General features: G+C 42.2%; 3 protein-coding genes and 1 long non-coding RNA gene across 9 annotated transcripts; 2 read left to right on the top strand and 2 right to left on the bottom strand.

Moving 5' to 3' along the window:
- The first annotated feature begins 6551 nt into the window (after positions 1 to 6551).
- CHRDL1 (chordin like 1) lies at positions 6552 to 51084 on the top strand. Its single transcript, XM_058196732.1, has 12 exons — positions 6552 to 7316; positions 19618 to 19771; positions 24566 to 24678; positions 26126 to 26219; positions 30160 to 30302; positions 32441 to 32534; positions 34556 to 34617; positions 36605 to 36776; positions 40843 to 41037; positions 43053 to 43220; positions 43724 to 43810; positions 46845 to 51084. Exons 1-12 carry the CDS (start codon positions 6567 to 6569, stop codon positions 46973 to 46975), a joined length of 2163 nt encoding a protein of 720 aa, XP_058052715.1. The 5' UTR covers positions 6552 to 6566; the 3' UTR covers positions 46976 to 51084.
- A 45425-nt stretch (positions 51085 to 96509) lies between these two features.
- On the bottom strand, positions 96510 to 104971 carry LOC131183892 (uncharacterized). Its single transcript, XR_009151862.1, has 3 exons — positions 99425 to 104971; positions 99102 to 99271; positions 96510 to 98222 (listed from the first exon to the last, which is right to left on the bottom strand). It is a non-coding gene; the product is annotated as an uncharacterized LOC131183892 (long non-coding RNA).
- A 4296-nt stretch (positions 104972 to 109267) lies between these two features.
- Positions 109268 to 231446, top strand: AMMECR1 (AMMECR nuclear protein 1). Of its 2 annotated transcripts, none has more exons than XM_058196528.1 (6): positions 109268 to 109716; positions 151169 to 151279; positions 184269 to 184383; positions 217922 to 218012; positions 222507 to 222603; positions 226729 to 231446. In XM_058196528.1, exons 1-6 carry the CDS (start codon positions 109268 to 109270, stop codon positions 226832 to 226834), a joined length of 969 nt encoding a protein of 322 aa, XP_058052511.1. In that variant the 3' UTR covers positions 226835 to 231446. The 2 variants fall into 2 exon arrangements, with proteins under 2 accessions (XP_058052511.1, XP_058052510.1); XM_058196527.1 differs by having other exon boundaries at positions 226720 to 231446.
- Positions 231447 to 233033: 1587 nt separating this feature from the next.
- On the bottom strand, positions 233034 to 276218 carry TMEM164 (transmembrane protein 164). 5 transcript variants are annotated; one of them, XM_058196916.1, is made up of 7 exons: positions 275455 to 276175; positions 274756 to 275305; positions 259000 to 259049; positions 255970 to 256036; positions 242467 to 242545; positions 237175 to 237275; positions 233034 to 236719 (listed from the first exon to the last, which is right to left on the bottom strand). In XM_058196916.1, the coding sequence occupies exons 2-7, from the start codon at positions 275209 to 275211 to the stop codon at positions 236513 to 236515; spliced, it is 960 nt and encodes a 319-aa protein (XP_058052899.1). In that variant the 5' UTR covers positions 275212 to 275305; positions 275455 to 276175; the 3' UTR covers positions 233034 to 236512. The 5 variants fall into 5 exon arrangements, with proteins under 5 accessions (XP_058052899.1, XP_058052901.1, XP_058052900.1 ...); XM_058196918.1 differs by having other exon boundaries at positions 275625 to 276175; XM_058196917.1 differs by having other exon boundaries at positions 275817 to 276175.
- Positions 276219 to 277002: the final 784 nt, after the last annotated feature.

Genomic DNA, 277002 nt, shown 5'->3' with positions numbered 1-277002 from the left:
CGGTAGCATTGCTACCGGATCGGCGAACCAGAACCAATCTCCACTACCTACTCGCCCGATCCGGTAGCATTTCACCCCTGGGGTGAGGTCAGTCGTAGACAGTTTTTGGTTGAAGCTTTGGGGATTTTGGGAAGAGACCACAGAGTCAGGTAGTTTATTCCAAGCATTAACAACTCTGTTACTGAAGTCATATTTTCTGCAATCAAGATTGGAGCGGTTAACATTAAGCTTAAATCTATTGTGTGCTCGTGTATTGTTGCAATTGAAGCTGAAGTAGTCTTCGACAGGAAGGACATTGTAATATATGATTTTATGAGTTAAACTCAGGTCATGTCGAAGGCAGCGTAATTCTAAATTTTCTAAACCCAGGATTTCAAGTCTGGTGGCATAAGGTATTTTGTTGTATTCAGAGGAGTGGAGAACTCTTCTTGTAAAATATTTCTGGACACGTTCAATTGTATTGATGTCAGAAATGTGGTATGGGTTCCAGACAGTCAAGCTGTATTCAAGAATTGGTCTAGCAAATGTTTTATATGCTCTGGTTAGTAGTGTAGTGTTTTTGGAGAAGAAGCTATGCAAGATTAGGTTTACAACTCTTAAAGCCTTTTTTGCGATGTAGTTGCAATGGGCTTTGGCACTTAGATCATTTGATATAAAAACTCCAAGGTCTTTAACAGGGTGGGGGTCATCTGTAAGTTAATGTCCATCAAGCTTGTACTTAGTATTTGGGTTCTTTTTTCCAAAATGTAGGATTGAGAATTTGCTGGTTGTGATTTGGAGTTGCCAAGTTTTAGACCATTCAGATACAAAGTGATGGTCTTTTTGAAGGGTAGTTGTATTGTTGGTGGTGTTAAATAGTTTGACATCATCAGCAAAGAAAACACAATTACTTGTAATATGGTCGCAGAGATCATTAATGTATAATATGAAGAGTGTTGGTCCAAGAACCTTGGGCCTTGGGGAACGCCACTTTTGACAGGAACAGGATTTGATAGAGCATTGCCAATTTTGACCACTTGTTGTCTGTTTGACAAGAAAGCTGTTATCCAATTGTGGAGGGGTCCTGAAATGCCGTAGGATTTTAGTTTTAGGAGAAGTTTATCATGTACTACTGAGTCAAAAGCTTTACAGAAGTCTATGTAGATTGCATCTATTGCTCTGCCCTGGTCAAGATTTGTTGTCCATATGTTTTTGCCATGAAGAAGTTGTAAGTTACATGATAATTTTTTTCTGAAACCGAATTGTTTATTAGAGAGTAGGTTGTTTGTTTCTAGATGGAGGGTAATGGATTGGTTGATGATAGATTCCATTACTTTGCAGGTGACGCAGCATAGAGAGATTGGTCTGTAGTTTTGGTTAATGAAACATCTGCAAGAAAACAACCAAGCTCAGAGAACACCAGTGAAATCATGCAAATTGTGATAGACTTTCAAAACATAGAAGTGGGAAGTTTAGGAAATAGTGTACTGTAGAATAACAATTGGTTGAGTTTACAGAGATTGCTTAAATGAACGAAGGCTACTGAAGGTTCTCGGAGTTTGCAACATACGTCACGATTATTTATGCATTTTAACAATAATTTCCTAAAATGTGGCATCCAATCCAACCTCCATAAAATATCTATCAAACCTACACCTATTGAAACCCATAAAATACTTTTAATAAAATTTAAGAGTTCATTGGAGTGGGACAGCCAATACCTTTAAATAAAAAAATTGTTGCTACAATGGGATGATCTTCCTATCCAAAGATTCCAGGCTGATCGAAAGGGCTAAGTTTTCCACACTAGATCTAACTCTCCTATCCTACCCACCAAGAAAAAGTAGCCCAACATGCTTTCCAAAGACAGCACCTCTCCCTCTCACCCAGCTTTCATCAATCTGGTTGTCCAAAAAAGTCTTTTTCATTATGATGTGAAAAGAGAATCCCGGAAGCTGTGCAATTCCTGTTCCCTCACCTCTCTCTGCACATTTTAATTACCCCAGTGGTGTCCTTCTTGTCCTTTGTTCAATTAATGTTTTAGCTCTCAGAAATACAAACTATAGATGGAGCTCATTTTGATTGGTCTCCTTTTGGGGTCCAGAAGAAAGGGGGCACCCCAGTAACATTGAGCTCTTCCCTGCCTGTCTTCTGAGCTCTGGGAATAAGTTGGCACTTGCGTTCTCCCAAACAATGATGCCTTTTTAATATCTTCTCATCCTTTCTATTTACTTTGGTGCTCCAGCATTCATCCTCAAGCACCACTTGTAAATTCCAAAGATCAGTGATTCTTGAGCTTGGCCACTTGAAGATGTGTGAACTTCAACTCCCAGAATTCCCCAGGTAGATTGCAGGCTGGGGAATTCTGGGAATTGAAATCCACATATCTTCAAATGGCTGAGGTTGCAAAACACTGCCATAGGTCACAACACAGCCAGAAATGTGAATAACAATCATCAGGGACTGAAGATGTCTTTTGAAGGAGTCGGTCTCCATTGTCCCATCACGTCAAGGTGACCTGAGAAAAAGCCGATCCATTTCTTTCTGTTTAGTCACTTATTCTCTTTCTATGCTGCCTTTTTATTCTAGCAAAGAGCCCTGGCTGCTAATGAAATATGCAAAACCTCCCATAGAATGTAAAATGTTGAAAATGTAAATGTACTTTGCTAGTCCTGTGAATTGACAATTGATATTCATCATTAAAGAGAATGCAGAGGAGTTGAGTCTCTATTTCCTAAAGACTAAGTCACTACACCATAATGCCACATGAAAAGCACCAGAAGGCAGGATAAGAAGTAGTGGTAGAAGATCATTAAAGAGAGATCCAACCTAGAACAAAGAAATTTCCTGACAGGGACAAAAATTAACCAGTGGAATGGTTTGTCTCTGGAAGTTGTGGGTGCTCCATCACTAGAGGTTTTTAAGAGATTGGACAACCATTTGTCTGAAATGGTATAGAGTTTCCTGCTTGATCAAGGGATTGAACTAGAACAGCAGCCCCCAACCTTTTGGGCACCAGGCACTGGTTCTGTGGAGAGATTTTTCCACAGTATGGAGGAGAAAAGCTTCCGTGTGCTGCCTTGCATCTCACAGATGGGGCTCGGCTTGTTTATGCAGCCCGATTTCTAGCATGCTGTGGACTGGTACTGGTCCATGGACTGGGGATTGGGGACCCCTGGACTAGAAGACCTCCTGGGTCCCTTCCAATTCTGCTATTCTGTTAAAAGGTTATTATACATAGGAAAAGATTACCATATATAAGCAGTATACCAGACTATATATTGCTGTTAAGGTAAATCATAAAACCATACCACATTTGATAAAATTGTGGTTCATTAGAATGGCAACTTATATCTCTGAATCAATTTTAAGCCAGAGACAATATAATATCATGAGCCATGGTGGTGCAGTGGTTAGAATGCAGCACTGCAGGCTAACTCATTGCTCACTCCAGGAGTTGATTCTGAACAGCTCAAGGTTGACTCAGCCTTCCATCCTTCTGAGGTCGGGGAAAATGAGGATCCAGACTGTTGGGGTCAAGATGCTGACTCTTTAAACTGCTTAGAGAGGGCTGTAAAGCACTGTGAAGTGATATATAAGTCTAAATACTAGTGCTAGTCAGAGGTGGTATTCAGCAGGTTCTGACCAGTTCTGGAGAACTGGTAGCAGAAATTTTGAGTAGTCCAGAGAACCGGTAAATACTACCTCTGGCCCCGCCCCTGCCCCCATCCATTCTTGCCTCCCGAGTCCCAGCTGATAGGGAGGAAATGGGGATTTTGCAGTAACCTTCCCCTGCCACGCCCACCAAGCCATGCCACACCCACCAAGCCACGCCCACAGAAGCGGTAGTAAAGTGCTATGAAAGCCAGTAGACTTATTGATTCTCCTTGCTAGAGAAGAACATTCAACACCTCTTTTTCAAGGTCCCTTCATGGCCTATGATTCTATGTGTCCAATCACACTTGGCCAATAAATTCTATTCTATGTTCAATGCCAGAGAGATGGCTTAAGGAGCATTGGGCAAAACAGAGACAACCTTCTACTGCAGATAGAAGGAAGGTGATCTCTGCAGGAAGATCTTCCCATCAACAGAAGGGGCTACAAGGAAATGGAGAAGGGGCCTGTCAGCCCTCCAACGCAGATCAAACTTAAGAACCAAATACATGCAAAATAATTATACTATTATTATTTATTTGCAGATCCCTCGCATCCTGGACATAAACTGTTTCAACTCCTACCCTCAAAACGACGCTATAGAGCACTGCACACCAGAACAACTAGACACAAGAACAGTTTTTTCCCGAAGGCCATCACTCTGCTAAACAAATAATTCCCTCAACACTGTCAGACTATTTACTGAATCTGCACTACTATTAATCGTTTCATAGTTCCCATCACCAATCTCTTTCCACTTATGACTGTATGACTATAACTTGTTGCTGGCAATCCTTATGATTTATATTGATATATTGATCATCAATTGTGTTGTAAAAGTTGAAAATGTAAATGTACTTTGCTAGTCCTGTGAATTGACAATTGATATTCATCATTAAAGAGAATGCAGAGGAGTTGAGTCTCTATTTCCTAAAGACTAAGTCACTACACCATAATGCCACACGAAAAGCACCAGAAGGCACGATAAGAAGTAGTGGTAGAAGATCATTAAAGAGAGATCCAACCTAGAACAAAGAAATTTCCTGACAGGGACAAAAATTAACCAGTGGAATGGTTTGTCTCTGGAAGTTGTGGGTGCTCCATCACTAGAGGTTTTTAAGAGATTGGACAACCATTTGTCTGAAATGGTATAGAGTTTCCTGCTTGATCAAGGGATTGAACTAGAACAGCAGCCCCCAACCTTTTGGGCACCAGGCACTGGTTCTGTGGAGAGATTTTTCCACAGTATGGAGGAGAAAAGCTTCCGTGTGCTGCCTTGCATCTCACAGATGGGGCTCGGCTTGTTTATGCAGCCCGATTTCTAGCATGCTGTGGACTGGTACTGGTCCATGGACTGGGGATTGGGGACCCCTGGACTAGAAGACCTCCTGGGTCCCTTCCAATTCTGCTATTCTGTTAAAAGGTTATTATACATAGGAAAAGATTACCATATATAAGCAGTATACCAGACTATATATTGCTGTTAAGGTAAATCATAAAACCATACCACATTTGATAAAATTGTGGTTCATTAGAATGGCAACTTATATCTCTGAATCAATTTTAAGCCAGAGACAATATAATATCATGAGCCATGGTGGTGCAGTGGTTAGAATGCAGCACTGCAGGCTAACTCATTGCTCACTCCAGGAGTTGATTCTGAACAGCTCAAGGTTGACTCAGCCTTCCATCCTTCTGAGGTCGGGGAAAATGAGGATCCAGACTGTTGGGGTCAAGATGCTGACTCTTTAAACTGCTTAGAGAGGGCTGTAAAGCACTGTGAAGTGATATATAAGTCTAAATACTAGTGCTAGTCAGAGGTGGTATTCAGCAGGTTCTGACCAGTTCTGGAGAACTGGTAGCAGAAATTTTGAGTAGTCCAGAGAACCGGTAAATACTATCTCTGGCCCCGCCCCTGCCCCCATCCATTCTTGCCTCCCGAGTCCCAGCTGATAGGGAGGAAATGGGGATTTTGCAGTAACCTTCCCCTGCCACGCCCACCAAGCCATGCCACACCCACCAAGCCACGCCCACAGAAGCGGTAGTAAAGTGCTATGAAAGCCAGTAGACTTATTGATTCTCCTTGCTAGAGAAGAACATTCAACACCTCTTTTTCAAGGTCCCTTCATGGCCTATGATTCTATGTGTCCAATCACACTTGGCCAATAAATTCTATTCTATGTTCAATGCCAGAGAGATGGCTTAAGGAGCATTGGGCAAAACAGAGACAACCTTCTACTGCAGATAGAAGGAAGGTGATCTCTGCAGGAAGATCTTCCCATCAACAGAAGGGGCTACAAGGAAATGGAGAAGGGGCCTGTCAGCCCTCCAACGCAGATCAAACTTAAGAACCAAATACATGCAAAATAATTATACTATTATTATTTATTTGCAGATCCCTCGCATCCTGGACATAAACTGTTTCAACTCCTACCCTCAAAGCAGCTATAGAGCACTGCACACCAGAACAACTAGACACAAGAACAGTTTTTTCCCGAAGGCCATCACTCTGCTAAACAAATAATTCCCTCAACACTGTCAGACTATTTACTGAATCTGCACTACTATTAATCGTTTCATAGTTCCCATCACCAATCTCTTTCCACTTATGACTGTATGACTATAACTTGTTGCTGGCAATCCTTATGATTTATATTGATATATTGATCATCAATTGTGTTGTAAATGTTGTACCTTGATGAACGTATCTTTTCTTTTATGTCCACTGAGAGCATATGCACCAAGACAAATTCCTTGTGTGTCCAATCACACTTGGCCAATAAAATTCTATTCTATTCTATTCTATTGTGGTTACAGTAACAAAAGTCCAATTTTTTTCCTCTCTCCCTGTATCTTCAGAAAAGGAGAATCATGTCCAAAATGCTTTCTCAACTCACTTTTTTTTTTTTTTTGGTCGAAACTCGATTAATTTTATGGTACTGTTGCCTTGGTTACCGCTCTTCCTCCAGACCCTCTCTAGGTCTAGGTTGTGTCTACTGCCCAGAAGGGCTGCCAGAAGCTTGACCCAGCAAAGGTTTTCACCTGGTGACTTTGTTAGGACCGCCAGCAAAAAGCTGCAAAAAAGCAGCAAAAAACCTGAGGGAGCGGGGCCTCCGGAGACAGGTGAAAGTCGACGGCTTCGGTTGGGCAGGTCGCGGAAGGCAGCCGAGCAGCCACTCGGGCGAGCGTCGCGTGAGAAGGTGCTCAGCCAGAGGGGCGCGCCGGCAGATCGATCGGCCTTCCCCGGGCTGGGAGGAGCCGGGCGGTCGGAGCGCCTCGGTGGCCGGCGCAGGTGTCCCTCCTCCTCTTCCTCCTCCTCCTTCCCCCCCCCCACTCTGGAAAATCCGCCGCGGCTGGGAAGGACCCCCATCCCCGGCCCCCCCATCCCCGCCGCCGCCTCCGCCGCGTTTCTTCTGGGAAAGGGGCGGAGGCGCCTCCGCGCTGTTATATCTGCCCCCTGCGGGCGAGGAAGAGGAGAGGAGGAGGCGGAGGAGCGCGCGCCGGTCCCGGAGGAGCTGCAGCCGTGCCCCGGTGGCGATCTCGGTGGCGATCGCTCGCCCGCCTGGCGGAGGAGAGGCGAGAGGCAGCCCGAGCCGCTTTGGCTCTCCGGGAAGGGCGCGGAGCAAGAGAAGGAGGCGGCGGCCGGCCGGAGAGAGACGCGCCGCTTGGCGTTGCCTGAGCAGGTGAGCGCAGCCTCTGGCTTTCCCTCTTTCGCTCTTTCCTGCCTTTCATCCTTTCCTTCCTTCTTCCTTCCTTTCTTCCTTCTTTTCTTTCCTTCCTTCCTTCCTTCTTCCTTCCTTCTTCCTTCCTTTCTTCCTTCTTTTCTTTCCTTCCTTCCTTTCTTCCTTCTTTTCTTTCCTTCCTTCTTCCTTCCTTCCTTCCTTTTTCCTCTTTCTTCCTTTCTTTCCTTCCTTCCTTCTTCCTTCCTTCCTTCCTTCCTTCCTTCCTTCCTTCTCTCTCCATCCTTCTTTTCTTTTTCTGTTTCCTTCCTCCCTCCGCCCTATTTTTTCTTACTTCGTGGCTCAATTCCCCAGCCAGCATGAGGAGGTTAGAGATGAACTGGTGGTGTAGTAGGAAGGTAATGGACTAAGAGTAGGGAGACTTTCCTTCCTTCTTCCTTCCTTTCTTCCTTCTTTCTTTCCTTCCTTCCTTCCTTCTGCCCATTCATCCTTTTTTTCTCTTTCTCTCTCCTTCTCTCTTGTGTTCACCAATGAACACAACTAAGGTAGCTGAGAAGACTGCAGAAAATTAGCCAAAATTCCTGACTTCCATAAAGACCACCCCCCCACCTCCTCCCCCCCCCCCCAAGAGAGAGAGTGACTTGTACAGCTTTTAAACCAGGGAGAGGATTGCTGGGGAATCAGTCGTGATTCTAAGGAAGACATCCAAGCTTTCGAGAGAGAACTTTCACCTTAGATAAACTTTGGATTAAAAATCATTACTGAATTGGCGGCAGGTCATTTAATTTTGAAACATTGGATTCATACCCTCTGATGATGAGATGGTAAAATGAGTTGGATGGATTCATAGGACCTGCTAAGCCACACATTGAACCACTATTCTCCACTCAAAGCAAAGGGATTAGGGCCAGTTGGTAGTTACTGGAGTTAGTAACCCAGTCTTACTTGTGATCCCTGACTCAGCATGCAATAGATTTGCATATTATGCTCAAGCAGAATATGGTTTTTTGTGTGTATGACTTTAGCTTAGCTCCTCTCATGAATGAGTACACAATCTCCTGCCTGTTTGTTTTAATTAATATCTAGTGAGTCTCTTTAGGTTCGCTGCTGGGTATGTGTGCTTAGGACTGTTTTCAAAAATCAGGCGGCTGGTAATATTTTTTCCAACTAACACATTTTATTAAAAGGCTGCAAGCTGACCAAAGTAGATAGCAATAGTACTTGGATTTATCTACTGCTTTACAGCCTCTCTGAGCGGTTTAAAGAGTCAGCCTATTGCCCCCAACAATCTGGGTTCTCATTTTACCCATCTCAGAAGGATGGAAGGCTGAGTCAACCTGGAACCCGGTGAGGTTCGAACTGATGAATTGTAGCCGGCAGTCAGCAGAAGTAGCCTGCAGTACTGCACACTAACCACTGTGCCACCACAGATGCCTTTTAGTCAAGTTTGTTAGTCAGAAAAGGTGCTAGCAGACTCCTAATTTTATGACTGCCAGAGACTACAGGTAGTTCTCAACTTATGACAATTCATTTAGTGACCGTTAAAAGTTACAATGGCACTGAAACAAGTGGCATGACCAGTTTTCACAGTTATGACCTTTGAAGCATCCCCATGATCATGTGATCAAAATTCAGATGCTTGGTAACTGGTTTATATTTATGATGGTTCATTTCATTCATTTCATTTATTTGATTTTTATACCGCCCTTCTCCCGAAGGACTCAGGGCGGTGTACAGGCAAATAAAAACAAACAAGACACTATATATAAAATGTAAATTAAAAAACTTATTATAATTTGCCTAAAAATTTAAAAATATATAAAAACTAAAACCCCGTTTAAAATTAATAATAACTATAAAATCCATAAAAGTTAACCCAGCCCCGCGCGAATAAAAAGATGTGTCTTCAGTTCGCGGCGAAAGGTCCGAAGGTCAGGTATTTGGCGGGGGAAGTTCGGTCCAGAGTGGGAGCCCCACAGAGAAGGACCTTCCCCTGGGGGCCGCCAGCCGACATTGCTTGGCGGACGGCACCCTGAGAAGTCCCTCTCTGTGAGAGCGTACGGGTCGGTGGGAGGCATATGGTAACAGTAGGCGGTCCCGTAAGTACCCAGGCCCTAAGCCATGGAGCGCTTTAAAGGTCATAACCAAAATCTTAAAGTGCACCCGAAAAGCCACAGGGAGCCAGTGCAGTCTGCGCAGGAAAGGTGTTACATGGGAGGTACGCGACACTCCCTCTATCACCCGCGCAGCTGCATTCTGGACTAGCTGAAGCCTTCGAGTGCACCTCAAGGGGAGCCCCATGTAGAGAGCATTACAATAATCCAAGCGAGAGGTAACGAGTGCGTGAGTGACTGTGCACAAGGCATCCCGATCAAGGAAGGGGCGCAACTGCCGAACCAGGTGGACCTGGTGGAAGGCCCCCCAGGAGACAGCCGTCAGATGATCTTCAAACGACAGCCGCTCATCCAGGAGGACACCTAAGTTGCGCACCCTATCCTTTGGGGCCAATAACTCGCCTCCAACAGTCAGCTGCAACTGCAGCTGACTTCGCTCTTTCCTGCCTTTCATCCTTTTTCCTCTTCTGTCCTTTCTCTCTGCTTTCTTTCTCTCGCCTTCCTTTCTTGTTTCTTCCTCTTTTGCTCTTTTCTTGACTCTTTCCTCCCTTTCATTCCTTCCTCTCTCTTTCCCCTTTTCCTCCTTTCCTCTTCTTTCCTCTCTCTTTCTCTCCCTTTTTCTGCCCTTCCTTCCTTCCTTCCTTCCTTCCTTCCTTCCTTCCTTCCTTCCTTCCTTCCTTCCTTCCTTCCTTCCTTCTCTCTCCATCCTTCTTTTCTTTTTCTGTTTCCTTCCTCCCTCCGCCCTATTTTTTCTTACTTCGTGGCTCAATTCCCCAGCCAGCATGAGGAGGTTAGAGATGAACTGGTGGTGTAGTAGGAAGGTAATGGACTAAGAGTAGGGAGACTTTCCTTCCTTCTTCCTTCCTTTCTTCCTTCTTTCTTTCCTTCCTTCCTTCCTTCTGCCCATTCATCCTTTTTTTCTCTTTCTCTCTCCTTCTCTCTTGTGTTCACCAATGAACATAACTAAGGTAGCTGAGAAGACTGCAGAAAATTAGCCAAAATTCCTGACTTCCATAAAGACCCCACCCCACCCCCCACCCCCACAAGAGAGAGAGTGACTTGTACAGCTTTTAAACCAGGGAGAGGATTGCTGGGGAATCAGTCGTGGTTCTAAGGAAGACATCCAAGCTTTCGAGAGAGAACTTTCACCTTAGATAAACTTTGGATTAAAAATCATTACTGAATTGGCGGCAGGTCATTTAATTTTGAAACATTGGATTCATACCCTCTGATGATGAGATGGTAAAATGAGTTGGATGGATTCATAGGACCTGCTAAGCCACACATTGAACCACTATTCTCCACTCAAAGCAAAGGGATTAGGGCCAGTTGGTAGTTACTGGAGTTAGTAACCCAGTCTTACTTGTGATCCCAGACTCAGCATGCAATAGATTTGCATATTATGCTCAAGCAGAATATGGTTTTTTGTGTGTATGACTTTAGCTTAGCTCCTCTCATGAATGAGTACACAATCTCCTGCCTGTTTGTTTTAATTAATATCTAGTGAGTCTCTTTAGGTTCGCTGCTGGGTATGTGTGCTTAGGACTGTTTTCAAAAATCAGGCGGCTGGTAATATTTTTTCCAACTAACACATTTTATTAAAAGGCTGCAAGCTGACCAAAGTAGATAGCAATAGTACTTGGATTTATCTACTGCTTTACAGCCTCTCTGAGCGGTTTAAAGAGTCAGCCTATTGCCCCCAACAATCTGGGTTCTCATTTTACCCAACTCAGAAGGATGGAAGGCTGAGTCAACCTGGAACCCGGTGAGGTTCGAACTGATGAATTGTAGCCGGCAGTCAGCAGAAGTAGCCTGCAGTACTGCACACTAACCACTGCGCCACCACAGATGCCTTTTAATCAAGTTTGTTAGTCAGAAAAGGTGCTAGCAGACTCCTAATTTTATGACTGCCAGAGACTACAGGTAGTTCTCAACTTACGACAATTCATTTAGTGACCGTTAAAAGTTACAATGGCATTGAAACAAGTGGCATGACCAGTTTTCACAGTTATGACCTTTGAAGCATCCCCATGATCATGTGATCAAAATTCAGATGCTTGGTAACTGGTTTATATTTATGATGGTTGCTGTGTGCCAAGGTCCCTTTGTGACCTTCTGAGAAGCAAAGTCAAAGGGGAAGCCAGATTTACTTAACAACCAGGTTACTAAATTATCAACTGCAGTGATTCACTTACTAACTCTGGCAAGAAAGGTCTAAAATGGGGCAAAATTCACATAAGAAATGTCTCAATAGACAATAGAAACAATAGAAACAATAGAAATTTTGGGCTCAATCGTAGTCTTAAGTCAAAGACTACCTGTAACACAGAGAAACAGGATGAAAGTATCAAAATGCAGTCTTGTGCACACCCCAGTGTGAGGAAACTGGACTTCAGAGTAGACACATGTCCTAGAATAACGTTTGCTGTCACTAAGCTATTGCACAATTTTATATTCCTTTGGGTGAAGTTGTTGGTAAACTTATAAATATTGGAATTTACTTTTTTTTAAAAAAATCTGTGTATCTCTTGCATATTTTTCTGAGGGGCGGGACCAAAATATGCCAGAGACAGAAAGAATCTCAGCCTGCTAGCACAACCGAGACCCACAGATGTAGCAAAATCTTTTGTGAGTCCATTCTACACATTATTTTCTCATGATAAATCCTTTCAGAACAAAAGCAAAGCATATTATGGTTTAGCACAGTGTGTGAACATTATCTGTGGTTCTGCATGTTTTCTTAAAGCAGATCAGGTTTTAGACCATTCAGTTTCAAAGTTTGGCCAAAACATACTGAAGTCATAACAATGTAAGCATATTGCCAATCAATATTTTGCTTATTTTTTCCCCAATCAAGCTACTTATATAGAGCTGGGGGTCCTTACCACCACAAACCAATCTGCATTTTTTCATCTTCCTCATGCTTGGTAATTTCTTTCAGTCTTCCCATCAAACAAACAAAAAGTATTACCATGTTCTTCCTGAGCAATTCGTCTTCTAATCTATTCAGGATGTCATTCCTCCAATCTTTGATGCTTAGATATAAAGAGAAAAGGTTATTTCTGCATTTCATCCTGAACCACGGTCTCCTCTAATATTCTTTTCTATAGTATATAGATCAGCTGTGGCAATTATAAAAGATTCAATTTTTGGATTGAAAGCTAATTTAGATTAAAGGTCTGTTTTTTCAGAAAGCTGAATGAATTGGATGGGTAGAGAGCAGCAAAGAATGGAGGGAGTCTGGTAATGTAGGGTTTCATATTGGAGGGTATTTTGGGGATGAGTGGGCTATGATTCAGTCTTGACTCTAGCAACTGCCAGGACAAGTCCCTGCAGTTTTCTTGGCAACATTTTTTGAAGTGGTTTGCCCTTGTCTTCCCTTTTCTGGGGCTCAGAAAGGAACTGGCCCCAAATCACCCAGCTGGCGTCATGTCTAAGGCAGAACTAGAATTTGGTTCTAGCCTGGTGCCTATAACGACCATACCAAGCTAGCATTCGCTTTCTTCAAATCAGTCTGAACTCTTTGACTACTTGGACAAGAATCTGCATTTTCTTGGCAACATTTTTTGAAATTTTTTTTCCTAGTGTTCTTCCTAGGGTTGGGAGAAAGAGATTAGCTTAAAGTTCCCCAAATATGGCTTCATGCCTAAGGCAGGACTAGAACTCACCCTCTCCCAGTTTTAGTTTGCTGCTTTCATCGCTATATCAAATTGCTCTTTGCAGCAAAGGTGGGGGTACTTTTTCTTATTCCTGTAGTGATTCACCTTTTTTGTTTATTTCTGTAGTCGGCTGGAGATGATCACAAGTGATGTTCTCATGATGTTCCTTGCAGGTTCACAGCATTTATGGCTGGCAAAAGTAAAGCAGATCACAGATTAGTTTTAATCGGTCTTGGAGCAAAAGGAGAGAGCAATCTGATTTGGTCTAGTCAAAAAGTGCCTAGAATGAGCTGCCAAGTTTAGCAAACTTTGGTGCACAACTAAGGTAAAGCCTTCTTCATGGCAGTTTAGCCTTTGGTCCTGGACATGACCATGATGGTTTTCTTGCAACAGTGTAGAAGTCTTCACATGGTCTTTTTCTGGAGCATTTAAGTCAGGCCTATAACCTAATGTATCTCTAACCTGGCAACTTTGATATGTGTCGACTTGTCCTAGAATTCTAAGGATTCTGGAAGTTGAAATCCACACCTCTTAAAGTTGCCAACTTTGAGTAACATTGCTGTAGCTTTGAGATGTCCTTGTACTTACCACCCTAATACTATATTAACTAAGTCCTGGTTACTCAACTAAAGATCCAAGCCCAGCTAAAATGAATATTTTGGAGGGATCTCCAAACTTGGCAACTTTAAGATTTATGGACTTCAACTCCCAGCTGTCTGTGGAGATTCTCAGTCATCCAGATTATAGTTGTCACAAAGGTGCTTTTTCAAAAGGCAATTGGACTGCATTTTTTTTCTTTAAATCATAGCTGGCTGGGGAATTCTAGGAACTGAAGTCCACAATCCTAAAGTTGCCAAATTTGGAGAGTCCTGTTCTAAACCTCTTCTAAGTTAGAACTTAGAATATTGTCTGATCATTATGTATTCAAGAAATCACAGTTATAAGCCGTGGATTGGTGTGACTTGTGAAACCAACAGTGAATGAAAGCCTTGAATCCCCACAGGGGAAGCATCTCTCCTAAATCCTCTCCCCACTCCCATTGCTCAATCTTTGTTAAAAATTGCCAGTCTCACGGGGCTCAGCAGATGGACTCTGTTTGTGTAACCACCGGAGGAAAAGAGTTGCCAACCACATTCCAGCCAAGCATATTTTACAAATTTAGTCCATGAGACCAGTTTATTTTATTTATTTATTAGATTTTGAAAGGGAGGGATGGGCCCAAACTCACGCAGCTGGCTTTCAGGTCTAAGGTGGGACTAGAACTCACAGTCTTCTGATGATTGGCCCAATGGGCTTTTGTGCCTAAGGCAGGACTAGAATTCACAGTCTCCTAAATTCTAAGTTAGAACTACTGCACCAAAATGCCTCTCATGGTCCAGCTTTTGTCAGTTCAGAAAACCTGCTGAGAAACTCTGCTTCTGGAGAATTTTCAGATCATTAATTAGGCAAAAATTGCTTTGGGGTCAAAAGAAGATTCCAAATCTTAAACAGAGATTTTAGCCCATGGCTTGGATATTGGGTATTGGAGCTGTGGTGGCACAGTGGTTAGAATGCAATATTGCAGGCTAATTCTTCCAACTTCCAGGAGTTTGAACTTGACTGGCTCAAGGTTGACTTCCATCCTTCCGAGATCGGTAAAATGAACAAGTGGGAAGCAATAGTTTGCTTCCTTCTATCCAGGTCATGGTATATAAGTGACACATCCTTTTCACAGCCTGTTTTCCTTGTTGCATGTATGCTTGTATGCATGTAGCATGTATATGCTGTATGTGTGTGTGTTAAGTATATGTACACTTTTAAGAGCAGGCAACAGAATTTCATTTTTAATGTGTGCCAGTGTCAGAAGGATGGAAGGCTGAGTCAACCTTGAGCAGGTCAGCATCGAATTCTGGCAGTCGGCAGAATTAGCTTGCAGTACTGCATTCTAACCGCCACCATGGCTCCCATTGGTTTTTGACTGCAAAGGTTTTATGAATTATTTATTATTATTTATTATTTATTTGATTTTTATACCGCCCTTCTCCCGAAGGACTCAGGGCGGTGTACGGGCAAGATAAAACATACAATGTACAAATTAAAATGCAATTTAAAAAACTTATTTTAAAATTAGCCTGAAAAAATTAAAATATGCCAAAAACTAAAAACCCCATTTAAAATTAATCAAATTTACAAAATTTAAAATTAAAATTCAATTCAAGCTAGCCCCGCGCGAATAAAAAGGTGTGTCTTCAGTTCGCGACGGAATGTCCGAAGGTCAGGTATTTGGCGTAAGCTTGGGGGAAGCTCGTTCCAGAGTGTGGGAGCCCCCACAGAGAAGGCCCTTCCCCTGGGGGCCGCCAGCCGACATTGTTTGGCGGACGGCACCCTGAGAAGTCCCTCTCTGTGAGAGCGTACGGGTCGGTGGGAGGCATGTGGTAACAGCAGGTGGTCCCGTAAGTACCCAGGCCCTAAGCCATGGAGCGCTTTAAAGGTCATAACCAACACCTTAAAGTGCACTCGAAAGGCCACAGGTAGCCAGTGCAGTCTGCGCAGGAGCGGTGTTACGTGGGAGCTACGCGTAGCTCCCTCTATCACCCGCGCAGCTGCATTCTGGACTAACTGAAGCCTCCGAGTGCACTTCAAGGGGAGCCCCATGTAGAGAGCATTACAATAATCCAAGCGAGAGGTAACGAGCGCATGAGTGACCGTGCACAGGGCATCCCGATCAAGGAAGGGGCGCAACTGCCGAACCAGGCGAACCTGGTGGAAGGCCCTCCTGGAGACGGCCGTCAAATGATCTTCCTGGAATGGAGTTTTCTTTAATCCTTTTGCTTGCAAGAAGATTATGACTGAAGAGTTTATGCAAGCCACAGTTTAGAAGATTTTGCTCTATACATTAACATCTTTCTAAATGTGATAAGAACATTTTTCTTTTTGGTGTTTGCTTAGATGAACCCTAGCAGAAACATCTGAGCTGGCATGAAACACACTGAGCTTATTTCAAGACTCTTCAAGAGTCCTAAAAAGAGATAGCAAGCCGCAGCCTTGAGTTTTCCCATTTCTGGTTCAGCATCTTCTTTGCTACACCACATTGAGTCTTGACCTGAGAAGAAAAAACTGGCCCAAAGTCCCCCAAGAAGTTTCTGTGGCTGAGAAGGGATTAAATCCTGGGCCCAGCAGTTGCTTCCTATTCCTGATCCAGAAGCTTCCTCATTACACCACCCTGGCTCTTGAACTGAAAGAGAAGGTGGCCCTAAGTCCCCCATGAGCCTGTGAGGCTGTGAAAGAAGGTAGGCTGTCCTTACTCTTAGTCCATCATCTTCCCCACTACACCTCACTAGTTCATCTACTCCCCCCATGCTGGCTGGGGAAATCTGGGAATTGAAGTCCAAGTTGCTCAGGTTGAGAAACTGGATTTATGAAGTCAGTAGAGTAAAGTGATATATGGTGGCTGTTGCTTCTTTTTCACAATCTCTTTCTGTCCTTGTATGGAATCAGTGCCCAAACAGCAAGCAAGCAGGGAGAAGTGACTGTGGATTGGAGTTACAGGGAACCCCTGAGAGTTGCAAGGGTATGGGAAATGTCTGTGGAGATTCCCAATCATCCACGTCGTGGTTGTCCTAGAGGTGCTTTTCCAAAAGGCAACTGGACTTCCTAGGTTTTTTCCTTGAAAGCGCTTCACTTCTCATCCAAGAAGCTTCTTCAGTTCTTCTTCAGAATTGAAGAAGCTTCTTGGATGAGAAGTGAAATGGGAAGTCTTTGCTCAAGGGCACACTTCAAAGTCTAGAGCTTTCCCCATTATGCCCTTCAGGTTTTGCTGTTCTCTCTAGTCCTTTCAATCCCATTTTTAAAGCAGTTGCATAGCCTGGATTTTAGTGGATCTCAAAGGAAAGAGAATATGAATCAGAAAGAGCAAAATAATTACAACAACAGACCCTGAAATTAAAAAATATGTTTCCCCGGCAAGGGCAAGGGAGAGAATGCATGTTGCCTATTAAAAATTAATTATGGCTGTTTATTGAAAAATGGAAACTTCAAATTAAAAAAAGATGTGCAATCCCAGCTGTGTGTCCTGGAAATGTGGGTTCTCACAACATTTTTGACCTCAGGCTACCCTTCCTTTTGAGCCATTGGAATGAAAAGATGCCTCTGATATTCCAAAACAAAGCAGCTGCTGCTGCATTGTTCTTTAAAAATAGATTTGCTTAAATAATTAGCTTTCAACTTGCTTTCCTATGGCTGTACTTAGACCATCTTTCTTTAAATAGGTAATACTTGAGTAGAGGCTGAGATTCAACATAGACAAGGAAGGCTTCTCTATTCAGCTTAGATATGTTTCTTTGACTTTTAGTTGAAATTTCTGCCTTTGAAATTACAATGAAATTCCAATTGTTTAGATTTGGGGTGAGATTATCCACCAACGAAGCCATAATAGAATTTATTTAGTTCAATTTAGAGCTTTGAATAAACCCAACCACTGCAATTTTACATTAGGAATTATGTCGTGCATGATGTCTGAATCTAACAAATATGTTTTGTTTAATGGCTGAATATTCAAACTGAAGAGTGGACTCAGAGCAGCCATGGTTTGTTTGAACAAAGATTTGTTGAACAACCAACAGTTTTCAGAAGAGACAAGTAGTTATGGATTTTCTGAGAAATTCCTGATCGTTTTAGATCTCCTGTTTTTTCTCTTCTTTAAAAAAATACAGTTCTGAGACTCAGGTAAGGTATACATAACCCAGAATTTTCCCCAAAACCACATCTCTGTGTTTGCACCAGTGGTGGGTTTCAAATTTTTTTACTACCAGTTCTGTGGGTATGGGTTGGTGGGCGTGGCATGGCTTGTGGGTGTGGCTTGATGGGCATGGCAGGGGAAAGATACAAAATCCCCATTTCCTCCTGATCAGCTGGGACTCGGGAAGCAAAGAATAGATGGAGGTGGGGCCAGTCAGAATTTTTACTACTGGTTCTCCGAACTACTCAAAATTTCCGCTACCGGTTCTCCAGAACTGATCAGAACCTGCTGAAACTCACCTCTGTTTTGCACACTGTTTTAGGCCAACCTCTGGAGTTGACCCAATCAGTTAAGCCCATCTCCTAAATTGTGATTAATTGCCCTTATTCACCAAACAAAATAAAAAAGAACTTCTTATAACCAAGGACGTTTGTATGAAATTTTGGGAGCTGAAATGGCCAAATTTGAAAAACACTGAGATGGCAGATGCTTGGGTAGATCCATGGAGACCATCTGACCATCCCCTGATCTCCATGGGTCCAGTTGAAGATGCTTATTATTACTAAATTATTACTACTAAATTACTAAAGTTGAATTAAGATTCAGCCACCAGTTTACCCAGTTGGTTGGGTACATGGAATTGGGAATCCTGTCTTTTTCTTTGATTCAGCCAGTCACATAGTCATAAAAAGAAATGCATAATTTCCAGAACAGTATAATGCCAAACCAGATTATTATTTGGGTGGAAGCCTGACAAATCTAGTACTGTAGCCAACAAATATGTCAGCTTCATTTTCTTTGATTTTATGAAAAGGACCTCTTCTTTTCTTCAGGAAAGTGTGTAGAGAAGAGCAACAAAGATGATTAGGAGGCTGGGGGCTAAAACATATGAAGAACAGTTGCAAGAATTAGATATGTCTAGTCTAGTGAAAAGGACTAGGGGGTGACATGATAGCAATCTTCCAGTATTTGAGGCTGCACAAAGAAGAGGGTCAACCTATTTTCCAAAGCACCAGAGGGCAAGACAAGAAACAATGGAAACTTATCAAGGAGAGAAGCAACCTAGAACTAAGGAGAAACTTCCTAACAGTGAGAACAATTAACCAGTGGAACAGCTTGCCACCTGAAGTTGTGGGTGCTCCATCATTGGAAGCTTTCAAGAAGAGACTGGACAACCATTTGTCTGAAGTGATCTAGGGTTTCCTGCCTGAGCAGGGGGTTGGACTAGGAGATATCCAAGGTTCCTTCTGACTCTGTTATTCTATGTTCTGGTGATGGAGATTTCTTCAAGCAGGCATATTGTGGCTTCATGGTCCATATACCCAGTTTTCAAACAATTTGGATGCATTTTGTTCGTCATTTCCCAAAATACATGCTTTTTCTACAGATTTCTTTTCCTTTTTAACAAATTGTTATTTTCAAACTACATTAGAAATACTGTAGAGAGAACTGAAGATTTCCAATGCGTGCTGAATACCCTTTGGGGTTCTGCCTCAAAAGTAAAATTAGATAAACCTTCCATTCAAAGGCCAATTAAATTAATTTCTCCCTAATGTTCCTAGATGGGGGGGGGCAGCATTAAGTGCAAGCATGCTCATAATGTATTCCAAAACACGCTGCAGCACATAAAAACTCTCAAAGCAGACTTATCAATTTGGCAAAATGCCTCTTTCAGAACTTTGCACCAGAACAAAGACCAGTTCTGGTCTCATTTGCCCGGTTGAATTCATTTCTCACGTGAACTTAATTCTCTTGCAAGAATTCACTGTGAAGAACAGGGTCCATTCTAAATAAGACTATATTTCTTCTCCTAGAACCGCATCACTTTTTTACATCACAGATCTTCTATTTCCCTTTCCTCGATGATCGGCATGAAGAAAATGTGGAATCTGGAAAACATCCACTTGATTTGTGCCTGTTTGCTTTGCCTCATTTTCACGGAGGAAAGTAAAACAGAACCAGGAAAATGTAAGTATGCTTTTGGCGGTATGTCGGAAGCCGTAATTAACTCTTGGCTGCGGGAAAACATCCAGAATAAGCCTTTGGGGCCTACATGTATGCATGTGATTTGTGAGCTAATTGGAGAGCGGTGATAATCCACAGGAGCGGTTCTTCTGATGATCATTAATTAAATGAATTTTAATCAACCGACATGGCTCATGATTGTGGAAGTGCTGCTTTCTTCAAACTAACATTAAAGGATTATTTGCATGCTTTTGCATACCTTACCCTTCCTCCCCCAAAGCCTAACAAAGAATAATGGCAACAGATTTGGTTCTGGATATCCAACGCTGCCCCCAACCCAAAAGTAGCCAAGACCGTTGTCATCACCAACATGTTTGGTCTCCATCCAGCCACAGCAATGTGAGATGGAATATTTTCTACAAACAAATGTTCTCAAATGAAATGGAAAAATGTTCTGAATTTCACTTTTTTTCTCCCATTGCAAAATATTTCACTATTAGGTCTTTTTTTTCCATGGAAAATCTTCTCCTTTGCAAAAAAAAAAAAAAAAACCACAAAAACTTTGTATTAATTAAAATAATTAATAACATAACAAAAAGAGATTGTTTAGGTCAAAGTGAGCTGCTGGAATAAATGCAAAACCAGTCCTGTTTACAATCTGTCAAGGTGACAGATTGTAAACGATTTTTTTTTAAACGATTGCTTTCCAGATGACAATTCAAGTTGGGTTCACCCAACAGGGTTAAATCAATTACAAACAGAAGTGGGTTTCAGCAGGTTCTGACCAGTTCTGGAGAACCGGTAGCGGAAATTCTGAGTAGTTCGGAAAACCGGTAGTAAAAATTCTGACTGACCCCACTCCCATCTGTTCTCTGCCTCCCAAATCTCAGCTGATTGGGAGGAAATGGGGATTTTGCAGTAACCTTCCCCTGAATTGAATTCGCCCACTAAGCCACACCCACAGAACCAGTAGTAAAAAAATTTGAAACCCACCACTGATTACAAACCCGGGCTTGGCATTCACATAATATAGCTAATTTTTGGTTTACTGTAGTATAAACCCAGGTGATTTCATTAGCTAATATTTTAATGATGGCTGAATGTGAAGTACCAAATAAAGGGCATTATGTGAAATACAGGTAGTCCTTGACTTACAACAGTACGTTTAATGACCTTTTGAAGTTACAATGGCACTGAGAAAATGGACTTACCGTATATACTCGAATATAAGACGATCCGAGTATAAGCCGAGGTCCCCAATTTTACCCCAAAAACTGGGGTAAACTGGGGACTCGAGTATAAGCCGAGGGTGGGAAATGAGGCACCTACCGGTTGGGGAAACCCTCCCTCCCTCAGCTGAGAAGGCTGGCGGCTCCCCCGCCCCGCCCTCTCACTGCACCGGCAGGGCTTCCCCGCGCCGTCCGGTAAAATGTGAAAAAAAGAAAAAAAAAAAACTCGAGTATAAGCCGTATATACTCGAGTATAAGCCGAGGGGCTTAAAAAAAAAAAACTCGAGTATAAGCCGTATATACTCGAGTATAAGCCGAGGGGCTTAAAAAAAAAAAAAACTCGAGTATAAGCCGTATATACTCGAGTATAAGCCGAGGGGCTTAAAAAAAAAAAACTCGAGTATAAGCCGTATAGACCCGAGTATAAGCCGAGGGGACGTTTTTCAGCACAAAAAACGTGCTGAAAAACTCGGCTTATACTCGAGTATATACGGTAGGTCCATTTTCACTCTTACGACCATTGTCTATGGTCACATGATTTACATTTGGATGCTTCACAACTGGCTCACATTTATGATGCTTGCAGTGTCCCGGGGTCATGTGATCCCCTTTTGTGACCTTCTGACAAGCAAAATCAATGGGGAAACCAGATTCACTTAACAACTGTCTTACTAATTTAACTGCAGTGATTCACTTAACAAATGTGGTAAGAAAAGTCGTAAATTTGGGCAAAATTCACTTAACAAATTTAACAACATAAATTATGGGCTCAGTTGGAGTCATAAGTTGAGGACCACCTGTACTGAAAAGGCAGCCACACTTGATTTTCAGACATACCATGCAGTCCTATAATAGGAAGTGCAATTTGATATCTTCCAGAGATTTTGGAGTCTACTCCTAGATGGATCCAAGCAATAGAGCGCCAGATTTTCTTTCTACTTTTATTTCACATCCATAGTTCTCTCTCTTTTGATCAGTATGTTTGAAGAGGATTCATGTTGAACCCAGAGAAAAAAATATATGGACAACAACAAAGTTGAATGAAAAGATGGAGGAAGGAGACCATTGGGGAAGGATTAATATTTAAAGAGGATATAACTGAAGGATCTGACCTCCCTTATACTACCTATTCAGGACCCTAAATAGGTTGAGGATTGGAGTGCCTAAGTGTAAAACCAATATGCTCAAGTTGAGGCTCTTAACAGAATAAAAGAGTTGGAAGGTACCTTGGAGATCTTCTAGTCCAACCCCCTGCTCAGGCAGGAAGCCCTATACCATTGCAGACAAACATCATGCTATATGAATGTGGAGAGACACAGAGCCCATTGCATCTGCTGATACTATCAGAAACATGTACCAATAATGACTTACGTTTGGCCAACGACAAAGCCAAGAAGATTTAAAAGTCTGACAGTTTAAAGCTTGATTTAGATGAAGGAGGAGGCAGGAGCAGGGAGGAGGAAGGAAGAAAGAAGAAGGAAAGAAGAAAGAAGAAGGAAAGAAGAAAGAAGAAGAATATGGACTGCTCTCCATAGTCAGTTAAGAACTACATGTATCCAGGTTTCATTCCATGTTTAAAATCCTTGGCAAAATGTCAGATTGTCTGCTTTGGTTAGTCCTGTGACCACCAAACTAAGGCTGGCTGAATTAACGAGTAAATATAAAATGAAAAGTTTAGAGTTGAGTGAAAAGTCATAATATCATCAAAGACAGAAATGCAGAGAAAATGGTTTGTAAATCTACTACTGTAGTTCTTGAAAGACAATTTTTATAGGTGGAATAAGAACTGGAAGACCAAAAAATGCAGGGAGATTTTCAGCAGGGCAGCAATATTTATCATGGGAGTAGCTTTCATTTCCCATTTTTCACACCTCCTGTGTTTCACCATACGTTTTGTAACCAAATTCAAGAACAGAATTAAAATTATTTTCTATCTTTATCCCAACAACTCTAACAAGCCAAAGGGGAAAAGATGGACGTGGTCCAAATAAGCTTATTTATTCGGCTGAGGTGTGCAGATAGCTGTGCTCCAAGCAGGGCCAATGGACTCTGAGTGGCATTTCCAGTTCATTGCTTTCCTGGTATGAACATTTTGTTCAGTCTGCACTCACCCAAAATGAAAGCTGATTTATTTTTTTTACATGAGCCGCCAAACTTCCCTTGGATCTTTCTTTCTTCTTGAAGCAGGATGGAAAGTTGATTGAGGGGACCAGATTTGAAGGGCCCATCTCAGCAACGCTCTTGTTATGGATCTCCTCAGTTGAGAAGTGAAGCACAGAAATCCATGATGGGTGCACAGGTTGACTGCTAAGTGTTTAATTTGCAACGGTTCTTCTGGGTTATATAAACTCCCATTTACTCATCATAAAACCAGCACAGAACATAAAAACAGCACATAAAACCACAGAAACAAGTTCCAGGGCAAACAAAGAGTTCCATTCATACTTAACCAGGTCAGTTAAAGGCCTAATGTCTGCTTCAGCATAACATGTGAACTAAGCTAGTATTAACACATTTTAAAAACTTAGAACTCAGCTTCTTGGTTATTTTACCAGTCCGTTCATTGATTGTGCAAACCCAAAAAAGGAGTTAAATCATGATTCAGTTTGAATGAATTGGGCGCTTTCAAATAAATGCAGATTTGTTTTGGAAACTGAAAGTTGGTTTAAGAATCACCCAGAGGACCCATCAGATTCAGAAAGCTGGTCACTTTAAGCCAAACTGAGATTAAAGCTCTGAGAGCAAGCCGAGATGCGAAGTAAGGAGCTATGTTTCCAACTGTCTTGAGTGACCCCAATATCAACAGGATTTAGGGGCATTCAGCTTAACACTTGTCAAAAGAGAATTAACTCTATGAAATTCAGTGAATCGGGATTCACTAAATTTTTAACATACGTGTTGCTAGAAGAGGCGCTTATGTCGGGCGGGATTTTGCAAATCTCATAATCAAGCTGACAGATCAATCAGTGGTGCCCGTTCAGAGAAATCTGGTAAGGAGATACAGAGTTGAATGTCTCATGAAGCAGGCAAACATACATCCCAGCATGATTAAACATAAAATAATAGCACTCCCATCTATGTTAACTACAATAATGATGTACATCTTTTCTATAGAAATTAAATACAGATAGTCTTCAACTTATGATCACAATTGAGCCAAAACTTTGTTGCTAAATGAGACAGTTGTTAAGTGAGTTTTGTCCCATTTTACGACCTTTCTTGCCACAGTTGTTAAGTGAATCATTACAGTTGTTAAACTAGTAACACGGTTGTTGACTGAATCTGGCTTCCCTATTGTCTTTGCTTGTCAGAGGGTCGCAAAAGGTGATCTTGGGACATAGCAATAGTCATAAGTATGAACCAGTTGCCAAATGTTTGGATTTTGATCATGTTCACGTGACAATGGGGATGCTGCAACAGTTATAAGTTTTTTTATTATATTTTTTTCAGCGCCATTGTAACTTTGAATGGTCACTAAATGAACTGTTGTAAGTGGAGGACTATCTGTACTCTGGTTGCTCTTGGTCACCAATTCACAGTATCTCTCTTTCTCTTTTCTTTTTTGCAGATTCAGAAACCTACTGCATGTTTCAAGATAAGAAATATCAAGTAGGAGAAAGATGGAATCCTTTCCTTGAACCATATGGAATTGTTCGCTGCCTTGAGTGTCTCTGCACAGAGGTAATGTGATTGGATGTAGTAAAGAAGTGGATTTCCAGGAGGGAGGGGTATCCATTCCAGAGGAGTAAGAGACAACTCAGCCCAGAGATCATGTGTGTGAGAGAGCGTGTGAAGACAGCCCCTCCCTATTAGTTCCCAGAGTATATTGTAGAGGTAGCAAGTAGAGTCCTCAGTCTGGGAAGATTTGGCCTATAGGTATGAAACAGTAAAGATCTCCACTTGGAGAGATGGTTCCTGATTTTGAGCCTGGCACAGGCTGACTGTGGAATTCTGGGAACTGATGTCCATACAGGATGTCTGAGGGATTCTGGGAGTTGAAGTTCACAAATATGATGATGGAATATAGTGAGGAGATGGATTTCCAGGAGGGAGGAGGTCCATTCCAGAGGAATAAAAGGCAACTCAGCCCAAAGATCCTATGTGTGAGAAAGAGGATGAAGACAGACCCTCCATAACAGATCACAGAGTATTGTAGATGCAGAAAGAAGTGTGGCACAATTTTGCCTATAAGTGTGAAACAATAGAAAACATAACTTATGTCATTCTTGGTCTTGGGCCTGACAGGTAAATTTATTACTCACCTGATGACTCATACATCAAAACCACCACCCCATCTCCTCTTTTTCCTTCCTATAAAAACTTGCACTCAACAAAGTCTCTTGAACTTGCCCATTCTAATGCCATTTTAGCATTTTTGTACTGTACAAAATCCCGCTTCCTGCTGAAGACTAAGGTTAGATGGCCGAAATCTGACATTGTTTCAGGCATGATAGGTTGCTCCACCCCAAAAGCTAGTTGGATGAGTACAGTTCAGATCAAGAGGCTTCTCATGAAGGAAGAGCTAAGGTTTTGTTCCAATCTGTATGAGTTTCACCTCCATTCATTCATTGCACCATTCCTTTCCATTGCAGAGTCCTCGACTTACAGCCATTCGTTTAGTGACCATTCAATGTTACAACAGCACTGAAAAAAGTAATTTATGACTGTTTTTCACACAACCATTGCAGCATCCTCAGGCCACATGATCAAAATTTGGATGCTTGGCAAGTGGTTCATATTTATGATGGTTACATCATCCCGGAGTCATGTGATCGTGATCACCTTTTGCAAATTCTGATAAGTCAATGGGGAATCCAGTTTTACTTAACAATCATGTAACTACAACTGCAGTGATTCACTTCACAAGGTCATAAGTCGAGGACCATCTGTATTTAACTGCAGAGATCAGAGAAGTAGCAATTTTAACATTAATGACCGAGCTTATCAAAGCCGATCAAAGTCAATGCCCAGTGAGCAAGGGCCTTCAGAAGCAGGGGCGACCAATAGAAATTTTGGCACTGGAAGTGCAATTCTTTGCTCTGAAGCCCCGTCGATGCGCAAGTAAACAGCCACTTTGCATTCTAACTGTATTTATGGAAGGTCTGTTTCTCTACTTTGATTTCTTCAGAGGGGGAACGTGCTGTGTATGAAAGTCAAGTGTGCAACCTTGCGGTGTTCCACCCCAATATATGAACCCTCAAAATGCTGTCCAAAGTGTCCAGGTAATCTGCGTCTCTAGTGCAACAAAGCAGTTTTAGAATATTTGCTGCTGAAAATACCGGAAGGGAACCAACTTACCATTGCCCTGTCCAATAATAACAAAAGGAGGCTGTCACGCAGCAAAACTCTATAATTACCCAGTCCATTTGTGACGAGCAGAGAATATGGTCCCTTGTTCCCCATAGAATTTCTATGGGTTCTACATTTTCATCACAGAACATTCAGTGTGTGGTGTCCCCTTCGTGTAAGACAAATCATTTTTGCCTTCTCTTCCTTTTTGATATGTGATAATATCTGTGCTTCTTAATATCTGGCTGGCTGTTGCAATACAGATAGTCCTCGACTTACGACCAGCATTGAGGCCAAAATTTCTATTACTAAGCCAGACAGTTGTTAAATGAGTTTTGTTCCACTGTAGGACGTTTCTTGCCACAGTTGTTAAGTCAATCACTGTGGTTTTTAAATTAGTAACACGGATGTTGTGAATCTGGCTTCCCCATTGATTTCACTCGACAGAAGGTTGCAAGAGGGGATCATGTGACCCCAGGACACTGCAACCGTCATAAATATGAGTCAGTTGCTAAGCACCTGAATTTTGATCATGTGACCATGGGAATGCTGCAACAGTTGCATTGTGAAAAACAGTCATAAGTCACTTTTTCAAGTGCTATTATAACTTTGAATGGTCACTAAATGAACTGTTGTAAGTCAAGAATTACCTGTATACCCATCTTCTCCCCAGATAAACAAACAATGGTTGTTTCTCTGCAAGAGGTAGCCAATAGCATTGTCAACCACATTTGTTGCAACCCAACATTGCTTTGTAACAAGGCAAGGTCAGCCAGAAAAATAAGTGAGCCAGTAAGCATTTATGACTGTACAAATGGGTATGTACAGGTATATTTATAATATTTCAAGAGATCATGTTATAACTGAGATTAAGCAAGATATTTTGGAAGGGGTGAGAAAAATCTTCCTACATGCTTAACATCTGGTGGCTTGAAGCTCTTGCTACCTTCTCATCATCTTGCTTATTCCCACTTACAAATGAATCACAGTTGTACAACATTACAGTGGAATAATTGGATCAACATTGCCCAGAGAACAGCTATTATGTAATGCAACAGAACAGCAAGCAAAGAAGATTTGGCAGAGGCAGTTGAATGTGGATTTGGAAACTAGCAACCTATAGTCTAGATGTGAAGAGGATTCAGAATTCATAGATGTAGAAAGGTTGTCTGATGGTTGAATTGTTGCAACTGGACTAATCAACCAGTTGAATTATCAGTTAATAATTATCAGTCATCAATCAAGCAATGGAACAGCTTGCCTTCAACAGTTGTGGATGCTCAATCACTGCAGGCTTTCAAAAAGAGACTGGAGAACTATTGGTCTGAAATGGTATAGGGTTGGACCAGAAGACCTCCAATGTCCCTTCCGACTCTATTATTCTATGTTCTATACATTCTATTTTTGTTGTTAGTTTGAAAGACTTGTCACCACCCACCCGGGCAACTTAGTCCAGTTGCAATCATTCAACCTTCAAACTATCTTCAGACTACCTGGATGATTGAGAATCTTCACTGACATTTTGCAATGCATTTTGGGGAGGAAACCCCTGAAGTTGCTGGGGTAGAAGTTGTTACATTCCAACAACTTTGCCTAACTGCCTTGCTCTGACTGTGTCGTGTCCCACTCCTCCGCTGACGGCCGGGTCAGGGAAATCCGAATCAGGCTTGCCTCTGCAGCTCTGCCCAAAGTCCTAGCAAAGTCCTCAGAGCAGGCAGGAGACCAGAAAGTGACTTCAGCAAGATAAGTTCGACTTTGCCTGACTCAGAGACTGCCAGAAAGCAGATCCTTTATATAGGCCATGGGGTGTGGCTCCATGACTCAGCACTCATTAAGGCCTGCCCCTCCCTTCCTTCTGTTGCCTCCGCCTATCCAGTCTTCTGATGCGAGGGTCACTCCAATCAGCAGCTGTTGGAAATAAACTTTCCTCAGGCTCACATGCTGTGGAGGAGGGGGAGGGGTCTAGCTGCTCCGTTTGCCTGGGCATGGAGCCAGGGCTGGGGCCGGGGGGTGCTCCCTCCTCTGCAGCCTGCTTGGGCATGGAGCCAGGGCTGGGACCGGGAGGTGCCCCCTCCTCTTCAGCTTGTCTGGGCATGGAGCCAGGACTGGGGCCGGGAGGCATACATTCCTCCGTGTTTGGGAGCAGATAAGAAGGCCCCGGCTGCTGTGAGAACGGACAAGACACAACAGACTGCTGCAGCTGCCTGGATGGGCAGTGAAATGTCTGTCAAACTAACAACAAAAAATTAGTCCAGTTGCAATGTTTCAACCTTCAGACAACTTCAGACAGCCTTCAGACAACTGTACCTGGATGACTGAGAATCTTCATTGACACACTCATGAAGATTTGACATGGGCTTTCAGAGGTTGTAGAGATGTCATGGTTGATTTAAGCATTTGCATCTGTTATGGCACCCATTTTTTTTCTCTTTACACCCCAAGTTCAAGTGTTTATCCTTAAACCCCAATTAATATATGTCGTGTTTCCCTCTCTTTCTCTCCTGCCCCACTTTCTTAAAATAGTCTGTTGTTAAAACACTCTAAGGATATTTCAATATCAAAATGTGCTTTTCTGCCTTTATGGAATTACACATGGATATAAGGGTCTAACATATTGAATTTCATGCATGTTGCACAGTGCAGAAGTCCTAGTAGTTTCTTTCCCCCACATGCATCAAAAGCTATTCAAAGCTTTGAGATATCAGCATGCCAGCATAAGTGATTTGCAAAGGTCTCGAGTTGTGCCCATTGAGTTTGTTTGCCCATGATTTGATACCTCGTGCTACTTTGGTTGGGTGCCAAGCTTCACAAATGAAAAGTGAAGCAAGGAAGAATATCAGCCTGCATTCTTCAGTAGTAAAATAATTTAAAAGTGTTTCTTTTTTATGCTGTGGTAACAATGCAAGCCTAAAAAGGCTTCAGCTACCCATCAATCTGGTAGGAAGACAAAATGAGGCTGTCTTTGCACCAAGCCCCCAAACTCAACTAAATCTCTGGGTGCTGAAATAATTTGGGTGGTAGCAAACAAACCATTGAGATGATTATTCACACAAAAATCTATTTGTTTCATATTTTTCTTTTTCTTTATTTTTACTTTATATATTCCATGTTTATTGCTTTGAAAAATATTCAGTAAAAATGAAATATTTTTAAAAAAAGAATATTGGGGGAAAAGAACCGTATAGGAGCAGGGAAAAGAAATATTGGAAGAAGCTAAGGGAGAACATGGTCTAAAAAAGGGGTGTCCAACCTTGGCAACTTTGAGATGTGGACTTCAGCTCCCAGAACTGAGATGCTAACTGAGGAATTCTGGGAGTTCAAGTCCACAAATCTTAAAGTTGCCAGGGTTGGACAACAAAATGACCTAACAAAACCACTAGCAAAGCCTGAAGTTTGAAGACATTTTTATCTGCAGTATCCAATCTGAGTCGGTCACCGGGACCAGAGGTTTATTCTTTTGAGCTTTCGTGCTAGAGCCAGTCCTCAGGGAACGTCTCTCTACAGAATGTGTACTTTGGGCTATTCCAGCTTATCAGGTACTTAGAAGCCAAGGACTTGGCAGCACAAGGAAACAAAAGCCAATGACTTAATAGCCCGCCATCAACATCCCAATCAACAAATAAAAAGCCATACACAACCAGGCACCACATAAATACTACGCATAGAATAGCCCAAATCACACATTCTGTAGAGACAAATTTCCTGAGGATGGGCTTCAGTATGAGTCCAAAAGTTCTGAATACTAAACCTCTCGTTTTGGTGACCGACCAGACTGGATCCTGCAACATTATCCTGGGACACATATATTTACCCTTTTTAATCTGTCCTGTTTGAGCCTCTTGGTTGAGTCTGATTGGCTGTTCTCTTTTCCAGATCAACCAGTTGCTTCAGACATCAGAACCACTGGAAAGGCCTGCAATTACAGTGGGACCATTTACCAACATGAGGAGATGTTTGGCATAGAAGGAATCTTCCAAAACAAACAACCCAATCAGTGTGTGCAGTGCAGTTGTTCTGTAAGTGAAACCCTGGCTTCTACCAGGCACAATTGGCTTTGATGGAAGAGAATATTTGTAGCTCAGGGTTGAACTGTGGCCTCCTGGGTGCTCTCTGAACTTGATTATTATTTTGTGATAAATACCATTGGCTTCAGGGGTCCTTGGTGCACTCTGATGGTGCTTGTTTTCTTGCAGACGTCTCATTACCCTAACTAGGTAACATAATCAGTGCTACCGGTAGTAAGGAGTGCTGTTTGCTGTCAGTTTATATCTGCTGACTTGCCTGTCTGTGTTGGTGGAGGGGGGGCAGTCTTAGAGATTTTTTGGTTGGGCTGTTTCCTGATGGCTCTTGATCAGTTTCTTGATTGGGATACTGTTTACTTGATTATTTGGTCTGAAATTAACCTTGGAATTAATCTATGCTGATTTGGGTGCTGATTACTGGTGGAGAGATGCTTGGGTCTTTTGATTCCTTTTTGGTTGTCTCTTTTGCATGGTCTATAGATATTGTTTATGTGTCTGTTGATGGCTGATTTGTCAGAGAGCCAGGCTTCTAGAAATTCCCTGGTATTTTTGGCCTGGTCTAGGATTGTCACATTTTCCAAATTGAAACTATGGTTAAATCTGTCTATATGTTGTGAAATGAAAAAATTCTCAGCAATATCCATGTGTAATGGAATGTAGTCTGGATTCCCAGGAGGGAGGAGGTCCATTCCAGAGGAGTTAAGAGGGTGCTCAAACCAGAGATTATGTATAAGAGAAAGAGGGTAAAGGAAGCCCCTCCCTCACAGCTTCCAGAAAATATGCTTCATAGTCTAGTGGTGATAGATAGATGAGAGAGAGAGACAGACAGACAGACAGACAGAGACAGAAAAATGGCTGCTGCCAGGTTCGGTTCGAAGTTGACAGTGGAACAATAAAGAAATATACTTAAAAGAAGCTTTTTCAAGAGGCAAGTGGACGTTCTTATTTTTCTTTGAAAACATTTTGCTTCTCATCCAAAAAGCTTGTTTGGTTCTGACTGAATAATGGGGAATGAAAGCATTTATATCCCTTGCAGTCATCTAGTTGTTAGCTCTCTGAAGGTCCATTGTTAGGTCTTTGAGAGTTGTTGGGCCACTTGGGGTTAATCTGTACCATTAGGGTCACCTGAATCAGAGTACAAATGGGTGCAGAACCTTCAATCAGAATTGAAGAAGCTTCTCGGATAAGAAGCAAAACGTTTTCAAGAAACAAAGAAAGTCCAGTTGTCTTTGAAAAGTACCTTTGGGACATACGGTATATGATGTTATTTAATCAGGTAATCTCTGCAAGAACATCACCAAGCTCAGAGAGCACCAAAAACTCCACAGATGGTGTATTCTCACAAAACCTTATCACGGGCAGAAACCTAGGAAGGGATTCCTTCCTGATGTCTAAAATTTGATTGATTCAGTTCAAACATTTGTGGATTGAACTCTTAAGACATGAATCAATTGAATTGCCATCAACAACGTTAACCCAACAAAGTCAACAAACAAGTCATACTTTGGCCATCAAGACACAAGAGAAGAATAAGTATCTATGCATATTTCTAGCTCTGATTTTGAAACAAAGGACTTCTCTTGTGTCATTCTAGAAGAGAACGCCCCTCCAATTCAAAGAAGCCATTCTACCACCCTGGAACCTTGGATTAATTTCCAAGGAGCTTCAAATTTCCCCAAATACAGTTTGAAAGCTATATGAATAGAGGACTTGAGTACCTTCACTTTGCTGTTTCTTTGCCCTGTCGCTTGCGAGATTTTAAAGGATTCATTTTTGTTCATTTCTGCTGATGAAGAAGTCAAGCAGATTCTCTTCTGGGGAATTCAGATCTTTTGCAGAGGTTGTTGATTCTGCAGTTTAAACCAGAGGTCTCCAACCTTGGTCCCTTTAAGACTTGTGGACTTCAACTCCCAGAGTCCCTCAGCCAGCAAAGCTTTGCTGGCTGAGAGACTCTGGGAGTTGAAGTCCACAAGTCTTAAAGGGACCAAGGTTGGAGATCCCTGGTTTAAAACACTTCCAAAAAAAGAAAGAAAAGAAGAATGGACTTCGGATTGCTTTATTGTAAGCATCGGAAACCCTGTATCCGCAAGTATCACAACCCAGTTTGTTTTCTGTTTGATTCTTTACTGCAGGAAGGAAATGTATATTGTGCCTTGAAGACCTGTCCCAATTTAACTTGCACTTCTCCAGTGTCCATGTCTGACTCTTGCTGTCAAGTTTGCAAAGGTAACAGTATCCTCACCAGCACCAACTTCATTATCATGATTATCATGATTAGGAGTCCTGGGGGCACAGTGGTTAGAGTGTAGTATTGCAGGCTGACTCTGCCTACAGCCGAAGTTCCATCCTGAGCAGCTCAAGGTTGACTCAGCCTTCCTTCCTTCTGAGGTCGATAAAATGAGGACCCAGATTGTTAGGGGCAAGATGCTGACACTATAAACTGCTTATAAACCTGCTACAAAGAGCTATAGGTGTTGTGGTCCACCAGCAGTCTGCAGACCTGGCAATGGAGTTGGACAGTGCGGAGGCTGGAGAGGACAATGGGCTGGTCCTGGAGTCAGGGGAAGACTCAGACGAGGGCTCTGCATCAGAGGCAGAGATGGGGCCAGGGCCATCTGGGAGCAATGCACGGACTCCAGAGCCTCCAGAGGCAGACAGCAGAGAGGCAGAGGAGCCTGTTCCTAGTTCATTTATGCGAAGAGCTGCCAGAAGGCAAGAACAGCTGAAGTGAAAAGGACAACTCGGGAGTAAGGCCAAATGATTGGCCACTCCCATAAGGCTTAAAAGAGCAGCAAAGAGCCATTGGGTTCTTTGTGAAAAAGCAACGTTGATTCCCTTACTTCTTGTCAGCATCTTTTCAACTTTGTGGGGGGGTTGCCAAGAAAAGACTTTGGCAGGTTGCCAAAGACAACAAAGGATCGTGATAAGGCCGAAGGACTGTTTATAAAGAATTTGTTTTGGATTAGGCTGAGAATGAATTAATTCTCAGCTGTTTTAATAAAATAAGTTTGTTCAGGACTGAATTGTGTTTGGTAATCACTACTTCGGCCTCGGTCACAACAATAGGGCAGTATATAAGCCTAAATGCTATTGCTATCACCATGATTGAGAAAGGCCCCTCTCTGTCTTGTAACTTATATTTTGGATTCAGGCTCAGAGAGAGAACATAGCAGTAAAACTCTTGAAGGTTCAACCAAAAGGTTACACACTTGGAGGGCAAATTGTTATACATTGGTGAGAATTTTCCTGTTGAGCAACTTACTCACGCTTTCCAATTTGTTTGCAGGTCAGAGATACTCTTGAACTGTCTTTCATATGCAAAAAGTATCTGAGAATGGATTTAAATATAGATTTAATATAATTAATATAATATAATATAATATAATATAATATAATATAATATAATATAATATAATATAATATAATATAATATAATATAATATAAATGTATTAATCTATATTAATATATTGATATTAATAGATTAATATTAATAAATATTAATTAAGGAAGGGTAATATATATTTAATGCCTTTGGGTCAGTTTTCACTGTTGGTATCTTCCTGGACAAGTCCCTGCACTTTTCTTGGCAGTATATTTTCAGTTGTCTTCTTCGTAGGGCTGAAAGGGAGTGGCTGGGCCAAAGTCACTGACATGGCTTCATGCCCACAGCAGTACTAGAACTCTTGCTTTCCTGGGTTCTAGCCTGCTTCCTTTAACCATAACATCAAACTAGTTCTCAAGGAAGGTTAGTCTAGGGTCTTTTTCCTATGAACAGTAATACAGAGAAAGAGTAGCTAGGGAGAAAGCCAGTCAATAAATGGATGCTATATAAATCTTGAACCACAACTGCATTCCCAATAAAATAGGCCTATAAATGGCAGTTTGAGTTCCTGGTCAAAGCCAAAATAAATTACTTCTCCATCCTCTGTGATGGAAAAATAACAACAATATAAGCCTTGTATCACACATTTGAGAATGTTGAGAGTTAAACCTGCATATTGTGAATGAGAAGTTTGTTGAACTTTCAATATTATTGAAAGGCAAATTTGATTAGACTTCTTAAATTCCATCAGGATGTTATGGACATTTTCGGTGAACCCATAGCAAGATGGGAATAAACAGATTTACCTCTTGCCAGATAGACTTCATTGGGCTAGCCAGCCGTGTTTTTATTCCTCCCCACCTCTCCTTTGGCTCGATCACAAAGGGTTCCCAGGATTTTTTGACACTGTTGTCTCTTGTGCAGATGAAGAGTCACTGAGGGTCCTGGATGGTGACCTCATTCGTCAGCCGGCCATTCGGGGAGCTGTAAGTCAATTTGTCTGAACAGCATCTTGATTGAAAGGAAGACACATCCCAGGCAAAATTATTCTAATTGAGATATGGTTGTATTTGTTTCAACATGAGCAGCTAACAGGATTCTGTTGCAGAAAAAAAATGTTATCAGGATATCTTCAGCAACCGAGTGATCAACATGATGAATTAAATATTATTTTTGCATGTTTCTCACTTTTTTTTTTTATTGAAAGAGTTTTAAAAAAAACAAAGACATTTCCCCCCCTTTTTTCCCCCCTCCCTCCCAAAAAAACCCCTTCCCCCCTCCCTTCCCCCCCCGGCTTCCCGGGTCAATCACAAGGTATTGTTATACATAAACCAAACATAGAATAAAATTTTCCCTTCCAATCCAATTAACCACATCCAAAGCTTTTCATCTCCCAACCCCCTCCCCATTACATAAAATAACTTTCTAATTATTCAAAGGCAATCTGATATTTCTTAATCTGATATCTGTTTTGTAGATAATCAATCCATTTTTTCCATTCAATTAAATATCTTTCCTGCATATTGTCTTTTAAAAAAGCTGAGATTTTAGCCATCTCAGCCAAATTAATGACTTTCAGTATCCATTCTTCTATTGTAGGTATCTCTTCTTTCTTCCAGTATTGTCCAATCAACAGTCTTGCTGCTGTTATTAAATTCAGAATCAATTTAGTCTCAATCCCTGTACAATCCGTTATAATTCCCAAAAGGAAAAATTGTGGCAGGAACTTTATCTTCTTCTTCAGTACATTTTGAATAATCCACCAAATTCTTATCCAAAAGACCTTAATTTTCTTGCAAGTCCACCAAATATGAAAATATGTAGCGTCATCACAATCACACCTCCAACATTTCGCTTGGATATTAGGATACATACGTGATAATTTTTTGGGATCTAAGTGCCATCTATAAAACATCTTATAAAAATTTTCCCTTAAATTCTGTGCTTGTGTAAACTTAACATTTCTAACCCAGATTTTCTCCCATGTTTCCAACATTATTGGTTCCTGAATATTCTGTGCCCATTTTATCATACAATCCTTTACCAAATCCTTTTCCGAATCTATTTCAAGCAACACATTATACAATCTCTTTATATGTTTCTCACTTAACTAGACTTATTCCCACTGCTCTTCATTCTGTTTTGCAAATTTTCTCTCTTTCTTCATTCCACTAACCCATTTAGTATTTAGCTTCTCCTAACATAGCCTATGAGTAACTATAATGCAAACAAACTAGAATGTAATCCAAGAATTTTTTTTCCAGAAAAATCTGCTTTTGCTTGTTTCTGATGTCTGTGCTAGGAAAGTGAGCTATCAGGTTTTCAGTCCGTCATAACTGATTCTTATGAATTTTGGTTTTCATGCAAATAACTAAATACAAACTTTTTCATTGCCTAATTATTAAGGCTTGGGGATATCAACCCTTTTAATAGTATTCCACAGTAATGTAACCTCAGGTTGTAAGATAAGATTTTTCCTATCTTTGTAATTTATTTCCTCTTGTCTGCTTAAAAAAACACCTGTTTTTTGGATAGAGATGGGGTCAATGATGTAACTTTGCCAGTAGATTCTGTGGATTATGTCAGGAAAAAACCCAAAAGAATTTAATTGGAAGCCTGCATTCAGCCCAGTTGTTTCAAAAGATGAAAGGTTCTTATAGAGGTTAGAGAATGTTCTCAATCTCTGCAGTTTCTTGCCTTTGAAAATCTGAAAAACTCTACGGAATGTCACACTGTATGGAGCTCCTGGGCAGGGCTAAGAGAGATTATATGCCCAGTTTCATCATCCCAGTTATAAACTCCCTTTCTAAATGCTCCAACGCTGCAAGTTTTTAAGAAGAGATTGGAAAAACAATTTGTCTGAAATGGTTTCCTGCCTGAGCAGAGGGTTGGACTAGAAGACCTCAAAGTCCCTTGCAACTCTATTGTTCTGCCTTGTTTTCATAAATTATCTCTTCTTTCTCTCTTCTCCAGAGACATTCTCCTCCCTCCCAGCCTGAGTCCTCAACCAGCAGTCCTAGGCTAGCCACCATCATTCCACAGTTCCGTATGGGAAGAGCTAACCTCAGATCTCTGCCATATATTTCACAAAGATCCGGTACCTTTGTACAGATCGTCCTTAACAACCAACAGAAAGTTGGACAAGGTACAGAGATATCCCCCCTTCTTCTGATTGTTTGGCAGTCTGCCAAAAGGTCCCCAAAGTACATAGATTTGAAGAAGTCTAGCCAGGCCAGTTCATTTACTTTTTACCCTCCAGATATTTTGGGTGACAATCCATCAAGGCCTTGAGCAAGGACCATGCCGCAGAGGCTGATAAAATGCCAAAAGTTATGTATTAGATGCAGAGTTTCAGAAATAAAGTACTACAAGGACTTTAAGGTGTCTGCAACTCTTTAAAGATGGTACAAGATGCTACATTTATGTTCCTGGGCATTCCCAGGGCTTGATCCAAAATGGTTTTTCAAGAGGCAACTGGACTTTGTTCAGTCAGAACTGAAGAAGCTTCTTGGATGAGAAGCTAAATGTCTTCAAGGAAAACCAAAGTCCAATTGCCTTTTGGAAAAGCATCTTTGGGACAAACCATGACCTGGATGACTGAGAATCTCCAGACATTCCCAGGATCTTTTTTGACATTGCATAGACAGTAGCATCTGGGTGATAAAAATGCTAACGTCTCTCCAGGATTCCTGCCCTTTTTAAGAGATACGATATGATATTAGTGTATCTCTACTGTGGCTTGTCTACTTCTATCAAACTAAGTTAGGATTGGCCAGCCCTCAAATGACATTTTTACAATTTTTGGGGAGAATCTACTGCTAATTATTTAACATCACTGACATACCCAGTTAATAATAAGAGGACTCTTATAGTGGTTTTTGCAATTGGGCTTACTTTTACATACTTCACCTTACAGAGGAAGGTTACATTTGAAATAATACTTATATTCATTATCTTGGGTTGCTAGAGAAGATTGAAAGGAACAATTTCTCCATTGGTCAATGAAAAAATAGCCATGCCCTCCTTGGGCCTCATTTTATGAGCATGCCTGTCATATCTCTACGGAGAGTCTCAGTCATCCAGGTCATGGTTGTCCAAAAGGTGCTTTTTCAAGAGGCAACTTTTTTTTCTTTGAAGATGTTTTGCATCTCATTCAAGAAACTTTTTCAGCTCTGACTGGATGGTGGGGAATGGAAGGATTTACACTCCTTGCAGAAAGCTGGGCATTTGCCTTCTTTTGGAGAGTCCTTGGGCCACCTGGAGGTTTATCTGTGTCCTCAGGATTACCTAAGTAGTGCAAATGGGTATGGAGCAGGGGTGAAATGCTCCCAGTTCGGACCAGATCGGCCAACCCAGTAGCGATGGCGGCGGGTGGTTCAGAGAACCGGTAGCAAAAATCTGTGGGCCCCCCAACCATGCCCATCCAATCACCCGGTCATGCGCTTGGCCGCTTGCTGGTTCTTTTAAAAAATGCTTTTAAAAGTAAAAAAAAAAAAGGCTCTGACGATCACAGCTGAGCCACGCGATCGTCAGAGCCTTTTTTTTACTTTTAAAAGCATTTTTTAAAATGCTTTTAAAAGTAAAAAAAAGATTGCGTGCCACAGCTGATCACCTCCCCCCCATGCGTGCTGTTCTATTACCCCATGCTTCCTTTTGGCGTGCACTGCACACGCGCACACCTCACATTTGGTGCACGATGCGCATTGTGCATGCATGTGTGTAGCGCACATGTGCAGCCAGCAAACCGGTTCAGATTTCACCACTGGTATGGAGCCTTCTTGGAATTGCTGAAAGGACTGTGTTGTAGACTGGAGGTAGATCAGGTCATATCTGTTGAGAGGGGGCTGTTCAGTTTCGACAGAGATGGCCTCTTTAAACACTTTTTCAAACCAGTGGTCCTCTCTGTCCAAAATGTGGACTTTTGAAGACAGCAAGAGTCCAGTTTCTTCTTGAAAAAAAGCACCTTTGGGATGCCTGTGATATCTTCTCAGCACCCCAAATATCTCCTTGTTCAGCTTCCATAGAAAAAGGAGAATAAAACAGAAGCATAATTATGTGCAATACATTGGTTCCCCAGCCAACATTATCTTTTGTGAAGTAACATGCACACGGGTAGAAGTATGTATGTATATATGTATGTGTATGTGTGTAACAATGTCTATGTCTCACTTGGGAGAAGGTCTCTTCGGTTCATTAGATTCATCAACATATATTATGAAGTCCAGTCCTAAGCACATCAGTGAATACCCAAAGAGAAGGCCCATGTTCAAATATCCACATGTGATGGTTCCATGAACTTCATGTAGACCAGGGGTGCCAAATTCAAGGACCGAGGACTGGATCCGGCCTGCAGGGTGCTTAGATCTGGCCCACAGGGCTGCCCTGGAAATAGCAAAGGACCGACCCGCAGTGCCTCTGCCAGTGAAAATGGAGGTGGGGGGGCTCTCCTGGGCTCCATTTTCAGCTCTGAAGGCCTCCTGCAGCCCTCTGCCAGTGAAAATGGAGCTCATTTTTGCTGACAGGAGGCTTCAGGAGGCTGTCCTGGCTGAAAATGGGGCCCCGGGGGACCGCACATGGCCCTCCTGACCTTCGTTTTTGCTGGTAGAGGTCTCGCAAAACAAACCAAAAATAAAACAAAAGGAGAAATGTTTCCTGTTTTGCATTAGAGCATGCAAGAATGGATAGGAGAGGAGACAGGGAAAGTGGAAAGACAAAGAAAAAGAAGAGAAGATGGGGAAAGAGCAAGCAAGAAAAAGGGAAGGAAAAAAGAAGAGAAGGAAAAGAAGGAAGGAAGGAAGGAAGGAAGGAAGGAAGGAAGGAAGGAAGGAAGGAAGGAAGGAAGGAAGGAAGGAAGGAAGGAGTTTATAATGAGAATGAAGGAGGGTCTGGGGGAAGTCCTGCCTTAGCACTTGGTCACCACAGGTGTCCCCGACACGAGTGATGTTAAGCTGGCCAAACCCACTCTGGCCATGCCCACCCTGGCCCTCTGAGGTCAAACACAACCCTGATGCAGCCCTCAAAGAAATCGAGTTTTGACACCCCTGATCTAGACAGCTGAAATCGAGAGAAAAACCTGAGAGAATCTGAAGTTACAAAAGCCACTTGGCCCAAAGTCAACAATCCAGAGACCTTACAAATGGCCATCAAAATCTTTAAAACATGTGGTTCAGGGCCAACTAATCTACAAGATTTTGATTAACTGAAAGAATGTTGGTGATAGAGACTTGAATATTCACCTGAACAATCATGAGATGATGTTTGTCTCAAGTTGAATGCTTCATGTCTCAGAGCAAGAAATTTCCATCCACTGCAAACTCTTCTCAGTTCACACACAAAGCAGTTTCTAATTGATTTGTTTTGGTACATAAAAAAAATAAATAACCTGCAAATGAATATCAAATTTCTTGTATGTGCTATTCAGCTGCAGTTTTCAGGGGCTGAGGTAATTTTTTTTTCTCCCCTGAGGAGAATATTTGTACCTCAGGGTTGAAATGAAGGGCCTTTGATGCTCTCTGAACTTGGTTGTTTTCTTGTGGGCCTTTTATTATCTAACTAGGTAACATCATCAGTGCTAGACCTCCACTCCCCTCTAGCACTAATGATATTACCTAGTTGGGTAATGAAATGTCTACAAGAAAACAACCATGCTCAGAGAGCACCAAGGGCCCCTCATTTTTCTCCCCTTTTCCCAAACGGGAACAAAATTATTGTGATACTTTAATTATCTGATCTCTTTGAGTTTTCCCATTGGATATTTTTTGTACCAGTGAACAACCAACCTCTAAATTTTGACACCAATTTTTCCCAGATTCAAAATTATTCTGGATTCAGGTGTAACAGTGTTTAGATTTCTTCCCATACAACAGAACCCCTAGATTATTCTGAATTTAGGCCTGTTCCATGATACGTGATACATCACAAACTAAGGAAATAAATCTTAACAGTGAGAACAGTTGACCAGTTAACCAGTTTGCCTCCAGAAATTGTGCGTACTGCATCATAGGAGGCTTTTAGGCAGTGATTGGACTGCCACTTGTCTGGAGTGGTATAAGGTCTCCTGCTTGAGCAAAGGATTGCACTAGAAGACCTCTAAGGTCCCTTCCAACTCTGTTATTCTGTTACTAGTGAGAGAAATGGCCATAGAGTGAAAGATTGTGGCCACTAAATCTTTATTTCTGATATTTAAGATTTGCATCCATTCTTTATTCTAGTATGCATTTCAAATGGAAAAACTTACTCACAAGGAGAAACCTGGCATCCATTTCTCCGGTTCTATGGTACTGTAGAATGTGTCTTATGTATTTGCAACGGCACTAAGCCAGAATGTAAAACAATCCAGTGTCCCTATCGGTATCCCTGTGAACAACCGAAGAAAATTGAAGGGAAATGCTGCAAAGTTTGTCCAGGTAGGTTGACAATGTTGTATTGGATTATGGAGGGTACATGGTGCATAGGGCAGAAACAATTTTGGGGTGTAAGCAAATGACTGGAGATACCCCTACGCAAGAATGTCTCTCTCTTGCTGAGACGTTTTTCTCTCTCTGCTCTCAGAGATAGGCTCAAGATCCAGATGGATCTTGACAGACTTGAACACTGGGCCCTATCTAACAAAATGAAATTCAATGTAGAGAAAAGTAAAGTTCTACACTTAGGCAAGAAAAACCAAAAGTATACATATAAACTGGGGAAAACCAGGCTAAATAGCAGTGACTGTGAGAGAGATCTTGGAGTCTTAGTGGACAATCAGCTAAATATGAGCCAGCTAAAAAAGCCATTGCAATCCTAAATTGCATTAAAAGAGGGATACAATCAAGATCAAGTGAGGTACTAATACCATTCTATAAAGCCCTAGTAAGACCACACCTAGAGTACTGCATCCAATTTCGGTCACCACACTATAAAAAAGTTGTTGAGACACTAGAAAAAGTGGAGAGGAGAGCAACCAGGATGATTAGGGGACTGGAGACTAAAACATATGAAGAATGGTTACATGAACTGGGCATGGCTAGTCTAGTGAAGAGAAGGATCAGGGGAGACATGATAGCCGTCTTCCAATACTTGAGGGGCTGCCACAGAGCGGAGGGGGTCAAGCTCTTTTCCAAAGCACCTGAAGGCCAGACAAGGAATAATGGATGGAAATTGACCAAGGAGAGATTCAACCTAGAATTGAGGAGGAACTTTCTAACAGTGAGAAAAATCAACCAATGGAACAGAAGTTGCCTTCGGAAGTTGTGGGAGCTTCATCACTTGAGATTTTCAAGAAAAGATTGGACTGTCATTTGTCAGAAATGGTGTAGGGTCTCCTGCTTGAGGAGGGGGTTGGACTAGATAACCTATAAGGTCCCTTCCAACTCTGTTAATCTGTTAAAAAAAAGAAAGCTGATTATCAAGAAAATAATATATGCATGGAGATGTTTTAGAGTTGCTTGTTTCTAACTATTATTGCAAGTTTGCAAATTGAAACAAGGAAACAAACATAAAATATGAAAAGGATCAACAGAAGCATATTCGCTGGAGCTGACTCAATATTTGTAAGGCTAAGGCAGTTAAGAACCTTCTGCCCTCCACATTCAGAAGCTAATGAGATTGGGAATTGACTGCAATTTCAATATTTATGGAACAGTTGAAGACGTTTTTGCTCTCCAAGCCAGGAAAATGGCTCAGATGCAGGACAGGGCTGGTGGACCATCATGTTGTGCTTCCTCCAAGAATATAGATTGCATTTCAAAGATAATTTTGGTACACTGTACTTATTGGAATCAGAATCTGGAAAAACGTAGGAATATTATAATGACTTGTAACTGTCAGACTTTCAAGATAAACCTAATTTGGAAACAAAGACATGCAAGCTAGCACTATTTTTATTACAAGGTTATAGTAAGAGAATCTTGCAAGAAATTTCCTAACAGTGACAACAATTAACATGTGGAATGTCTGCTTCAAAAGCTGTAGTGCTCCCTCACAGGAGGCTTTTAAGAAGAGACTGGACAGCCACTTGTCTGGAATGGTATAGGGTCTTCTGCTTGAGCAGGAGGTTGGACTAGAAGACCTTCAAGGTCCCTTCCAACTCTGTTATTCTGTTAAATCTGATTGTACTTCCTTCTCCTTCATCTTATTTTCATGAGAGTTGGGAATGTTCATGTCTGAGATACTTTCTCAAAATACATTTCAGTCCCAGACTCAGATTTCTTTTATCTGTCTATTGTCTTGGTTGTGTCTCTTTCTCCTATTCCTCAAGATTATTCCTTCTGCATCTACCCATTATAGTAATTCAGATAATAAAGGAACGGTAAACTGATGTAAGGTCCCTGAGAATATATCCCATTGAATATAATGGGATTTCCTTTGGAATAAAATGCAATAATAGAGGTGAGATAGACTAGATCCCTAAAATATAAACTATTGTTTGTTTCTCTTGCAGAAGAAATTGAAAGTCAGCTCCCTGATGATCAAGACTATTTCTGTGGTGAGGAGACATTTCCAGTTTATGAAGGCATTCTTGACACTTTCGAAGGAACCATCCGAAAAATTGCTTTGGAAAAAAATGAAAGTTCAGAAGTGGAGATCTATACATGGACTAATAAGAGAGGTGCTGAATTCTTTCTTTTTCCAAGAGCAAGACTATAAGGAAGAGAGGAAATCTGGGGGACCTCTGAGGTAGATCATCCATGGTGTGTCTTCTGGGTTGTAAAAGTGCTCCCAATTCAGAAAGTTTTGGTAGCTGTCTCAAGTAATTATATTATGAAAAACTTTTTTTAAAAGAGTTTTCCACTAAAAAAAGGCACTCTCCAAAATGAATTGAGTTCAGTTTTGTACTCAAGGCAGAAGCCCCTCCAAGTTGAAAGGATTAGCCAATGACATCACCATTGCCCTGGGGACACCCAGTTGGGGGGGCTCCTTTCATGTCCCCGGCAGAAGCTGGAGTGAAGGATGAGAGCTCAACCCCGCACTATGGCATAAACCAGGTCTCAAATGTGGACTTGCTAACCTCCTTCCCAGCGTCCCAACCAATTGAGCCACCGTGCTCCTATTGTGTACAGTTGAAAGCCGTTCCTCCTAACTGCTTGTATTCTTCCAATGGCTTTGCAATAGGTATCCTGAGCAACTATCATAACACCATGCCTGTGGAGGAATTCAGAGAACTGTCATATTTCCAGCAGATCACAAGGACAACTCTAAGTAAGTAAAATCTTGCTTTGATATCTCTCAAGTCAAAATCAGACTTTTTATGAATACGCATGCCTGGAGGAGCTATTCTCACACTCTCCACTTAGTTGCGTGAGATAAACTAATCTATGCTGTTATACCATGTGCCATACTTGGTTATCTTACCCTGGCTAGGCCTTTTGGGACTTAGGGTTATGCCGATAGACCCGTGTTGGGTCAAGTTAGGGTTCAGTTGATTGTGCAAATTCAGGAAATGGGTGAATTCTGGTCAAACATGCTGTGTGGATAAAGTCAAAGGATGGAATCACCCATTGAAAAAGGCACAACTTTTTTTAATAATGTTTTACAAAATAAGTCACAGTGGATAAACAGATAATAATTCACATAGAAAACCAATCACTTAGTGTAAGCTGTATACAAAGTCCTAGAGTCACACACTTCGTCAACTCCCCGACTTCCGGACCTTCTGCCGTGAGCTGAAGACTCTTTTATTCCATCGTGCAGAGCTAGTTTTAACATGATTTTAAATTTTAAATGTGGTTTTTATCTTTTTTAAATTTTATGCCATATATTGAATTAGTTTTTTTAATGGTTTTAACTTTTGTTATATGTGTTTTTTATTGGCTGTAAACTGCCCTGAGTCCTTCGGGAGAAGGGCGGTATAAAAATCTAATAAATCAAATCAAATCAACACACCACCTGATCTAACCTTCCTTCTGTCAAAATTAATCAATCAGAATAGAACTGGAAGGGACCTTAGAGGTCTTCTAGTCCAATCCCCTGCTCAAGTAGGAGACACTATACTATTTCAGACAAATGACTGTCCAGTCTCTTCTTTAAAACCTCCAGAAATAAACCACCCACAACTTCTGATGGCAAGCTGTTCCTCTGGTTAACTATTCTCACTGTTTGGAAGCTTAATTGCAGGTTGCTTCTCTTCTTGATTAGTTTCCATCCATTCATGCTTTCTTGTCCTGTCCTCTGGTACTTTGGAAAATAAGTTGACCCCCTTCTCTTTGTGGCAACCTCTCAAACACTGGAATACTGCTATCATGTCACCCCTAGTCCCTCTTTTCTCTAGACTGGCCGTACCCAATTCCTGCAACTATTCTTCATATGTTTTAGTCTCCAGGCCTTTAATCATCTTGGTTGCTCTTCTTTGCACTCGTTCTAGAGTCTCAACATCTTTTTTATAATGTGGCGACCAAAACTGGATGCAGTATTCTAGGTGGGGTCTTACTAAATTGTAGAGACTTTCCTGAGACCTAACCTAAGATCCCACAAAATGCACATGATGTGATTTTTTCAGTTTTTTAACTCTCCGTTCTAGTGGAACCTCATTATTGGAGGGTCTCAACTTTGGTTTACGGCTTACTATGTTTTGCAAACTCAGTGACTTTGGGTTTATTCAATTAACTTAGTTTAGCTTGATGCTGGAATGAAACTTTCTTGTCGGATAAACGTGTGCAGGACTACATCCTTAATCTTTTCGTCAGATTAAATGTACTCTTTTTTACCAGAGACATTTGGATTTAATAATTATGGAATGTAACGTGGTCAAGAACCGGCATTGAAATGAATCAGCTGACCTTTTTGGTTTCAAGTTATCACTTGGCTGTAGCTAGAACATTCCAGGACTGCAGCTCTGGAAGAAATTCTTCTCCTCATTTCATTAGTGTGAATCAAGGGGTTGTTTATACAAGGAATTATTCTAGAAAAATAACCGCTTGATTCTTTTTGGCCTCTGATTTGTTCACATGATTGCTGCGGGATTCAGAATCTGAAGTGGACTGAAAGCTAAGTGTTAAAAGGGACTCTTTTTTTCTGTCTATTTCTTTTTCCTTCTCAGAACTTTTGAGAAGTCAGACAGACGGACAGAAGTTTTATTTTGGTCTTTGATCGATAAAAGTATGTTTGGTAAAAGAAGCATAATGAACCCCCAACATCAATGAATCTTGGCCTGTCTGTCTGCTTCCAGGATACTGTAAATTGGGGGTGGGAAAATGCGGTGTAGGACAACCCGCTGTCCTTTAGAAGGACAGATACTGAAGTTGAAGGTCAAATCCTTTGGCCACCAAATGAGAAGAAAGGCCTCCTTGGAAAAGACCCTGATGTTGGAGGAAATTGAAGGCAAAAAGAAAAGGGATGGCCGAGGATGATATGGTTAGATGATATCATTGATGCAATGAACATAAATTTGGGCAGAACCAGGGAAATAGTGGAGGACGGGGAGGGGGGCTGTGGACTTTCACAAAAAGTTAGACACATCTTAGAGACTGAATAACAACAACATAAAAGTTGAATCAGAGGAAGGATCTGCCATTCTGTTAAACCTGGCTAGGTGGCTCAGTGGCTAAGATGCTGAGCTTGTCGATCAGAAAGGTCGGCAGTTCAGCGGTTCAAATCCCTAGTATAGGTCTTCTGCGTGAGCAGGGGGTTGGACTAGATGACCTCCAAGGCCCCTTCCAACTCTGATCCCATTCTCCATTTTGGCTACAAGGGGTCAAGAGGACCAGTAAGGCATTTCTCCTTACTCAATATTCTTTTTGAACTGAAAAATATTCTTCTATGCCTATAATTTTTCTTTTTGCTGAAGGGGGAGAAATAAGAGCTTATTTTGCATCGGCGATGTCATGATGATGATGGCTGGTACTTCTGTAAATATAAGAGGAATTTAATTAGCTTTGAAAATAAATACACCAGTATTTCAAAGCTCCGTTTGGCATTGATGGACCTGGCAAGGGATCTATTCTGTTTGCATTCACCACTTAAATGTTGCAGTTAACAAAACTGATTGCTTCCTATGTGCACATGAATCTTTGTTTAGGTTGGAATCAGGAAGTTTTCAGATGCATGACCCATACGGGCCAGATGTTTTTGGAATGTAAAGCTGATAGAGGAGGACATGAAAACACCAAACCTCCTCATTAGTTCAGACCCTCAATGTTTCCAATTATCCTGCACACCGTGCTGTCATTTGCATTTCTGTCTTGGATTTGCTCATTGCTTTTTTTTAAAAAAAAAACACCACATTTGTTTGTTTTAGATAAGTGGAAAATATTCAGCGAGGGAGCAGCTCAGCTCAACGAAATGTGTGAAAATCGAGAGTGCAGGACTGAACTGGAAGAACTGCTGAAAGTTTTGTACCTTGAGAAATCCGAACAGGATGGTTGTTGAAGGAGGTTCTGAAGAAGGAAACTGAGAGAAAATAGATGGATCCGCAGCAGGACTGCGGGCTTGTTTTATTTGATGGTACCCTGGAAAGAAAATAAAAAAGAGAGAGAGACAGAAGGGAGAGAGACAGAAGAAAGAAGAAAAGTATTCATCTCATGCCCAGCATATGTTGCTGTGCTAGGCCTTTTAATATCTCGACTTCAGAAATGGTGGTTCTTTGTTATTGGAAAAACAGGAAGGAAAGACGTGGATTCCTGCAAAGGTCATTGTCTAAAGCCAGGGGTGGTGAGTGAGTGAGCTGATTTCATATTTTGAAGAGAGACAAAGGCCTCAGTGGGGAAGGTGCAGATATAAAATGGGTAGAGCCACAGTTGTGTGAGACCAAGCTCCTCCTATTTCCCTATACATTTTTCCTACTTTAAAACTACATTAAGTCCCTTACCAGCTTACACAAGACTTTTTTCAGAAATAAAATAGCAAGAAACATAAAATTGCTAGGGCTGTCTGAGGTATTTCCAAATAGGAGAAAATAAGGGTTTTTTTCTAGAGGTAGGTTTAGCATTATGAAACTCTTCTGAGGTACAACTGCTCAGAGGCGTGATGAGAATCAAATCCAGGTCATCTTGTTTTCATTTTGAGGCACACAGCTCTCCCACTCCTATTTTCCCATTATTTTTTCCCACTTTCTTCTTTTCATGAGAAAAACCATTCAGGAAGGGGGCGGAATGGTACCTTGGCACAATGCCTTGGGATAGATGGCCCAAAGTGTCCTTGGAAAGAACCAAAGAGAACTTGACTTGGACAGTCATGGAATTTCAGGAGATGATGTGGGCTGAATTTGAGATCAAATTTGGATTTGACAGTGGTAGGCTAGGCGTGCTGTCCTTGGCTGAAGCTTCAAACTCTTTTCTGCAACTTGAGTTCCAGGACTGAAATCCTGTGAATCCCACAGGCAAAAATCACAACTGAATTTGGATGGGTGGGTAGGAAGGATGAAAATTGGGTCTAGAGGGGCAGATACTTCCTGGTTGCTTATTTTTGATATCAGCTATGGTTGATATCAAAAACAAGGGTGAGGTGGCTCAGGGGTTAGGACATCGAGCTTGTCGATTGAAAGGTCGGCAGCTCAGCGGTTCGAATCCCTAGTGCTGCCGTGTAACGGGGTGAGCTCCCGTTACTTGTCCCAGCTTCTGCCAACCTTTCGAAAGCACGTAAAAATGCAAGTAGGAAAATAGGGACCATCTTTGGTGGGAAGGGAACAGCGTTCCGTGCGCCTTTGCCGTTGAGTCATGCCGGCCACATGACCACGGAGACCTCTTCGGACAGCGCTGGCTCTTCGGCTTTGAAACGGAGATGAGCATTGCCTCCTAGAGTCTGTCGTGTCCCACTCCTCCGCTGATGGCCGGGTCAGGGAAATCCGAATCAGGCGTGCCTCTGCAGCTCTGCCAAAGTCCTAGCAAAGTCCTCAGGGCAGGCAGGAGACCAGAAAGTGACTTCAGCAAGATATGTTTAGACTTTGCCTGACTCAGAGAATGCCAGAAGGCAGGTCCTTTATATAGGCCATGGGGTGTGGCTCTATGACTCAGCACTTATCCAGGCCTGCCCCTCCCTTCCTTCTGTTGCCTCCATCTATCAAGTCTTCTGGGTCACTCCAGTCTGCAGCTGTTGGCAATTGACCTCCCTCAGGCTCACATGCTGTGGAGGAGGGGGAGGGGTCTAGTTGCTCCGTTTGCCTGGGCATGGAGCCAGAGCTGGGGGCTGGAGATACTTCCTCCTCTTCAGCCTGTCTGGGCATGGAGCCAGGGCTGGGGCCGGGAGGCATACTAGGACATTCCTCCGTGTTCGGAAGCAGATAAGAAGGCACCGGCTGTGGTGAGATCGGACGAGACACAACAGAGTCGGGAATGACTAGCACATATGTGCGAGGGGAACCTTTACCTTTATGGTTGCAAGCCCTAGTGATTGGTTTCACACCCCACATCTCACATGAAAGTTAGGCTATGTTCTGTGCCTTAAAGTGAAGGTACTCATTCTACTAAGGCTTGCAACCATAGTTGATATCAAGAATAAGCAACCAGCAGCCTGCAGGAAGTATCGGCCCCTCTAGACCCAATTTTCATCCTTCCTACCCACCCACCCGAATACAGGTAGTCCTCGACTTACAACAGTTCATTTAGTGACTGTTCGAAGTTACAGCAGCACTAAAAAAAGACTTATGACCATTTTTTGTACTTACAACCTTTACAAAATCCCCATAGTCAGGTGATCAAAATTCGAACACTTTGCAACTGGCTCATGTTTATGACCATTGCAGTGTCCCCAGGTGATGTGATCTGCTTTTGAGAATTTCTGACGGGCAAAGTCAATGGGGAAACCCGGTTCCACTTAACAACCGGGTTGCTAAATTAACAACTGCAGTGATTCATTTAACAACTGTGGCAAAAAAGGCAATAAAATGGGGCAAAACTCACTTAACTGCTCTCTCATTTGGGGACAGAATTTTGGGCTCAATTGTGGACATAAGTCAAGGACTACCTATACTCCAAAATGAGGAAGACTTCAACATAGTTCCTTGTTTTTTAAGGAAGAACAATGGAGCCCTAGGAGGGCCAAGGTGAAAATAGGTCACCCATGGCTGCCACATCTCCAAGGATCATTTTATCATATGATAAAATATAATTAAAAAGAATATGCTGCTTGTAGTGGAACAGAACTGCTAAGCAATGCTTTTCTGCTGCGGAACCTTAAATTGGGAGCAGCCCATCCTGGTTATGTTCCCACAGCAAAACTAAACTATAGTCTCCAGGCATGGAAAGTGTTGTGTGAACACAGCCAGTCTGGTTAGTTCTGGGCTCGCAGCTGAGTTGGCACAACCCCCTTGAAAGCAGAGCTCGAACGGAGTGAAGGTGGTTTAGCACGTTGTGAGAATTCACCCATTCAGACCTTGGAGGTCTTCTAGTCCATCCCCCTGCTCAAACAGGAGACCCTATATCATTTCAGACAAGGGATTGTCCAGTCTTTTCTTAAAAACCTCCAGTGATGAAGCACTCACAACTTCTGGAGACAAGCTGCTCCACTGGTTAATTGTTCTCACTGTCATGAAGGTTGCTTCTCTCCTTGATTAGTTTCCATCCATTGTTTCCTGTCCTGCCTTCAGGTGCTTTGGAGAATAAGTTGACCCCCTCTTCTTTGTGGCAGCCCCTCAAATAGTGGAATACTGCTATCATGTCACCCCAGTCTTTCTTTTCTCTAGACTAGCCAAAGCCAAATCCTGCAAGAGTTCTTCATATGTTTTTGGTCTCCAGGCCTTTAATCATCTTAGTTGCTTTTCTTTCCAAATTTTCCCAAAGTCTCAAAATCTTTTTTTGTAATGTGGTGACCAAAACTGGATGCAAGTATTCAAGATGTGACCTTACTAAGGCTTTATAAAGCGGTACTAATATTTTGTGTGATTTTTGATTCTATGCCTCTGTTTATACAACCCAGGATTTTATTAGCTTTTTTGGCTGCTGCCAAAAAAGCAGGTTGGGTCAACCTAGTTATCACACTGAGCCATGGTTTGGTTTGCTGGTTCATGCCATATGAAAATGGCAAGGGTTTGGAGTTAAATGTGTTGTGTGGACTTAGGGGTTTGGGTTGTGTAAACCAGTGTTTCTCAAGCTTGGCAACTTTAAGTGTGTGGACTTCAACTCCCAGAATTCTCCAGCTAGCAAGCAGAACTTTATAATTTAATGAGCAAGTAGGTCTTGGGAGGTGATGCAATGTCTCTCTTTTTGAAACGTATCACTGGGAAAGGGCACAAGTTAAGAGGTGTACAGTACTTTCGTTGTATTTTATTAATTTTCTGGAAGAAAAATAATTTTTTGTATCTGTGATGAGATACCTGGGATATAGGCTATGTATTTATTTGTATAATAAGTTCTCTCTTTTTTTAAGGACAAGGAAAAATCAGTGTAGCGTGTTTATTTAGCATTAACCAAGACACATTTTAGCCTGGCTGGGTCTCTCTTCCACCCCTTCCCACTTTTGTGGAGACACATATTTATAACCATTATTTATATACATGTTTTATCTCTTTTATAAATTAATAAACTTGAATTGTTCCAAATGGACTTTTTCTTTCATTGAATAGGTTTTTTTCCTGTGTCCCTTTTCCTTTGTTTAAGAATGGGGGAAAGTTCCAAACCTTCTCTGAGGACAGGAGAGGGGAGGGGGAATGATAAAGAGTTTGCAAAATCTGGGCTGCAATCCTGATCACACGTCATCTGATTGACTTGGGGTTACTCTAGTAAAAAGCAGGATTTAAAAAAAAGTATTCACAGAGATTACTAGTGATCTAATCCTGATGAGCCATTTCAAACTTTAAACATGAGAATTGTGTGGTTAGGAAGTTCTCTACATTCAGCTAGGCACCTCAACTGCTAGGAAGAGAGGATTAAACCTGTTATCTTCTTCCTGATGGGATGGCACAGAGGCTCAGAAGTTGAAGCATTGGGCTTGTTGGCTGGAAAGTCAGCAGCCCAGGTTCGAGACCCAAGTACTACATGATGGAGTGAGTTCCCGTCCTCACCATTTTCCTTAAAGACATTTCACTTCTCATGCAAGAAGCTTCTTCAGTTACTTTTGGAAGCAAGCAGGAACATTTGAAATTGTGTGTGTGGCTGGGGGATCTGTGCCACACGAGCTGAGAGATAGGGAGGGGGAAATAGAAATAGCTCGGGTTTTGTAGCCAATACAAAATACTGGGAACCAAGGACATTCCCACAGGTGGCCAGAGCGAGGAGGAATGAAGTTACCAGGCAACCAGATGGCACCTTGATTGGACCATGTGACTGATTGGGAAAGGGGAAAAACTTTTAATTAGGTGAAAACCGTGGGAACATTCAGAATCAGTTTTCACTAGCCTGTGCCAATATGATATATCCAATAAAACTATTCTTTGAGGAACCTACCTGGGAATTCTGTTTGCTATGGGCGTATTACTTGGAACCCTGACATTCTCCCTACAATGCCTTCTGGATGGAAATTAACCAGGGTTTTTTGGTTCCTTCCTGCAAAATCTACCTGGACACAGGTCTGCTATGAGAGCCAAAATTGCCATCTTTTGGGTCCTTGTCTTGGTTTGCTATGAAGCTGTGAATAACAGAATTCGAAGGAATCTTGGAGGTCCAACCCCCTGCCCAAGCAGGAAACCCTATAACATTTCAAACACAAGGCTGTCCAATCTCTTTTTAAAAACTTGGATTCATCCAAGTTGGTCAATGCAAATGTTCTAACCAGGAACAGCTCTTCAAATAATTTTACTCCCATTTAGGATGTTGTCTAAGAAACATAATGAACTAAGTCAGGATGTGATTCGTGGTGTTTTTTTGGCACTAGCTTGGTCTCTCTGCTCGTTATGAATAAATCTGCTTCATCTGTAATTGATCAGGAGTTGTTTATGGTTTCTTGGAGAAGGATAGCTTCATACTGTTCAAGGTAAGTGCAAGAAAATGGGGCCATATCTCTTTTTGAGTGGTGGAGGAGACATAGAGGGTATGTAAACAAAGAAGAACCAGAATAGTTGCTTGTATAGAACAAATTGCTATATACAAAACAGCAGGAAGTATAAAGCTTTGAATTCTACTCTGCTCTCTGTGTTGTTGCACATGTGTGGCAGGGTGGATAGTAAGATAAATAATTATTTGAGTGTGTGGATAATTCGTGGAGAACCGAATTTCATTCCAGAAATATTTATACAGGTAGTCCTGGATCTATGACCATAATTAGGACCAGAATATCTGTTACTAAGCAAAACATTAGTTAAATGAGTAATTCACTCAGTATTTTATTACCTGTTTTGCCATGGTTGTTAAATGAATCACGGCAGTTAAGTGAATCATGCAGTCGTTAAGCAAATCCAGCTTCCCACATTGGCTTTGCTTGTCGGAAGCCAGCTGGGAAGGTTGCAAATGGCGATCACATGACCCTAGGATGTTGCAACTGTTTTAAAATTCATGCCAAGTGCAAGAATTTTGATCACATCTGTCAGGCTACCTCTGATTATAACTAGGAAAGAATTCACCTTGACTTCATTTGGAATAAAGAAAAGTACTTTTACTAGTTACAGTCTTGATGGCAGCTTAGCTAAGTTGGATCTGAGACAAAATATGGCTAACATATCATATCCCCCCAATTGTCCCTCCTCCTTCAGGAGGTCAGGCTGGTCTGGTCCAATGCCAGCTCCTTCTCGGCCCCTCGTGGTAATCTTCTTCCACAGATCTCTAGTTGTCAATCATCTTAGGAATGCAGTTTCTGTTGGAAAAGCCCGCGCTGTTCACACTCAGCCGTTAATCACCCCTCCCACACTGTTATGTCAGCCGACACTCTTAATAGGCTCCTTTCCCTTACCCTGTACGGTGGTATGATACATCTCATTTCCTTAATTGTTTTATAATACAGAAATAAACAGTTCACATTCTATCTACTGATATAAATTATTCAAAAGTATACGAAGATTGGAGTGGAGGCTGACAACATCACTCTGTGACAGTCATAAGATGAGCACAGCTCATAAGCCACTTTTTTCAGTGATGCTGCAATTTCAAATAGTCATCAAATGAATGGTTGTAGGTCAAGAACTACTTATAAGTTTTTTAATAGTTATTTTAATTGTATATATAATGTTTTATGTGCCTGTGAACCGCCCTGAGTCCTTCGGGAGATAGGGCGGTATACAAATTTGAATAATAAATAAATAAATAAATAAATATAAAAATAGAGGTGTGCAATTCTAGAGCACCACTGGATGGCAATGAAGAGACACCGAAAATGGGCATTATATTTCGCCCTCTGGTGGTCATCTGGACTTTTTCACTCCAGATTTGGTGGCCATAAGTACGTTTGCCTGCTTGTCCTTCCAGGGTGAAATTTGTTTTGGCTTGCCTAGATGTCTGTCATGCCCTTGCATTTCTGGGCAGCTCCATAGGGCTGTTGCTTTGCTCCAGTTAGTTTCCCAGCTCAGCTCTCTAAAGGGAATTTAGATTTGTTCCATCCAAGCAAACAATGAGAAGGATGAGCCCTTTCGGTGGCAGCAATGCTTAAATAAACATCAACATTCCTTTCACAGCCAGTTTATTGCTATGCAATGCAAACTTCGCACATTCAGTCCTGGATATCTTGCTTTGTGAGTGAAAATAGATGTCATATTTTGATACCAGGGAAAGCAAAACTTAGCTGTTGTGGAATCTCAGCTGCGCAGTTGTATCTGCACAGACATCCTAGCAAGTCTGTATCAGGTGACAGTCAAATTCTTCTTTCTTTGGCAAATACATAGAATAATGTATACGGCTGTTTTTGTTAATCATAGAATCACAGGGTTGGAAGGGACCTAGGAAGTCTTCAAATCCAGGCTTCTGCTCAAGGCAGGAGACCTTATTTCATCCCTGTCAAATGGTTGTCTGCTCTTTTCTTGAAAAACTCCAGTGATGAAGCACTACAACTCTGGGAGGCAAGCTGTTGGTTAATTGTTCTCATTATCAGGCAATTTCTCATTAGTTTTTTTTTTTTTTTGGTTTACATTTATACCCCGCCCTTCTCCGAAGACTCAGGGCGGCTTACAATGTATAAGGCAATAGTCTCATTCTATTTGTATATTTTTTACAAAGTCAACTTATTGCCCCCCCAACAATCTGGGTCCTCATTTTACCTACCTTATAAAGGGTGGAAGGCTGAGTCAACCTTGGGCCGGGCTCGAACCTGGTTCCTGGTTGAATCTATCTTTAATGAGCTTCCACGTTTTGCTACTTGTCTTGCCTTCTGGCACTTTGAAGAATAGATGTATCCCCTCTTCTTTTGGTAACCCCTCAAATTTTGGAACACTGCTATAAGTAGCCCTAGTCCTTATTTTCACTAGACAAGACATCCCAATTCCTGCAACTGTTCTTTGTATGTTTTATCCTCCAGTCCTTTAATCATTGTTGTTCTTCTCTGAATTCTTTCTAGAGTCTCAGCATCTTTTTAATATCATGATGACCAAAACTGGGCACAGTATTCTAAGTGTAGTCTTGCCAAGGCAGTACTAACACTAAAGCAGTAATAATACTTTAAGCGATGTTGAGTCTATCTCTCTGTTAATGCAGTCTAGGATTGCATTGGCTTTTTTGGCCGCTGCAGCACACCCCTGGCTCCCTAGGACTCCAAGATCCCTCTCACAGTTATTGCTGCTGAATCAGGTTGCTAAACTGACTGCAGTCTCTGACCACCAAAAGCGTATTTTAAAGAGTGATAGGCAGAGGTGAAAATTTGATTTGTAACAAAAGGCAAATCATGGAATTATGGATTTAAATTGCAGAAAGTCAAATTCTAGTCAAGTGTTTGAAAACATTTCCTAAAGGACAGGGAGCAGGACCAGTAATGAATTCCCTTGATCGGATGTCTTGAAGGAGAAACTGCAGAGCGCTGGGTAAAATTGAATTTTTGAAGCAGGGAGCTGGACTCAATCATATGAAATGGTCCCTTTCTATTTCCAGTTTCTGTTTGTCTTTTGTTTTTTTAAAAAAACAGATTAACACCTGGAGCAGTGCCTATTAGTTGACAAATGGTCAACACAGGGCCTGAAGGTTATTTTGGCACATCAAGCCCATCTCCGTGTTAACGCAGTTCACAACTATGTTGAAATTCCCCTTTTCAAAAGTGTGCTGCTGTGTACTAGGAGGGGTTGACAAGTGTCTTTTATGTTTCAACCCCTCCTGATCTCATAGATTGAGTGTCATAATGCTTTGGAACCTGGCAGAATATTCTAGAACCTAGCACAACTGTATCTGAAGCTCATATTTTATACGGTTTCTCTTTCTTTCTCTCTGACTGGACTTTCAAAGGAAATTCATGTTGGATGAACACCTTTGTCGTGACTTATTTGAGTTCTGTAAGTAACTATCTCTTAGCCTAACTAGCTTCCTAGGGTTCTTAACAAGAAAAAAATTCAATAGACGGAAATATTTGTAGCTCAGGTTGAACTGTGAAATCCTTGATGCCCTCTGAATTTCGTTATTTGCTTGCAGAGATTTCATTAGCCAACTAAGTAACTTCACCAGTGCTAGAAGGAAGGGTTTGGGGAGAGGAGAAAAAGGAGGTGGAAGAATTGTGGAGCTTTGGTACTCTCTAATCTTGGTGGTTTGCTTGCAGATATTTCATTACCCAACTAGATTATATCATCAGTCTCCCCCCCCCCAACATTGGCAGGGCAAGCTATTAAATGAAGCAAACAATATATTAAAATGTTATGATATTTATGTAGTTACTTATCAAGCACATCTATATTATATTAAATATAAAATATCTTTACAATTCCCAAGGCATGTCACAACTTTTGAGTACCTCTCATGTTTGGAAATTGAAAGTTGAAAAATTTTGACACCCCATATCAAGAAGCAAATTCTATATCAATTATATTAATGATGTTACTTAGTTGGAGTTCCATAAGTTATAGTCCCACCACAGGCACAAAAGCAGCTAGGTGACCTTGGGCCCCTGTGTCGGTCACTTTCTCTCTGCTCTGGGAAGCAGGCAAGGGCCAACCACTTCTGAAATGTTGCCAAGAACACTGCAGGGACTTATCCAGGCAGTTGCCAGGAGTCAAAACCTGATCTGAAGGCAGAGCCCTGCACCTTGTTGCTATAGGTTGGGGGAGGCTTGGTGCTCTCTGAGCTTGGTTGCTTTCTTGCAGCTGTTTCATTACCTGAGGTAGGTAACATTATCCGTACTAAAAGAGAAGGGATTGGGTGGGAGGAGGACTGTGGAATCCTTGCTGCTCCCTGAGCTTTTTGGTTTCTGATGAGGTTACCTAGTTTGGGTAATGAAACAGCTGCAAGAAAAAGAAGCAAGCTCAGAGAGCACTAAGGAGCCCTCATTCTCAATGGAGCGTTTGCAGCTGCCTTTTGGCAAATCAGTTGCCCACATTTGTTTCTTTGTTCTGTGGCCAGGTCTGGCTCATTGTGAGCTGCAAACGTATATCAGTTTGCATTTGCAGAGGATCTTAATCTATTTTTAAAATAATTTTATTAAACCTATAGAAACATAAACTACAAATGAAAATGAAAACATTTCAACATTGAGCTACAAATACTCTCCTTTATTGGTATAGATTATAATAACAGAATCTGGAAAGCCAGACCACCTCCCTCTTTCCCTTGCTTTTACATCAAAGGGAGTCAATCTAGGCCAATGTTGAGTTTCTATCTCACGCTTTCCTGTCTTCCTGGCCTAGTTTACATTTGATTAATAGTTCCCATATATTTTCTTTAAGGTCATCTCTGCATCCAATTACAGTCCCCGTGCCCATCCTTTTCTCTCCACCAACTTATCTTTCTCCAATGATTTCTTGTCAGGTATGGAAAGTGATTTTATCCAGCTCAGAGTAGTATTAGAATAAATTAGACTTTGTAGTATAAGAGGGGGCAGATCAAGGATCTCTCCTATCATTGCTTTTCCTTGTCAATTTTTTTCCTCCCATACCTAAGTCTAGCCTTCCTCTGCGTATCTTAGTTGATCTTCTGATAGCTTTGGAGAAACTGTAGGACAGTTTGCAGCCTGGACAAAATGAGGTCTGAAAATATGAGCTGAAGAATTTCCTCCTTGTTCCCAATAGTACCATTGTGGCATTTTTCTTCCTGATTTATGGTAAAGAAAAAAGTGTCCAAGGTGGGAGGGAGCCTACACAAAGCAGGGGAATGGTCACCATAAGATAGAAGCCCCATCCAGCCTTTTTTTAAACAAGTTTTTATTGATTTTTTTAAAATTTGAATTTATATCCCGCCCTTCTCCGAAGACTCAGGGCGGCTTACATTGTGTAAGGCAATAGTCTCATCCATTTGTATATTATATACAAAGTCAACTTGTATAGCCCCCGCAACAATCTGGGTCCTCATTTTACCTATCTTATAAAGGATGGAAGGCTGAGTCAACCTTGGGCCTGGTGGGACTCGAACCTGCAGTAATTGTAATTGCAGGCAGCTGTGTTAATAACAGACTGCATTAGCCTGTTGAGCTAATTCTCCCCCCGCCCCTACACACATACATAGTTTATGAACAGAGTATTGTCCATATCGTATCTTATATGGTTTAACATATCCAAATACATTTTACTTTATTACTATTTCTGCCAAAGTATTCTTTTTCCATATTTTGATCGTGTCTTAATATTTCCATGCTCATTTATATAAATCACATCTTCCTTCACCCTCCAGTTCTAATTTCTTAATTTTTACTAATATTTATTCTCTTTTAATTATTTTTTTAGCTATTTCAATTTTTATCCTGATATATTCAAACATATTCGGGGTTGTCTTTCTTCCATTTCATCTTTTCCATTTACAGCAATCTTTCTTCTCTCCTCTCCTACTCTTATTTCCCTTCCTTTCTCCCATTCTCTTATCTTCTTCTTTCTTCTTTCTTCTCCTTTCTCCCATTCTCTTATCTTCTTCTTTCCACCTCTTTTCTCTATTTTTTACTCTTTTGATTTCCCCCCTCAATCTTTCCTCATTTCCTCCTCTTCTCTTTAGTCTGTCACTACCAATCCCAGTATAATCATCTATTTTTTTTACTCTTTTAATTTTTCCCCTCAATCTTTTCCCATTTCTTCCTTCCCCATTTCCTCCTCCCATTTCTTTTTTGAAATATCCTTCCCCTCTCTGTTTCTATTCCATCACTGTCAATCCCAGTGTAATCATCTATGTTTTTATCTTCAATTATTTCCTTTTCAGCATTGTATTCTTGTTCCTCTTGTTTCTTCCTCATAATTTCTTCATCTTTTTTTTACTTTTTAGCCACTTCTCTGCTTCTTTATTTCTCTTAAACGATTCTCTCACCATTTGAAGCATCTCCCTTAATTCCTCATACTCATCCTCCCAACTCTCCATATTCTCAATTTAAGGAGAAAGGATTTTTAAATTTATTATTTTAACTTATATATAGTTCAAATTCAAGTCCAAATAGTGTCTCTCTTTTTTTCCTTTTCTATTTCTAAATAATGTCCAGTTCAGATGTTTTTTTAAGCCATTCCAATTTAAATCTTTGATCTTTCCAGTCCTTTTTTGAAGTTATACTGCAGCTGTTTAAACAAACAGTCCTCCAGTCTTTCCCATGGTAGCCTAAGCAATGCAATGCAATACTATTCTTTCCTCCAGCCGATGTCTCTCTCCAATTCACAAATCCCTGGCAACAAAATGTCATTTATTAATCCACAAAGAAAATTACTCTGTCTTCCTCAATTAAGTACTTTTGTTAGTAAAAGATGCTTTCCTTCAATTTTCTTCTCCTTTTAGTATTTTTAATTTCTTCCAAATTCAATTTTAAATCCAGATGGAGTTATTTCTTTTAGGGCTTTAGTCTTAGAGTTCCTCTTTGCTTTTTGTTTCCTTTCACTTTGAGCTTCCGCATGCCAATTAGCTGCTAATTTCAAGTTGGAAAATCTTTTCAGCTTTAAGAATTTTTCTTCTTATCTGTGAGTTGGCCAATCACTCACCCGGTAACAATACTCGGTTCAAATCGCCACTCCTGCTCAATTCTCTTGTGTGACCGCCCTGACTTTGACAGCTCCTAATGGCTGTCTTTCCTCGCCGCTGGGTCGGAGGCTAATGCTGGCGCTCCAGAGATTTTGCAACTTCCCTGTTCGCACCGACCAGTGCCTCCCTTCTTCGCTGTCCCTAGAGGACAGCTATGGTCCATTGAGGACCCCCAAATCAGCTGGAATTTCAACGTTCTCCCTGGAGCACCAGGATTCATGCCGTCCCATCACGACACTGGTCACGCTTCACTCCCCATCCAGCTTTTTAAAAATTTTTTAATTTCCTAGCCAATCCTGGCAAGCGATGGCATTAAATGACATTTACAACTGTAATTACAGAATAATAACCAAATAGAGTTGGAAATGACATTGAAAGTCTTGTAGTCCAATGCCCTCCTCAAGCAGAAGATGTGGTTGTCCAATCTCTTCTTAAAAGCCTCCAGTGTTGGAGTACACACAACTTCTGAAGGGAAGCCATTCCACTGGTTGAGTGTTCTGACTGCCAGGAAATTTCTCCTTATTTCTAGACTGGTTCTCTCCTTGATTATTTTCCATCCTTTGCTTATTGTTCTGCCTTCAGATGATTTGGAGAATAGGTTGACCCCCACCCCCCGCCTTCCTTGGGGCAGCCCCTCAAATATTGGAACACTGTTATAATTTTATGACAGCCTGGAACAAAATAAAATGTTGGCCCTGCATGGTGTGTTGAAAATGATGGTTCCTTTTTCAAACATCTTGGTGCACTCCAATTCTCTTTCACCTAAACAGACATATTTATTTAATCTACTTCTCACTTGTTTATGTCCATTTGCCTTCTTCTCACAAAAAACCAACATGATTGGACTCATTCAGAATAGTGGATCTTTGGCCATATTTGTGCATCTCAGATGATGTACTTGGACCAGAAAAGGGGGAATTCTGAACAAGTTTCTGTTTTGTTTTCTTCTTGAAGCTGTATCTGCAAAAACAGAAGGATATTATGCTGACAGTCAACAGATAAAAGCAATGATTTAAACCAGACATGTCCAACCTTGTCAACTTTAAGACCTGTGAACTTCAACTCACAGAAATCCCCAACTAGCCATGCTGACTCGGGAATTCTGGACGTTGAAGTCCACAGATCTTAACGTTGCCAAATTGGACAGCCCTGCTTTAAACCATTGGTAGAAGAATCCAGTGCAGGATTGTAAAAATCAGCTAGGGGTGTAACTGAGGAGACCCACCACCTACCTGCTCACATCATCAAGCAGCTTGGTATCAAGGCATGCTTTTGGAAGAAAAAGGAGAAAAATCCATCACACAAAAATAAATATGGAAGTGTCATGCAATCCCTGGGGAGTGATAAGTAAAGTAACTTTGGACAATAATAGAGCCAGATAGAAAGCAAACCATAATGAGAAGGTCCTTGCCTTAATTTAGGATATTACAGAAGAAAGCTGCTTCACCAGCTTGTTTCTTTCCAAATTTTCTGGACTTTAGATCCCACCATTTCTGAGCCAAGGTGATGAGTACTCATGTCTGATACATTTGAAGGAGATCAACTGGGAAAAACTGGAATAAGAGTTTTTTGACCAGATTTGGCTGTCAAAACAGTGAAGATCACTAGATGGCACCAAAGACTTTGAGATCTTTGGATCTCTCTACAGCCATCTAGTGTTGGACTGGATAGTTGTGGCTTCTTTCCTAAACTTCCTTTGAGCTGAAGACTGCTAGCTGAAAAAGAGAACCCCAGCCATTAGTTTATTTTATTATTAATCCAATGCTGCCATCTAGCCGCTGGTATCTAGAATAGCACAAATCAATGAGATTCCTTCCAAAACAAATGTATCTAAAACCTTAAATAATGTGTTTGCTTGGTAACCAAGAACAACCTGACTTTACTTACAGTGTACATTTTTCTATATTTACTCATTTTGTTTAAAATATTACTTAGAGGGGTGCTTTTGTACAGATGTTCCCCTTATTTGCTTGTATTAATGAAGAGCTACAATTCAAACAATCTTATAAAGTAACTGAAAATGCTTCTCCCCTCCTTTATTTAAGACCTGAAAAAAGGAAACTATTTGAAAGAGTTTACTCTTTTCATTGCAAACATCAGGTTTTCCACTCCTTTATAACTGGCTACTTTCCCTTTCTTTTTTCAAATGCAAGTTTAATTGCAATGAAGTTGTTCCTTTAGTGGTAGTGGGAGAATCGTTCAGATTCTATTATCATTTAGCTCAATAGGAATCTGTAGAGCTGTTGGGTAGGAGATGAGGAATGGAGACTGGGGAGAAGAGACAGGGAAGTGGAATGGGGTGGAGTGAATAGTTTGCAGGCATAATTTGGAAAGTCCAAGGCTTAAAGATATTATTGGGAAAGAGTGGTTATTCCCCTGCTTGTAATTCTGAAATGAGGTAACAGGAGAAGGCAGCCTTGCTTCACATACAAGTTAAAAAATAATAAAAGAGCCGTATTTGCATCTCTTATCAACGTTGCACAGGGTTGCACATTCTTTAGAAATGGTAGGTCTTGCAGGAGCCTCCATTTCTAATCTAACACCTTCCTAGGAGATATTAGATTTATATTAAAGTAGTTACTAAGTTACCCCAGGTACTATTGCTATGCAAACTCACTCAACCCATTTATGCTATGGGCTTTGTAAAGTTTACAGAAGATATTTGGTAGGCCGAGGGCAACAGTCCTATTCCTGCACCCCACCAGTTGAAAGTCTGTAAGTGATGGGATCCCTTTCCTACCTGACTGGGTGATGCAGGCTGATCTTATGGGGGTGAGATGGTTCCTCAGACAACCTGCCCCAATTCACGTAGGGCTTGAAAGGTTAATATGTTTAACAATCAAGTCCAGGTGTGAAAAAGTTCACTTTTTTTTTTAATGAGACCTGCCTACAACGTCTCTAAATGAAATCATTGCCTAACCCAGAGCAAGTGTAGAAGACCTCCAAGCTCCCTTCAAACTCTCTTATTATTATGTTAAGTCATGTTTCCTTTAAATTAAAGATATTTACTCAGTTATTTTATCCTTCAACTCACAGACCATAACATCAACAGTTTAGGAAACCACATCCCTCCATCTTAAACAATATGATTAAAAATAAAACAAAAATCCACCCTGGGCTGAATCTCTCTTCTTTTGTTCTTTTGGCAACAACAAATATTATTGCTGTCTTTGTTCAGGAACAGAGACTTTGCATCTGCCAATCCTAGACAACCGTAAAAACATCTAAACTGCCTGGATGCAGCACTTGATAAAGGAGCCCTTTCATCCCCATCCAAATTGCAATACAGAAGAATTTTTCTCAGTCGGACACCAATCAGGGCTACTAAGCAGGAATGGGAAATGTTTGGGACCCTGGAATTCCTTTTCCAGGGCTGGCATTTCGATTCATGGTTTTTACATGCATAAATCCCATGCCATCTATAATGGGCAAAGAATTAAAGCTGGCAAGAAAGGAGGGGGAGGTAGAGGAAGAGATGGTGAAGATTATGATGACGCTAGGAGGAGGAGGAGGGGGAGAAGGCCAAGAGGAGGAGGAGGATAATGATAATGATGCTGGGAGGAGGAGGAGGAGGAGATGGTGATGATGATGATGATGATGATGGGATGAGGAGAAGGAGAAGGCCAGGAGGAGGAGGAGGAGGAGGAGGAGATGGTGATGATGATAATGGTGATGGTGATGATGGGATGAGGAGAAGGAGAAGGCCAGGAGGAGGAGGAGGAGGAGGAGGAGGATGATAATGATATGATGATGGAAGGAGGAGAAGGAGAAAGCCAGGAAGAGGAGGAGGAGGAGGAGATGGTGATGATGATGATGATGGGATGAGGAGAAGGAGAAGGTCAGGAGGAGGAGGAGGAGGATGATAATGATGCTGGGAGGAGGAGGAGGAGATGGTGATGATGATGATGGAAGGAGGAGAAGGAGAAAGCCAGGAAGAGGAGGAGGAGGAGGAGATGGTGATGATGATGATGATGGGATGAGGAGAAGGAGAAGGACAGGAGAAGAACGAGAAGGCCAGGAGGAGGAGGAGGATAATAATAATGATAATGATATGATGATGGAAGGAAGAGAAGGAGAAAACCAGGAGGAGGAGGAGGAGGAGGAGGAGGAGGAGGAGGAGGAGGAGGAGGAGGAGGAGGAGGAGGAGGAGGAGGAGGAGATGGTGATGATTATGATTATGATGATGATGGGATGAGGAGAAGGAGAACACCAGGAGAAGAAGGAAAAGGCCAGGAGGAGGAGGAGGAGCAGGAGATGGTGATGGTGATGGTGATGATGATGATGATGATGATGGCAGCTTCAGGGTTTTACAATATGGCATCATGCAGGGATCATGTGATCCCTGTGCAAATCAAAGTTTCATTTGTTTATTTATTTTGCATCTAAGCGCAAAATCCAGAAGCAGCTTCCAAGCAGAAACAAAATTAAATGTGTTCATTTCTTTGATTCCAGCATGAGATTAGCCATCTAAAATCATTAAATTAGTGGACCAGCAAAATGCTGTGGACATTGAATTCAGTAAGGCATTAGACCTCAATCTACTTCTTGGTAAGCTAGAAAAATGTGGACTAGACATCAAAACCAGATGGATTTGTACTTGGCTGACAACCCACACTCAACGAGTACTCCTTGATGGTACTACATCCACATGAAGAGAAATAAGCAGTGGGGTATCACAAGGCTCTGCCTTAGGCCCAGTACTCTTCATAATATCTTCATAAATGACTTAGATGAGGGAATAAAAGGGGAACTCATCAAATTTGCAGATGACATCAAACTGGCAAGAATAGCCCACAGCCCTGAAGAAAAACTCAGAATCCAAAAAGATCTTGACAAACTTGAACAATGGGCCCTATCCAACAAAATGAATTTCAGTGTGGAGAAAAGCAAAGTTTTACATTTAGATCAGGGATAGTCAACCTTTTTATACCTACCGCCCACTTTTGTATCTCTGTAAGTAGTAAAATTTTCTAACCGCCCACCAGTTCCACAGTAACGCGCTGTGTATTGTCATCTGCACATGCCTCTTGCGCATCGTGGATTGGGTTGGGGGCGGTGCCAGCTACCAGCTCTGTTTGTCTGTTACAGCTGGGTGGTGTGGGGGGAGATGCGCGAGCTATTCTGGGACGAGGCTCTTTTGTTTGCGGTCACACTATAGCACTATTTAGTTTCACTTATGTAACGTGAACTAAACTTATGCACGGGTGATACGAATAGTATATTTTCAGAAATTTAAATTGTCACGGGGAATTTTATGAAAACCTAATGAAAATGTTTTTAAATAATGCTATGAAATTTTTTTTAAAAGTCAATTAAATTAAAAGGGAAAGTGCTTCAGTATCGGACAAAACCCCTACCGCCCACCATGAAAGCTGGAATGCCCACTAGTGGGTGGTAGGGACCAGGTTGACTACCACTGATTTAGACAGTAAAAATCAAAGGTGGAAGTACAGATTAGGCAAGACCTGGCTCAAAAAGTAATTGTGAGTAATTGTAATACAATTGACAGTAATTGTGAGAAGGACCTTGGAGTCCTAGTGGATAATCACTTAAACATGAGCCAGCAGTGTGCGGCCGCAGCCGAAAAAGTGAATACTGGGTTGTATAAACAGAGACATAGAATCAAGATGATGTATTAGTACTGCTTTATAAGACCCTAGTAAGGCTGCACCTGGAATACTGCAACCAATTGTTCAGACCACTTTTCAATATTGAAATTCCATCCATTTTGTATTGTAAATTATCGTTCTCACTGAGATTCTTGTGAATCCAGCTGCTATTTCATTGTGTCTTTCCAAATATTCATCAGGTTCATTAATTTACATTTCTACATTGATTTTCTCTATGTGTGAATACTTGGCTTCCAATAATTAAAAAACGCAAAAGTTGAAACATTTCATCAAAATGGAAGACCAGTATCTTTAGAATCAATCAACTTTCCAATTCCCCAGTGTGGGCTGGGGAATTCTGGGAGTTGAGGTCCGCCCGTCTTAAAAAATTGCCAAAGTTGAGAGCCGCTGATTTCGACCATATACATTTTTAAATAGGGACCTATTGTTTAGGATTAGGGTCTGGCTCTTTGACTGACTGTCACTCAAACCAAACTGTCCATTCCCCCCCCCCTTAATGGATTGCAGAGCCTCTCTTTTTGTAAAATGTTTGATCTCTGCATTCTCCCCTCCTCCTTCCTGGTAGCATCGTTTTAGGAAGAAGGTGACTTTGGCCTCTTCAGAATTAATCTCCTTTCTTTCTCTCTCTCTCTCTCTCTTTTTAGCAGACTTTGGGCAGCCAAGAACCAGGATGACTTTCGCCGTTTTTCTCCAAGCCGAGGAGAAAATAAAATCAGCTAACGAAAAGAAGAACAAGGTGTGCCATTCAGGAGGACAGAAATGTGTTGAGGGATGCCCAAGGCTGGAGTACGCCGAATTTCTAGAAATCGCTGCCATCGAAATGTCCATTCTCTCCGAACAAAACTGCAAAACGAAAGGGGAGAAGAAACAAACGATCGCTGCTTCGAGCAGGTTGGCCACCCCGTTCTGGGCTGGGCTTCTGGCTGAAAGCGAGCTGGCCACGAATGGGTTAATGCCAGGCTATCAGCCCCAGCTTGCGCCTTATCACTAGTGAACTCCTGATTCCTCTGCCGGCTCCCACGAGTGCACGTTGCTTTCCTGCTGCCAGTGATCCAATCACACCCACCCCTCTCGGCGATGGCCAGCAAGCCCGCAAGCCCGCAAGCCCGGGTTTTGATAAACAGCCATCCTTCCTCAGGTTTCAGCAAACGGCTGGCTATTTTCAGGACCGCAAGATGCAGCTGGCTGAAAACGCAGGCAGCATGTTAAAGAACTGTGGCTCTGGGCCGTGCGCGCTCTGCTCCGCCTTTGCTCTCTCTCCATTTTCCTGCACCGATCCCACGAAGGACAATTTGTCTTGCAAAGTCCCCAGCGCTCGTGGGGGGGGGGACAGGACTGTAAGGCTGGCAACTGTCACACGGTAAGAATCGAGCACCTTTCCGGGGCTAACTTTTCACGGCCGAGGCTTCGGGCTGAATTGCATCGAGCCGATTGCGTTCTCTTTGCATCCATCACTTTGCAATCAGATGGGTGGGCATAGCAGGAGCTCCCCGGCTCCATTTTCATCCTTTGCTAGACTCCCGTCTGGTTAACTAACACGTTTGGCCTTCCGTGGAGTAACACCTTTGCCCAGGGAAGGAGAAAGAAGGTCCAGCTTTGGCAGAAAGCGCATGTCTGTGCTCATCTTGCAGGACTGGGGGTGTGTGGCCTACCTGATCTGCTTGGGAGAAAGCAAAAGATAGGAAGATAGGTTGGGAGAAGGGTTGGTGGGTTGATTTCAGGGATTTTGCAATGCAATGGAATTTGGTGGACAGCAGGCTTTTTGGCAGGTTCCAATTGCTTCTTTAGAACATCTTGAAAAAGCTAATACAACCCTTGGTTGCATAAATAGGTGCATAGAATCAAAATCAAGGGAAGTATTGTTGTTAATTGTGAAGTCGTGTCCGACCCATCGTGACCCCATGGAAAACATTCCTCCAGGCCTTCCTGTCCTCTACCATCCTCTGGAATCTATTTAAGGTCACGCCTACTGCTTCAGTGACTTCTCATTCCAGCCACTTCATTCTCTGTCGTCCCCTTCTTCTTTTGCCCTCAATCTTTCCCAGCATTAGGCTCTTCTCCAGTGAGTCCTTCCTTCTCATTAAATGGCCAAAGTATTTGAGTTTCATCTTCAGGATCTGGCCTTTTAAAGAGCAGTCAGGGTTGATCTCCTCTAGGATCAACCAGTTTGATCCCCTGACAGTCCAAGGGACTCGCAGGAGTCTTCTCCAGCACCATAGTTCAAAGGCCTCAATTCTTTGGCCCTCAGCCTTTCTTATGGTCCAACTTTCACAGCCATACATTGCAACTGAGAAAACCAGAGCCTTGACTATACACATTTTTGTTGGCAGGGTGATGTCTCTTCTTTTTAGTTGCTGTCTAGATTTGCCATACCTTTCCTCCCCAGGAGCAAGCGTCTTTTAATTTCTTGGCTGCAGTCCCCATCTGCAGTGATCTTGGAGCCCAGAAAAATAAAATCTGTCACTACCTCCATTACTTCCCCATATATCTGCCAGGAATTGAGAAGGTCTGATGCCATGATCTTAGTTTTCTTAATGTTGAGTTTCAAGCTAACTTTTGCACTCTCCTTCTTCACCCGCCTCAAGAGGCTCTTTAGTTCCTCTTCGCTTTCTGCCATTAGAGTGGTATCATCTGCATATCTGAAGTTGATATTTCTCCCGGCAATCTTAATTCCAACTTTTGATTCCTCTAACCCTGCCTTTCTCATGATGTGCTCTGCATATAAGTTAAATAGGCAGGGCGATAGTATAGCCTTACCAGACTCCTTTCCCAATTTTGAACTAATTGGTGGTTCTGTGTCCAGTTCTCACTGTTGCTTCTTGGCCCACACACAGGTTTCTCAAGAGACAAATAAGATGGTCTGGTACTCCCATCTCTTTAAGAACTTGCCACAATTTGTTGTGATCCACACAATCAAAGGCTTTAGCACAGTCAATGAAGCAGAAGTAGATGTTTTCTGGAACTCCCTAGCTTACTCCATGATCCAGTATATGTTGGCAACTTGATCTCTAGTTCCTCTGCCTCCTCGAAATCCTGCCTGTACTTCTGATAGTTCTCGATTCACATACTGCTGGAGCCTAGCTTGTAGCATTTTATTTATTTATTTATTTATATATTATTTACATTTCTATACCGCCCTTCTCCGAAGACTCAGGGCGGTTTACAGCCAAGTTAAAAAGACATATACAAAAATTAAAACACATTATTTTAAGCATAATCTTACTAGCATGTGAAATGAGTGCAATGGTGCGATATTTTGAACATTCTTTGGCATTGCCTTTCTTTGGAATTGGAATGTAAACTGACCTTTTCCAATCCTGTGGCCACTGTTGAGTTTTCCAAATTTGCTGACAAATTAAGTATAGCACTTTTACTGCATTGTCTTTTAAGATTTTGAATAGCTCAGCTGGAATAGTGTCTCCTCCACTAGCTTTGTTGCTGCTCAGATTTCTTAGGCACATTTGACTTCACGTTCTAGGATGTCTGGCTCGAGGTCAGTGACCACCCCATCGTGGTTATCAGGGAAGTTAAGCTCATTCTTGTATAGTTCTTCTGTGTAATTTTGCCACCTCTTCTGCCACCTTGGTCCTTTATCATGCCCATCTTTGCATGAAACATTCCCTTCATCTCTCCAATTTTCTTAAAGAGATCTTTGGTCCTCCCTATTCTATTGTTTTCTTCTATTTCTTTGCACTGTTTATTTAAAAATGGGAAATATTAGTACCACTTTATTTTTTTAAAAAAAAGCCCTAGTAAGACGACATCCAGTTTTGGTCACCATATGACAAAAAAAGATGTTGAGACTTTGGAAAAAGTGCAAAGAAGAGCAACTAAGATGATGAAAGGCCTGGAGGCTAAAACATATGAAGAACCATTGCAGGATTTGGGTTTGGGTGGTCTAGAGAAAAGGACTAGAGGGGATAATAGCGGTATTCCAGGATTTGAGAGGCTGCTACAAAGAGGAGGGGATCAATTTATTTTCCAGAGCGCCAGAGGGCAGGACAACAACAATGGAAACTAATCAAGAGAAGAAGCAATTTGGAATTAAGGAGAAATTTCCTAACAGTGAGGACAATTAACCAGTGGAACAGCTTGCTCTCAGAAGTTGTGGGTGCTTCATCACGATCTCCTGTTTGAGCAGGGGGCTGGACTAGAAGACATCCAAGGTCCTTCCAACTCTATTCTGATTGAATGAGTATTTAATTTGGGAAAAAAGGAGGAGATCTAAGGGCTGTGTTCATGCCTCATGCTAAAACAGAAGACCAGTCTCCCTGTAATTGGAGGAGGGGAGCACTATTACAATTTCTGTGGGGTCCTTGGTGCTCTCTGAGTTTGATTGTCTTGCAGAAGTTTTGGGTGCTCCATCACTAGAGGCTTTCAACAAGAGACTAGACAACTGTTTGTCTGAAATCAATGTATAAGGTCTCCTACTCGAGCAGGGGGTTGGACTGGAAGACCTCCAAGGTCCCTTCCAGCTCTATTATTCTATGTCCAGACATTTCATTACCCAAGTAGGTAACATCATCAGTGCTGGAAGGGAGTGTGGTTTGCTCTCTTTCTATATACTGGTGACTTGCCCTGTCAATGTTGGGAGTGTTCTGGGTGATTTGATAATGTTACCAAATTTTCTAACAAAACATCTGCAGGAAAACCACCCAGCTCAAAGAGCTCCAAGAACCCCATAGTTCAACCCTGAGCTACAAATATTCTCTTCTATTACAAGGTCACATAATGGCCTGGTTCAGACTACATTCAGAATTCGAGGTGGGTTCCCACCAGGGGTGAAATGCTCCCGGATCGGACCGGATCACCTGATCCGGTAGCGATGGCGGTGGGTGGTTCGGAGAACCGGTAGCAAAAATCCCTGGCCCCACCCCTTGCCCCAGCTGAGCCATGCGATATGAGAGGTGTTGTTTTTTTTTTTACTTTTAAAAGCATTTTTTCTTTGGCCGAAAAAATACTTTTAAAAGTAACAAAAAAAGCCTCTGATGATCATCCGGCTCAGCTGGGATCATCAGAACCCTTTAAAAGCTTTTTTTTAACAACCTCTTCGGTCGAAGAGGTTGTAAAAAAAAACTTTTAAAAGGCTCCTCTGGCGATCCTACTGGGTTCCCTGATCACCAGAACCTTTTAAAAGCATGTTTTCTACAAGCTCTTCGGCCGAAGAGGTTGTAAAACAAATGCTTTTAAAATAAAAAAATTGGCCACGCCCACCCAGTCACATTAGTTCCCCCCCACAAGCCACGCCCACAGCCGGTAGTAACAAATTTTACATTTCACCCCTGGTTCCCACAATACAAACTCCCCAAACCCTTGGTCTCCTTGTTTACTATTTTTTGTGAACTGTCACTATACAGAGCATATATCCACAAGAAACACCCCCAGGGGATGCTACAGCAGGTACAGTTCCTTGCGAAGAGAGATGGCTCAGCTCCCCAAAAGATACACAAATATACATAGTAGATTCCTATATGGGCTACGATGAAGTACTGCAGGATTCTGTCTTTAAAATGGGAAGCATGAAGGAGTCATTTTCCAACAGAGGTCAAAGGTTTTCTCCAATTTTCTTTGCATGTAAATCTCCTGTGACGAATTGGAGGCTGAGCATGTCTTAAGTCACTTTCTTGGTATTTTGCATAAAGGTTAAGAAAGTCACAAATCCAACTCTCTCTACTGGCTGAGGCGAAGACCTAGTTCACAAACTGCACTGAGCCGATTGCTTTTTGTTTAGCATGGCTGACTCAATAAAAATCACAGGGTTTGAATTGGTTTGAGGTTAGTGGGTTGTGTGAACATGGTCATAGTCATGATGGCTTGCATGCAGTACCTTGTGTCTCAACAGTGAAGCAGAGCTCTACTGTGAAAATAAGCTGAGTTTTAAAAGTAGGCCTAATTAGGCAGTTCTTGGCTTGCAAGCATTTGTTTAGTGCCCGGTCAAAGTTACAACAGCACTGACAAAAGTGACTTACAAACCAGTCCTTGTGCTTACAATCGTTGCAGCATCCCTATGGTCACATGATCAAAATTCAGGTGCTTGGCAAACTGCATATTGATTACAATCTTTGCAAGATGCCAGGGTCATGTGATCACCATTTGTGACTCTCCCAGCCATTTTCTTTTTTTTTTTTTATAAAAAGTTTTATTTTTACAATCATATCAAATAATTCATCCAATGTACAGTTATATACAATTAGTCGGGCTTGCCCAGTCACCACCCCCCTTTTTAACACTCTTCCCTCTTCTACCTTCTTTTACTTTCCAAACCTTCCTCTCCTTCTCTTATCTACATCCGCTCCTCCCTCCACCCTACACCTTCCTTCTCCCTCTACTATCCCTCTTCCTTCCTCTTCTCCTCTTTCCTACCTCCTACTCTCTCTTTTCTCCCTCCTCACCGTTCTAAAATGGTAACTATGCAGACCCGACCCTACATTAATTATATTTCTTCAATAATCCCTGTACATTAACCATCACTCCATCTCTACCAACCCCCCCCCAATTCCCCTCCCCCTTACCTCCCCTCCCCCATCTCCCAGCCATTTTCTGACAAAGCAAAAATCAATGGGGAAAACTGGATTTTCTTATTGATTGTGTGATTGTGTGATTCACTTAACTGCAGTTTAACAACCTGCAGTTAACAACAACAACAACTGCAGCTTAACAACCATGACAAAAAAAGATAGTAAAATTGGGTGTGTCTCACTTAACAACCATGTTGCTTAACAATGGAAATTCTGACTCTAATTGCAGTCGTAAATCGAGGACTTCCTATGTTTAAGCTTCATGGACGGACAGACTGCTTTCTGTATGAGATCCATCCTGGGCCATATTCAGTTTATTTATTTATTTATTTTATTAGATTTATAAACCGCCCTTCTCCCGGAGGACTCAGAGCGGTGTACAGCCAAAGTAAAAAGAAACAATATACAGTTAAAATACAATTAAAAAGCTTATTATACAGTGTGGCCGAAATTAAAATAATTAAGAATCTAAAAAACCCCAATTAAAACCAGAGAGAAATTTAGAATTTAAAACTAAACAATATAAGAAAGCCCATGAACAAACAGATATGTTTTCAGTTCATGCGAAAAGTCCGAAGGTCAGGTATTTGGCGTAAACCAGGGGGGAGTTCGTTCCAAAGAGTGGGGGCCCCCACAGAGAAGGATCTTCCTCTGGGGGCCGCCAGCCGACATTGTCTGGCGGACGGCACCCTGAGAAGGCCCTCTCTGTGCAAGCGAAGTGTACGGGTCGGTGGGAGGCATGAGGTAACAGAAGGCGGTCCCGTAAGTACCCAGGTCCCAAGCCATGGAGCGCTTTAAAGGTGGTTACCAGAACCTTGAAATGCACCCATAAGGCAACAGGAAACCAGTGCAGTCTGCGCAGGAGAGGTGTCACAGTTGATGGAGCTTGCTAGCTTCTACAGTAAAGCTGACTAACCAATCCAGGATTTTCCCTTCCTGGAGCAAGCCTCCCTTAGCCTTTGATTATTGCTGCTTTGCAAAGTTCCAGAGTCGAGTCAAGGAGAGGGAAAATAAATGGAAAGTAATAATAAAGAAAAAAGAGAAAAGCTTTTGTTTCTTTGCTGCAAATGACCCTCCTTGCCCTCTGAGGGGTCTGCATTGGGATTTTTTTTTTTAAAGTTGCACATAAGAATTTCAATTGTAACTTTTTGGATGCCATCTTGACTTTTTTGACCATCTCCTGCTCTCCCTATTGACCTCAGTTTTAAGTGTGCTCTCAGAATGCCCTGTCTCGACCAAAACGTGAGAATATAATTTATCAGCACCCAATATGCCTAAGCAGGCTAGCTATTAACTTAGTAGTTATTTTCATATGACATTCTAAGTTTGGTTGTTTAACATTGTCTTTGGGGCTGTGCGCTTTCTGTGGGCCTAACATGTTGGGCTAGTTTAGGATTCTGTGTAGTCCTCAACTTACCACAATTCATCTAGGGACCATTCAAATTTATGACAGCACTGGAAAAAGTGATCTGTGACTATTTCTCACACTTACGACCACGGCAGAATCCCTGTGGCAGCTTTACATGCTGGGAGTTGAAGTCCACAAAGTCATAAAGTCACTACAGTTGCCAACCCCTGTGCTGAGATGCATCTGTGGTTCTGCTAGTGAAGGCTTCTCGGGAACAATTTTATGACCCTTGTTTCAAGCCAGTATGTGAAAGATAGAATCATTACTGTCAAACTGACATTGTGTCTGGTTGATGGAGCTTGTTGGTTTTCACTGTGTGGGGAAATACGTGTTGTGACCCAGGCCCAAGTAGATCGTAGGAAACTTGGTCAGTGAAAAAATAAACAAACTTTATTCGAACAGCTGAGAATTACTTCATTCTCAGTGTAGTTCAACTAAATTAAATCAAATTCTTCCCAACACGAATTCCTCAATCCTATCGCAAACCTGAGTCCAATTAGGCAAACTGCCAAAGGTCTTACTTGGCAAACGTTCACAAGGCACCGATACAAAAATAAATGCAAGAAGACGAAGCTACCAACGTTGTTTTCCAGGAAAGCCCAAACGCTGTTGCTTGTCTGTTTTAAGCCTTATGGGAGGCATGAGGAAGCAGAAGGCGGTCCCGTAAGTACCCAGGTCCCAAGCCATGGAGCGCTTTAAAGGTGGTTACCAGAACCTTGAAATGCACCCATAAGGCAACAGGAAACCAGTGCAGTCTGCGCAGGAGAGGTGTCACAGTTGATGGAGCTTGCTAGCTTCTACAGTAAAGCTGACTAACCAATCCAGGATTTTCCCTTCCTGGAGCAAGCCTCCCTTAGCCTTTGATTATTGCTGCTTTGCAAAGTTCCAGAGTCGAGTCAAGGAGAGGGAAAATAAATGGAAAGTAATAATAAAGAAAAAAGAGAAAAGCTTTTGTTTCTTTGCTGCAAATGACCCTCCTTGCCCTCGGAGGGGTCTGCATTGGGATTTTTTTTTTTAAAGTTGCACATAAGAATTTCAATTGTAACTTTTTGGATGCCATCTTGACTTTTTTGACCATCTCCTGTTCTCCCTATTGACCTCAGTTTTAAGTGTGCTCTCAGAATGCCCTGTCTCGACCAAAACGTGAGAATATAATTTATCAGCACCCAATATGCCTAAGCAGGCTAGCTATTAACTTAGTAATTATTTTCATATGACATTTTAAGTTTGGTTGTTTAACATTGTCTTTGGGGCTGTGCGCTTTCTGTGGGCCTAACATGTTGGGCTAGTTTAGGACTCTGTGTAGTCCTCGACTTACCGCAATTCATTTAGGGACCATTCAAACTTATGACAGCACTGGAAAAAGTGACCTGTGACTATTTCTCACACTTATGACCATGGCAGAATCCCTGTGGCAGCATGCAGCTTTACAGTCCACAAAGTCATAAAGTCACTACAGTTGCCAACCCCTGTGCTGGCATGCATCTGTGGTTCTGCTAGTGAAGGCTTCTCGGGAACAATTTTATGACCCTTGTTTCAAGCCAGTATGTGAAAGATAGAATCATTACTGTCAAACTGACATTGTGTCTGGTTGATGGAGCTTGTTGGTTTTCACTGTGTGGGGAAATACGTGTTGTGACCCAGGCCCAAGTAGATAGTAGGAAACTTGGTCAGTGAAAAAATAAACAAACTTTATTCGAACAGCTGAGAATTACTTCATTCTCAGTGTAGTTCAACTAAATTAAATCAAATTCTTCCCAACACGAATTCCTCAATCCTATCGCAAACCTGAGTCCAATTAGGCAAACTGCCAAAGGTCTTAACTTGGCAAACGTTCAGAAGACACCGATACAAAAATAAATGCAAGAAAACGAAGCTACCAACGTTGTTTTCCAGCAAAGCCCAAACGCTGTTGCTGGTCTGTTTTAAGCCTTATGGGAGGGGCCAAGTCGTCCTTTTTGCTTGAGCTGCTCTTGCCTTCTGGCAGCCCTTCTCATGCGTGCATTAGGAACAGGCTCCTCCTGTTCCTCTGCCTCACTACTATCAGTCTCTGGAGGCTCTGGAGTCCGCCCCTCACTCCCCGATGGCTCTGGCCCCACCTCAACCTCCGACGCAGAGCCCTCATCCAGGCCTTCCCCAGCCTCATCGCTGTCCGACTCCGTTGCCAGCTCTGCAGGCTGCTGGCAGACCCCAACAATACGTAAGGCTGTGCTTCTCAACCTTGGCCACTGATCTAAATTCAGACGCTTGGAAACTGGCTTGTATTTATGACGGTTGCAGTGTCCCGGGGTTATGTGATCCCCTTTTGCGACCTTCTGACAAGCAAAGTCAATGGGGAAGCCAGATTCACTTAACAGCCGTGTTACAACTTAACAACTGCAGTGATTCACTTAACAAATGTGTCAAGAAAGGGCAAAACTCACTTAACAACCATCTTGCTTAGCAACAGAATTTTTTGGGTTCAATTGTGGTTGTAAGTCAAGGAATACCTATAGAGGTAAGAGATTGTTCTTACCACCATCACTTTGGTTGGATTTGTACCACTATCCCTTACAGCTTACCTTGTTTTAACCAACAAATGATATGAAGCAGATACTTTGACTGTCCATGCCTTACTCAAAAACTCATTCCTTCTTCCGTACTAGTCAATATATTTTTGCTTTTTCCCGGGTGCTGTGACCTGAAAAAAATCAATATTTTCCAGCCTTTTATGGCAAGAGAGGCTTAAAGAGAATTGAAATTCAGATGAGACGGATAAGCCTTGTTTTATTACATTTCCTCCATAGGGTAAGCAGAAGGTAGCCTGTTCTATACCACAAGAGGGCATCAGAAGATGCTCTATTAAGCCAACATTTCTCACCCTAAGCATCTTTAAATTGTGTGGACTTCAAATCCCAGAATTCCCCAGCCGACACGATTCCTCGTCTGATCGACCTGGAGGGGCTGACACCTGTCCAGATTCGTGTCTAGCAGTTCTGGACAGCAAGCTTTGCAGACAGCTAATAGTCTTCTGGACTCTTGCAGCCCAGATAGAGTAGCTAGCCTGAAATCTTCAATTCTGAAAGCCAGAAGCACATAAAAGACAGAATGGGGTTTTAATAACAGTCTGACTAAAAACCATACTGTATAATTCTATGGAAGAAAGATTGACTCACACATGACACTAAATCACGTGTTTGTTTAATCATGGTTAATTGGGTAAAATGGTGGCCTAGCATGCCACACAAAACAGATGACTGTCTTTCAATTTAAATGATCATATTTTTATTTTTTTTTACATTTATATCCCGCCCTTCTCCGAAGACTCAGGGCGGCTTACAGTGTGTAAGGCAATAGTCTCATTCTATTTGTATATTTAAAAAGTCAACTTATTGCCCCCCCCAATAATCTGGGTCCTCATTTTACCTACCTTATAAAGGATGGAAGACTGAGTCAACCTTGGACCTGGTGGGACTAGAACCTGCAGTAATTGCAGGCAGCTGTGTTTTAATAATAGGCTTCTTACAGCCTGAGCCACACCGCGGCCCTAATTATGTACTTCTATATTTTCTTCAATACAGAATCCGACTTGGTGTCTTTTTGGCAAGAATGGGGAAATGTATGGAAATGGGGAAATGTTATGGTTTGTCACACAGCAGCCAGATATTTAGACTGGATTTGTCATTTTTATCCATCTATCGAGGACCTGATAGGATAAGCAGAGGTTGTTGTTTGATGGCATTAAAAGATACTATTGCAGGATGTAAGCTGTTCCAAGCAAAGCTGCCTTTTGCAATTGACTAATGGTGATTTTGTCAATTCTGGTTTCTGGCATAATCTGCCAGATGTTTAGACTGGATCTGGCCTTTTTATCCACTTACTGAGTGCTTCCCAAGGACCTGGGATAGGCAGATACTGATATTTGATGGTGTTTGAGGTATTGCCACAGGATATAATCAGTGGTGGGTTGCCCCCGGTTCGCACCGGTTCTGTAGAACCCATAGTAAAACCTGCGGGAGGCTCCGCCCACTGACCCAATCATCACCAAAAGCGATCTGCACCTGCAGGCACAATGCGAAACAGTAGTAACAGTAAGTAGAACCCACCCTTGGATATAATCTGTTCTGAGTAAAGCTGCAATTGACCAATGAAGAATTTGTCAATGCCCATGGTGTTCAATGGTGCTCCAGTTGTTTTGGGGTTGCACCTATGGTACCTATTACTACTGGTGTTACCTTTGCTTTCTTTTGCCATGGTCCTTGTATTTGTATTTGCTGGTCCTTGCATTTTGTTGTCTTCTCCAAATTATTCTCTTCTATCTGCTGTTTCCAGGTATTGCCATGTCCACTATCCAGACTATTTTGTCTTTCTTATTGACAAAAAAATCTGGGTGGCAGGTGCTTGTCTGTTTTACTATAGACTAAACAGTATAGAGTATAGTACAGAGCTGTCAAACTCCTGGCTCATGCCCACTTTAGCGAAGAGGGGGAAAGTCCCGATACGTCACGTGATGCCTCCATGACAACTTGAGTTGACACCCCTGGTATAAAAGATAAAATTGCCTTCAGTAGTCTTGCTGGTTGGGAAATTCTGGGACTTGAAGTCCATTACATCTTAAAGATGCTCAGGTTGGCAAATATTGAACTAAATCCTTGGTCCAGTTCTCTACAAGTGACTCCATTCAGCCAATGCCCTCCCAAAAGACACACATGTTGCCCTAAGTAGGATTGCTACAATGACTATAAATAGTCACCAATGGGAAGTAGAGTTCTATATTTTCTAGGGCAGCAGTGCTAAAGGCTAAAAGCGATGCCAAGCATCTCTGTTCCCCATCTGCAACTGACTGGCTTAAACGCTCCGTATGTTACCCTAAGCTTTTGATGTTGCTGTGGGCAGCTGAGATTTTTCCTGGATGAAATGGAATTGAGGAACTGATGGGGTGTGCAAAGAGGGATCCAGGATGAAATTCTGGAAGGATATTATCAATGCAATTCTAGGTGTGCTCTCTGGAAGTTAATCTCATTGAGTTCAGTTTGAGGAAATGCATTTTGGTTAGCATTAAGCCAAATAGTAGAGTGCTTGCAGTCTGTGAGCTGGGGACATCTGTTAGCTTTATTTCTCTCTATTTCTCATTTATGCAAATCTCCATTTTGGTTTACTCCTCCCAGGCTCTCCCCCCCACATTTTCTTTCAGTTGGTTCATGCCATATTTAACCATTGTATTTGTATATAAACGGTGTGTAATTTTGCTCAGATTTTTCGAAAGGTGTACATTCGCATTTTTGCTAAAGGGGCACCCAGTTTACAAACACATTTCTCCTGCTACAATGCAATTTTATAAAAATGTATTATTATTGTTATCTTTATTCCTCAAACATGAAACTCAGTCAACTAAACATTCAAAAAGGCATCACAAATACCATTGACTGGTGCTAATGATTGATACGGGTTGCTGCCAGCGTCCTAGGTATCAACCAAGTACCTTCTTAAGATGTACGATGTTCCAAGTAGCACAGTTTTTTGCAGTTCTGCTGCTGTTATTGCAGGAAGTTGCAATTCGTTGATGTATCTTATAAAATTCTTGGACATGGTACCAAGTGCCCGATGACAATGGGTATCACATTGTTACATGTTGGATGTTACATGTTTCATCCATAGCCGTGTTGTTTCGATGGCCAGGTCACGTTATTTCATGATTTTTTCCAGTTCTTTTTCTTTGACTCTGGCATCTCTGGTACCGCAATGTCAATAAATTGTATGTTTTGGTTTTCCACAACTGTGATATCTGGCATGTTGTGTTCCAAATAATGATCCGTCTGTATTCGAAAGTCCCACAAGATCTTCACCTTCTCATTTTCTATAACTTTTTCCACTTTATATTCCCATGACTTTTTGGATACAGGCAAGTCGTATTTTTTAACATAATGACCAGTGGATTAATTTAGCAACTCAGTCGTGTCTAGCTTTGTAATCACTTTGTGCAATTTTGCTGCATTCACATATTAAATGTGAAACAGTTTCGACTTTGTTGTTGCAAAGTTGGCAGTTTGGATTGTCGGTGGATTTTTGTATCTTTGCTTTCATGGCATTAGTTTGTAGTGCTTGTTCTTGAGCAACAAGTATTAAACCTTCCGTTTCTTTTTGGATGGTTCCCATCTTAAGCCATGCCCATGTAAAGTTGTCGTCACATTTTCCTTCAATGTTTTTCAAGTGCTTTCCATGCAAAGCTTTGGATTTCCATCTATTTAATCTGTCATCCTGCTGTTTTTCCTTATATTCTGCCTTTGTTTCTGTTGTTTTTATAATGTTCTCTGTTTTCACAGTCAGCAGCAATTGTTCTGTACTTTGGTTCACATAATCATTTAAACTTCATTTTTCTTCTTCTACAGTTTGATGGATTTGCAATAGTCCTCTGCCCCAGATTTTTCTTGGCAGGTACAACCTGTCGATGTCACTTCATGGATGTAAAGCTTGGTACATATTCAAAAGTTTCTGTGTTTTTTGGTCCAAGTTTTCTAGTTCAGCCAAAATCCAGTTGGTTCCAGCTGAGTAGTGTATCACTGGAACTGCCCATGTATGTTTAATTATGTTTCCAGCATTCAGCTTTGTTTTTAATATTTTGCAGACCTTCCTGATGTATTCCTTTTGCATTGACTCTTTGACTTTTCCATTCAAGATGTTATCTGCTTCCAATATGCCTAGGTATTTATAACCCTTATCCTTTGCTAATGCTTTTACTATGTTTCTATTTCCCAGTTCTGTTCCTTCTATTTTTTCCATTTTTCCTTGCTGCATGGATAATATAGCATATTTTTCAAGTCCAAAATTCATATTGATGTCACTGCTGAACAGTTGAACTGTATTGAGTATTGATTTAAGTTCAGTGGGGCTTTTCGCATACATTTTTAAGTCATCCATGTATAGTAGATGGTTTATTTTCCCATGTTGCTTGAGATTTGGTATCCCAGTTTTGTGTTTCGTAGGATTATTGTCAATGTAATTAATGCGATGTTGAACAGTAGTGGTGAAAGTGAGTCCCCCTGGAAGATTCCTCGTCTGATGTTTACTTCACCAATGTTCTCCCCATTTGCTGTTAGAACTGTTTTCCATTTTTGCATATTTGCTTTCAAAAATGCACAAATATTTTTGCTGATTCCAAAGTTTTCCGAAAAGGTGTTAATCCAACTATGGGGTGATGAGTCAAATGCCTCCTTGTAATCAATCCATGCCATATTTAAATTCGTTTTTCTTCATTTTGCATTTTGTCAATGAGCAGCTGATCTTTTGTTCCTCTTGATTTTTTATAATTTCCTTTTTGTTCTAATTGTACTATTTTTTGTACTAATTGTACTATTATTATTATTATTATTATTATTATTATTTAACAGTTTTCAGACACAATTAACAAAACTATCTTTATACTTTTTTTTTTATTGAAAGAGTTTTAAAAAACAAAAACATTTTCCCCTTTTTCCCCTCCTCCCAAAACCCCTTCCCCTCCTCCCCCGGCTTCCCGGTCAATCACAAGGTATTGTTATACATAAACCAAACATAGAATAAAATTTTCCCTTCCAATCCAAATAACCACATCCAAAGCTTTTCATCTCCCAACCCCCTCCCCATTACATAAAATAACTTTCTAATTATTCAAAGGCAATCTGATATTTCTTAATCTGATATCTGTTTTGTAGATAATCAATCCATTTTTTCCATTCAATTAAATATCTTTCCTGCGTATTGTCTTTTAAAAAAGCTGAGATTTTAGCCATCTCAGCCAAATTAATGACTTTCAGTATCCATTCTTCTATTGTAGGTATCTCTTCTTTCTTCCAGTATTGTCCAATCAACAGTCTTGCTGCTGTTATTAAATTCAGAATCAATTTAGTCTCAATCCCTGTACAATCCTAAACTAAAACTATCTTTATACTTAAAGCAAAAAAAAAAAAAACCAAACAAAAAAGAAAAGAAATCAGAAGGAAGAAAAACCCCAAGCAAACTTTTTTTCTCTTTTTCTTTCCTTAGTTTGTACTTTTAATTTGCTTGGGTTTGCCATGAACTATTATTACTTTTTATTGTTTGTTATTCCCTTTATACAATTGTTTTCTTTTTGAAGAGTTAGAATTAGAATTAGAATTCTTTATTGGCTAAGTGTGAATTAGACACACAAGGTGTTTGTCTCCAGGGCATAAGCTCGCAGTGTGCATACAATCATAATCATTGTAAAAATACACTGATCATAAAACATTAGATGTAACAGTGAAAGTCATAGATACTAAATAAGCAATCGACATAAATTATACTAAATTATACTAAACAATATAACTCATAAGATACAAGCAACAAAATTATAGTCATAAGGAGATAGGTAATAGGGAAGATAAGAATAATGATGGTAATGCTGCCTTTTTAGATAGTTTGACAGTGTTGTGGAAATTAGTTGTTTAGCAGAGTGTCCTTGTGTCTAGTTGTTCTGGTGTGCAGTACCCTATGGCGTCATTTTGAGGATGGAAGTTGAAATTGTTTATGTCCAGGATGCGAGGGGTCTGTAGATATCTTCACAACTCTCTTTTTGACTAGTGCAGTATACAGGTCCTCAATGAAAGGCAGATTGGTAGCAATTGTTTTTTCTGCAGTTCTAATTATCCTCTGAAGTCTGCGTCTGTCTTGTTGGGTTGCAGAACCAAACCAGGCAGTTATATTATTTTATTATTAATTTAATTTATATACCGCCCTTCTTCCGAAGGACTCTGGGCGGTTTACAGCCAGATAAAAACAAAGTTACAAAAAATTTAAAAAAAAATTAAAAATCTAATTCAGATTAGGCTGAAACGAATAAAAACAATGATATAACCATAATAAAACCCACATTTAAAATATGTTAGGCCAGCCCTGCGTGATAAAACAAGAAGGTCTTTAGCTCGCGTCGAAAGGTCCGGAGGTTGGGGAGTTGTCGTATTCCCAGAGGCAGCTCATTCCAGAGGGCAGGAGCCCCCACGAAGAAGGCCCTCCCCCTGGGCATCGCCAGTCGACATTGTTTGACCAACAGTACCCTGAGGAGGCCCTCCCTATGGGAGCGCACAGGTCGCTGGGAGGCTATTGGTGGCAGCAGGCGGTCCCATAAATAACCCGGTCCTATGCCATGGAGCGCTTTAAAGATGGTAACCAGCACCTTGAATTGCACCCGGAAGACCACCGGAAGCCAGTGCAGCTTGCGCAGGAGAGGTGTTACATGGGAGCTTCGAGTCACTCCCTCTATTACCTGTGCAGCCGCATTCTGGACCAGTTGGAGCCTCCGGGTGCTCTTCAAGGGGAGCCCCATGTAGAGAGTGTTACAGTAGTCCAGGCAGGAAGTGACGAGGGCGTGAGTGACTGTGCATAGGGAATCCCGGTCTAGGAAGGGACGCAACTGGCGTATCAGGCGAACCTGATGAAACGCTCCCCTGGCGATGGCCGTCATATGATCATATAGAGGTGCAGATAACAGACTCAATAATTCCTCTGTAGAACTGGACCAGCAGCTCTTTGGGCAGTTTGAGCTTTCTGAGTTGATGCAGGAAGAACATTCTTCGTTGTGCTTTTTTGATGATGTATTTGATGTCAGGTGTCCATTTTAAATCTTGAAATATTATAGAACCTAGAAACTTGAAGGTCTCTACTGTGTTGTCTAGTATTGTGAGTGGTGGTAGTGTAGAAGGGCTTCTCCTGAAATCTACTATCAGTTTTTACCATTTTACCATTCTAAAAGTAAATGCATGTTTATTCAGATTAACAGATTAACAGGAAGGGACTTTGTAGGTCATCTTGTCCAACCCTCCACCCAAGCAGGAGACCCTACACCATTTCTGACAAATGGCAGTCCAATCTCTTCTTGAAAGTCTCAAATGATGAAGCTCCCACAACTTCAGAAGGCAAGCCGTTCCACTGGTTGGTTTATTCAATAAATCTACTGTATTTATTTATAAATTTATTTATTCAATAAACCATGCTTAATAGAACCAAATTCAGTGCAAGGATAAGAAGCAACTCATAGAGTTGCATTCTCAAATAGTGCTACCAATCTTATTTCTAAGCAATTAATGGCAATAGATGGGCATAATTCTTAGGTGAACAATGTGTCTTAGGATCTAGGATCTTTGAAAATCCTGTCAGCCTTACCAAGTGCACCAGATAGGAAACAATTCAGATGAATTAATTCTACAGGTAGTCCTTGACTCACGGCCACTAATTGAACCCAAAATTTATCTTGCTAAGTGAGAAATTTGTTAAGAAAGCTTTGCTTCATTTTAAGACTTCTCTTTCTACATTTATTAAGTTTATTTATTTATTTATTTTATTTATTTATTTATCATATTTATATACCGCCCTATCTCCCTAGGGACTCAGGGCGGTTCACAGGCAAATAAAAATACATATAGATACAGAATAAAATCACTGCCCTTGTTAAGTTAGTAACACGGCTGTTAAGTGAATCTGATTTCCTCATTGACTTTGCTTGTCAGAGGTTGCAAAAGGGGATCACATGACCCTGAGACACTGCAACCGTCATGAGTCAGTTGTCAAGCATCGCAAATCCGCATGTAACTCCACATGACCATGGGGATGTTGCAGTGGTCATAAGTGTGAAAAAGGTCATGTCACTTTTTTCAGTGCTGTTGTAACTTCAAGAGGTCACTAAGCAAACTGTTGTAAGTCAAGGACTACCTGTTCTGTCCCCCCACCTCAGTCCGGGAAGCACGAGAAAATGACTCAATTAGCTGGCAATTGAGTCCACGGCAGCTATCAGCTGTGGCAGTAACCCAGCGAGCGTCTGCCACGGTTTTTCTGTTATCTTTCTTGATGCCGGCGTATCAATCAGGAAATCAGGAATAAACAGCACTTCAGCTCAAGTTCTCTCTAGGAAGTTTGATTTGTTCGTCACGAAGCAGTATAGCAGCCCCTCCTGCTTTTATACCCTGTGGGGTGTGGCTCCGTGATTCAGCACTTTCTAGGCCTGCCCCACCCCTGCTTCTGTTGTTCCCGCCTCTCTTGTCTACAAAATCTGGGGTCTAACCAGGACTGATTGTCCTCAGCTGGGTCTGGAAGCCTTTCCTGGGTGGGGGGAGATACAGGAGACAGAGGCCTCGTCACCTCTTCCACCTGGCTTGCCTCTGGCTCCTGGAGCTGAACCAGGGAAGCTGGCCCTGCAGAAGGGAGCCCTGACGGCCCTTTCCCCTCACTCTCTGAGTCACTCTCTGGCAGGGGGCCAGGCCCGGGGAGAGCTGGAGCCACAATACTACCTGTACTTTATTGTAAAGCTACATTACATGTAGTCCTCAATTTATGACCGCAACTGAGATCAGAATTTCCATTGCTAAACAAGGGAGTTGGTAAGTGTTCAACTTTACCATGATTTTGCCACAGTTGTTAAAACAAATTGCTGCAGTTGTTAAGTGAATCATACAACCAAATCTGTCTTCTCCCATTGACTTTGCTTGTCAGAAGCCAGCTAAGAATGTCACCAATAATGATCACGTGACCTTGGAATGCTGCAATCATTATAAATACAAGAAGTCCTTGACTTACGGCCACAATTAAGCCCCAAATTTTTTGTTGCTAAGTGAGATATTTGTTAAATGAGTTTTGCCCATTTTATGACCTTTCTTGCCACAGTTATTAAGTGAATCACTGCAGTTGTTAAATTAGTATCATGGTTGTTAAGTGAATCTGGCTTCCCCATTGACTTTGCTTGTCAGAAGGATGCAAAAGTGGATCACATGGCCCCGGAACACTGCAAAAATTTGTAATCCCCCGGAGCCAGCCTCGTGTCACCTCCTGCATGGCCAGCACCAACCAGGAGGGGCACAGGTCCAGTAAACATGTGGTGGCATTCAACCTCCCCAGCAACCTGTCCATGTCCTCGGGAGTCACAGGGTCAAAACTATCCCAAACAGTCTCAACAAGATGAGTCTTGAACCTCTCGCCTGGATCTACCCAATTTTGATCCAATCCATCCCGAAGCTGAACGATTTTATTGTATAGATAACCGTTAAACTCCTTGGCACGCCCTTGTAATGGATCCTCCCGCCCTTTCTGTTGAAGGAGAGAGCGGGTCACCTGAAACAGGGCGGCCGGGCGGTTAAGAACGTTTCACATCCCTCAGTGCCACTAGGTAGGTCCTACTATAGGACTTAACTAGTGTCCGGTCAGCTTCCGAACGGCTGGATCTCCAAGCACTCTCTAGGCATCTTCTCCGGCGTTTCATCTCCGGGTCAGAGGCCGCAAAGGCACGACACGGTCCAAAGCTCCAGCCGTGGCCTGTTCCCAGGCCGCGACTAGTTCTTCAGCCGTGCCGCAGGCCAGATTCTCTGGAAACGGCCCAAGCTCCGTCAGGAACCTCTCTGGGTCCATCAGGCACCTGGGACGGAACCAACGCATTGGTTCCGTCTCCCTGCAGTGGTGAGTAGCGGTCCGAAAGTCCAGACGAAGAAGAGAATGATCTGACCATGACAAGGGCTCGACAACTAAATCATTTAAAATCAGATCATTCGACCATTGGCCAGAGATAAAAATCAGATCTAGGGTGCCTCCCCCGATGTGGGTAGGGCCGTCCACTAATTGAGTCAGGTCCATGGCCGTCATGGAAGCCATGAACTCCCGGGCCGTCGCAGATGCCACACCAGTTGATGGCAAATTGAATTCCCCCATGACCAACAGTCTAGGAGTTTCAACTGCCAACCCAGCCAGCAACTCCAACAGCTCGGGCAGGGCTGTTGTCACGCAGCAAGGAGACAGGTACGTGATCAACAAGCCCACCTGAGTCCTATGACCCCACTTCACATAGAGGGATTCACAACCAGCTATCTGAGGCACAGTGGTCTCCCTCGGTTCCAGACTTTCCTTGATAATGACCGCTGCCACCCCACCCCTACCTTGGGCCCTTGGCTGATGGAATGCTCGGAAATCTGGTAGGCACATCTCCATTAGGGGGACCCCCCCTTCCGTGCCCAACCAGGTCTCCGTAATGCCCATAACATCCGTGGTTCCCTCCTGAATTAGGTCTGAGATGAGGGCTTTCATCGAGAAAAATCTGAAATGAGGCTTTATCCAGCCTGCTTGGTCCTGGGTGGCTACACCCGTATTGTTTCGAGAGAAGGAGGATGGGGTTAGGGATGTGTGGATTTCCAGGGGATTAATGCAGTTTTTGTAGAACACATGTACCCCATGTCGTGTCCCACTCCTCCGCTGACGGCCGGATCAGGGAAATCCGAATCAGGCGTGCCTCTGCAGCTCTGCCAAAGTCCTAGCAAAGTCCTCAAGGCAGGCAGGAGACCAGAAAGTGACTTCAGCAAGATATGTTCGACTTTGCCTGACTCAGAGACTGCCAGAAAGCAGATCCTTTATATAGGCCATGGGGTGTGGCTCCATGACTCAGCACTTATCCAGGCCTGCCCCTCCCTTCCTTCTGACGCCACCGCCTATCAATTCTTCTGAAGCGAGGGTCACTCCAGTTGGCAGCTATTGGTAATAAATCTCCCTCAGGCTCACATGCTGTGGGGGAGGGGGAGGGGTCTAGTTGCTCCGTTTGCCTGGGCATGGAGCCAGGGCTGGGGCCGGGAGGTGCCCCCTCCTCCTCAGCCTGTCTGGGCATGGAGCCAGGGCTGGGGCCGGGAGGCATACTAGGACATTCTTCAGCGTTCGGAAGCAGATAAGAAGACCCCGGCTGCAGTGAGAGCGGGCAAGACACAACACCCCCTGCCATAGATGAAGGACATGTTAGCCCGGTTGGCTGAGGGACAGATGTTCTCTAAATTAGACCTCTGGGAAGCATATTACTGGGTACGAATACGGGCAGAAGATGAGTGGAAGACAGCATTTAATTGCTCCCTGGGGAGTTATCAGTTTAGGGTTATGCCCTTTGGTTTTCAGGGCGTACTCGCAGTGTTCATGAAGCTAATCCGTGAGGTACTGCATGATCACATATATAACGGGGTACTGGTGTATCTTGATAATATACTCATCTATACTAATACCATAGATGAACACATCGCCCTAGTCGGTAAAGTCCTGGAGAAACTGTTACACGCATGATTGCATGTGAAACTATTGAAATGTGAGTTCCACCAGAACCGATTAACTACCTAGGGTTTCGCATATCACCAGTGGGGGGTGGAGATGGACCCAACTAAGGTCAAAGCAGTGATAGACTGGGAGGCACCCGAAAACAATTACAAAGCTTCCTGGGTTTTGCCAATTTCTACCGCCAGTTTATCCCGTTGTTTGCCCAGGTAGCTCTACCATTAACCAGTCTCCTCAAAACAAAACACCTCCGAGGGAAGCCCCAGGCTGGCCACCCAATACACTGGACCCTTGAGTGCCAACAAGCATTTGAATGCTTAAAGGTGCTTTTTGCAAATGAACCAGTCCTCTGACACCCAGATCCAGCAAAGCGGTTTGTGGTGCAGGCTGATGCAAGTGATATCACTGTGGCTGCAGTCCTGTTACAAAAGAACGAGGGCGGGGTGCTGCAGCCATGCCCATATACATCCCGGAAATTACCGGAGACAGAACGTAACTGGCTGATCTGAGAGAAGGAGGCCTTTGCGATTCGATGGGCGTTGATGACTTGGTGGCATCTCTTTGGAGGGCGGGGTTGTGCCATTCAAAGTGTGGACAGACCACAAGAAATTGGAGGCCCTGCAACAACCCCGACGACTGTTGCCAAAGCAGGTGAGGTGGGCCCTGCATTTCAGGCATTTTCGTTTCACTCTGAAATACATATGTGGGGGGAAAAACTTCCTGGCTGATAACCGTTCCAGGAAGCCACAATATGTAAGTGCCCATGAGGAGGTGGTGCAAGCTATCATACCTGCTGACCAAATCCAAACAGTAAACACCCACCATTCGCAGACTGTAACTTACCAACTGTCCGGTGGCCCCACCCCTCAGGCCATCCAGTCTATGTTACCAGGAGACCGCTGGTACCAGGAAAACCATTTCCTATTAACTCAGAGGAATGGTTTTGCTTGGAAGGGGTCAAAATTGTATATGCCCCAGGAGGTGCAGTTGGAGGTGTTAAAATGTTGTCACGATGCGCGCACTGCTGGACACTTCGGCTACTTAAAGACTTTGCACCTCACCAGTTCTGGTGGCCTCAAATGAAAAGGTACATCAAGGACTATGTACAGAGCTGTGTGGTGTGTGCCATCACAAAACCTCGACCAGGCAAGCCACCAGGCCTGTTGCAGACAGTGGCAAGTCCAGCACAACCGTGGGAGCAGATAGCTATGGACTTTGTTGTAGAACTGCCAGCCAGTCGAGGGAATACAGTCATCTGGACCGTAATAGATTTATTTTCAAACAGGCCCATTTCATAACCTGTCCTGGTCTCCCCTCTGCAAAACAGTTGGCCAAGTTATTCATAGTCCATATCTATCGTCTCCACGGTGTCCCCCAGAGGGTGATTTCGGATAGGGGAGTGCAATTTATTGCCAGATTCTGGCGAGATTTCCTGACCAGAATCGGCGCATCTCAGGGGCTAAGCTCAGCATTTCACCCTGAAAACAAGGGGGCTGCAGAGAGACTAACACCATGGTATCTACGGTGTTATGTCAAATATCGACAAACCAATTGGGCGGATTTACTCCCATTTGCTGAGGTAGCATACTATAATGCTATCCATAGCAGTATGGGATATACCTCGTTCCTGGTTGCAATGGGACGAGAATTCATGCAAATACCAGAGTACCATAAAATGGTCCCAGTGGATAGTGGAATGCAGGAATGGACAGACCGAATGAAAGGTGTGTGGTGAGTAGTTAAAGAGGCATTGAATTATGCGGTGGCAAGGTACAAACAGCAACGAAGGCTACAGCCTATGTTCAAAGTGGGTCAAATGGTGTACCTGTCCACCAAATACCCGAGGCTACACCTCCCTGGTAAAAAACTCGGACATAAATACATAGGGCCCTTTCCCGTTGTCCGGGTGATAAATCCAGTGACAGTACAGCTTCGCCTGTCCCAGCTTCTGGGGAAGACCCATCCAGTGTTCCACAGCAGCCTACTCAAGCCAGTCCACATCTTAGCATTGAGGGAATTGATGTACCACCACCACGGCCTGTTATGGTTGGGGGTGGGAACCGCAATTTGAGGTGGAAGATATCCTAGATACGAGATGGCACAGAGGAAGACTCCAATATATGGTAGTATGGAAAGGGTAACCACTCTCAGAGGCCTCCTGGGTATCCAGTGACAACATGTTGTGTCTTGTCCGCTCTCACCGCAGCCGGGGTCTGCTTATCTGCTCCCGAACACGGAGGAATGTATGCCTCCCGGCCCCAGTCCTGGCTCCATGCCCAGACAAGCTGCAGAGGAGGGGGCACCTCCCGGTCCCAGCCCTGGCTCCATGCCCAAGCAGGCTGCAGAGGAGGGAGCATCCCCCGGCCCCAGCCCTGGCTCCATGCCCAGGCAAACGGAGCAGCTAGATCTCTCCCCCTCCTCCACAGCATGTGAGCCTGAGGAAAGTTTACTTCCAACAGCTGATTGGAGTGACCCTCGCATCAGAAGACTGGATAGGCGGAGGCAACAGAAGGAAGGGAGGGGCAGGCCTTAATGAGTGCTGAGTCATGGAGCCACACCCCATGGCCTATATAAAGGATCTGCTTTCTGGCAGTCTCTGAGTCAGGCAAAGTCGAACTTATCTTGCTGAAGTCACTTACTGGTCTCCTGCCTGCTCTGAGGACTTTGCTAGGACTTTGGGCAGAGCTGCAGAGGCAAGCCTGATTCGGATTTCCCTGACCCGGCCATCAGCGGAGGAGTGGGACACGACACAACATGAACGCCCCCAGACCAACTGTAGCATTCCATCGCCAAAATCTAGAGAAACCAGGGGAGGATAGCCCAGGCTTGAGTTCACTCTGCTGTTTGTGTTCCAGGTCCTGACTTCCTGGTAGGGGGCCCGCATGTCAGCCCCAATGCGTGGCCATGTGTCGGGGCTGCCATTCCAGTGGGTGCAGAGGTTCTGGTAACGCGGCAGCACCCTGGCTTCTCAGCTTACCTCCTGGCCACCAAGCAACATGAAGATCCCTCTCTCTGCTGACTAAGCAGCTGTTGAGGGCGGCTGAGAGACTGAGAGTTACAGAGTAGTTTGGAAAATAGCTGTAATGATGACTAATCTGGAGAGGCTTGGAAATGGCTGGAATGCTGGCCAATCTGGAGCAGTGGCCAACGGGCTGGGGGCGTGCGGGAGTAATGCCTAATTGCCGTATCTAATGGAACAATGATTAATGAGTAGGGAGGAGCCAGGTTAAGGGTCACCTGGGTGATAAAGCTTTATAAGTTGGTGGGGAGCACAAAGCATTAGCTCCAAAAAAATCTTTGTGTATTGATTTATGGATGTTAGTTTGTGCTGGTAAAAGATTCAAACCATCATTTGTTTGAGTGGAGTTTTCTTTATACACTGGAACCTGATACAGTGATTCATTTAAGAAATGGGGCAAAAAATGTCATAAAATGGGGCAAACTCACTTAACGAATGTCTCACTTAACAGTAGAAATTTTGGCCTCAATTGTGGTTGTAAATTGAGGACTACCTGTAATACCAATGTGATAGAAGGAGAATGTTAGTTATATTTAATTCGTTGGATTTATATTGAATCCCATTTCAGTCCAGCATTGAATTACTGCAGATGTACTTTTTTGCTGTTGTTAATCACATCAGATACCTGTACAATTAGCACAGCCCCACCCCTCCCCAAGGCTGTGTGCTCTCCTCACTTCTCTTTGTAGACCAATAACTGCATCTCTAATGATCCATCTGTTAAACTACTGAAGTTCGCAGATGACACAACAGTGATCGGTCTCATTCGAGACAATGATGAATCCGCATACAGATGAGAGATTGAACAACTAGCCTTGTGGTGCAACCGGAACAATCTGGAACTGATCACACTCAATACCATAGAAATGGTAGTAGACTTTAGAAGAAACCCTTCCATACTTCCACCTCTTACAATACTAGACAACACAGTATCAACAGTAGAGACCTTCAAATTTCTAGGTTCTACCATATCGCAAGATCTAAAATGGACAGCTAACATCAAAAACATCATCAAAAATACATTATGACTGTATGACTGTAAGTTTATTGCTTGTATCCTTACGATTTATATTGATATTGATTGGTTCCTGATTGCTTATTTGTATCCTAGGACTATCATTAAGTGTTTTACCTTAGAATTCTTGATGATCTTTTCTTTTATGTACACTGAGAGCATATGCACCAAGACAAATTCCTTGTGTGTCCAATCACACTTGGCCAATTAAAAAATTCTATTCTATTCTTAACACAGAAAGCTAATTATAAAAAGTCTCAGAATGGGGGAAGCGTCTGGCTGACCTGATCTGAACTCAGAAGCAAAAGAGGTTTGAGTCTGGTACATACTGGGATAAGACACTCTCAGGGATTCAGGCTAAACCAGGAAATGATATCCCAGAAGGGGAAAAAACCCCTTCTGGATTGTTGCCAAGAAAACGGAAGAGGTGTCTGTTTGAAATCACCAGGAGTAAGGCTTGACAAGAAGAAAGTTTTATTCTGTTTGATTTTATTTTATTTGGTGAAAAGGTAACAATGGATCGCAGCACTGATCAATTTTAGCTAACCTCAAGAAATTAAGCTCAGATCAAACCTAGTTTTGATTAAAAGAGAGACCACAAGGGAATTTTCATTGTGTAACTAGGTGGGAGAATCAAGGCATCTTCCCAGAAGACAAATTGGCAAACGAACGCTATATTCTACATATGTCAGGGGCTACTTGTACTGTATTTGTATGCATGCATGTGGGTGGGTGGGTGGGTATGCAGGCACATTTATAACAGAAATAAAGACTCAGGTGCTCCCAATCATTTCATCACCATACTATAAAGAAGATGTTGAGACTCTGGAAAGAGTGCACAGAAGAGCAACAAAGATGGTTAGGGGACTGGAGGCTAAAATATATGAAAAACAGTTGCAGGAATTAGGTATGGCTAGTCTAGGGAAAAGAAGGACTAGGGGAGATATGATAGCAGTGTTCCAATATTTGAGGGGCTGCCACAAAGAAGAGGGGGTCAACCTATTCTTCAAGGCACCTGAAGGCAGGACAAGAAGCAAAGGATGGAAACCAATCAAGGAGAGAAGCAACCTTGAACTTAGGAGGAATTTCCTGACAGTGAGAACAATTAATCAGTTGAACAACTTGCCTTCAGAAGTTGTAAATGCTCCAACACTGGAGGGTTTTAAGAAGAGATTGGACAACCATTTCTCTGAAACGGTATAGTTTTTCCTGCCTGAGCAGGGGGTTGGACTAGAAGACCTCTGATGTTCTTTCCAACCGTTATTCTGCATTATCTTGTAATCAGGGATCATTGGATTTCACAATACTACTCTGGACCATTGCAGCCAGCTGGTGCTGTGCAGGAAGAGAAGAAAGTATTAAGGATCCCATTTCACTCTCTGAAGAAAATTGCTAACATACTTTCCAGTGGTCAGACATTTCTGGGCCGAGCGTCTGCCTGGGAGCCACATGTGTCACTTTCCTAGCTTTCCAGTCGCAACAACTGCCACCATAACTTATGTGATTCCCAGGTCCTACAGCACTTTTAGTCATTTGTCCTCAAAAGAGTAGAGGGAACACTAACTATTAAGGGGAATATCCCAAAGTAGCTCTTCCTGAGACTTTTCCAAGAAAGGCACTGAAACCATCCTGTCGTTTTTGCAGAAGCCCATCTGCATTGAGCCTCGACTTACAACAATTGAACCCCAAATTTATGTTGCTAAGCGAGACAATGAGTTTCATCCAGAGGTGAAATCCAGCAGGTTCTGATAGGTTCTGGAGAACCGGCAGCTGAAATTTTGAGTAGTTCAGAGAATCAGCAAATGCCACCTCTGGCTGACCCCAGAGTGAGGTGGGAATGGAGATTTTGCAATATCCTTCCCCCAGGAGTGGGGAGGGATTTTGCAGTATCGTTCCCCTGCCACACCCACCAAGCCATGCCCACAGAACTGGTAGTAAAAAAAAATTGAATTTCACCACTGGCTTCATCCCATTTTAAAACCTTCCTTACCACAGTTGTTAAATGAAATCACTGTAGTTGCTAATTTAGGGAAATGGTTGTTAAGTGAATCTGGCTTCCCCATTGACTTTGCTCGTCAGAAGGTCGCAAAGGGGAATCACATGACCCCAGGACACTGAGACTGTCATAAATACGAACCATTTGTCAAGCATCTGAGTGTAAATCATGTGACCATGTGGATGTTGCAACGGTCATACCATGTGAAAACTTGTCACTTTTTTCACTGACGTTGTAACTTTGAACGGTCACTAAATGAACTTTGTAAGTCAAGGACTATCTGTACAGAATGAGCGGAAGGGATGTAACTGATAAATAGTGTAGTAATGTTGGAATTCCTTTAATACTAACATGTATTATACCTGGATCATATGGCTCAGTGTGTCAGGGTTCCAAATAATACACCCATAGCGAGCAAAACTCCGAGGCAGATAGATTCCTCAAAGAATAGTTTTATTTGGATATATCATATTGGCACAGTTCTGGTGAAAACCAACTCTAAAGTCTCCTGCGGTTTTCACCTAATTAAAAGTAAGTTTCCCACCCTTCCCCAAACAATCAGTGTGGCAACACTGAAGCTCCAAGATGGCTTCGATCAGGTCAGCTTCAGGATTGACACAGTGCAGCTACTTTCTTTTAGAAGGTGAATGCCCAAATATTTGTGCATCAAATCTTGTCTTTACCTCTGAAATGTTTATTCCCCCGTTTTCTTCAAGAGTGCAATGGAGCATATATAGACAATTCCGCATAACGGTCCTTTGAGGTAAGCTGGGCTGAATATGACTAACCCAACATCATTCTCCATATTTGGGTAAATATGGCTGTAATTCCTAAAAGGACTTTTGTCCTTTGTCCTGAAGCGGACATAATATAAACCAGACTATTAAAACTGGGATCTAGGCATACAGTCCAATAAGGTGTATCCCTCGTTTCATAGCTTATTAGCCTGTAGTGCAGGGTTCTCAACCATGGCAACCCTCAGATGTGTGGACTTCAACTCCCAGAATTCCCTGGCATTGAATCTCATACACACACACACGCACATGAAATTTGCTTATTATTTTCTCTGTTTATTTATTTATTTTATTTTTATTTTATTTACATTTATATCCCGCCCTTCTCCGAAGACTCAGGGCGGCTTACAGTGTATAAGGCAATAGTCTCATTCTATTTGTATATTTACAAAGTCAACTTATTGCCCCCCCAACAATCTGGGTCCTCATTTTACCTACCTTATAAAGGATGGAAGGCTGAGTCAACCTTGGGCCGGGCTTGAACCTGCAATAATTGCAGGCTATTGTGTTCTAATAACAGGCTCCTTACAGCCTGAGCTATTCCGGCCCCCTTGCTTTGCAAGTACATTGAGTGCTTCTGTACCAGAGACAAATTCCTTGTGTGTCTAACCACGCTTGACCAAATAAAGAATTCTATTCTATTCTATTCCATTCCATTCCATTCCATTCCATTCCATTCCATTCCATTCCATTCCATTCTATTCCATTCTATTCTATTCTATTCTATTCCCACTCCCACTTCTATTTGCTTTGGAATGTTTAGGGTCATTCCTTAAGAACACAACAGAATGACCAACTGGAACCCATCAAACACGCTATTTTTACTTCCCTTTCCAATCCATGATTTACTTAGCCATGGTTTACTATATAAATCACAAATGACTGGACTTCCGTAAACTATAGTTAGGAAGCCACTGAAGCTAGACTCACACTTAATCAAACACAAGCAAACTATACTTAGGTTTAGTGTATGCGGAGAAAAAACAGCAAATCACAAGACATAGTGAATTGTGTGAACTCATTGTAATTTGTAAACCAAGGCTTATAACTCAGTGTACTGTTTAAGATAATTGTGGCTTAATCAGTAAATAGGTTCAAACCAAACATTTTTTTTATGCTTGGGGAGGTTAAAAGGGGGCAAAATATCTGCTCTTATTTATGAAACATCAGAAGCAGCCAGGGAGAAGTAATAGAAGATAATAGTTTTCCTTTAAGTAAGTAATCCATCAAACAACAGAGTAATTTATATTATTAAGACACCAGTTAATTAGATATCCAAAGAAATAAATGTGTTGTACAGAGCCAGGCTGAAAAGATTAAAATAGGCTATTAAATATCCATCTCTCTAAAGATCTCCTTTCTCCCCTTCCACCGTGTTATGTAGTTCATTAAAATTCCTCACCAGTCCAGTCTGTGCAATAAACAGATATTTAAGGCAGCAAATGAAAGGCTAACCAGCTTCAAGGCTCTTTTTGATGTAAGCGAATTTAATTAAAGTTCTGCCTGCGTGGTTGGGTTGAAAGAGAGACAGCTACGTCATTCCCACACCCTTAGGTTGAAAATCCAGATGAGCCTCTAGTTTCTTGAAAATGTCTACATTGGAAACAAAGTTTTGGATGGGAGGAAGTGGACCATACAATACTCCAAAGTGTTGATCCTGGGATTATCTGAGATTAAATTGGGCACCTTCCTAGAGGAAACCTACCTGTTAAAATCAGGGGCAGAAATAGAACCATCCATCTGAATACTCATCACGGTCATATCTCGGATTTACTAGGATGTTTCTAAGCAGCAACAGAAAGCAACTTTAGTTGGGTTGGCCCTTTGAAAAAGAGGGACAGGTCTCATGGAGATTCTCAGTCATCCAGGTCATAGCTGTCCCATGAATGGAAGAACTGAAGGAGCTTCTTGGATTAAAAGTGAAATGTTTTCAAGGAAAAAAACCAAGATAGCTCAGTTGCCTTTGGAAAAGCACCTTCAGGATAAAAAGAGGGACAGTTCTTCATCATTTTATGATAGACCCAGAGCCAAGATGGAGCAGATCATTGAACCAGTGCTACCAAATCTGAATGGCAATCCCCATATGTCCATGAGATGGCCATGAAGAATTAGAAGTGTCTCCATCTCTTTGTTACCATCTCATGCCTGTTAATTTTGGGGGCTCCATCTTTGACAAGGCAGCCACTTCACAGCCCATAATTTTGGAAGAGTGACAGATTGTCACTCAATCCACCACTCCTTGGCCATTCTGTGCTAACTGCTTCTACTTGAAGTGTGTGTGGGATTGTTGTAAATGTTTGGGGAAGATCTGTGGCTCTTCTTTGGTTCTTGCATTTACATCTTGAGTGAAGAAGCTTCTTGGATGAGAAGTGAAACATTTTCAAGGAAAAAACCAAGAAAGTTCAGTTGCCTTTTGGAAAAAGTACCTTTGGGACAACCATGGCTTGGATGGTTGAGAATATCCAAAGAGGCACCATACTTTCAGAAGATAAAAGTGTAATGGCTCTGCTGTTGCTTTGTCCCACAGAACCTCGTCCTGATAGCGCTACAAAAAAATTTAGCAGCGAAGTGTCTGGTTTGGGGTGGGATGAATTTAGAAGGTTCCTCCCCTCAAATAAAGATCAGACAGTGTAAATAAAAATCGATGTTTTTTAAAAATAAAAATAAAAATTGGATTTTTAAAAATTTAAATCAGATTTTTTTTATTTTTATCAAATTTATTTTAATAAAATGCTTTTGGAGTTAAAAAATTTAGTTTTCTATTTAATATACATTGATAATTTAGTTTATTCAGCAGGAAATGGAGCTTAGTAATGTAGCATGAGGCTGTATATTCTGCAATATTTATATTTTTGGTAAACTCATTCAATGAATCCAAGCTCTGCAAGCTAAATAGGAAACCTTCATTTTGTTTGCAAATAATAATATAAAAGATTCTAATACCAGCAAGAATGAGTCGTTACATTTAAAGAGCACCTGTCTTTTCAGATCCATCATAGCTGTGCCTGTTAGCTGGCATCCATTCACCTGCTACCTGCCATGTCCCTCACCTTGTTGTGTCACTGCCGCATCACCAGCCGTCCCATTAAAGTGAATGGGACTGTCAGTGAGTCAACAACAGGTTGGAGGAGCTGCTGTTGGACAGAGATGACAGTTGCTCATTAAAAATTATGATTTAAATCGAGTTGATTTCAATCAAATCCACCCTGAGATCAGATATACCTGTTAATCCTTACTAACACTTAAGGCATAACTTCTGATTCTTAAATTTTCCATACCACGATGTTCTATAATGTTTGTATCATGTTTGGCTACAACTGCAGGAAGGCTATCATGTAAATACTGCTCCATATCCATAATCTCTTCATAAATATAAATGTTTAAGTTCACCTACCACTCTAGGCTGAAAATGAGAATATTGTGGCATCTGAGCTGTTGCCTGAAATGATGTATGAACCAGGCCATTGCCTTGAGTCACAATACGATTTATTTGTCCAGGTATTGTACATTGATGTTGCAGTTCGATTCTAAAGATTTGGGGTGTAGCAAGGGGTATGATCCAACTAATCTTATAAGATCGGTAAATACTTTTCTAATCTTCACTGGCCAGTCTTAGCAAATGCAAAAGACATCTTTGGATCTATAGGCAAAACTAAAATACAAAGAGGGAGAGGGGGAATTGAAAAATACTGTTTTTATGCCCCCTCTTCTCTTTCATTTTTTGGCTATGGTTCACTCCTCTTGTATAGATAGCTCCCATTTCCTAACTCTCTTTGCAATTGGATCAGTGACAGTTCTGGATGTTTGTGGCTTTAGTTCTGGTTTCCTGCCATATGAGGTAAAATTTTGACTCAGCAAGCATGAACTTTGTCCCTCCACTTTGCAAGTCTCACAAGTGATAAAAAGAGGGTAGCAATGCAACCCCCATTTCTCATGGACTTGAGTGTTAACATGTGTTACTCTAGAGCTTCTGATGTGAATTACAGGGCTGGACGCAATGGTGGGATTCAGCCAGTTCACGCCACTTCGGGAAAACTGGTTGTTAACTTTCTGAGCAGTTTGGTGAACTGGTTGTTGGAAGAAATCATGAGGGCAGAGAACCAGTTGTTAAATTATTTGAATCCCACCACTGGCTGGAAGGCAATTGGGTGTCACTGCAGTTCAAGACAAACCTCTTTACTCTCAGGGTTGCTATTATGGAGCAAAATTGGAGGAAGATGCATAATTTCGCCTTGAGTCCAAAGAATGAGTAAACAGGCTTGGCAAGCAGCAAAGCCAAAACCAGTTTGCCAACCTGATGGAAAAGAAACACAATACTTCGAGCATACGCAGCCTTGCGTTTTAAAGCCTAAGTAGGATAAACAGAAACACAGCATTTTTCAGTAGCTCAGAAACTAAAGAGATTCCTCTGGGAATCTCCCTTCATTTGGATTTATTTATGCTGTACATTCAAATGAGTATTTCAAACAGTACAGCTGTCCTGGGGCCCTGTTTTAGCTCTGCAATATTAATTTAGGATCATGGTGTTTAAAATAAATAACTCCTCTAACAGTTGTTTATTTAAGCTGTCCAGAGTTTTGGTAATCAGGAGGGCTTTTCACATAAATAAATAATGATTCCTCACAAACAAACACACCCCACAAAAGCTGAGCACCTTTTGATTGTTGTGGGTGGAATTAAGAGAAGGATAAGTTTATCCCGTTGAAAAGATGTTTGGGTTATAGTTCCTGGCATTTGGGCCAAGTAGTTGGTTTAGAAATAGTTTAGTTACTTTTTCAGTGATTTGAAGTGGAACAATTTGTTGGTCTCAGGTGTGTATTACATTATGGCTGTTTAGTTTGGTTTGAAAGATAGTTCTATAAATTGTGTTACTGTTTTCTGGAATTTAACTTTTAATATATCATCTAGAGCAGTGTTTCTCAACCCTGCAATATTAAAATGTCTGGACTTCAATTCCCAGAATTCCCCACCCAGCCATCCATGCTGGCTAGGGAATTCTGGGAGGTGAATTCCAGACATCTTTGGAAAGAGTTGCCAAAGTTGAGAAGCAGACCTAGAGCAGTGGTCCCCAACCTTTCTGGCACCAGGGACCAATTTTGTGGAAGACAATTTTTCCATGGACTCCTGGGGTGTGGGGGGAGGGAAAGGAGAGGAGAAAGAGTGTTGGTCCTACCTAATACACCCATTTTCTGAGGAGGAGAAGTGACTCCAGCCATGGGTAGTACTCTGTCCTGTAGCTCTATGGACCGGGTTGAGGTTGAAGAGACACCACGCCCCTTCTGCTGACTCTCCCAGTTTCAACGACGTCCCTCAAGGTCAGAGGATACTATGCCACTACCGCACCTATAAAGACACCCCACGGACGTCCCCCTGATCAGACCCCAGTTTTAGGGTGGGGCTGGAGTCACTCCTCCCCCATAGAAAATGGGTGTATCAAGTAGGACCAATACCCCCTTTTCCTGCTGGGTGACTCGTGACTCCAGCCATGGGACTTACCAAAGCTGACAGTCCTTATGGGTGAGACATCGTCTGGTCACCTCCGGCCGGCATCTCCAATACCTGTTGTAGTACCCGATGACCAAATGCAGCCTCCGCTGAGGCGTAAGTGTCGAGACGATAATGATGGATGAAAGGTGACGGAGTCGACCACGTCACTGCTCTGCAGAGTTCCTCGACTGATGCCTGTGTCTCCCAGGCCGCTGTTGTGGCCGCACTCCTAGTTGAATGAGCCGTCACCGCTCTGGGACATGGTAATGACTGCGCCTCGTAGGCATGAGCAATCGTAGCACGTAGTAATCTGCCCATCGCTGAAGCACTAAGTTTTTGTCCCACTGCAGTTGGTAAATATGAGACAAAAAGAGCCTCCATGCATCTGAATGCCCGGGTCCGTTTTATATATATTCTTAAGGCCCATCGTACATCCAGTTTGTGCCAGACCCGTTCTCTGTCATGTGAGGGAGCAGGGCAGAAATCCAGAAGCACTAATTCCTGAGCCTTGTGGAACTAGGAATTTATCTTTGGCATAAAGGCTGGGTCTAACCTTAAAACCACCCGGTTTGAATGGAAAATGCACAAATTTTATTGCACCGAAAGTGCGGCCAGTTCAGATATCCTTCTGGCCGATGTAATGGCCACTAGAAAAACTGTCTTATAAGTCAGGAAACGCAGACTCACTGTCCTGAGAGGCTCAAATGGTTCCCTGGTGAGGGCCTGCAAAACTTTTTGAAGGTCCCAGGTGGGATATCGGTGAACTAGTGCTGGCCATAAATTAGTCCCCCCCCCCACTTTAGGAAAAGCCTTACCTCTAGATCTTGTGTCACTGAGAGCCTGTTTCCCACAGCTAATACTGATGCAATAGCTGCAACTTGTCTATGCAGGGTAGCTGGGGGGGAGTCCCTCTCTAACCCTGCTTGTAAAAATTCCAAGAGTTGTGGTATCTTAATTCTAGTCTGATTCTCCAGTCTGAACACCACCTACTGAATGTACGCCAGGTAGAGTCATAAATACGCCTCATGGATGGACGTCTGGCTGCTTGCAAAGTCTCGATCACTGCTGAGGAGAAGTTCCTCCCTTCCAGAAGCTTCCGCTCAATCGCCAAGCGGTCAACTGTAGCCACTAAGGCTCTGGATGCAGGATCGGTCCCTGGCTGAGAGCAACCCTGTCTGATGGTATCCTCCATGGTGGTGCCCTGGACAAATTCATCAGATCCGTGAACCACAGGCGCCTGGGCCAGTGGGGAGCAATAAAAATCACTTCCACTCTGAACTGCACAATTCTGCTCAGCACTTGTGACAATAGAGGAAGAGGTAGAAAGGCATACTAGAGACCCTGTGGCCACCTGCAATGAAGGACATCGACTCCCTCTGCTCCCTGGTCTGGAAATAGGGAGAAAAACTGGGGCAGCTGACTGTTCCTGGACGATGCAAAAAGGTTGAGCATCGGCCAACCGAATCTTGTCGCAATCTCCTCGAACAGTTCTGGTAGCAGACGCCACTCCGAGTTGTCTTTGAGTGCCCTGCTTAGCCAATCTGCCCTAACATTGTCCGTCCCTGCTATATGCTCTGCTCTGAGGGAAGCTAGATTGTGCTCTGCCCAGTGACAAAGAACTGTCGTCTCTGCCATCAGACTCCTGGACCTCGTCCCCCCTTGTCTGTTGATATGGGCCTTGACTGTGGTATTGTCGGTCATGAGCAACACATGCCGGTGCTTGAGGAGATGCTTGAACCTTATGAGCGCCAGCCAGGCTGCTCTCAGTTCCAGCCAATTTATGCTTCTTCTTGTCTCTGACCTGGACCAGCTCCCTTGGGCTACTTGAGTCAGGCAATGAACCCCCCAGCCTAAGAGACTGGCATCTGTAGTCACTCTTATCCACTCTTAGTCTACAAATAGACAGCCCCTGGACATCTGCCTTGACTTCCACCAGCGGAGTGATGACCTGACTGGACCCGGAATCCTGACCTTGGCCCTGGAAGTGGCTCGCCCTGACTTCTGAAATGGCACCATGAACCACTGCAGGGGTCCGGCGTGAAACCTGGCCCAAGGGACAATCCCTATGCAAGAAATCGTCTTGCCCAACAGAGTCAAAAGCTGTGCTAGTGACACCCGTCTGGCTGGCCTCATCTGATCGATCAGGATCCTGATATTGTCTAGTCTCTCTGGAGATAGGAACACCTGACAACTGAGTGTGTCTATGATGGCCCCCAGATGTAATAGACAGTTTGATGGTGAGAAATGACTTTTCTTGAGATTTATGGAAAAGCCATGAGCTTCTAGGCATTGGATAGTCACCCTGAGATCTTCTGTCGCTGCCTCCCTGGACGTGGACTGCACCAAAATATCATCCAGGTAAGCCTGAAGGCGAATGGGCCTGGTCCGTAGGGAAGCCCCCAGTGCAGCTAAGATCTTCGTGAAGACTCTGGGAGTTGACGCCAGACCAAAAGGTAGGGCTTGGTACTGTAGATGCTGTCCATTGTAACAGAACCTCAGATACTGTCGGTGCTCTTGATGAATCAGGACGTGAAGTTAAGCTTCCATGAGATTGATGGAGGTCAAGAAGTCCCCCCTCTGAACATTCTGCAGAACTGATCGGAGAGAGTGCATCTTGAACCTCTGATACCTCAAAAACCTGTTTAGACCTTTTAGGTTCAGAATTGGTCGCAGTCCACCCGAGGGCTTTTGAATAACAAATAGCATTGAGTAATACCTGTCTCCCTGCTCTGATTGTGGGATGGGCTCCACTGCTCTTGTATCTGCCAAATGGTTAATAACGGTGTCCATGAGCTCTCGCTTTGCTGTGTCCCGAGACACAGGACAGCGTATAAAAACCTTCGGAGGTACTGCAAAGAATTCCAGAGAGAGACCTGATGAAATGGTCTTCCTTACCCAAGCGTTGGTGGTCATGGCCTCCCATTGGCCCGCAAACAGGCCTAACCGGCCACCAATGGTAGCCTCTTCCCTGTAGTCAGCAGTTCCAATGAAAGGAACGATTGTTTCCTCCTTGGAAAGGATGCTTGGGTTGAGCCCTATACCTATTCCTGTCTTGGAACCCTGATCCTGAATGGGAAAACTGACCTGCCTGCCCCGACTGGCCTTGAAACCCAGTTCTCTGGTTTCTAAAACCTCCAGATCCCCCATAGGAATGAAAATAAGGCCTTTTAAAGGATGTATACATCCATGTCTCCATCCTACGTCCTATCGCAGGCAAAACCTTCTTGTCTTTTGGCTCAGACAACAAAGGATCTAATGCTGCTCCAAATAACTTAGAACCCTTAAAGGAAACTGAGGACAGCCTCCACCTGCGTTTTATGTCAGCCTGCCAAGTTTTTAGCCACAGAAGTCATCTGGTCATGACTGTGGAAGCTATGGCCCTTGCCCCAAATTTGGCAGAGGCCAAGATGGCGTCAGCGGTGTATTCTGCTGCTGCCACAATCTTATTGAAGTCCTGGTGGACCCTCATCTCCGTCGCTGGAACCTTATCCTGCATCTGCTTAAGCCACAGTAGCGAGGCTCTGGTGAAAAAGGAAGCGGCCATAGCCACCTTGATCCCTCAGGCAGCTGCCTCGTGTGCCCGTTTGAGAGCCAACTCCAACTTACGGTCGTCTGGCTTCAGCACCTCTTCTGGTTCCGCCAACGTGGCTGATGACAATGATAAGGCTAACACTGGTTCATCCACCTTCGGAACCTTAAGTAGCTCTGCCAGGGTTGGTGACGGATTATAAAATCATCGATCATGGGATGTCAGATTCTGAAGAGCGCCTAAAAAGTCCCACTGTTTTTGGATAACATCCAAAACCAATTGTGGAGCAGGAATGGTCTCTGCCTCCACGGCCGGTTCTGAAAACAGAAGCTCAGCTGGATCCTGCATAGCGTCCCTGTCGGTGGGTACTGACAGTGCCCCCTGTTTAGTGGAAGTAGGAGGGGCTTAAAAAGATGAGGGCAAAACAACCCTTTAAACACAGGTTGGTCTGACAACTCTCCTTCCTCATCTGACAACTCCTGTTCCCACTCTCCCTCTTCCGTCGAGCGGGATTCTTCGGAACCAGAACCAGAATCTGCCCCTGATGAATCAGAAGTTAACTCCTCCTGTCTAACCACCTGAGCGACCACCTGAGCCTTTTGTCTGGATGCCTCTTCCGTCCTTTTAGAGGCCTTCCTGTTGAGCTGCCTCCCTGCTTTAAAACCCCTTTGTACCACCGCAGCAATCCATTGCTGCACCATCTGCGACATCTCTGTATCCGTGGTTGCTGCCTCACTGACTACCGGTGCAGCTGTTACCATTGCTGGGGGAGGAATAGGCTCAACCGACCCTGTCTGCTCGCCCTCTCCATGGGCTGGTGACAAGTCTCCTGTCTGGTGATCTACTGCTGAAGGGGCAGGTGACAATGACCTGTCTGCTGAGGCCATTTCCTGGTGAACCACCGCCTGTACAGATATATGTTTTCTCTTATCCGCCGCTTTTAGGCGCCTTTGTATTTGTCTCTCTAAGACTTCCTGAAGCCTCTTCTCTGCCTTCTCTTGTGCCTTGGAAGGGCACTTGCTAACCCTTCTGGTACTATATTGAGAACGACTGAAAGTGCTGCCAGAGATCCCCTGAGAGTGGGAAGGCTCCCCCCAACGCCATAGGGAATAATATGTGAATTGCTGATAATGTAATGTGACCGCGAAATCGCCAGCCAACTCACAGCAAAGATCTGCTTCCACTGTCCGCCTTCTACTCCAGCCAGCCGGGATCAGCTGCTTTTTGGAGTTGATAGAGGGTAAAATCCCCAATCAGTTGCAGGAACCAGCAAAATGTTCTGAAACAATGCTGTAAAAATCTGTGTTAAATGCTAGAGTAATTCCAGGCCGCAGTAGCCTGACCCGGCTGCTTTTTGGCCTTAGGAGCTGGTTAATTTTTCCAAATGCTCCACTGATGGCTGAGAGGCCGAAACCGGACCCCCAAAAACAGCCAGAACCACAATAATATCCGAAATGGCCACCGAGCCCGGCTGCCCCCAAAAACAGCTCTTCAATTGGTGCAAAATTTATCTGCGCGCAGAACCTGCCGTGGGACTAAATCTGCCACCCTCTCCCATACTTCCTGTTGTCCAGAGGGAGAGAGGTGGCCCGTTGCAGCTTAGGCTTTTCCTGGGAACCCTGCAGCTTCGCGCTGCTGTAATAGCTCCGCGACAAGCTGAAACACAGCTTTAACTTTTTAAAAGACTTAACTTTTAAAAAATTGCCTCGGGACCCCTGGCTGTCTCCCACCAGTGCGATGATCCAAGGGGAGACCCCCCGAATGTCCCTGGGGCTCCCCTGTGTCCAACACCAAGCCGTCGGCACCCCGTGGCTGAAACCACCGCCAAAAAGTCCCCCCGCGGTGAGGCACACTCTCTAAAGGCGGCCGCTGAAACCGCAGCCCAGCTGATCAGATTGATAAAATAAATAAATAAATAAATAAATCCCCGAAAATGAAAAACTAATAATTAAATTAAAATCACTTAAAATAATTCAAACCTCCAATCCTCAGCAAAAGCCTGCTGAGGAGCAACCCACAATATGTCCGATAAGCTCTGGACTGAGTTGAAACTGGGAGAGCCAGCAGAAGGGGCGTGGTGTCTCTTCAACTTCAACCGGGTCCATAGAGCTACAGGACAGAGTACTACCCATGGCTGGAGTCACGAGTCCCCCAGCAGGAAAATGGTTTCACATGCAACCTAGATTCCTCGCAAATGCAGAACCATGGCCCAGAGGTTGGGGACCCTAGAGAGAGATGGATGGTTGTATGAATTACTTAAATAACATAAAATACATCATCCTGGAACCTGATGTCTTGTAGGCTTGAGCAATAAAATAGCTAATGGAGCTCTTGATGTTGGATCTGATTGTTCTGCTTGTCACAAACAGGATTTTTAAAATCCTGTTTAAAATTCCTGTTGGAATTTTATCTGTATTTCAACATTAATGTTCTGAAGTAGTCTGCATGTTTTTAGAAGACTCAGTAAACCAAAAAGTCACACATTTGTGTGATAGTATCTAACTTTTCCATATCCCGCTGTCGAAACTGTTCTTTACAGATTCTTTTATTTTACTGCAAATGCATGAACTTTTACAGCTTGAGACAGAATGATGGATTCTGTGGCTGACCTTTACATTCCTCTGAGTGATGAGTTTTATAATTTTGAGCAATCTCCTTTGGGGGGAAAAAGTCACTTTATGACTTTCAAAGCCTTTGACATCTTTTCTGCACTGATGGATTGAGTCTTATTTACAGTCTGAGACTAAACAACAACAGCAATGCAAGTCCCAAAGTCAAAACAGACCAAAAAAAAGATAAAGGAAAGCATAAAAGAATACATTAAGGTAGACTAAGTTACATAATATAGAGATTAAATTAAATAGGCAACTCCAGCATTTAAAAAAATTGCCAGCACTGATATATTGCATTGGAAAGACAATATATTATACATATTATGCTATATTATACAGGTAATCCTCAACTTACAACCATTTGTTTAGTGACCGTTCAAATTTAAAACAGCACTGAAAAAAGTAACTTGACTGATTTTCACATTTACGACCAGTGCAGCATCTCCATGGTCACATGATCGAAATTCGAGCGCTTGGCAGCACCCAACATGACGTGGACTGGGCTGAAAGAGAGAAGGACTGGCCCAAAGTCACCCAGCTGACTTTTATGGCTTAGGTGGAACTAGAACTCATAGTCTCCTGGTGATTGGCCCAAAGTCACCCAGCCACCTTTCATGTCTAAGGCTGCACTAGAGCCAAGAATCACCTCGCTGGCTTTCATGCCTAAGACAGAATTAGAACCCAAGAGCCTTGTGGTGATTGGCCCAAACTCACCTGACTCTCATCCCAAGGCAGGTGTAGAACGCACTGACTTCTGGTGACTGGCCCAAAGTCACTTAGCTGGCTTTTATGCCTTAGATGGGACTAGAATTCACAGTCTCCTGATGATTGACCCAGAGTCACCCAGCCAGCTTTCATGTCTAAGGCTGCACTAGAGCCAAGAATCACCTCGCTGGCTTTCATGCCTAAGACAGAATTAGAACCCAAGAGCCTTGTGGTGATTGGCCCAAACTCACCTGACTCTCATCCCAAGGCAGGTGTAGAACGCACTGACTTCTGGTGACTGGACCAAAGTCACTTAGCTGGCTTTTATGCCTTAGATGGGACTAGAATTCACAGTCTCCTGATGATTGGCCCAGAGTCACCCAGCCAGCTTTCATGAGTCAGGCAGAACCACAACTCATGGTCCCCAGGTTTCTAACCTGGCTCCTTAGCAACTAAACTGGCTCACCCAGGAGTTTCCAGAGATTCTCCCTCGAGTGGAGTCTGTTGACAGCATATTCAGTTCCCAGGGCAGCCTCCGGAAGGGGTTTACCCTCGCCTCCTTCTGAAGTTTCCACTCTGGCTTGTAAGAGGCCTCCACTCCCAGCAATGACCAGGGTCAACCCTCTTCAGAGACCAGCCAGACCTGCTAGAAACTGCTACGGGACCGCCTGCTGTTACCTTTTGCCTCCCACCGACCCGTACGCTCACACAGAGAGGGCCTTCTCAGGGTGCCGTCCGCCAAGCAATGTCGGTTGGCGGCCCCCAGGGGAAGGGCCTTCTCTGTTGGAGCTCCTACGCTTTGGAATGAACTTCCCCCTGGTTTACGTCAAGTGCCTGATCTTCGGACTTTTTGCCGTGAGCTGAAAACGCACCTATTTATTCAAGCGGGACTGGACTAAAATTTTTATTGGGGTTATTTATATTTTAAGATTTTAAATTGTTTTAAATTTTCGGCCACAATATAATATGTTTTCTTTTAATTTCTTTTAATCTGTATATACTGTATTTTTACTTGGCTGTACACCGCCCTGAGTCCTTCGGGAGAAGGGCGGTATAAAAATCGAAATAAATAAATAAATAAATACTTCCATGTGTTATTGTTGCAATCTATACAAGTAGTCCTTGATGTATGGCTATAATTGAGGCAAAAATTCCTGTTGCTAAGTGAAATATTTGTTAAGTGACTTTTGCCCCATTTTGCAATCTTGTCACAGTTCTTAAGTGAATCATTGCAGTTGTTAAGTTAGTAACACGGTTGTTAAGTGAATCTGGCTTATTGACTTTGCTTATCAGGTTATAAAAGGTGGATCACATGACCCTTGGACACTATAAGCATCATAAAAATGAGTCAGTTGCCAAGCATCTGAATTTTGATCATGTGACCATGGGGATGTTGCAACAGTCATAAATGTGAAAAACGGTCATAAGTTACTTTTTTTCAGTGTCGATGTAACTTTGAATGTCACTAAATGAACTGGAGTCCTTGACTTACAATAGTTCATTTAATAACTGTTCCAAGTTACTAATTTAACAACTGCATTGATTCAGTTAATAAATTGGGCAAGAAAAGTCGTAAAATGGGGCAAAACTCATTTAACAAATTTCTCACCTAGCAACATAAATTTTGGGCTCAGTTGTGGTTTTTAAGTAAAGCACTACCTGTACAATATATCTATTTTTTTCCCCATGCATAGGCCGCAGTTCTGGATGTCACGGATGAGGGCTGGTGCCAGGCAGGGCATTCCCAAAAAGAATGGGGGCATCTTGTCAGGTCGGGTTGCGAGGAAGCAACGCCGTATAATAATTATACCTTGGAGCTCCTGCCCGCCTCACCCGACCGGTTTTGAAATCGCCAACCCGACGTTTTCGGCGGCACCGGTTGGGCAACTGAAGGTTCGGGCGGCGAAGGCTGTTTATCCCTGGTTAGAGGCAAATCCAGCGAAGCCAGCCAAAGCCCCTCGCCCCAAATCCTCTTGGCGAGCGTTGCAAGGACAGGTCGGGGGAGTTTGGCCGGTTTCCCTCCGCTTAGGCAAAAACTCCGATCCGACTCCGTCCCGGGTTTGGGGGGGACGGGCTGGTGAAGGGCTGCGAAGCCGGCGGGTCTTCCAGTGGACTCAAACGCGGGCAGCCCCCCCCCCCCGCCTCCCTTCGCTGACCACCTCCTCCTACCCACCTCGCAAGCCAAGGGGGTCCTGGGAAGGGCCGCTCCGGCTTCTTGCAGGGCGAGGGGTCCCCGCTGGAGAGATCCTCGATAAAATCGGGATCCCGAGTAAGCGCCCCCCACCCAAAAGGCCTGCCTCCAGCAGAGACCCCCAACCCAGAGGAGGAACCGGCCCTTCGAGGGAGGGGGGAGAAGCTGGTCAAGGGGTGGAAGAAAGAAACCTGGGGGAGAGCTGACTTGCGAGTTACTAACGGCTTTTTCTTTCTCCATCACTTTCTCTCTCGTCCTGTCCCCCTCGCTCGCCCCCCGGTCTCCTGTGCTCCTCCTGTCCTCCCTTTCTCTGCCCTGCTCCTTCCCTTTCCACGCCCCTCCCTCCCTTGGCTGGGATCCCTCCTTTCCCTTCCCCAAATTCCTCCCTCCTTGCTTACCTCCTCCTCCTCCCTGGGCATCCTCGCCCCTCCGCCCCGCCTCCCCTTCTTCCTTTCCTCCTGCCTCCTGGCCGGCCCTGCCTCCCTCCCTCCTCCTCCCTTGGCTGGGATCCCTCCTTTCCCCGCGCCCTTCCCCAAATTCCTCCCTCCTTTCCTGGCTCCTCCTGCCCTCTTTCCTCCGGGGTCCCTCCGCCGGCCCCTTCCCCAAATTGCCCCTCCTTCCTTGCTTACCTCCTCCTCCTCCTCCCTGGGCATCCTCCGCCCCGCCTCCCCCCGTCTTCCTTTCCCTTCCCCGCCTCCCTGGCCGGCCCCGCCCTCCGCTCCCCTCCTCCCTCCCCGCAGGCGGGGCTTCCCCGGCAGGAGGCGGGGCCGGCGCACGCCCCGCCCCCCGCGCGGCGCGCGCCCCCCCCCCCCGCCATGGGTCGGAAGCGCTGCGTGGGGGGAGACGGCTCCAAGATGGCGGCGGGCTGCTGCGGGGTGAAGAAGCAGAAACTCTCCAGCTCCCCTCCGTCGGGCTCGGCCGGCCCGGGCGGCGGAGGGGGGGGCTCCCGCTGCGGCGAGCCGGGGGCGCTGCCGGCGGGGGCGGCGTCCGGGGGCGGCCCGCGCCTCAACGGCCTCGGGGGGCTGGCGGGGGGCTCCCCCGGCTGCGCCCTCTCGCCTCCGCCGCGCCCGCCCGGCTGCGGAGGGGCCCCCGGCGCCGGCCTCTCGGGCCCCGCCGCGCCGCTGGGGTCCCCCCGCGCCGGGCCCGGCGGCTGCAGGAAGATGGTGGTGTCGGCCGAGATGTGCTGCTTCTGCTTCGACGTGCTCTACTGTCCCCTCTACGGCTACCAGCCCCCGCGGGGCCCCCGCTTCACCAACGACCCCTAGTAAGTAGCCCCTCCCGCCCTTCCGCCGGTCCAGCGGCGGCCCTGGACCTAGTAAGTAGCCCCCGTCCCCCTCCGCGATCCTGCTGGCCGGGAGGGGCCCCCAGACCCCCGGGGGGAAAAGAGGGAGGACACCCCCCCCACGCCAGTCTTTCTGCCCCAGACGCGAGGCTGGCACCCTCCCTGATCCAGTCTCTCCTGGGTGGGGGCTTCACGTGGCCCCCCGGTGTCCCCTTCCCCCACTGCAGAAACCTTGGCTCCGTGCCAGGCTGAGTTTCTTTGCTTCTCCCTGTTGCTCTTTTGGGGCAGGCCTCTCCCAGCTCTGGCATTTGATGGGGCAGCTGGCTTTCCCTGCGGCAAGTCCTGTTTTGGGGTGTCTCCTGGTAGCCCAGCAACTTCTTAACTGGCTCCCACAAGCCCCTGTGGTCCTTCTGCACCAGGGGTGCCCCCCCAAGAAATAACCCATTGAGCTTGACTGGAGAGGATCCCTATGGCTTTCCTGCTTGCTGTGCTGTGGTCATTTTCCAGGATAGGTTTTGTTTGTTTTTAAATATCAGTCTAGGGATTTCCTAGTGGTCTCCTATCCGCAGCCCTGCTTAGCTTTTCAAGTTGAGGCCAGGTTTTCAGGGTAATTTCCCATTATTACCTTTATAGCAAGCAATATCTAGTAGGAGACCCAAACCCTTTCCCCACTCTTATGGTTAGCATCCGTTTTTTCTCCACTTTTGCCTTGCTGTCTGTGTAACTTGGCATTGAATGAATGGGGGGTTCATTTAGCCGTCATTCATACATTTTAAGATTTCCTCTGGCCCTTTTGCACAGCCCCGTGGCAGCCCTTGTGTGCAACTTTTGCTTCGAGTTGTCAGATCTCTCGGGTCCCTTCCATGCTTGATCAGCAAGAATGGTGAAGGGCTATGAGATCAGAGAATATGGTATTTAGGTACTGACTTCACCAAATTTAGGGAATGTGATTAGTTGCTTGATTCTAGTTGTCCATCTGTCAGGGTTTCTTCGAGAATGTTTGCCCTGCCTGGATAGTTTCAAAACTTGTTTTTTACTGCATGATCTCAGGGTTATGAATTGAGACCTAAAACCAGCACAACTTGTTTGTGTGTGTGTGTGTGTCAGAGTAGTTGTGGTGGAAAGTTAAAAAGGATATGAAAAAATATGTCCTACTTACTAATTTCCCCCTGCCCCCTCCCCCATATTTCAGTGTGACATCTCTCCTGTCTTGGCAAATATTTATTAGTACAGGTAGTCCTCAATTTACATTTAGTGATCATTCAAAGTTAGAATGGCACTGAAAAAAGCGATTTGTGACTGTTTTTCCGCTTACAACCACGTGATCAAAATGCAGATGCTTGACAACTTGTTCAAATTTATGACAGGTGTCGTATCCTGGGGTCATGTGATATCCTTTTGTGACTTTCTGAGAAGCAACATTAATGGGGAAGCCAGATTCACTTAACAACCATGTTACTAACTTAAGAGCTTCTGTGATTCAATTAACAACAGTGGCAAGAAAGGTTGTAAAATGGGGCAAATCTCACTTGGGAAATTTTGGGCTCAGTGGTCATAAGCTGAGGACTCCCTGTGTAAGGATTTCCAGAGTATAAGAAGTCCTCGACTTAACAACCATCCCATTTACATTTACAACCTGTGACTATGTGATCGTAATTTGGGAATTTGGCAACTGAGCCACCAGTTACAAGGTTCTATGGTCGCGTAGTTGCAATTTGTAACCTTCCCAGCCAGTTTCCAACAAGCAATGTTAATTGGGGGTGCTGGATTCATTTAATAACTGTGATTTTCTTAACGCCGCAGTAAAAATTGGCACAAAATCAAGTCCAATCATGTGATGACTCACTTTATGGCCAGACCAACCGCTATTGTGGTTGTAAAGTTGAGGACTATCTGTCCTGTGATTCATTAATGCCTTACTATTTGCAAGGGGGGTTACTCCTATTTATAGTAGCTGCATGAATCTGTATTTTAAATTCTATGTTGTCCACTCTGCCGTTTCCAGGGCAGTTTTTACGATAGCATAATGCAAGAACAAGCCAACCCTAACAACATTTACTTTTATCTTACCATAGAAGCATCAAAGATGGTGTTTCCTGTATCTGCTCACAACTAAAAGTTAGAGATCCAAGGGAAAAGGCTAGAAGTTAAATTTGAAAAGTTGATAGGAGATGGGGATAAAACTGCCTTCAAGTGAAGTTTGACTTCTGGTAACCTTGTGTTCCTGTCTGTGGACTTTTCTTGACTACAATATAGACATGGTGTTGTGTTGTCTTTTTGGCCCCTGGAAATGTGGGTTCAAGTTAGTCTCCTAGAAAAGGAGGTATTGCCAATGGGAAAGTGATAGCTCACATTCCCATATATTCCTAACCTAAAGTGTGACCTTGTTGCATTACAGCAGTGAACACAGTTCTTCCTTTGGCCACTCAGCTACGCATCCCCTAAACATAAATGAACACTTGGAGGTGGAACAAAAACTAGTCAAAGACATGGGTGAAGTACAGTCCTAATAGCCAGTCCATATTAAGAGATGATTTAACATCTAACTTTATATCTAGGTTTTCTGTCACAGAGGCTACTTTGGTCTTGAGTGAAAGACTGATCTTGACATCAAGATTTAAGCATTTCAAGAAAATGCAGTTTCACAGCTAGAAAAGGTGGTATACCTTCTCTAGACTAGAATAGATCCACCCATATGAACATGGCATGTGACAAACAACCACTTCTTGAAAACTAAATTATCAGAATAGTTGCTGTAAACTAAAAATGGAAGAGTGCTTCCTCTCTCATTCTTCCTAAATTCGTTGATAGTTTTTGTCAGTCAGAAATCTTTTATATATTAGTTTGCTTGCAGATGCTGTCTTGTAAAGAAGTCACTCTTGGACTGTGTAGTAAAGCAAAGTGATTGAAATTATTTTCATGGCATTAATAATAAGCCAAGCTCTTTTTTAAAATTGGGGCTTAAATCTCACAATTTTATAGTTACACAACAAATTGTCCACAAGCCAAGAGAAGAATATTTAAACCAATATTAAACCAATAAAACCAATAAAAGGTAAGGTAGAGATAGGCAAAAAAGTTGTAATCCAATAAATCAGCTATTTTCAGGAAATCTTTACACCAATATTTGGGTCTCTGCCATTTCTTACCAGATCTTTTTTTTTTTTAATGGTCAATTTATAGTGTCCCCCAAGGGAATTCAGTTACAAATTTTGAACATTTTAGATGGTCTTGACTGGCTTACAGGTTTTGTAACCAGAAAGAACTTTTTCTCATTATACAATTTCCTTTTGCATAGTTATATACACTGACAATTTATTTCTAATGAGCAAATACGGGTATATGCATCCGTGAATATTTAAAGGTGCAGTTTTACAAAGCTAAAAGAATGTCTACCAGTGTACCAGTGATTTATTTATATATATATATATTACATTTATATCCCGCCCTTCTCCGAAGACTCAGGGCGGCTTACACTATGTTAGCAATAGTCTTCATTCTATTTGTATATTTATATACAAAGTCAACTTATTGCCCCCAACAATCTGGGTCCTCATTTTACCTACCTTATAAAGGATGGAAGGCTGAGTCAACCTTGGGCCTGGTGGGACTAGAACCTGCAGTAATTGCAGGCTGCTGCTGTTAATAACAGACTGCATTAGCAGCCTGAGCCACAGAGGCCCCCTATTTGCTGTGTTCCTTAGTTCTGACAGAAAGATACATGCTTTTCTCATATACTGGCACATAGATCCCAGGGGTTTGCAGTTTTTTTTTATTCAGTTCCAAAAGTTGTTTCAGAATCCTTGGAGGCATAAATGTATCATCAAGCTATGAGAAAAGAATAGCTGCTTTAAAGAGTTGTACACGGGTCCAATGTTGGCTGTTTTGTGTTTTCAAAAATACCTTTTGAAATGAAACATCAAGGATAGCATGGCTTTAACAATTACTAGATTCTGCTTCCATACATCACTTCTTATGAAGATATGTAGTTTCCATTTGCATCTGGGTTACGGATAGAATCCACATAATATAAATATATTAATCAACCCCTGGACTTATAACAGGAGAGAAACAGGAGAGATTGCATCTTACCTAGCTTTTAAATTTGCACAAAAAAGATAAAAGTAAATTATGCATAAACATTCAATTTGTGGGAAGACAGTTATTCTTAATTACTCTAATGTGCGTGCTTTTGATCTTTGTATAGGCTACAAAATTTCAGCTGCCATATTGCAACAATTCTTATGCAGCACCTTTCTTTTATCACTTCTCCCACATGGGAACCCTATTTTAATATTCAGCAATTTTTTCCCCTAAGCATTAGTTGCCTTATCCTATTCCTAATCCAGTTTATTGACCTCATTGCTGATGCTCCCTCATGTGCCAGGCTGAGCACATTAGATTTGTTTCCTGTAACAGTGAACTCAAAATGGAAGGCACAGCAGTTGGAATAAAAGGTGCTGGAGAAGATAAGGGAGATTCCATCATTGGTAGGAAGGGATCTCGAAGCTTGCTGTTGTATAAAACATTTTTTTAAATATTGAAGGCAAAAACAAAATGAAAGAATGAAAGATATTCAGTCGCTTTGAAAAACAGAGCATTAGAATGTGGAGATGGTACATACTCCTTTTTGGAGAACGGCAGCTGGTTGGGAGGGTCTCTCCTGCTAAGGAATGAAGTTGTGGGACCACGTCTTGTGGCTGTGTCACTTAGAAGATACAGCTGGTAGATCCACCCTGAATTCTTCGCATTTATTCTGCCGTTCTGTGAGTTAATTCTTTCATCAGAGACCCAGTTCTTTAGGCTGCCTCTGTGGTTGAAACATGACCATCCGCCAGGGATTGACTGTGTCTTTTAGAAGAGTGGACGGAGCCCATCAGTGCTGCATGGCTGCAAGCTTTATACTGCTGGCCGCTTTCGTCAAATCTTCTCTTAGGGATTGCTCGTCTCCAAGCACATTTCAGGATAGGCTGCAATTCCATAGGTGTCCTGGCCAGAGTTGCAAGGAAAAAACTAATACAGGTAGTCCTCGACTGAACAACCACTGTTGAGCCCAACGTTTCTGCTGCTAAGCGAAACATTTGTTAAGTGAACTTTGTCCCATTTTATGACCTTTTTTGCCACAGTTGTTAAGTGAATCGCTGCAGTTTTTAAGTGAATCTGGCTTTCCCATTGACTTTGCTTGTCAGAAGCAAAGGGGATCAATCGCAAAAGGGATCACACAACCGCAGGACACTGACCGTCAGAAATATGACTCAGTTGCCAAGCATCTGAATTTTGATCACGTGGCCAAAGGATGCTGCAACGGTCATAAATGTGAAAAATGGTCATAAATCACTTTTTTTTCAGTGCCATTGTATCTTTGAATGGTCATTAAATGAATTGCTGTAAGTCAAGGACTGTCTGTAATAAGAGAAACAGTTTGGTCTAATAGTTAAGGCGCCAAGCTAGAAAGCAAGAGTCTATGAGTTCAAGTCCCATCTTAGCCATGAGAGCTGAGTTGGATGAGCTTGGGCCAATCACTCTCGCTCAGCCCAGCTAACTTCACAGGGTTGTTGTTGTTGTGGAGAAAATAGGAAGAAGGAACATTAGATATGTTCACCATTTTGAGTTGTTTATAAACATAATGAAGGCGGGATATAAATAAACAAAAGAAGTAATAGTCTATTATGAGCTCAGAGGTATGGTTTGAAATAACCAGGCAATGCCTGTTGAAATATCCAAAAGTGAATATAATTTTGGGGGGTAGGAGGGATGGGGGTAACTTTCTGTTCTTTGCTGATATATATATATATGACACCAGATGCAAAATAGTATAAATAAATGATTAAAGGGTTCCCTGCAATCTGTTGCCAAAATACCACTCCACCTCTATGTGTCCCCTCTTCTGTACATTTAATCTTTCATACCATTAAAAGAATTCCCTTACAAAACTCACCAGAGGTTCCCTGGGAGAACACTGAGGCTAACTCAGCTGCTCTGTGTTTCTTGACAGCCTGCAAAGATTTGGTTTTATCGGGAACATCTTGGCAATGGTGGTTTAGTCTTCAACCAGGTCTTTTGCTTCTGAAGCACAGCAAAAAGCTGAGGACACTGTCATACTTAGAACATAGAATAACAGAGAGTTGGAAGAGACCTTGGAGGTCTTCTAGTCCAACCCTTCTCAAGCAGGAGACCCTATACCATGATGGTGAACCAATGGCACGCATGCCTGAGATAGCACGCAGAGCCATCTTTCCGGGCATGTGAGCTGTCGGTCAACTTACCTGCACCTGCGCACATGTGCATATCCCAGCTGGTGTTCAGAGCTCTCCTGTGCATGTGTGCGAGAGTACTTGTGTGCAGCACGTGCATGTGTAGACGGCCTTCACGTGCATGCATTGCAGCACACGGCGGAGGATAGCACGCATGCGTGAAGCGCATGAAGCGTACCTATTCGGCACTCAGTGAGTAAAAGGTTCACCACCACTGCCCTATACCATGTCAGACGATTGGCTGTCCAGTCTATTCTTAAAAGCATTGTGTTGGAGCACCCACAACTTCTGGAGGCAAGCTGTTCCACTGGTTAATTTTTCTCACTGTTAGGAAATTTCTCCTTAGTTCTAGGTTGCTTTTCTCCTTGTTTAGTTTCCATCCATTTCTGCTTTGAGTCTGGATAAGAAATTTGGCATTGCGTTTTTGTTCCTTTGAAGCAAGCAGTAAATACTGTGAAACACTTGCCTTTGCTTTATTCTTGAATTCAGAACTTGTAAATAATCAACACAAAGATAAAACAAAACTCAAAATTCCTGGTTGGGGGGAGGGGAGGCTAGTAAAGGTCTTCACTGCAATTTTTCCACCATTCTATAGCCACTTCTTTTGGGTAGAGTCCAGTTGTATCTCTGTCAAGGATGAAGGATTGGCTTAAATAAATTTGGAGAAGAGACACTCTAACCTAGCTAGTTCTGATAAGCAGATTCTCATTGTCTTGGAAGAAGCAAATAAAGGATGACCTGAGTCATTGAGGACTTACCACCCAGTCTGTATCCATGTTAGGTTTGGATAACATTTGGAAAAGGCTTGGAAATATAATAGCTGAAGCAGAGAATTTTAGATTCTCTCCCCCAAACTCTGCCTCTGTGTCTTCCAAACCCCAGCCAGGGCAGCGGCCACTCTGGGAGTGTGCTTCCCACTCTATGGTGATGGTCGGCCAAAGCCTCCCCTTCCCCCCTGCTCCTCTCCGCTCCAATTGCAGGTCCAGTTTACTCTTTCCAGGCGCCAGGCAGCCACGCCAAGGGCAGCCCCGACAGACATAGCTCAGCTGGCCCAGCCATGGCCAATGCTCCTCGCCCGTGGCTGAGCTTGGCCACAGGGGGCTGCTGGGCATTTGCAGGCAGCGGCAGCAGCAACACCCGCAGTGCCTCAGCCATCCCCACCGAGACCCACACCAGCTGTGGGACATGCCAGGCCTCCACGACTGCCCGCCACTCATGGAAGCCTCTCTGCTGCTGGTGGCCGCCCTGCCAAAGACGCCCCGGGGTGGCAATGCTTGCACTGGGACTGCTGTGGTAGGTGCTCGGCAGCACGGGCTATGCAGACACGGTGCCTGAGCGAGAGCGGGCTGGCCGCCACCATGGAGCAGGAGCTTCAGGTCTACGGTCGGTGCCGTGGGTGGCAAAAGGGGCGGAGGGCACAGGATGGCAGTGTGGAAGCCTTTGGCCTAGTATGGCTTCCAAAGCTGACAGGAGTTCGCAGGGATGTAGCTGCCTTGGAAGGGGTGTGTGTGAGGGACGTGTGTGCATGAGAGAGGGGGGCTTATTTTCAGGGCAGGGCGTATATTTAGGCCCACCCCAAAAATGAGGCTTGGCCTTATTTTCAGGACATATCCTATTTTCAGGAAAACACGGTATGTTCACAGGCAAATCGTTTGTAGTTTTGCATCACCAAGTATTTATTGCAAATTAAAGTATCTGCAAAGCAACAGGGGGAGGCAGGATAAGCTTCAATAGCATTCAAGCGATTTAAGATGTTATTAAAACTGTAGGTGCAAATTATTCTAAGTTAAGACAACCCGACCTTTTTTCTTGTACAATATCTAAACATTATCTTGCCACACTTTCAAGACAGTTTGTCTTGCAGGTAAAAATGTAGGTCTGGAGAATTTAAGGCAAGGAACACAATAAATTTTAGAATATCTGAATGAAGCTTTCCTATTTAGACGTTTCCTTTGAATCCAGCCTTTATTCCAATTTCAGCTCTTTTTGTGTTCATCCAATTACAGCTATCCTACTGGTAAATTAGATTATATTGAAAATACAAGACACCGCAGATATGTGTTTTGGGGTGGCTGGTTGGAAGGAAGGAAGGAAGGAAGGAAGGAAGGAAGGAAGGAAGGAAGGAAGGAAGGAAGGAAGGAAGGAAGGAAGGAAGGAAGGAAGGAATACAGTATTTCCTTAATACAATGAAATGAAAAGAAAGACTTCTGCTGCTTCTGCTTTTGGCTGCATGCAAAGAAAGCAGCAGAAGTCTTTATCTCCTCCAAACTCTGCCTCTGCAGCTTCCAAATCCCAGCCAGGGCAGCGGCCACTCTGGGAATGTGCTTCCCACTCTGTGGTGATGGTTGGAGCTGGACCCTGCAGGGAGAGCTGGCCCAGGCCGTGCCTTCCGCGCAGGTGCTGGTGGTGGGCACCGGCAGCATTGGTACAAGCTCAAGGACCTGGTGCTCACCGGCTTCCCCCACATCGATGTGGTGAGGCCTGGGAGGCACGCGAGCAGGGTTGGGACAGGCAGTCGTGCGGCTTGGTGCCTTTGGGCCACTCGCATTCTACACCCCATGGGAGGGGAGGGCCTTGATGATGGTGCACGAAGGGAGCCTCTCTCTGCCGGACACCCGGCTGTGAGTGCGCAGGCCACTCGGGGCCTCCTGCACCCCCGAAATAATAAGACACCCCCCCCCCGATAATAAGGACAAGCCCTTATTTTGGGTTCAAAAGAAAATAAAACCCTGTCTTATTTTCGGGGAAACCCGGTATTAGTCCAGTATTGTCACCCTGACCATAGCTCTCTGAGATTTTATGCAAAGGTCACTTTCAGCCTACCCAGATAATCTTCTTACCGGGAGATGCTGGCCTTTGAGACTTTCTGCCTTCAACGTGTCTCTTTCTGTGGAATTGTTTCTCTACTAGGACACTTGGAAGTGTTTTGTGGGGGGGAGGTTTTTTGGTTCATTAAATTCATTCTGATTGCAAAAAAAAATGCTAGTCACACACGTTGCGAGTGTCTCCTTCTGTGGTACCCTTGGGAGTCACTCTGCTTTGCACCTTGGAGAAGCACTGGCTCTTGCCCAGAGAAACATCATCAGGTGTATGCCTGAAAGTTGAGTCATGGCAACGGGGCTTATTTTCTTGTTGGTTTCATACGTTTCACTGCCCATCCAAGCAGCTTCTTCAGTCTGAACAAGATGGTTAGGGGAATCTGAATAGGCAGAAAGTCATTGGAATGTGCCAACTCTTAAAATTTGAACAACCACCTGGATTCTACCTGGATGACTCTGAATTGTCATTGATATACCATCAGGTGTACTTTCTACAAAAGGGTTGGGTTAAATTCCTGCTGTTGCCCTCCAGCCCTACAAAATTACATCTGTGCTGTATTTTAGCACAGTAGACCTCTCTGTATGTCTTACCCTTGCAAAGAACCAGTGCTTGTAAAGCATTGGGGGAAAAAATACTGAAACTCAGTGTAACAAAATATTGAAGCTAATCATCTCCAAAGCACATGTATTTTGGTTATAATTGTTTAATAGATTTACAGATAGTCCTTGATTCGTAACTTATGACTGACTGGTCCTTGCATTACAGTTGCAGCATCCCCATGGTCACATGATCAAAACTTGGATGCCAGCATGAGTTTGCAACAGTTGAAGCATCCCGGAGTCATGAGATCAACATTTGTGATCTTCCCAGCCAACTTCTGACAAGCAGCGTCAATGCAGAAAAATGATTTTGCTTAAATGATTCACTTAACAACTGCAATGATTCACTTAACGGCATGGCAAAAAAAGATTTTAAAATTGAGCTTGAGGCAGTTAACAACCACTTGTTTAGCAATGGAAATTCTGGTCCCAATTGTAAATGTAAGTCGAGTACTACCTGTATATGATATAGAGAAGTCACAATTCATTTTGTTTTGTGAATAAAGTTACAGAGAAATTAGCAGGAATATATACTGAGCTCCATGGCCATGTTTCATTAGCTTGGTCTTGTCAGTTCTCTCCTGCCCCAATTTCTGTTTCCCAAACATAATAATCTCTGATTCTGGGTTAAGTGTCCTTCGGTATAGGCTTTTTTTAGAGGAAAAGGGCACCAATTTTGAAGCCACATTTCTAACCTGTACCCTTAGGTTAGGGGTTCCCAACCCTCGGGCTGTTCAGAAGCAGATTGTGAAAGCAGTGGGCATGCGCCCACCGCTTGCGTGAGCGGTGGGTGCATGCACCCGCCGCTCATGCAAATGGAGTTGTGTGTGTGCCTGCCACCCACACGGAACCATCTCCTCCCCCCTTGGTGGTCTATCTAGCCGGAAATGTTGGAGACCACTGCCTTAGTAAGGGTTTGTCCACAATATTGGAGGCTGCCCAGGTAGCACAAACTTTTGTCGACTGAAGTCCTTTGTCAAATGCTTCAGCTAAAGAGCTTTGCTTCTGACTCTGCATTTAATTAATGTGTCGGAAATTAATTCCACCCACAGGTTAGTTTGTGACTAATCAGAGAATATATTCCCCATGGAACGCCTTTCAATAAACCATGTGGAGATTTCTTCCTGGCATATCCTTATTTGTTTGTTAAATTTATTTGCCACCTGTCTTCGCCGTGGGGCTACTCTAGGCAGCTTACAATAATAAAAAGGAAGAAAAAATGAAAGCAGTGTAAACAGAAAAATAAAATAAAGGCAAAGGAACACAATGAGAACAAACAAACATTCTTGCTAGTTCTTTGGCATGCTTTGGCGAAAAATACATGCTTTCTACATTGAATAGAATTTTTTTTTTTTTTATTGGCCAAGTGTGATTGGACACACAAGGAATTTGTCTTGGTGCATATGCTCTCAGTGTACATTTATTGTACATAAATGTTGGTTTTTAGAAAAGATCTGGTGCAACTTCAAGGGAGTCAAACCTTAAGATTACAGTTATTCTATACTTGAAGAAGATTGGGGCAAATTTAGGCTGAGTCTCATTAACCTGAAATAGAGTGAAGGGCCATCGCTATGAAAGTCAAAGCAGGATTTTCTAGCAAAACTGTTTTTAGAGGTTCTTTTTCAGTCTACTGCATTCTTTGATGTTTCATCCGCGTGGGGTGACTCCCCTCCCAAGTGCTCTGTGGGTGAAACAGCTGAACAGATGAGTGGCTGGCATCTGGTGCTGATTTGATTACAGGCATGTCATGATGCCTGGGAAGATTGCAGTCATCCTGATGGCTGGGAATATGGAGGAGATCAGATTGGGAGAGGCTGAAGTCTCACGTGTTTTGGGAATCCTTGCTTGCTCCAGAAAATGATTTTGTAATAGCAGATGGTAAATTCTTCACTACTCAAGGGTAGTGAAGTCCCAAAGGTGCTTTTTAAGAAAGCAATTACATTTTTTCTCCTTGAAGATGTTTCACTTCTCATCCAAGAAGCTTCTTCTGTTCCTAGAACGGAAGGCTTCTAAAAACTGAAAAGGCTTCATGGGTGAGAAGCGAAACATTTTCAAGGAAAAACAAAGTCAAGTTGCCTTTTGAAAAACCACCTTTGGGACAACCATGACCGGGATGCCTGAGAAGCTCCATAGGCATTTACTCAAGGATGGGTTCTTCTTGTTTTCTTACAGAAGTTTCATTACCCAAAGTAGGTAGCATCATCAGTTGTTAATCTTCTGCAGGAAAACAGCTTGGAGAGCACCAAGGTCTCTCATTTCAACCCTGAGCTACAAACGTTCTCTTTTATAGGTTTTTCTTTGTGGAAAAAAAAGGTGTTCCAGTTTTCACTAAAAACTTAAGATGAGAATATTTTGGCTAACATGGATTTACTAAAGTCAAGCAAAACAATGAATCTATTTGCAAATTTGTGTTAGTGACAAATATCTCTAGCTTGGGTGGAAGATGAGGATGGAGGTTCGTTCTCTGAGCTTGTGGGCTGGTTTCCGAATGATTTGTTACCAGGCTAGGTACCAACTTCAACCCACAAGCTAGGAGAACGAACCTCCACCCTTACCTCTTTGCAAATCTTAAGCGTCTCGTTAAATTGGTGTTTTAGGGACCATCTTAATTGATCATTTGCATCCAAGAAGGGGAGTAGCAGCCTTTTTAATCTGAATAGCCTGGTATTTTTGAAGCCTATCAGTGTTGCACTTTTGTAATGGTTTTGAAAGGTTTACTTGATTTTGTAAAACTGGAAAAGGAGAATACAATTGCTTTAAAAAGAGAGCACACATTAAAGGTAAAGGTAAAGGTTACCCTCGCACATATGCGCTAGTCGTTCCTGACTCTAGGGGGCGGTGCTCATCTCCGTTTCAAAGCCGAAGAGCCAGCGCTGTCCAAAGACGTCTCCGTGATCATGTGGCCGGCATGATTAAATGCCAAAGGCACATGGAACGCTGTTCCCTTCCCACCAAAGGTGGCCCCTATTTTTTCTACTTGCATTTTTACGTGCTTTCGAAACTGCTAGTTTGGCAGAAGCTGGGACAAGTAATGGGAGCTCACCCCATTATGCGACACTAGGGATTCCAACCACTGAACCGCCAACCTTTCGATTGACAAGATCAGTGTCTTAGCCACTGAGCCACCGCGTTTAAATTGCTTTAAAAAGAGAGCACACGTAAAAAGATGCATCTAAAAAAGTACAACAGATAGCTTATTAGAAAGTATGAAACTAAGGGCTTTTCGTAATTTATTTTTGTCATTTGACAGAAAGGAATTTAGATGATAACACCAAGTTGTATCAGAATGCATCCAGGTAAAATGATTATTTAAAAAGTCATGCTACTTGGAAATGGTTTGGAGGTACAAATTGTAAAGATTGATTTCATTATGAAATTGAGACATATAACAGCAGAATTATCGTGAGTGGAATAGTGATACCTGATGCAGAGGTATTTGGGGGGGGGAAATGGGGTTTTGGTAGAGATGAGTGTAAAATGAAGATGAGAAAGGGATGCTTTGAAAGTCTGCAGTGCAGTTTTCCTTTATCCTTTGTAGCATCTTCCTTTTAGGTGTTCTCTGAACACACAGAGAGAAATTCTTCTCTAAAGTAATGGTGAGGCCATTTGGTGAAGGCACCCCAAATGATGTTTTCTGCTGCTTGTTTCAAAACAAGTTGATAGTTATCTCAAGTTATTTTGTGAGAAGATTACTTTACACTGATGATTAGCTTGTGCATTTGCCTACTCATGTTATTGTTTTGTTTCTTCAGCTAAGGTTTTTGTCTCAACAACAAATTATTTCTACAAACACTGAAATTGCTTGGACTGGGTTGACAAGCATTCAGTGCTTTGGACTTCTTTGTATTTGGCATTTGGATGCCAGCGTTCAAAGCAGTTCTGATAAAATAAGCTAATCACGATAAAGAGAGAACTCATTGGCACGTTTAATTTTACTACTGTTGAGTGCTAGGCAAAAATAAAAAGTCTCATACAACCAGCAAATTGTGCAAAGCTCTTTAATTCAGTTCAAGTTAGGAAAATTAGTCATAGGGTTGGGCAACCTTCTCCACCCAAGGCTTTTTCTGGATTGCCGGCTTACAGTTCCCATAATAACCCATCCTGTTGGCTGAGTTTTTGTGGGGATTGTGTCCCATCATATCCAAAGGGCCCTCAGTGGAAGAAGACTTGGCTTCTGTGCAGTCTCCATTTTAACATTACGGTCATTTGAGTTTAGAGTAAGAACAGCAAGTATTCTAAATATCTATTTCTTGCTCCTTGATGGATGGTTAATTGTTCTCACTAAAGCCTCCAGTGATGGAACACCCACAAAGTAAGCCATTCCATGGTTAATTGTTCTCACTATTAGGACATTTTCCTTAATTCCACGTTGCTTCTCTCCTTGTTTAATTTCCATCCATTGTTTCTTGTCTTGCCTTCTGGTGCTTCGAAAAATAGGTTGATAGGTTGACCCCCTCTTTTTTATGGCAGCCCCTCAAATATTGGAACACTGCTATCACGTGTCCCCTAGTCCTTCTTTTCACTAGACTAGACATACACAATTCCTGCAATCATTCTTTATATATTTTAGTCTCTAATCCCCTAATCATCTTTGTCCCTCTTCTCTGCACTCTTTCCAGAATCTCGACATCTTTTTTATGTTGCGGTGACCAGATATATTGTGGTGACCTACACCGTTTGTAGGCATCTATAGGGAATGGTCAAGGTGTATGTTTGCTAGATTTTCTTACTCCCCACTTTTCCTCCAGTTGGTCAAAGTGGCTTCCCTGTTGATCAATCTCCATTTTTAACCCCAGCAAATTTATAAGATAGATTAGGTTGACACTGAGTGACTGGCACCTTGATGAGTTTCAGTAGTTGAAGATGGATTTAAACTTGAATTTTTCCAGTCCTAATTCAACAGCTTAAATATTAGATTTTCTGTCTACAAGGATTTCAAAACTGGCTCATGATATAGGAAAAATAATAACTAATACCATAAATGAAGAAAATCTATGTGGACACTAGGAGTTAAAAATGACTTGATGGCACATAACCAGTCTAATATTGTAGATCTGTGGTCCCCAACCTTTGCGGCTTGATGGCCCGACTGGGGGGAGCCGGACCATGCAAGCGGCAGCTGGCGCGTACATGTACAGCTCCACTCACACAAGAGAGAAGCTTTTGGGGTGTCGCTCACACGAATTGAGCTGCACGTGTGCACCAGCCTGCACCTTGCATGGACTGATTCTGAATAGGCCACGGACTCATTGTGGGCCACAGCCCGTGGTTGGAGACCCCTGCTGTCAATTAGTCTTCTTAAACTGGGGGCCACTTGGACATATTAGAATATAATTCCTAACAGTTTTTATAGAATAATTATAGAGAGATTGAGAAAATATAGGATTAAAAAAAAGCATCTTGCTTCAGTGAGTGACATTTTCTCCTTTGCAAGTTGAGAAATATTTCTTATAACTGAATATTTGAAATGCTTGAGGGAAGAAGTAATGCAATTCTCTTTTCCCCACATACTTTTCTTGTAAACATTAAGACGATTTGCCCTGATTTGCTTTTCACCATTTACACATGAAATTGGTAATGCTTTAAAAAGTAGCATCTTTAAGCGGCTCTTGAATGCTGTATGTGAAAGAAATAGCAGTGTGGCGCTCAGCAGGAGGTTCCTCCTACGAGGATCATCAATGAATGGATTTTGGCAATGAGAACCAAGAGGAGGGAAGATCAGAAACAATGCCAGACAGCTCTTAAAAAAAATTTCTTGGAATAGTTGGGAAGAAATGAAATGAGTTGCTACCTAGGCTTTAAATTCATGGCTATTCACCAGCCAGATTCAAAGCGGAACACTTGGAAAATAACTTGAAGAATCCCATGGCAGAGGAGTATTATGCAAATTAGATGGAGTAATCTGATGTTGATTTTGACTGGTGGTGGTGGAGAGATTACTTGAAATCTTCCTGGCGGAGTTTGAGAAGACCTCTTGGCTACCCAAGTGGGCAGTTGGTGGAAGAGATTGCAAAGAGGAGTCTGATGGATGGCACCGCTGTTCTAAATGTCACCAACCATAGATTTTTATTCTTATTTGAAGAGGGTATGATTAGAATTATGTTTCAATGCTGCAATGACTTTGAAACTTGACAGTTCCATAAAAGATGCTGAGTGAAGCATGGGGAACAGGATATCAGCCTCTCTTGTATGAGCTAATTCAATCTGTTAAACCTAGTTCTAAGTAATCAGATTTCATCAATCCACCATGCTCACTCCTGGAACCCTGAGATTTAATCACAGAAGCGTGTCTTGGTTGGTTACCCCGAAACCAGATGTATCAAGCTGGGCTGTGAAAAATCAAGTGACTTTGCTCTCTCTGTCTCTCTTTGTCTCTCTCTCTCCTTCTATTTCTCTCTGATGACCTTGTGTTTCAGGAACTTTGGGCCTACTAACAGGAAGATTCCATTCTTCTTTCTCTTTTGTTTTTAAAATAATTTTTATTACAGAAGCTTTTAACAGAACAAACACATAGATTTTGGATTGAAGAGACGAGGAATAGAGAAGAGTCACAAGAAAGCAAAAAAGAAATACTGGTAGAAAAGAAGGGGAAAACTCAATAAAGACATGACTTCTGTTCTTCTTTACATTTATAAATATATTTATATTTTACCTTCTCTCTCCAAGCTTCCATCATAATTCTCCTTTCTTTGTCTTCCATTACTTGCTTCTTCTTCTGAAGCCTTTATTCAAATGGCAATTGCTTTATACTTTTTAAAATTAAACTGTTCTGTTATATTAGGTCTGTTCTGTTTTAGCGTTTGTTTTATGAATGAGAAGATAGGGCCAGTTAACCAAATAACTAGCTAAATGAATAACTAAAGCTTCCATTCAATTGTTGACTGCAAATACACTCCACCCATTGCATGTCACTGCTGCAGTTTTTAATTACGGAACCTCCATTTATTTGATTATCTCCAGACTGGGTTACACCCAAACAGGAACAGCAGCAGATGCAAATCTTGCTTCAAGACTTAAGCAGAGATTAAATTGGAAAGCAGCATTAGTGGCCATACCTTTCTAAGCAGCAATTAAGAATTAACACTCCCCCCCCCACCTCCTTCTCTTTGTGAGATTTTCCCAGAGCTGCCTTCATTAAAGTGCTAATGCCTAAGGGTTCAGGCAGCCTTGGGTGAGAGAGGATAATTTTGTGTCTGAGACATCCGACTGGAGCCTAAGACAGCTAGCTTGCTTTTATCTGTCTGTCTGTCTCTGGCAGGGCTGTTTTGGATGATTTATGCTGAATTGTGCTGATGAATTTCTTCATAGCAGCCATTAATTTACCTGCTTTATTTCCTTTCTTCTTTGTGTCCCAACTGCTATATTTTAAAGGCAGTTCTATGCCCAAGCTAGCTAGTTAGCATTTCTCTCTCTCCTTCCTCTTCTCCCCCACCCTCCCCCTCTCTCCCTCTCCCCTCTCCCTCTCCTTCCCCCCTCTCTCCCTTTCCCTTCCTCTCCCCCTTTCCACCTCTCCCTCTCTTTTCCCCTTTCCTTTCCCCTTCTCTTTTCTCTTCTCCCTCTTCTTTCCCCTTTCCCTCTCCTCTCCCCTCTCCCTCTCCTTCCCCCCTCTCTCCCTTTCCCTTCCTCTCCCCCTTTCCACCTCTCCCTCTCTTTTCCCCTTTCCTTTCCCCTTCTCTTTTCTCTTCTCCCTCTTCTTTCCCCCTTTCCCTTTCCCTCTCCTCTCTCTCTCTCCTCTCTCTTTCTTCTCTCTTCATTCTTTTCCTATCCTTTCTTCCCATCCCATCATCTGATTTCCTCCTGTGCTGCTTCATTGCAAAAGGAGACCAAACAATTGAAGTTGACATTTTTGACTTTTTTGAATAAAAACCAAACATTTGAAGTCACGATTGCAACCTTTTGGCCCACAAAGGATAATCAAACGTCAAACAAAACTCCACAAGGGTTTAATTACTCATAGTAGTTCCACTCTCAGGGTTTTCTTCAGAAATCAAGTTTGAGTGTCTTTCCTAAAACAAAATCTTAACATCTTTTCAAAAGATGCTTTTATATTTACAGTGTGGCTATTCAGGAAAACCGTTGGAAACTGATTGAACTAGTTGCAAGCTACTTTCCCAAGGAATATCACAGAAACTGTAATTGTCATATTTCTACAGGTAGTATTTGACTTTGATCAGTTGCTTGATGCCCACTCAAAATTATGCCCTGTCCTCAGATTAAAACTGAGGACTTTGATCACTTGGCAACTGGATTGCATTTATGGGCAGTTGCAGAGTCCCTTGGTCACGCGATCGCATTTTGAAGCATTTTATGGCTTATAGCTCCTTGGGTAAGCTGGATTCAGACTTAAGACCCTGTGATTCACCTAATGACCATTGGTAACTTACTTAATGAGCATCATAAAAATAGTAATAAAATGAAGTCCAGTCATGTAGCGGCTTAACTTACGATTGCAACAATTTATGACTAAATTCTGAGCTGCAATTGGGGTCGTAAGTCAAGGCCTACCTCTATAGGACTGTCCTGAAAAGAAATTGCTTAGTCTGCAGAAATGTCCAGTTATTCAGACGGGGGTAGAAGACCCAGAATTCCATACTTTTTTGTCAGCTCAGCTTTGTCCAGTAAGGTATATATTGAACTTATACATTTAATTAGAATGAAAACTATTATTGTTCTTTCTTTTTATGGTTCTATATTCTTGTTCACGCATAGCTCTGTTATTCTGCTTAGTTATCCCTAATAGTTATAGAGTACAAAAGAATCAAAATTTAGTGGAAAAAGTGTTCTGATTTTTTTAATTGACCAGCAGTTGACTTTAAATGGGGAGAAGAATTCATTCCTTTTTTCTTTTATTTTTAGTTCTGAGGAAAAACACAGGAAAGCACCAAGGACTAGATCTAATTTGGAATCTCTTTCCATGCTAGGTGGGATTTTGCTGGTGGTCTCAGCAAAGATGGATAAGTCTAGAAGTTTATCCAGAGGCTACTACTGGTTCCATAATCATCACCCACCAGGTGATGCAATAGATCAGGGGTCTCCAAACTTGGCAGCTTTAAGACTTGTGGAATTCAACTTCCAGAATTCTGGGTGAGAACCTAAAAAGGATGGAAGGCTGCGTCAACCTTGAGTCTGGTGAGATTTGAACTGCCAAACTGCAGTCAGCCGGCAGTCAGCAGAAGTAGCCTGCAGTACTGCACTCTAAACACTGCACTGCTGTGGCTCTTGATGTATCTTCAAATATTTTCTGTGGAGAAGTTTATCTCCAATTCTGGTTGTCCCATTCAAGACATATTTATTTTCTGCATACTAGGAGCCATCAGCCTGGTTGAGCTATAAGGCCGTGTTAAACACACATGCTCTGACTTACATCTTATGCGAACCCAGGCAATTACAATTCGTTCAATAAATGAGTTTATTGAACTAATGGTCACACGTTCCATTAGAGAGAAGCTCCCTGAGGACAGGCTCCAGCCCGAGTCTGAGAGCTCGGAAAACTATATCTCTGGTCCCGGTGACTGACCCAGATTGGATCCTGCAACATTATCCTGAGACACGTTTATTCACCTTCATTCATAATGATAGTTTAACATGGGTGGACAATAGTTAATGAATAAAGGTAGCTTTATTCCCTGTCCCAAATGTGCTTTTTCAAGAGGCAGCTGGAGTTTCTTTATTTTTCCTTGAAGACGCTTCGCTTCTCATCCAAGAAGCTTCTAGTTCAGATTGGTTTTCAGAATTGAAGAAGCTTCTTGGATGAGAAGCGAAATGTCTTCAAGGAAAAACAAAGTAAGTCCAGTTGTCCTTTGAAAAAACACCTTTGGAACAACCATGACCTGTATGACTGAGAATCTCCATAGACATATAAAAGCTCCTGAATTTTGTTTCTTGGTCATGCTCCGAAGACATGGAATTTATTGTAATTGGTGACTGAAGTGCAGTAAACCCCTGAAGGTTGTGTTGAGAATTCCTGGATGTGGAGCAGCTGCAGTTTTGAATAATTTGAGGTCAGAAACTGAAATCATCATGATCTTCCCAAGTACCTTGACTCCAGGCTTGAGAATTTAAGGTTTTTTTAAAATTATTGGCAAGAGGAGTTTTGTGGCAAAGCAGTTCCAAATTAGTTGGTTCCCATGCATTTGCTAGGTGGTATTCTCATTTTCTTAATAACATACCATATTTTTCGGACTATAAGACACAAGTGTATAAGACGCACCAAGATTTTGAAGAGGTAAGCAAGGAAAAAAAAAGCTTTTGCCCTCCCTAGCCCACAGTAACACTCCGCAGGCTTCCCAAAGCCTCTGGGTGCCCTGTTTTTGCAAAAAATGGGTGCCTTTTTCACAAAAACGGGACGCGCAGGGCGAAGCTTTGGGAGGCCAAAAATGGCTGTGTTCAGTGTATAAGACGCACCAACATCTTATCGGCGTCTTATACTCCGAAAAGTACGGTAACTGCTTCCATTCTTGTTTTCCCACCTCCATCGTTCATAATATATAGAATGAAAAATTAATCATCTGTTTATTTGGCCGGACTAGTATGTCCTCACTACATTTTAAGCAGAAGTGTGTTTTAACCTCCCACTGATGTATTCCTGATATTTATCTGTCATAATGGTATGATGTATCTCTAATCTTCAGACAGCTTGTGTTGGTGTAGGGTAATGCATTTCATTTCAGGAATATTTGATGCTTTCCAGGGACAAATATTCACATATTCACATTTCTAACCTTAGCAACTTGAAGACAAATGGACTTCAATGCCCAGAGTTCCCCAGCCAGCGTTTTTCTATAGCAATATTTTTTGAACTAGCTTGGCTAATTGCACAGGAGTAAATTTTGGGTTTTGTATCTGTTGTTGCTGTTGCTTATTGTTGGGGGATGCTGTAGTACTACTGTCTATGCTGTCTGTGCTGTTAAGTTCAGAAATATTCCATAACAAATAAATGCTTGGTATGCATGCTTTAAAATTAATGGGGTTAAGATTTTAATTTGGCTAACATTGCTTAAACTGGGAAGAAGACTTTATTTTTATTTATTTTACTGTTGAAGGACCCGAAAAGCCAGGTTGGGGAACAGATCATCCCAACAAAGATCTACCTGGTAGTCCTTGAATTTTGACCAGTGGCTTAGCGACTGTTCAAATTTATGACTTTGAAAGGGGAACACAGATCTGAAGTCATCTCCCCCCACCCCAGTCAAATGACCATATTTCAGGAACTCAGCAACAAGACCACATTGATGGACATTTGCAGCATCCGGCAGTCACATGACTGCAATTTATGCCAGCTTTGCCCCAAAATGGCACTTCTGGTTTTCAGCAAAACCATGCTTTAGTGAACAATGGGTTTGATTAATGACTGCCATGTTTGCTTAATGATGCTGCAGGAAAAAAAATCATAAAAATGGTTTTACAAGCATTATGACTTACAACCACAATGGGCAAGCTCCAATATGGTCATAACTCAAGGAGTACCTGATTCTGTGTGGCCAACTTAACAGTAGATAACCAGTTTCTGATTCTAGTTCTCTGACTGCCCCCCCCCCCGTATACAACATACTTGCATGCAGTTAGCTATGTGACATTCTGTGTATTAAAAACTTCCAGTGATAAAGTATTGAGGACCTGTATACTGCACGAATCAAGAAGAGGGCCGTGAAAATGTTTGCAGATCCCTCGTATCCTGGACATAAACTGTTTCAACTCCTACCCTCAAAACGACGCTATAGAGCACTGCACACCAGAACAACTAGACACAAGGACAGTTTTTTCCCGAAGGCCATCACTCTGCTAAACAAATAATTCCATCAACACTGTCAGACTATTTACTGAATCTGCACTACTATTAATCGTTTCATAGTTCCCATCGCCAATCTCTTTCCACTTATGACTGTATGACTACAACTTGTTGCTGGCAATCCTTATGATTTATATTGATATATTGACCATCAATTGTGTTGTAAGTGTTGTACCTTGATGAACGTATCTTTTCTTTTATGTACACTGAGAGCATATGCACCAAGACAAATTCCTTGTGTGTCCAATCACACTTGGCCAATAAAATTCTATTCTATTCTATTCTATTCTATTCTATTCTATTCTATTCTATTCTATTCTATTCTATTCTATTCTATCCACAGTGTCTGAAGAGAAGCTGTTTACTGTTAGGAAGTTTCTCCTTAATTCCAGGTTGCCTCGCTCCTTGATTAGTTTCCATCCATTGTTTCTTGTCTTAGCCATATTGTGTTTTGGAAAATAAACATACTCAAACCATAAGTAGTGTGGCTCTAGTATGCCTCTATCAGAAGATGCAGGGAGAGCAATAAATCAAAGGAGATGATGTTTCTTATGCCACATCAGAAGTTAAGCATTGCCATGCTTTTCATTATCTGTTGCTAAGCAAGGCTGAGTTGTGCCTCATGTTACAATCTTTTTTTTTGCCGAAGTTGTTAAGTAAATCATGTGGTTAAGTGAATCTGGCTTCCCCCATTGACTTTGCTTGCCAGAAGCTGGCTGAGAAGTTTGCAAAGGATGATCACATGACTGTGGGTCAGTGCAACTATCATAAATACATGTCAACTGCCCAACAGTCTGAATTTTGATCACATGACCATGGGGATGCAGTAACGGTCATAAGTGTGAATACCAATAGTGACATTGTAACTTTGGTCGTTAAATTGAATAAGTTACTTACAAACTGCTCTTAATGATTTACTACTATGATAAAATAATATTCACTACTACTTTCTTGTCTGTATTGACTAGCTTGATGCAACTGACCTTTTGCTTTAAAGGGTTTAGGCTTGATGCTGGAAGTATAACAAAGGTGAATTCCTTCTGCTGATTTCAGTTGTCTGATAAATTTTTACATTTGTGGATAATTTTATGAGGGTTCTCAGTCCCTGAGCCCCAACCATAAAATTTCTCAACTCTTGCATCACCAAAGAATGTAGATGGAATTTGGTCCAGACTGTGAAGCTGAAAAAAAATCTCAAAATAAGATAATGGCAAACATTTCTATATAGTTAGTCCTTGGCGTACGACCATAATTGAGTACAAAATTTATGTTGCTAAGGGAGACATTTGTTAAGTGCATTTTGCCCCATTTTATGACTTTTCTTGCCATATTTGTTAAGTGAATCACTGCAGTTGTTAAGTTAATAACCTGGTTGTTAAGCGAATGTATTTTCCCCATTGATTTTGCTTGTCAGAAACTCGCAAAAGGGGATCGCATGGCCCCGAGACATTGCAACTGTCATAAATACGAACTGGGATCCCGTGACCACATGGATGCTGCAACAGTAGTAAGTCTGAAAAAGTCATAAGTTGTTGTGTCTTGCCCGCTCTCACCGCAGCCAGGGTCTTCTTATCTGCTTCCAAACGCTGAAGAATGTCCTAGTATGCCTCCCGGCCCCAGCCCTGGCTCCATGCCCAGACAGGCTGAGGAGGAGGGGACACCTCCCGGCCCCAGCCCTGGCTCCATGCCCAGGCAAACGGAGCAACTAGACCCCTCCCCCACAGCATGTGAGCCTGAGGGAGGTTTATTACCAACAGCTGCCGACTGGAGTGACCCTCGCTTCAGAAGACTTGATAGGCGGCGGCGTCAGAAGGAAGGGAGGGGCAGGCCTGGATAAGTGCTGAGTCATGGAGCCACACCCCATGGCCTATATAAAGGATCTGCTTTCTGGCAGTCTCTGAGTCAGGCAAAGTCGAACATATCTTGCTGAAGTCACTTTCTGGTCTCCTGCCTGCCTTGAGGACTTTGCTAGGACTTTGGCAGAGCTGCAGAGGCACACCTGATTCGGATTTCCCTGACCCGGCCGTCAGCGGAGGAGTGGGACACGACATAAGTCACTTTTTTCAGTGCCATTGTAAGTCTCCTTGTTCTCCAGCGCGCTGCTTGGAGAATCCAAAGTGTGGCTTATTCTTCGTCTATTAGCCAGAGACTGGGTGTGTATTTCTTTAAATTTCCTTGGTCACGCCTCTTCTGCTCGGCTGAACCCCAGTTTATTCACTCAGTGGAGCTTGAGAGACTTTCTTACTTTTCTCTGGATAATAGAGGAATTTATTCCACACTTTGGATTCTTCAACGCTTTCTCTTTCTATTGGAGCTGAAGATTGGTTTTGTGGATTCGGGAGGAAGCAGCAATTACTGCTGTGTTACAACATTCCCTCCTCAACTGCCGGCAGTGGGCGAGTTGTTTCTGGGGCTCCAGGCCGGCTGCCACTGCCAAAACTCTAGGGCAGCATTCCAGAGCTCTGTCCTTTCAGGACATCTCTGAAGTTTTTGATTGCTGCTGGCATGTGAGCTGGTTTCCCGGCTTGCCGGCACAACCACCACCAACAACAACAGTGAGGCTCCTTATTGTTCCTGGCAGCTTTGGAGTCACTGCCCAGTGTCCCATGGCACACTCCACTTCAGTTTCTGGCTTCACTGCACTGGGAGTGCTCCTAAGCATTCGTGCGCACCTTTGATCGGCTCGAAGACCATGGAGGTGTTGAAGAGCGGTTTCCCGCAGTTCTGCCATTTTAGTTGTCAACGGCCCGACCATGGAGGCACTGAGGGACATTTTGAGTCTCGTGCCTTAATTTTTCTTGTCTGCCAAGCCGCAATAGTGCTGAGGAACGGTGGTTCTTGCGCTACAGTCTGAACTTGATAGTGAAGCGGCGCCTAAGGGGGTAGACCTGTGCCTTGGCAGCATTTTTATCTAGCTGGAGAGCTTGTTCCTGAACTGCTTCTGTCTGTCAGTTCCAAGCCTGCTTCTCATCTAGCTGGAGAGCTAGATTCCTGAATTGTTCCTGCTTTTTAATTCAAAGCCTGCTGGCAAGCATTTTTGCTGGGATTTCTCTCAATAGTTCTGGGGCTGCGCTGGGAGCATAGTTCATCCTTTAGCTCGCGCTCCCCCAAACCACTTTAAAAAATAAAATAAGACTTCAGACAGAACAGTCAGTGCTATGGCAGATGCTGACTTGTCTTCAGATATGGAAGTCCTCCCAAGGCCCCAAAACATGCCAAGCCGGCCCACAAAGATGCCAAGTCCAATGTCACTTCGGCCACAGATAAGCATCCTGTCTCACGGGCCTCCAAAAGTTTATCAGCTGATGACAAGGACACTAACAGGCATCCTAAGGCCTTGGAGAGACAATTTGCCTTGGCACAGCAGAGGGCACAGGCTACAGGACGACACAAGGTTGCTGCTGCTGCCACACGTTTCCCATTCTGAGTATGACTCTCAGCCTCTGACAGAGGGACTCCAGAGTTGCCCCTCAGGCACTGTGCCACTTCGTAGGGCTGAAAAGGGGGACCCTCAAAGGGATTCGTCTGGGAAGTCTGCACATGCTGCGTCAGAAACTTGTGCACATCCATCTACAAGTCGTACACCACCTAAGGCGACTTTCACCCCCACCACTGCGGGGCTCCATGTGTGGGAAGGACCTCAAATGGGCCTGCCCTTTGACATTCAGGACATAGTTACAGAGACTATATCCAGAATTATGGCCGCTGTTGCTCAGCAAGCAGCTCAATACTCTTCAATGCCGGCCGCTCCCTCGTCACATGTACATCCAGATATGGAATTCTAAGGCCAGCAGGACTCCATTCATAGTGAGGATTCCTTGCTAGACGATGATGACCACAGAGATACAGAGTTCTCTGATGACGAGGGGATGTTACCTGATAAACCGCTGGTGACAGACCTCTTTCATCCTTCTATCTTTAAATCCTTGCTACACAAGGTAAAGGTCTGTCTGACCAACCAGGGATGTCTCACCCTCACAATGAGCTGTTCACAGTTCCCAAGGCTGAGCAGGAGTTCATTCCTTGCCCACAACTCTTCACAGAGGTGGTCCAGCATCCATGGGGCCAACCAGGTTCATTAGCAGCACCTAATAGCCATGACAAGTGGCAACGTCTGCGTCGTTCTTCAATCACGCATTTCTAATATGGCTGCGTCGGCTGCAAGAACGCCTTCCACCTGAAGACACTAAGCTCTACCAGGACATAAATAAGCTAGTGGCAGCGACTGAATATTCTGTGGACGCTTCTCTGGATGCAGTGAAGTTTGCCTCACAGGCCCTAGCTTCAACTGTAACATCTCGTTGTCTCCTTTGGTTACGCCATTGGAGAGCAGATATGAAATCCAAGTGGAAACTGGTGTTGGTGACATACAAGGGATCCAGTCTCTGGAGATGCGCTGGATCCGATCCTGGTGGAGGACAAAGATAAGAGAAAAATTGTGCCTATTTCTTATAGATGGGCTGATTGCTGGTATTTACCTACACTCAATGGCAGCCCTTTCAGACTGAAACCAGACCCAGCGGGTCCTAGCTAGCCTTATTCCCAGGCCTTCGGCAGACCTTCAGAGATTGAAGTAGACATCAACCACCGGCCAAACTACCATTTCGAGGGACAGGCAGCCACCACTTCAGAAGAGGCAAGTGACTACCACTTTACTTTCTCCATTGGTGGTCGACTCCATCACTTCAGAAGCCAATGGTAATTGTCTATGACGGATGCCTGCGTTCTCCAAACAGTGAAGCTGGGACTCATGTTGGAATTCTGCTCCAGCCCTCCTAGCCGCTTCCTCCAATGTCCGGTTTTTGCCAACCCAGAAAAATGGAGACTGATGAACGCAGAAATACAACACATAGAAATATGTGCTATAGAACCAGTTCCACCAGAACAACAAGGGACCGGTTTCTACTCAATATTTTTCCTAGTTCCGAAAAGATCCGGGTGCTGGAGAAGGATTTTGGATCTCAAAGAATTAAACAAACTGATTGTATACCATCAATTCAAGATGCAATCCCTCAAATCAATTTTGGGATGCATACCCCAGCAGGATTTAATGACTTCAATAGACCTCAAGGAGGCCTATTTTCATGTCCCAATTCGCACATCTCATCAAAGGTTCCTGCACTTCACATATGCCAATCGGCATTTTCAATATCGAGCCATGCCATTCGGCCTGTCTTTAGCCCCCAGGACCTTCACAAAATTACTAGCAACAGTGGCCACCTCTCTCGGGTAGATTCCTGTCAGAGTGCTTTGGATTTGGATGACATACTAATCCTGTCGTCCTCGAAAGAGCAAGCCCTGGAGGATCTTGCTACTGTGAGACAAACCTTAAAACTACACAGTTTTTCCCTGAACCTGGAGAAAAGCCAGTTACATCCTGCCACTCAAATTCTCCATCTAGGTACCGTGATAGACTCTGTCCAGGGCCAGGTCTTCCTGTCTCCGGATCGACTTCTCAGCATCAAATCCCTACTGCTGCAGATTCTTTCTCTCAGGTCAGTGCCTCTAATCCTCCTGTCGCAATTGCTTGGGAAAATGATCTTGTGCATTGCGATCGTCCCTTGGGTGCTGTTTCATGCCCATCCACTACAATGGTACCTTCTACCATACCAGAGATCATGCCGCAGCAACTCCAGGGCACAAGTACTGCTCCCACTGAAGGTCCGTTTATCTTTTCATTGGTGGACCTCGAGGGCCATAGAGAAGGGATGCATTTTCCAAGAGCCTCAGCAAATCACTCTCACAACAGATGCGAGCTTGTTTGGTTGGGGCGCTCATCTTCTCTCCAGAGTATCCCAAGGACGTTGGTCTCTGGTGGAGTTACAAAACGATATCAACTGGCTGGAGCTGTGGGCAGTCCACCTTGCCCTACGGCACTTCCAGTCCGCCGTTGCAGGCAACCATGTGCTAGTCCTTACAATGTGACCACAAAAGCGCATGTGAACCACAAAGGGAGCACGCAGTCCAAGCCACTCATGGAGGAGTTAGCCAAGATGCTATCCTGGGCAGAGACACACACGATCTCACTCAAAGCGGAACACATCTCCAGATCAACCAATATACAAGCAGATTGGTTGAGCAGAATCCAGATAGTTCAGTCAGAGTGGCGTCTTCATCCAACTCTCTTCCACGAGTTATTGCAGAGGTTTGGACGCCCAATTCTCAACCTCTTTGCGCACCCGAACAACGCTCAACTACCGCACTTCTTTTCCCAGTTCCCATGTCCCGGAGCCGAAGGTTGTGATGTTCTCCGCTGCCCCTGGCTTCCCAGCCTGTTCTACGCTTTTCCTCCCCTTCTGCTCATCCCGAGGGTGATTTGCAAGATCTTAGCGGAAAAAGCAGACATCCTGCTGGTCGCCCCTCATTGGCCGAGACAACCCTGGTACACAGACCTGGTAAGCCTATCTCTAGCCCGTCCCTGGAGGATTCCCCAGGACAGGATTTCTATCAGCCAGGCTGTCATTCTGCACCCAGAGCCTCAGTGGCTCCAGTTGACCATCTGGCGCTTGAGAGGATCCTCCTGAGGAAGGATAATCTCTCAGGGCAGGTGATAACCACTATTCAGGCTTCTAGGCATGCATCAACGAACAGAATCTGTAAGTGGAGGACTACCTGTACACAAGAATCTAGTCAACTAAGGTTCAATATTAAATTGGCATCAGATAACAGTCATTGGAATTCAAGACTATTTGAGCTTAGACCGTTTGTGGGAACCTAACAATTCTAGACTAGAATTCTAGAACCGCCCTGAGTCCTACGGGAGATAGTGCGGTATATAAGTTTGATAAATAAATAAAATAAATAAATAGACTGATGAGTCACTTAAATCCACTCCTTCTAACTCAGTCTGCTCTTTTACTACAGTATTGTTCTCACTGTTGTTATTGGTGACAGGAGATAGGCATAAACATCAGCACTTAATGAACAACAAAGAATCTGGGTATCAAGTCTATTAGGGTACAAAACAACCACTGGATCAAAAAGCCCATCACATTTTCTTCTTCCAACGACTTTCAGGAAGTGATGAATTCTTAAATTTGGCCGTCTTGTGAGGTTCTCAGTGTTTTCTACAACTGAACTTTTTCAACTGTGGCAAATTTAAGAAGTGTGTACCAATTCTCGGATTCTGGGAATTGAAGTCCATAACTCTTAAAGTTATCATGGTTGAGAAACACTGTTCTAGAAAAAATTTCAGGGTTTTCTTACAAGAGTAATTTTAGAGCTGTTTTAATTTTTCTTTTTAGGAGAAGTTGCCATTAGGGAAACACAAATCTAGTCAACTAAGGTTCAGTATTAAATTGGCATCAGATAACAGTCATTGGAATTCAAGACTATTTGAGCTTAGACCGTTTGTGGGAACCTAACAATTCTAGACTGATGAGTCACTTAAATCCACTCCTTCTAACTCAGTCTGCTCTTTTACTACAGTATTGTTCTCACTGTTGTTATTGGTGACAGGAGATAGGCATAAACATCAGCACTTAATGAACAAACAAAGAATCTGGGTATCAAATCTATTAGGGTACAAAACAACCACTGGATCAAAAAGCCCATCACATTTTCTTCTTCCAACGACTTTCAGGAAGTGATGAATTCTTAAATTTGGCCGTCTTGCGAGGTTCTCAGTGTTTTCTACAACTGAACTTTTTCAACTGTGGCAAATTTAAGAAGTGTGTACCAATTCTCGGATTCTGGGAATTGAAGTCCATAACTCTTAAAGTTACCATGGTTGAGAAACTCTGTTCTAGAACAAATTTCAGGGTTTTCTTACAAGAGTAATTTTAGAGCTGTTTTAATTTTTCTTTTTAGGAGAAGTTGCCATTAGGGAAACACAAATCTAGAAACAATTTTGACAGAAGCAACAACAACAGAGTTGGAAGGGACTTTGAAGGTCTTCTAATCCAAACACTCATGCACAAGCAGGAGACCTTATGCCTGTGATGGTGAACCTATGGCACACGTGCCACAGACGGCACGCGTAGCTAAATCAGTGGGCACACCGGCTCAGCTCCAGCGCTCATGCGCATGCCAGCCAGCTGATTTTCGGACCTTCTGGGCCCACCAGAAGTAGGGAAAAAGGCTGTTTCCGGCCTCTGGAGGGCCTGCGGGGGTGGGAAGGCTGTTTCGCCTCCCAGATGCATAGAGATGATCTGGAGCCAGGTGAGAAAGAAAAACGGGCCTACCTGCCAGGCACGGGGTGGTGGTGGTGGTTGCGTGCGCAGGGCAGGGTGGGGCGCATAGAATTATGGGTGTGGGCACGCACATGCGCAAATCTGCCCTCCACCCACCCACCCCCATCCTGGCACGCAATGGCAAAAAGGTTAGCCATCACTGCCCTACGCCATTCTGGACAAATGGCTGTCCAGTCTTTTTTTTTTTTTTGAAAGCCTCCACTGGTGGAATACCCACAACTTCTGAAAGCAAGCCATACCACTGATTAATATGTCTAACTGTCAGGAAATTTCTCCTTAGTTCTCATTAACTTCCTGCTCTTAAAAATTTGATTGTACTAAGGAGCAGCAAACTCTAATTTTAGTCATTCAAGATAGATACTTCTACAAATTTAGGACTACTCCAGCACCTTTTATGTTTGAATTATAAATCAAATCAAGGCAGATGATAGTGCAAATAAGGAAATGTCTATTAAGGAATCAATCTTTGATCAGAAAGTCATAACTACATACAGTTTTAAATTAATGCCATTGTTGTCATAGTTCTGGGGGGTGCTCCTGGCATAATTTAAAGTAGGTGTAGATTCGAGTATCTACTGTTCTACAGTCATATAGATGTGAGCAAAAACTGTTGGTTCTTACAGGTTTTCCTATTGAGAATTTCCAAGTTCATGAAAAACAAATTGCTTCACATTCTCTCAAAAGAGACAAATACTTCCAACATTCAGTACATGCTGTTATTACTTGTGCTGCAAAAAATAAAAGCCAGGTGAAATTTTCATTACCCATAAATATCTGATACTAACAATGTGTAATGTGCTACTCTGTTGATTATGTCATAATATCTTCCGAGACCAGACAGGAAGGAAAAGTAGAACAAGGAAAAATAGAACAAGCAATGTGGGTATTAGTTTTTGGTGGTGGCTGTATGAGAGTAGTTTTTCTTGTCTTCTCAAATGACACAGAAGTCTCTTTTATCAGGTAGAGCCCCTTCTGTTTATAAAGTGGCATGGGAAAATAGCTTAAGAGCATAGAATCAGCATCTTCATAAACAATTTAGGTGAGGGGATAGAAGGGGAACTCATCAAATTTGCAGATGACACTAAATGGGCAGGAATAGCCAACACATCAAAAGTTAGGCTCAAGATCCAAATGGATCTCAACGGACTTGAAGACTGGACCCAATCTAACAAAATGAAATTCAGTGTAGAGAAAGGTAAGGTTTTACACTTAGGCAAGAAAAATCAAATGTCCAGGTACAGATTAGGTGAAACCTGGCTCAATAGCAGTAATTGTGAGAGGGATTTTTTGAGTCCTAATGGACAATTATTTAAACATGAGCCAGCACTGTGCTGCAGCTGCCAAAAATGGTAATGCAGTCCTAGGCTGCATTAACGGATAGAATCAAGATAATGTGATGGAGCTGTGTCACTTCATAAAGCCTTAGTAAAACCACACTTTGAATATTGCATCCAGTTTTGGTCACCAGATTATAAAAATGATGTAGAGGCTCTGGAAAGAGTGCAGAAAAGAGCAAGAAAGATTATTAGAGAGCTAGAGGTTAAAATATAAGAAGAATTACAGGAATTGGGAATGTCTATTCTAGTGAAAAGGAAGACTAGGGATGACATGACAACAGTATTCCAATATTTGAGGGGCTGCCATAAAGAAGAGGGGGTCAACCTATTTTCCAAAGCACCAGAAGGCAAAACAAGAAACAATGGATGGAAACTAATCAAGGAGATAAGCAACCTAGAACTAAGGAGAAATTTTCTAACAATGAGAACAAGTAACCAGTTTCCTTCAGAAGTTGCGGGTGCTTCATCATTGGAGGTTTTTAAGAGGAAACTGGACATCCACTTGTCTGGAACGGTATAGGGTTGTGCAGGTGGTTAGACTAGAAAACCTCCAAGGTCCAGGATGATGACATAGTAAATATTCCTTTATCTAGCTAAGAGCCAGTAATGCTTAGGAGCAGTTGTTTCCCAACGATGAAATGTCATGGAATGACTCCTTGGCTGCGTGCTTCCAAATTATACAGTCTGCCTTCAATTTTCTACAGTTGCAGCATGGCTAGAACAATTTTTACAACATACACAGAGCTGATAACTTCTCAATTTATTAAATCCATCCGATTACATAAAAGATGGCATTGCAGCTTGATGGCAACCCTTAACAAGCCTTGGTGGATTAGGAAAGCTAAGTGAAGTCAGACTTGATTCCTGCTTGGCTTGGAGATCCCAGAAATTACCAGATCTGTAGGCTAGACTGAGAAGTTGAAAAGAGCACCTTAGAAGAAAGAAATGGCTATCCACTTTTGTATACTTGCCAAGAAAACAATGTGAATAAATCCAGGCAGTCAGCCAGAAGTTAACATCAAACTTTATTTTTGAATTGATCAAAGTTTACATTTATAGGTGATCTGAGTGAACTTAACTCTGTGCCATAGGCATTGTACATAACAATATTTGCTGACACTTCCTGTTATTCTTGGCTGCCGAAGATATACTGGTGCAAAGTTTATCTAATGTTGCATTTTTAAAACATAAACCAAGCTTGGCCACCAGGCCTGAAGAGTCTTCATAGATTAAGCAATATTTTGTGAGCACACAGGTTGTGAGCACAACCTTGTTGCTTGTATCCATGCGATTTATATTGATATTGTTTCCTGATTGCTTATATGTACCCTATGACTATCATTAAGTGTTGTACCTTATGATTCTTGATGAACCTGTCTTTTCTTTTATATGTACACTGAGAGCTTATGCACCAAGACAAATTCTTTGTGTGTCCAATCACACTTGGCCAATAAAGAATTCTATTCTATTCTATTCTATTCTATTCTATTCTATTCTAATTGACTAGCAAATGCAAACCATTCAAAGCACTTCATTTAAAAACTTGGTGGAGCAGAGGAACAAGATTTAAAACTTTTGTTGATATGATAGTCTTTGCAAGCTTCAACTGAGTTCATTATATTTCTCAGTTGCATGTGCCAACCTGGAACATCAAAGCAGAATAGGCAGTCTAAAGGCTAAGTGGATTTAAGCACCTGAATAAACAGCAATTTCTATTTCTATTCAGATTGTGGAAAAGTCCTAGAGGCAGAAACCTAGAGAACATTCGGAAAGGGCTAGAGAGTTAGGTGCAAGAAAGAAATTAAGGTGAAATGGAAGCTCCTCAAAGAAGGAATGAAATTTGGGGTTAGGGATTTTTATCTGTTAGATTTGGAATTTTTCTATGTATATGGGTAGTCTGCCACTTATGATGGTTTCAGCATAAAATCATCATTGGGACCAGAATTTCTGTTGCTAAGCAAGGCAGTTGTTAAGCGAGTTGCATCTAATTTTATGAACTTTTTTGCCACGGTTGTTAAGTGAATCTCTACAGTTAAGTGAATCACGCAGCCCTTAAGCAAACCTGACTTTCCCTATTGACTTCCCTTGTCAGAAGCCAGCTGGGAAGGTTGCAAATGGCAATCCTGTGTCTCTAGGACACTGCAACCGTTATAAATGCTGGTTGCCAAGCGCCTGAATTTGATCATATGACTGATAGTTGCAAGCATCAGGACCAGTTATAAGTCACTATTTTCACTGCTGTTGTAACTTCGGACAGTTGTAAGGTGAAAACTACCTTTATCTTAACAGAGTTGCCCATGTACGCGTGGCTTTGAGAGAAGCCGTGATTTGTATTTTTTAATAATCAGGCAAGAAACTGGGTTTACTAATGCTGGGTGTGAACCATAGTTTAAATCAATGGGCTACATACGGCCCTGGACAGCTAGTAATGCAGCCCCACAAGATGGTGAACATTTAACATTATTATGTGATTTATATACATTAACTATATTGTATATTTTATGTGCAGCCCAAGTCAATTCCTCTTCATTCAGGGCAGCCCAGGCAAGCCAAAAGGTTGGACCCCCATGGTCCAAATACAGGTAGTCCTCAACTTACAACTGTTCATTTAGCGACTGTTGAAGTTACAACTGCACTGGAAAAAAGCAACCTATATCTGTTTTTCACACTTTCACACAACATCCTCGTGGTCACATGATCAAAATTCAGACGCTTGGCAATTGGCTTGTATTTATGACAGTTGCAGAGTCCCAGTATCACATAATCCCCTTTTGCTACCTTCTAACAAGTAAAGTCAATGAATAGAATAGAATAGAATAGAATTTTATTGGCCAAGTGTGATTGGACACACAAGGAATTTGTCTTGGTGCATATGCTCTCAGTGTACATAGGGTACAACATTTACAACACAATTGGTCAATATATCAATATAAATCATAAGGATTGCCAGCAACAAGTTATAGTCATACAGTCATAAGTGGAAAGAGATTGGTGATGGGAACTATGAAAAAATTAATAGTAGTGCAGATTCAGTAAATAGTCTGACAGTGTTGAGGGAATTATTTGTTTAGCAGAGTGATGGCCTTCGGGAAAAAACTGTTCTTGTGTCTAGTTGTTCTGGTGTGCAGTGCTCTATAGCGTCGTTTTGAGGGTAGGAGTTGAAACAGTTTATGTTTATGGGAAGTTTATGGGGAAGTCAGATTCACTTAACAACCGTGTTACTAACTTAACTGCAGGGATTCACTTCAGAAAGGTCTAAAATGGGGCAAAACTCAGTTAAGAACATCCTTGGTTAGCAGTGGAAATTTTAGGCTCAGTTGTCAGTTGGTTGTAAGTCAAGAACTATCTGAATGACTTTCTCCAAATCTTTGCATGACTTCATCCTCTTTCCCCCCCATCTGTCTGCATTATCATCTACAAGTAGCAAACTCCAAGTCACCGTTGAAGTAGGCATATCTATATAGAGTATTGCATCCTTACTCTTTTTGTCCGTGTTGGTTCTCTCCAAATATCATTTGCTTTCTAGTGGACTTTGGTATTAGCAGTTTCATTGATCAAAGGCATTTTGTTGTAATTTGAGTAGCCAGCAACTGAAGGTTTGGAGTTGGATACAGATCTCAACATGGTTGGTTGGTTTTGTTAAGGGAGGATTATGTTTGAATTCTTAAAAATACATTTAAATGGCTTGGGTTGGAGGTTTAAAATATGTGCAGTTTTTATTAGACTTTGATTTTCTTTGGGTAGGTCTTCCTCCATCTCTAGGAAGGAGCCCAACTGCCATCTGTTTGCTATAAACAGATATTTCTGGCTATCCTGTAATCTGCTGATTTTCATTGTTTGGGCTGCTTTAAAGCATGCTCTCTGGAGAATTGGCCTGCTCGGACTTTGCTTCTTGACCACAAAAGATCAAATGTCTCTGTGTGTGTGTGTGTGTTTGTGTGTGTGTGTGTGGCGTGAATTTCTTAGTCTTTGGCTGTGTCTCTCCATATTTCAGTCCAACCTGTTAAGGAGTTGCATCATTGCCCTTTAATTTATTTATCCATAAATCCGCCCAACTACTCTGGTTAGCAGTTTTTCCATTTACTGAGTTAGTTGGTGAAGCACAGCTACCACAAATGTCGTCTTGCTTCCAGTCAAGGAGGAGAAACCTTCTTCAGATCATAATGTCTGATGTACAGTATTCTTGGGGATATGACACGACAGCTATAATACAGGTGGTCCTCAAATTATAAGCAAAATTGAGCCCAAAATTTATATTGCTGAGTGAGAAAGCTGTTCAGTGAGCTTTGCCCCATTTTACAATCTTTCTTGCCACAGTTGTTAAATGAATCACTGCGGTTATTAAGTTAGTAACATGGTTGTTAAGTGAATGGCATCCCCATTGACTTTTTCAGAATGTCGCAAAACATGTTCATATAACCCTAGGAAATGTAACTGTCATAAATATGAGCCAGATACCAAGTGTCTGAATTTTGATCACGTGGCCATGGGGATGTTGCAATGGTCATACATGTGAAAAACAGCCATAAGTCACTTTTTTCTGGTGTCATTGTAATTTTGAATGGCCACTAAGTGAACTGTTGTAACTCAAGGACTACCTGTACTTGCATTTCATTGCCTTTTAAAATAATGTAGTATTCTGTAAACTTTCATGGTGCAGAAAGAGAATAGTCACAGGGATACTTGCTCTGTAGAAGAGGTGGTGCATAATGTGATTGTGATGGGAACTTTAGAAAACCTCCTAAGTTAAGGGTTCACTCACTCCCCTAACCTTCCAAAAGCTCATAAAAACTTGTCTGTTCCAGAAGTCCTTTGGGATAAGCACCATAAATCCATGCCTCTCAACACTGCTTAAAGTAGCCTCTCCTGAAGCAGTTTATAAATTCAGAAATAAATTAACTTGTTAGTTTACTTTAGCCAATAAATGTTTCCAAGACAAAAAATATATATAATAAACTTGTTAATCTCTTTCCTGTTCGCTTTCTGCTTTAAAGTAGCAGCACAGAAGTATCCATTCTTTTAAAAGAAACTTAGAGGCTGTGCTTGAACAAAGGAAATTGAGACCATCCTCCCCTGTTGTGTGATATAAAGGAATGTCATAACAGAATCCAGGTTTGAAGAGACAAAACTAAAGAATAAAAGATAAAAATAAAGTAATTAATTAAAAAAGTAATTAAAGGGAAATAGTGTAGCATTTTCCAAATGTTTTTATCCAGAGAGAACTCATTGCTATGAATAACACAGGGTTCTGCAAATATTGCCTATGGCATTGGTTCCCAAATAGCATCTCAACAATTGCTGGGATTCTAGAAAATTTAGCAACAACTTCCTTCCTTCCTTCCTTCCTTCCTTCCTTCCTTCCTCCCTCCCTCCCTCCCTCCCTCCCTCCCTCCCTCCCTTCTTTTCCTATGCTTTACAATATTTATTGTTCAGAATGCATTAAAATATATTTTCAATTCAGACAGAATTAGCTGGCCTGTTATCATTCTATCACTTGAAATGTGCCACACAACATTTCCTAGAATTTTTTACAGCACAAAAGGCATCCTTGCCAGATGAATAAGAGAGAACATAGTCTATTTTTTGAGTTGCATTGAATATCCTTAGTATTAAGAAAGGTGATCAAAGACCAAGGTTTTAATTTGGAGTTTCATAATATTGTATCACAGTGTTTATTATGTTGATAAATGGCCTTTGACTCTTTGCATTATTTTCTGATTTTCAAATGATTTTGTTATCCTTCATAATTGACAAACATTGATACTGATTTAGACTCCAGTTAAATCAACATATCCATACAACATTCTCTGTTTATGGACGTGTACAGTCAGCTAAGGACTAGGAAGCAACTAGCAATTTAGTAAGGAAGCATGATTTCCCAATTCCTTATGCCGAACCATAATCTCTACCTGCCAAACAGCTACTGTTCCTGATGTCATTGACCGTTAAGGCAAAGAATCTCTTAATCTGACCTTTAGAAATATGACTTAAATACGTCACATGCTGCTTATTAATACAGATCTTTTTGATTTACAACAGAAAAGCATGAATAGAAGGTCAACATTTGTAGGATTGAAGTTTGTTTTAGATACGTGATGATTAAGTCCATTCCATTTACAAACAAATAATAATAATAATAATAATAATAATAATAATAATAATAAGAAGAAGAAGAAGAAGAAGAAGAAGAAGAAGAAGAAGAAGAAGAAGAAGAAGAAGAAGAAGAAGAAGAAGAAGAAGAAGAAGAAGAAGAAGAAGAGGAAGAAGAAGAATTATTACTATTAATTTTTTTAAATGCTGGTAATGCCTGCTAAGAAATCAAGTGAAAAGAACCATGAACTTTCAGCAGAGCAAGACACCTTACTTAGAAACAGGGGTCCCCAACCCCCAGCCCAGGGACCGGCACTGGTCCACAGCATGCCAGAAACCGGGCTGTGCAAACAAGTGAAGCCTTATCCATGGGGTGCAGGCAAAAGGTGAAACCACACACCCCTTAGGTCTGCAGAAAAACCTCTCCATGGAACTGGTTCCTGGTGCCCCAAAGGTTGAGGGCCACTGACTTAGGACATAGCATTAAATGTGCTCAAGCACAGATATTTCCCAAGGGTTCTTCTGTCTGGGTTCCACATGGAGCAGGAAGATTGATTTCATAGCATAAATGGACTGTCCTGGAATTCCTTTTTTTTTTAAGGAATATTTTCCATATTCAGCTTCATTTTGGAAAAACCAGAAATCATCCTTGGACCTAGAGGTAGAAGAAGCTACTCATACGGAAGAAGGGTTGGTGACAGATTTTGCTGAAATAGATATTGATTTTTTTGATTAGAGTTTTCCACATTTATGTCAGGTGCAAAGAATCAGAGCCATAGGTTAAGTTGCATTTCAAAAGATTTATTGGTCAAGCTTGTACACAGGAATCTGGTCAACTAAAGTTCAGTACTAAATTGGCACCACATAAAGATCAAGAGAATTCAAGAGGACTAGAACAGTTGGCAACGAAAGGATAGACCATGGGTGTCAAACTTGCTGCGTCATGTGACATTTCAAACATTTTTCCCTTTGTGGAGCTGGGATGGGCATGGCCTGTGTGTGACTCGTCCTCTGGCCCTCAGGACACCGATGATTTGTTTAACTCCTCTCCCCCCTCCAGCTCTGCCTTCCTTTCTATAATTTTTTGGTGACTAGGAGCTTCTTATGGACGTTTTGCATTAAAATGAAAACAATGTGATTTATGGATTTGATTATTAGACAGGATAGATTATAGAAAAGGATAAAATGATATAACTTTAGTGAGGGAGAGAGATTACTGTAGATACTATATTTCTACTTATAACTGTTTTGAAGAATATAGTAAACTTTATATCTTTTTTCTTTTTCTTTTATTCTCTTCTTTTCCTTCTGTCTTCTTTAGGTTAAGTTGTTAAAAAGTTAAAAAGTTCTTGTTTAAAAGTATTAATGAAAATTATATAACAAAAGTAATAATCTTTTGGTACTAAGCTCAGCTTTAAATTTGGAAGGAGAATGGAAGCGTTTTATTGTAACCTGCGAGTCTTCAAATGAAGCTTGGAAACTATGATGAAGTCATAGGCATAAACCAGTATTTGATAGCTTGATGCAAGCTTTGGGTTTTTCAAAATTCATCTTGGAGGTGAACGCCATTCTCATCTCAGAAAGAAAGTTTTTTTTAATCAAGGGGATTAAAAACCCTACCTTGGAAGGAGTCCATCTGCAGCATTTGTGCATGAGATGGGCTCCTGGTCATGTCTCCCTTGAGGACTGGCAAGCCTTCTCTCTTGTTTAATTGGCAATGCAGATTAAAAAGTACCTGTGATAACAGAAACACCTAACCTTTTTGTGCTGCTAGGCCTAATTACATCTAAATGCCATAGTCACAAATACCACCTGTCTCTATTACTTCTTCATCTGTGTTATCCTCATATATTGCAATTCATTTATGGCCATGACGTAACACCATTTTTGTAAAGTGCAATGCATATGGATGGCACTCTTAAGTGATCAAGTTTATTTATTACTAGCAGTTCTCTCACAGCAGGAACCTTGAAAATTAGCAGCTTAAACAGATTAAATTACCCTATAATTATCTACAGTAGTTTCTCAGTGTGGAAACTTACTGTTTGTGGTCTTTTTTTCTTTCATCTTCTCTGAGCAGGAGCTGATCAAGACACGTCTGCTTGCTTGCTTGCTTCTAATTGATCTTGCTATACCTTTTCTGTGACTAGAGGGTCAGTTATATATTGTTCTACCTGTCTAATATAGAGTGACAAAAATGGTAACCAATGGAACAGCTTGCCCTCAGAAATTGTGGGTAGTGGAAGCTTTTAAGAAGTGATTGGACAGCCACTTGCCTGAAATGGCATAGGGTCTCCTGCTTGAGCAAGGAGTTAGATTAGAAGACCTTCAAAGTCCCTTCCAATTTCTGTATTTTGTAAGATACCTTATAAAATCAAATAGAACTGGATGTGCATAGCCCTAGAGACTTAGGTTTTAATTATTTATTAGGGTTTTTTTTTATCCTGCCTTTATTCTTTACAAGTAACTCAAGGCAGCAAACATACACAATACTTTCTCCTCCTCCTATTTCCCCCACAACGACAACCTGTGAAGTGGGCTGGGCTGAGAGACTGACATAAATTGGTCATAAATTGGCTTTCATGCCTTAGGCAGGACTAGAACTGACAGTTACCTAGAGATTGAACAATAGTTATCCACCCGGCTTTCATGCCTAAAGTGGGACCAGAACTCACTTTCCTGATGATTGGCCCAGAATCACCCAGCCAGCTTTCATATCTAAAGTGGGACTAGAATTCACCATTTCCTGGTGATTGGCCCAAAGTTAGCCAGTTGGCTTTCATACTCAAGGTGGGACTAGAACTTACCATCTCCTGGTTTCTCACCTGATGACCTTAACCACTAGACCAAAATAAAGTTCCAATCACTCTCTGTTGACATCCAATCTTTCTGTGAAAACCTATCAAATAATTCAGGGTTATATTATTTTAATCTATGCCTAATATTGTGGGGGTTTGGCATGAGAAAGAGTGTTTCCTCTTGTTTATGGCCTTTGTTCACAACATCTGGTTGGCCATCTTGGAAACAGAGAGCTGAACTTCTTAGTAGGTCTTTGGTCTGATCTGGGAAGCTTTGTGCATCTTTTATGCTAACAGCCATCTCCTCATTAATACTACAAACAATATGTGGGACACGCTGTTCCACATTCATTTAAAAAAAAAGGAAAGTGAACTGTATGAATGGTAGAAGGAAAATGCTAATATTTATCCCAACTCAACCCATTGCCCCTTGAAAAGCTTAGCTTCAGCTTCTCTTAATTGAAGCAAACTGAAAATAGGACAGAAATAGAAAATTATTAAAAATATGGGAATGATGTAATTAGTGTCCTTAGATTGGAATTAATTGGAATCAAATATGATTTTGGTCCTGTCTTTGACCCTAAGAGCAGTGGGCTTCTTTTACACTAATCAAATAAATATTTTTGCCTAAAACTGGTTGTGAAACATCCCCCATTCATTTGTTATGAATAATGCTGAATATTCAACAGTGCTGAAATAGCATCATTTATATACAACAGGGTAAAACATATTCTCCTGGTAAAACATGTATGCAGTTGATGGTGTTCTATGAGCTTGTTTCTCTTCCTGCAGACAGGCTTCTTAACATCAGCCAAAGGGAGTAGAGCATACAGGATGCTTGCTTGTTTGTTTATTTATATCCTGCCTTTATTATTTTTTACAAATAACTCAAGATGGCATACATACCCAACGCATCTTCCTCTTTCTGTTTTTTCCACAACAACAACCCTGTGAAGTGGTTTGGGCTGAGAGACTGGCCCAAGATCATCCAATTGGCTTTCACAGCTAGGATGGCAATAGAAGATCTCCAACTTTCTAGCCTAGTACTTTAACCATTAGACCAAACTGGCTTTCAATATATGCTCTGTGTACTAAGCCATTCAATAAAGAAGGCAACCAAACGTCAAGGAAAGCAGGAAAATAGGTCTAAAAATATCTATTCTTCACACACCCCTATTAACCAACCCAGAGAAGCAGGAATCATCTCCAGATTAGCAAGAACAATCGCAGAAGAAAGAATACCGCACCCAAAAAAGCAATCCGAAAAGAAGCAATACTCCAATAAAGCTAGTAAGACAAACTATATATGAACAGCCAGTAAATCCCACTCCTACTTTAACTGGTGATGTTACCTAGTCTGATGATGAAACAACTTCAGGAAGACTAGCAAGCTTAGAACACACTGAGACAAATATTCTAAAGAGTTTAGAAAAGGGTGCGTGAAGCCAACATAGAGATGTTTTGGTAATGGGAGAAACACCATTTTACAGGCACAGTTTGCCTCTCCGGAATGGGTAGCACCCTGGTCATTCTTCTTTCTCTCTCTCATTTCACAGCCCGCTCTTCGTAACGTGGAAGATTGGTCGAGATAAAAGGTTACGTGGATGTATAGGTACCTTTTCTGCCATGAACCTGCATTCAGGACTCAGGGAGTACACACTTACTAGGTAAGACTTGGTTGTTGTCCTCTTTACTTTGAAGAGGGTTGTAATTTATTATCACTTATATTGTTAAATTGACCCACTGGAATTTCTGAGCTTCTGCTCCCCACTAGGATTTTTCCAAGCATTCCCAAGTCTTGTTACCTGGGTTGTTTGCTTAATCCTAAATGCTGAAGTAGCCTGTAACTTTAGCATTTACCAATTTCTAATGCTTCTTTGCCCAAAGCAGGCAACTTCAGTTCTATTACTTTTTTGAAGACAAGTGGAAGAAAGTTAAAGTCTGAAAAAAACCAAAACAGTCCAGCAATCCAAAATGGCTGGCATTATCTCCCATTTCTCCAACCAGGACTTCCTGCCAGTTACATTTCATTTAATTTGCGTCATTCTTATTCCTCATTGTTCTTTGGTTACATTCTTGTTCTTGAGCAGAAACCTCTTGACTTAGGGAAGTAGTAAATACTCTTCATGATTCAGAGTCTTCCTGGACTGTGTCTTAGCTAGTTCATTTTTGTGGTCTTCTTGTTGCCTTTCTTGGTGATGTGCCTTTCAACACATCAAAAGGTAGCATTTAGAGCTGGTGTTGTACTTTGGGGGTTGGAGGAGAATTTGATAGGGGTGGTGTATTCTTTAGATTAGTGCCCTAGACTGAAGATTGTTAATCATTTATCCAAGTCCTCATTGGGGAATCCAAGGACTAGAAGTGTACAGGTAGTCCTTGACTTACAGCCATTTGTTTAGCAACCATTCAAAGGTACAACAGCACTGGAAAAAAATGACTTATGACCATTTTTCACACTTAAGACCATTGCAGTGTCCGCCACAGAGGAGGTTGGACTGCAGAAGTTCCTATTATCCAAGTCAAGATGGGCCTGGCCTTTGGAGACATCTGGCCAGACAGACTGACTCTATGCTCTAAACACTAAAACAGATCCAGGTGCTTCCAAGTTCCACATAGCATACTATAACATCACCCATTCTTTTTCCTATCCCGAATCTCCCCACTTCCTTTTTATTTCCTTTCCCAGCTGGCATCTCAGTATGCTGTGCAGAACTTTGAAGCATCTGGGCCCTTGCCAGATTGTTCAATCAATTGTTATTACGGTTCCAGACCAGCAAACTTGCCAGGTCATTTTTCAATAATTCCTTGCAGTTTTCTTTTAAATGTAGAAATCACATTTTTCTGTACCCAGGAGCCTCCTGGGCATTAGAAACTATGCCCTTGTTTTAGAGAGGTTTGTTTCTGAACCAAAGTCTTGTGGTCAAAGCCTGTTGAGCAGTGATGACGTTCAGACTGCTTCAGGCTAAGCCTTTTGTGACACTTTTCTATGCATGAGCCATGCTTGAAAAGTGCGTCCTTCTGCCTAGCTCATGAATCATGGGCTGTAAGTTTTAACGGCACCTTGATTAAATTGGCTGGCTCGGTGGGAATACAGAAAGACAGAAGATTTTGAAATGAAAGGTGAAATGTAGGAATTGCTCTGTGGCTGAGCTGGGCTGTCTGCCGTCTTGGGTTAAATTAATTCTTGAATGAGAACATTAGGAGTTCAGCTGAAGCAAGCTAAAAAGAACTTTTGGTTTTCCTTTGAGCTCTGAAGACAAGAGTATAAAGCCGGGAAGACGTTCCAATAAATTTCTATTCGGTACTTGGAAATACAGTTTTCATTCTTGAAAGTAACTATGGAGATTCTCAGTCATTCAGGTCATGGTTGTCCCAAAGCCACTTTTTCAAGAGGCAACTGGACTTTCTTTCTTATTTATTTATTTATTTATTTATTTATTTATTTATTTATTTATTTATTTATTATTTATATTTCTATACCGCCCTTCTCCAAAGACTCAGGGCGGTTTACAGCCAGAATAAAATAATTACACAAAAGTTAAAAAACAGAATAAATCTTTAAAAATCTAATTCAAGTGGCCGAAATTTAAAAATAATGAAATAAAATTGTAAAAAAACAAGCCCCAATAAAACCCCCATTAAAATTACCATTAGGCCAGCCCTGCTCGATGAAACAAAAAAGTCTTGAGCTCGCGCTTAAAGTTCATTCCACAGGGCAGGTGCCCCACAGAGAATGCTCTTCCCCTGGGAGTCGCCAGCCGGCATTGCTTAGCTGACGGCACCTTGAGGAGGTCCTCCTTGTGAGAGAGCACAGGTCGATGGGAGGTTGTTTGTAGCAGTAGGCGATCCCATAAGTAACCCGGTCCCAAGCCATGGAGCGCTTTAAAGGTGATAACCAACACCTTGAATTGCATCTGGAAGACCACCGGCAACCAGTGCAGGCTGCGTAGGAGAGGTGTTATATGGGAGCTACGAGATGCTCCCTCTATCCCCCGTGCAGCCGCATTCTGTACCAGTTGGAGCCTCCTGGTGCTCTTCAAGGGGAGCCCCATGTAGAGAGCATTGCAGTAATCCAGGCGGGAGGTAATGAGGGCATGAGTGACCGTGCATAAAGAATCCCGGTCCAGGAAGGGACGCAACTGGCGAATCAGGCATACTTGATAAAAAGCTCCCCTGGCGATGGCCATCAAGTGCTCTTCTAGCGACAGCCGTACATCCAGGAGAACGCCTAAGTTGCGAATCAACTCCCTGGGGGCCAGTGACTCGCCCCCCCACAGTCAGCGATGGGACCAGCTGACTGTGCCGGGACGCTGGTATCCACAGCCACTCCGTCTTGGATGGGTTGAGTCGAAGTCTGTTCCTCCCCATCCAGACCCGTACAGCCTCAAGGCACCGGGACATCACATCGATGGCTTCGTTCTTGGCTTTCTTTGAAGATATTTAGTTTTTCATCCAAGAAGCTTCTTCAGCTCAGAAGTTGAAAAAGCTCCTTTGAGACATTCTTACAAGTACTTAATAGATCTAGAACAGGAGTCCCCAACCCCCAGTCCGTGGATCAGCAACTGGCCTCAGCATGTCGCAAACTGCCCCATGCAAACAAGCGAAGCCCCATCCATGGGATGCAGGCAGCACACAAATCCACGCCCCCTCCGGTCCATGGAAACTCTCTCTCTCCATGGAACCGGTCCCTGGTGCCCAAAAGGTTGGGGACCGCTGATCTAGAATATATCGGTCTAAAATTGACTCCTTGGAGTAAAAAATACTTTATGTTTCTAGTAATAGGGATTTGTTGGATTTAGTTAATACTCTTACTCTTGGAAACAATTGTAGCCATAAGAAGTAGGCACTCATCTGCCAGCAGGTATCACAAGAAAAATACATGTGCATAGGTCACATGGTGTTTTATTTTATTTTATTAGTTTCGTTTTATTATCATTTTTGCTTTGGACTCATAAAAGAATACAGATTATCCTTGATTTACAATCACAATTGAGGCCAAAATTTCCATTGCTAAGAAAGCAAGGCAGTTTGCTAAAAAAAAATTGCTCCGTTGTATGATCTTTTTGCCACAGTTAAGCAAATCACTGCAATTATTAAGTGTGTCACACGGTCATTAAGCAAATCTGGCTTCCCCATTGACTTTGCTTGTTGGAAGGTTGCAGATTGGAAGGTTGTAGATGGTGATCACGTGAACCCGGGACAGAAAACAGGCATAAATACATGCCAGTTGCCAAGCTCCCAAATGTTGATCACATGACCGTGGTGATGTTACAACGATCTTAAGTGTGAAAAATGGTCACCAGTCACTTTTTCAGTGCCCTTGTAACTTCGAACAGTCACCAAATGAATGGTTGTAACTCGAGGATTACCTGTACATATTTGGGACAGAGCAGGGTGTTTTTTCCTCATTTTACATTATGGAGTAAGATTAGAAATGCAACCCAACCATGATGAGCGCAGCTGTCACCAAGGGAAAGTAGTAATAGTTGAAATCCACTGTATTGTTTCGCTCATGCTGGGGCAGCATTCACATGTAGTGGTAGGCTAGAATTTAGAATTGCACGAATAAGAAGGAACCCATGCAAAGCCTTTGTCATTTATATATGAGTGAGTAATTGTTGTTTTAAAAAGCTCTGCAGACTTCACAAAAAAATCCAAACAATTTGCTTGCAGATGAGTTTTTATAAAAAAATATAATTCCAGATATGCACACAAGTTTGAACCAGAATCTGCTGTTTTGACAATAAATTTTGGTTTATTCCCTCCTATAGATGTGCTTTGACTCTTGTTGAAAAATTTCTTCTCATTCATATAACTAAATTACTTGCCATTTTGTGCAAACTCATTTATTTTGAGAGGTTGGTTTTCAGATGTGATTTTTTTTTTAAAAAAGTTTTTAACTCTGGAATGTTACATTAATGGAATTAGAAATAACCGTTCCGTTCTTCCAATAATGTAAAGAATGGTACTATTTTAATTAAATGGAAAATATCTCTGATCAACCATTGAGATCTTCTGAATATTATGTTCATGTCTAATGTGTATTCATGGAAAGCAACAAGCATAGGCCGGTGACATTTTTTTTAGGTGCGAACACTTATATATTGTAATATTGTAAGTTTATATCCACCACTTTCTTTGTTGCTGTCAGGTGTACTATGAGCCAATTGTCAATTGATTGGGCAGTGCTAAAAGCCAAAAAACAACAGCAAGAGGCACTTTTACTGGCTTTCTGAAAATCTTCCATAATTTGATCGACTCAGCCTCTCTTGGAACCAGACTTTACAAGCATGAAACAATATTTTTTAAAAAACTAATAGAACAATAGAGGTCTTTAAATGGGAAACATGATTCTCTTGTTTCCCTCACCATAACTTTAGCCTATGCGTAGTTTTTATCTGTTTCTCATTTTACCTGTTTCTCATTTCTCTAAACCAGTGTTTCTCAGCCTTGGCCACTTTAAGAAATGTGGACGTCAAGCCCCAGAATTCTCACAGGATTGTAGATGAGGATCAAGTTGGAGTCTCAAAGATGAAAGGTGGTGTTGGGATAAGACCTCCTTCAGCCATCTTTCAAAATAGGAATCTCAGCTCTTATCACCTGTCATTTCCCTCCTCCTTTGAGGGTGAAGGGACCAGGGGGAATTCTGCCCTCACAGTTGGAAGTAGCTTCACTTGATTTGCTGTAGAGTCTTTTTTTCTTTAGGCGACCATGGTAAATTAATGCCAAGAACTCTTCTTGTAAAGCGAATTGATGTTCTGCCATAATTGTCCAGTAATTTACGAATTTAAGGAGCAAGAGCCTCAGAAGAAAACACCCCTCTTGCTGAGATCACACACTGGCCCATTTTGTCAGGTAGAACCATGATTTGTGACCTGTTTGTAGTTTCCTTGAGAGACTTTCATCACCTCAACTGAGGAGCTGGGTCAGTTGAGAAGCTGCATTCATACTAACTTCCACTACTATGAAGTGTTGCTTAACCTGAATTACCATTACAGGTAGAACTTGACTTGAAATCATTTGTTTAGTGATCGTTTGAAGTTACAACAGCACTGAAAAAGTGACTTATGACTGTTTTTCACACTTGCCATCATTACAGCCTCCCCATGGTCATGTGATCAAAATTCAGGCACTTGTCAACTGGCATGTATTTATGACAGATGCAGTGTCCCGGGTCATGTGATCAACTTTTGCGACCTTCTGAAAGTTCAGTGAGGAGGCCAGGTTAACAACCATGTTACTAATTTAACAACTGCTGAAATTCACTTAACTCTGGCAAGAGTTAAGTGAATAAATGCAGGAACTCGGTATGTCTAGTTTAATAAAAAGAAGGACTAGGGGAGACATGATAGCTGTGTTCCAATATCTCAGGGGTTGCCACAAAGAAGAGGGAGTTGGGCTGTTCTCCAGAGCACCTGAGGGTAGAATAAGAAGCAATGGGTGGAAACTGATCAAGGAAAGAAGCAACTTAGAACTAAGGAGAAATTTCCTGACAGTTAGAACAATTAATAAGTGGAACGACTTGCCTGCAGAAGTTGTGAATGCTCCAACACTGGAAATTTTTAAGAAAATGTTGGATAACCATCTGACTGAGAGGGTGTAGGGTTTCCTGCCTGGGCAGGGGGTTGGACTAGAAGGCCTCCAAGGTCCCTTCCAACTCTGTTGTTATATTATATTATATATTAAGAGTGGTTGCAAATGGGTCAAAACTCACTTAACATCTGTCTTGCTTTGCAACAGAAATTTTAGGCCCAGTTGGGGTCGTAAGTTGAGGACTACCTGTGTTTCTTTTCCAAAAATATCCCATTTTCTTACGATTCCCTTTAATTAAGGTCTGAGGAACCAGATCTTTTAGGAAGGGTTGTGGAATCACAACCTAATTCACTCTTAGATTCTAGTAGATTGTTTATTTGCTCCTCTGCAAGGGAATGACCTTTGGTGTCGTTCTCTCAACCTGTATTTTTCTCTGAATCAGCCTCACTTTGTTAATTTGAGACCAGTGCTACTTCCAGGTTTTGCATCACTTTAAGCAAGAATCTTGACTTAAGGAACCACAATATAGGTGCAGCCCATTCTTCTTTGCGACTTCTGCTTGGGTGAGTCAGAAAAAAACACCATGTGTGAAAAGCTTCTGCAACATTTCGACCTTGCAGCTTGGTTTATTGCAGTATTTCCCAAAACTGGGAAAATTTCCCAAAATTGGGCAAAAGTAGTTTTTCTTTGGGTAACAACAGACAAATTCATTACCCAATCACAAAGTGTTTTATTTACATTGGGTAAAGAGGACTTTCTGATAAAGAGTTTTCAGGAAAACATTTGGGAAACATTGGTTTACAGCAGCGGTTCTCAACCTGTGGGTCGGGACCCCGTTGGGGGTCGAATGACGATTTGCCAGGGGTCACCTAAGACCATCGGAAATATGGGAAGTATACTTGCGAGTCGAAGAATCGCGCTCCAATGGTTGACTTCACAAGCCAGCTGCAGGCTCTTCAAATTGCTAGCCAAATTCAGCTTCAGGTGTGATCAATTAAAAAAGAGAGAAATCTTTGCTCTGATGTCTCCCTCTCAAGCCAGTTGCAATCACTCCCAATCGCTAGCCTAATCTGGCTTCAGGCGCGATAATAGGGGAGGAGTCTCCGCTTTAATGCCTCCGTCCTCAAGGCAATCGCAAGCAGTTCAGATCGCTAGCCAATACGGCTTCAGGCGCGATAAATTCAAAACAAAAATAATTTTTATTATTATTATTATTATTATTTATTATATTTGTATACCGCCCTTCTCCCGAAGGACTCAGGGCGGTTCACAGCCAGTAAAAACACAGTACATACAATACAAATTTAAAAAACTATATAAAAAACTGATTCAATAAGGACCTAAAAATTTAAATACAATTTAAAACCCCATTTTAAAACCCTAATTAAAACCCTAAAATTAAAACTATGTTCAAGCTAGTCCTGCACGTCGAAACAACAGCGTCTTCAGCTCGCGGCGGAAAGTCTGGAGGTCGGGGAGTTGACAAAGCCCCGGAGGCAGCTCATTTCAGAGGGTGGGAGCCCCCACAGAGAAGGCCCTCCCCCTGGAGGTCGCCAGCCAACATTGTTTCGCTGACGGTATCCGGAGGAGGCCCTCTCTGTGAGAGCGCACTGGTCGGTGTGAGGCTACTGGTGGCAGTAGGCGGTCCCGTAGATACCCCGGTCCTAAGCCATGGAGTGCTTTGAAGATGATAACAAGCACCTTGAATTGGACCCGGAAGATCACTGGGAGCCAGTGCAGACTGCGCAGGAGAGGTGTCACACGGGAGCCACGTGGTGCTCACTCTATCACCCGCGCAGCCGCATTTTGGACCAGTTGAAGCCTCCGGGTCCCCTTCAAGGGGAGCCCCATGTAGAGAGCGTTGCAGTAGTCCAAGCGGGATGTAACAAGGGCATGGGTGACTGTGCATAAGGAAGCCCGATCCAGAAAGGGGCGCAACTGGCATATCAGACGAACCTGATAAAAAGCCCCCCCTGGCGACGGCCGTCATATGTTCTTCTAAACTAAAGACAGCCGTGCATCCAGGAGAACGCCCAGATTGCGAGCCCTTTCCGTGGCAGCCAATGACTCGCCCCCAACGGTCAGCGATGGAACTAGCTGACTGTACCGGGCCGCCGGTATCCACAGCCACTCAGTCTTGGTGGGATTGAGTCTGAATCTGTTTATCCCCATCCAGATCCGTACGGCCTCCAGGCACTGGGACATCACTCAACAGCCTCATTGGAGTGGTTAGGGGTGGAAATATACAGCTGAGTATCGTCAGCGTATAGGTGGCAACTCATCCCAAAACCACGGATGATCTTACCCAGCGGCTTCATATAGATGTTGAACAGAAGAAGTGAGAGAACCGACCCTTGCGGCACCCCACATAAGAGGCGCCTCGGGGCTGATCTCTGCCCTCCTGTCAACACCGTCTGCGACCGGTCAGAGGAGGAGAACCACCGATGAACAGTGCCTCCCACTCCAAGTCCCCCAAGCCGGCGCAGCAGGATACCATGGTCAATGGTATCAAAAGCCGCTGAGAGATCTAGTAGGACCAGGACAGAGGAACAACCTCTGTCCTGAGCCCTCCAGAGATCATCAACCAACGCGACCAAGGCTGTTTCCGTGCTGTAACCAGGCCGGTAACCGGACTAGAACGGATCTAGATAGACGGTTTCATCCAGGTACTGGGGCAACTGACGTGCAACCACACTCTCAACAACCTTCGCCACAAAACGAAGGTGGAGACAGGATGGTAATTTCCTAAAATAGCTGGATCCAGGGAGGGCTTCTTGAGGAGGGGCCGCACCACCGCCGCTTTCAAGGCGGTAGGGAAAACACCCTCCATCAAAGAAGCGTTCACAATTCCCTGGAGCCAGCCTCGTGTCACCTCCCGGGTGGCCAGTACCAGCCAGGAGGGACACGGGTCCAGTAAACATGTGGTTGCATTCAGTCCCCCCAGTATCCTGTCCACGTCCTCAGGAGCCACAGAATCAAACTCGTCCCAGATCGTAACCCCAAGACCTGCCTCTCCCACCCCGCCTGGATCTACCCAATCAGTGTCCAACCCTTCCCGAATCTGAGCGATTTTATCAAACAGATACTGTCCAAACTCTTCAGCTTCTTCATTTTATGGTTGGGGGTCGCCACATCATGGGGAATTGTATTAAAGGGGTCGCAGCACTATAAAGGTTGAGAACCACTGGTTTACAGCAACCAAATAAGAGTGAAAAATTGTCATAAGTCAGTGTGTTTTTTCAGTGTGTTATAACTTTGAACTGTCACTAAACAAATGGTTGTAAGTCAAAGACTGCCTGTATATTCCTAGCTATTTATTAATTTAACCTTTCTTTGACCTCCTGCAAGAACTTCCTCACTGGAAGGTTTGAAGGAGACTGAAAGAAAATACTTTTTCAAAGGTTCCCAGTGGGATTTGAAATGTTCATTGTGCCTTGAATCTACATCTGCCCTTAATTCCCATGAGACAGTAGCAACTCCAAGTTTTCTTTAATTAGTTTTGCTAAGTCATTCTATATGTTAAACATTATGCTGGCATTTGCATGTATTTGAATTTTTATGTTGCAGATATTTATTTTATTGTTTAATTTATCCAGTGCCTAGAAAGAAATTGTGTTACTGAACATTGAAGAAACTGGACATTACAATAATAAAAGCTGCATGCAGCAGCCTAAAATTCTGCACATTGTGGTTTTATAAAACTAGAATTCACAGCTTAAAGTGATGTGCAAATGTAATTCATTTGGGTAATTGGTATTTAAAGGATTAAGTTCACTTCCATTTTTGACAGGTTTATTTTATCACATTTTTAAAATTCCTGTAACTTAGAATGGGGTCATTTTTGTGGACTGCTAGAATTCACAAAGGAGAAATGTGTTTCTGTGGAGTGGGAACGCAGTTATTTTTCCCTGTTATGGATCCCTTAAGAGGAGATGAGCAGAAAACCTTGGGTGATTTCACCTATAACTACAAAAAGATCTGAATTAAGGAGCATCTGTGATCTTTTGGAATGTTTTTCAGGATGAGATGAGACCATTTTAGCCTTGCTTTGATACTAATGGACTGATGACTCAGGATTGATACTAATGGACTAATGACTATAAAGCAGCAGGATTAGAGAGTAACTGTCCAGTTCTTTGATATATTTTTTTTCTAAGTCCGGTTTCTCTGGTCAAGTTTACAAACTTCTGCAGTTTAAAACAACTGTTCTGCTTTATAAACTGACTCATTGTTGCCATCTTTTTGAAGATACTTCTGCTTTTGGGGAGATTATGTCTCAAAGTTTGTACGGATTCCAGGTATTGCAACTTCCACAACTTAAGCATTTCTGAATTCCAGATACCCAAAACCACAACTGAGCATAGCTTCAGCTTTCAAAACTGAAACAGCCTCATGTCCTTGTTCATGTCCTCGACTGATGACTGATCACTTAGCTGATTGAAATTAAACAGACACCAAAAAACGTACAGGTAGTCTTCAAATTACGTCCAGAATTGAGCCCAAAATTTATGTTGCCAAGTGAGAATTTTTTTAAAGTAACTTTGCCCCATTTTTATGCCCCGTTTGTTAAGTGAATCACTGTGGTTGTTACATTAGTAACACGGTTGTTAAGTGAATCTGGTTTCCCCATTGATTTTGCTTGTCAGAAGGTCGCAAAAGATGATCACATGACCCCGGGACACTACAACTGTCATAAATGTGAATCAAGTTGTCCAGCATCCAAATGTAAATCACAATACCATGGGGATGCTGCAAGGGTCTTAAGGGCCTCTGGTGGCTCAACAGACTAATGCAGTCTGTTATTAACAGCAGTTGCTTGCAATTACTGCAGGTTCTAGTCCCACCAGGCCCAAGGTTGACTCAGCCTTCCATCTTTTATAAGGTAGGTAAAATGAGGACCCAGATTGTTGGTGGGGGCAATAAGTTGACTTTGTATATAATATACAAATGGATGAAGACTATTGCTTGACATAGTGTAAGCCGCCCTGAGTCTTCGGAGAAGGGCGGGATATAAATGCAAATTTTAAAAAAGTGCGAAAAACAATCATAAATCCTTTTTTTTAGTGCCATTGTAACTTTGGATGGTCACTTAGGAACTGTTGTAAGTAGAGGACTACCTGTATTTATGACACAGACTTAAAGTTCTGATGGCTCCCCCCCCCCCCACCATGAGCTGGGGGTCATGTGAATTCATTTTGTTGCTCAGCAACCAGCCCTCATGTACAGCCATTTATAGTGTCTCCCAGTTACCAATATTTCCAATTTTGAGGACAATGGATTCATTGAAGATCCTCGTGATTCACTTAACAGCTACCACAAAAAAGTCATAAAATCGGATCGCTCAGATTAATGACTGGCACGACTTACAACCATAATTCTTGGCTTACCATGTGAATAAGAAAATAGTTACCTACCTACCCTCCCTCCCTCCCTCCCTCCCTCCCTCCCTCCCTCTCTCTCTCTCTCTATCCCATGTTCCATGAGCTTCGTCCTCTAGTTTAGAAGCACTGATTCAGTCATTTATTCTTTTTCTTTCCTTCATTTATACTCCACCTTCTTCTTCAATTTTAAATTGAAATTCAATTTAATCTTGAACAGATGCATGATAGATATGGGTCAGGTCCCCTTTACCTGCAGTTCAAAAGTGGTAAATAGGAATTTCACATTGGGTTCATATTTGGACCGGGCAGGACATTAGGATTCCATTAAGCCTACTTCTAGGTTTTCCCTGAGCACACGAATACCGTAATTTTCCCCAGAAATATACAGAGAAATATGTTTTAAATTTTAGCTCCTGGTTCTTTCCATTCTGTGTTCAAGTGGATGCTATATATTTTTGCATAGAGTTAGTATGGATGGTTATTTTAGGTCTTGCTGGGAACATTGCCAAAGCCACATTAGTTTTTGGCAACTAACGGCAGATGTACTGTCCCAAAACTGGCACTCCCATTTTTTTTAACCTTTGGGATTTCATGCTTTCGAACTCAGGCCGATACACTGATATTCTGTATTTTCCTACAGAGGAGGTTTGCTTCAGACTCCCTGCCTTTTATTCTCCATTTCTTCTCTTCTCTGGCTTCTTATGTTAGACTTCGTAATTGAGGAATAACAAGGCAATTCTAGAATTAAGTGGTTTTGCTAGTACAATATTATTTAAAGAGAGAAGATAATCCAGAATGTGCAACAGTCTAGAGCAGGGGTCTGCAAACTTGGCTCTTTTAAGACTTGTGGACTTCAACTCCCAGAATTCCCCAGTCAACATGTTGAGTGGGGAATTCTGGGAGTTGGAAGTCTCCCCCTCCTTCCAAGTTTGAAAAAACTTCTCTAGAACATTTCATTTCATTAGTTTACAAAGCAATGCAAAACCAGTTTTTCTAAAATGAACTAGTACTGAGTTGTTTTTGTAAACATATTTTTAGCAGCCCTAATAGCATTTTCTGAATAGCGAGCAATTTAGACATTGCTAACATTGTTAACACATCTGCTCTGATTATCTTGAAGGAGTAAAAAAGTATTCTCTAAGTCTTTTTAATGTGAAATTAATTTTTCCTGAACGGGTAAGACATTCTCTTTTTATTGTGCTATACAAAAGCATAACAACATTTGAGGAAGAGAAAGTAAAACAAAACAAAAATCTCTGTTTCCAACCCCCCCCTCAAAAAAAACCCTGACGCATTTATTACCCTTTGCGCTTCAATAAAATGTACTTCAGCTCAGGATGTATGGTTTGAGATGGAATGTGTAAAACGGAGCAATCTGGATCATTAAAAAATGCCTTGTGTTTTGCAGCTTCTTCAAGAACTTTCTGAACTTGGCAGAAGTTTACCACATCATTTCACAACAGGTTGACAAATTATTTTTCACATCTTGTCGAGCAGTCGTTCTTAAGGTCTTAAATTCATTCTACAATTCTTAGAATTGCTGTTTTATTGGATGAGTACATCTCCCCCACGTGGGCCAATCACGGGGAGACAGTGAGTTCTAGTCCCACCTTAGGAATGAAAGATGGTTGGGTAACTTTGGGCTAATCACCAGGAGATGGAGAGTTCTAGTCCCATTTTAGGCATGAAAGCTAGCTGGGTAACCTTGGGCCAGTCCCTTCCTCTGGATCCATCCCATCTCACAGGGCTATTGTTTTGAGAAAAATAGGAGGTGGAAGTTGTGTTTGATATATTCGCCACCTTGAGTTATTTGTAAAAATAATAAAGGTGAGTTATAAAATAAATAAATAATCTTCTTAGTGGCATCTTCAGGGAGATGGGAGCTGCAAGCGACTGGCTCACCTTTCAGCCTGTGCAGGACTACTGCTTTCTTCCTTTACCTTAAAATTTATTCAGAATAAGCAGGTAGGAATGGAGAAAAGTTCACAACAGAGCTTTGATTGATGCCTTCCTGTTGGGAGTCCTAGGAAATTTAAGTTTGGGACTTCCCAAAGGCTTTTTTCAGAGATCCAAATGAAATAGTGCTAAGTTCTAGGAGACATTCTGCAAAATAACCTCTCTTTCATTGCTTGACAAGCTGGACTAGGAAAAGAAGACAGGGCAAAGTTGCTGGCTACAGGTAGTCCTTGAGTTACGACCCTAATTGGGACCTGAATTTCCATTGCTAAGCGAAGCTGCTCTTAAGCAAAGCCTCATATGACCCCATCACTTAGCAATGGCAGTTTGGATAGTTCTAGTTGTCATTACAGTGGGATTTCATGCTTCTCCTATGCTGCCATGGTCATTTCCACTTCAACTCCCCGCCCTCATCTGTGTCCTTTTGGCTGCCCTGCACTCTAGTGCCCCCAACCATTTTTGCTATCTTGTTTGGTGACAAGGCCTGCTCAATCGGGCCCTTGCAGCTGCCTTGGGTGGACACATCTCATTAGCAGTGAGGAAGAAGATGGTGAAGGTCAGCTGTGAGAGGCTGGAGGTAGAGATGGAAGAGGCAGGAGAAGGGAGTACACCTTGCAGTTGTAAATGTGGGCAGGCTGCTAGGCACCCAGAGTTTAGTCACTTGACCACAAGATGCAGCAATGGCCAGAATTTCGAGGATCATCCATAGCCACCATTTGCTCAGCATTGTTGTGACTTGGAGCAGTCACTGAACGAGTGTCCATTAAACAAGGTCGTCTGCACAGGTAGTTCTCAACTCATGACTGCAATTGAGCCCAAGCTTTCTGTTACTAAGTCAGATATTTTACATGAGCTCCGCCCCATTTTACAACCTTTCTAGCCACAGTTGTTAAGTGAATCACTGCAGTTGTGAATTTAGTAACATGATTGTTAAGTGAATCTGGCTTCCCCATTGACTTTGCTTGTCAGAAAGTCGCAAAAGGGAATCACATGATCCCAGGACACTGCGATCATCATAAACATGAGTCAATTGCCAAGCTTCTGAATTTTGATCCTGTGACCATGAATATGCTGCAATGGTCATAAGTGTGAAAAACAGTCAGAAGGCACTTTTTTCAGTGCCGTTGTAAGTTCAAATGGTCGCTAAACAAACTGTTGTAAGTCGAGGATATGAAAGAAAGGAACTCTGCCAGTTAATTAGTTCTGAAATTGATCCAGCAATTTGAAAAGAAATGGGACAGCACATAAATTTAATCATGAAAATAATAATACCGCCAGCATGTTTGGCTCAAATTTCTCTTCTTGGACAGAGCCTTGTTGTTAGGTATGGGTCCTCAAGGAAGTATATTTTTTCATTAGTTTAAAACCTCAGGAGCATAGTTGGTGGCCATTGATATTTATTTATTGAAAGGCAGAGTTTAGAGTACCCGAACCCACAAATCTTAGCATAAACTAGAAATATAGTGTTCACCGTCAGCTTTGCTGGTCCGTTTCCATGGGGAAAACATGGAAGAGAAGCATAATAGAAACCCCTACTAGCAATAATGTGCATACTCTGTACTGTTAAAGTAATGGCATGCATTTTGAGGTAATTGTGCTTCTGCTTACGACAGTGGTTCTGACATTTAAACAGTCATAAACAGTTTTTTAAGATTCTTGCTTGAAGGGAAATATCTGTGTTTAGAAATGGGTTCAGAAAAATAATTTCCTTCTCATCCACATAACAATTTGGCTTTCCGTAATAATCTTTATGACACTCCAGAGTGTCCTGCTTTATTTACATGCTTGATCACAAGCTTGATCTGCATGCTGTGAACGAAAGACTACAGGAAGTCCTCAACTTAACGAACACAAATGAGCCCAGAATTTATATTGACAAGTGAGGTATTTGTTAAATGAGTTTTACCCCATTTTACGACCATTCTCGCCATAGTTGTTAAGTGAATCACTGCAGTTGTGTAGTTAGTAACTCAGTTGTTATGTGAGTCTGACTTAATTCACTTAATTGTTTGATTTTGCTCGTCAAAAGATCATAAAAGGTGATCACATGACCCGGGGACACTGCAGCTGTCATAAATATTAGTTGTCAGTCAGTTGTAAATGTGACAAACAGTCATAAGTCCATTTTTTTCAGTTCTGGTGTAATTTTGAATGGTTATTAAACAACTGTTGTGAGTCGAGGTCTACCTGTATTGGTGCTTTTCAGGTTTTTATAGAGCAGTGTTGGCAAATCTTTTCGGCACCGAGTGCCAAAATGGGAGCACCAGAAACTGGAAGATCAGTTCCCCAGCACCCATGTGCACCCCAGGAAGCTAAGCTTCCAGTTTCTGGCATGTGCATGTGTGCCAGTCACTTGGTCTTTTGGTTTCTGGCGCGCACATACGCATGCAAAGATCAGCTGGCTGGTGTGCATCCGTGTGCCGGAAGCCAAAAGCTTAGCTTCCTGGCATGCGCACGTGTACCACAGAGTTGGTCTTCCAGTGCTCCTGTGCGCAAATACCAGCTGGCCGGCGTGGAACTCGGAAGAGCAACGGGCAACGATGGCATGCCCGGAGAGATGGCTCTGCCATCACTGTTATACAGTATAAAACAGAACCATTCCAGTTTGAGATTTTACAGCCAAAAATTCAAGCAAAGGGAAAAATTAAATAAATTAAAGAGCTGCAGAATTTCTGGGACGGTTAGGGGGTGGGTGTTTCTGGGACGATAGGAGCCAATATATCTGGTTTTAATAATCCCAGACAGCTGCTGTTGATTGCAGGGTTTCTTTCAAATGGCTCCCTGCAATTTGCCTTTTTTACAATTCAGTGATGAGACCACACAGGGACATAAGAAGTGAGCCTGGTGTTTCCCGTAAAAAGAGGAACCCTTGCTGGAGAGTTTCAGGGAAGAGGAGTCTCTTAATTTATGTGGGACGAAACCATCTCCTTGCTTGCGACAGTTGTGGAGAGTCTTAGAAACACGTCTTCCTTTTTTCATTGTCTGTGGAAGCTACTGCTGCAAGCTCTTGGGAAGCAGCTTAACATGAAATGTAAATGGATTCGAATGCAGTCATAAAGATTGAATCAGAGCACGTGCTCTGTGATTATGCATTGCTGAAGTTTTCCACACTTGCTTTTGGAGTACAGATAGTCCTCAACATTTATGTTACTAAGCAAGACATTTGTTAAGTGAGTTTTGCCCCTTTTTATGAACTTCTTGCCCTAGTTGTTAGGCTAATCACGGCAGTACTTAAGTTATTAATTCAGTTTTAAGTGAATCTGGCTTCTCCATTGACTTTGCTTGTGAGAAGGTTGCAAAAGGTGGACACATGACACCGGGATAACTATAAATATGAATATGAATCGGTTGGCAGGTGACTAAATTTTGATCACAGGGAGGCTGCAATGGTTATAAGTGTAAAAAGCGGTCATAAGTCACTTCTTTCAGTGCTGTTGTAACTTTGAACGGTCTCTAAACAAAACCGTTTTTGTAAGTCCAGGACCACCCATAGAAGATATTTCATTATCCTAGAAGTAACATCTGTGGATGAGTTTTGGAGAAGGGTTATAGAATTTCATAGGTATTCCCTAAGGCCAGTTGTGGGGAAATAGTTGTGAATAAGATTCTTTTTTTTTTAATTTTTTTTTTTATTCAAAAAGTTTTACAGAAATTTTTTTCCCCCTTTCCCCCCACCTCCCCTCCCCCCTCCCTTCGCAACCCCCCTCCCCCTCCCGACTTCCCGGAACGAGCACAAGGTATAGTTAAAAATAAAACAAACATATGCTAAAAATTTTTCGTCCCAACTTAATTATACCCCTACAATCATCAATTCCTAACTTCCCCCGAAAACAATCAAAAATAATACATCATAATCATTCAAAAACAGTCTGATAACTCTTAGTCTGATATCTACGTTGAATATAGTCAATCCATTTTTTCCATTCCTTTAAGTATCTTTCTTGCGTATTGTCTTTCAAAAAGGCTGATATCTTCGCCATCTCAGCCAAATTGGCAACTTTCAATATCCATTCTTCTATTGTAGGTAGTTCTTTTTTCTTCCAATATTGTCCAATTAGTAATCTTGCTGCAGTTATTAGATTTAAAATCAATTTAGTCTCAGTTACTGTACAATCCGTAATAATTCCCAACAAAAAAAATTGCGGCAGGAACTTTATCTTCTTTTTCAAAACATTTTGTAAAATCCACCAAATTTTTATCCAAAAGGCCTTTATATCCTTCCAAGTCCACCAAATATGAAAATTTGTAGCATCATCACAATTACATCTCCAACATTTTGCTTGCATATCTGGGTACATACACGATAATTTCTTAGGATCTAAGTGCCATCTATAAAACATTTTATAAAAATTTTCCCTCAGATTCTGTGCCTGCGTGAATTTAACATTTCTAACCCAAATTTTTTCCCAAGTTTCCAATAATATTGGCTCCTGAAAATTTTGTGCCCACTTTATCATACAGTCCTTTACCAAGTCCCTTTCAGAAGTGAATAAGATTCTTGTCCGTGCCTTAATACACTACTTTGCCTATTCTACTACAGGTAGTCCTTGAGTTATGCCCACAAAATTTCCATTTTTAAGAGAGACATTAGTTAAGTGAGTTTTCGCCCATTTTATGACCTTTCTTCCCACTGTTGCTAAGTGAACAACTGCAGTTGTTAAGTCAGTTACATGGTCGTTAAGTGAATCTGGCTTCTTTGCTTATCAGAAGGTCATGACTTCAGGACACCGCAAACATCATAAATTATGAACCAGTTACCGAGCATCTGAATTTTGATCATGTCACCATGGGGATGCTGTAGCGGTTGTAAGAGGCGGGGGGGGATGGTCATAAGTCGCTTTTTTCAGTGCCGTTGTAACTTCAAACAGTCACTAAACAATGGTTGTAAATCAGGGACTACCTGTATGGGACACAAACCAGATCACCCTTTAGTTTGATCCACCACAGATCTTCATTTTTTTCTCTCCTTTCTCTCCTTTGTCGTAATATAGAATAACAGACTTGGAAGGGGCCTTGGAGGTCTTCTAGTCCAGGGATGTCCAACCTTGGTCCCCTTAAGACTTGTGGACTTCAACTCCCAGAGTTCCTCAGCCAGTCTTAAAGGGACCAAGGATGGAGACCCTTGTTCTAGTCCAACCCCCAGGCAGGAAACTATACCATTTCAGACAAATAATTATTTCAAAGGCCTATGTACATAGTAGTTTCTGAATTATGAGTCTATGATTGTATAGGTATAAGAGTAAACCCAGATAGTTGTATTCCGAAATCTGAGGAGAGCCTTTAAGTCCACAAAGAGAGCACAAAATTAGTGCTCAACCATGCATGTGTTTTAAATAAAATGGAGCGTGATGGAGAAGTAGACCCACGATTCACAAACTGTTATATAGCTAGCCTTTGAAATTGTAGTTACTATTATCAATATTTGACATTGATACAATATCAGTTACAGTTCCCCCATATAGGAAACTCCTTAATATTTTCAGTACAATTTTCTATTGGGCTCTAATCAAATGCCTCTCTATATTTGGAGCATTCATTTATATCAAAATAAATCTGATTTGTGCATTTCCCGTCAATCCTGTGCATTGCATGTTGCATTAGAATATCTCCATTTGGAAAGGAGGTACTTAAGTAAGTAAAGTCACTGCCAGCCAATAACATTACAGAGGTTTAGATCCATCTGCCAATAGCACAGTTGTTCTCCGGGTTATTAACTCCATCCTTTATTTATCTGGCACTAACCACCTCTGGTCGACAGATAGATCCATTTAATTCCCCCAGGAGGGAGGGAGGTACATTTGTTCTTATTATGACATGTAAGCAGAAGTCGATTTGCCACCAGAAGCATGGATGATAAACCTTGAAAATTCGAGTAAATTATTAGGAAACAAGGTTGGCAGTTAATAAAATTGACTTTTCTTATTCTTTTCTTGTTTCAAACTGAAGCCAATATTCAGTAACTTCTGGGTGAAACAACACTGAAATCCCCTTGAGAAAACATACTCATACAGAACTAGAATAAATGTCTTAGGATTTGAGTTAACCCAGAGGGACTTTCCTTTCACTCAAGTAATTTTTATTTAGACAGATACCGTATATACTCGAATATAAGCCGATCCGAGTATAAGCCGAGGTCCCCAATTTTACCCCAAAAACTGGGGTAAACTGGGGACTCGAGTATAAGCCGAGGGTGGGAAATGAGGCACCTACCGGTCGGGGAAATCCTCCCTCCCTCAGCTGAGAAGGCTGGCGGCTCCCCCGCCCCGCCCTCTCACTGCACCGGCAGGGCTTCCCCGCGCTAATGCAAAAGCCCGTCCGGTAAAATGTGAAAAAAAAAACAAAAAAAAAACTCGAGTATAAGCCGAATATACTCGAGTATAAGCCGAGGGGCTTAAAAAAAAAAAAAAACTCGAGTATAAGCCGTATAGACCCGAGTATAAGCCGAGGGGACGTTTTTCAGCACAAAAAACGTGCTGAAAAACTCGGCTTATACTCGAGTATATACGGTAAATATATTCAAGACACTATGTATAGAAATCAGCTAGGAATTTCCTTGATATGGTATAGGATCTTCTGTTTGAGCAGTGAATTGGACTAGAAGACCTCTTCCAACTCTGTTATTCTGATATAAATAATATTTGTGAATCTAGCCAACATAGCTAGAGACATACAAAGAATATGAAATACATTTATTTCACATTTTTCTTGTTTCTTCTCGTTATCTTTCCATCTAAAAACGTTTTCAGTTTGTTTTTTGATTGAATTGTACAGCTTATATGTTACATTAAAGGTGGCAAAAATTCTGAGTGTATTTATTGGTCTGATTTTTTTTACATCTCAAAAATCTGGCAGGGTGTGTAGACTTCCTACATCCACTGCGTCTGTTTATTTCAAAAAAAGTAAATTTATACTTAATTTCATAGAACTTGTTTTATCGCTTGCTAGAAAAGCTTGCTCCTCTTTGTTTTTACTAGACTTTGAGAACAAAACCCCAGAGGATCAGTAGGGGGCAGCAAAGAGTTTCTTTTCTCTCTCTGCTGCCATCTGGTGATCCTTTGGATTTCCTCAAGCCAGGTCTAGTAGCCCATATTTATCTATTATCCTTCCTCTCCACCGCTAAAATGGATGCCAGGATTCCATAGCAGCATGCTCAAAACAAACACAACTCCTTGTCTGGAACATTGGAAAAAAGAAGTAGATTTTAATGAACACACAGGAAACGAGTCAGTGCCTCCAAAACTTCCAGGAAATTTTAAAAACAGATTTAGGACAAGGGATTTCTCTTCCTTTTACCAACCTTCCACTAGTAATTTTTATCCAGAGGAAGCCTTTATTTCTCTTGCTATTTTATTATCCATTCCAAAATGTTTTCCCCCTGCCTTCTTTCATAATTTTAACTTCTGTCCAAACTTGAACTACTATATTTTCAAAATTCCTGCCTATTCGTTATGCAGTACCATATATAGGTAGTCCTCAACTTACGATCACAATTGATCTCAAATTTTCTGTTCCTAAGCGAAACATTTGATAAAGGATTTTTGCACCACGTTACAATCATTCCTGCCACCGTTATTAAGTTAATCATTGCAGTTGTTAAGATAGTAACACGGTTCTTAAGTGAATCTGGCTTCTCCAATGACTTTGCTTGTCAGAAGATTGCAAACGGGGATCCCATGACCCTGGGATACTGCGACTGACATAAATATGAACCAGGATGCTGCAATGATTATAAATGTGAAAAATGGGCATAAGACACTTTCAGTGCCATTGTAACTTTGAACGGTCACTAAATGAACTTTTGTAAGTTGAGGACTACCTGTACAAGAAATTTGCATGCTTTTCTTCAAAATGTTGTTTCTGCCTCTCAGCTCTGCAGCAAAACTCAGGTAGTGAAACATGGTATGGGCCCAGCAGTAGGGTGGAGTGCCTTCTCTTGCAAAGATGGTTTGTCTAAAAGTAGAATATCACAATATAGTTGGCGCTTGTGTTTCAATGGAGTTTCTAATGTGTCTTTCTGGAAGAGGATTTCAACTGTTCATGGTTAACTATTTCAAGCACTGCCATATTTTTCAAAGCCGATGTTATAAAAAGACGCTGGGGGTGGAGTAGCAACCTAAAAACATCCCCGACTAAACAGAGCTGGGAAGTTCAGCCACATGACTTCTATTCTTGGTTCTCTTGGGGAATCAGAGCTATCCTTTCATCCAAATATGCAATGTTGGAAAGTCCCTTGTTGGCAGTTAAAAGTAAAACGAGCGGGTGGGTCCCTCGAATCTTTATTCAACCACACGTACTCCTCTACTTATGACCACAATTGAGCCCAAAATTTATGTTGCTAAGTGAGAAATTTGTTAAGTGAGTTTTGCCCCATTTTATGACTTTTCTTGCCACAGTTGTTAAGGGAACCACTGCAGTTGTTAAATTAGTAACAAGGTGGTTAAGTGGATCTGGCTTCCCCATTGCATTTGCTGTTCAGAAGGTCGCAAAAGGGGATCACATGACCCCGGGACACTGCAACCATCATAAATACGAGCCAGTTGCCAAGCGTTTGAATCTTGATCACATGACTACAGGGGTTATGCAATGGTCGTATGAAAAAATGGTCAGTTCACTTTTTTCAGCGCTGTTGTAACCTTGATCAGTCTCTAAACAAACTATTGTAAATCAAGGACTACCTGTACTTTCAAAATATTTAAACTCGGCTAAAGAAAATTTGATTATTGGGCAGGATTCACCTCAATACTTTTCTCCCATTTAAAATTCTTAACTGCCTTAATTCATGATTTGGTGCTCATTACTATCACTACTATTACTACTACAGGTAAGTCCTTCAGTTACAATCACAACTGAGCCCAAAATTTATGTTGCTAAGTGAAACACTTGTTAAGTGGGTTTTGCCCCATTTTATGATTTTTCTTGCCACTTTCTTAAGTGGATCATTGCATTTGTTAAGTTGGCAATGTGGTTGTTTAAGTGAATCCAGATTCCACATTGACTTAGTTTGTCATAAGATTGTAAAAGTGGATCACATGACCCACTTCCAACTATCATAAATATGACCCAGTTGCCAAGCATCTGAATCTTGATCATGTGACCATTGGGATGCTACAACAGTCATGAGTGCAAAAATTGGTCATAACTCACTTTTTTTCAATGCCATTGTAACTTTGAACAGTCACTAAATGAATGTTTGTAAGTAGAGGACTACCTGTACTACTTCTTCAATTTGCATTTCATAGCTTTGTACAGTATGTAAATTGAGCCAGTTTGTTGCTGGCTGTTGGAGAAACTGTGGCAAATCATAACTTGGTCTGCTGCATGAGCTAGAATAGAATGAGTTTCTTAAAAGCCGCAGTGGTCCAACTGCTTGTTGAGACAAACTCAAATCAAATTTATTTTCAGGAAGTGCCAGATGATGGCATGTACAATCCTGGATCATAGCAAAACTATTGGGAATTATTGTTACCATATTGAACATAGAATCATAGGGTTGGAAGGGACCTTACAGGTCTTCTAATCCAATCCCTGCTCAAGGTAGGAGCCTTATATCATCCTAATCAAATAATTGTCCAGTCTATTTTTGAAACTCTCCAGCAATGGAGAACCCCCAAACCCAGGGAACAAGCTTATTCCATTGATATTGTTCTCACTGTCAGGAAATTTCTCCTTAGTTCTAGGTTGCATCTCTCTTAATAATCTACTCATTGCTTCTTGTCCTGCCCTCAGGTGCTTTGGAGAATAAATCAGTCCCCTCTTTTCTCTGGCAACCCCTCAAATATTGGAAGACAGTTATCATGTTGCCCGTAATCGCAATAGCACTTAGATTTATATACCACTTCACGGCCCTCTCTAAGCAATTTAAATCTTGCCCCCCAACAATCTGAACAAGCTTCTTATTTTATCGACCTTGGAAGGATGGAAGGATGAGTCAACCTTACTTAACCCGGTGAGAATCGGTCTGCTGGCAGTCGGCAGAATTAGCCTACAATACTGCATTCTAACCACTGCACCACCACAGCTCAATACACTTCACTCTCAATGAATACACAAACACATCCATGTCACATTCTCAACTGTAAAGGGCAAGGAGATGTTTCTTAAGCCCAAAGTAGTGGCCTCTTATTCCTGTCACAAAATGAACAAACCATTGTTCTTCGCCTCTTACCCTTGGATATCATGGATATTCTTTAGTTAACTCAATGCTACCTGCACCCCACCCCTACCCTTTGGCCTGCTAATCAAACTAGCTACTTGTGAAACTCCCTTGCGATGCCAACAGAACTTCTTTGTGATGTGCCATCTTTAGCTTCTTGGGGGAGGTTTTATTATTGTTGTTTAAGCTGCTTTTTTTTAACCTACACATCAAAAATTAAGCTCTGAAGTGCAGCCTTGATTGCCTTTGGTTCTGTTATATTCAGAACATATTTGAGGGATCATTAACAAATACCTCCCTCATCTTGTCGCTGATGCTTCTTTGTGATTTATAAATTTATTTATTTATTTATTTATTTTTCATATTTTTATACCGCCCTATCTCCCTAGGGACTCAGGGCGGTTCACAACCAGATAAAAACATACATATAAATACAAATAAAACATCCATTAAAAAACTTATTATAATTGGTCGAATAATTAAAATAATAATAAAAATAATAAAATCCCCATTAAAACCAATTTGAATTTAAAATCTAGTCCAGTCCTGCGCAAATAAATAGATGTGTCTTAAGCTCGCGGCGAAAAGTTCGGAGGTCGGGAAGTTGGCGAAGTCCTGGGGGAAGCTCGTTCTAGAGGGTGGGAGCCCCCACAGAGAAGGCCCTTCCCCTGGGTGTCGCCAGCCGGCACTGTCTGGCCGACGGCACCCTGAGGAGTCCCTCTCTCTGAGAGTGCACGGGTCGGTGAGAGGTATTCGGTAGCAGCAGACGGTCCCGTAAGTATCCCGGCCCTATGCCATGGAGCGCTTTGAAGATAGTCACCAAAACCTTGAAGCGCACCCGGAAGGCCACAGGTAGCCAGTGCAGTCTGTGCAGGAGAGGTGTCACATGGGAGCCACGAAGGGCTCCCTCTATCACCCGCGCAGCCGCATTCTGAACTAACTGGAGCTTCCGGGTGCACCTCAAGGGGAGCCCCATGTAGAGAGCATTGCAGTAATCCAGACGAGACGTCACGAGAGCGTGAGTGACCATGCATAGGACATCCCGGTCTAGAAAGGGGCGCAACTGGCGAACCAGGCGAACCTGGTAAAAAGCTCTCCTGGAGACGGCCGCCAAATGATCTTCAAAGGACAGCCGTTCATCCAGGAGAACGCCCAAGTTGCGCACCCTCTCCATCGGGGCCAATGACTCGCATATGCACCAAGACAAATTCCTTGTGTGTCCAATCACACTTGGCCAATAAAAATTCTATTCTATTCTAATTAGGCATCCATAAGGCGGTTGTGACTTACTGAGTCACAAAAGTGCAGTGATATTCCTCTCCTCTCCTCTCCTCTCGATATAAATCTGTAGGCTTTATTTTAAAAGGAGAAAAAAATGGGTTATTCCTCTTGCTGCCATTCTTTCTCTTGACAGGAGCGTAGCATCTCTTTCATATATAGGGAGTCCTCACCTTACGACCCCAATTGAGCCCAAAATTTCTGTTATTAAGTGAAGCACTTCTTAAGTGAATTTTGTCCCCATTTTACAACTTTTCTTGCCACAGCTGCTAAGCAATTTCCTGCAGTTGTTCAATTAGTAACACGTTTGTAAGTGAATCTGACTTCCCCATTGAACATCACAAAAGGTGATCACATGACCCTGGGACACTGCAGTTGTCGTAACTATGAGTCAGTTGCCAAGGATCCGAATTTTGATCGTCTGACTGGGGATGTTGCAATGGTTCTAAGTGCGAAAAATGGTCATAAGTCACTTTTTTCAGTACTTTTGTAACTTTGAATGGTCACTAAATGAATGGTTGTAACCCAAAGACTACCTATATTTTTCTATAGCCATATTCCTTGCATCTAACTGTCAAGAGAATAAGTTCTCCACTGCAACCCAAAGAAGTTCAAAATGAAGAAGCAATGAGTGCCACCATAATAGAATAGAATAGAATAGAATAGAATTTTTTTATTGGCCAAGTGTGATTGGACACACAAGGAATTTGTCTTGGTGCATATGCTCTCAGTGTACATAAAAGAAAAGATACGTTCATCAAGGTACAACATTTACAACACAAATGATGGTCAATGTATCAATATAAATCATAAGGATTGCCAGCAACAAGTTATAGTCATACAGTCATAAGTGGAAGGAGATTGGTGATGGGAACGATGAGAAGATTAATAGTAGTGCAGATTCAGTAAATAGTTTGACAGTGTTGAGGGAATTATTTGTTTAGCAGAGTGATGGCCTTCGGGGAAAAACTGTTCTTGTGTCTAGTTGTTCTAGATGCTTATCCAGGGCCATACAATATTAGCACACAAAGAGAAGATAGATTATGGAATTTTGTATGTATTCCATTTATACTCCATTTTGAGCCCAATGAGCTCTAGAGAACCTTGTTGACATTTTCATTACTACAGCAATGCTCTGAACCTAGGTAGGCAGAGGCCAGAGATCTGGCCCAAGATCTCCCAGTGAAGAGTTGGAAGGGACTTTGGAGGTCTTCTAGTCCAACCCTCTGCTCAAGCAGGAGATCCTATATCATTTCAGACAAGTGACTGTCCAGTCTCTTCTTAAAACCCTCCAGTGATGGAGCATCCACAACTTCTGAAGGCAAGCCGTTCCACTGATTAATTGTCCTCACTGTTAGGAAGTTTCTCCTTAGGTTGATCATTTTCCATCCTTTGCTTCTTGTCCTGCCTCCAGGTGCTTTGGACAATAGATTGATCCCCCTCTTCTCTGTGGCATCCTCTCAAATGTTGGATGACTGCTATTATGTCACACCTTGGTCTCTAAAATTTGCCATTTGGTGGAAAAAGGGGGTTTCTTGCTGCTGATATCAGAAGTGCTGTCCGGTAGATCTTGCAGACCAATCAGCTTTCACAAAAGCCAGCAAGGGAGAGATAGAAGCGTTTGTAGAAGCTACTGTATGAGTGGTGGGAAAATGTATCATTTTTCCATTAGGATCTTCATGCAACGTTGTTGGATGCATCAAATAAGTGGTGGTCCGAAAAAAATATCTTGATCATGAAGTAAAGGGCGGAGAGAAATGAGATGGAGGAAAATGCAGAATTAGTCTAAGCCATTGTTTCTCAACTTTGGCTGCTTGAAGATGTGAGGACTTCAACTCCCAGAATTCCCCAGGCTGGTCATAAGACACTGCAACGGTCATAAATATGAGTCAGTTGCCAAGTGTCTGAATTTTGATCCTGTGACCATGGGGATGCTGCAACAGTCGTAAGTTTGAAAGTCACATTTTTCAGTGCTGTTCAGTGCAGTCACTAGATGAATGGTTGTAAATTGAGGATTACCTCTACTTGGAAGTCAGGAATTGATTATTTTTATTAAATTTGTATCTCACTGTGTCCATATAAAAATCTTAGTTTATTGTAGCTTATAGCATAAAATGTATTGGTTAGAAAACAAAAATAAAAACTCTACAATTAAATTAATTTTCTAAGACCAATATAATTGAAATTACTAAATCTTTAACAGCTTATTGGAAGAGAAAGGATTTTGTTGTTTTCCGAATCTTAGGAGAAAAGCAGAGGAAGTCAGCCATATTTCCTTGAGGTTGGGGGAGGAATACAGTCCTTAATTTCCCTCCAGTCAGTAGAGGTTGTAGGGTTATGCCCCTGTATTCTTGAATTTTGGGGAAAGCTAACAAAACGTAACAACCTTAATTCTTGTTTCTTACTCTGGTAGCTCCCTTTTGCTTGAAGAGAGCATGAAAGCTGTCATCTCAGGCATTGTTGATCGATTTTTTCCTGGGGAAAGATTGCAAAATGATCGTCTATCTTGAACTAAGATCTGGATGTATGCTTGCTGGTTTGCCAAATCATTTGCATATTATTTTCATGACTGAGGTCGTTCTGTTATTCATTCAACTCTTCAAAAGGTACTTTTTTGCATAAGCTTTAACTACCACCATGCAATTAAAATGAGGGAAGGGAAAACTAATTTAATTTCCATTTATCTTCAGTTTCCAGATCTTGTATTATTTAGCCAGTTGTGTTTTCAAATTGGGCAGCTCAGTTTAGCCGTCTTTAAAACAAAGACCCGCCTATTTTGAGGGGACTTTTTTCTTTTAAATGAGAAGTTGGGATGGTTCGCTCCATACAGATGCCTACCTGGATATTTCTAGCCTCTAAGAAGGACACGACTTCGCAACTAACAACAAAAAGAAGGACTTATTGTATTGCAAAAATCTAAAAATGTTTGTGGTAACCTAACCAGCCTTACTGAAAGTCCATTTTTGTCCTGTACAAAATCAGAACGCATATTTCTGGAGACCTTATTACTGAATATGAGGAGATTCAACATTAGCCCCTATTATCAAATAATAAATTACGTTAAGGCACTCGCTATCTTGATTTGTTTCTTTTTCCTTTATTTCAAATGTAGCTTTTTTGACTCCCATCTCAGGTATTTTAGGAACTGTCTTAACTATTATAAACTGCAAAAACAGGTTGGGTGGAAAATTGAAGATAAGGCGCTAGGAAGTTGTCAAGATTTAAGTTGGTTTTGCTTTTCAAAGAAACACCTCAGGGAAAAACTAGTATGACAGAAAAATGGGATGGAGGAATTTTCCTAAAGATTGCTTCAGTCCAAAAGCCACAAAATCACACTTTGTGGGAGTGTGAGTTTGATTGTCCTGGGGAGCATGGGGTAGCTTTTAAGGAGTTGTTGATAAAATGCTTTGCAATAGGCTTGGGAGTACTGTCAACTCCTTAATTCAGGTGTGCAGCCAAGAGCCGAGGTGACACATTGGTTAGAGTGCAGTACTGCAGGCTACTGCCGCCTGCCTGCCTGCCTGCAATTTGGCAGTTCAAATCTCAACAGGCTCAAGGTTGACTCAGCCTCCCATCCTTCCGAGGTGGGTAAAATGAGGACCCAGATTGTTGGGGGCAAAATGCTGACTCTATAAACCGCTTAGAGAGGGCTGTAAAACACTATGAAGGGGTATATAAGTCTAAGTGCTATTGCTATTGCATTTCCATGTTGTAGCAGATCCTTTGAGTTTTTCCTGTAGCAGTTTTTTCCCCTGATCCTTGATAAAAGATTATGCATAATCTATAGGTATATATTGTGACTCGTGAGGTAGGAGTATCTAGCTGACATTGACTGATCTAGAAAAGCTGAGAGGTTAGTTCTTGGATGAGAGTCAACAAGGAAATGTAAACGACTTTGGCTGGAGAAAAAAGTGGAATCTCTTCTTCTCTATCCAGCATAAACCTGTAGTAGCAGAAATGAAAGAGATTTGTGGTCTTTGCCAGCCCCCAAAAGGATCATAAAAGAGGTTTTAATTTAGGAGTTCAAAAGACTTACCGCTCTCCACTTTCAGTTTTCAAAACAATATTCCAAGAATTTGTTCCACTCATCCATCAAATGTTATTCCATTTCAGGTAGTCCTTGACTTACAACTATAATTGAGCCCAAGAATTCTGTTGCTAAACAAGACAGTTGTTAAATGAGTTTGCCCCATTTTACAGTCTTTCTTGCCACAGTTGTTAAGTGAATCACTGCAGTTATTAAGTTAGTAACATCTTGTTAAGTGTTAAGCTTCCCCATTGTCTTTGCTTGCCAGAAGGTTGCAAAAGGGGACATGGCAACCGTTGTAAATATGAGTCAGTTGCCAAGCATCTGAATTTTGATCACATGACCATGGAAATGCTGCAATGGTCCTAAGTATTAAAGATGGTCATACATCACTTTTCTCAGTGCCATTGCAACTTTGAACAATCACTAAACGAATGGTTGTAAGTCAAGGACTACAAGTATAGACAGTCCATTGCCAGTTGAGTTCCGCACCTTAAGAGAGAAATAGAATGACCAAAGGTGTGCAAAATAACAGTGGGTGCAGGAGCAACTTTTGATGTCCTGCAGGCTTCCCCATTGACTGACTTTATAGGAAGCATTGAAAATGACAGTCACGTGACAGCAGGCCGACCACAGTGACACCACAGTGGCCACAATTTTTAATTTCAGGAATAATGCCTACAAAACACCCCCAGCTTTCCATTTCTGTTTGTATCCATGGCCTTTTCCTGTCATTCCATAAACCACAAGTGCTTTTGTGCACTGAATCACTGGGGATTCCCAGCAGGCAAATAATCATTTATTTTAAGGAAGGAAATTTGCACCACAGCTTTTAAAAACGTTGCTTTAATTGCTGTTCTTTTAGAAGTAGGGTGCAGTGTCTCTTTGTTTTGGCAGTGTCGTGCAAACTAGCAAGCGAGTATGTAACTGGTAGCTAGAAGGAATGTCAGTAGTTCATGTGGTCACATCACAATCTGAAAAATATTACCTTGTAGTCATACATAAAAGGAGAGCAGGAAAAAAGAGAATAATGTTTGTAAAGCACTAAGGACTTGGTTCCTAAAGACATTTTGAAAATATTCTTTCCTGTGGATAATTTTGATAGATCTTTGAAAAATTGAGTAAGGTTGTAAAAATCATTCACATTTTTTAAAAAGTTATGCCACAAATTGATTCTTGGTATATGGTGCACTGTATATATGGCCAGGTGGCTAGCCTAGCTAGCTGTACACTGTATATATGACGCGGTGGCTCAGGGGCTAGGACGTTGAGCTTGTTGATTGAAAGGTCGGCAGCTCAGCGGTTCGAATCCCTAGTGCTGCCGTGTAACGGGGTGAGCTCCCGTTACTTGTCCCAGCTTCTGCCAACCTAGCAGTTTTGAAAGCACGTAAAAATGCAAGTAGCAAAATAGGGACCACTTTTGGTGGGAAGGTAACAGCGTTCCGTGCGCCTTTGGCGTTGATTCATGCCGGCCACATGACCACAGAGACGTTTTTGGACAGTGCTGGCTTTTCGGCTTTGAAACGGAGATGAGCACCGCCCCCTAGAGTTGGGAACAACTAGCACGTATGTGCGAGTGGAACCTTTACCTTTATATGTGGCTAACTGAAAGGAAAAAGAAAATTAGAATGAACAAAAATTCATTCAGCCATTATTCATATGCATGGAGTTTTATAGAAATCCAAGATTAAAAAATTACTGGAAAAAAGCCTCTCCAATCATTTTGAATCTGATTAATCTAATTTCCATTTCATTGGCTCTTCTTTATTGGCATCTGTCAATCATTTTGCTTTAGGCAGATATCAACTGTCCGTTGCAAAATGCACTGCATGCCACTGGTCGTAGCATCAGGTTTGTATACTTGAAAGATATTGCATCTTTGCTTAAGTTAAGCCATCCTTGTCTCAAAAGTGCTTTTTCAAAATGCAACTGGACTTTGTTTTTCCTTGAAGACCTTTTGCTTCTCATCCAAGAAGCTTCTTCAGTTCTGTCTGAATGGTGGAAGATGGAAGGATTTATATTCCTTCCAGTCATCTGGTCATTAGCACTTTTCCTGAGAGTCGTTGAGGCCACTTGGAGGTTTATCTGTGCCCTCAGGGTCACTTGAATAGTGCAAATGGGTGTGGAACTTTCTTGGAACTGCTGAAAGGACTGTGTTGTAGACAGGAAATGGTGATGTTGTATTCCTCCCTTGCCCCCTCCCCCTTGAGAGAGAGCTGTTTAATTTTAACATACATGGCCACTTTGATCCCTCTTTCAAACCAGTGGGCCTCTCTGTCTACTATGTGGACTTTGCCATCTTCAAAAGACTGGCCTTTGTCTTTCAGTAGACATTAAACCATTCTTGCATGATTGACCAGCAAGTGAGAAATTATTTGAAGTACCTGGTATAGCATCTTCTGAACTTTCACCATGGAATAAATCCATGTCTACATATCCAATGTTCTCTGAATATTCAGCAAGTATTAAGCATTCATCAAATGGTTGAGTATTCAATGTCACACTTTTCAAAATAAAATTCTAGGAATAAACTGAATATGCAGGTTTTCTTAGTCTTTGTTTATGTTTCCTTCACTCTCACAGTGTTATGTTTCCCTGTTTCTTAAACATTTTCCTCTGTACTGGTTGCATTAACAGTTGTTTCTACTTTTTACATAATCAAAATTCTGGGATTCAATTTTTAGTATATTACTAAAGTTAGAAGTCTGTAGAGATTCTCAGTCATCCAGATCATGGTTGTCCCAAAGGTGCTTTTTTAGGAGGCAACTGGACTTTCTTGTTTTTCCTTTTGAAGATGTTTCGCTTCTCATCCAAGAAGCTTCTTCGGCTCTGATAGGATAGTTCAATTCCCTATTATCCTGTCAGAGCTGAAGAAGCTTCTTAGATGAGAATGAAAACTTCTTTTTTTTTTAGCAACAAACAAACATAAAAATCTCATCAAACCAATTACAATGTGTTGTGGTGTTTACATATCTTCTTGTGCAATTTCAAAATAAACATCTCTTTCATTTATCTGTCTTACATTGTCCAAGTCTTTTACTCAAATCAATTTTTAATTAGACAATAGTATTTTATCTAATAACATTATTCATTCCATTCTCCTAAATTAGTTTAATTCAGATTATTTCTCTTAATATTGACTTTTTTAAAAATCTTTTCTAACATATTTTTCCTTCTAACCAGTGTTAAAATAAATCTCATATTTTGTAATATTGCTTATCTTCTTGGAGAAGCAAAACTTCTTCAAAAGGAAAAACTAGGAAGTCCAGTTGCCTCCTGAAAAAGCACCATTGGGATTACTAAATTAGTTTTTCCAATAGGGATACAATTCACTTGAAGATGATCTCAAGTTCATAATCTCCTCACTTACTGACCATTTTTAGGGTTTGTCTTATAAGGGTTTGAGCTACATGATGTGCAAATTTTAGCTGCCTGCTGCAATTTTGTAGATATGTTTTTTTAAATATGCAGATTGCTGAACTTCAAAATATATGTTTGTGTACATCTAGAAATGAGCACAATGTTTCAATCTTACATTAAATTATTACATTATGCATGACTGACCTATCCTTGAGGTACTCCTATTGATTACATCTGTGGTTCTCAACCATTTATTCACTACGGATCTCTTTTAAATACCTTTTGAGGCCACGGACCATGGACCCCCAAAACTTAAGGTTTAAATCATAAAAAAATTTTCAAGTCTTCATGGACCCCTGTGATGACATCATGGACCTCCAGGGGTTGACAATCACTGGATTACATCAAGAAGTTTCCAAACATCCTAGACTTGTGTTTTGGTCAACAGTGAAAACTACTGCACAACCCTCTTTTTAATTCTTTTTCTACTTCTTACCTATGGAGTATGGTATTGATTTGTCCAGCAGCATGTTATTTTCTGTAACTGGTCTGTTCATAGGTTGATTGGCTTGTGAACATGGATTTCCCCTTTCCTCAAGGTAGGTTTGGTAATGAGCTGTCTTAACAGCAAAATATCTGATGTTTGCATGTGTGAAGTTCCAGAGAAGGTCAGTAACATCCAAATTTAGACTCATTCAGCCACAGCACCGAGAGTGTCCTGAAATCAACCCCTGCGTGTCAGTTTGTGCACATCACAAGTTTCTTGTGAGAATTAAGTGGGATGACTAGTAAGTAGGGAAGCAAAGTACAGATGTACTTTGGCAGAAAAATAGGGTACAGGTATAATAATCGTTCTTGGAAGACGACCAGTTTTGATCAGAAATCATCTGCTAACAATTCAGAATTTTGTTTTGCTTCCAGTATCTGTTTTCTCTCATTTGTGTGTGTGTTGTGCTCTTTCTCCACAGTGCCCTTAAAGATAGCAGATTTCCCCCAATGACGAGGGATGAACTGCCACGGCTTTTCTGCTCAGTGTCTCTGCTTACTAATTTTGAAGATGTCTGTGATTATTTGGATTGGGAGGTAAGGAACGTCTAAGCTTTGCATATTTCATGGAGAGATATTTCCCCATTCTGATTATTGAACAGCCTAGAAATTTATCTGGAACTTGTTTGCAATTAGGGTCTGTTTTGTACTGCAAGAGTGTGAAAAAGCAAGGAGGTGACTCATGTGCTCTCCTTCATCCAGTGAAAATGATCTCCAGAAGAACCAGACCATTAATGTCCAACTCTGAATTCTACCCCTCTTCATCCTGTGAACGTGTGTTCACATTTTGATTGTCCTGTTGGCTACCCTAATTTATTACTTCATCTGTTGAAGTTACTGTCCCAATGAAAAAGATGAATTTCCACTGGTTAATTCAGGTTCATCATGTTAGATTGCCAGAAGGAGGGGACATAAAATGGAACATTTATATGTATTACAAACAAAACTTTAGGCTTTAAAAAAAAGGAACAAAGATTCTAGCTCAGCCTTCTCACATATATGCTATTTTATGAAATATGGGATAATTTTTTCCCAATGAGAAATGGTGCAAGCCTGAACACAGGCTTAACATTTCCCTGAAAATAAAGCTTTAAAATAAATGAATGAAGCCAAAAAGAACCATGTAGCAATCTTTTTATCCCTTCCATTTTCTACATTGTTTGGAGCACAGCAGCTCCCACACACGCACTTATTATCAAAAACCTTACTTGATGCTGTACAAATTTAAAATATTTGCAGAGCAAAAGGAATTATCAAAAACTGTGAACGTGTGTTCACATTTTGATTTTCCTGTTGGCTACCCTAATTTATTACTTCATTTGTTGAAGTTACTGTCCCAATGAAAAAGATGAATTTTCCTTGCCAACTAATAGTTTACAATGGGCATCTTAGTAATTTCAACAATAACGGGCACTTGACCATCCCAGCATGCCACTCAAATTCCAACATTCTACCTTGATCTCCATCACATAAGCTCTAGAGCTGAGTTATGGAGTTTTGTGTATATAGACATTTAGCATTTCCATGTCAATCTGCTTTCAGAACAGACATGTCTATAATGATCTGCGTTCATTATGAGGCTGCCCTCAAACAAGTGAGGGCAGCCTCCGAGAAGGTCAGTTGAGCAAGAGTAGTTAGAATTGTAGAAGACGAGAGAAGTGTAGCCTTCAAAAATCATTCTAAATGGCATGAACACAACTAGTTCCCTGAATCTCCTCCATACCAAGTGTCCTCAACCAGGGCCTCTCAAGATTTGCTGGAATTGGTAAAAAAGTTTTGTCCCATCCAGTATCCTCTAGAAAGTTGTTTGGGGCTAAAACTCAAGACTATGTGGCCACCCTAGCCTGCCTTACAGGTTGGAACAACATCTGTCATAGTTCCCAGAACGCACAACCATGTTGATTAGGTGGTCTAGAGCTCACCATTTTAGCATGTTGAGGTTGAGAGTGGGAGCATTAGGACACTATAAGTATTAGATTTTTGTTTGTTTGTTTGTTTGCATAAGAAAGACAGAGACTGAAGCATTGGGCTGTGCCCACAATAGAAGTAGGATCTCTCTCCTTTTTCCTCTTTTTAAACTGCTGGAGTAAAATGTACTACGGGATTTTTTTTTTTCAGAGCTGGCAAATAATCACCCTCATAGCATTTTGCATGCAACTCTGAATTGGCTGCTCAGACTGAATAACTCCTCACTCGTGAATTGCCATTTGCTTGGTTTCTGAATCAGAATACATCTCAAGTTTTAGAGATTTATTTTAAATCCCAGTCTGGTTACAGAAAACGCTAAGGATCTCTCCTCCTGCTGTTAGCTACGTCCCCTAATATTTGATAGTTATTGCATTGTGAATGATACAAGGCAACGTGCCGTGAAGAGTGTTGCCTTTGCAAAAATGCATGCCTGAGGTTTCCAAATACTCACAATGTGGCTTCAGGTCCGTCCATCATAGCTATTCTCTCCTGAGATGTAGGGCTTAAATAAATAAGAGAGTATAAATTTAAGTCCAGCTCTTTGTGTGCAAAATCTGGGACTTCTTCATTCCATTGCCAACTGTCTATATGATGTATAACTCAGCAGCTGAAGATCTCCTGCACACAGCAAAGGCCCATAGGTATTTATAGATGGCTGTGTAACAGACCCAGAAAAGAGTAGCAGCCTTTTTATATCTTTACAATTCTAAGGATAGTTGGCTAAACAGTTTTTGTTTTGTTTTGTTTTGTTTAGAGCACTTGCTTTTTGGGAACATGTTTCTCTGGATTAAATCCTTGATAATCTCAATAAAGAGAGGGGAGGAGAAGATTGAATTGAATGTCCTATTGGGAACCTTGGGGTAAAACTACATGTTACTTCCAAATGCAAAAGAATAAAGGACTCTCCTTTAGCATCCACAGAAAATATGATCTCTGAACTTCCCCCTTTCTGCCCTACAAGCTTATTTCCCATTTTGAAACCTAGATATGGGGGTGGGTGGAAACAAAACAAAAGAATACTTTCTAGGGAGAAAGGGGTACGAATGGGTGCTGAGTGGTATTGGACATTGAGGTTGGGAACATGACAACAACTTCATTTTGTGTAGTTTTTGTTGGATTTTTTTTTAAACGGAAAACCAGATCTTGCAGGTTCACCATTGGTAGAATAATCATGTCATTTTTCCTCACATTTTGTTGATTAGAAATAAAAGCTAGGTAACAACAGCAGAGAAGTTGCCCTCACTCAGCAGTTCCAATTAAGATACCACCTTTGCTTAATTTTGCATTCCTTCACACTGCAATGGTGGCAAGAAAATAATGCAGAATTTAGAAGATTTTTTTTGAGATCCTTGATGCTCTTTTAGCATGGTTGTTTGGCGCTGATGATATTACATAGTTGGGCAAGGAAAAATCCTCAAGAAAACCACCAAGCTCAGAGAGCACCAAGGACAATTCAACTCTGAGCTCCAAATATTCTCTTCTACTGGAACCATTTTTTTTAGTAGTTAAAGTTGGATTGCTGAGAGAAGAACCAAGATGAGTTGCTGTCTTCTCACTGTCCAAGGGGTGTACATCATTTTCAAAGACTTGGGTTTTCTAAATGGGAATTTGGGGGTTCAGTTTGACCTAGAAGGGTTAAATAATTTCCCATTATCTTTATTTCATGGCTCCATAGATAAGGAGACAGGAGAGTAGGATTTTATTGAAATGTTGGATCCTTAAAAGAATAATGCGTCACTGTATTTGGCCCTTACAGTGAGACCGCTTATATCATCCGTGTTTCTTTTAAGGGGGACTGCAGTTATGCAATGTGAATGGCAAAAAGTCATTTCAAGATGGCTAGAATATGACCTAAAGAGAGAATGTGGTTCTTCCACCTGGTATAACTGCTCATTTCCAGATCATCCCGAAAGGCCATCCACCCGGTTAGGAGACCTTACTTCTGTAGGTATGCTATTGATGATCTTGTGGGAGCTAATCCAGCAATTTGCTAACGAATGCCAAACGTTTTCCAAATTCCAAAAGTTCTCCAGAGGCCACTGTGCTCCTACGGTTGGTTGGCCTGATCTTGCTGGGGGAGGAGGGGATATCAGCGAGGGTCTCTCAGCTGGTTCCGTGTGGTCTTTTCTCCCAAGAGAAGGAATTTCGAAGAGAGGGACGAGTGAATTGGCTGCCATTAGCTTCCACATGGTTTTTCAAATTGCTGCCATTTTTCACTTGTTGTTTAAGTATACTTTGCACGTTTCTCTAGCCACTTGCCCCGAGGGTCACCTGGGATCGTAGAGTGCAAATAAAGACCTTCCATTTTGTCCATTCATCCTTCCATAGCATGGCTATGTGTGACTTGCTCTGCTCATCAGCTCACGCTACCTGTGGCTTTTTTATAAGGATGGGGGCACAAGGTTCACACCTCCAGCAAAAGTTCCCCTCCCCAAGACTTGTCCCACAAACTTTGTCTGGGTGTAAATAGAGGAGGCTCATGGCAGATGGCAAGGGTGAAAGTTGCAGTGCTCCATAGAGAACGTAATTTTGACGTAGCCTCTGTATCTAAGCGCTGTTGCATTGTACACATTTTCCATGTAGAAGAAGTCCCTGAGTTGAATTACCAGACACATTTGGAATCTCGGAAAACCACCCACAGTCTGGTCACCCACTGCTTGTGTTTAGACAAAATCAACCTACTACAGTATTTGCTTTCATTCTGTTGGTCATTTTTCAGCTACTGCAAGTATATATTTTTGAATCAGCTGCTATTTTTCTTCAATTGACTTTGTCTCAGAGAACTGGACTGTTTTCTGTAAAGCCAAATCCTGACCTACATTTCCATAGGGAATGGCATCCATTATGGACCCCTCTCTAACCTTCTTCCTTTTCCTGAGGGTACAAAATGTCAATTTTCCCCTCTGTCATTTTCCTGGATTAAAAAGTAGCCTTTTTTGTCAGAAGCTCTCTCTTCTCAAGCATATGAAATGTATGTGTGCATGTACGAAAGACCAAAGAGAATTACTCTTTTCTTCCTTGCATTAATAACTTGACATGTTTGGCTTAGTTGGATAGTACATACATGGATCCAACAACTCTCTGACTTTCTTCCTAATTAATTTTGCTCTGACTGATGAAGTTGCTAGGATAAGCACCGAAACATCTCAAGATTAACAATGTTTGGTCCAGTTGCCATGATTCAAGTTTTAAACATCTTGGCCTGGATGACTGAGGTTTCTTTGATATACATGGATTAGGTTGTTGCTTGAACACTTGGATGTATGGGATGACAATCTAAATTAACGGAATGGAGACTTCTATTCATGTGAATTTTAGGAATGCCCCCTCCTCGACCTAAAATATTAAACAGGTAGTCCTCGACTTACGACCATTCATTCATTTGCCATCTGAAGTTACAAGGGCACTGAAAAAAGCGACTTAACAACTGATCCTCACACTTAGAATTGTTGCAGTATCCTCACAGCCACATGATCAGAATTTGTGCACTTGCCAGCCGGAATTTATTTACAATAGCCGCAGCGTTCCAAGGTCACATGATCATCATTTGCAGTTGGCTTCCAACAAGCAAAGTCAAAGAGATTCACTTAACGACCAAGGCAAAAAGGTCATAAAATTGGGTGTGACTCACTTAATGACTGCCTCACTCAGGGGTGGAAGTTCCAGTCCCAATTGTGGTCGTAAGCCGAGAACTATCCATATTGTAAATAATTTGGTCCTGAAAATGAGAGGCGGGTGGGTGTTGTGAGTAAAAGCACCCAGATAGAAACCAGGAGGCTGGGAAATCAAGTCCTGTCTTAACTATGAAGTCAACCGTATGACCTTGGCTCACAGTTTCCATTCTCGGTTCAAGGAAGAAGACAATGGTGGCAAACCACTTCTGAAAATGTGGCCAGGCAGTTGCCAGGAGTCAGGATTGTCTGTGGGATCCTTGGTACTCTCTGAGCTTGGTGGGGGGTTTTTTAATAGACATTTCATTACCCAACTAGGTAACATCCTTGATGATGATGCCTTGAAGCCATCATCTAGCTGGGTGATGAAACATCTGCAAAGGAAACCACCAAGCTTAGAGAGTACCAAGGACCTCACAGTTCAGCTCTGAGCTACAAATAGAGGCTTAAACGTAACAAATAGTTGCAGAAATTGGGCGTGTCTAGCCTAGTGAAAAGAAGAACTAGGGGTGACATGACAGCAGTCTTCCAGTATTTGAGGGGCTGTCACAAAGAAGAGGGGGTCAAACTTTTCCAAAGCACCAGTAGGCAAGACAAGAACCTATGGATTGAAACTAATTAAGGAGAGATGCAACCTAGAACTAAGGAGAAATTTGTAAATGGTGAGAACAATCAACCAGTGTCTTGTTTTGTTTTCAGAAGTTGTGCTTGCCCCCCATCATTGGAGGCTTTCAAGAAGAGACTGGACGATCATGTCTGAAATAGAGATTCTCCTACTTGAGCAGGGGATTGGATTAGATGACCTCCCAGGTCTCTTCCAACTCTGTTATTCTATGTTCTGTGTTCTAAATATTCCCTTCTGTTGGTATCTAGATTGACTGGAAGGCACACACACTCAAAGTTTAAAAATTGAGAAAAGGATTCTCTTGAATGTACACTTCTCCCCTTCCGGATGAGCTCCCTGGTGTTTTCCACTTAAGAACCACAAACATATTGTCTTATCACAAACAGCATGGATAATTGGCTGGAGAGCTCAGAGATGTTGATGAGTTAGTGTATAGAAAATTATATTTTATTGGGAAGCTTAAAGAATCATTGGAATTTATCAGTGGTATCAGACCTTTTAAGCACATATGACTAAAGCAAATCATACTTGACAGCTGTGGGCAAACACTTATTTGAACATGATTTACGTGGGGTCCATATTGAATTTATTTTTTTTAACCCACAATTCTTAACTGAAGCCTGTAGATATGTAGAGCAAATTACATGATGAAAAATCACAGCTTATCTCCTCAAGGGAGACACAGCGTGAGATGGTTCCTAAGAAAAGAGAAATGTTTAAAGGGAAAAAGAGATGATTCCCATTTTAATCTCATCTTTCCTTCAAATCACATAAAGCAATCAGAATGGCCCAGACAAATATAGTTTATTTTTAACATGACTTAGGAAAATAGTAAAAGATGTTGCTGGTGAGGGGGAGATGATTTGTGCGTCTTACAACTGAAAATCAAGAGCTTTCACTTTGTTTTTTTCTAACTTGGCTCTCTTCTGATGGATGAACCTCAACACCCAGAATTTTCAACAGTGCCCTTGCTGGCTTGGGAATTCTGGAAGTTGAAATCCATATAACTGGAGGACATCCCAGTTTAGAAAAGCTGCCCTAAATTTAGAGGGCGCAAGGGCTCAATGGTTAAAGATACTGAGCTTGTCAGTTGGAAAGTTGACAGCCTGGGTTCAAGACCTGAGCACTACGTGACAGGATGAGCTCCCATTCCTGCTCCAGCTCCTGCCCACCTAGCCATTTGAAAGCATGAAAATTCGAGTAGATCAATAGGTTCCACATTAGTGGGAAGGTAACAGCGCTCTGTGATGTCATGACTGTGAAAATGTTTTTTGACAACGCTGGCTCCCTTGGCTAAAACGGCTCCGCCCCTAGATTTAGACACAATTGGACATTGTGGATTTACCTTTCTCTACCTGCTCTAAATTTGTTTTGTTTTTTTGTATCCCACTGTTGTTATTTCTACAAATATGCACTGCATTTCTGTCAAGAGAGGAGGAGAGTAAGGGAAGGAGAGGACAGGGTTATGAAAAACTGTAAAATAGAAAAGAACAAGGGCAAAAGTATAAAACATGATAGATGGTTCAGAGCTGAGAAAATACCTTTGAAATGACCAGGCAGAGTTCTTTAAAAATGGGAAACCAGCTGCATATATGCGGTAATACAGCTTGTGCATTCTAAATTCTTTTTTGCCCACAATGAGCCTGTTATATGGGTTCATCAGTAAGTACGTGATCTGGCTTAAACATGCATTTATTTAGTTAATTTAAGGCTCATGACAACGTTTTTCTTCGCAGTCTCTTAAGGTATGTTGCTCCTGTGATGCATGCATATAATTGGCTGAAGTTGGCATGAATTGAACCTTTTTGGAATGAGAAGTAATGCTGAACAGAGCCACAGCCTTGGTTTGCTTTGACTTTCTTTTCTTTTTTTCTTTCATGCCTCGTGTTGCCAAATCCCTTCAGCAACAACACTGGGAATCTAGTTGCAGAGTGCTAGAAGTTGTGTTGGGAATAGTTGGTTTGAATGGTCTGGGAAGCATTTGTAAAGGGGCCGTAGTTGCCCATTCCTGTTATATGAAGCTTCTGAAGGGGAGATCCAATCTAGAATTAAGGACAGATATCTGAAGCAGTGGGACAGCTTGTCTCCAGAGGTTTCAGGTGCTCCATCTATCATGCCTGCAGCTAATTCAAGCAGCTGCCTCTGTTTCCAAGGTTGTCTGGCTACAGTGAAAATCTCCCTGTGGTCGTTGTGCCTTTCTGGAAATAGACGTGGCTGCTTTAATGGGTTGCCTATATTGCATTCCTTTATATTCTGAAGCACCACTTTCCAATTGATTGCCAAGATCTTCACAGATCTTTCCTCTCTATTATTTTGGCAGAGGCTATCTCCATGGCTAATACTGCAGTCCAGGGGTGGGTTCTACTTACCTTTACTACCGGTTCGCATCGTGCCCGTGCAATGCATCGTGCATGCGCAGATAGCTTTTGATGATGTTCGGGTCAGTGGGCGCAGCCTCCCGCCAGTTTTACTACCTGTTCTATAGAACCGGTACAAACCGGGGGCAACCCACCACTGCTGCATCCTCTCTCTTCTACCACCGTTGGTCATCATGATTGATGCCTGGATTATTTGAAATCTATCCTTAAATATGGCTTTTTATCAAATATCCAATCCTTCCCAGGTTTCTAAGTTTATTATAAAAGTTCTCAAAGCTTTCTTCTTCTTTTTCTCTTCCTCTTATACTCTATTTTACTCATACTTCTGCCCTTCACTTACCCCGCTGTATCTTCCTTATCTGTCCAAAGGTTGACTGAAATGCAAGTGAGTCCAGTCTTTGCTGCCTTTGACTGGAATTGTCTCACAAAATAGGTCTGCCTTGTCACCTCTTTCAAATTTATCTTCCATCTCTTCTGGGATCTATGTTGCCCAAGAGTTATGGGGTCCTTGAGTGGCGCAGGCTGCTAAACAGCCTGTTATTAACAACAGCTGCCTGCAATTATTGCAGGTTCAAGTCCCACCAGGCCCAAGGTTGACTCAGCCTTCCATCCTTTATAAGGTAGGTAAAATGAGGACCCAGATTGTTGGGGGCAATAAAGTTGACTTTGTATATAATATACAAATAGGATGAAGACTATTGCTTAACACAACGTAAGCCGCCCTGAGTCTTCGGAGAAGGGCGGGGTATAAATGTAAATAAATAAAAAAAAGTATGTAATTTTAGTGATCATTCTTTTTTTGTTGGCTTGTTCTGACTACTTTTCTTCCATTTCATCTGATGCCACTTTTGCGATGTTTCCTACACTGCAACCCACTTGGAACCACAAGGAAAAAAGAGAAGCATAGTTGATAGGAAGGTTCTTGATGGTTAATGACTGTCAACATTTGTCAGCATGTTTGGAAAACGAGATTGGAAAATGAAAAATTGTAATTTGGCAATCCTATCTGTCAGTTCCAAGTAAACAAGAAAACGCCCTAAGCTATAATATAATATAAGTTCTTAAACTGTGAATGCCTATAGCCATTAAATACTAAAATGCAATAAGGTGATAATACCAAAAGATTTAGTGCATTATTGTGTAAAATAGTTATAATAGATTATTCATCAGGTTCTGATGAATCTTTTGTTCTGCTGTGCAGAATCTAGTTACCTGCACTGTGACTACAACCTGTTCGTCTTTAAGCAGTCACTGAAGATAAACGTTGTCCAAACGGCCAAGTTACCTATTAATTGTCTGGAAAATAAATTTTGTTTGAATGTCTCTGTAAAAAAAGCAGTGAAGGAGGACATGTCCAGAAGTTTCCACCTCTCCAGAATCATAGGAACAGAACCTTTCAACCAGTGGTATCCCTTTAGATTTGCTATCCAGAACGGCAGACTGAAGCATGTGGCATTATGCAAATGAAAAGGCTTTCACTATCTTTAGCTGGCTAAGATCACTGGCAGGTAGTTTTAGGTCTGGCATTTCTAGAAGAAACAAAGTAAATGAAAGCTACCTACACTAACCAAGAAACAGGATCCAGGATGGAGGATCTGCAAACTGAAGTTTCTTGATTTTTCACTGGTGGAGATTACCAAAATAAGGGAATCAGACTTTTCTTGAAAGGGTTTGGCTAACATTTACATACCCGTAAATGATTGCCCTTCCATAGGTAAAACTGGGGCACCAACAAGAGGACATTATTGTGTTTTGACATCAGAAGATTTTGTCCCCATTGATAGAAAACCTACAGGAATATGACTATCTCCATTGTACCAAAGGTGCTTTTTCAAGTGGCAACTGGACTTCCTTTGTTTTTCCTTGGAGATGTTTTGCTTCTAATCCAAGAAGCTTCTTCAGTTCTCAGAACCGAACTGAACTGAACCAGAACTGAGGAAGCTTCTTGGATAAGAAATGAAACATCTTCGGGGAGAGAAAAAGGAAGTCTAGTTGTCCCTTTGTGACAACCTGGATAACTGAGGACCTCCATAGATGTCTCCATTGTAGTTTATAAATCCTCCCTTCTATGTTCCACCCATCTTGAAAGTAGACATGGCATTCTCCGTGTTTGGAAAAAAAAAATCTTTCAGCTTTCATCAAAAGAATCAAAAGCAGTGCTGAGGGTCTCAGCTACAAAGGACCTGATGTTGCTTTTGCCTTGAATGAAGAGTTCTTGAAAATGCCAGCTCTTGGGTGTGTTCTGAGGTTTTTTTAAGTGTTTTTCATTCTTTGAGGGTTAGGATCAGTGATATCTGAGCAGCAAAAAGGCATAGATTTCCTACAGAGTGAGGATGAGCTTTCTGTAGCCTTTATAGCAAGATGATCCTAGTCCCTCATTTGTGAGATAGAGCATTAGTTACACAGTCTTTTTTGTATTCTAATTGGAAAAAATGACAAGCCATTTCATATTACAATGGGGAAAAAATTAAGAGTATGTAGACAGGAATAATTTTATAGTCATTAGTTTCTCCTGTTTCTTTGTGTGCTTTCTCTCTCCTGCCCAGACTGGCAAACATCCACAGGATTTTTTTCAATTATTCTTAGACCCTTAATATTGTTAATTTGCATGGATTTGCATATCTTTTTAAAAAGTTCAACTGGTTAATACATCTTACATGAAAATATAAATTGAAATAACAAGGTAATTAATAAAACAAGGCAAGATTTAGTGGGAGCTAAATGCTGATATCTAGATCGATTCAGTTTCCCAAAAAGCAAGTTCTTTTCATCCATCAGAAAATCCATAAGAAAGAATAGTTGCTGAAACAAAAACTGCAAATCCAAATTAGGTTGGAATTTCATAGGGTCGTTCCATGTCAAGTGGTCTGGGGCTCCCAGGTTGACCATCATGGATTTTGATGAAATTTGGTGAGAATGAACCCATGTCTCCAATGTTCCCAATGAACATTGGTAAAGTGTTATGTTTGCTGATGCAATACTTGCGGAGATATAGTCATTTGTATGACTCCATACTGTAGCCTTCAACGGTATGACTCTGAGATTTCAGCAACTTTGAGACATATCTCCAGCAGCATTTTGTTGAGAGAAACAAAACTTGGCCATCTTGTACAATTTGTTGTGCTCTGTTAAACAAAATAATAAAAACATTCTCATGAGCAATCTCCATCTAGATAATTGGGAGCAAAGTTGGCCAAAAATGACTGCAGCATGAAAAAAGGTAAAGTTTGTCTTCTTATATCTCTGGAAAGAAAGGTATGAGAAACATGAAACTTTGTGCATAATAACTTAGTAACTCAAGGTCATTGAACACAAAATTTCATTCTCCTGCTGCTTTCCAATAGTTCACAAATTGAGTGTAAAGTTGACGGTTTTTATAAAAATGCCCACTTTTTTATAATTTTATAAAAATTCAGCCCACTTTTACAAAAAAAGATCTTCTGGAAACTCTGTTAAATCATTCTCATTAGAAAGAGCATGTTTCAAACGCCCTAAAAAGTAGAGTTGGTGTTTCATCACTGACGTACAAAGCCCTAAAAATAGGACAAAGTGGAGGACGTTGTATGGCAACGTCACATCCATTCTATTATTGTTTCATCTTGCTTGTTTTATATAGACATCATTACTACTATTATATTGTGTTGGTCCATGGTGCCATTGTCACTAACAGTTCAGGCATTTGACCCAGCAATCCCATCGCCATAGGGGGCATACCTGATAGCCATGCAATACCAGCCACGGATAGGTTTCTTGGTTCAGGATCCCAAGCCTCTAGATTGGTTTCTTCCTCGAGGTTCCAAAGCCTTGTGTGGGTATCTGTTCGGTTCCTAAACCGGCAAGTGGGCAGTTCTATGTAACAGATTAACAGAGTTGGAAGGAACCTTGCAGGTCATCTAGTCCAACCCCCTCCCCAAGCAAGAGACCCTACATCCCCAAGCAGGAGACCCTACATCTTTACCTAGGATCAAACTCACAACCTCCTGATTGTGAGGAAGGAGCTCCACCTCCCAAGCCTAAAGTGGGTATCTTATATGGTTTCCAAGCCAAAGTCTATAATGTTCGTGTGAACTGCCAAATTCCAGTGATTGCTTATTTATTATTGAATTTGGTTTTGGTAATGATCTTCAAAGCGCTCCATGGCATAGGGCCGGATTATTTATGGGACCATCTGCTGCTACCAAATACCTCTCACCGACCCGTGCGCTCTCACAGAGAGGGACTCCTCAGGGTGCCATCGGCTAGGCAATGCCGTCTGGCGACACCCAGGGGGCTCCCACCCTTTGGAACGAGCTCCCCCCAGGACTTTGTCAACTTCCGGACCTCCGAACCTTCCGCCGCGAGCTTAAAACCCATCTATTCATCTGCGCAGAACTGGATTAGATTTTAGATTTTAGATTTAACTGGTTTTAACGGGTTTTTATTATGTACTTTGATTAATTGATTTAACTAATTGGCTATTTAGAATAAGTTTTTTAATTGTATGTTTTATTGTGTATTTATATGTATTTTTATCTGCCTGTAAACTGCCCTGAGTCCCTAGGGAGATAGGGCGGTATAAAAATATGAAAAATAAATAAATAAATAAATAAAATTTGTACGCCACGTTCTTTAGCATCGCTTTTGGGAATTGATACTGTCAACCTGACGATGAAACTGAAGACGCTGGAAGCACCCAAATAAGATGTGGTTCTGGAATGCAACAAACATCTTGTCTTTCAGGCGAATAAAATGAATGAGCAGGGCCTCGCATAAATGTTACCAATGCATCATTTTGTTCGATCGAAATTTCCACGACGTTGCCTACCATTTTTTGTCATAAATGCAGGCAACATAATAACCGGGAAATAGGTATGCCCATTTTAAATTTGGATCGACAGTATTGGACATTTTGGGCACAAAGTTAATCGTGTCATTGGTAACTTTGCTGACAAAATCAAATTTGAATCAACTGGCACAAACTGGTGATGAGCTCTTGTGCCAGCTATTGTGCTGCTAACTTTCCATCTTTCTTCTTGCAGCATCCTGCTTTCTTCGATTTCTTCTTTTGGAACGTATATATATTTAAGTCCGTGAAGGTTTCACCATGTGATTTTGTTTCACCAAATCACTATGCGATGGAGTTGGCGGCACAACTAAACGTTTGGCTGCTCAAGCCAGCCTCCAGCGACCATTGACCGACCAAATACTGACGCCGAGAGATCTGTTCAACTTTTGCAACAGAAACATTCGCGGAATTAAATATATCTACTTAAATATATATTCCTTATTGTGATGACGCTACATATTTTCATATTTGGTGGACTTGCAAGAAAATTAAGGTCTTTTGGATAAGAATTTGGTGGATTATTCAAAATGTCCTGAAGAAGAAGATAAAGTTCCTGCCACAATTTTTCCTTTTGGGAATTATAACGGATTGTACAGGGATTGAGGCTAAACTGATTCTGAATTTAATAACAGCAGCAAGACTGTTGATTGGACAATATTGGAAGAAAGAAGAGATACCTACAATAGAAGAATGGATACTGAAAGTCATTAATTTGGCTGAGATGGCTAAAATCTCAGCTTTTTTAAAAGACAATACGTAGGAAAGATATTTAATTGAATGGAAAAAATGGATTGATTATCTACAAAACAGATATCAGATTAAGAAATATCAGACTGCCTTCGAATAATTAGAAAGTTATTTTATGTAATGGGGAGGGGGTTGGGAGATGAAAAGCTTTGGATGTGGTTATTTGGATTGGAAGGGAAAATTTTATTCTATGTTTGGTTTATGTATAACTTTACCTTGTGATTGACCCGGGAAGCCGGGGGGTGGGGGAAAGGGGGGTTTTTTGGGAGGGAGGGGGGAAAAAGGGGGGAAAATGTTTTTGTTTTTTTAAAAACTCTTTCAATAAAAATATATAGACTAGACTGAGCACAACCAAGCCCCCACCAACACAGGACACACCCCCATCCAATCAGAGCACAGAAAACCCCCCATCCAATCAGAGCACAGCCAAGCTCCCACCCAATCAGTTCAAACCCCCAGTAGCAGTTAAAAGGAAGAAACAGCTGCAATCACACATTGCTCCCAGAAGCACGGTTGAAGCCTGAAGATGACGAATGAGACTTCGTCGAAACGTCGCCAAGACACTTCCAATTTTACACGGGAGAAAACCCGAACAACCAAAGACCGACATACAAACACCCGTGAAAACCTCAGAAAACATATATATATATATAAATATATATATATATATATATATATATATATATATATATATATATATATATATATATATATATATATATCCCTTACAACCGTTGCAGTATCCCAACCGTCATGTGATCAAAATATGGCTGCTTGACAACCGGCTCATATTTATGACAGTTGCAGCATCCCAGGGTCATGTGATCCCCTTTTGCGACCTTCTGCCAAGCAAAATCAATGGGGAAGCCAGACTCAACTTAACAGCCATGTTACTCACTTAACAACTACAGTGATTCACTCAACGGCTGTGGCAAGAAAGGTGGTAAAGTGGGGCAAAAATTCACTTAGCAGCAGAATTTCTCGGCTCAGTTGTGGTCATAAATCAAGAACCACCTGTACTTATATCCTTTTTTCAGTCTTTGCATTGGAATAGCTTTCGCAAAAGGGAAAAAAAAAAAAGCACATTTCCAATAGATGCAAACTAAATCAGTTTTAGATCCAGAATATTTCCCCTATCTTGTCCCCCAGTAAATAAGTCAGGATAAAAGTTAGTAATAAAGCCTTTTAGAATAGAATAGAATAGAATAGAATGGAATGGAATGGAATGGAATGGAATGGAATGGAATGGAATGGAATGGAATGGAATGGAATGGAATTCTTTATTGGCCAAGTGTGATTGGACACACAAGGAATTTGTCTTGGTGCATATGCTCTCAGTGTACATAAAAGAAAAGATACGTTCGTCAAGGTACAACATTTACAACACAATTGATGGTCAATATATCAATATAAATCATAAGGATTGCCAGCAACAAGTTATAGTCATACAGTCATAAGTGGGAAGAGATTGGTGATGGGAACTATGAAACGATTAATAGTAGTGCACATTCAGTAAATAGTCTGACAGTGTTGAGGGAATTATTTGTTTAGCAGAGTGATGGCCTTCGGGAAAAAACTGTTCTTGTGTCTAGTTGTTCTGGTGTGCAGTGCTCTATAGCGTCGTTTTGAGGGTAGGAGTTGAAACAGTTTATGTCCAGGATGCGAGGGATCTGCAAATATTTTCACGGCCCTCTTCTTGATTCGTTTTTTACGTTCATACCAAGAAGCTAAGCATGTGCACACACCCCCGTTAATAAGAAGTCCACAGTCCAGATTTTTACAGCATTGAGAATTTGGGGAAATGTTCTTGACTTCTCTTTGTAACAGAGTTCACTGATCTGATTTTCCTTCTGATTTGGCCAGAGGATAGAGGCAGTTTTGTGAATGAATGTCTGGAATACTTTTGTGTAATGAAAAAACATCCAGGTGGCAATTTGTTCTTGCTATAAACAGCAGTTGGGTGAACGTTGGCTTTTATTTTATAGGGAGTCCTCAACTTACGACCGCAATTGAGCCCAAAATTTCTGTTGCTTAAGTGAGACATTTCTTAAGGGAGCTTTGCCTGTTTTACATCCTTTCTTGCCACAATTGTTAAGTGAATCACTGCCATTATTAAGTTGGTGATCCGGTTGTTAACTGAATCCTGTTTCCTCATTGACTTTGCTTGTCAGAAAATTGCAAAAGGGGATCACATGACTCTGAGACACTGCAACATATGAGTCAGTTGCCATGACCATGGGGATGCTGCAATGGTCATAAGTGTGAAAAACGGTTGAGTCACTTTTTTCAATGCCTTTGTAACTGAGAACTGTCACTAAATGAACTGTTGTAAGTCAAGGACTACATGTACTATTTTGTGATAGCCAGCCATTCATCCAGGATTCCCTTTGTATTGAACCTCTTGTTTGGCCTCTTTAAAACAGATGTAGAAGAGTAGTAATAGAGGGTATGCCCAGTCTACTTGTGAACAGCAGAGAATTTAGAAGGCTGTGATAGTTGGCAACCTCATGGGTTGTCCCTTCTATTGTAGGGGTGAGCAGTTAAGCCCTTGACGCTCTATGGACCTGTCTGGCTCAAGAATTCTGAGAGTTAAAAGTCTACATGTCATAACGGGACCATAGTTGTCCACCCCTACTCTAAAGGTACTACAGGTAATCCTCAACTTACAACCACAATTGAGCCCAAAATTTATGTTGTTAAGTGAGAAATTTGTTAAGTGAATTTTGCCTCATTTTATAACTTTTTCGACACATTTGTTAAGTGAATCACTACAGTTGTTAAATTGGTTGGTTTAAGTGAATCTGGTTTCCCTATCGACTTTGCTTGCCAGAAGATTGCAAAATGATTCCAGGACCATCATAAAAGTGAATCAGTTGTCAAGCATCCCAATGTAAATCATGTGTCCATAGGGATGCTACAATGGTCATAGGTGTAAAAAATGGTCAGTGCCATTGTAACTTCAAAGTGGTCACTAAATGAACTGTTGTAAGTTGAGGACTACCTGTACGCAAGCTAGAGAAACACGGATGACTAAGAATCACATCAACCACAGTTACAACAAGCTCACATGCAACTTGATTTCACAGCTTTCCCCAACAAGCTGACATTATCGGCACCCCTGGCCTTTTGAGTAATTTCTGAAAATTGGTTTTTCCATTTTCATTACAAAGTTTCATTATCTGGAATTGCCACATTTCCTGAAAACCAGCTTTGATGTGACACTTGGTTGGATGCTAGAATAAGATATTATTTTAACCTAATAATTTGTAATGCCTCCGGCCATTTTATGTTGGAAAGTGAAGTTTTTCTAGATAAGGCAACAATAGTCCCTTTCATAATCAGGAAGTGAGAGAAAGAGGGGTCGAGATGAGTAAACGATGCTTTTTCCATTCCTGTCTATTTCCACCTACAAATAAATGTGGAAATCAAAATTGTTGGTCAAATCGCAGGACACCATTAATCTGTTCTGGATAGATAATTATTGACAGAGGGAGTTAATAATTATTAGAATCTCTGCCTGCGGTTTTTCACATTTTTGTCCCTTAAACATCTGTAAAGTCAGTTATCTGTTACAAGAACAGCAGAGCACTTCGTATAGGTAGTCTTCGACTTGCAACCACAATTGAGCCCAAAATTTCTGTTGCTAAGCAAGACAGTTCTTAAGTGAATTTTGCCACAGTTGCTAAGTGAATCACTGCAGATTTTAAGTTAGTAGCATGGTTGTTAAGTGAATCTGGCTTCCCCTGCCTGACTTTGCGTGTCCGAAGGTCGCAAAAGGTGATCACATGACTCAGGACACTGCAACCGTCATAAATATGAACCAGTTGCCAAGCAGCTGCATTTTGGTCACATGACCATGGGGATGCTACGAGGGTCGTAAGTGTGAGAAAATGGTCATAAATACTTTTTTCAGTGCCGTTGTAATTTTGAACGGTCACTAAATGAATTGTTGTAAATCAAGGACTACCTGTATTTCGTGAGTAATCTAAAATATTACTAATCTAAAACTGATGGCTATTCTAGAAAAGTTTTTAACTTGCTTTCTTTTTTAAAAAAAAATCTTGTGATAGATAAATCCACAAAGAAAGAGAGGTTTCCACAGTTAGAAGATCACCATCCTAAAACTCTCATCTGTTAATTGCTTTGTTTCCACAAAGAAGAGATGAGTTGCAAAGAATCTGATTTCTAATAATAATCTTAGTAATTGGACCGATTCAGACAGAAGAAATCTTGCCAGTCACCTAAACAACACGGAAAGGTTGCACCCAAATTCTATTCAGAAATAATGCTCCAAAGGTGCTTTATTTTAAAGGCAATTGGACTTCCTGATTTTTCTTTAAGACATTCAGACATTCAGAACTGAAGAAGCTTCTTGAATGAGAAGCAAAAAGTCTTTTAAAAAGTCATTCTCCTTCCACTTATGACTGTATGACTGTAACTTTGTTGCTTGTATCCTTACAATTTATATTGATACTGTTTCTTGATTGCTTATTTGTACCCTATGATTATCATTAAGTGTTGTACCTTGATGAAGGTGTCTTTTCTTTTATGTACACTGAGAGCACATGCACCAAAGACAAATTTTTTTTTTTTTGTTTACATTTATACCCCGCCCTTCTCCGAAGACTCAGGGCGGCTTACAATGTATAAGTCAATAGTCTCATTCTATTTGTATATTTTTTTACAAAGTCAACTTATTGCCCCCCCAACAATCTGGGTCCTCATTTTACCTACCTTATAAAGGGTGGAAGGCTGAGTCAACCTTGGGCCGGGCTCGAACCTGCAGTAATTGCAGGCTCTGTGTTTTTAATAACAGGCTTCTCTATTGCCTGAGCTATCCCGGCCCAATCACACTCGGCCAATAAAAAATTCTATGCTATTTTATTCTAAAGAAAAATCAGAAAGTCCGGTTGTCTTTAAAATAAAAGCACCTTTGGGACAAACATGATTTGCATTAATGAGAACTTCCCATAGACACTCAAAAATAATATAAATTTGAATGTCTGAGTGCGTGCGAATGAATGAGAATCTTCATAAGCACTTAAACCATCTGTATGTTAAATTTAAGTGTATTTAGTTCTTTCATCTGAACTAGGGTAGTCTGTGCTTTGCTTGGTTTGTCTGCACAAGCTAACATTGCTACCTATTCAGGTAGCCCTAAGGTAGCCTTTCATTTGTATTCTTCACTTCAATGGCATCTGCATATAAACTTATGTGTAGTTAGGGGTGTTTTTTTTAGTTCAAACCGTGAGGTTTTGTGCTTTGCTTGGCTTGTCCCAGCAAGCTAAGATTGCTATCTATTGTTCAGGTAACTTTAATTAAAACTTAATTACAGTTTTGGTTTATGCAGAGTGTCAGTCTGCTACTTTATGCATGTATGGATTAGCACTGTGTCTAAATCATGTCACATGCAGTCCACACAACTGGTATTGAAATGTAGATGTTGAACCAATTTAACTTCCTAGTGATGAATATATGTGTGTCTCTTTGGTGTCAGGACAAGGATCCAATTTCACTGTCTTTGAAATATAACTACACAAAGATCATAGAATACAAACAATTTTGGAAGTTTTCTGGGGAGTAAAGAGCACTTCCAAGACAGACTGACTGACTGACTGACAAATTGATAGACAAATGATAGGCAGGTTGATATCTAAGTAGATAGATACTATAGATCGGGGTGTCAAACTGATGGCCTGCGGCCCAGATGTGTCCCATGCAGGCCACACCCACCCCAGATCCGTGATGGGGAAAATGTTGTGAAACGTCACGTGACAGCAACGTGATGCGTGAATTTGATACCTGTGCTGTAAATAGATAGAGATTTGTGGAAAGAGCTGGATTATTCTCCTGTGCGCTGCTTGGAGAGTCCAAGCATGGGTTCAATTCGTCTGATTGGCCAGAGACTGAGTTGGAAATTCTTTGGCCACACCTCCTCCTCCCAGCTGAGCCTCAGTTTTTCCAACTCAGTCGGCCCAGAGAGACTTATCTTGAATCTTCAATTTATTAATTATAATTAGGACAATTGGATTAAATTTAAAAAAAGAATTCTTTTAAATTTGGCTTGTGGTGGCTAGAGAAGCGCAGAGAGTGGACGAGGCTGCCAGTCACACGGAGTGTGCCGCTGGAGAAAGCCACTGGAGCTTTCTTTGCCACATGGAGGCTGATTAGCTCCACGGAGGTGGCAGAGCCTTCAGGCAGCCAGCGCTGGCATTGGAAGGACCGAGGCCTCGGTCCAAGGCTTCGCTGGCTGCAGCGCATGGAAGCCACAGCTTGCTGGGAGCTTGCAGCTTGCTTGATCGGGAGGCTGATAGCCGCCATTTTGTGGGTGGCAGCCATTTTGGTGAAGTTGCTGCGAGTAGCGAAAAGAACCAGGCAGCTTTGGCACACCATTGGAACCAGGGAGAAGCAGCCTTATGCGCAAGTAAATTGTGTTGCCGGTTTCCACACGCTGATTGTGGTGTTTGTGACCCTGTTGCTGGTCTCGCGTCCCCTTGCTACTGCTGCTGCTGCTGTTGCTACTTTGCAACCTGTCCTGCACTAACAAACCGTGTTGCCGGTTTGACGCTATTTCTGAGGCCTGGACTGTGCAGTGAGTATCCCAGTACTGTGGACCTGTGATAGCAAGTTCCCTTGAAGAATTATTCCAGTCTAATTATCAGCAGTTACAGCAATAATGTCCAACTGCATGGCCTCTAATAGTAGTAATTCTTCCCCCAGTCAGCAGCCGGCTGGGTGTTCTGAGCCAAAGAAGGCTAGATCAGGATCCAAGAGGCCTATTACCAGATCCAAGGCCAAGCATTCCAAATCAACTTCTTCAGCATCTGAAAAAGATGCTCAGAGAAGGCAAAAAGCCTTGGAAAAACAATTTGCAAAGGCCCAAAAGCAGGCAGAGGCAATAACAGCCCCAGGGGTTTCTGGGAGCACTAGTGTGCCTGACATGATTTTAGCCCCGGTTATACCATCTCCAATGCAGGATGACCAACTAAACTGGTCTCCTAATGTGACACCAGACTTGCAGGAATTCCATGCTATCCCTTTCCAGGAAGGGAGTGATCAGGCCTCTATCCTGTCTGCGTCTGGATTACTACCTGTATCTGGCAACAGACCTTCTGCTCCATCTGCCACATTTACACCTACAGCAGCGGGGCTCTGCCCTCAGGAGAATTTAAAGCAAAGCTTGTCTGCAAAATTACGTAATGCCATAGCACAGACTATTGCCCAGGATATTGATGCTGCACTTACTCAGAAAGGTTTGATGGGGCCTTTAAATCCAGGACCTTCGCGGTCTGGAACCCCGCATTATCATTGGCATAAAGATAAAGGTTATCTTGAAGATTCTCATTCCCCACCCCCATCAATCCAAAGTGAGGCCTCGCTGGAAAGGGAGGAAGAATTGGGAGATTTTGAAATTTCTGAGGATGAAGGGGTTTCCCCAGACAAACCCACGTGTCCCGGACTTTTCCGTCCCAACCTTTTAAGACCTTATTGCTTAAGGCCAAAATGACAGCCAACATGAGTCAGATGGGGAGTTCTACTAAGGACCCCATGGAGTCTCATGAGCCCTGTGCCAGCCTCTTTACTGAGCAGGTCACAGCACAAGAGGTTATTCCCTTACCTGAGTTTTTTGTGGATGGTTATTTAAAGGCAGTGGGATCAGCCTGCATCGATTCCTGCCTCTAGTGGCATGGATAAGAAAATGTATATGGTGGAACAGGAGCTAGAGGAGCTCCTCCAAATTCCAGCTGTGGATGCTTTGCTTTTGGCTTTGGTTGCAATTCTCCCTTCCCGCACTGCAGAAGGGTTGAGGGCTGAGGATAGGAAGGCTGAGTTATTTGCCTGTTAAATTCACCAGGCAGCCGCTTGAGCAATTAGATCAGCCACAGCCGCTTCCTTTTTCTCTAGAACATCACTCTTATGGTTGAGGCGGATGCAGGCCAGGGCCTCTCCGGAGGATACCCGTCTGCAACAAGGTATCAGTAAATTAATCGCTGCAACAGAGGACTCAGCTGATGCAACTCGCAATGCGGCCCAGTTCGCCTCTAGGGCCCTGGCGTCCAATGTCACCTCCAGACGCTTGTTATGGCTGCGCCAGTGGCAAGCCAACATGAAGTCCTAATGGAGATTGGCAGCTGCTCCATTTAAGGGACGTCAGCTGTTTGGGGAGGTGTTAGATCCAATCCTGGTAGAGGCAAAGATAAACGGAAGGTCCTCATGTTTACAAGAGAACGGACAGGAGACCTACTCCCTTCTACCGCAGGCAGCCCTTTCGTGGCTCTGAGGCGGGATTCCCTATCCCACAATACCACAGACAGTATTCCCACATTATGGACAGGACACAGGACAGGTCAGCCTTTCGAGACAGGGCTTGTCAACCACAATCCAGACAGCCCTATAGGTACATCAGAAGCCACCCTTACCGCCACTCAAAGTGACTCACAGTCACACATCCCCATTGACTGCAGGTTAAGGATGTTTGCTAGCCTGTGGAGGGATACCACCACCGATGCTTGGCCATTACAAACAGTAAGGCTCGGGCTAACCCTAGAATTTTGTTCCAGCCTCCCCATGACAATTTATTCAATGCCCCTTTCAGGATTCCAAGGAACACCCCCAACAAAATAAAGCTCTGAGGCTTGAGGTTCCTCAAAGTTCCAATTTATTAGAGATGTCATGTTGGCACAGCTGGGAAAACCCAAAACTGAAAGCTTCCAGGTTTTCCACACCCAGTTGACAGTACACAGCCCTGCCCCACACCCACAAGTTCATCACATTGTCCAATCGACTCTTCACACTCAGTTGGATACAATCTTCAGGCAGTCTCCATCAGACGCAGGATGTCCTTGAATACGGAATGTTGTTATTACTAACTTTCTACTGCTCCAACAACAACCCCTCCCAACTTCCCCAGCTAAAATATGTGGCACTTAAGAAGCAAAAAAGAAAATTGCCCTCCAAAACTTACAGCCTTGTTCCCAAGGATGCCAACAAAAGGGCTACGTTGGAAGCCGAGATTTCAGCATTGGTGCCAGTGGGGCAGAGAGGTCTCGGCTTTTACTCCATCCTCTTTCTAGTTCCCAAAAATTGGGGTGGCCAGAGAGCCATTTTGAATCTGAAGAAATTCAATGTACACATGGGTTGCATCAGACAGGAAGATCTTTTAACATCGATAGACCTAAAAGAGGCATATCTCCACGTTCCCATCAGACTATCCCACAGGAGGTTCCTCAGATATGCAGGCAGCCATTGGCAATCCTGGGCGCTCCCCTTCGGCCTCTCCTCAGCCCCGCGAACTTTCACCAAGCTGCTAGATGCAGTAGCAGCAAATCTGTGGGCGAGGCCCGTCCACCTGCAGTGTTACCTGGATGACATATTAATTCAGTCATCGTCCCTCAGGCAGGCGTAAAATGACCTTCGAATTACGGTCCGGAGTCTCCAGGATCATGTGTTTTCCTTAAACTGGGAGAAAAGCCAATTGATACCATCTATCAACCTAACCCACCTAGGGGCAGTGATTGACACTCGTTTATCACAAGTATTCCTGTCTCAGGAGCACCAAGACAGCATAAGGGAGATGGTGGGACAGGTCAAGTCCTTAGAGCTAGTTCCTTTATTGCTCCTTTCCCAACTATTAGGGAAAATGATATCCTGCCTAGCTATAATCCCTTGAGCTCAATTGCATACAAGGGCCTTGTAATGGCTACTTCTGCCCAGTCAGAGATCAGGGTGCAGCAATTCAATATCCGCGATCAGGTCCCCAAACAGGTTCTCCAATCCCTGGACTGGTAGACGTCAGCCGCCATGGATGAGGAATGTCTATTCCGAGAACCTCCCTGACTGGTGCTAACATCAGACGCCAGTCTATACGGCTGGGGTGCACACCTAAATTCCAAAGTGACTCAAGGTCGGTGGTCTCAGCAGGATCTACTCAACGACATCAATTGGCTGGAGCTAAGAGGGGCTCATCTGGTGCTACAGATGAGGAACGTTCCTACGTTTCCACCCTCATTGCATCGGCAGATAACCGCCCGGCCGCCCTGTTTCGGGTGACCTGTTCCCTCCTTCAACAGGAGGGACGGGATGACCCCCTATGGGGACGAGCTGAGGAGTTTAACGGTTATCTATACGATAAAATCGTTCAGCTTCGTGATAACTTGGACCAAGATTGCGATGATCCAACCGAGATGGCGGAGACACATCTTGTTGAGGTTATTTGGGATGAGTTTGATTCTGTGGCTCTCGAGGACGTGGACAGGTTGCTGGGGAGGTTGCACGCAATTACATGTTTACTGGACCCGTGTCCTTCCTGGCTAGTGCTAGCTGCTCAGGAAGTGACAGGAGGCTGGCTCCAGGGGATTATAAATGCTTCTTTGGTTGAAGGGGTTTTCCCCGCCGCCTTGAAAGAGGCGGTGGTGAGACCTCTCCTGAAGAAGTCTTCCCTGGACCCAGCTATTTTGGGACACTACCGTCCAGTCTCCAACCTTTGCTTTGTGGCGAAGGTTGTAGAGAGTGTGGTTGTGTGGCAGCTTCCCCGGCACCTGGAGGAAGCTGTCTATCTAGACCCGTTCCAGTCCGGCTTCTGACCCGGTTACAGCACGGAGACGGCTTTGGTCGCGTTGGTGGATGACCTCTGGAGGGCCAGGGACAGGGGTTGTTCCTCTGCCTTGGTCCTATTAGATCTCTCAGCGGCTTTTGATACCATCGACCATGGTATCATGCTGCGCCGGTTGGAGGGATTGGGAGTGGGAGGCACCGTTTATCGGTGGTTCTCCTCCTATCTCTCCAACCGGTCGCAGACAGTGTTGACAGGGGGGCAGAGGTCGTCCTCGAGGCGCCTCACTTGTGGGTACCTCAGGGGTCGATTCTCTCGCCTACCCTGTTCAACATCTATATGAAGCTGCTGGGTGAGGTCATCAGTGGTTTCGGGGTGAGTTATCATCTGTACGCTGATGATACTCAGCTGTACTTTTCCACCCCGGACCACCCCAGCGAAGCGGTCGAAGTGCTGTCCCGGTGCCTGGAAGCCGTACGGGTCTGGATGGGGAGAAACAGACTCAAGCTCAATCCCTCCAAGACGGAGTGGCTGTGGATGCCGGTACCCCGGTACAGTCAGCTACACCCGCAGCTGACTGTTGGGGGTGAGTTAGTGGCCCCAAAGGAGGTGGTTCGCAACTTGGGCGTCCTCCTGGATGGACGGCTGTCCTTTGATGAACATCTGGCGGCCGTCTCCAGGAGGGCCTTTTACCAAGTCCGCTTGGTCTGCCAGTTGCGTCCCTTCCTTGACCGGGATGCCTTATGCACAGTCACTCACGCTCTGTTTACGTCTCGGTTGGATTACTGCAATGCTCTCTACATGGGGCTGCCCTTGAGGTGCACCCGGAGGCTGCAGTTAGTCCAGAGTGCAGCTGCGCGAGTAGTAATGGGAGCCGCGCGTGGCTCCCACATAACACCACTGCTCCGTAGTCTGCACTGGCTTCCTGTGGTCTTTCGGGTGCGCTTCAAGATTTTGGTTACCACCTTTAAAGCGCTCCATGGCTTAGGACCCGGGTACTTACGAGACCGCCTGCTGTTACCCTATGCTCCCACCGACCCGTACGCTCTCACAGAGAGGGTCTCCTCAGGGTGCCGTCCGCCAAACAGTGTCGGCTGACGGCCCCCAGGAGTAGGGCCTTCTCTGTGGGAGCATCGACGCTCTGGAATGAACTCCCCCTTGGCCTACGTCAAGTGCCTGATCTTCGGACCTTCCATCGTGAGCTAAAAACATATTTATTTATTCAAGCGGGACTGGCATAATAGTTTGATTTTAAATTGGGTTTTTATTAATATTTTAAATTTTTAAATTTAATTTTAACTATTCAGCCGTTTTTGTAATTTTGCTACATTTTAATTCGTTTTAACTGTATATATCTTGTATTTTATTTCTGGCTGTACACCGCCCTGAGTCCTTCGGGAGAAGGGCGGTATAAAAATTCAATAAAATAAATAAATAAATAAAATAAAAATACACCACTTTCAAAATGACTTGTAGGATCAACATGTATCTTGTCAGACAATGTAACCGCCAAAGCGCAGGTCAACAGGCAGGGAGGCACTCGCTCCAGGGTCCTAATGCGCAAGGCGAAGGACTTATGTCTCTGGGTGGAGAAACATCTGTGGTCATTACGAGCGGAACACATTGCCAGGACGTCCAACACCCAAGCGGACTGGTTGAGCAGAACAACCATCGACCAATCCGAATGGAGACTCCACACAGACCTATTTCACCAAATAACAGAACGATTTGGGATTCCCATTCTGGATTTATTTGACAGTCCACAGAACACTCAACTTCCAAGCTTTTTTTTTTCTCCAGGTTCCGGACACCAGTGGCCGAGGGGGTCAACACCCTTAGTTGCCCGTGGCCAGCCGGCCTGTTGTATGCCTTCCCTCTGACCCCTCTAATACCCAGGGTCATCAGAAATATCTTGGAGAAGGAGACAGTGTTGTTGGTGGCACCTCACTGGGCACGGCGTTCATGGTTTGTGGATCTGATGTCACTGTCCATCTCACACTCCTGGAAAATAAAACTGCACAGGATTTCCCTTAGCCAAGGGCCCCTGCAACACCCAAACCCTCAGTGGCTCCAGTTGGCCGTTTGGCACTTGAAAGGGAGATCCGCAGGAGGGGACATTTCTCTGGCAAAGTAATTTCCACTATTCTTGCTTCCTGAAGGGCATCAACAAACAAGATATATGAAGCCACTTGGGCTTCATTTTGACGCTGGTGCACCAAGGAGAAAGTAGTACCTACATCAGCGACAGTTCCACGAGTCTTGGACTTTTTGCAACTAGGTCTTGAAAAAGGATTATCCACAAATACACTCCAGAGGCAGGTCGTGGCCTTGGCTACCATCCTGCCAGGCGAGGGAAAAGCTCCTCTCTCTCAGCAGCCGAGGGTATGTAGTTTTTTGAAAGGAGTGTCCAACCTGTTACCCCCAGTGGTCCACAGATGCCCAACTTGGGATCTGTCAGTCATTTTACAGGCACTCACATTACCTCCGTTTGAGCCCTTGGGGTCAGCAGCATCAGACTATTCACATTCAAGGTTGCCTTTCTAGTAGCAATCACATCTGCACACAGGATTTTGGAGCTGGCAGCACTGCATCAAGACTTGTTCATCTTTCACCCGGACAGAGTCATTCTCCATTTAGACCCGACATTTGTTCCAAAACTTAACACCTGGTTCCATAATGCGCAGGAAGTTACTCTTCCAGACTTCTGCCCAAAACCCAGACATCCGCATGAAAGACGCTGGCATACCTTAGATGTATGCAGAGCTCTACGAAAATACATAAAGCGCACAGTTTCCTTTCCACAGACAGAATCTTTATTCGTTTCATTTCAGCCCAGTTCTATGGGAAAGAAGGTATCACCATCCACCATTGGACGTTGGCTCAAAGCTTATATTGCATTAGGCTATGAACATCGTAGGCCTCACAATACACTCCACTCGAAGTGTGGCCACCATGGCGGCCTGGGCTACACAGGCCTCGATTCTGGAGATTTGCAGGGCGGCCACTTGGGCTTCCCTCTCTCCATTCATGAGGAATTACAAGTTGGACAACTTTGCTTCTGTGGAGGCAGCGTTTGGGAGACGAGTGTTACAGCATGTCCTGCTGGCCGAGGGGACCCTGGACCAATCTATCTCCCGCCCAACAAGATAGAGAGTCCAAGTATATCCCATGCTTGGACTGTCCAAGCAGCGCACAGGAGAAGGAACGTTGGACTTACCTGAACGTTCTTTCTATGTGCTCTGCAGGAGAGTCCAATCCACCCTGGTTTGTTTATGGTCCGGGGTCCAGGAGTGGTCGATTTCTTCAGATGACTACGTCTTCTCCAGATCCTGGTTGTCGTTGAAAAAACTGAGGCTCGACCAGGAAGAGTGCGCTCTATGTGCATTCTATGTGCAACGCACATAGAAAGAACATTCAGGTAAGTCCAGCGTTCCTTTCCTTCCAGTAAGTAATACTATTGTTCTTTAATAAGACTTTCCTAATCAAGAAAAGTATGCATGTATAACATGGCTAAGCACATTTATTGTGTGCATAACTGGATCAACATTTCCAAAGCACATTTGTAAACCTTGATAGGCTCTTGATTGTCATCATCTATAGCTTTAAGGAGAAATGTGGGAGGGATTTGAGATTCTACTGAGGAATATCTCTGATGCTTAGAGCTCTCCATTGCTAACTTTTTTAGTCAAAAACAACTTATAAGTGGTTCATCAGGTTCAAAACTACTTAGCTTATTCAGCCCCAGTCTCTTTTCATCCTGCAATTAACACAGCTGCAATACAGATGTAATGTGTTGCAGAGCTGGGTGTAAAACTCAGCCAAGCTATTTTGTGGACTTTATCAGTAACCTATTTTTAAAATATTACAATGCAAAGTTAAGCGTGAAAACAGCCCACAGGGGAAGAAGGGAGGGGGGGGGCAAGGAAGTAAGAAACAATAGAAAAGAACCTTTGAGGCAATTTATATTTTTTTGCCAATTTGGTCTAATAGTTGAAGGATCAGGATAGAAGCTAGGAGACTGTTGATTTCTAGTCCTGCCTTGAGCATCAAGACAGCTGGGCCACTTTAGGCCAGTCACTCTCTCTTAGTCCTAGGAAAGAGGCAATGGCAAACCACTTCTGAAAAGCCTTGCCAAGGAAACTGCAGGGACAGTCCAGGCCGTCACTAGAAGTCAGAAGGCACAAAGAAAAACATATATTTTTCTGCAGCTCACATGTCCTGGTAGTCAAAAACTTAAACTTATTCTCCAAAGCACCTGAGAGCAAGACAAGAAATAACAGATGGCAGGCAGGGCGAGTGAACATCGGGTGGATGGAGTGAGCGATCAGAAACCTAATGAAGCTCCGTGCCCAGGGTGTTTCTGTTTATACAGAACGAGAAGCCGCGACCATCTCTGTGCCAAGATTTATTTTTAAAGAGAACTCAACACAGACAGAACAAAGTAGGAGGACTAGCAAAAATTTGCAAGTAATAAATCTTAACTTCAGCTCTTAAATAGCTTTCCTTTGAACTAACTTTCAACTTGAGTGGATTTAAAATGGCGTTTGCAATATACAAAGGAAAGTGAAACTATAAAAGGACAAAGGAAGAGAAGAACATAACAAGCTACTTTTTAAATGGAATGAATAAGAACTGTTAATGATTTTTTTTCTTTTTACCTTTTTCTTTATCACAATGTTTAAGAAGAAAAGTTTATTGAATTTTTTTTCTTTTTGGTAGATTTTACAGTTTAAGAATGGCTCTTAAGCAAACAGAACTAACTACTAAAATCTTGGAAACTTCTTCACTTCAAATATGGATTTTTTTTTTTATAGGAACTTTTGGAGGCTTATCTTTTCTTAATAAGTTTTTAAACAAGAGATTTTACACCAATATATTAAAGATTGGAAATTCTTTATTGTTAGATGTTAAGCTGATTGGTGAGCAGATGGTGGAAAATGTGTAAGATAGAAGACAAGGGGAAGGAGAATGCTTAAGATGTGATTTTGATGGTATTTTTTTTAAATATATATATATAGGGTTTAATTTTTACAACTGACTTATTTTGGGTATAAGGTGTTACTATTTGATATATGTGAGGTATAAAGGAATGGGAAGATGGAATATTGTTTAACTTTTGGAGGACAGATAGAAAAATTTATGGATGTAATGTTGGTATTTGGTTAAATAGAATTTAATTGTTATAATTGATATATTTTGGATATAAGTTATAATTTTAATAATGTTATTTGACAGATGTAAGGTAAATTGAAGAAATATTAATATTAGCAATGTTATTTGATTTATGTAAGTGATATTAAAGATATGAGAAGATAGAATATTGTTTATTTTTGGAGATTGGATAAAATTTAAGAATTTAAGCTGGAAATATGAATTATATTTGGGAGACTGTTTAAGGAAGAAAGGTATATTATAAAAGAATTTCTGATGAATACTGGAAGATGGAATATCGTCTTGGTCTTGATCGATGAAGATTGGATATTAAAACTATAAGATTCTGAAGACTTCAGGAGTGGAATGGATTGATATATATTTGGTGTTAATTGATGAAGATTGGATATTAAAACTATGTATTTTATTGATGAACTGGAAATACTAATTTAATTGGAAGATTCTGAAGATTTTAGGAGTGGAATGGACTGATATATAATGGACTGGAAGAAGAATGTACTTTTTGTTTCTGGAAGGGAGTTAAGGTCTTAGAGAGAGGAGTGACTATGGATTATGACTTATGTTGTATTTTAATTTATGATTGTTAATCTTATACCCTGTACTTTGTTCTGGGAAGTCTCAGGGGTGGGAGGGGAGGGAGGGAAGGGGAGGGGGAGATGAAGGATCAATGTAAAGGAATGATTGAAGATATGTAATTAAGAAATAGAAATAATTTGAAATGAAATCGGGCTGCTCAGCTGCCATTTCAGAAGGAATGGAAAGGAGAGGAGAGAGTGAAGGAAGAAAGTAGGTAGGAAAGAGAGAGGTAGAAAAGGGGGAAAGGAGAGGAAGAAGAAAGGGGAAAGAGAGAGGGTTAGAAAGGGTGGAAGAGAAGAGTAGGGAAGGAGGAGAGGATGTAGAAAAGCGAAGAAGAGGAAGGATGAAGAAAGTAGAAGAAAGTAGAGAAGGGAGGAGGAAAGGTTTGTTAAGGAAGGAAGTGGTAGCTGGGCAGGTCCAAATAAGTAACAAATGAAAGTTAATGACTAATGTTGAATAAGAGACTGTATATTGAATAGGTTGTTGGAAAATGGAAATAAAACTTTTTTATTAAAAAAAAAAAAAAGAAAAGAAATAACAGATGAAAGCTTAACAAAGAGAGATCCAATCTAAAACTGAGCATTAATCTATAAAATGGCTTCCCTCCAGAAGTTGTGGGTTTTCAAGAAGAGAATAGACAGTCATTCATTCAGAATAGTATAGCATCTCCTGCTTGGGCAGAGGGTTTGACTAGAAGACCTCCATGATCCTTTCCAACTCTGTTATTCCATAATTCTGTAATTCACAATGGTGTGCTGATCGCTTCTTGTCCAGAGGCAATACATTTTGCTCGGTACCACAAAACACGGGGAAACTTGATGTGGATATAAGTGGCAGGCTTCGTGCTAGACCCAGCAATACGTCTCAGGTCTCCAGACACCTAACCTATATTCAGAAACGAGCTTCTTGCCAGAATACGCCCAGATATGACAAGATTACTTTCTTTATTGCAAGAATAGAGCAACACGCACTAAAATATTTGCCGCTTTAGCACGCACACCAATCAAAGCCTATATATATGATCCGTGCTCCAGAATTAAAATTCTAGGCTTTTTTTCTTCCACATTTCCAAATGGACAATTAAGTGACCAAGTCTGTGGGGTGGGAGACAGCTACATTATGTCATAGCTGTTCTCTTGAGCCTGGGAACTGCAAGTTCCTGTCTCACCAGCTTTATTTCTAATAGTAACTCTGAAATTATGAGACCTTGTTATCCATCTGACATATTACTGTTGGCTGTTAACAGTCAGTTTCATAGTATTAATTCTCCATGCAGTCTGGTCTTCAGAAATAGCAATGAATTCTTGCTTATTCATTCTTGTATGTCTCAAAGCCTTGCATTTTGGAAGTGGAGTTCAGAACATAACTTTAATGCACTATTAACCAAGAGTCCCAGAATTTAGAAGCCAATTGATTTTTCCTACTCTATTAGTGACACGAAGGTGGATATATTTTATATCTTGAACTACACCTAGGTGTTGTATTTGAATGATGTTGAATATTCGTGAGCCTCATAATTCTGGAACATAAGCTCCAAGTAGCTACAAAAAAAGGGTTGGGGAGGGATTATTATAGATATTTTACAAAGGGTTGGACTAGAAGACCTCCGAGATCCCTTCCACCCTATGATTCTCTGTACTTCTATGACCTGCTATCTCATCTACCAATTTATCATTCAGCATAGTTAACATAATAGTTGACATTTGCGATCTGAATACAAATTGGTCTTTAGTCATGTACAGGTAGTCCTCGACTTACGGCCACAATTGAGCCCAAAATTTCTATAACTGAGACATTTGTTAAGTGAGTTTTGCTCCTTTCTTGTCACAGTCGTTAAGTGAATGACTGTAGTTGTTAAATTAGTAATACAATTTGTTAAGTGAATCTGGCTTCCCCATTGACTTTATTATTTATTTTTATTTATTTGATTTCTATACCGCCCTTCTCCCGAAGGACTCAGGGCGGTGTACAGGCACAAATAAAACAAACGGTACAATATACAAATTTAAAATGCAGTTAAAAAACTTATTTTAAAAATTGGCCTGAGAAGTAAAATATATAATAAGCTAAAAAACCCCATTTAAAATTAATTACTAAGAATTTAAAAATTTGTTAAAATCAATTTAAGCCAGCCCCGCGCGAATAAAAAGATGTGTCTTCAGTTCGCAACGGAATGTCCGAAGGTCAGGTATTTGGCGTAAACCCGGGGGAAGTTCGTTCCAGAGGGTGGGAGCCCCCACAGAGAAGGACCTTCCCCTGGGGGCCGCCAGCCAACATTGCTTGGCGGACGGCACCCTGAGAAGTCCCTCTCTGTGAGAGCGTACGGGTCGGTGGGAGGCATGTGGTAACAGCAGGCGGTCCCGTAAGTACCCAGGACTTTGCTTGTCTAATGGTCACAAAAGGGGATCACATGGCCTCAGGATACTGTAATTGTCACAAATACTTGCCAGTTGCCAAGCATCCAAATTTTGTTCATGTGAACTTGGGGGTGCTGCAGCGGTCGTAAGTGTGAAAAATGGTCATAAGTCCCTTTCTTGGTGCCATGGTAACTTTGAACACTCAATGAATGAACGGTTGTATGTTGAGGACTACTTGTATAAAACTGTTTTAATGGGTATTCTGAACCAGTTTTGGAAAAAACATGCCTTATCTAAAGCAATTGGAAAAAAAGTTGAATTTTCATATATAATGTTATTCTAAGTAAGAATCTTACATATGTTAGCATTATCAAACTGTAGATGCTTCGGGTTTATTTTTGATCTAGAAGATCTATCATATTTTTATTCCCATCTTTCTAGGCACAATTTAAGTTTTTTGAATCACCGCCAGGCACAAGAAAAATAGTATCTCATTAAAAATAAAAACAACTTGGACCTTCCTTAAAAAAGAAACCTGAAAAGCACTATTGGTCCATAGTCATTTGTACCAGTTTATTTGAATCTCTCAGCAATGCCTCTAAAGTAAACTCACACAAATCTTCTCTTCCTTGCGTACTTCATAGCCGTATGTCTGGTGACCTAGCATTTGAATGTGTCTCTAGCTGCTGGGGTAGTCAAGAAGAGCTCAAGGGTAGGGGAACCCTTTCCTAAATGTCTGGATCCACTGATTTCTCCTGGCTTCTTGAAATAAAGTTAACCTTGTCATTGTGTTTGTAAGTATGCTCTAATCCTGTGGCCAGCTGCTTCTCCTGAGTATTGAATTCAGCAACTTCAGCCTATGTGACACATGCTGAATGTCATCACTTTTGACAGTGGAAATGAAGCAGATAACGTTTGCAACAGAGACTTTAGATTTGAGCTGCCATGAGTACCACAAGAGACTTTAAATGGTTCCATTCCTCTCCCAAAACATCCTGAATGAGAAATAGGTGTTTTGGTCCCGAGTTTTCCCATTCAAGGAGGCTAAACTGAAGTGCTTTCAAAGAAAAAAATACCTACAAGGAAGAAAAAAACACCCAATCCAATAATCATGCAAACTCAAGAGTTTTATATTTCTAACAATCTTTGTTTTGTTTTCTTATTTTTTTTTTAATGTACTAATAAAACTGCCGGTTTCTTTCAGGTGGGTGTACATGGCATTAGAATAGAATTCATCAATGAAAAAGGATCAAAACGCACGGCCACCTACTTACCCGAGGTTGCAAAGGAGCAAGGTCATTGTTGTGCTTTATCTCATATGATCTGGTGAAGAATTTAAACATTCCTAGGAACTTATAATGCAGTTTTTGACCTTGCCCTGATCATTAGCATTTTGTCTGAAAGCCACTGAGGCCACTTGGGGGTTTATCTGTGCCCTCTGGGTCACCTGAATCAGAGTGCAAATGAGCATGAAATGTTGGAACTGCTGGAAGGACTGTGTTGTAGACAGGAGAGAGTTGGTGTCATATGCCTTCCCCTCTGCTGACAGAGGGCTGCTCAATTTACACTGGATTTGGGTGACCCTGAGGGCACAGAAAAAACCCCACGTGGCCTCAGTGACTCTCAGAGAGTGCTAATGACCAGATGACTGCAAGGAATATAAATCCTTCTATTCCCTCCCACCATTGTCAGAATGAAGAAGCTTCTTAGATGCGAAGCAAAACTTCTTCAAGGAAAAGCAAAGTCCAGTTGAAAAAGCACCATTGGTCCATAGTCATTTGTACCAGTTTATTTGAATCTCTCAGCAATGCCTCTAAAGTAAACTCACACAAATCTTCTCTTCCTTGCGTACTTCATAGCCGTATGTCTGGTGACCTAGCATTTGAATGTGTCTCTAGCTGCTGGGGTAGTCAAGAAGAGCTCAAGGGTAGGGGGAACCCTTTCCTAAATGTCTGGATCCACTGATTTCTCCTGGCTTCTTGAAATAAAGTTAACCTTGTCATTGTGTTTGTAAGTATGCTCTAATCCTGTGGCCAGCTGCTTCTGACCCAAGAGTGCTTTTTCAAAAGACAACTGGACTTCCTTTGTTTTTCTTTGAAGATGTTTCGCTTCTCAGCCAAGAAACTTCTTCAAGGAAAAGCAAAGTCCAGTTGAAAAGCACTATTGGTCCATAGTCATTTGTACCAGTTTATTTGAATCTCTCAGCAATGCCTCTAAAGTAAACTCACACAAATCTTCTCTTCCTTGCGTACTTCATAGCCGTATGTCTGGTGACCTAGCATTTGAATGTGTCTCTAGCTGCTGGGGTAGTCAAGAAGAGCTCAAGGGTAGGGGAACCCTTTCCTAAATGTCTGGATCCATTGATTTCTCCTGGCTTCTTGAAATAAAGTTAACCTTGTCATTGTGTTTGTAAGTATGCTCTAATCCTGTGGCCAGCTGCTTCTCCTGAGTATTGAATTCAGCAACTTCAGTCTATGTGACACATGCTGAATGTCATCACTTTTGACAGTGGAAATGAAGCAGATAACGTTTGCAACAGAGACTTTAGATTTGAGCTGCCATGAGTACCACAAGAGACTTTAAATGGTTCCATTCCTCTCCCAAAACATCCTGAATGAGAAATAGGTGTTTTGGTCCCGAGTTTTCCCATTGAAGGAGGCTAAACTGAAGTGCTTTCAAAGAAAAAAATACCTACAAGGAAGAAAAAAACACCCAATCCAATAATCATGCAAACTCAAGAGTTTTATATTTCTAACAATCTTTGTTTTGTTTTCTTTGAAGACGTTTCGCTTCTCAGCCAAGAAACTTCTTCAGTTCTTACTGAATGATGAGAGAGAATAGAAGGATTTATATTCTTGCAGTCATCTGGTCATTAGCATTTTGTCTGAAAGCCACTGAGGCCACTTGGGGGTTTATCTGTGCCCTCTGGGTCACCTGAATCAGAGTGCAAATGAGCATGAAATGTTGGAACTGCTGGAAGGACTGTGTTGTAGACAGGAGAGAGTTGGTGTCATATGCCTTCCCCTCTGCTGACAGAGGGCTGCTCAATTTACACTCGGATTTGGGTGACCCTGAGGGCACAGAAAAAACCCCACGTGGCCTCAGTGACTCTCAGAGAGAGTGCTAATGACCAGATGACTGCAAGGAATATAAATCCTTCTATTCCCTCCCACCATTGTCAGAATGAAGAAGCTTCTTAGATGCGAAGCAAAACTTCTTCAGTTCTTACTGAATGATGAGAGAGAATAGAAGGATTTATATTCTTGCAGTCATCTGGTCATTAGCATTTTGTCTGAAAGCCACTGAGGCCACTTGGGGGTTTATCTGTGCCCTCTGGGTCACCTGAATCAGAGTGCAAATGAGCATGAAATGTTGGAACTGCTGGAAGGACTGTGTTGTAGACAGGAGAGAGTTGGTGTCATATGCCTTCCCCTCTGCTGACAGAGGGCTGCTCAATTTACACTCGGATTTGGGTGACCCTGAGGGCACAGAAAAAAACCCACGTGGCCTCAATGACTCTCAGAGAGAGTGCTAATGACCAGATTTATTTATTTATTTTTATTTATTTCGATTTTTATACCGCCCTTCTCCCGGAGGACTCAGGGCGGTGTACAGCCAAGTAAAAATTCAATATATAAACATTAAAAAGAAGTTAAAAAGAAATATTATAATGTGGCCAAAATTTTAAAACCATATAAAATCTTAAAACATAAATACCCCAATAAAATTTCAATCCAGTCCCGCTTGGATAAATAGGTGCGTTTTCAGCTCACGTCGAAAGGTCCGAAGATCAGGCAATTGACGTAAACCAGGGGGAAGTTCATTCCAGAGCGTAGGAGCTCCAACAGAGAAGGCCCTTCCTGGGGCCGCCAAATGATCGTCAAACGACAGTCGCCCATCCAAGTTGCGCACCCTCTCCGTTGGGGCCAATAACTCCCTCCCCACAGCCAGATGACTGCAAGGAATATAAATCCTTCTATTCCCTCCCGCCATTGTCAGAATGAAGAAGCTTCTTAGATGAGAAGCAAAACTTCTTCAAGGAAAAGCAAAGTCCAGTTGAAAAAGCACCTTTGGGACAACCATGACCTGGATGACTGAGAATCTCCATAGACTCTCTTCTGACGTGTCTTTTATGTACACCCCTAAGATAAGTTATTGAGATAATTCTCTTAAAAAAGATATCAGACAAGTCAAAGAAATAGAATTGGCCCTATCAGGTGTAATCTCAGTCATAAAATTGACTTCAGGTTTTTTGAAGTATCCCTAAGACCCCTTGTAAGAATGGGGCGCTGCCTAAACGCCAGGCCTCCAACTGAAAGCTATCACTAGCCAGCATTTTCCATGATCACAGTTCAGAGGGTGACACCGAGTTTCATTAAGGAATGTAAGTGCTAGTAAAATTATCTTTAGCAGGAAATTGGATTTTTTTAAAAAAAGACTAGGAATTACATATTTGTCAGGGTTTCGGTGCTGTGAAAGTGCACAGAATCTCCTGCTTATAATTTGGAAACGTTACATGGATGTTATCGTTGACGTGATACATATGAAAAAGTGCAGGTGGTCCTTGATTTATGACTACAATTGGTTCCCAAAATCTCCACTGTTAAGTGAGACAGTTATTAAGTGCGCTTTGCACCATTTTACAACCTTTCTTGCTGCAGTTGTTAAGTGAATCACTGCAGTTGTTCGGTTAGTAGCACGGTTGTTAAGTGAATCTGGCTTCCCCATTGATGTTGCTAATCAGGGTTGCAAAATGTGATCACATGACCCTGGGACACTGCAACGGTCATAAATATGAGTCGGTTGCCAAGTATCTGAATTTTGATCTTGTGACTATGGGGATGCTGCAATGGTCGTAGCTGTGGAAAACAGTCATAAGTCACTTTTTTCAGTGCCACTGTAACTTTGAATGGTCACTAAACAAATCGTTGTAAATCAAGGACTATCTGTAGTTAATCCTGTCGCGTTGCCATTGCTCTCAAAACCTTTGTACAGGCAGAAACCAAGCAAGTTTGTTGGGTTGCATAGTCCTGGGGCCACCTCCTCTGATAAAACGTCAATATTTGACCTTTGTGCTATAAAGTAGGTTTCATTTCAAGGGTCTTTCATATTGGCGTTTTGTAAACTATCTTGATTTGGGATCTTGATTGGAATGTAAATAACAAAAAAGAGATTTACCTTTGTTTCCTCCTTTCTGTTATTCCAGAAAAAAGGATCAAGAAATCTAAACAGAAACAAGATTTCCCAGTGAAAATCACGACTGATTGAAAATCAGAAGGGTTCTGATAGTCCGTTTTCTGACCAAAAAGTTTTATTAAAAGACATGTTAGTCTTAAAAGAGGCTGGCAGAAACCAGAATTTTATTTATTTATTTATTTTGCTGCTGCTGCACTAACATGGCAGTTGTCCTACTAAGTCTGCAACACACAGCACTATGGATGATTAAGAATTTTAATTTAGTTTTTACTGCACACAATTCGGTCCCCAAACTTAGCCTTGGTGTGCTGTAAAACTGTTGAATGCCAGGTTCCATCATCCTCAGTTAGCGCCAAATTAGGGATTAGCCACTGTGTTACACTGCTTCTCATAACTGAACACAACACTGATAATAAGATAACATTGTTTATTTAGGATTATTCCTAGTCTTACGTTGTTTTGGAAACTTACCTGTGGGAATTCCCCCTAGAAATACAAATCTCTGGACAATTTGTATTCTTTGCAATCAAATCTTTTACAAAACTTTGAGAGCTGATTTTCTTTGTGTGTTCTCTTCTAATGACTCTCCACAGGCTGGGACCATATTCAGACCATAGATTCCTTATTGAGGAAAGGAGGTTATAAGGCTCCAATCACAAACGATTTCAGGAAAACAATAAAACTGACCAGGTAAGAAGTCTTGTCCTGGGTTTTGTTGGGGTTCTGTGCAGGATCTTAGCTGTTGGTATCCCTGCACTATTCTACATGGAGAGCTCTGATGTCATTCCTAGGATCTGTTGGAGCCCCTCTCCCAGCTTAAGAGTCATGGCCCCAAGTGTTCCTATCACTTTGGTCTTGACTGTCCACATCCATTCCAGTTTCTGGTTTCTCCATAGTGGCTCCTTCTCTGTGGAGCATCATTCCTGCAAAAATAAAATTGGCCCCGCTTTGACACTAAGGCCCTGAAAAGCTGATTTGGCCAGAGAGTCTGAGGGCCTCAAGGCAGGGGTGAAATCCAGCAGGTTCTGAAAGGTTCTGGAGAACCGGTAGCAGAAATTTTGAGCAGTGCGGTGAACCGGTAGCAGAAATTTTGAGTAGTTTGGAGAACCGGCAAATACCACCTCTGTCTGGCCCCAGAGTGGGGTAGGAATGGAGATTTTGCAATATCCTTCCCCCAGGAGTGGGGAGGGAATGGGGATTTTCCAGACTTATGGTCATGGGGGACTTCAACTTGCCATCGACCGGCGTGGCATCTGTGACAGCTCAGGAGTTCATGGCCTCCCTGATGGCCATTGACCTGACTCAAGTAATTAGCGGCCCTACTCACACTGGGGGAGGCACACTGGATTTGATTTTTATCTCTGGTCAGTGGTTGAATGATCTGAAGTTAGGAGATTTAGTTATTGAGCCATTGTCGTGGTCAGATCATTCTCTCCTTCGCCTAGACTTTCGGACCGCTACCCACCACTGCAGGGAGACGGGACCAACGCGTTGGTTCCGTCCCAGGCACCTGATGGACCCGGAGCGGTTCCTGACGGAGCTTGGGCCGTTCCCTGAGGATCTGACCCACGGCACGGCCGAAGAGCTAGTCGCAGCCTGGGAACAGGCTGCGGCTGGGGCTCTAGACCGTGTCGTGCCTTTGCGGCCTCTGAGCCGGTGTAGACCTCAATCGGCTCCTTGGTTTACCGAGGAGCTGAGAGAGATGAAGCGCCAGAAAAGACACCTAGAGAGTGTCTGAAGATCCAGCCATGCGGAAGCTGATCGAACACTAGTTAGGTCTTTTACCCAGACCTATCTAGTGGCATTGAGGGAGGCCAAACGTTCCTACGTTTCCTCCCTCATTGCATCGGCAGATAACCGCCCAGCCGCCCTGTTTCGGGTGACCCGCTCTCTTCTTCAACAGGGGGAGCGGGATGACCCCCTACAAGGGTGAGCTGAGGATTTTAGCGTTTATCTGCATGATAAAATCGCTCAGCTTCGGGATGGTTTGGATCAAAATTGGATAGATCCAGGCGAGTCGTCAGAGACTCGTCTTGTTGAGACGGTTTGGGATGGGTTTGACCCTGTGGCTCCTGAGGACATGGACAGGTTGCTGGGAGGGCTGAATGCCACCACTTGTTTATTGGACCCGTGCCCCTCCTGGTTGGTGCTGGCCACGCAGGAGGTGACGCGAGGCTGGCTCTGGGGGATTATTAATGCTTCTTTGTTGGAGGGGGTTGTCCCTGCTGCCTTGAAAGAGGCGGTGGTGAGACCCCTCCTTAAGAAGCCTTCCCTGGATCCGGCTGTTTTAGGAAATTATTGTCCAGTCTCCAACCTTCGTTTTGTGGCAAAGGTTGTAGAAAGTGTGGTGGCATGTCAGTTACCCCAGTACCTGGAGGAAACTGTCTATCTAGACCCGTTCCAGTCCGGTTTCTGACCTGGGTATAGCATTGAGATGGCTTTGGTCGCATTGGTGGATGATCTCTGGAGGGCCCGGGACAGGGGTTATTCCTCTGCCCTGGTCCTGCTAGACCTCTCAGCGGCTTTTGATACCATCGACCATGGTATCCTGCTGCACCGGTTGGGGAGTTTGGGAGTGGCAGGCACCGTTTTTCGGTGGTTCTCCTCCTATCTCTCTGACCGGTCGCAGACGGTGTTGGCAGGGGGGAAGAGATCGACCGCGAGGCGCCTCACGTGTGGGGTGCCGCAGGGGTCGATTCTCTCGCCTCTCCTGTTCAACATCTATATGAAGCCGCTGGGTGAGATCATCAGTGGTTTTGGGGTGAGCTACCAACTGTACGCTGATGACACGCAGCTGTACTTTTCCACCCCAGGCCACCCCAGTGAAGCCGTCGAGGTGCTGTCCCGGTGTTTGGAGGCCGTACGGGTCTGGATAGGGAGAAACAGGCTCAGGCTCAACCCCTCCAAGACAGAGTGGCTGTGGATGCCAGCACCCCGATACAGTCAGCTGCAACTGCAGCTGACTGTCGGGGGCGAGTCATTGGCCCCGATGGAGAGGGTGCGCAACTTAGGCGTTCTCCTGGATGGACGGCTGTCTTTTGAAGACCATTTGACGGCCGTCTCCAGGAGAGCTTTTCATCAGGTTCGCTTGATCCGCCAGTTGCGCTCCTTTCTTGATCGGGGTGCCCTATGCACGGTCACTCACTCTCTAGTTACCTCTCGCTTGGACTATTGCAGTGCTCTCTACATGGGGCTCCCCTTGAAGAGCACCCGAAGGCTCCAGTTGGTCCAGAATGCAGCTGCGCGGGTGATAGAGGGAGCCGCTCATGGCTCCCATGTAACACCACTCCTGCGCAAGCTGCACTGGCTGCCTGTGGTCTATCTGGTGCACTTCAAGGTATTGGTTACCACCTTTAAAGCACTCCATGGCTTAGGACCAGGATATTTACGGGACCGCCTTCTGCCGCCGTTTGCCTCCCACCGTCCCATGCGCTCTCACAGGGAGGAATTCCTCAGGGTGCCGTCGGCCAAGCAATGCCGGCTGGCGATCCCCAGGGGAAGGGCCTTTTCTGTGGGGGTTCCTACCCTCTGGAACGACCTCCCCCCGGGACTCCGTCAACTTCCCAACCTTCGGACCTTCCGCCGTAAGCTGAAGACATATTTATTTTGTCAAGCAGTACTGGCATAGGATTTTAGAATTTTAATTCTTGTTATTGGGGTTTTAATTCAATTGGTTTATTGTTTTATATGTATTTTATATATGGCCGTATTTGATAGGTTTTTTAATTATTGTTTTATTATATTTATTATTATGGTTTTATATGGCTGTCAACCGCTTGAGTCCTTCGGGAGAAGGGCGGTATAAAAATCTAAATAAATAAATAAATAAATAAATAAATTTTGCACTATCCTTCCCTACCGCACCCACCAAGCCACGCCCACAAAGCCACACCATGCCCACCAAGCCACGCCCACAGAACTGGTAATAAAAAAAATTGGATTTCATCACTGCCTCAAGGTGATACAAGCCATCAAGTAGTTGGTTTGATTGGTGGGGCTGGGGGTGAGTTGTTATTAGGTTTTGTATTGGGTTTTTACTTCTGTAAACCACCCAGAGTCACCATGAATGAGTTGGGCAACCACATAGATTTTCTTAATAAGTAAGAGACAGAGAGTTGAAGCCTGGACAGAGATGAGTTTTGGGAAGTTATATCTTAACCAAGTAAGTCTTCCTAGTCTTAACTCTGTTGAATTTTTCTTGTTCTTCTGGTTTTCCTTTAATGCTTAAACCAGGCATATCTAATCCGCAAGCTTTATGTGGCCCTGGACAGCTAGTCATACAAGCTAGTCTACAAGATATAATAAAAATATTTTAAAAATCAAGGCAGTTTGTTATTTATATACATTAACTATATTAAATATTTCCCATGCAGCTCAAGACAATTCCTCTTCACTCAGTGAGGCCCAGGCAAGCCAAAGGTCAGACACCCATCTCTTAAATTAAACAGAATAATGGAACCTTGGAGTCTTCTAATTTTTCCTGCTATAGCATAGCATTAGCAATAGCACTTAGATTTACATACTATCCCATAGTGCTTTACACCATTCTCTGGATGGTTTACAGATTATTACCTCCAACAATCTGGGTCTTCATTTTACCGGCCTCGGAAGGATGGAAGGCTGAGTTAATCTTGAGCTAGTTAGGATCGAACTCTTGGCAGTGGGCAGAGTTAGCCTGTAATACTGTATGCGAACCACTGCGCCACCAAAGGCTTCAGGGGATTAAACCTGTCCCTTTTTTTTCCCCTTTAACTCCCCCCCCCCGCTTTCTCTCTCTATCCCTTTTTCTCCCCACTTTTCTTTTAGATATCGTAGTGAGAAGATGACCATCAGCTACACAGAATACCTTGCTCACCGACAGCATCACCACTTCCAAAACGGCATCGGGCACACCCTCCCCCCCTACAACCATTATTCCTGACACTGAGCCGTATGACCAGTCTCTGGACTTTTCTGCAAACCTCTTCCCAGGAGAACCCCCTCCTTCTTGGTCTAGCTATCTCTATTACTGTACCATTTTATGATGATAATTTCCGTTGCCATGTTGACGCTTCTCCGCCACAAGTTAAGCTCACCATGGCAACGGGTTGAAACGCTGCATCGTTACAAAGAACCCCCCTTTGCTCTTTTCTCTCTCCCCCCACCCCGAACACTTTTTTTTAACGAGTCACTGTGGACTGGCTGGGTTTTATTTCCTTTTTTTTTTTTTTTTTGCCATGACAACATAAAAAAACCTGGTCCTTTTTTTTTTTAAAATAACATTTTAAAGTTCATTTATCACTCAATTGTATTGATCACCTTTTTCTGTGAAACTGTAGATAGAAGGAAAGAATGCAAATGTGTCAGGGTAGAGAAAAATGAAATATTGGATCCCAATTCAGAAGCAAGATAAAGATTGAATAGGATGAGTTCTTCAGCAGTTCCCCAAGATAAAACTTGTAAGAGACTATGCGAACCTCTGGTTCCTGGTCTGGTTGGCCCAGACAAATAACAGTGATAAACTGAATTAATTATGATGAGAAACAAATTGTGATTTTGGTTTGTTCCAGGGGTGTCCAACCTTGACAACTCCCAGAATTCCTCAGCCAGCATGGACTTCAGCTCCCACTTATTCCCCAGATAGTATGGGTGGCTGGAGAATTCTGGGAGTTGAAGTCCACAAATCTTAAAAGCACCAAGGTTGGACACCCCTGGTTTAGATATAATTGTAGCAAGACTTTTATTATAGACCCGGATTGAGGTCCTGGTTCAAATCCTTTCAAACTGCCCATTCAAATCACTGGAACTAAAAATGGGCAGATAAATAGCCTGTGTCTCCCTACTCCCAGTTCCTAAATCTGCCTTCAGGTGGATGGTGTGACCTGCCAAGCTCTATCCTCCATCAGCAAATTGACAAACAGCACCAATCAGAGTCACTCCAAGATTCCCTTTTCACTTCTTAGATGTTTCTTAGGGAGTCTTAATCAGGAGGAGTAGCTTGAAGAAATTATTATATTAGGAAGTCAGTAAATTTTGGTATTAGTGCCTTAGGGGACATAAGTTTTGGGAAGGAAGGTAAGACAGCAGAAGCACAAGAGGAGATACCTATTCCAAATTCTAAACTTTCCAGGCAGATGAAAAACGTTATTTGGAGAGCAGGATCCAATTTTTGTCTCCTACCTTACAAGGCTTGCCCCTGTATAAATTAGCCATTCTTAATGGCACAATTTTTGGTGCTTTTGTTGATGAAATGAAAACCAAAGTAGGTGCACTGAAACAGAAAAGAAAGAAAGAGAACAAGAAATGCCCACTGATTTTTAAAAAAATCCTAAAGGTTAATAATTTTAAATTAAAAATCTAATACCAGTTACCTTTTTTTATTAAGCTGCAATGCAGTGCTAGAAATATTTTTGGACAGTAGACATAGGAAATTAGCCAAGTACCAAGTTAGCAGAATCGGAATTGTTACCATCTCGGGGTGGAAGTAGCAGAGGTAGCTTGTTCTAACCGACCTTGAATTCTGAGAAGAGCTTTCACAGAGTTCTCGTTTCAGGTGGTTCCTGAATTCATACAAACTTTAATGAAATAGATCTCAGAGCTCTATTTCAGAGATCCTTCTTGGTAATTAGAAGAACAACTTGAAGGAGGCAGATACCATTTTGGCAGAAGTCCGTCCCCCCTCCCCCTCCCCTACACACACACATTTCATCCCATTTAGGGATGCGAACTTCATAGACATAGACTACCATAATAACCAACAGGAAGCTGTATCACAGGCCCTGAAGTATTGTTGAAAGGATTGACTACGATCCCAGATGGGGAAGGGAGGAGAAAGTCTTTCCTTCGATCCACAGTATTTGAACGTCTGAATATTAACTTTCTGTTTTGATGCCTTAATTTTCAAATAAGCAAAAATCCTGAAAAAAAGAAGAAAAAAGGGCAACGGATGAGGAAAAGAACCCATTGGAGCTTCGGTTTGAAGTTCTGGGGTGTCTTTTCCTATCAGGAGGGTGGAAAAGGGGGTTCATTTTTTTATGTGAAAAGTATTGTCGGTTGCTGTTTAATTGCAACTTTCCCTGTTTTGCCTTGAAAGGGAAACTTGAGCACAAGTTAAAACAAAATTTCTCTGCTGCAAGCATTTGGAATATCTACCATGGCCACCCAACATACAAACACACATACACACACACAAACACACAGAGCCATCTTTCTCATTACAGTTCATGCTTCTGGGTGAGCTCAATGTTAAAAGTTTTTTTAAAGAAAAAAAGATCTATTATATATATATTAAAAATATATATGTGTATTTAAAGGTGCTAATCATCTTAAGCAGGTCACGTGACTGGTCATGCGGACTCTAAAAATCATATCAGATTTTTTTTAGAAAAAAATCCTCAATATATGCAGATGTTATACAGAATTTCTTACCAGTGTAATAATGATATACTGATTTAAATAAAAATAATCCTGCAGGGTTTGAAGGAAGAGGTCAGCAATACTTCCCACCGTGGCTTGGAGGAGGAACAAAAAAAACAAAACAAAAGGATCATCTTGTCAGCATAATGCACAATATTTTTTATTTTCTCTCATTTTGGTTGTCTCCGTACAGCTATTGCTTTGGGAACTTAATCAAAAACAACAGCTGTCGTTCAAAGGGTTGAACAAACTGGAAAGGTGCGCTTTAAAAAAAAAAAAAGAAAACCAAAAAAAACCTCCAGACTCTTTTGAACCTGTTGTAAATCTGTATGTTTTGTTTCGAGAGCTATTCCTGGAATCTTGCAAGGCTGGCAAGATACATCAGCGATCACCTTGGATGTATGGGTAGCGATCTATGGGCTTCAGTGGCACATGTGCTTTGTTTTTCCTGCTTGTGTTTCTTGGGTCAGGGAAAGGCTGGTGTTCCAGACGGCAGGGCTCTCCAACCTTGGCAACTTTACAGCTCGTGGACTTCAACTCCCAGGATTCCTCAACCAGCCTGGTTGAGACTGAGGAATTTTGGCAGATGAAGTCCGCAAGTCGTAAAGTTACCAAGGTTGGAGACCCTTGCCTTACTAAATGGCCCCAACCGTGCTGCCTTCCTTAGGCGTTTCCTCCAGACCCAAAGTAGCTTTTGCAGTTCCTCTTCAATCTGCAAAGCTGTGTCCATTTCCAACCTGGGATTTTTTGGGTCACTGAGCCATAGGTTGGTGTTGTTCAGGCAGCGGTTGTGTTTTTCTTGCCTTATTTCATTCCAAAAAACAAATCAAAAAGGCGGTTTAGTTTTAGCTTTAAATGTTTTCTTTCTTACACCTGTGTGGTGAAAGACAGTTTGGGAACTAACGTCTGGCTGAAGCTAAGAGAGAGGAGATGATGGGACCACCGTTCCATCCAGGAGAGATGCGGGTGCTGCGGTGTGCATTTCTATTACATCATCTTCGCTCTGGGATTGGGCATGGACCCCACAAGGGAGTAGGCATCCTGTGCTGATGCACCGTCAGCTGGGAGCACTTGGCCCACCCACCACCCCACCCTCATTTCACATTGATGATCTTAAACTTCTTGATGTGTCTTCAACTTGTTCTGAGTTCTTGAAACTGTCTGGAGTAGCCGACATTCTTGTGTGTTGGACTGAACCAAAGACACCTCCAGCCGAGCCTCAATGCTGCTTCTTAAAATGTCTGCCTTCCGATCCTTCAAAGTCTCTGCAGGATGCAAATGGGTTAACTTTTTTTATTTTTGTACAGTTTCTAACTGATTTTTGCTAGTGATGTTAATTAAGTTTGAGGAACCGCCGAGGCTCCTCCGATGAAATTAAACTGGTGACTTTTATGTTTAAATAAAATAATATAGAAACCCGACATGTGCCTCTCAGATTCTAAGGGTTTCTGATTACACTTCTTAAGACCAGCAATGATTCTTTATATACAAAGATATGTTTTTTTCCTTGTTTCTTTTTTTATTATTACTGTTTCGGAAGGAAAGAAATAAACTTCCTTCTGCTCTGAAGCCAGTGGTCACACTGGTACATAAATGCACTGAGTTAAAAAGAAAAAAAAACTTTTGTAACAACTTATGACTGTTTTTGTATATCAAAGCTGATTCTTTCCAAAAGATTTGGATCTAGTTTCTAAGTTATTTTAGTGTTTTATATGTTACAAGAATTAATTGTTCACCAGCATAATAACTAGTTATCTTCAATGGAAAAAGTGACATAGGTGGGCAGACGATCTACCTGGAGTAGCTCAGAAGCCCCTCCCCCTTCTTTTCCTTTGACTATTGATTACAATATTATCACAGATTACCACAAACCTCCTTCCATTAAGACTAGATTCTTATTTCCATGTTTATTTGCTATTAGTGTGAAGAAACTGTTGATTTAAAAAAACCGGGCATTTTATAAGTATGGCTTAAAGGTAAAAATGAGGAAAAAGCAAAAAAAATAAATAAAAATAAACTACTTTAGAAGGTAATTTGTGGGTCTGTGAGATATGGCTGTGGAAAGATATTGTAGTAGTTTTAACACTATTGTTATTACCTTTTAAATCATTTACCCAATAAAATGAGGAAAAATCGCAGCTGCTTGTATTAATGGTTTCCTTGCACTTTGATGCCTTTCCTTTAAGTTTTAGATCTGGTGGCCTTCAACCAGAAAGAATGACGGGAAAAGCCCCACCCCACCCCTGAGAAGCAAGAGAGGCTTGAAATAAACTTTAGGAAAGTTTACAGATAGTCCTTGACTTACAACAGTTCACTTAGTGACCGTTCAAAGTTACAGCAGCACTGAAAAAAAGTGACTTGGATCAGAGGTGTATCCATATAAGTGGCCAGAATGAAAAGAAACTAGTTGTACATCTTGAAGGAGGTGGTTGAATTTACCAGATATGGTAGACATCTTTCCAAAAGGTTAGGTTCCTTGGAATACATAGAATATTAGGGTTGGAGGTCTTCTAGTCTAAGCTGCTGCTCACAAGCAGGATTTCCTATAATGAAGCTGACCGGGAAGTACAATCTGCCCAACCATCCACCATGTTGACGTTAGCACCAAGGGATTAAATTCAAGTTACAACCATTGGTATAAAATATTTATCTCCATGAAACAAAACATAAGCAGGTTTTTTTCACAAACATTTTATTTTGAGATAGAAAAATCATTTGACACAAACACTACATAGCCATAAACCCAAATACACAATTTCGTTGGAAAATGACTTTTACATTTAAAAAAAATATTTTGTTTTTAAAAAATATCTTAATAAAATGATCTTAGTGGGTATTCTATTTTTAATTCACCAAAAATGGAAATAACTGTACTTTTGATTATCCGTTGATAGCCAGAATGAGTTCAACACTTAACATTTGAAGGCTATTTGACTAGGAAAACGAAAGATTGTATGGCCCCGAAGAACAGTTATTTTTGTATTTTTGCCAAGCTGCCAACTGAACTAAGACACTAGAAGAAAAGGACCATTTCAGATAGACTCAGCAAATCAATAAACTTCCAATTTTCCATGTTTTTAAGAGCCAAACATCTTGAGGGTGTATAACAGCCACACGGTCAACTAAAATTACAGCAATTCAAGAAACTTCCAGCCCTGAGGCTCCACAAAAACTCCTCTGACAAGGTCCTACTTTGAAAAATCTTAAAATATTCTTGCATCATGGAAAGTTAATGGTGGTATATCTCATCCCTTTGCACAACCTCAGGTGTAGATAAAACCAGTGTGAATCTGACGCACACTGAATGTTGGTGCCTTTTGGCTATAAGAGAAGAACTCAGTTCTGAGTGTTTTATTTTTTCCAAAGCACACTCAATTTCCATGATGAGAAAGTATCAAAACCCTGATGCAGGCCACAAAGGAGCATCTTCACTGAGGTACCTGACGTTAAAAGTGCACACAAGCCAATCGCCTGTTTCTGGCGGTCTTCAAAAGACAACACCTAACTAGAATTCCAAGAAGTTCTACAGCCATAAATGAGCAACCTTGGGCTCAACAATCATACAAGATGTTAAAAACGCAGGAAAGCAACTCCGAAGGATTCCATACCCAGTAGACAGAAACAATTAGTGGAAGCCAACTTAGATTCTTCCAAGACTATGAAAAAAAAGTAGGTGATGGGAATGGTGATGCTAAAAGGGAGAGGACCAAAGCATTCCAAGGGGCTTTCTTTGGCCTCCATGACAATCTCTGCTTGCAGCTTTTTTCAAGCCTCGTTCCAGGATGCTTTGAGCCAACCTTCCATTCAAAGAATTTAGCACAGGCCAATGAAAGCTCCCCGGTGTCAGTAAACAGAGTAACCACACAAGGTTTTATTTTGGAGGAGGCCAAAAGGGATGCAATCTGCAAATCTTTCTCTCTTCGGGTTAACCGATTTATGCTATTATTATTTCCTTCCCCCCAACCAATCTATAAATTAAAACGTGTATCCCTCTAACTACATTTTTTGCCCCTACATGGGAAATCCTCCCATACTTCCATTTCAAGAAGGAAATGTGGCACCGTCTTCCTTGGCAGTTGCACTGTTAGTGATTTACAAAGATCATGCCTGTCGTGTCCCACTCCTCCGCTGACGGCCGGGTCAGGGAAATCCGAATCAGGCTTGCCTCTGCAGCTCTGCCCAAAGTCCTAGCAAAGTCCTCAGAGCAGGCAGGAGACCAGTAAGTGACTTCAGCAAGATAAGTTCGACTTTGCCTGACTCAGAGACTGCCAGAAAGCAGATCCTTTATATAGGCCATGGGGTGTGGCTCCATGACTCAGCACTCATTAAGGCCTGCCCCTCCCTTCCTTCTGTTGCCTCCGCCTATCCAATCTTCTGATGCGAGGGTCACTCCAATCAGCTGTTGTTGGAAGTAAACTTTCCTCAGGCTCACATGCTGTGGAGGAGGGGGAGGGGTCTAGCTGCTCCATTTGCCTGGGCATGGAGCCAGGGCTGGGGCCGGGGGATGCTCCCTCCTCTGCAGCCTGCTTGGGCATGGAGCCAGGGCTGGGACCGGGAGGTGCCCCCTCCTCTGCAGCTTGTCTGGGCATGGAGCCAGAACTGGGGCCGGGAGGCATACATTCCTCCGTGTTCGGGAGCAGATAAGCAGACCCCGGCTGCGGTGAGAGCGGACAAGACACAACAATGCCCGACTTGGGCGCCACAAAAGGACACTGAATTTATCTTAAAAATTCAGAATGAAAGGCGATAATTTCCTGCTGCTACATTTCCCCCCAGTAAAGCTCACCAGCTTAAATTTAGAAAAAGGAACAAGGAAAATCCCAGCTCTAGAACAAACAATATTAGCTATCCTTCCTGCTGAAAGTGATATTTTTATCAAACAGAGACTAGCAACCTCTGTACAGATCTGGCACCAGCAGTCCCTAAGATCTCCAGGATCTGATTGCTTCAGCCCAGAACTAAAATTCTAGTTCACATAAGTTGTAACTTGGATCAACAGCCTTCACAGCTCTGCCAAATCACAGAATGAAAGAAAAAGCTCCCTCAAAAGAGGCTTCCAAGTCCCTGGTTGATTTATCCAGAGTGCATGTAGAAGAAAACCCTTCAAGTGACTTAAAAAGAAAATTCCCAATCTGTTGTGCTAGCAAGGCAGCTTTTTCATCAAATAACTGGGACTTGAACAGAAGATACAGAATGTTTTTGAAACATCTCAGCTACTGTATGATCTGGAAAGAAAACAAGTGGCACCTGTTTTACGAGCAAGTAGCTCTAAAAGGAAATTCAAAGTCTCCTACGATCAAGAGACACCCACACACTGATTACATGGTCTAGAAAAAACTAAGGGTGTGGATGATAATATGGCACAGAATCAAAGGATAGATCCAGATTGATCATTGAGATCACAGTAGGAATACAAAGATCACTTTCATTGGCAGATCCAAATAAGAAACTCGGCCTAGCTAATTCTTGGCTTTTAAAAAGAAAAAGAAAAGTCAATATGCACTATTTAAAACAGATGTGTATCTCCTTTTATGGTTCTATATGGAAGGAGTCCAGAACAACTGTCACACAAGCACACACGCACTCACACAAACACTAAAACACTGGCTATGTTATTAATCTACATATACATATATCTGTTTAAATATATCATGTTGAAGAGTAAACATCAAAGATTCATCAAAGCAGCAGCAGAAGACACCTGGCTCCCCAGGACCCCACTGGGATTTTGACATCAGGAATTTGGCCCAAGAAACAGAGAGGAAATTTCCCACTGGGCAGCATAAAAGGAACTATCTTTTCTGATAGAAATGTGACAACTGAAGAATATTCACAGCTGAATATTTACAAATATTTGTCTCAACAATTACAAATGCAAAAAGAACCCCAAGATCTATAAAGCCCCCAAGTAGAAGATTAATTCTCTGATCACACCACACTCCAACGAGATTGAAGTTTTTGTCAACGGGAATGAAGTTCTTTTGAAGTTCTTCATGGTGAGCACCCGCCCCACCCCACCCCATTACTTCCCACATTCGGGTGGAAAGAGCAGATAAGGTTGACCTTAAGGCAAATTTTCTCTGCTTGAGGTATCAAAGGCTGCCCAGCATGGGACTTGTAAGGCAATACAACTGGAGACACTGGCGGGATGGTACAAAAGAGAAGCAGGAATCTAATTCAGAACAACTATCACAGCAACAAGTCAGAAAGCTAGAGATTCTGCTTCGGAGGATTACTTTTCTCCAATTTACACCAATGCACCAGCTTGACTATGTCAGTCAAACCTGAATGTGTGCTGTTTTCCCCAAGGATCTCCAAATATGTTGGTCTGCAGGGTTATTATCTAGCACAGTCTTGCTAGATGGTGAATCATGAATGAAGAAAGGTTATGCTTTCTTCTGGAGTGTCCTAGAAGGGGGAAGTTGATATATATGTGGACATAACATTGAATACATGTATGTACAATATGTAATACATTTACGTAAGTATACTTAGCTATGACAGAGTCCAATTCCAAATTGGCAGATTTTCTTGGTCAGTGCCTTTAACTGAGACAAATCCATCTCCTAAATCTTAATCCAGCAATTAAGTTGTTTTTTTCACCAATTAATTTAGAAGAACAATCTGGAAGGTGCCAGCAGATACGATGGCATCTGAACAGGCTTCAGCTTAAACTTTCAGGAGTTCCAGAAGGCAGTGTTTGGCATGTAGATTGTTATTGTTCCCCATAAATTTAACCAATTTCAACCATGCAAGAACCTTCGCATCTACACTGATAGTGAGGAAGCACCCAATACGATTCATGCTCAAAGTCTACATGAGACAAGAAGAGGTTCTGTGCTGAAAAACCTAAGAGCTGCCACACAGGAAGAAAACTGACTGAAGTCATGAACAAACAGAATAATGTTTTCCATCAGCCATAGTCTTTGATATGATGAACATCTGAAACTCCAAAGGTCCAAGGCGGCAAGATCAGAAGTTGCTCTCTAAGTCTACTTGTGGCTTTTTGTAAATAAGCCTATGTATTTCGCCATCCTTGCCAGCTACAGGTAATGTAGATTCAGCAGAATAGTGGGAAGATAAATCTGATGTCATAATAGAAGAAAAAAATCAAAAACAATATAGGCAGTGTTCTTCTCCAACCCCAAATACAATGGTTCTTCTCTAGATCCTTCAACAAAGAAATAAGAACCAGGATGGCGTCTCAGGATACTTTCTTAGCCGGAAATCGTAGTACATCCACACCGAGCTTAAAGAAAGGGACAGTGTTATAGAAAAGGAGAATTATGAGTTTTCCATGGAACATGGTCATGATGGACTGGTGTCCCGATGCCCAGATTCTATACCAAGGGCCATAGAAAGGATCAGAAATAGCCGGGCACAGCATGTTGTTCAAGTTCACTTCAGTGATCTAGAAGAGCAGGAGAAAGATTGATTTTTACTAAACAAAATGTCTTTATACTACCTTACAACAATTTGCCCTACTTTAAGAAAAGCAGTAATGTTCCCAGTCCTTAAATATTTATTTATTAAATCCATATGTAACCCGTCTCACTATCCATAGTGACTATGAACCTGAAATATGTCAGTTCTTCTTTGTCTCCTCTGGCACTCCAATTTACACCCAAATAACACCCTCAAGCAGATGTAATTCTGAAGCTTTTTAATACACTGCAGTTTCCTCTGTTTAATCCACTTGGCTAGATGGCAAATCATTTAAAACAAGAATTCTTTTGTCTTTTCTCCAAGCTACATCTTCTGGGTTTTCTTTTCTTTATTTACCTGCTCCACTGGCATATTATTACTAAATCCACCTGTACACAACCCAAAGAGGGATATACAATCCATATAAGTAAATTGACTTACGAGTCCCAAGATCTGTAAAAAGCTATAGTGGTAGACAAACATCAACCCAGTGGAGAGCAAGGCCCACCAAAAATTGCCGGATGGCTCAGGAGTGTAGACACCTTTTAGAAAGAGAGAAAAAGAGAAAATTGTTTTCTGATATTTCAAGGTAGGCACCATTCTTTCTTCAACGTATCAATTTTCACCCTGAAAATCCAAGATTATTGCAATAGAAAACATAAGCTGGTAGAAATATCTCTGTTGTAGACCCGATGAAACACCATGGCTTGCTCCTGGCTTGAAAAAGTTTGCACACTAATCCCTTACTACAGGTAGTCCTCAATTTATGACCACAATTGAGCCCAAAATTTATGTTGCTAAGTAAGAAATTTGTTAAATGAGTTTTGCCCCATTTTATGACTTTTCTTGCCGCATTTGTTAAGTGATTCAATGAAGTTGTTAAATTAGTTGAAGGTTACAAAAGATGATCACATGACCCCGGGACACTGCAACCACCATAAAATGTGAGTCAGTTGTTAAACATCCAAATGTAAATCACATGACCGTGGGGATATTGCAACAGTCGTAAGTATGAAAAATGATCATAACTCACATTTTCAATGACGTTGTAACTTATTGTAAGTTGAGGACTATCTGTATTTCAGCAAACCAGGACCACAGACGTCAGTGCCAGAGCAGGCAAGAAAGTTAATGGAATACACAGCCTCATTCAGACAGACTACAGTTAGTCCTTAAGTCATGGCCATTTGTTTAGTCACCATTCAAAGTTGCAACTACAGGCGGTCCTGCACTTATGACCAGCGGTGGGTTTCCCATTTTGTTACCACCGGTTTGCCGCACGCGTGTACATCCTGTGCATGCACCCGACCTTCCGTGCATGCGCTTTGCTCACGCACATGCCTTCCCAGCAAGCGCCCGGCCTCAAAACCGTGCCTAAATAGGACGGCCTAGCGCCAGGACTATGGATGGGACCACCTGCGATCTCCACTACCGGTTTGCCTGACCCGGTATGAACTGGCTGAATACCACCTCTGCTTACGACCATAATTGACCCCAACATTTATGTTGCTAAATGAGACAATTGTTAAGGAAGTTTTGCTCCACTTTCCGACTTTTCTTTCTAAAGTTGTTAAGTGAATCCCTGCAGTTATTCAGTTAGTAACAGAGATGTTAGGTGGACTCTGGCTTCTCCATTGTCTTTGCTTGTCAGAAGGTCGCAAACGGTGATCTCAAGACACCGAAACTGTGATAAATATGAGTCAGTTGCCAAGCACCTGAATTTTGATCACGTGACCATTGGGGATGCTGCGAGAGCCATAATTGTGAAAAACATTCATAAGTCACTTTTTTCAGTGCTGTTGTGACTTTGAATGGTCACTAAACTGTCACTGTTGTAAGTCAAGGACTACCTGTATTCATGTGAATCAGGAGTGTCTATTTGAGACATTTGTGTAATCCTCCCCCATTATTTCGACCGATGCAGTATTTTCCTTTAGAGGTAGTCCTCAACTTACAACCACTTGTTTAGTGATCAGCCAAAGTTTGCAGTGGCACTGAAAAAAGTGACTTTTACACTTTCATCCATACAAGCATTGCAGCATCCCCATGGTCAAAATTCGGGAGCTCTGCAACTGGCATGTATTTAGGACAGTTGCACTTCTCAGATCATGCAATCAGCCTTTGCAACCTTCCTAGCTGGCTTCCGATAAGTCAATGGGGGAAGCCTGTTCACTTAACAACCTCATGATTCACTTAACTGCAGCAATTTGCTTAACTGTGGCAAAAAGGTCATAAGGTCATAAAAGGGACTCACTTATAACAACTGTTTTGCTTAGCAATACAAATTTGTGGCACTATGTCAAGGACTCCTTGTAGAGAGTTCTTGCATTCCTAACTAATGACAAGTTGATTCGTTGCTCCAGAAACAGTTAACTAGAAAGCTTGCTTAGCCCCTCTGGACATGCTCCAGAAGCATCTTGTTTGAAGGCAGAAGCTTTCAAACAATGCATTGTAAAGCCAAGGGAAAAAGCCCAGACAAATTCCTGGCAACCAAGCCAACTGAAAAAGAAATCTACATGCTTATTTTTCCAAGTGTTAATAGCCCCCATTCTGAGCTTTTAAATTTCAGCTCAGAAATGCTTTCTCTTCCCTCTTTGATGTCTCTCCAGTCAGAAATTCCTTCTCTGCATACAGTGGAAAATCACTAAATGGAGACCAGTAACTACTCAACTGGGAAATGGGTAAAAAGGAAGAGTGGAGGGAAGCGAGACGGTTGGGAAGAGCTGAAATTACATTTTTTTCTTCCTAGCCTAATTCAACTTCTCCAGAGCGGCTCAGGAATCATTACAGCTAGCCCTCGACTTACAACCATTTGTTTAACAATAAAAATTGCAACAACATTGAAAAATGTGAAAAATGTGACTTATGACCAATTCTTGCACTTACAACCACTGCAGCATCCCTAGTCATGTGATCAAAATTGGGCACTTGCAAACAGGCATGCATTTACAAAAGTTGCAGCATCCCAGGGTCACATGATCACCATATACTGTCTCTCAGCCAGCTTCTGACATGCAAAGTCAATGAGGGAAACTGAATTTATTTAACATCCACATGATTCACTAAAAGCTGCAATCATTAGCTTAACTATCTACAACAAAAAAAGTTGCGAAATAGAGTAAGACTCACTTAACAATTGCTTTATTTAACAAGCGAAATTCTGGTCCCAACTGTGGTTGTAAGTCGAGGATTACCTGCAGAAAAATGGTTAGCACAATCTTCCATCTTCTAAACCAAAACTAGAGAAACTTCACCACAGCTTAGCAGAAATCTGAATTGGGTCACATGTGTTTGGTAAGTGATGATTTATATTTAAGCTTTGCTGAGACCTTAATAGCAAATTTCAAGCTTTTAAAATAATAGTGGGGGGGAATCACAATTTCAAAAAAAATCCTACCACATCAACAGATCTCAAAGAAATCCAGGGGAAGTGGATGAGATCCAGAGTCTGAGTTCTTGGATCTTGCCACCAAGATCCCATTTGTTTGTTTGTTTAGAAAACTTATATGGCTGAGGATTTATATTGCTCATGATAGTTATGAGAACTATGAACCACTCCACTGCTGAGAGCCTTCCCTTAGATAGAACAATAGAATCATGGGGTTTGCAGACAGGAATATAAATCCTTCCATTCCCCATCATCCAGGCAGAGCTGAAGAAGCAAAACATCTTCAAAGAAAAACTAGAAAGTCCAGCTGCCACTTGTAAAAAGCACCTTTGGGACAACCATGACCTGGATGATTCAGCATCTCCATAGACATTCTGAACAAATGGTTGTTCAATCTCTTTTTAAAAACCTCCAGTGTTGGAGCACTCATAACTTCTGGAGGCAAGTCGTTCCACTGATTAATTGTTCTCACTGTAGGAAATTTCTCCTTAGTTCTAGATTGCTTCTCTCCTTGTTAGGCGTTCTGTCTTCAGGTGATTTGGGCATATATTATATGGCTACCTATGTTATGCCTGTTAATCCTAGGTAAGTCACAACAGCATGTTCCCCAAATAAAGTTGTCAAGGCAACGTTAGTGGGTGGCAACTAGGCTTTCATTCATTTTTTTCCCTATTTCACAACAATTTTATCCCACCTTTGATAAATTGAAGATGGAGTTCGGGGTTTGCAGGCCACCAGCAGAGGGTAGCAGAGAGTTGCAGAAACCCAAAGGAGGTGAAACCTAAAGGTCTCCTTAAACAGGTTCGAAAGCTCTCCTGTTCTCCTGGCAAAGAAGTGGCTGGGCAACAAATGAAGAGGTCACGATGTAGGGCCCTTTCACAAACAAGGAAACATCTACCATTTCTCGGGGGAGGGGGAATTCATTTGTTGATGATTTTCCCTTTCTCTAGAGGGCAGACAAGAAGTAATGAGGAGAAGCTTGTTTAAAAGGAGTTCCAACCTAAAAAGGAAGGAGAAATTTCCTGGCAGCGAGGACAATTAATCAATGGAATGACTTGCTTCCAGAAGTTGTGGGTGCTCCATCACTGGAGGTTTTTAAGTAAAAACTGGATAGCCATTTGTGTGGATGGTATGAGGCTCCTGCCTTGAGTAGGGTTGGACTGGGATCCTGCCCTGTGATTCTATGTTCTATGTTTTTAAACTGTGAAAAGCTTTGCTGAAGTTTTGTTGGATTGCTGAACTGAAAAAATAGCATCCTTGGTAAGAATTGAGGAGGAAAATTAACATTCAGTGGCTGAAGGAGCTCCTCTAGAATATAGCTTATTCTAGATTAAGCTATAGAATAGAATAGAATAGAATAGAATAGAATTTTTATTGGCCAAGTGTGATTGGACACACAAGGAATTTGTCTTGGTGCATATGCTCTCAGTGTACATAAAAGAAAAGATACGTTCATCAAGGTTCAACATTTACAACACAATTGATGGCCAATATATCAATATAAATCATAAGGATTGCCAGCAACAAGTTATAGTCATACAGTCATAAGTGGAAAGAGATTGGTGATGGGAACTATGAGAAGATTAATAGTAGTGCAGATTCAGTAAATAGTCTGACAGTGTTGAGGGAATTATTTGTTTAGCAGAGTGATGGCCTTCGGGAAAAAACTGTTCTTGTGTCTAGTTGTTCTGGTGTGCAGTGCTCTATAGCGTCGTTTTTTGTTTGTTTGTTTTTTTTTTTTTTTAATAAAAAAGTTTTATTTTTACAATCTTATCAAATAATTCATCCAATGTACAGTTATATACAATTAGTCGGGCCTGCCCAGTCACCACCCCCCTTTTTAACCTTCTTCCCTCTTCTACCTTCTTTTACTTTCCAAACCTTCCTCTCCTTCTCTTATCTACCTCCTCTCCTCCCTCCACCCTACACTCTTCTCCCTCTTCTACCCCTCTTCCTTCCTCTTCTCCTCTTTCCTACCTCCTACTCTCTCTTTTTTCCCTCCCCACCGTTCTAAAATGGCAACTGGTCAGACCCGACCCTACATTAATTATATTTATACATCTTCAATAATCCCTGTACATTAACCATCACTCCATCACTAACCTCAACCCCCCAATTCCCTTCCCCTTTACCCCCCACCCAATATAGCGTCGTTTTGAGGGTAGGAGTTGAAACAGTTTATGTCCAGGATGCGAGGGATCTGCAAATATTTTCACGGCCCTCTTCTTGATTCGTGCAGTATACAGGTCCTCAATGGAAGGCAGGTTGGTAGCAATTATTTTTTCTATGCAGACAGGATATAATTAAATAGTACCAGTAAAGCCCCCCCCCACCCCCAGACATACCTCCTTTCCGTAGCAGGTAAATTGGGACAACATAGAGCATGATATGTTGAATGTAATAAATTTCCATTTCAAAAGGTAGCTGCAAAAAAGAAAAAGGAACAGATTTATAAATACAGACTGGTGTGCACACAGCTCAGAGTAATTTTCCTTGACTGTGTGATCAACTTCAATTCAATTTCAAGGTCAGTTGTATTCAATACAGGTACTCCTCGACTTACAACAGTTCATTTAGCATGCGTATAAAATGCAACGGCACTGAAAAAAGTGACTTATGACCGTTTTTCATGTTTACGACCGTTGCAGCATCCCTATGGTCACGTGGTCAAAAATCAGGTGCTTGGCAACTGATCCATATTGATGACAGCTGAAGTATTCTGGGGTCACGTGATCACTTTTGTGGCCTTGATTTCAAGCAAAGTCAATGGGAAAGCCAGATTCACTGAACAACCGTGTTACTAACTTAAGAACTGCAGTGATTCACTTAACAACTAAGGCATAAAAAATCATCAAATGGGGCAAAATTCACTTAACAAATGTCTCACTTTATAACAGAAATTTTGGGCTCAACTGTGGTCATAAGTTGAGGACTACCTGTATTATATGCCTCTAGAGCAGGGGTCTCCAACCTTGGCGACTTTAAGACTTGTGACTTCAACTCCCAGAATTCCTCTGCCAGCTTTGCTGGCTGAGGAACTCTGGGAGTTGAAGTCCACAAGTCTTAAAGTTGTCAAGGTTGGAGACCCCTGCTCTAGAGGAAAGACTATTATTCATCAGGACAGCTGAATACCTATTTCCCAAAGTTTGTAAGATGGCTCAAATGAACAGGCTTCACTTGACACGTTGCATCCATTAACCGTGTTCCCCAAAATTTTTAACCCGGTCAAATGTCCTTATTGGTGGTTCCGGGTGTGATCCCAGTACGGGATCCCACCAACTGAGTCAAAGGTCCAACTATTTGAGAAATATTAAACCCTCCCCCACTTTCTGTAGGGAGAAGGACATTTTCCTCTTGGTAGGTGTTACTTAGATACAGACTTGGAGAGTCAAGAGTAGCCAGGATGGAAGCTTTGAAGAGTGCTGAATACAAATTGGAATTCTGAAAGCCTATCATGATACGGTCACAAAACCACAGAATTATTCGTTTTCATCAGGTTGTCTCTGCTGTCATAAATGTCTTTGTCAGTTGCTCAACAGAGAACATTTCCGCAAACTAATGCACTGTAATATCATCCAGACTTCAAATAACATTCTTTGGTATGAAAATGTTTTATCTTAGAGCAGGGGTCTCCAACCTTGGTAACTTTAAGCCTGGCGGACTTCCTAGAAATTCTGGGAGTTGAAGTCCTCCAGGCTTAAAGTTGCCAAGGTTGGAGACCACTGTGTTAGAGATTAGCTACAAGTAGCCCTTGACTTATAACCATTCATTTAGTGATTGTTCACAGTTACAACAGCACTGAAAAAACTTATGACTGTCCTCATACTTATGCCTGTTGCAGTATCCCCATGGTCACATGATCCAAATCCAGATACTTGGCAACTGATCCATGTTTATGACGGTTGCAGCATCCTGGGGTTTTGTGTCCTTCTGATAAGCAAAGTTACTGGGGAAGCTGGATTCACCTAACAACTGCAGTGTTTCATTTAACAACTGAACAACTGTCTTGCTAAACAATGGAATTTTGGAGCTTAATTGTGATCTTAAGTCAAGGACCACCTGTATAGGTAATCCTAAACTTATAACCACAACTGAGCCCAGAATTTTGGTCATAATTCATTGCAATCAATAAAAAGTTCCCTATCTCCGACCTGGGCCGATTCACCCCTCCTTAGGCAACCTGGTGGCCCTCGGCTCCCCAAGGGTTAGAAACGTTAAATTTATGCAGGCACAGAATTTAAGGGAAAATTTTTATGAAATGGCATTTAGATCCTAAGAAATTATCGTGTATGTATCCAGAAATGCAAGCAAAATGTTGGAGATGTAATTGTGATGACGCTACATATTTTCATATTTGGTGGACTTGTAAGAATATTAAGACTTTTTGGATAAGAATTTGGTGGATTCTACAAAACGTTCTGAAAAAGAAGATAAAGTTCCTGCCGCAATTTTTTTTACTGGGAATTATCACGGATTGTACAGTAATTGAGACTAAATTGATTTTAAATCTAATAACAGCGGCAAGATTACTAATATGACAGTATTGGAAGAAAAAAGAAGTACCTACAATAGGAGAATGGATATTGAAAGTTGCCAATTTGGCTGAGATGGCAAAAATCTCAGCCTTTTTGAAAGTCAATACGCAAGAAAGATATTTAAATGAATGGAAAAAATGGATTGACTATATTCAAAACAGATATCAGACTAAGAGTTATCAGACTGCCTTTGAATGATTAGGATGTATTATTTTTGATTGTTTTGGGGGAGGTTAGGAATTGATGAGAATTGTAGGAGTATAATTGAGTTAGAGGAAATTTTTAGCATATGTTTGTTTTATTTTTAACTATACCTTGTGTTTGTTCTGGGAAGTTGGGGGGGGGAGGGGGAGGGGGTTTGTGAAGGGAGGGGGAAGGGAAGCTGGGGGGAGGGGGGAAAGGGGGGAGGAAAAAAGTTTTGTAAAACTTTTTCAATAAAAAAAAATAAAAATAAAAAGTTCCCCATGTGATCTGACTTGATTTTATGATTGGTTTTACAATGGTTGTTAAGCACTGTGGTCACTAAGTGAACCAGTGGTCATTAAGCAAATCCAGCATTTCCAATGGGCGCAAACATGGTATAAAAGTCACAAATCAGAATTGCGTAACCACAGGCCGCTGCAACCAATCACAAAGGCAAGCGGTTGCTAAGAACGCCAAACGTGATCACATGACTGTGAAGAGGTGCGACAGTTGTAACTTTGAGAAGGTGTTGTAAGTAGCTTTTTTTAAGACTGTCATAATTCATAAAGTCATTAATAACTGGTCATTAACTGAGGACTACTTGTATTTAGGCTACCACATTCCTTGGTAAACCAAAATCAAGAACCGCCAACACCCTTCATAAATCAGGTCATGTAAAGCAACAACAATCAAATGAAAAGAAAGATGACACCATCAACAGATTCAATTTATTACGACACTTTAACAAAAGAGTTATTAACTGGATCAGATATTGGCACCACAAACATTGTGACATAACCAAGCTTCACCACAACAGAATTAGAAGCATTAAATTGGATGCAAGAAACAACTCAACTATTTTACTATAACCCAAAAGCATACATGGCTATCTATCTATTTGATATTAAAAATGTCAAATGTATACAAACACAGTCCGTTAAAATATCCATCCATACTACATTTTCCTATCATATTCATTCCTTTTCCACAATGGATTCCTTGTTTAGATTTTGATTCATTAACCATTGTTTCATTTTTAGGAAGTGAACAAGGCAGAAAGTGCAAGAAGCCGTGCTCCATTAATTAAGATTATCTCTACATTGGCTTGCTCCAGAGACAAAGAGATGGTCCCCTACTCTTTAAGGTTTTGTTCCCCTATGCATTTGAGGTTGAGCAAACTGCTACTTAAATTGGATTTTATTGTTCTTTTAAAAAAAAAAACAGAAAGACTTCTGCAATCTTGGACATTAATTATTTGGACAGTTGATTTTTTTTTCCTCGTGCTTTTAATCTTCATATGCCACCCAAAGATATTGCCAAAACATGAGCAGGCAGAGAAATGAAATGAAATAAATCAGTAAATAAACAGTGCAAGCTTTAAAAAAGAAGAAAGAAAGTATCAAAGGCTATTTATCTTGAGGTCCATCCAGCCCCGTATTAGAGAATGTTGGCATGGGAATCTGTGTGGGACTCAGGCCCAGCTCTATCTTTAACTGTGGAAACTTGTTATGTGACTTTAGACCAGTCCCCACCTACCCACCTCAGCCCAATGTAACCTGCCAGGGTGGTTGCTATGGGAAAATTGCATAGAAAAATATGTAACCCACCTGGAGAGAGTGAATGAAAGACAGGAGAGAAAGCTAGCAAATAAGTAAGCAAGAAAATATACAAACAAAGGACAGGTTGCTGGAGAAACCCAACACCGATCACTGCTTTGTATTCCCAAGAGTTTAAATCAGTGTTTTTCACACTTAGCAACTTTTAAGATATGTGGACTTCAACTCCCAGAATTCCCCAGCCAGCCATGCTTTTTGGGAGTTGAAGTCCACATATCTTAAAAGTTGCCACATTTGAAAAATACTGCTCTAAATCTTCAGAGGCTGTGGAAAAATCCCATAACAATTGTTGTGATTGCTGAACAAATGGGTTTCCTCCAATGCAGTATTATGCAATTCTGAATTCTTGGCCAAAAGAAAGGACTCCTGTACTTTTATATACATTCAGGGGATTTTAAAAAACAACACAAACAATGCCTGTATTTTATCAACTCTCCATAACCACCCAACCATACAGGAATCCCAGTTTGTGTCAAACTAAAAGGAGTGGAAATGACAGCTGCTGATTGTTAGGCCAAGAACTTTATTTCACAATGTTGACTCTTCTTAGCAGGAAGATGATGTCAACATTTTCCTGTACGTACCAGGGTGGGACAGTTCAGAGAAACTCTGAACACAAGCTTAGACGCTACCGGCAGCTCAGCTCAGCCACGCCAGCCTAACCTGATCCATTTAAGTAACATGCTGGATGATCAATGCCTCCGATATTTGATATTCTTGTAGCACATCGGAAGTTCTCCCTGTATTTCTAGAGATGCAAGCTAAGCTACAGAATATAGAATAACAGAGTTGGAAGGGACCTTGGAAATCTTTTAATCCACCACACTGCTCAAGCAGGAGACCCTATACCATTCTTGACAAATGGCCATCCAAGCTCTTCTTAAAAGCCTTCAGTGTTGGAGCACCCACAACTTTTGAAGGCAACTGTTCCACTGGTTAATTGTACTCACTGCTAGGAAATTTCTCCTTAGTTCTAGGTTGCTTCTCTCTTCTGTTTCCATCCGTTGCTTCTTGTTTTGTCTTCAAGTGCTTTGGAAAAAATAGATTAACCTAGTCTTCTTTGTGGTAACACTGCTATCATGTCACCTTGGTTCTTCTTTTCACTAGACTAGACATCCTCAGTTTCCTACATAGCCTCTTGTGATCAAATTAATCAATTATTTAATCAATCAAATAAATCAAGACCAATTAATTGACAATAGCTTGCCTCCTGGAGTTGTGGAGGCCTTCAGGAAAAGATTGGAAAGCCATTTGTCTCGGATGCAATAAGTCTCCTGCCTTCAGCAGGGGTTGGACTAGAAGACCTCTGAGGTTCCTTCCAGTCTTACAATTCTTTGAAATGTGAGAGATTGAAAAAAGCAAACTGTATGATTGGGCTTTGCATGTTGGAGACACCAACCACTGCAATTTGTTAAATTAAATTAATAAATGAGGACCCAGATTGTTGGGGGCAATAAGTTGACTTTGTATATAAATATACAAATAGGATGAAGACTATTGCTAACATAGTGTAAGCCGCCCTGAGTCTTCGGAGAAGGGCGGGATATAAATGCAAATTTAAAAAAACATTATAGTTTGTGGTTTGGTGGGAACTCAGCCAGTTACTGGTCACCTTCCACTAAGTCTGCTCCAATAACCCAGCAACATCTCTCCACCCTCAGCAAGTATTCAGTTGTCAAACTAATCCAAATTGGAGATTCTCCAAGACAGACTTTCATGAATACTATTATCCTTCTGCCAAAAAATTGTATTTGTCTATTCAAAATCCAGTGCTGGATTTAATCATTGATGCTAGATCCTGTAATGAATAGTTAGTAGAACACGTTACCCAAGAGATGTCCCAGTCTTATGTTTAGAATTGGATTGGGTTGGGTGGGATAAATAGAAGAATATTTGGTCACAATAAAACCTGAATTTGAGTGTCTATGGAGATTTTCAATCATCCAGGTCATGGTTGTCCCAAAGGTGGTTTTTTCCAAAAGGCAATTGAACTTTCTTTATTTTTTTTCCTTGAACACATTTCATCTCTCATCCAAGAAGCTTCTTCAGTTCTGAAGAAGAAACTGAAAAAGCTTCTTGGATGACTAGTGAAATGTTCTCAAGAAATCCAGTTGCCTTTTGGAAAAGGATCTTTGCAACAGCCGGAATTTGAGCCTCTTCTATTCCTCATCCCCCAAAGAGCTAAGCTGGCTGGGTAATTCTGGGAGTTGAAGTCCACAGGTCTTAAATTTTGAAAGGTTGAGAAACATTGCTCTAGCTTAAGCAGTTTCTACCAAATATTTAGAGAGTGGGGTTAGTGCGCTCTAGCATTACAGAAAAGCAATAGATATTTCTCAGTGGTGTGCTTAGTTTTAATAGGACTTCATCTTTCCTAGAATGTAGATTCTACCCTTCAGTGTGGGGCTTTATAATGGGTATATACAAGACACTAAGCCTCATGATAGTTTGGCTTAAATATTTGGAAAACCCATCCAGTGTAGTTGTAGGTCTTAGGTTTCATTTTTGGGAATGACACAATGCACTACATCTAACCAAACTCGTATCCTTGACTTACAACAATTTGCTTAGTGCCCATTCAAAGTTAAAAAGCGACTTATGACCGTTTTTCACACTTGGAACCATTGCAGCATCCTCATGATCACTTGATCAAAATTCAGATGCTTGGCAACTGACTCATATTTATGATGGTTGCCATGCTCCGGGGTTGTGTGATCCCCTTCTGCAACCTTCCGACAAGCAAAGTCAATGGGAAAGCCAGTTTCACTTAACAAGTGTTACTGACCTAAGAACTGCAGTGATTCACTTAATAACTGTGGCATGAAAAGTTGTAAAATGGGGCAAAACTTACTTAACAACTGACTTGCTTAACAACAAAAATTTTGGGCTCAATTGTGGTTGACAATTACCTGTATAAAGGAACAGGGCACTTATGTAGTTTTCACATAAGTGCCTTCTCTCTCTCTTTCTTTCTCCTTCTCTCTCTCTCACCCTGTTGTGGTCCGCCAGCAGCCTGCGGAGCTGGCAGCGGAGTTGGACAGTGAGGAGTCTGGGGAAGGCCCTGATGAGGGTTCTGTGTCAAAGGCAGAAATGGGGCCAGGGCCATCTGGGAGTGATGTGCGGACTCCGAAGCCCCCAGAGTTGGACAGAAGAGAGGCAGAGGAACAAGAAGAGCCTATTCCTAGTGCACACATGCACAGAGCTGCCAGAAGGCAAAAGCAGCTAAAGCAAAAGGGACGACTCGGGAGTAAGGCCAGGAGATGACTGGCCCCTCCCACAAGGCTTAAAAGAGAAACAAAGGCAGTTGGGCCTTTTGCAGGAAAGCAACATTGCTAACTCTGTTTCCAGTCTGTATCTCTTGTTTGTTTCTGAACTCCATGGGGCTTTACCAAGTAAGGCCTTCGGCAGGGTGTCAAAAGAAGATAAAGGTTGGTGACTACCGCGAAGGACTTCTTCCAAAGGACTTTTTTTGCAACTAATTGGGATTCACCTGGGAATGAACGTAATTCTCAGCTGTTACAATAAAAAAGCTTTTTGGGGACTAATTGTGTATTGTAAGCCTAGGTCACAACACACCCATATATATATATACAGAGAAACTTCATCCTATCCTTAATAGGCAGGGTTAGCTTATTATTGTTAAATTGGATATTGCTAAATTGATATAGAATTTGACTTTGACATCTCTGCTTATAACCCCCCTTCCTTTAGAATTAACAGACCGGTTCATTTAATTTTGTATGTTGACCTCAAGATGCAAAGTACAGCTCAATTCACTGTTCCAAAGTAACACTTCTTCCCATCTTGCAAAACAAAATTGCATTTCAATTAGAGTACATACAAAAAATTGTGTACCTGCCTACAGGAAAGTTGGTATGACCAATTTGGTGATGAAGTATTAATGTATTCCTTTACAAAAATTTGCTCACGGGTACACCTTTGTGTGGAGGGGGGGCAGATTTGTCTATATAAAAGCCTATATCAGAAGAGAATGGTAGGAATATTTGGGCAACATTAACAAAAATACGAAGGTGACATGAAACAATTGAAAAAAGGAGAAAGGAGGAAAACTAATCAATTTATCCCTTCTAATCTGCTAGGCAGGCTCAGATGTCCAAGAGCCAAGAGAATTTGCTGTAGGTTGAAATTGAAATGTCAAAGGCCAGACTGTAGAAGCCAAATGTTGGTAATATTTCATTTGAGCAACACTTTATACCTCTCCTTCTGTGGAAGCACCGGTAAGCTTTTTAAATAGAAACAGACAAAATAAAAATATACAGGTAGGCCTCGACTTACGACCACAATTGAGCCCAAAATTTCTGTTGTTAAGTGAGACATTTGTTACGTGAGTTTTGCTCCATTTTACGACGTTTCTTGCCACAGTTGTTAAGCCTTGACTTACGACCACAATTGAGCCCAAAATTTCTGTTGTTAAGTGAGACATTAGTTACGTGAGTTTTGCTCCATTTTACGACGTTTCTTGCCACAGTTGTTAAGTGAATCACTGCAGTTGCTAAGTTAGTAACCTGGTTGTTAAGTGAATCCGGCTTCCCCATTGACTTTGTCAGGTCGCAAAAGTGGATCACATAATAATAATAATAATAATAATAATAATAATAATAATAATAATAATAATAATAATAATAATAATAATAATAATATTTTAATTTGTATATTGCCCTTCTCCCGAAGGACTCAGGACGGTGAACAGCCATATAAAAACAACAATCAAAACACATAAGACAAATAAAACAATAGCTAAAAAACTTATTAAATTTGGCCAAAATTTAAAATACATTTAAAACCCAAAAAACTAATTAAAAATTAAAACCCATAAAACATCTAAAAATTATATGCCAGTCCCACGCGGACAAATAAGTAGGTCTTAAGCTCGCGGCGAAAGGTCCGGAGGTCCGGGAGTTGTCGAAGTCCAGGGGAAAGTTCGTTCCATAGGGTAGGAGCCTCCACAGAGAAGGCCCTTCCCCTGGGGGCCGCCAGCCGACATTGCTTGGCCGACGGCACCCCAAGGAGACCCTCTCTGTGAAAGCGCATGGGTCGGTGGGAGGCAAACGGCGGCAGTAGGCGGTCCCGTAAGTAACCCGGTCCTAAGCCATGGAGCGCTTTAAAGGTGGTGAGTAACACCTTGAAGTGCACCCGGAAGACCACAAGCAGCCAGTGCAGCTTGCGCAGGATTGGTGTTATATGGGAGCTCCGGACAGCTCCTTCTATCACCCGCGCAGCCGCATTCTGGACTAACTGAAGTCTCCGGGTGCTCCTCAAGGGGAGCCCCATGTAGAGAGCATTGCAGTAGTCCAGGCGAGAGGTAACAAGAGCATGAGTGACTGTGCATAAGGAATCCTGGTCAAGAAACCACATGACCTTGGGACGCAGCAATGGTCATAAATATGAGTCAGTTGCCAAGCTTCTGAATTTTGAACACGTGACCATGGGAATGCTTAAAGTTCGTGAGTGTGAAAAATGGTCATAAATCACATTTTTCAGTGCTGTTGTAACTTTGAACGGTCGTCTAACGAACTGTTTTAAGTCGAGGACTATCTGTATTAAACCCAGCTGGTTATCCAGGCAGGTCTGCTCTTGTCTATGCAAGAAGTTTTTGAATGGACTTTCTTAAGCGTGTAAAACCCTGGCTTCCATAACCAGAGAGGATTTTGGCTCTAATTAAAGCCATTCCACAGGAAAAGTGGGATTAGGAAGAAAGGCACAGGGGCTGATCCAGCTTGTACTTTATTTGAGGAGATTTGGGGAGATTAAGCAGCTAAATTACCCAGACGAGTCTTTGAAAGGCAGGACCGCCACATGCCACGTTCTTGGCTCGGGAACGTGTTTCTTCCTGTGGTTGGTGTAAAGGCGGAATATCGTCCAAGCAGATTGCAGAGAAAGCAGACTTCTCTCCAGCTGGAGACCTCCAGGTGAGGCATATTCTTGGAGGCAGCCATCCCAAAACAGGTAGCTGTCACTTAATGACGGTAATTGGGACTGGAATTTCCCTTGTGAAGCAATGCAGTCGTAAAGAGTGACATCATGAGTCCACACCACTTAGCCACACAACTCCTGGGTTTTGTCCATTCCACACCATCATTAAAATCTAATGACAGAACAATCAGTCAGTGGAACGGCTTGCCTCTAGAAGTTGTGGAGGTTTTTAAGAAGAGACTGGAAAGCTATTTTGTCTGAAATGTATAGGGTCTCTTGCTTGAGCAGGGAGTTGGATTAGAAGACTTCCAAGGTCCCTTCCAACGGTTATTCTGTTACATTGTGTGAAGACGAGTAAGAAAGGGAAAAAAAACAGCTGACTGAGATATGCAACCATAGGATTGCTCCGGTGGGACCAGAGATAAATCAGATCGACACAGTGATAAGGATCAACTGGTGACAACAATAGCACACGTTGTTTTGAATAAGCATTCTTGCATCCGGGGCCCAACTGTCACACCACTTTAATTATTGTGATAATAGATCAACTTGATGTACTGCTCTGCAGTGAAGCAGAAAACTTTGCATTTTAACCAGTGCACCTCAACTTTGACACAATAATGTTCATCATCTCCTGAAACAATTAATGCACAAGAGACACATCACATTTTCTAAAATCAAAGCCAGGTTAATCTTCTCTATATCATCCCATTGGGTATGTGGGTGAGTGGATGGGGAAATGAATGGAGAGAGTCAGGTTCAATGACCCATAATAAAGTTTGACTATGACTAAAATCAGAGCCAGCCGGCCTCCGTCTCCTGTATCTCCCCCCGCTCAGGCAACGCTTCCAGACCCAGCTGTGGACAATCAGTCCTGGTTAGATCCCAGGTTTCGTAGACAAGAGAGATGGGAACAACAAAAGAAGGGGTGAGGCAGGCCTAGAGAGTGCTGAGTCACGGAGCCACACCCCACAGGGTATAAAAACAGGAGGGGCTGCTCTACTACTTTGGACAAAACAAACTGACTGGAGAAAAATTGAGCTGAACTATTTGACTAAGCATTTGGCCTGGATTGCTGTTTGTTCCTGACTTCCTGGTTGCTCCGGTAACGAGCTTCTATGACGCCGGCATCAGGGAAGATAAAGAAAACCTTGGCAGACGTCCGCTGGTCTGCTGCCAGAGCTGATAGCTGCCGTGGACTAAATTGCTGGCTAATTGAGTCAGTTCACGTGTCTCCCGGACTGAGGTGGGGGGGGTGGACAGAACACATGCATAAACAGAATGCAACACACTCACACACTATCCTTACTCATGACTTTATGATTTTCGACTCAGCACACTGTGTGCCAGCTCAACCAACTATGATTCAAAGGCTTGATTTCTGGATCCACTCAAGGGAAGAACCTGGCCAATTGTGGCTTCTTTAACAAACCATGACTGAATCAAACGCAGCCAACTACATTGTGGTCCAACCATTCATGACTTAATTTGTTCCTCTCCAGCCCTGCAAAGTCCTTGTGGACTCTGCAGAATCTGGTGAGAAATTTAATTCCTAATCTGATGTAAGATATCTAGCTGCTGATTTTTAAGAGGGCACGTTATTAAATCTACATGTGCTTCTACCAAGTGAGGATGAACGATTAGATAGCTGCAGTCAGCAAAACCCCATTATGCATTCTTTACAATCAATATCATTAAACAGGATATCAGAGTAAAAGAAACACCCTAATCCAACCCACCAAGTCTCTAACACTCTTCCTAAACTATGCTCCATGCATCAAACCCTCACCCAATTTAACAAAATTGATTTCATTAAACGAAAATCTCTATAGCTCAGGGTTGAACTATGGAGTGCTTGGTATTATCTGAGTGTGGTTGTTTTCTTGCATATATTTAATTACCTAACTAGGTAATCAGTGGTGGGTTGCCCCCGGTTCGGACCGGTTCACAAGAACCAGTAGTAAAATCGGTGGGAGGCTCCGCTCACCGACCTGGACATCATCATAGGTGATCTGCGCATGCTCCTGATGCGAACTGGTAGTAAAGTTAAGTAGAACCCACCCCTGTAGGTAACATCTTCAGCTGACACTGGTGAAGTTACCTAGTTGGGTAGTGAAATGCCTGCAAGAAAACAACTAAATTCAAAGAGCACCCAAGATTCCCAAACACTGATTTCAATGAAATGAGGAATTCTGATTGTCTTCTAGCAACCTTAAGGATCAGAAGAGAAATTAGATTTCTTACTGTAAGGGAGACATTTTCTCCCAGAAGGCTAACCTTACTTTGAAAAGTAGTTCAGTTCCTACTGATGGACCAAACAGCAACCTTTTCCTAAATATGCTGCAGAGACGTCTTTTTAAAAGTCTGAATGTTTAAAAGTGGGGAAAAAACACCGATCTAGCAGAAATTTTATAATTATCATCATGTTTAAAAAAAATGTTTCCCACATCAAGCTAAATTATCTTCAACCATTGGGAGGGGTTGGAGTTTTTTAATACAAAAAACAAGGAAAAACAGACAAAACAGGAAGAAGGCTGAAAATAAACCCACAATGTATATTTACAGGTGTGTGTGTACATATGTGTGTGTGTGTGTATATATATAAACTAAAGCTATGATTCATGAATCCTCACCCATTTTTAAATAATAAGTCCCACTTTAATTTCACCAAATTCTACAGGCTGAAATAAGAAGGGGCACGATAAGCAGGCCACATGCGCAAATATACAAACTTGATTTACATGCTTCCAAATCATGTCCATTTGCAAATTTGCCTTACTGATGTTGGTGCCCTGGTCTCTCTCAATGTTGGTGTGAAAGATTAAGTCCACACATGAAGCTCCAATTAAACTAATTTATTGCTAAACAGTCTATGCACAGGAATATTCTCAACTAAAAGTTGGCACTTGCTAGAAATTAAATAGGGGTTAATGGAGATCAAAGAGGGGAATGGACTTAGTTGGCGCATTATTACATAAGGATTCTAGGTTGATTCCTCTTTAACTCCGGCCCCAGGTTCTGCCCCTCCTTCTCCTACAATCAGGACATTCAGAGAAAGACCTTGTAAAGAATTTTTTTGAGAACATTCTTGCAATTTTTTTATTACTTCACACAAAATATAAAGCACCAAAAGTCAATTAAAAAAACAACCTCCCACATTAGCAAAAAAAAACAAAAACATTAAGCTGTTCATTCAAAAATAAATTGTAAATAATAAAGAAATTAAACTCCTCTGAAGCACCTCAGATAGCCCTGGAAACATAAGCCAATATTTGATGCATACAGAAAAGTCCTTACTGGAAAAAGGAGCTATTTGCACTGACAGCTCTTTAGTGCTCTGTACGGTCAAAGATCCTGTGATAATGTGGGCTGCCAATTCGTGTAATTGTCATATGTGTACAACTTTTTTGCTGGATATGCACTTTTACCTGGACTCATAAAAAGAAAGAAAGAAAGGTTTGATGGAGACACACTGCTGGGTCACATGCAAGGAATCACTTCATCAAAATTAAATCCTTCACCTATGGTTTTGTAAGAGGCATGAACTCTGTTCCTTTCCAGTAGCAAGCTGAGATTAACTCACCAGGCGGGTGTTAACCACAGGAAACAGGAGAGCAAGAAGAGCCCCATTCAGCATGTGCATTTGCAACCTACCAAAAGAAGAAGAAAAGAAATGTCACCTTTGCAGCATAAGGATGTCTGTTGCAAGCAATTCACAACAATTGCAGCCAGTTCTGAAAGAAGTCACCCGGCTGGTTTTGTGACTAAGATGGGATCTAGAACTCACAATCTCCCAGTTTGTAGTCTGGTGCCTTAAACAGTATTTCAATTGACTCTTTATTATAATGTGTTATTTTTATTCCTGCTAGTTTTCTTTGCTAGATTTTAGAAGTGGTTTGCTATTGTCTGCTTCCTAGAGCCAAGAGAGGACTGGATCAGGGTTACCCATCTCGTCCAAGGCAGAACTAGAACTCACAGTCTCCCGGTTTGTAGCCTGATGCCTTAACCTCTACAACAGTTTTTTTTAAATCTGCTGATTTACAAAGTCAGGTCCAGATGGAAACTTTTATTGGCTCAGTCCAATCATCCGCTTCTTAAATGACTAAAGCAAAAACAGCCCAGGCATTCCATTATGAGTCATTTTAAGAACACCACCAAAAATCCACCTAAGTGCAGAGAATCCAACCTTGAGAAGCAGGTGGGAGAGGTAAAGTGGTTACTCAGCTGCGAGACTCAGAACCATCCCTCCTTGACCTTCTTGTCCCCTAAGAGTATAAAGAGTATACGGTGAAGAGGTTTTCAAGATTCATTAATGGCCCTAGAACAATAATGCAGCATTCCTGGAATCCAGCCTGTTTTGACCTGGTCTGCCTCCAAAAGCTATTAGGGCAGGATTTCTCAATCTTGGAAATTTTAAGATGGGTGGACTTCAACTCCCAGAACTTTCAAGACTGAAAGACACTGCATTAGGGCAAAATAATCCAACTTCATCTCTTCCTGTTTTTTTTTTTCATAAAAAAGTTTTATTTTTACAATCATGTCAAACAACTCATTCAATGTACAGTTATATACAATTAGTCGGGCTTGCCCAGTCACCACCACCCCTTTTAACACTCTTCCCTCTTCTACCTTCTTTTACTTTCCAGACCTTCCTCTCCTTCTCTTATCTACATCCTCTCCTCCCTCCACTCTACACCTTCCTTCTCCCTCTTCTACCCCTCTTCCTTCCTCTTCTCCTCTTTCCTACTTCCAACTCTCTCTTTTCTCCCTCCCCACCGTTCTAAAATGGTAACTGGGCAGACCCGACCCTACATTAATTATATTTATACATCTTCAATAATCCCTGTACATTAACCATCACTCCATCTCTAGCCTCAAACCCCCCCCTCCCCCCCCCCTCCCCCCCCCCCCCCCCCCCCCCCCCCCCCCTCCCAGAACAAAATGCAGGGTATCAAAACTAACAATCATAATCTAAAATAATTCCTAAATTATAATCTCTAGTCTCTCCACACTTAATCACACTCTCAATTCCCCTCTCCTTCAGAAATATATCTAATACAAAATATTTCCTAAATTTACTCATATGCTATTCGATATTTTTTTATCTGATACTTATTTTGAATATAATCAATCCACATTTTCCATTCTAAAATATATTTTTCTTGTGTATAGTCTTTCAAGTAAGCAGAGATTTTTGCCATTTCTGCCAGATTTGATACTTTGAGTGTCCATTCTTCAATTGTAGGTAATTCTTCTTTCTTCCAATTTTGAGCAATCAAAAGTCTTGCGGCTGTTATTAAGTTCAAAATCAATTTAGTCTCTATAGCTGTACAATCCATAATTATTCCTAGTAGAAAGAACTGCGGGGTAAACTTAATCTTCTTTTTCAAAATATTCTGCATGATCCACCATACTATCTCTTCCTGTTTTTAAAGATCACAACCTTCTACATTCAAGGCTCAGTTAGCAGAATGGCTTCTTAAAGAACAGCCCTTTCCCAAGAAGGAGCTAAATTACATGCTGAGGTCCTAGAAAGAGTGCAGAGAAAACCAACAAAGATGATAAGGGATCTGGAGGTGAAACCATATAATGGTTGAACGGCTAAGGAAACGAGGCATGTATAATCTAACCAAGTGAAGGCTTAGATGTGACATGATAGACATCTTCCAATATTTGAGCGAATTTCCAATATCCAGAGATGAGGGGACTGACTTATTCTCTAAACTTTCTGAGGGCAGGAAAAGAAGCAATGAGTTAAAGCTCATCAAAGGAAATCCAATCTTGAAACAAGCAGGAATTTTCTGATAGGGGGAATGGTGAATCAATGAAGCATCCTGAGTTGTGGGTGATCCATTGCTGGAGTTTTCAAGAAATAACTGGACAACAATTTGTCCCTGATGGTATAAGGTCTCTTATAAGGCGATTGGACTAGAAGACCTCCAAGGTCCTTTCCAGCCCTATGACTCTATGATTCTATATATAATAAGATGAATTACTTAGATTATTCTATGACATCACTTTAAACATCAGAATGCCAACCAAGGGAATTCCTGTTGTGTACATCCATCAGAGGCATCCAAATCCATAACATGAGACATTCTTTGGGGTACTGCTGCCATTCCAAACATTTCCAAAAGATATAACCCAATTGCAATTGTTAATGTAACAGAAGGGGAAAACCTTATTTGGGGGAAATAAAAAAATAGATCCATATGCAAAGCATGAAGGTAGAAAGGCTGGATAGAAATCCAATGATTAAAAAAAAGAACAGCTACAGATTGTCCCAAAGGTACTTGTTTTTTTTTTTTCAAAAGGCAACTGGAGTTTCTTTGTTTTTCTTTGAAAATGTTTCGCTTGTCATCAAGAAGCTTCTTCAGTTCTGACTCAAGCTTCTTGGGTGAGAATCAAAATGTCTCCAAGGAAAAACAAAGAAAGTCCAGTTGCCTTTTGTAGAAAAAAATAACATCAACCATGATGGCTGAGAATTTCCATAGACATTCAGCCAGATACAAATTATAGATTGTCAATTTTCTTCAATGTAAAGTATAGGCAACCAAGCCACAGAAGCGGTCATCATTTAAACAAACTACTGCATTGGTGGTAACTCACATACCTGAATAGAATCATGGCGAAATGGCAAGGTGGACAAGCCAGTAGAAAAATCTGACATTTAAACAAACAAAAACAAAAAGGAGTTAGCATCACGGTCTTTATATTTAATTTAATTGCATCTTTACATAAATGCATAGAGACAGAGAGAGCACACATGAAAGAAATGACTCATATTTTATTTTTAAACCACTCAATCAGACATTTAAAGCTTGCAATGATTACTATTCAAATATTCCCAGGACGACATACATTTATTTGTTTATTTATTCATTTATTTATTAAATTTATACGCCACCCATTTCACAATTGAACCACTCTGCTGACATCCAGGAGGAACTAACTAACTAACTACTGTAACTAACTAACTAACTAACGGGGAATAGTACTGTTGGTCTAATCCAACATCCATCCCCACTTCCCAATTCTCAACCTCTCCTTCTGTTGTGCAAAGAAGCAGAGGCAGGATTGAACAATTGATGGAATCAAGAAGCAGGCTAGCTAGCGAAGATGACATCTTTGAAATGTCCTTCTGGGCCACTTGTGAGCATGATCCCATAGGACACACTTTAAAAAGCAACACGTTTTTTAGTATGAAGATGAAAGTTATCTTCATCTATATCAGGGACCACAAACTGTTTAGTTCATTGACCAGTTCATGAAGAGCCTCTGGTGGCTCAACAGACTAATGCAGTCTGTTATTAACACCAGCTGCTTGCAATTACTGCAGGTTCAAATCCCAACCAGGCCCAAGGTTGACTCAGCCTTCCATCCTTCATAAGGTAGGTAAAGTGAGGACTCAGGTTGTTGGGGGGCAATAAGTTGACTTTGTATATAATATACAAATGGATGAAGACTATTGCTTGACACAGTGTAAGCCGCCTTGAGTCTTCGGAGAAAGGCGGGATATAAATGCAAATAAAAAATAATTTTTTTAAAAAAAAATTACAACATTTCTAGCCACAGTTGTTAAGTGAATCATTGATGTTGTTAAGTTAGCAACATGGTTGTTAAATGAATCTGGCTTCCCCATTGACTTTGCTTGTCAGGTCACAAAAGGGGATCACATGACCCCAGGGCACTGCAACCATCATACAAACATGCCAGTTGCCAATTCTGATCACGTGACCACCCGGATGCTGCAACAGTGATAAGTGTGAAAAATGCTCACTTTTTCAGTGCTGTTATAACTTTGAACTGTCACTACACAAATGGCTGTAAATCAAAGATTTCCAGTAATAGTACTATAAATAATAACAATATTGACTTTGGATAGTCCCTATCATTTCCTGGGGGTTGATAATGGTCATTTTGGGGGAGCTTGCTGTAGACAGGTATAGTCACAAAGGATTTTGGTGATGCATTTATTTCAGCCAAGAGTGACCCAGTTTATTTCTTTATAATATTTGTCAGGAGTACTTGTCCAAAATCATTTGTCATCAAAATTGTAATATGGGATCTCACCTTCATAACTTATTTAAGGAGATGCAGAACTGGATCATCTCCAGGAACTGATTATTCAAATTTCCAGCAAAGAAAAATCCACAGCTCAATGAGAAAACTGAATTTGTTGATCAAAGTTGCTCGTAATATTAAGGGATGTCTTCTAATGTCAACCAGATCTATTCTTCCATAGAAAGAATAGAATGGGGAATGGGGAATGGGGAATGGAAGGGAAGGGAAGGGAAGGGAAGGGAAGGGAAGGGAAGGGAAGGGAATGGAATGGAATAGAATAGAATAGAATAGAATAGAATAGAATAGAATAGAATAGAATAGAATAGAATAGAATAGAATAGAATAGAACAGGATTCTTTATTGGCCAAGTGTATACAACCAATTTCCTTGTATATATGATGTACAATGACAATAAAGGCTTAGTGTGATTGGACACACAAAGAATTTGTCTTCAGTGCATAACCTTTCAGTATACATACAAACAAAACAAAGCTATAAGTCACAGATCATAAATCATAAGATGCAAATATTAAGATACAAACAACAAGTGATAAATCTTAAGATACGCGATAAGAGAAGATACTAGGGAAAATGAGAAAAGATGAGAAATGAGTTGACAAAGATGACAAGATGACAAGGATAATAGCAATACAGCCCTATTACATGGGTAAATATCCTTAGACATAAGACAGTGCTGTGGGTATTGGATGTTCAGCAGAGTGATGGCACGAGGGAAAAAGCTGTCTAGTTGTTTTGGCATGCTATGCCCTATAGCAGTAATGGTTAACCTTTTCAGCACCAAGTGCCAAAACCGGGCATATGCACGTGCACCGGAGCACTGGAACCTGGAAGAGAACAGCAGGCTGGTGCACATGCGCATGGCGGCCAGTTCTGGTCTTCCGGGTTCCGTCATGCGCATGCACGCCAGACAGCTGGTCAGCAGCTGGAGACGGCGCATGTGCCCACAGAGAGGGCTCTGCATGCCACCTCCGGCACACATGCCATAGGTTCACCCTCACGGCCCTATAGCACCATCCTGAGGGGAGGAGTTGAAGCAGTTTATGTCCATGGATGTGAGGGGTCTGTAGATATTTTCTCAGCCCTCTTTCTGCTTCATGCACTATCCAGGTCCTCAATGGAAGGCAGGATCTAAAATTATTCTCATTGGACTCTTTTTGTCAAACTCCTAGTTTCTGTGAGTTCGTTTCAAATTAGTTATAACTTCCGTAATGTACAGTCAGCAATGAATATGGTCTTACCAGCTGCCAGCAATTACTGCCAAAAGAGAGTCTATTTCTAAAGTCATATTTCTTCTAATTATTCTCAGACTCTATTCCAAAAAAAATGAAATTATAGCATCCAAACAAGCCACAAGGCACTTAGTTAGATTTAGCCTTATGATGCTGCGTAAACCCAATATTTGAAGCTTCTACAATAGACCATGAACATTATGCTAATCCATAGCTTTTTACCTACTGTACCCCACCCCTCGCTTGCTTCCATGGTGACTAGCTTGGTCTAGTGATTAAGGCACCAGGCTAGAGACCAGAGAAATGGTGAATTCTCGTTCCACCTTAGACATGAAAGGGAGCTGGGTGCATTTGGGCCAATCACCAGGAGACTGGAAGTTCTAGTCCTGCCTTAGGCATGAAAGCCAACTAGTTCAGGGGTCTCCAACCTCTGGGAGTTGAAGTCCACAAGTCTTAAAGTGGCCAAGGTTGGAGACCCCTGAACTAGGTGACTTTGGGTTAGTCACGCTCTCCCTCAGCTCCAAATGTCTCCTAGGATTGTTGCAGTGGGAAAAATAGGAGGAGGAGGTAGGAGTATTAGGTATGTTTGCCACTTTGAATTTCTTATGAAGTAATACAGGTAAATAAAAATGAAAGAAAGAAAGAAAAGTACAGCTGGAACAGCATTGTTGAACTAAACAGAACCTATGTGTGAATATTCCTGGCTGATTCTAGGAATATTCTGGAACCCCAAGTGCTAAGACCAAATCAGCAATTCAGCCCCCTTTACAGACCACAGCAAATCCAAAGGGCATCCTCACTCCTCCTGCCCATTTTTTTATTTATTTATTTTATTTATTAATCATATTTATATCCCGCCCTTCTCCCGAAGGACTCAGGGCACTTAACAGCCAATTTAAAAAACACATTATTATACAAGTTAAAAAACAGGATAAAATTAATATAACTGAAACTAACAACGTGTTATAGTACCCACTTCTTGGTAAAACTTTTGTCATTTTTTAGCGGAGTCAGTACTGCAGCCAAAGTAGTTTTGACCTGCTTGTTATTTGTCAGAGAGAGGCTCAACTGCTTTCTGCTAAAGTTGATAAGAGACAGGAGGAATGATAGGAAAAAAACACCAGCCAACAATTCAGGGAAACCAAACATGCCACAATTAAGTGTGTACTTTTAGGGTTGAGGCACATAATTGACAATGAGCCTTACCTCCCAAAAAATGGAATGCAGTTCTAACTTGAACAAGTTGAGTGATGCAAAAAGAATAATACTGGACTGATAGAAGAAAATATTTGTAACTCAGGGTTGGACTGTAGGGTCCTCAGTGCTCTCTGAGCTTGGTGGCTTTTTTGCAAACATTTGAAGACCTAACTAGGTAACATCATCTGTGCTAGAAAGGAGGAGGAGGAGGAGGAGTTTTCTTGCAGTTTTCTTGTTTTCTTGCAGATGTTTTACCAAGCTAGGTAACATCATCAGTGCTACAACCCCACTCCCTTCTTATACTGATCATGTTACCTAGTTTGGTAATGAAACATCTGCAGAAAAATCAACAAGCTCAGAAAGCCCCAAGGACCCCATGGATAATACTATAGAGAAATGATGTGAAATTAAGAAGAGAAATGGTGCTGGTTGAAAAAAGCATTTGCCCAAGCCAAGTGAGCATTAAAGGCATTTCATGATAATTCTGGCAGTTTTAAACTACAACACAGAATTGTTAGTGTACCTGAGGAAGTAACAGCCACAGAACTTGGCTGTTTTGTGAGAGGGGGGGGGGAAATAGGGAAAAAATTCTGTTCACTTTGACACAGATTGTCTATTACGATAAAACCATGGAGAAGGTGCCGGGCCAGGAGAAGGAAGAATCAGATTCTAATCCTCCCACAGCTCCAGGAGAACTAGGGGTTCAGTGCAAAATAGTTGTTGTATAGAAAAATAGAGCCTCTAGCTCCTTAATGAAAGGAGGAGCAGACAAGAAATCAAATAAACATGCAAACCATAATTGCTTGGTCTGCCACCACTTGCTAAATCCTAATCCAGAGTTAACAAGCTGCAGTGGCTGGGTTTGTGCAGTTTGCTTAACCCAACCACATTCAGTGCAAAAGAGCCCCTGCTAAGCCTAGGTAAGGCTTGGAGTTGGAGACTTGCAAGGTTCTACCTTCTCCCCTATTTTAGTGATGTGATTAGAGTTAAGATAAGCCACTTACATTTGACAAACAGATGTGGTAGCTCTTCACACCCCAGTCAGCTTTGTTTGGATATGACGAGAGAACACACCCATATCTTGCTAGAGATCAGTGCACCAAGGGTCTTCAAGGGCTGGCTGACTGAACCCTTAGTACAGGTAGTTCTCAACTTACAATGGCAATTGAGCCCAAAATTTATGTTGCTAAATGAAACAACAGAACAACCAGCTCAGCAGAGATTAAAATCCAGGAAAAGCTTCCTTAGGTCGACGGAAGACTTCAAAGGATTGGAAAGCAGAGAGGACCTATGGAAAGCTACAAAGAACCAAACCTGGGGGGAACCAACGAAGGAGCTGGCACCTGGGCCTGCCAAAAGCTGGCAAGTATGGAAATCGTTGAATAGACTGCAGACGGGTACAACAAGATCCAGAGTCTCTCTGAACAAAACGGGCTCTCCCATGGCTTCTGTTCTTTGTGACTGTGGTGACATTCAGACAAACAACACGTACCTACCGTTTCCCCCAGAATAAGGCATCCCCCGATAAAAAGCCCAATTGGGCTTTTGAGTGCATGGCAGTAAGGCCAAGTCCTTATTTCAGGGTTCAAAAAAATATAAGACAGGGTCTTATTTTCAGGGGTATACCTGCCCTTTGTGACCTGATCAGTGTAGGACCTCATGGCAGCACAACAAAACACAATGAATGTTGCTAGTTTTGTACATATTTTAATCTTGTATTTTATATTTTGCATTTTATGCCATATCCTATAATTGCATAGTATGCAATTGTGACACTTCTGACACAAATAAACACATAAACTGCTGCAAGAGAGAAAGCAGGGCAAGGAGACCCCAAACTCTTCTCTGTTGCTCTAGAAAAGAAGCCTGGGATCTCTGAGACTTTGAGAACAATGGGGGGCTGCTCACAAACTGATGGGCTTCCATGTGCCAGTCACGAAAGGCCTGTGTTTTGCAAGGAGAACTCGACCCATTGGGATGCTGGGTTTTCCCAAGGGCTCTGGCTGGGCTGTCAAGGCCCTGATGCAAATTAATACAGAAGCTAGAAATTGAGTGTGTTGCTTTGCAGCAAGCTGGATTCCCTAACACTTTTTATTATTATTTAAGATTTAATCTTCAGTTTGATTCACAGTCTGGGACTGCTAAAAAGTTAACAGTAGAAGTGCTGTTAAGGTAACATATGAGTATATAGGTAGTTCCAAGTTGTTGTTGTTGTTGTTGTTGATTATGGTGTTCTTGTTCTTTTTTCTTGTTCTTGTTCTTACAAAGAGAATCTGGTTTAGAACAGGGGCCACTTCCATCCCAAACACCAATGCCAGCCAAGGTAGAAAACTCTTACCTCTCCTCCCTTCACAATAGCATTGAATTCAGCAAAAGCAAGCTCTCTGTGGCTGCTAAATTGGAAATCATTTAACTTCATCACTTGATTGGGAGATTTGTGGCTTTTAACAGCCAAGGTTGTTTTCCACTATGGGACAGAAATTAAAAATCCAGCATCTGTGATGTGCATTTCTATAAGCGATTAATCCTTGCTTGCAGAATCCCCCAACTGAAACCTGCATGTAGAACATGCTTCTATATATAACAGTAACTCACCTCCAGATGTTCTCACACATACAAGCTGTCGTTTAGGGTTTTTGTTAGAGAAAGAAGGCTGGGTGTCACTTATTTTAGGCTGGCATTTGCAAGGCACGATGTACCTGTGAATTAATTTTTACTTTGCCCTTTTTGCAAAATAACTCACAGGCACAACTGCATTTCAAAACGGTGGATGGGAAATAATGAGGAGTTATTTTAAAATGTCAGAGCAGAGCAGGTTCTCTATTTTTTAACATTTTTGGTGGCAGCTCCAGTGACTGGATGCTTTGTCTAAAGCAGAACTTCCTCCCCAAAAGGGGAAATGACAGCTCCACATATCTTGCGCACCACCTCTCTTTCTCAAAACTTATTTCTAAATATTAGTCTCCTATAGTAGATGGTATACAAGATTAAACATTGAGAAAAAAGGGAAACGACTGGCTGCAATTTGTTGGGACTGCAGGCTACAACTACATTGTAGACTTCAGTTCTGACATATTGCACAAGGCGGTTACATCATGAAGAATAGGCAATGGAATGAAGTTTTTATTTCATTAAAATTTTAATTAAAATAAAACTAGGACAAACAGAGGTAAGACATCTCCATTCCCACAATATCAACAGAAATTAAATGACATCTTGGAAGCAAATGGTATCTTGCAAGGTGTATTTATTGATTAATTGAATTAATATAGTGTTACTCCAGACAGTGCACTGTGATCTAATTAGATTTCAGTGATCTAATGCAAGACTTTATCTGTTTGCTCAAGAAATTAAAATATATGGAGCCGTGGAAGCTTCTTGTGAAAGCTGGCATATATTTACAATAGTTGCAGCATCCCGGGATCAGGTGGTTGCCATTTGCACACCTTCCCAAATAACTTCTGACGAGCAAAGTTAATGGGAAGCTGGATTTGCTTAATGACTGCAGCAATTCACATACCAATCGTTACAAGAGTTTGTAAAATTGGTTGTGACTGACTTAACAACTGCCTTGCTTAGCAATGGAAATTCTGGTGCCAATTATGATTGTAAATTGAGGACTTAAAAATACCAGGTGAATACCAGATGATAAATACCAGGTGCTTACAAATACCAGGTGAGGCCTTTCTCAACCTTGTATAGCTCTTCTCCCCACCCGAGAAGCTTTCCCTGGCCTCCTATTTTGCAAAAGGGGACCAAACCCAAAATTTCACTCTACTCAATTCTATCTTCTCTTCCAAGAGACCCTTTTTATATTCCTAGACCAAGCCAAGTCCAAAACCGCTAGGCTAGGGGATTTCTAAAGCCTGGTATTTGCACAAATTAGCCATCAACAGACACATAGACATAAACAGTATCTACAGAGTATGCAAGAGACAATCAACAGGCCAAAAAGGGAACCAGAAAAATTCAAACACCTCCCCACCAGCAATCAGCACCCAGAAGAGCATAGATTAATACCAAGGTTAACATCAGACCAACAATTAAGTAAATAATACCCCAATGAAGGAACTGCTAAACAAGCCATCAGTAAACAGCCCAACCAAGGAAGCACTGATGATGTTACCTAGTTTGGGTAATGAAACATCTGCAAAAAAACAAGCAAGCTCAGAGAGGACCCCTCATTTCAACCCTGAGCTACAAATATTCTCCTTTATTGATATTCTAGTTTCAACCAAGCAACTCTAAACCATACTGCCGTTCTCCCTGAAAGTGGAAACGGGGCCTTAGAAAACACTAGCAATCCACATCTGTGCAAAAGCACATCGGTTGCTTTAGAATAGCACTTGATAGCTCTTAAGGGTATACAGACTCTCTCTTTGTCTTTTGTTTTTTTCCCTGGCACATTTTGTAAAGAGCCGCATTCACAAAAGATAACAACCTCCTTTTTCTTTCCACTATTTTTAGAAGAGGAGGAAGAAGGAGGGGGGGGGAAACAACAACTTGAATGGGGTTCCTGTCAGAGTACATTTATGTTATTGCTTTCCTCACAGACTTCAGCCTTGCAGATTGAAAAGCAGCTACAGGGAAACTAATCTGCAGATGACAGAGTTGAAAAGTTGGGATATGACAAGAAAGCCCACCCCTCTCTTGCTAGAGATAAGCGTACCAAGGGTCTTCAGAGGCTGGCTGGCTGGCTGTACAGGCAGTCCTCAATTTATGACAATTGAGCCCAAAATTTATGTTGCTAAGTGAGAAATGTGTTCAGTGAAATATAAATTTTACCCATTTTCAGGTCAGCTGTACAGAATGTGGCATGATGGGGAAGTTAACACATCCCACTAAGCTAGGAATCAGCAACCTGTTCAGACAGGTTGCACAATGTTACACAACGTCACAACCTTGGAGCAACCGTGTTTTTGAAAGGAAGAAAAATGAAGAATGACAAGAAAGCCCGTGTCTTCTGAGAGTTCAGGTGAAAACACAAAGTTCATGAGATTTGGTTATCTCACAAGGTTCAGGAGCTTTTTAGAATAAACATAGCAGATAGAACATAGAAGCAGAGGGCTGGAAGGGACTTCAGAGGTCTTCTAGTCCAACCTACTGTTCGAGGCAGGAGCCTTACACCATCCCACTCAAATGGTTGTGCAGTCTATCCTTGAAAACCTCCAGTGAGCCTGCATCAAGGAGGGGGTTCAGCCAGATGACCTCTGAGGTCCCTTTCAACCCTAAGACATGACATTTAAGGGCTATTGAACAGCATTGGGTATGACAGTTTAGTGACATGTACAAAGTCAGACCACAAACTCTAATTAGCATCAAGCAACACTATTAAACAAAAATACTGTTGTTCATATAATCCTATCTGTTACTTGAACAATATCTACCCTTACCTCTCTGCTGGTCAGTTTCAAATCTCCCCAGGTCAATCTGAGTTCTTTCAATAATTTTTAAGTGACCGCTGAAATTGTCTCTCGTTATAGTCAATGTTGCTTTTCATTTTCTTTGCTGGTAGTACAAATAGTCCTCCATCTTACAATACTCCATTTAGTGACTATTCAAAGTTACAATGGTGCTAAAAAGGGGACTTATGACCATTTTTCACACTTACAACCATTGTAGCCTCCCCATAATCATGGGACCAAAATTCAGATGCTTGGCGACTGGTTCATATTTAGGACCGTTGCCATGTCCCGGGGTCATGTGATCACCTTTTGGGACCTTCTGACGAGCCAGATTTGGGAAAGCCAGAGTCACCTAATGACTGTGTGACTCATTTAACAACTGCAGTGGTTCACTTAACAACGGAGGCAAGAAAGGTTGTAAAATGGAGCAAAACTCAACAAATGTTTCTCTTAGCGACATAAATTTTAGGCTCAATTGTGGTCGTAAGTCAAGGACTACGTGTAGATTTTTATCATCCATTCAGTTTCTTGTTGTTACTTCAATGTATTTTTTCTGGCTTTAGCAAATGGATTTGATTTGTTTCAAAGAGCTTGGGTCTTCGTGGCAAACATTAAGAAAAAGCAAAAGCATATGCAGTTATTACGTATTGCACAGTAAGGTAAATAGAGTCACCTAAAGCCTGGTTTCTAAAATATACTTCAGCAGGTCCTGCAAAACTGATTAAAGGATGAGGAAGGGGAAATAGAAATTAAATATTTACCTATGTTATTTTTTTAATCAAGTTTTATTGATTTTTTCTTTCACACATATTTTATGATTAGAGTATTGGCCACATCATATCCTATACAACTTATCATATCCAAATTTACATGGTTACAATTTTTGCCAAATTATTTTTTGCCCTACTTTTTAATCTTATCTATAATTATTACATAAACAGCATCACCATCCACCCTCAAAGTTTTTAATTATTAACAATGTATTTCAGTTTATTCCATTTTTACATTGAAACCTTTTAACTAAATTAACCTTCCATCTCTTATTTTCCTTAGTTCTTTTTTAATATCATGAAAACAACATAATCTGCTTGGTGTCTCTTATTAAGGTTATATGGAGCATTAGTTGCCTATTTTCAGGAATTATCTTAACTTTTTTTTCAAAAAAAGTCTTTGTTTTAAATTTAAAAAACAAAAAGAATGCTATTCTCCTAATGAAATTGCTAGAAAGAATTATGTGTGGAAAAAGTTACTGAAGGTCCAGTGACCGTGCTAGATTAAGGATGTATGGGGTAAAAACATTCTTATCTTCATAGAAGATTTTAAGAAAAACCCTGAAGTGCTAGAATTATAGGAGGATGACTAACTATGGATTATGGTAACAACCAGTGGTGCTATTCAGCTGGTTTTATCCAGTTCAGGCGAACTGGTAATGGCGGCTGCGGGAGACTCCGCCCACTCGCACAGACGTCATCACATCCCGTTTTTGATGCTCTGCGCATGCACACACACTCTCCCATTTGCAAACTAGTAGCGTAGGTAAGTGAATACCACCCCTGGTAACAACCCACCATTGCCTTAATTTTGTAGATGAGCCTCCTGGCACCTGGAATTCATCAACTTCTGGAGGTCCCATCAATGAGCTTTATTAAGGGGCTTCTGGTTTGCTAGTAGCATTATCTACGCCAGTGGATCTTTGACTCTCCTGACCTGTTGGATTTCAACTCCCATCAGCCTTAAACAACAGGACCAAACAATTATGGGATTGGTCGTGTCAAAACTCAATCCCTTCACCTTTTTGCTAAGGCTTGGCCACTTCCAGGTGTGTGGCCTTCAATTCACAAAATTCCCTGATAGGGCCATTGCTATTGGAAGTTGCTATCTGCACATCTAGAAATCACCAAAGCTGGATAACTGGTTTCCACCATAAATGCTCCTTTGGCAGATATGGGGGGGAGGGAGAGAGAATTTTGCATAAACTTCTTTCAAGAGCATCTATTTTTAGTTCAGATTAATTTGATTTCTTTACCTTCTTGTATTAGACACCTCTCTTTACTTTCAGGGTTGCTCAGACCAATAATCTTCAAAATAATTGAAAAAACAGTCTAAGTAATCTATGCAGCTCAATTGTCCAGATCAATCCACTAGCCCAATATAATTTGGCATACTCCCTGCAAAATCCTGATTTCCAGTAAAATAGTAAAACATTACACCATTTCAAGTGAACAGTCTTATGGAGAGCGGTGGTGACATCTTCTCACCAAATTACAGCAAGGGTGGTGAGGAGGAGCTCTGGTGACCCCAAAAATGAGATTGGAAGGCCACTACCCAATGTGGGGCTTTGGGTGACCGACTTTCTTATATTTCACTGCAGTCTCAATACCTCCAAAACCCAGAATGTAATCTTCCTTGTTTCCCTGGGTTTTTTGTCCTTGTGTCACCTTCTTTCCAGCCCAGTTCTAATCACGGATAGTTCCACTATCAGTTAAGACTAAAACAAACTCTAAGCTTGTTTAACTTTGTGTCCTTTCTCACAGATCTCCCTTTGAGTTCTGTTTGGTTTTGTGCACCAGGTAGCAGTGACTTTTTCCACGCAAACTGAAAGCTGACAAACAACTACACTGAAGATTGGGCCACTGGAAATTATTTTACTAAACGAATGGACTCTGGATGGGGAGGAACAGGCTCAAACTTAATCCCTCCAAGACGGAGTGGCTGTGGATGCCGGCACCTCGGTACAGTCAGCTGCAGATGCGGCTGTCTGTCGGGGGTGAATCATTGGCCCCGATGGAGAAGGTACGCAACTTGGGCGTGCTCCTGGATGGTCGGTTGTCCTTTGAAGACCATTTGGCGACCGTCTCCAGGAGAGCATTCTATCAGGTTCGCCTGATCCGCCAGTTGCGTCCCTTCCTGGACCAGGATGCCTTATGCACAGTCACTCATGCTCTCGTTACCTCTCACCTGGACTACTGCAATGCTCTCTACATGGGGCTCCCCTTGAAGAGCACCCGGAGACTTCAGCTAGTTCAGAACGCGGCTGCGCGGGTTATTGAGGGAGCGGCTCGGAGCTCCCACATAACACCTATCCTGCGCAGACTGCACTGGCTACCTGTTGTTTTCCGGATGCGCTTCAAGGTATTGGTTACCACCTTTAAAGCGCTCCATGGCTTAGGACCGGGCTATCTACGGGACCGTCTACTGCCGGCCTCTATCTCCCATCGTCCGCACGCTCCCACAGAGAGGGACTCTCAGGGTGCCGCCAGCCAAACAGTGTCGACTGGCGGCCCCAGGGGAGGGCCTTCTGTGGGGCTCCACCCTGTGGAACGAACTTCCCTCGGACTTGACAATTACCTGACCTTAGGACCTTTCGCGAACTTAAAACTTATTTATTTCGTATGGCTGGACTAGCCTGATTTTTATCTTTATTGGATGGGTTTTTAAAATTTTGTGATTTTATGGGGGAGTATGTTTTTTAACATTTGGGCATTTAAATTAGTTTTTTAAGGGATGTTTTTAATTATTGTATGTATTTGTATTTTATCTACCTGTTCACCGCCCTGAGTCCTTCGGGAGAAGGGCGGTATACAAATTAAAATATTATTATTATTATTATTATTATTATTATACGTTCCCCACTGGAAAACAGAAAGTTGGCTGAATTTGCTGCGGATCAAAGTGTAAAAGCCCAGCGGCCTCCTTGCTTAAAGCAATGTTGCTGCTAGAAAAACTGGATGAAAATAAGCAAGCCCACCTGCTGAACTGAACAAGCTTCTTGATGAGAAGTGAAATGTTTTCTAAGAAAAAAAAAATCAAGGAAGTCCAGTTGCCTTTTGGAAAAGCACCTTTGGGACAACCATGAACCAAGAAAATTTCCTGCCAGCTCTCCTATCCAAGAGCAATGGAGCACTATTCTGCCTCTTGTCTATGGAGATTCTCAGTCATCCAGGTCATGGTTGTCCCAAAGCTACTTTTCCAAAAGGCAACTGGACTTTATTTTTTTCCTTGAAGATGTTTCGCTTCTCATTCAAGAAGCTTCTCCAGTTCCTTCCTCAGAACCGAAGAAGCTTCTTGAATGAGAAGCAAAACGTCTTCAAAGAAAAACAAAGTGCAGTTGCCTTTTGAAAAAGCAGCTTTCGGTATTCCACTTCTCCTGAAACTAATCTTATCATCTTTTGAGGGTCACCAAAAGGCTATTGCAATAGCCACCAAACTGTCATTTTCACCCGATAGAATGGAGAAATAATTAAACATCGGGACAGTAATTACATTAACAGGATTTAAAATTAATTTGAAGCCTGAATGGAAATTAAAATTACAGCTGGTTTCTCACTCTGACCCACTCCCCATGCTCTGCTTCCTTCTAGAAAGCACCCCTATGTCTCCAATTCTGAAACATCGATCCAACAAGACAAATGCAATGCCTAATTCCAAACCAGCTGTAAATCTCAGTTGCGCATAAACATAAACCATGTAACAAGAGTTGCTCACCGTTTCCTTAACTGAGAAGGATTAACTGGCTTTTTTTACTGAGTTCAGAGGATCCAGGGCATCAAAAAAAAAAAAAAAAGGCAAGGTGGGTATGGTTGCACATAAAAAACAGGCAGAGCTTTGATCATGGCCGCCATTTTGGTTTTTTTTACTCTATCCTTGAACACCCAGGAGTGGCCTTAAAGTTTTGAACATGCTGATTTTTTAAAATCTAAGACAGTTGGATAATCAAATGGAGTTTGTGGCTGGCCTAACATCATGTCTTGGGGCACCTACAGAGAGTCCACAATTTACAACCATTGGTTTAGTGACCGTTCAAAGTTATAATAGCACTGAAAAAAGTGGCTTACAACCAAAATCCCCAAAACTTTAACCTAAGACTGTCTACTGTTGACCTCACCCCATTCCTAAGAGGTCTGTAATGGGCGTGCATAAGAACACCGGCGTGCCTACCATTCCTGTCCTAATGTTCCCTTTGTTCCTGTCCCTAATGTTCCTAATGTTGTATTCATTTTATGTATTCAATTAATGCTTATACTTATATATATATTATTTAATATGTACTCGACAAAATGAAAATATAAACTGGTCCTCACACCTGCAACCATCTTAGTATCCCTACAGTCACATGATCAAAATTTGGGCACTTGGCAACTGGCATGTGAACTGCCTAACAACAGTGGCAACAAAAAAAAAAGTTGTATAATCGGACACAACTCATTTAAAAACCACATTACTTAGCAATAGAAATTCTGGTTCCAACTATGGTCATAAATCAAATTCAGAATAACAAGAGTTCAAAGGGAACTTGGAGGTCTTCTAGTCCAGGGGTCTCCAACCTTGGTCCCTTTAAGACTTGTGGACTTCAACTCCCAGAGTCGAGTTGAAGTCCACAAGTCTTAAAGGGACCAAGGTTGGAGACCCCTGTTCTAGTCCAACCCCTTGCTCAAGCAGGAGATCCTATACCAGTGATGGCTAAACTTTTCCAAACCAAATGCCCAAAGTGCGCATGTGTGCGAATGGGCATGCATGTGCAAGTGCACGCCCGAACCCCAAAATGAAATGCAAGTGCAGCCCCCGCACTCACCCTGGCCCCTCCACATGTGTGTGCACCCCCCGCATGCCCTCCGGCCCGTGCGCACGTCCCCCCTCGCATGTGCACCACACAAACACATGTGCAGCAGAAACCCGACGACCAGTTGGCCGGCGGGAGGCACGCATGTATGGCACACAGTGAAGCTAAACTGGAGCGACAGCTTGCATGCCCACAGAGAGGGTGCTACATAGATTCGCCATCACAGTCCTATATCATTTCAGACAAGTGGCTGTCCAGTCTCTTCTTAAAACTACTACCCACAAACACAAAAACAGCTGGTAACATTCAATTCACGTTCCTAGGTTCCTCATTTGACTGGGGAGGGGGGGGGAGAGAAACCAGCCCACAGATTGGTCCTGAAAGAGCCTCCCCAGCAGACCCAACTAGCACCAGCCTTGTAGTCTTTCAGAGACCACAAAAGAGATTTGGATTCTTTCCAGTATTTGAATGCTGGATCTGTTCTTTCACCCAGCCTCACCTCTTTGCTAAGGAGAGACAGAGAGACCCAGTTGCAAAGTAAAATTTGGCACCAATAAAAAAGAAGGGAATGCAAAAAGAACTATTGGTTAAAATAAAACCAGCTACCACTTTGGATACAAAAGGCCTTTTCCATTTTCAAGCAGCCTTGCCCATCTTGAGGCCGTCTAGATAGCTATGGCTGATGGTAATTGTAGTACAAACCTTGGGGTCCTTGGTGCTCTCTGAGTTTGCTGGTTTTCTTGCAGAGGTTCCGTTACCCAGTTGGATTATGAAACATCTGCAAGAAAGCCACCAAGCTCAGAGAGCATCAAGGAGCCCCCAGTTCAACTCCAAGCTACAAATATTCTCTCCTATTGGTAGTTCAAATGATCTGGAGGAAGACAGTTCATTACCTGCATCATGGTAACCACATGGCACGGGTTCAGCAAGTAGATGACCGTCCTGGAGGCAAACTTGAATCCCACTTCAAGTCCAAAAGTCAGGCAAAGGGTCACCAGCAAGAGGTTTTTGCCCCAACTTTCCTCCTTGACCTGGGACTGAGCCAAGAGGTCAGCAGCTTCCCTGGCTGTGGACCTTCTGATCTTCTGCAGAGAGACCAGGATCTCCAGAATTCCCATGGTGGTGAAGACCAGGCTCTCCAGCAGACGCTGCTCCCAAGGGATGAAGGCAGCGCACTCGCGACCCCCGTTGCCTTCAAAGCTGGGGTCCACTCCGCCATATATCCAGTCCATCAGGTTGGAGAAGCTGTAGCGACTCATGGTCCAGGGGACCTCCCGGCCTGGACTGGGGGGCAGCAGGTGCGAGTTAGAGAAGATCAAAGCCAGGACACCGTCCAGGGGGCGAACCATGAAATGTCAGTAGTCCTTTCTCCACAGACTGCCTGCCCCCCCTTTCGGGAGCCAGGAGGGAGGAAGGGGGCTTAGAAGACCCCAGGAGCAGAACCTGGGAAGGAAAGAAGAAAAACGTAACTTAGCCACTGACCCTTCCTTGCCACCTGCCCCACAGCTCCCTACCACCCACCAGAGGCAGGTTTCCCCCCTCCCACCCCCGACACCCCAGGCCAAGCAAGAACCCCACTAAGGCTGGCTCACCCCCAGCCAGCCAGCTTCAGCCGGGTCACGAATGCGGCCGTCCAAACTCTCAGGCGCTTGCTGGCTGATGAAGTGGCTGGGGCGGATTCCGCCTTTGCACGACGGCCCTGCGAGGGAGGACGCTTGTGGAGCAGCGTGGGGGGGGGGAGAAAAGGAGGGGGCAAAACCACCTGTCTCCCCGCCGCGTCTGCAGGAGCAGGAAGGTCTTCCCCAGCTCTCCCTCTCAACGGCCGGAAGGGAGGGGAAGGGAGGGAGGGCGCCTCCTGCCCTGCCCTGCCCTGGCCTGGGTTTGCCCTCCCCGCGCGCTTCCGACGGTCTCGCAGCCCCTCCAGCCAAGCGGGGATCAGCGCCAGGAAACCCACCGCCGCGCTCTGCCTTCCCAGCCGCCCAGACTTAGCAGGGACGCAACAATGTGGCCGCGCCACCCGCGCCCTGCCTTGGCCCCGCTCCGCCGCCGCCAGCCGAGCAGCATCCCCCGCCGACGCGCTGGGCTCGGCCAGGGCAGCGGCCGGGGCGCCGGAGATTGGCTGCGCTGGGCTGCCCGCTCCGCCTCTCGAAGGCGGCTCTTGCGGGCCGGGGAGGGCTGGAGGCGGCCGCAGTTGCGCGGCTGCTCCGGAGGGAGCGGGGCTGCCTGCTTCCCCCGCATGTGGCAAGCGAGCAGCGGAAGGAAAGGGAGCCGGCTGGGCCGGGGCGCTTTTGCCCGTGTAGCCCGGCTTGGGCTGCTGCCAGCGGCGGATCCAGCCTCGCCCGCCGAGGCGGGGAAAGGCCGCCTGGGACGGAAAGGAGAGGAGGAGGAAGTGGGGCCTCGGCTGCACGTGGAAATGCAGCAGGCGCGGCGCCCGAGGCTCTCCCCGCCTTGCTGCCGCCCGCTTTCTGCACGCAGGCAGCCTTGGCGATCGGAGGCGAAACCCAGGAGGAGCGGAGAACGCGACTTCGGTTTTCTCCCGCTGAGCTGCCTGGTTTCTGCCTGCAGGGATTGACTTGGGCAAGAGCTCAAGGGCGGCTGAGCGCAGAGGCGATGCCTTCCTGTGATAGCTAAGCCCGCTTTTCCCTCCCCAGGTGCACGAAACATCCCTGGCGGCATCGTGTGGAAGGCAACAGGTCCTTCATCCCAGTCCGACAACCAGTAATGGGGGACTTTGGACACGTGCTTAGCTGGGAGTTTGCTCTTAAGGAGGGTCCCTTCCTGGCAAAGAATGTCCCAATCGGTCCAATTTCAGAAGTTGAATTTACTCATCTCGTTCTAATTAAGCCAAATTTCATTCTTCATCAGAATTAAGTTCAGCGTCCAAAGCTGATGGAGGAATGGCGATCACCAGTTTAATCTAATGCGGGAGTGTCCAATCATGGCAGTTTCTGGGAAATTTAGGACCTGGTCCACAGGTCTTAAGCAGTGGTGGGATTCAGCCAGTTCGCACCATTTCGGGAGAACCGGTTGTTAAGTTTCTGAGTAGTTTGGCAAACTGGTTGTTGGAAGAAATCATTAGAGCAGAGAACCAGTTGTTAAATTACTTGAATCCCACCACTGGTCTTAAGGTTGCCAAGGTT

Source organism: Ahaetulla prasina, chromosome 11 (genome assembly GCF_028640845.1).
Source record: "Ahaetulla prasina isolate Xishuangbanna chromosome 11, ASM2864084v1, whole genome shotgun sequence".
In the NCBI taxonomy this organism is placed as follows: domain Eukaryota; kingdom Metazoa; phylum Chordata; class Lepidosauria; order Squamata; family Colubridae; genus Ahaetulla; species Ahaetulla prasina.
This window is presented reverse-complemented; position numbering and strand designations above follow the sequence as displayed.

What these genes read in the sequence shown, in the direction of transcription:
- CHRDL1 (XM_058196732.1), top strand. Translation starts at nt 6,567, where the DNA reads ATGGTACTGTTGCCTTGGTTACCGCTCTTCCTCCAGACCCTCTCTAGG. An exon ending in TTGCTGTCAAGTTTGCAAAG is followed by an intron (nt 32,535 to 34,555) that starts GTAACAGTATCC and finishes TCTCTTGTGCAG; the next exon opens with ATGAAGAGTCACTGAGGGTC. An exon ending in ATGCTGCAAAGTTTGTCCAG is followed by an intron (nt 41,038 to 43,052) that starts GTAGGTTGACAA and finishes TTTCTCTTGCAG; the next exon opens with AAGAAATTGAAAGTCAGCTC.
- AMMECR1 (XM_058196527.1), top strand. Translation starts at nt 109,268, where the DNA reads ATGGGTCGGAAGCGCTGCGTGGGGGGAGACGGCTCCAAGATGGCGGCG. An exon ending in CGCTTCACCAACGACCCCTA is followed by an intron (nt 109,717 to 151,168) that starts GTAAGTAGCCCC and finishes CTCATTTCACAG; the next exon opens with CCCGCTCTTCGTAACGTGGA. An exon ending in AGGGAGTACACACTTACTAG is followed by an intron (nt 151,280 to 184,268) that starts GTAAGACTTGGT and finishes CTTTCTCCACAG; the next exon opens with TGCCCTTAAAGATAGCAGAT.
- TMEM164 (XM_058196916.1), bottom strand. Translation starts at nt 275,211, where the DNA reads ATGGTTCGCCCCCTGGACGGTGTCCTGGCTTTGATCTTCTCTAACTCG. An exon ending in CTGTGGTTAACACCCGCCTG is followed by an intron (nt 242,546 to 255,969) that starts GTGAGTTAATCT and finishes TCTTTTTTGCAG; the next exon opens with CTACCTTTTGAAATGGAAAT. An exon ending in TTTTACAGATCTTGGGACTC is followed by an intron (nt 236,720 to 237,174) that starts GTAAGTCAATTT and finishes CTGCTCTTCTAG; the next exon opens with ATCACTGAAGTGAACTTGAA.